The sequence below is a fragment of the Lepus europaeus genome, chromosome 19 (assembly GCF_033115175.1).
Source record: "Lepus europaeus isolate LE1 chromosome 19, mLepTim1.pri, whole genome shotgun sequence".
Classification (NCBI taxonomy): Eukaryota; Metazoa; Chordata; class Mammalia; order Lagomorpha; family Leporidae; genus Lepus; species Lepus europaeus.
In genome coordinates, this window is record NC_084845.1 from 10,954,512 (window position 1) to 11,228,402 (window position 273,891).

The 273,891-nt window shown below is 55.3% G+C and overlaps 16 protein-coding genes across 24 annotated transcripts; 7 read left to right on the forward strand and 9 right to left on the reverse strand.

Annotated features, from left to right (window-relative positions):
• Positions 1-13,614: 13,614 nt before the first annotated feature.
• On the reverse strand, positions 13,615-31,773 carry CEACAM1 (CEA cell adhesion molecule 1). Of its 2 annotated transcripts, XM_062175862.1 has the most exons (9): positions 31,621-31,773; positions 30,409-30,768; positions 25,428-25,709; positions 24,817-25,071; positions 23,216-23,491; positions 17,714-17,840; positions 16,965-17,017; positions 16,332-16,363; positions 13,615-14,268 (listed from the first exon to the last, which is right to left on the reverse strand). In XM_062175862.1, the coding sequence occupies exons 1-9, from the start codon at positions 31,682-31,684 to the stop codon at positions 14,149-14,151; spliced, it is 1,569 nt and encodes a 522-aa protein (XP_062031846.1). In that variant the 5' UTR covers positions 31,685-31,773; the 3' UTR covers positions 13,615-14,148. The 2 variants fall into 2 exon arrangements, with proteins under 2 accessions (XP_062031846.1, XP_062031845.1); XM_062175861.1 differs by lacking the exon at positions 16,965-17,017.
• Positions 31,774-49,037: 17,264 nt separating this feature from the next.
• ERICH4 (glutamate rich 4) lies at positions 49,038-50,209 on the reverse strand. Its single transcript, XM_062175864.1, has 2 exons — positions 50,036-50,209; positions 49,038-49,253 (listed from the first exon to the last, which is right to left on the reverse strand). Exons 1-2 carry the CDS (start codon positions 50,207-50,209, stop codon positions 49,038-49,040), a joined length of 390 nt encoding a protein of 129 aa, XP_062031848.1.
• A 2,211-nt stretch (positions 50,210-52,420) lies between these two features.
• Positions 52,421-59,009, forward strand: DMAC2 (distal membrane arm assembly component 2). The gene is made up of 7 exons (XM_062175863.1): positions 52,421-52,589; positions 53,526-54,673; positions 55,794-55,930; positions 56,351-56,431; positions 57,538-57,674; positions 57,771-57,933; positions 58,276-59,009. Exons 2-7 carry the CDS (start codon positions 54,617-54,619, stop codon positions 58,451-58,453), a joined length of 753 nt encoding a protein of 250 aa, XP_062031847.1. The 5' UTR covers positions 52,421-52,589; positions 53,526-54,616; the 3' UTR covers positions 58,454-59,009.
• Positions 59,010-60,503: 1,494 nt separating this feature from the next.
• Positions 60,504-62,603, forward strand: B3GNT8 (UDP-GlcNAc:betaGal beta-1,3-N-acetylglucosaminyltransferase 8). The gene is made up of 2 exons (XM_062176265.1): positions 60,504-60,659; positions 60,943-62,603. Exon 2 carries the CDS (start codon positions 60,975-60,977, stop codon positions 62,166-62,168), a length of 1,194 nt encoding a protein of 397 aa, XP_062032249.1. The 5' UTR covers positions 60,504-60,659; positions 60,943-60,974; the 3' UTR covers positions 62,169-62,603.
• On the reverse strand, positions 62,597-89,213 carry BCKDHA (branched chain keto acid dehydrogenase E1 subunit alpha). 2 transcript variants are annotated; one of them, XM_062176264.1, is made up of 9 exons: positions 89,092-89,213; positions 72,214-72,396; positions 72,023-72,109; positions 68,006-68,114; positions 65,973-66,134; positions 64,041-64,247; positions 63,796-63,937; positions 63,502-63,673; positions 62,597-63,077 (listed from the first exon to the last, which is right to left on the reverse strand). In XM_062176264.1, the coding sequence occupies exons 1-9, from the start codon at positions 89,197-89,199 to the stop codon at positions 62,907-62,909; spliced, it is 1,341 nt and encodes a 446-aa protein (XP_062032248.1). In that variant the 5' UTR covers positions 89,200-89,213; the 3' UTR covers positions 62,597-62,906. The 2 variants fall into 2 exon arrangements, with proteins under 2 accessions (XP_062032248.1, XP_062032246.1); XM_062176262.1 differs by having other exon boundaries at positions 72,214-72,399.
• Positions 89,214-89,657: 444 nt separating this feature from the next.
• EXOSC5 (exosome component 5) lies at positions 89,658-100,246 on the forward strand. Its single transcript, XM_062176955.1, has 6 exons — positions 89,658-89,845; positions 92,752-92,865; positions 93,226-93,347; positions 94,967-95,107; positions 96,527-96,616; positions 96,967-100,246. The coding sequence occupies exons 1-6, from the start codon at positions 89,701-89,703 to the stop codon at positions 97,057-97,059; spliced, it is 705 nt and encodes a 234-aa protein (XP_062032939.1). The 5' UTR covers positions 89,658-89,700; the 3' UTR covers positions 97,060-100,246.
• A 2,404-nt stretch (positions 100,247-102,650) lies between these two features.
• On the reverse strand, positions 102,651-120,197 carry LOC133748178 (transforming growth factor beta-1 proprotein-like). Of its 3 annotated transcripts, none has more exons than XM_062176798.1 (6): positions 118,567-120,197; positions 117,082-117,242; positions 115,831-115,945; positions 113,505-113,582; positions 113,210-113,357; positions 102,651-102,722 (listed from the first exon to the last, which is right to left on the reverse strand). In XM_062176798.1, the coding sequence occupies exons 1-5, from the start codon at positions 118,913-118,915 to the stop codon at positions 113,236-113,238; spliced, it is 825 nt and encodes a 274-aa protein (XP_062032782.1). In that variant the 5' UTR covers positions 118,916-120,197; the 3' UTR covers positions 102,651-102,722; positions 113,210-113,235. The 3 variants fall into 3 exon arrangements, with proteins under 3 accessions (XP_062032782.1, XP_062032781.1, XP_062032783.1); XM_062176797.1 differs by lacking the exon at positions 102,651-102,722 and adding an exon at positions 111,699-111,979; XM_062176799.1 differs by lacking the exons at positions 102,651-102,722; positions 113,505-113,582 and adding an exon at positions 111,699-111,979.
• A 5,166-nt stretch (positions 120,198-125,363) lies between these two features.
• On the forward strand, positions 125,364-135,664 carry LOC133748297 (transforming growth factor beta-1 proprotein-like). Its single transcript, XM_062177009.1, has 7 exons — positions 125,364-125,510; positions 125,868-126,947; positions 128,942-129,102; positions 130,702-130,819; positions 133,875-133,952; positions 134,095-134,242; positions 135,452-135,664. Exons 2-6 carry the CDS (start codon positions 126,623-126,625, stop codon positions 134,214-134,216), a joined length of 804 nt encoding a protein of 267 aa, XP_062032993.1. The 5' UTR covers positions 125,364-125,510; positions 125,868-126,622; the 3' UTR covers positions 134,217-134,242; positions 135,452-135,664.
• LOC133748295 (transforming growth factor beta-1 proprotein-like) lies at positions 133,940-173,266 on the reverse strand. Of its 3 annotated transcripts, XM_062177005.1 has the most exons (6): positions 172,918-173,266; positions 171,448-171,608; positions 169,341-169,455; positions 166,893-166,970; positions 137,854-137,983; positions 135,792-137,715 (listed from the first exon to the last, which is right to left on the reverse strand). In XM_062177005.1, exons 1-6 carry the CDS (start codon positions 173,264-173,266, stop codon positions 137,694-137,696), a joined length of 855 nt encoding a protein of 284 aa, XP_062032989.1. In that variant the 3' UTR covers positions 135,792-137,693. The 3 variants fall into 3 exon arrangements, 1 of the variants encoding a protein (XP_062032989.1); XR_009864445.1 differs by lacking the exons at positions 135,792-137,715; positions 137,854-137,983; positions 166,893-166,970; ... (1 more) ...; positions 171,448-171,608; positions 172,918-173,266 and adding exons at positions 133,940-135,466; positions 138,124-138,201; positions 140,890-141,007; positions 145,287-145,432; XR_009864444.1 differs by lacking the exons at positions 137,854-137,983; positions 166,893-166,970; positions 169,341-169,455; positions 171,448-171,608; positions 172,918-173,266 and adding exons at positions 138,124-138,201; positions 140,890-141,007; positions 145,287-145,432.
• LOC133748595 (transforming growth factor beta-1 proprotein-like) lies at positions 151,824-159,116 on the forward strand. The gene is given in 5 exon segments (XM_062177538.1): positions 151,824-152,175; positions 153,504-153,664; positions 156,367-156,481; positions 158,735-158,812; positions 158,965-159,116. Coding segments are annotated over 5 exon segments (858 nt in total).
• A 6,401-nt stretch (positions 173,267-179,667) lies between the features above and the next one.
• LOC133748296 (transforming growth factor beta-1 proprotein-like) lies at positions 179,668-193,970 on the forward strand. Of its 3 annotated transcripts, none has more exons than XM_062177008.1 (7): positions 179,668-179,838; positions 180,192-181,272; positions 183,267-183,427; positions 184,805-184,922; positions 187,907-187,984; positions 188,125-188,272; positions 193,913-193,970. In XM_062177008.1, the coding sequence occupies exons 2-6, from the start codon at positions 180,948-180,950 to the stop codon at positions 188,244-188,246; spliced, it is 804 nt and encodes a 267-aa protein (XP_062032992.1). In that variant the 5' UTR covers positions 179,668-179,838; positions 180,192-180,947; the 3' UTR covers positions 188,247-188,272; positions 193,913-193,970. The 3 variants fall into 3 exon arrangements, with proteins under 3 accessions (XP_062032992.1, XP_062032991.1, XP_062032990.1); XM_062177007.1 differs by lacking the exon at positions 193,913-193,970 and adding an exon at positions 190,448-190,938; XM_062177006.1 differs by lacking the exon at positions 193,913-193,970 and adding an exon at positions 189,599-190,126.
• A 1,950-nt stretch (positions 193,971-195,920) lies between these two features.
• LOC133747634 (transforming growth factor beta-1 proprotein-like) lies at positions 195,921-202,770 on the reverse strand. Its single transcript, XM_062175958.1, has 5 exons — positions 202,452-202,770; positions 200,768-200,928; positions 197,151-197,268; positions 196,192-196,269; positions 195,921-196,042 (listed from the first exon to the last, which is right to left on the reverse strand). The coding sequence occupies exons 1-5, from the start codon at positions 202,768-202,770 to the stop codon at positions 195,921-195,923; spliced, it is 798 nt and encodes a 265-aa protein (XP_062031942.1).
• Positions 202,771-223,955: 21,185 nt separating this feature from the next.
• Positions 223,956-233,767, reverse strand: LOC133748294 (transforming growth factor beta-1 proprotein-like). The gene is made up of 7 exons (XM_062177004.1): positions 231,244-233,767; positions 230,462-230,758; positions 229,324-229,484; positions 227,161-227,278; positions 225,742-225,819; positions 225,451-225,598; positions 223,956-224,154 (listed from the first exon to the last, which is right to left on the reverse strand). Exons 1-6 carry the CDS (start codon positions 231,389-231,391, stop codon positions 225,477-225,479), a joined length of 924 nt encoding a protein of 307 aa, XP_062032988.1. The 5' UTR covers positions 231,392-233,767; the 3' UTR covers positions 223,956-224,154; positions 225,451-225,476.
• Positions 233,768-243,668: 9,901 nt separating this feature from the next.
• LOC133748118 (uncharacterized) lies at positions 243,669-251,304 on the forward strand (the record flags this gene model as incomplete). Its single annotated transcript, XM_062176692.1, has 3 exons — positions 243,669-243,756; positions 244,231-244,584; positions 246,871-251,304. A coding segment is annotated over exon 3 (822 nt), but the record flags the coding sequence as incomplete, so codon positions are not given.
• Positions 251,305-257,979: 6,675 nt separating this feature from the next.
• On the reverse strand, positions 257,980-263,948 carry LOC133747635 (transforming growth factor beta-1 proprotein-like). Its single transcript, XM_062175959.1, has 6 exons — positions 263,921-263,948; positions 263,238-263,398; positions 261,078-261,195; positions 259,664-259,741; positions 259,373-259,520; positions 257,980-258,066 (listed from the first exon to the last, which is right to left on the reverse strand). The coding sequence occupies exons 1-5, from the start codon at positions 263,946-263,948 to the stop codon at positions 259,399-259,401; spliced, it is 507 nt and encodes a 168-aa protein (XP_062031943.1). The 3' UTR covers positions 257,980-258,066; positions 259,373-259,398.
• A 60-nt stretch (positions 263,949-264,008) lies between these two features.
• LOC133747636 (transforming growth factor beta-1 proprotein-like) lies at positions 264,009-265,675 on the reverse strand. Its single transcript, XM_062175960.1, has 3 exons — positions 265,142-265,675; positions 264,360-264,656; positions 264,009-264,073 (listed from the first exon to the last, which is right to left on the reverse strand). The coding sequence occupies exons 1-3, from the start codon at positions 265,287-265,289 to the stop codon at positions 264,009-264,011; spliced, it is 510 nt and encodes a 169-aa protein (XP_062031944.1). The 5' UTR covers positions 265,290-265,675.
• Between the last annotated feature and the right edge of the window lie 8,216 nt (positions 265,676-273,891).

A 273,891-nucleotide genomic window follows, 5' to 3' on the forward strand; every position in this document is an offset into this window, starting at 1 on the left:
ATTCCCTAAATGGATGCAACAGCCAGAGATGGGCCAATCCAAAATCCAAAACCAGGAGCCAGGAGTTTCTTCCAGGTCTCCCATGTACATTAGCAGGGAGCAGGATTGGAAGTGGAACAGCCAGGACTCAAACCGGTGCCCATATGGGATGCCGGCACCTCAGGCTGTGGCTTTAACAGCTACACCATGGCGCCGGCCCCTAGAACATTTTCATTACCCCAATAAAAACCTCAGATTCATGAGTAATCATTCCCCATTCTGTCCTGTACTGCTCTGCTCCCCAACTTCCTCCCCCAGCCCCTGGGAACCACTGATCTACTTTCTGTCTCTATGGATTTGCCTATTTTGGACATTTCACATAAATGGAATCGTAGGGGCAGGTGTTACTCATCATGTGGTGTTGCTTTGAAAACCAATTTGAGACCAGTTTCACTTCCTCTAAAATCAGCATAGTATTTTAAGGCACCTGCTTCCCTGTGATTATTGGACTTCCTGTCTGTAGCCCCCCTTTTTCTTTCTTGTTCTAGCCCCAAGCAAGGGAAACTCTGGGTTCTTGTGGATCTCTGAGTATGGGCAAGAACCATGTCATCTAGAGCCCAAGTAGTGAAGGGAAATGGGCTGCTTTCCATGACTTTGACCTTTCTATTTATTTATTTATTTATTTATTTTTTGACAGAGTGGACAGTGAGAGAGAGAGTCAGAGAGAAAGGTTTTCCTTTCCGTTGGTTCACCCCCAAAATGGCTGCTACAGCCGGTGCCGCACTGATCCGAAGCCAGGAGCCAGGTGCTTCCTCCTGGTCTCCCATGCGGGTGCAGGGTCATCCTCCACTGTACTCCCAGGCCACAGCAGAGAGCTGGACAGGAAGAGGAGCAACTGGGACAGAATCCGGTGCCCCAACCGGGACTAGAACCCGGTGTGCTGGCGCCACAGGCGGAGGATCAGCCTATTGAGCCGCGGCACTGGCCAATGACTTTGACCTTTCAACAAAGGTGCTCCAGTGCCCTTTTTAGTGTGTTCACTCCCGTGTCCATTTCTGCTTTGTGATCCCCTCCCCCACCCTTCCCGTAGCACAGAGCCTTCAGACCTCAGCCTGCAGACCTCGCTTGGCACTGTCCTGTCAGGAAACTAGGGGAGAAGAGGTAGGGAGAGGCACAGCAGAGGCGTCCATTTCCTTCTGCTCCAGGGGTTAGTTAATGATCTACTATCAATCCCCAGCCTTGGGGAAACCAAGGTCATGTTCCAGCCCCACTCATGGCTCAGGGCAGAGGGCACTTTGTACAGAGGGGACCTGCCTCTGACCTTCCCGCTTCATCTTCAGAGTCTGCAGCCATCGTGGTCTTGTATCTTTTCAGTTTCAGGCTCTGGCTCCTCAGGGGAGTCTTCTCTGGGAGGAAAATGAGAATATTGGGCCGGTGCCGCGGCTCACTAGGCTAATCCTCTGCCTGCGGTGCCGCCACCCTGGGTTCTAGTCCTGGTTGGGGCGCCGGATTCTGTCCCGGTTGCTCCTCTTCCAGTCCAGCTCTCTGCTGTGGCCCGGGAAGGCAGTGGAGGATGGCCCAAGTCCTTGGGCCCTGCACCCGCATGGGAGACCAGGAGGAAGCACCTGGCTCCTGGCTTCAGATTGGTGCAGTGCACCGGCTGTAGCGGCCATTTGGGGGGTGAACCAACGGAAAAGGAAGACCTTTCTCTCTGACTCTCTCTCTCTCTCACTGTCTAACTCTGCCTCTCAAAAAAAAAAAAAAAAAAAAGAGAGAGAGAGAGAGAATATCTTCTAGTGGAAGAAAAAAAAAAGCCTTCAGGTTTGCAAACCAAGAATTTGCAGAAACCTGGGCTCCCTGCTCGTCCTGCCTCCTATCTCTAGCAGTTTCTGAAAGCTTGGAACACAGCAGTGAGGTGTTTGCTGCTTGTACCAGTAGGTCTGCAGAATTCTCTCAAAGCTGGGGCTCCATCTGAAGGCTTCATGTTCTGCCTTTCTCTTTCCCAGAGGATTCCACTTCTCACACGTGCGCAGAAATTCAGCTTTCACTAATCGTGGAACGAGTGATGCAGACGCTGTTTAGACAGGGTCATACCCATGGGGAGAGAGAAAAGAAGCCTCGAACATACCAGGGGGCAGAGCAGAGAGCGTGGTCAGTGAATGAACGTCTCTGGAGCAGAGCAGGGGCGGGCTGGGAACAAGGCAGGAAGTGGAAGGCAGCCAAAGAATTGCAGGAATGGAGGATGTAACCCAGGGAGATCGGGAAAGAACAGGCTGAGGCCCCTTCCTTGCCACACAGAGAAAAGTTACCTGATCGGGGTTGATCATGGGCGTGGCCAGGCTAGGTTCTGAGAATATAGGGGTAAATGAGACAGAATCCCTACTTTTCAAGTTTATAGTCCAAAATAACGGAGGTGTCTTAGTCTGCTTTTCTTTACAATCTCGAAATACTTGACGGTATTTTTTTTTTTTTTAAGATTTATTTGAGAGACAAAATTATAGAGAAAGAGAGGGAGAGACAGGGAGAGAGGTCTTCCATCTGCTGGTTCACTCCCCAAAAGGCTGCAAAGGTTGGAGCTGGGCAGATCCGAAGCCAGGAGCCAGAAGCTTCTTCTGGGACTCTCATGTGGGTGCAGGGGCACAAGCACTTGGGCCATCTTCCACTCCCTTTCTAGGCCATTAGCAGGGAGCTGGATAGAAAGAGGAGCAGCTGGATGGAAACCAGCGCCCATATGGGATGCCAGCACCGCAGGCAGAGGCTTAACTTCCTACCAGTGCTGGCCCCACTCTTTTCTTTTTAGACACATTTGTCCAGTGTTAATGGTCAGACTATTACATTTACTGATCAACAATATGGGTGCAAAAAAAAGTAAAGAAACTACATTTTTTTATTTTTTATTTTATTTTTATTTTTGACAGGCAGAGTTAGACAGTGAGAGAGAGAGAGACAGAGAAAGGTCTTCCTTCCGTTGGTTCACCCTCCAAATGGCCACTACAGCCGGCACTGCGCCGATCCTAAGCCACGAGCCAGGTGCTTCCTCCTGGTCTCCCACGCGGGTGCAGGGCCCAAGCACTTCCAGTCCAGAGAGCTGGACTGGAAGAGGAGCAACCGGGACTAGTACCCAGCACCCCAACCGGGACCAGAACCCAGGGTGCCGGCGCCGCAGGTGGAGGATTAGCCTAGTGAACCATGGCACCGGCCGAAAGAAACTACATTAAAACCCTTTGCTGGAATGCTTTACACTTTCCACCAAACAGAAACTAAAAGGATCTGGTACACAATTAGTTACAAATATGGTCTTTGAGTTTATTTGCCCACATGCATGAGTATTGCCTAAAACATGTCTCCTTCGTAGCAGCTGTGCCTGGCTGAGTTCTAACCTATGACTCCCCTGCCACTTCTCTGGCTCTCCTCCCTTGTTAAGCCTGTTTCCTGGCAGTTATTAAACCTTCTGCCACTGCCTTAGCTATTGCTGCTACTAGAACCGTCATAGCCAACTTGACTTCATGGTTCAGCCAAATACTATCTGCCACCACCATAGGAGCCAGAGCTTTCGCTGAGGTTACTAACTTTTATTATAAAGAGGAAAGAGTCACAATTTTGAAGGTTCACAGTCCAAGATCGGGCAAGGCCTACTGGTGCTGGTGATGACATTCTTGCACCTGTCAGTGTCTATGTAGTCCTTACAGAGCCACGAGGACGGAATCACCAGAGCTCCACCTGATGACCCAATGTAATTCATTTACCTCTCACACCAAACACCATAACTGGATTAAATTGACACCCTGTCACTACCATTAACTTACAACTCTGGGATTTAAATTTCTGCATGAGTTCAGTGGTCAAATCATGTTCAAACTATGGTGAGAGACAAGCAACAAACAGAGATTACATGGGGTTGTCAAAATTTGTGGTGCTGTGCCATGGGCTAGGGTATGGCTACTGTTGTGACCGCTGACATTCATGATTCACCCACCATCTTTTAAGTGTCTCACATGCGGAGGGACCCACAGGCCCCCGACACCAGCCTGGTGAAGTACACGTTGCAGTAATCCCTGTTTTATAGGAAAAGAACCTGAGGCACAGAGACATTACACCGTTTCTCTGAGATCTCCCAGCTGGGACTGAGGAGCAGGATCTCCAGCACAGGTGGTCTGGCTCAGGAACCTATGAAAAAAAAAAGTTCATGGGAAAACGGAATTAAAAGGTAAATTTATTTTGGTGCAAAAATTTTAAAATCCATGTACACTATTTTTTTTAAAAATTGTTATTGTTTTAAATTTTATTTGTAAGGCAGAGACAGATCTCCTATCTGTTGGTTCGTGACCCAAATGACCACCACAGCCAGGGCTGGGCCAGACCAAAGCCAGGAGTCTCAATCCAGGTCTCCCACATGGGTGGCAGGGAGCTAAGTACTGGAACCACCACCTGCTGCCTCCCAGGGTGCACATTATCAAGATGCTGGAGAGAGAAGCGGAGCCCGGACTCAAACTCAGGGATTCCAGCGTGGGATACAGGTGTCCAAGCAGCGGCTTAACTGCTTCATCCACCATGTGCCCCTATAGTTGTTTTTTTTTTTTTCAATAATGTACATTTTCCAGAATCTCTCTGAAGACCCTTTTATGCATGAACTTCAAAATTTTTTGGAGACTAAGTAAATTTATCTTTTAATTCCATTTTCCATGAACGTCTAAAAGCACCCTCAAATGTTCTTAACTAACACAGCCTCCCGTAGGTTGTGTGTAGAAACTTGGCCACTTCATGTCCATGTGCCTTTGAACCCATGTGTCTGCCCTTTGACCTGAGTCTTCTTCCGTAAAAGGGAGTTTCTTCAACATCTTCTCTGACTCCTTTTGCCTGTCCCAGGGCAATTCACTGTTCTTGTGATACTGCCCTTTGGCTGCCTTGTAGTAGAAATTGCCAAGAGGCCAACATGAAAGCCAAGGATTCCTGGGAGCTTATACTTGAGCACAAGGGAGACAGCACAGTGGGAAGAGGGAGGTTCTGCCAACCGGCGCAATGCGGGGAGCTGGGCAGGAGTTTTTATCAGGTGGGGAGGTGTGCAGTTCCCCCTCGGCAGGTGGCCCCCAGCTCGGTGTTGTGTGCAGGGTGTGGTTTCTTCTTTTGCATATGACATGCTGAAAATGGCAGTGTTGCTCACTACCACCTAACCAGGAAGGTCACATATCGGTGGCATTGGGCTATTCGGGTTGGGGAAGTCCCTAAAGGGGCAGTAATGAGTCTTCTGTACTGAGGGTGTGAACACTCCTTGCTCCTGATAGGTTTGGAGTAGGTGGATACGGAGTCTGGGAGATGGGTCCACGTCAGGTTGGAAGGGGCTGGGTTTTGGGAGTCTTGCTTCTATCCCATCTCACTTGGAGCTTACCTAGCATGTTGTGAATATTTTGTTTAACTAAATTCTATTTTATTTGTTGGAATATCTGATTCCTTGTGTTATAAACTTCTGGAGAACAAAGAATTTTTTTTATTTTCTTGGAAATTTTCAAATAGTTACCAAAGTAGAGCCAATAATATAATGAAGGTGCTCATCATCCAGCTTCAGCAACTCATTTCAGGCCAATCTTGTTCATGTAAACTCCCGTTTATTTTGTATCCCACTCTCCAAGCATGGATTATTTTGTTACAAATTATTTTATTTGTAGATATTTCCATTGTACTCTTAAAATATAAGGGCTCTTTAAAAAAAAAAGTAAAATAACTGGGGCTGGCACTGTGGCATAGCAGTTAATCCTCCACCTGCTGGCATCCCATATGGGCACCAGTTCTAGTCCCGGCTACTCCTCTTCTGATCCAGCTCTCTGCTATGGCCTGGGAAAGCAATGGAAGGTGGCTCAAGTGCTTGGGCCCCTGCACCTGTGTGGGAGACCTGGAAGAAGCTCCAGGTTCCTGGCTTCAGATGGACTCAGGACCAGCTGTTGTGGCCATTTGAGGAGGGAACCAGCAATAGAAGATCTTTCTCTCTGTTTTTTCCTCTCACTGTCTGTAACTCTAACTCTCAAATAAATAAATAAAATCTTTAAAAACAAAAAACATAACTACAACACCATTAATCACACCAAAAAATTAGTGCATCCTAAATGTCGTTAACTATTCAACCAGTGATCACATGCCTGCAGTTATTTCACATTATTCTTGCTTTCCTTCCTCTTTTTTCTTATTATTGAGTTCTCTCTCCCATTGCTCGTTTGTTCTTTTCTTCCTTCATTCATTAATGGTAGGATTGTTTGAATGAGGATCCAGATCAAAAACACTTTATTTGTTAATCTTCATGTTCTACTCAACACCAAGCTTAGTGTTTAACATACGTGTAAGTCGTTAAAAACAGTTTATTGAATGAAATCTATTAAAAGTTCTGGTTGATTTTTGCTTGGTTTATTGGGGTGCCTTTTTAACCTCTGATAACTTTATATTTTTTTATTTTTATTTTTTGACAGGCAGAGTGGACAGTGAGAGAGAGAGAGAGACAGAGAGAAAGGTCTTCCTTTTTCCGTTGGTTCACCCCCCAGTGGCCACTGCAGCCGGCGCATCTCGCTGATCCGAAGCCAGGAGCCAGGTGCTTCTCCTGGTGTCCCATGCGGGTGCAGGGCCCAAGAACTTGGGCCATCCTCCACTGCCTTCCCGGGCCACAGCAGAGAGCTGGACTGGAAGAGGGGCAACCAGGACAGAATCCAGTGCCCCGACCGGGACTAGAAGCCAGTGTGCCGGTGCCGCAGGTGGAGGATTAGCCTAGTGAGCCGCGGTGTCGGCCTAACCTCTGATAACTTTAGATTTTCAAGAATTTACTTAGATGCTTGCTACTATCATTGCGTATAGACATTGCTAAGGTCTCAAGGTGCATCTGTGACTCAGACATTTAGAAGGGAGGGAGAAGTGAGCACTTGCTTTCTAGTTTCTGCTTTTTGCCTGTCTTGACCTCTGTCACAGGCTGAACTGTGTTTCCTCAGAATTCTTATGTGGAACCCCAACTCCCAGAACCTCAGAACGTGACTGTATTTGGAAGTAGGGGTTTTAAAGGTGATTAAGTTAAAAGAAGCAATTAGGTTGGCCCTAATCAATATGATTTGGTATCTTTTTAAGAAGAGGAAATTTGGAGCGTGGGCATTTGGTGCAGCAGTTGACACCACAGCCCACACTGAATACTTGGTTTCAGTTATGGTTCCTCTGTTTCTGATCCAGACCCCTGCTAATACACCTGGGAAGGCAGCAGAAGACGGCCCAAGTGCTTGGGCCCCTGCACCCACATGGGAGACCCAGATGGAGGTCCAGGCTCCTGGTTTGGCCTGTCCCAGCCCTGGCTGTTGTGACCATTTGGAGAATGAACCAGAGGATGGAAGATCTCTTTCTCTCTCTTTCTCTCTCTTTCCCTCTCTCCCCATTCCTCCCTCTCTCTCTCTCTGTAACTCTGCCTTTCAAATAAATAAATAAATAAATCTTTATTTTAAAAAAAGGTTTTTTTTTTAGAAAGAGGAGGAAATTTGAGCTCAGAGAAACACCAGGGATGTGTATGCATAGAGAAAAGACTGTGTGATGACACAGCAAGAGGGAAGCAATCTATGAGCCCAGGAGCGAGTCCTTGAAGAAACCCAATCCGCTGCCACTTCAATCTTGGATCTCTAGAACTATGAGATATAAATTTGTTAATTTTTTAAAAAGATTTTACTTATTTATTTGAGATGTAGAGTTACAGACAGTGAGAGGGAGAGACAGAGAAAGAGGTCTTCCTTCCATGGTTCACTGCCCAAATGGCCGCAACCGCCGTAGCTGCGCTGATCTGAAGCCAGGAGCCAAGAGCTTCTTCCAGGTCTCCCATGTGGGTGCAGGGGCCCAAGGACTTGAGCCATCCTCTACTACTATCCCAGGTCATAGCAGAGAGCTGGATCGGAAGTGGAGCAGCTGGGACTAGAACTGGCGCTCATATGGGATGCCAGCACCACAGGTGGAGGATCAACCTACTGTGCCAAGGCATGGGCCCCAATAAGGCTTGAATTCCCAACGTGATGCTGGGGATATGACAAACTGACATCCTGTGAGGCATGACTACTTCCTGATCTAAGTTGAATTTTGGTTGGCCTTCCAAAAAGTTTGATTCCATTAAGTAGATTTATTGCATAAGGAACAGACACCTCATACTTGAAATTTATAAATGTGAACTGCTTTGGTTTACCAACCTTTTCTTTTGGAATTGTCACCTTTATTACTGGCCCAGCCTGGTGGAAAAGCTCGAACAGGAGCTCCTCTGTCACTTCAGATTCAAGATTGCCCACAGAGTGTGATCCACTTCTGCAGCCACTGTCCCCATTTCAGTGTTGCCCCCTCCCAGCCCAGGCCCAAGGGTCCCGGCCGAGCCCCCACTGCGCCATCTCAGAAGCCCAGGCTGCGATTTTGACCATGATTTGTGTATCCATTCATCTGTTGATGGGCATTTGGTTTATTTCCTCATTTTGGGTATCACGAATAATGCTGCTATGAACGTTTCTATACAACTCTGTATGGATATCTGTTTCATTCCTCTTGGGTAAATGTCTTGGAGTGAGATTGTTTATAATTTTTTTAAAGATTATTTTTCTTAATTTGAAAGGCAGGCTTCCAGAGAGAGAGGGAGAGCACGAGCACTTCCATCTGCTAGTTCACTCTGCCCAAATGGCCGCAGCAGCCAGGGCTGGGCCAGACTGAGGCCAGGAGCCAGGAGCTTTCTCTGGGTCTCTCACGTGAGTGCAGGGGCTCAAGCACTTGGGCCATTCTCCACTGCCCTCCCAGGTGCATTAGCAGGAGCTGGGTTGGAAGTGGAGCAGCTGGGATGTGAACCAGCGCCCATGAGATGCCAGCATTGTAAGCAGCAGCCCTATTAGCTATGCTACAACAGTGGTCCCTATTGCTTCTAATTTTATGAGACACTGACAAGCTGTTTCCCAGGGTGATTGTGCTGACTCATATTTCCACCAGCTAAATATGAATATCAGTTTTTCCCCATCTTCACAATACTTGGTATTGTCAGTCTTTTTTTTTTTTTTCTTTTTTTTTTTTTACAGGCAGAGTGGATAGTGAGAGAGAGAGACAGAGAGAAAGGTCTTCCTTTTTGCCGTTGGTTCACCCTCCAATGGCCGCTGCAGCCGGTGCATCGCGCTGATCCGAAGCCAGGAGCCAGGTGCCTCTCCTGGTCTCCCATGTGGGTGCAGGGCCCAAGGACTTGGGCCATCCTCCACTGCCTTCCCGGGCCATAGCAGAGAGCTGGCCTGGAAGAGGGGCAACCGGGATAGAATCCGGCGCCCCAACCGGGACTAGAACCCAGTGTGCCGGCGCCGCAAGGCAGAGGATTAGCCTGTTAAGCCACGGCGCCGGCCTATCAGTCTTAAAGTTTAGTGATTCACCAACAGTTTCCTATTGGGTACATCTCTGTGCCTTGCAGAATAGATTCTTGATCTGTGCCCATCATGTGGAATGTTCTTGCAACTGCTTTTCATCTTTTCAATCCTACCTGTGTGTCAGGTCATTATTTCCTAACACAGAATATGCATAAGAATCACTTGGGAACTTTTCAGAATATACGAGAACAAATCTCATTGCAGACATATTGTGTGTGCCTCTCCAGGGCTGGTGCAGAGGCTTAGGCCACAATGAAAAAGTCCCCCTGGTAATTCTGCATACCCCTACTTAAAACACCAGCGCTTTAGGCTCAAGTCCTGACTGTTGTATCAGGACGTCTCGAGCCTGGTTGTATGTCAGAAACACCTGGGAAGGTTTACAATGCCTCAGACCTATCAAATTGGAACTCAAGAGTGGGGTTTGGGCATCAGTTGTTCCTCTAATAAATTTTCCAGTGATTCCAATGTAGTCACATTTCCCAATAGATTTCTCTGGGATTTTCTTGAAGCCTGTGTCCCTGTTTTATATTATTGCTTCCCATGTCTTATTTTCTCTCTTAGGCTTTATGCCCACTGGGATGAGGACCCTGGCTCCCTCACTGCTGCATCTTTCATGAACATGTGCATTGATCACCAGGGAAAGACTCAGTCACATGTAGTTTGTGTTCTGAGTCTCTGCTTCAAACATTAACGCTACAATCCTTGTCTTTCATGAGGTCAAAAGTTGCTTGTCAGGAAGGGTGTCGCTCTCTCCAAAGAACAGATAATGCAAGAAGATGACCCTGATTGGTATTCATTTTTTAAAAAGATTTTATTTATTTATTTGAGAGGTAGAGTTACAGACAGTGAGAGGGTGAGACAGAGAGAAAGGTCTTCCATCTGCTGGTTTGCTCCCCAAATGGCTGCAACGGCCGGAGCTGAGCCAATCTGAAGCCAGGAGCCAGGTGCTTCTTACGGGTCTCCCACGTGGGTGCAGGGGCCCAAGGACTTGGGCCATCCTCTACTGCTTTCCCAAACCATAGCAGAGAGCTGGATCGGAAGAGGAGCAGCCAGGACTAGAACCAGGACTAGAACTTATATGGGATGCTGGCACCACAGATGGAGGATTAACCTACTGCACCTCAGCGTCAGCCCCTGGTATTCATTTTTATAGATCGTATTGGGACCAAAAATTATATGTTTCTATGGGTTAGAGGGGCAAGGATGTGTAGGGAGACGAATCTAATTAGAATGGAAGAATTGTTAGGGAGTGGTGACTAAAATAAGTAGGCAAGATGGTAAAGAGGAGAAATCTGAACAGGACACTGTAGACTCCTGAGTAGGAGCGTGGAGGAGTTTTTAGGAAGATGCAGTATGCCAGGAAGACCTCAGTAGAGAGACTGGAGACAAGAAGTTAAACGATGCTTGGAGCAGTTGTTGAAGGCCTGGGTTAGTTTATGGGAGTTTATGGGAGTAGAGAGAAGGAAAAAATGGAAGACTGTTAATAAAAAATAACCATCAACCTTCGATAATGTGTTGAATCTGGGGAGCAAAAGCACAGAGGCCGGGGAAACCTTGAGGTCCTCACTTCAAGAAATGCGTGAGCTGTGGAGGGAGCACTTTCACTGAGGAGCAGTTTCAGAAGCTTGTGAGTGCAGGTGCCAGGAGTTCTGGGAAGTAGTAGGGGCTCGAGATTCAGATGCATTCCATACATAGGCCTTTGAGGACAGAGAGTGGGGTGGGGGAGGACAAGGAGGGTCTGAGTACTAACTCTGGTGTGGGGCACAATGGGTAGACAGGGGATGGAAGGAGAACACCCTAGAGGGGAAAAAATTGTCTATGGTCTTAGATGGAGAAGCGTAGTGTGAGGACAATGAAAATACCTTTGAGTCTGGCCAAGAGGTGGGCACTGATTTTCTGTTGCTGCCAGCGGCCTTGGGTGTGAAGAGGCTACTGCCGGGGCAGAAACAGGCGAGCAGGAACAGGGAAGACAGCAGCTGGACCTCAGTTGTGTGGAAGTGAAGGGATTGGGACCACAGGTTAACCCTCGGTGGAGTTCATAAAGGAGGAAGAGATCTGGCCCTCCGAAAGGATAGAAAAAGAGGAACTGGCAACAAGGACGAAACAGAGGGTGTTAGAAAGATTTCCATATGCCCGAGCCTGTGGAAACCTGTAACAGAAGCTGCACTGCCACAGCTGTTTGCACTGGAGCCACTGTGTGGGAAGTGTTACTGGTCCCTAAGGAAGAGCTCACAAAATCATCTTTCCCAGAGCAGTTCTTTCCAGCAAGGAAGTGCTCCCAGATGCACTCATTTTGTTTAACAGGGGTGCAAGCTAACCTAGTTGATTCTCTGATTCCAGATCAAAGCTCTGTAGCTTTAGAAATAGGCTTACTTTGACTCCCCATTGAGTATTTTCTTCTGCCTGTAAAGAACACATTATCTTCTTTTTTTTAAAATAAAAGATTTATTTATTTTGTTTGAAAGGGCAGAATTACAGAGAGAGAGGAAGAGACAGAGAGCGAGAGAGAGATCTTCCTCTCTCCACCGGTTCACTCCCCAGATGGCTGCACCAGTTGGGTCTGGGCCAGGCCAAAGCCAGGAGCTATGAGCTTCTTCCAGGTCTCCCATGTGGGTGCAGGGGCCAAGCACTTGGGCCATCTTCCTCTGCTCTCGCAGGTGCATTAACAACAGGGAGCTGGGTCAGAAGTGGAGCAGCCAGGCCTTAGGATGAACCAGTACCCATACAGGATGCCAGCGCTGCAGGCAGTGGTTTCACCCCCGCACCACAGTGCCAGCACCATAAAGAAGACATTATCTAAAGGAGTGTCAGTCACGAGGCAGCATGTTGGTGTCTGATACATAATTTTTATTATAAATATTGAACAAATTTTATAAATAATTCCCAAGTGGCCTTAGCCAGGTAAAATTAAAAATTCAACATAGCATGGATGAGGGAAATATTTACAGTCCATGTCAGGGTTAGGAAACCCTGAAAGAGGTACCTGAGTGTGGAGAACTTCCGGCTAATTCTCATGAGGAGATTTCTTAGGCATGGCATGAGATAAAGTAGCCAATATCGAATAAAACCTTTCTCTTACTAGCCACAAATAGATCTCATCTATGGAGCAGAAGCCTGCATGAGAAGTGTGTTTGGCCTCTCCTTCTGCCTTTTTAAAAAAAAAATTTAAGTCCTGGCCAGCGCCGTGGCTTAACAGGCTGATCCTCCGCCTTGCGGCGCCGGCACACCGGGTTCTAGTCCCGGTTGGGGCGCCGGATTCTATCCCGGTTGCCCCTCTTCCAGGCCAGCTCTCTGCTATGGCCTGGGAAGGCAGTGGAGGATGGCCCAAGTCCTTGGGCCCTGCACCTACATGGGAGGCCAGGAGAAGCACCTGGCTCCTGGCTTCGGATCAGCGCGATGCGCCGGCCGCAGCGGCCATTGGAGGGTGAACCAACGGCAAAAAGGAAGACCTTTCTCTCTTTCTCTCTCTCTCACTATCCACTCTGCCTGTAAAAAAAAAAAAAAAAAAAAAAAAAAATTAAGTCCTAAAACACACTGGAATTCATGGACACCAAGCTTAGGGCCAAGTTGTGATCCCCACTGCCTCACAGTGCTCATTTCCCAAGGAGTATCAGCCCCAGTGCAGCTCCTGGTTGTAAACAATGCATCATGGGTAGCAGCGTGCCCTCACACCCCAGCAGAGGCCAAGGTTTCCTGAGAAAGTGACTGGCGCAGAAATATGGGCTGGGGCGGTGGCTGCTGACCACTGGCCTGACAAGCTTACAAACCGAGTCAGGTCCGTGTCTCGCCATGAATGAGGAAAACTTCTTCTTCTTTTCTGTGTGGAGCCCTGGGGGAAAAAAGAGCTGGGAGAATCTGCTGGCCAAGGGGACCCAAGGGGCTCGGTGGCTTCTTTCACCTAAGGCAGTCAGGCTGGCTTGCACAACTCACTCATTTCACAGAAATAAGCAGTTACAAAATGAGAATGACAATGTCACAGGAAAGAGGAAAGGCCAATACCCCAAACTGTTCATTCTTTAACAACAATTTGAGTAAGCTGGCAGTAGCTCTCTGATTCTTTTCCCAAGTTCCTAGTGGATTATGTCTATTTAAAACCAATCCTCCCCCTAAAGCGGTAATCGCTCCTTTTCTGGGCACTCAATACCTGTAAAGATATCAAGAGGCACGTGCACTTTTGTATTTTCCATTAGGAAATCAGCTGTGGAACTTGGCAAATAGTTTTCCCAGTTTGCTTCTGGTGGGTTCCCTGGAGACAAGACTTGCCAAAGGCTTAGGTGGTATTCTAATTAAGTAGCAAGGTACTTGGGGCCTGATCTTTTGGAGAGAGAAGAAACCAGTACTGCTTTTACTTTCTCTCTCTCTGTCTCTCTGTCTCTCTGTCTCTCTCTCTCTCTCTTCTGGCACCGTACTTCAGGGAAAAAGGACACAATCCTCAAGATGGCAGCCAATCCAAGTTAAACTCTGATAGGACAGGACTGAGTGGGAAGCAACAATGGGCTCTGAGAAGGGAGGCGGGAAAGGGGACGGGGAGGCCCCGGCAACGCTCTCCCAAAGTCGGCTTTGCCAATTTCAGTGCCAAGGAAGATTAGGTTTCCTACCCACTCCCGGATGTGCCTTTGCACCTGTTGACACTGAAGGGAGGGGCTGTGACCAGGCAGTCTCGGGTTGAAGGGGTGGGGGTGGGGGATGGGAGCTTCTTCCCTTTTCCCCTGAGGGTGAAGAGGCTGCTGGTGATGCAGGTGAGACACCCAGGATATCAGCAGTGGAGCGAGCAGGACAAGTTGCTTTACTTCCTTTTTACTTCTGAATAAACCGTTTCTGTGGCTCTTGGGGATAAGGATGCTGGCGTTGGCTGCTTAGGTTGCTGGGCGTTGAAAATCAGGGAGGAATATGTGACTTCATCGACCTGCAAAGCACGAGCAACAATCAACTAAATCAGTGCCACAGGTCAGGGCCTCCCTGCCCGTGTGGTTCAGCACCAGGTGCCATCACCTCTTTGAAATGTTTAGCTTTGGAGAAGCTTGTCACCCATTCCCTGCCTAACGCACTAATCGTTACGGCGCTCATACAGTGAAATACGATGATACAACAATGAGAATGAACAAACCACAAATGCATACAACAATGTGGATGAATTTCATAAAACAATGTTGAAGGAAAGAAGACAGACATATATATGGACGTGCTGTGTTATTATTCCCTTGCATAAGAGTGAAAAGCAGCCCACAGCACTATCCTGAGGGCAATGGCTACTCCTTGGAGGGAAGTGACTGGAGGGTTTGTTTTTGGGGGGATGATAATATATTGTTTCTTTTTTTTTGTTTTTTGTTTTTGTTTTTGTTTTTTGACAGGCAGAGTGGACAGTGAGAGAGAGAGAGACAGAAAGAAAGTTCTTCCTTTTTGCTGTTGGTTCACCCCCTCCCCCAATGGCTGCCGCGGCCGGCGCGCTGTGGCTGGCGCATCGCACTGATCCAAAGCCAGGAGCCAGGTGCTTCTCCTGGTCTCCCGTGCGGGTGCAGGGCCCAAGCACTTGGGCCATCCTCCACTGCCTTCCCGGGCCATAGCAGAGAGCTGGCCTGGAAGAGGGGCAACCGGGACAGAATCTGGCGCCCCGACCAGGACTAGAACCCTTTGTGCAGGCGCCGCAGGTGGAGGATTAGCCTAGTGAGCCTCAGCGCCGGCCATGTATTGTTTCTTAACTTGGGTACTGCATTACATAGGTATGTTCAACTTGTGAAATTTATACATTGTGAAAGGGGCTGGCACTGTGCTTGTAGTGGGTAAAGCCGCCACCTGCTACACTAGCATCCTATGTGGGTGCCGGTTCCAAGTCCTGGCTATTCCGTTTCCAGTCTGCTCTCTGCTATGGCCTGGGAAAGCAGTGGAAGATGACCCACGTCCTTCGGCCCCTGCACTGGCATGGGCGACCAGAAAGAGCTCCTGGCTCCTGGCTTCAGATCAACCCAGCTCTGGCTGTTGCAACCGTTTGGGGAGTGAACCAGCAGATGGAAGACCTTTGTCTCTCCTTTTCTCTGTGACTCTACAGATAAAAAAAAGACTTATTTATACATTGTGAAAGTAAACTTATGATTTAAGTAGTTTTTAGTATATATTTGTACTCTACTGAAAGGTTAAGTAAGAAAATTCTGGGGACTGACTCTGGTGTAGTGGGTAAAGCTGCTGTCTGCAGTGCCGGCATCCCATATGGGTGCTGGTTCAAGTCCTGGCTGCTCCACTTTCGATCCAGCTCTCTGCTATGGCCTGGGAAACAGTAGAGGATGGCTCAAGTCCTTGGGCCCCTGCACCCACATGGGAGACCTGGAAGAACCTCCTGGCTTCGGGTCAGCGCAGCTCTGGTCATTTTGGCCAACTGGGGAGTGAAGCAGCAGATGGAAGACCTCTCTTTCTCTCTCTCTGCCTTTCCTTCTCTCTGCGTAACTCTGACTTTCAAATAAAATAAATAGATCTTTAAAAAAAAAAGAAGGGGAGCAGCCAGGACTCAAACTGGCACCCATATGGGATGCCAGCATTGCAGGTGGCGACTTAACCCGTTACACCACAACACTGGCCCCGGGAATGATCTCTTTGACAGCTGAGAGAAGGATCAGACTGTGCTGAGTGCTTTAGACTTATCTCATTTAATCCCTTCAGCTTCTCTTTGAAGTAGGCAGAGCACCCATTTTAAAGATGAGAAAGTTGAGGTTCAAAGAGGTCAAGCTGCTTGCCCAGGGCCACAGAGTTAAAATGAGCGACAGCCAGGATTCAAACACAGGATGGGGGGAATTCCAAAGTGCACATTCTTGCTGTGAGGTGGATTCATGGGAAGTGATTAACCAACACTTCTCTGCTTGCTGCTGCATTGAGGAATTTGACCCAAGACTTGATCTGGCGTTTGTGTCTTCAAGAATTACCCGTTCTACCCGGAGACTTCCCGTGAGAAGATGAGCCGGTGAGAGTGGCTGTGCTTACCTTTTCAGGTGAGCTGTCAGAGCGGCCCTGACCTGAGGAAGCAACAGAAGAGCTGTTACTCCACGGAAGTGCGAAGCTGACTTAAGGCCTTGGGATTTCTGGCCGAAGGTGGGGGTGGGGAAGTGGCCCGGGATCCATCCCCGGGGTGGGGGGGCAGACCCGGCACAATAGCGGCAGCAGAGGGCAGAGGCAGAGCCACAGGAGGCCTCAGTCCACTTCTGAAGATGTCTAATGGTTTGCAAGGCCTTGATTTTTGCCCAGATGGATTCTCAGCAACAGGCCGCAGCGGCAGGGAGGGGCAGTGAGGCCCACAGCACCCAGAGCACCAGGAGACAAAGCATCTCACTGAGGCAGAGCGCCCACATCCGTAACAGAGACAGGAGGGGAAGCAGTAAGGATGAGGAAATGGCTCCTGGAAACATGTGGTCTTCTCAGGCCCCTGCCTGGCCTAGGTGGAATGAGCTCCTCTCCTGGGGCTGTGTCCTAGGAAGGGCGTGAGGACCTTTGCCAGCTTACGGTGGGTACGGAGACCCGCTGTAGGAATTCAGAAGGTAGCTAGTGGTTTGGGAATCTAGGATTCCCTGCCAGGGTGGGATCATCCCAGTTCTCACTGGGAGGAGTGGCTTTACTTACTGTGGTTGGAGGCTGAGGGTTTGTACTCTGTGAGATGGCGCTGGTCGCTTGCCCTAAATAAACATCAGACACTGTGACTGCTATCTCCAAGCACAGGGTTAGGAAGGACACCGTCAGCAGACAACTGCTCAGTTCTCCTGGTTCGTGCATGCTGTGGCTGGCCCTGCCTCTCCTCTCCGGACCTCGGCTGCCAGTCTAACCACGGCCCCTTCTAGCGTTTGCTCCTTTCCTGGTGGCTGGGTGTTCACGCTTAGTGCCGCTCCTTCTTATCTGCTTCCGCCTTTGCTTCTACCCTTAGGTCTTTCCCATTTTGTTTCCTAGAGGTACTTCTGTTTGTTTCCCCCCTCGCTTTACTTATTGAACAAGAAAACTTTAGTTGTTCCTGCTTTCTTTGAGGCCTTCTCCCTGTCCTGTCCCTCCCTCCCTCCTGCTGCGCTGGTCAGCAGAGCTTATGGCCCACTTGCTCCTGCTGCTGCTTTCCTTCCCTGACCAGGGGACAGAGCCACGTAACTGTCTCTGTTCCTGTGAACCACGTGGGAATGGGAAAAATCACGTCTAAGAGACAGCTGGGTGCAGTGACCACGGAGACCAAGTGAGAGACACGCGCAGGAATCACTGCCAACAAGCAGGTATTTGGGAAGGAGGCGAGGGAGACCCAGGCCCGAGACACTGGTGAAGAAGTCCTTTTGCTCTCCCAAGCACGGCAGCCTGCCTTGGAGAAAACGGCACACAAGGGATGGGCATCATACCTGCCAGTCTTGCTGCAGTACAGAAAATAGGCCAGGACTGCTATCAGAGCCACCCCAGCCACGACTCCGATGACGATGCCGGCAATGGCCCCAGGCAGGAGGTCAGAGCTTTCTGGCTCTGGATTATCTGTCATAGAAGAAAAAAGAGAGAGAAGGAGTGAAGGTGAAATTTGAAATTATTCTACAGTGGGGGCGCCCTGAGCAACAGCTCTAGCACGAAGCAGCCTCTGCGTGTTCCTTCAGACGACGTTTTCTGTGCCGAGAATCATCAGCCTACCGAATCCTTGCAATTGATTCCCCTCTTTTTTTTTTTTTTTGACAGGTAGACAGGCAGACAGGCAGGCAGAGTTAGAGAGTGAGACAGACAGACAGACAGAAAGGTCTTTCTTTTTCCGTTGGTTCACTCCCCAAATGGCCACCACAGCCGGTGCACTGCACCAATCCGAAGCCAGGAGCCAGGTGCTTCCTCCTGGTCTCCCATGCGGGTGCAGGGCCCAAGCACTTGGGCCATCCTCCACTGCCTTCCCGGGCCACAGCAGAGAGCTGGACTGGAAGAGAAGCAACCAGGACAGAATCCGGTGCCCCGACTGGGACTAGAACCCGGTGTGCTGGCGCCACAGGCGGAGGATTAGCCTAGTGAGCCGCAGCACTGGCTAATTGATGCCCCTCTTATTGCTGGTCAGCCCCTCCCTCAGTCCTGTCTGGATCTTCCTACACGCAGATATTTTTAAGGCTTTGGAAACGTGAGAAAGACCGAGTGCTATTGTTGCATATTGCAGCTTCCCACCTTTTCACGGTTGCATCTCTCTAAGCGTCCCAGTCATGAATAAGTGCTCTCCTGTCTCCTATGGCAAAGACCTAATCCACAGAAGGCCCTGGCTAGTGTTTCTGAATTCCCCACCTTCCGCGCTAGATCCCGATTCCCAGGAGTTCCCCGTGTGTGTGTGAAGGCAAGCCCAGCACAGAGACAGGGTTTTCCTCTGATGGTAGCTGGCTTGAGGACTCACCATACACCCCATACACTCACCATACACTGCACTGCGGTCTACAGCGTTCTTCCCTTTCTGCTCACAGGGATTGGATCTGCAATCTGGTCTGAAGGTTCTGTTCTCCCAGGCTCCTCCCATTCCTGCCCCACTTTCCCTCATGAGTGTTTTCCCCAATTAATATTTTGCACGTCTAACCCCAGTTTGGATGCACCTCAAGGGGAGAAAACTAACATTCCAGGCTTAACTGGGAGGCAGCTGTTGATGGCTCAGGTGTGTGGGTCCCTGCAACACACGTGGGAGACCCGGATTAACATGTGGGCTCCTGGCATCGGCCTGCCCAGCCCTGGGTGTTGTGGGCATTTGAAGAGTGAACCAGTGGGTGAGAGATCTTCATAACTGCCTTTTAGATAAGATGAAAATAATTTTAATTAAAAAAAAAAAACAAAAAAACAAAGAAACAAAATCCCAGGCTCGAAGCTTTGCACTTATCCCTTTTTAACCTCTTGTATGCCAATGGCTTTTTGTGTAATGCTCCTCACCCCTTTAGATAACACCTGTTGCATATTTTTCCTTATTTCTGTTGCAGCCATCTGTGGCTTAGCCCTCACCAGTCAGTTAAGGCTGGTAATTAATGCTGCCGTTGGCTACTGTCATGGAGTACTGACTATGTGCTTGGCCTGTGCTGGATGCTTTTCGTATATCTCATATGATCCAAACAATAACCCTGTCAGGGACACACTGTAGACATTGTTTCTGTTTTACAGACCAAAACAAAAACAAACCAAGGCTTAGAGTGGCAAACAGAAATTTCCCAACGACATGGCTAGGAAGAGGTGGGTGTAGGACTACCTGACTGCAAGGCTGGTGGTAACAGTGGTGATAACAGAACTTAATATCTATGGAACGTTTCCCTGTGTGTGCATTTTGCTGAAGGTTTAATTGATTATTACATTTAAAACAATATCATGCAGCAGGTACTCTTACTGCAGTTTTTAATTGAGGAATCCGAGGTTCACAGCAGTTAAGGATCTTGTGCAATATATTTATAACATGAAAAAGAGAAAGTTCTCAAATCAACATCCTACTCTTACAATAAATGGATTAAAAAAGGACAGCCTAAACTCAAAACTAGCTGAAGGAAGAAAATAATGGTGATTAGAGGTTTTAAAAATAGGGAATATAAAAAGAGAAAATGGATGAAACTTAGTTCTTCAAAAAAAAGATTGGCAGTATTGATAACCTTCAGCAAGATTGAGAAAAAAAGAGAGAAGACTAAAATTACAAAGTCAGAAATGAAAGTGTGGACCTTATTACCAATTCTACAGGAGCAACAGGGATTATAAGAGTACTGTGAGTAACAGTGCCAGCACATTGGATAAACCAGATGAAATGGACAAATTCCTAGAAACACAATCTATCGAAATGGAATTATGAATAAATAGAAAATATAAATCTATAATTAGTGAGGAGATTGAATCAGTAAAACCATTTGATAAAATTCACCATTCTTTGATGATATAAATGCTCATGCTAGGAATAAGAGAAACTACCTCATCATTATAAAGACAATCTATGAAAAGCCCACAGCTAATATGCTCAGTGGAGAAAGACTGAACACTTCCCCTCTAAGATCAGGAATACAAGGATGCCTGCTTCACCACGTTATTCAGCTTAGTAGTGGGTATCCATGCAAAAGAAGGAAGCTGAATCTTTACTTAATACCATATACATGGGCCTGGCACTGTGGCGCAGTGGGTCAACGCCCTGGCCTGAAGCGCCAGCATGCCATAGGGGCGCCGGTTCCAGTCCCGGATGCTCCACTTCTGATCCAGCTCTCTGCTACAGCCTGGGAAAGCAGTAGAGGATGGCCTAAGTCCGCATGGGAGACACGGAAGAAGCTCCTGGCTCCTGGCTTTGGATCGGCGCAGCTCTGGCCATTGTGGCCAATTGGGGAGTGAACCAGCAGATGGAAGACCTCTCTCTCTCTGCCTTTCATTCTCTCTGTGTGTAACTCTGACTTTCAAATAAATAAAAAAATCTTTATAATAAAAAATACCATATACAAAAATTAACTCAAAATGGATCAGACCTCAATGTAAGAGCTAAAATATGAAACTCTTAGAAGAAAATGTAGGAGGCCAGCTCCGCGGCTCAATAGGCTACTCCTCTGCCTGCGGCGCCGGCCCACTGGGTTCTAGTCCCGGTCGGGGTGCCAGGTTCTGTTCCAGTTGCCCCTCGTCCAGGCCAGCTCTCTGCTGTGGCCCGGGAGTGCAGTGGAGGATGGCCCAAGTGCTTGGGCCCTGCACCCCATGGGAGACCAGGAGAAGCACCTGGCTCCTGGCTTCGGATCAGCGCGGTGCGCCGGCCGCAGTGCGCTGGGGTGGCGGCCATTTTGGGGGTGAGCCAACGGCAAAGGAAGACCTTTCTCTTTGTCTCTCTCTCTCACTGTCCACTCTGCCTGTCAAAAAAAAAAAAAAAAAAAAGAAGAAAATGTAGGGTAAAATCATCAGGATATTGGATTTGGCAATGATTTTTGGCTATGACTGCAAAAGCAAAGGCAGCAAATGAAAAAAAAAAAAGATAAATTGGGCTTCATGATAACTAAAAACTTTAGTGCATCAAAGGGCACTATCAGTAAAGTGGAAAGGGTGAAAATATTTGTAAATCATATTCCTGGCCGGCGCCGTGGCTCAACAGGCTTATCCTCTGCCTTGCGATGCCGGCACACCGGGTTCTAGTCCCGGTCGGGGCGCCGGATTCTATCACGGTCGCCCCTCTTCCAGGCCAGCTCTCTGCTATGGCCCGGGAAGGCAGTGGAGGGTGGCCCAAGTCCTTGGGCCCTGCACCCGCAAGGGAGACCAGGAGAAGCACCTGGCTCCTGGCTTCGGATCAGCGCGATGCGCCGGCCGCAGCAGCCATTGGAGGGTGAACCAACGGCAAAAAGGAAGACCTTTCTCTCTGTTTCTCTCTCTCTCACTATCCACTCTGCCTGTCAAAAAAAAAATCATATTTCTGATGAAGTACTAATGTCCAAATCATTTGAAGAACTACTACAACTCAAAAAAAAAAAAAACATAATTAAAACAAACAACCTAATTTAAAAAATGACCAAAGGACTTGAACAGACATTTCTCCAATGAAGATATATAAATGTCAATCAACACACGAAAAGATGCTCAATCTCACTAATCTTAGGGATATACATGTCAAAATCACAATAATATTCCACCCTCCACCCACTAGGATGACTAAAAAACAAAACAAAAAACACCAAGAGTGTGTGAGGCTGTGGAGAAATTGAACTCTTGTGCTGGCAGGAATGTAAAATGGTGCAGCCACTGTGGGAACTGATGTGACAGTATCTCAAAAAACCAAAGAGAGAAGTACCATTAGATCTGTCAGTTCCACTTGTGGGTCTATGCCCCAGAGAATCAAAAGCAGGAATTCAAACAGATCTTTTTACATCTATGTTCCCAACAGCCAGAAGGTTGAAACAACTCAAAAGTTTCCCAGTGGCTGAATGAAATGCAAAAGGAGCTATATTCATACAACAAAATCTTATTCAATCTTAAAAGGGAAATAAAAATTCTGATTTATCTACAACACAGATGAACCTTGAGTCATTATGCCAAGTGAGATAAGCCAGACACCTAAAGACAAATATTGTATGATTTCACTTACATGTGGTACCTAGAATAGACAGACACATAAAGACAAAGTAGAATGGTGGTTACCTGGGGCTGGAGACAGAGGGTGGGGTGTTACTGTTTAGTGGCACAGAGGTTTAGGATGGTAAAATGAAAAGGTTCTGGGGCTGGCACTGTGGCACAGTGGATTAACACCCTGGCCTGAAGCGCCATATGGGTGCTGGTTTGAGACCTGGCTGCTCCACTTCTGATCCAGCTCTGCTCTGGCCTGGGAAGGCAGTGGAAGATGACCCAAGTCCTTGGGCCCCTGCACCTGCGTGGGAGACCCAGAAGAAACTCCTGGCTTCTGGCTTTGGATCGGCTGGCCATTTCGGCCAATTGGGGAATGAACCATCGGATGAAAGACTCTCTCTCTCTCTCTCTCTCTCTCTCTCTCTCTGCATCTCCTCTCTCTGTGTAACTCTATCAAATAAATAAATAAAAATCTTTAAAAAAAGAAAAGGTTCTGGAAATGGATAATTGTGATGGTTGCACATCAGTATGAATGTACTTAATGCCACTGAACTATGCACATAGAAGTGACTAAAATGGTAAATCTTGTGTAGATTTTTAGAAGCACACACACAAACACACAAAGCTACAAACAGAAAAACAAAGAAACAAAACAAAAAGGAATCTGTGTAAGGTCCCATAGGAAATGCCAGACTTGGGATAAGAAGCTAAGTGTATTTGATTCAGAGCAGGTGCCTTAACTATCTTGTTCTCTTGATAGATTTTCTGTCCCCTGTGACTTTTATCCATTTCTGCACACTATTGTTGGAATAATCCCCCCAGTGAGATGTCGGAGGGAGCGAGGGATCACATACCTTTCACAGTCATCCAGAGGGGGTCACTCTTGCTGGAGCAGTTCAGGTGGAAGGCCTCGCACTGGTACTCCCCTTCATCCACCTTCATGACAGGGTATATGTTCAGGGTGCTGTTGCCCGGGGACAGGCGCGTCCTCGCCGTGAGGTTCAGACTCTGGCTGTTGAAGATCCACCGGATGGATATTCCAGCATCATCTGTGAGGCAGGTCAGGACCAGGCGGTCCCTTTCTAAGACTGTGGTGTTGATGACGCGGATGGCTGGCTGTGCCACTGGCCCTGTGGAAACAGAGGAGGGGCCTGGCTGAGAGTGGGTCTGAAGCCTGGGGCCCTTTCTTCTCAGAGGTCTCAGCCAGCTCTCAGAGCACACAATGGGCGTGTGAACGTGACCTGGAGGACAGCCCGGACTCTCTGCAGGGGTGTCTATTCAGGAGGACAACTGACCCCTGACCAGTTCCCTGGACATCCCTGTAGTGTACACTGGAAGCTTAGCCCACAGGTCCAGCAATATCATTGTCAAGTAGAATGTTTGTCCAGGGACTTTTGTGTGAATTTTGCTATATTCCTGTGACTACACAAGATCAGGTCTGGGGCTAGCATCACGGCACAGCAGGCAAAGCCACCACTTAAGACATATCATGTATCAGAGTACTAGTTCAAGTCCCGGCTGTTCCACTTCCCATCCAACTTCCCTGCTAATGCACCTGGGAAAGTAGCAGACGATGGCCCGAGTGCTTGGGCCCTGCACCCATGTGGGAGACCCAGATGGAGCTCCAGGCTTCTGGCTTCAGCCTGGCCCAGTCCTGGCTGTGCAGCCATTTAGGCAGTGAATCAGCAGACAAGATACTTTCTCTCTCTCTCTTCCTCTCTCTCTCTCTCTCTCTCTCTCTCTCTCTCTCTCTCTCCCTCTCCCTCTCCCTCTCCCTCTCCTTCCTCCCTGCCCCTCCCATGTGTGTGTGTTTGTATGTGTGCCTTCCTCTGTCAGTCTGCCTTTCAAATAAATAAATAAATCGTATTTTATTTTAAAAAGATCAGGCCCCTCCCTAGTACTGTGGATTTATATGCAGAGGGAAGATGTTTCCTTTTCCTTTTCCTTTAATGAGTTAGGGAGAGAAGAGGCAGAGCAGGCATCAGAGCTCTGAACGGCTTAACCCCCCGTCTTAGAGAGAGCATTTCAGAGCCTCCTGTGTTCCCTGTAGCTCATGCAGGAGGTAAAAGAAAACCAAAGGTGGCAGGAAGAGATGAGTTCATGACAGAAAGAAGCAGCTTGGCCTTGAGGACCCTTCCCCCCTCCTCTGTGAAGCCCCTCCCATGACATGGGCCTCTCTGGGGTTGGGAAAAACCCCTCCCCCCATTCCAGGTTGAACCAGGTCAGCCAGGAGAAGTCAGGGAAGCCAGAGGAGGAGAGTTTCAGAGGCAGAGAGGGAGAGCTCAGGGGAGCCCTGGGGCTCCATGGCCTGTACCCATGGACACAGACTGGGAAACGACTTCTTCCAGTCTCTTCTTTACAAACTGGATAACCACGCCCCCAGCTCCCTCCCCCCTCCCGCCCCCCCCCCCCCGCCCTCCTCAGGCCCGGTGGCAATGCTGCAGGGCGTACTTACCAAAGACGGTGATGTTCTCCACAGTGATCCGGTTGAGGCCAGTGATGGAGTTATTGACGTGGCAGGTGTAGGACCCACTGTTATTCACAGAGACGTTGGGGACTAGGAGTTCTTGTGTGGCCTGCTGGAGCCTTCCATTGACAAGCCAGGAATACTGTGCAGGCGGGTCAGAGACCGCGTGGCAGAAGAGGCTGAGGTTTGCCCCTGAACAGTAATACAAGTCTGGGGGGGAAATGGTGGGGGCGTCCGGGCCATCTGGAGCAAACAGAGTAGAGCCACACAGGTCATCATCATTGGGGAGAGGATGCCCCCGGTCTGTAGAAGGTATTCCTCTGAGCGCATCCCAACCACAACCCCGGTACCCACTGAGCCTGAATCTGCAACGTTCACCTGTTTCTCCATCACAGGTGGGTGACCCGAGCCTCTCCAGGCAGGGAGAGTCCCCCACCCCCATTCTCAGCTCAAGGCTAAACCTGTCCATATCCGCCTGGGACAGGGGGTCAGGGCAGCCTGGGTGTCCAGGAGCGAGGGTCCTTGTTCTTAGATCTGGGAGGGGCTGATGGCCTGGCCTCTGGCCGTGCGGACTGGGCGTGGAGGAAGACGTCACTCACAGGAAACGTTCATGCTGAATGGGTCACTGCGGGCGGTGTTCCCTGGGTTGCTGACTCCACACTCGTAGGGTCCTGTGTCGTTCCGTGTGACGCTGAGTACAGTGAGAGTCCTGTTGTCCGGGGACAGCTGCAGCCTGTCCGTCGTCTCCGGGAGCCTCTGGCCATGTATCCACCACAGATAGGTGATGTTCTGGATCTCAGGTTCACAGGTGAATGCCACAGAGTCCTCCCCTTCCACGGGCTGGGACTGGTTGCTCGTGATGTGGGGTTCGGGTAATTTTGCTGTGCAGGACAGAGAGACAATCACCCTGGGCGGTGCCTTTGATTCCTCCAGAGGCCTCCTGCCTTTGTTGGCCTCTCTCACCTCCCAGCCAACCTGAGTCCTTAAAAGAACCAGGCAGGTGTGTGTGTATGTGTGTGTGTGTGTGTGTGAGAGAGAGAGAGAGAGAGAGCGAGCTACATGGTGACCTGGGTGCTCAGAGAAGGTGAGACCCATCTGTTCTGTGCCCAGGAGAAGCACAGACTTTGTCAGGTGTGAATTAAGCAGACCTAGGATCTGGAGTTGGAAACTACCCCCTCCCCACTCCAGTGCCTCACCCAGTCCTTGCTGATCAGCTACCCACCTGGCCCAGCGGCGTGACCCTCATTGCCCAGCCCAGATGGGTTTCTCTGAGGCTTTCCTTTTCAGGAACATTCTGCAGATAGGTGGGTCATGGCAGGGATGGGAGTTGAACACAGGTAACTTCTGGCCAGGAGCAAGCCAGGTGGCCAGTTTCGTGGGCTGTGGGGCTCCAGTTCTGCCCAGGTGTTTGGTGGCTATTGACATGAGCTAATGAACTTCTAAGAGATAGAGTCCAAGGAATGATCTAGTTTGAGTGAGGGGGACAGGCAGGGGCTGATTGGCTTTGGAGCATAACTACACTCTCCATCTTGGTCTTTAGTGTCCCTTCCTTTACTGCACAGGGCAGTGAGGACTATGTGGGACTGCCCTGAAATACACATGGATTTTGCAAAGTGCACAAAGGGTGACTGATGGAATGGGGAGGGGACCAGAGATTGGCTGAAAACCTGCCCTTCCGTGTGTTTAGTGGATCAAAAATAGAAGTTAAATTTTTCCATATGTGGCCGGCGCCATGGCTCACTTGGCTAATCCTCCGCCTGCAGCGCTGGCACCCCGGGTTCTAGTCCTGGTCGGGGCGCCGGATTCTGTCCCGGTTGCCCCTCTTCAGGCCAGCTCTCTGCTGTGGCCCAGGAGGGCAGTGGAAGATGGCCCAAGTGCTTGGGCCCTGCACCCGCATGGGAAACCAGGAGAAGCACCTGGCTCCTGGCTTCGGATCGGCGTGGTGCGCTGGCTGCAGTGCGCCAGCTGCAGCGGCCATTGGGGGGTGAACCAACGGCAAAAGGAAGACCTTTTTCTCTGTCTCTCTCTCACTGTCCACTCTGCTGTCAAAAAAAATTTTTTCATATGAGAAAAATTGTTATTAATACATCTAGGGACAGTTGCTTAAAAAAATATATTTCTCTAGGGAACATGATAAGTTCTTAGGCAGCCCTGAAGTCCAGCAAGGATCACACTGTGATAAGAGGAAAATGCTAAAGTCAGTTTGAAACCAGTGACTCCCTAGAGCCAGAAGCACGGTGAGCCCTGGTAGGAGGACAGAAGTGGTCAGAGGGGACTTGCAAGGTGTTTGTATGCAGGGGGAGAGACAATGCTCCATGAGTGCTGTGTCAGTAAGTGTACACGAGCCCTGTGTCTTAAGCTGTGGAGAGTCAGGGGAAGGGAGAGGAGCCCAACACAGACACGGAAGAGGCTGCTTTTTTTCTCTCAGCCTCAGGCATCACAGTAGACTCTAATCAAATGATTCCAAAGTGGGCAGAGTCCGAGTAAAACCACAGTGTCTCCTGCATCTCTCCATCTGTGGGAAGCAACCTTGAGATAATGGTGTCACCACGAGGTCACAGGTGTTTGTGGAATGGGCAATAAGCCCGTGGGATGGCACTGGTCTGCTCTCCCCTGGGAAAGGTCCTGGGATCTACTGGAGCCACACGAGCCCCATGCCAGGGGTCAAGAGCCAAGTGGGTAGAATGAGGGGTGGGCTTTAGGGCTCATAGACCTGTCCTCTGTCTCTGACCCCCTGGTTGGGTCGGTGTAGAGAGTAGATGGAGGAATCACTCATCCCTGCCATGGGGCCTGTTGGTGTCACGGAGGGAGACGTGTCCTGGATGGGGGCACAGGTGGAGCTTCTCCTGGTGACCAGGGGACATGAGCTCATGATGTGTCCTCACAGGGGCAGCTGCCTCGGCTGCTTTCTGTGCCCTGTACTGTTGCCCAGTGGGTGGACCTGACTATGGTGTTAGCAGGACGAGAATACAAGTCACTGTGACAGGGAGTGTCTAGGAAAGGTTAGGGTGGAGGACTTTGTGCAGGGCAGGGGCTGTCCCTCCTGGAATGAAAGGGTGGGGGAACAGGAGAGACATGGAGGAACAGAGAGATTGAAATGCCCAGGGCAGGGAACAATGAGGGTGCAGGGACTTCAAAGACCCCCCCAGGACCCAGGGCCCATGGGTGCCCCAAAAACAGGTCCAAGGAGCCCTGAAAATGGTGAGCAGCTCCACAGACACAGGAGACTCAGCTCCCAGGGCAGCTGTAGGGTCAGGTGGTCAGAGGGTCAGAGAGCAGGTGTGGCCAGACCCAGGTGCAGTCCCTGAAGTTACCATGACCATTCATCCATTCACACTTCATCCCTTCCCTCCCTCATCAAACAGCTCTTTGAGCATCAGGTGCACTTTGGCCCACGCTGGCTGCAGGATGAACAGTGAAGAGAGAGAAAGCAAAGTCCTTCCCTTTGTGACACCAACACATCAACCCATCAACCAGCACACAGACGGCTTCAAGTCCGTTGAGGAGGGGTGTGGCTCTCCCTGAGGGGGGAGCCTGCACATTCTCAGAACCGTGTCTTTGCTGATACAGTTCTAGAATAAAATCTGATAAAATCTTTATGCTCCCTCTCCTCACACCAGAATATGTCTCTCCAATCTATGGATGCCTAAAAATAATGGCTCTGGGGTGGGCATTTTGCCTAGCAGTTAAGATGCTAATTAGGATATCTGTGTCCCACGTCTGAAGTGCCTGGATTTGGTCCCCTGCTTGGCTCCTGACTCCAGATCCCTGCTAGTGTTCACCCTGGGAGGCAGCAGTGGCTCAAGTGACTGGGTTTTCCATGTTGGGAGACCTGGATTGAGTTCTCAACTCCTAGCTTCAGGCCCTGGCTGTTGTGGGCAGCTGGAGAGTGAACCAACAAATGGGAGTGCTAGTGCTCTCTCTCTGCCTCTCAATTTTGTTTTAAGATTTATTTATTTATTTGAGAGGCAGAGTTACAGAGAGAGATAAAGAGAGAGAGAGAGAGAGAGGTCTTCCATCTGCTGGTTCACTCCCCAAATGGCAGCAATAGCCGGAGCTGGGGCAATCTGAAGCCAGGAGCCAGAAGTTTCTTTCTGGGTATCCCCACAGGTGCAGGGGCCCAAGCACTTGGGTCATCTTCTGGTGCTTTCCCAGGCCATAGCAGGGAGCTGGATCAGAAGTGGTGCAGCCTAGAATCGAACCAGCACCCATATGGGATGCCAGCACTGCAGGCAGAGACTTAACCTACTATGCCTCTCAATTAGACAAAAAGCAAACAAGAAAAGCCCTGAACCAACCCTGGTCTCTGGTCCATAGATACCTAGTAAGGCCACAGGGGTAGGGAGAATAGGGCTGAGCTACAGACAGAACTGGACTGGGCCGGTGCTGCAGCTCAATTGGCTAATCCTCCGCCTGCGGCACCGGCACCCCGGGTTCTAGTCCCGGTCGGGGCGCCGGATTCTGTCCCGGTTGCCCCTCTTCCAGGCCAGCTCTCTGCTGTGGCCCAGGAGGGCAGTGGAGGATGGCCCAAGTGCTTGGGCCCTGCACCCGCATGGGAAACCAGGAGAAGCACCTGGCTCCTGGCTTCGGATCAGCGCGGTGCGCTGGCCGCAGTGACCATTGGGGGGTGAACCAACGGAAAAGGAAGACCTTTCTCTCTGTCTCTCTCTCTCTCACTGTCCACTCTGCCTGTCAAAAAAAAAAAAAACAAAAAACTGCACAAGCCTCAGATCTCCCAACCACAGTTTGTAAGATGCTGATTCAGTAAACGTATTTCCTTTTATTCCCTTAATGGGACAAATGGCAATGGCATTTGACTTGCCAAGTTAACTGTAAACTAACCTTAAACTACTCAGAGGACCTTACCTACAGCTTGGCACAGAGGAGCTGCCTGAGGAGCTGCATTTATTGTCATTGGCCTCCCAGAGCCCCGAAACTGATGTCTGTGACCTGCTGAGCTCCTAAGTCCCCAGGGCAGTCGGCGAATGGCTGGGAAACCATCCCTGGTGCTCTGCACGCTGTCTCAGGGGAGGGGCCTGGCCCTGCCCGGCCCACAGGGGGCTCTTGGGGCTGAGCCCTGCTGATGACCATGGGACCACAGGGCTCCGGCTGCTGGTGAATCCTTGCTCCCATCAGCCCTGCCCAGGAGGCCAACACCTGGCCTGGCCAGGATCCGCAGGGTCACCTGAGTCAGGGGCCTGGGCGGGACTTCCCAGGGCTGAATGTGTCAGTGAGGACCCCAGGGGTCCCGTGGACCGGGCCTGACCGAGTCCTGCAGGGCTGTTCTCAGGGCCTTGTTCCTGGGGAGGGGCCAGGGGCCAGACTGCTGCCCTTCTGCCGAGTCCCCCCTGCCCCGTCCGTCCCTCTCAGCAAAAGCCCGCAGGGTCTGTGTTCCGGAAAGAATCCTGATCTTTGGGAGTTTGTCTTCCCTGGTGTGGCCTGCACTGGATGCTCAAACCCCAGCACCGAACTGATGCGGGAAGGGGGGAGGGGGAGGCGCCGTGCAGGCCTCGCGATCCTGCGTGTGTGAAGTCGAACTAACGCCACCCGACACCCGGCACCCACAGAGCAAGCACTCACGGTACACGCGGAACTGCGCAGATGCTTCAGAAGGAACATAAAGTATATTCATGGCTTGTATAGTGTAGTTTCCTGTGTCCTCCAGGGTGACGTTCTGGATCAGCAGGGACCCATTGGAGAGTATTCTGTCTCTAGCACTGTAGGCAGGCCCCGGAGCAGTGTTTCCAAGGCTTGTCACATATGTTGCAATAAGACGGTTTGGGTCCGCTGTTTCCCCCTTGTACCAGAGGTAGACTGGAGAATTCTCTGGGAGATTGTAGACGAGGAGAAGAACATCCATCCCTTCGGCAGCATCGGGTGGCACAGGTTCCACAGTGAGCTGGGCCACAGTGGTTGGGATCCAGGCAGTTAGCAGTGAGACTGGGAGGGAAGAGGGAGAAATCAGGCCACAGGGGGACCTACGTGTTGGGTGGAAAGATGGGGCCCTGGCTCCTGAACAGGTCTCTTCACCCCTCATGTGTGTATATATTTGTGTGTATGAGTGTGTGTATTTATGGATAGCATACATGTTTGTGTGTGTGCGTGTTTGTCTGCTATGTCGCCTACTGGGTCAAGGCCAGCAGCGTGACCTCCATTCCTTCAGTGCCTCTGAACCTGTCACTTTCTTTGGGTCTGCTCCTGGACTCCTGCCCACAGTCAGGGGCGTCCTGGGAGCCCCCTTCCTGGCCAGCTCCTCTAGAGACTGGGTCATCACTCTGACCTTCCCCTGCTCTGGTCCCCCCATGGCTCCTGTCAACACCTGGCCCCACCGTCTAGATCTCTGCTCGTCTGTCTCCTCCCCAGTGGGGTGGGCGCTCCGTGAGGACAGGGCTGTGTCTGACGTGAGCAGCAGCCCCATGCCCGGAACAGGCTGCACACACCTGGGGTGAGGTGACCACTGCGCCCAGGGCCCTGCACGTCTGGGTGTGAATTTGTCAGCTCCTGGGGCTGGTGGCTGAGGATGACGTCTAACACCTCAGCCGTGCTTTCATTCGGAGCGTCTCTGAGGCCGTTGTCACCAGCTTTCAAAATGTAGTGGGCAGTGATGATTAACCAGGCAAACGGAGGAGCGAGGGCTCCCCTGCCCCTTCCCAGTTCCACTCACTGCATTCTCTGAGGTCCCCCCCTCCCCTGCTCCAAAGGGAAGCCCCGCGTCTCCTCTCAGAGCTCTGTCCTCCCCAGAGCCCCCAGCCTCTCCCTGAGCTCCCACCCCAGGGAGTTGCACCCTCTCACCTGCCAGCAGGAGCCCCAGCCGGGGGACGCACATTCTGCATGGAGGGGCCGAGGAGGGCTCCATGGTGTCGGCTGTCCGCTCTGTCCTGCCTCTTGGAGAGGAGCTTTGGCTCCAGAAATGCTCCCAAGCTCCGCTGCTCACAGCTCTGCCGGCCTCCCTCCCTCTGCCCTGAGCCTCCTCTCGGGACAGGGGCACTTGCCAGGGTCACATGGGCTGGGGGCGGGGTCTCTGCCCAGGAGACCTCCCTGTCCCCTCCCCTCTCAGTCCTGCCTTCCTGTCTCTTCCCCTTTCCCTCTTCCTTTGGGTTCCCCAGATCACACTTTGATAAGCAAGGATGCTGGGGTCCCCTGTCCTCAGAGAGAACAACCCACCACCTCTGCAGGTTTTGGGCCTGGTCACCCAGCACCAGGTTTTGGGTCTGAACACCAGGTTTTGGGTCTGGTCTCCCAGCACCACACAGAAAGCTAGGGTCCCCAGACTTGCTGGGTTACTTCTCTTAGTAACAGATGCAGCTGGGCATCAGGGTCTTCCCTGTGTCCTCAAATGCTCTGGGAAAGTGCGATTTACTCTGGGAGCTGGAAAGGAGCCACCTGCATGATGACCAGTGAGGGGGACGTGCCGTCCATCTCGGTGTCCTCAGCTAGCCTCTGACCCGGGGACAGAACCCAGGAGCAGGTGTCCCGGGAGGAGCTGTAGCTCTGGGTATGCAGTGGCAGGCGTCCCGCCTGTCCTGGGAAAAGATGACTGAGTAGAAAGTGGCGGGTGGACGCAGGCCCTGTTGTCCCCCGTAGGTTTTAGGAGCCCCCCACCCCGTGTGTTGGTTGAGCTGTAGCTCAAGACTGTCCATGTCCTCCCTGGCTGTCCAGTCCCAGGTGATTCCCCTGGAGTTACCCTGCCTGTGGGCAGTGCCTGGAGGGAGTGGGGGCTGCTCAGGGACTCCTGGCACAGCAGGGTCCCCAGAGGACAGGAAGGAGTGAGTGGGACACAGCGGCCATATGGGAGGAACCCTGAAGGTCTGTTGGAGTCACGGATGGGAGCCGGCTCCATGTCCACCTCCAGAGCCAAAGCCAGGGTGGGTCTCAGGGGATTAATTTCCTGAATGTGGTCTGTGCATCCTGATGCTGCCCCCTGGTGGGCATGAGGAGACCTGCAGACAATGCCAGGGGCTACACCAGAGACGCTAAGGGCTGCCGTCTCTGGCCCATGGACAGGGGTGGGCTATGACTTCCAGGGGGCAGGGTCAAGTCACCCAGCGTCCTGTTGACTGCATGTTCCTGAGCTTTCGGACTCCGTGCCAGTGCAGGGTGAGCCCAGGGGGAGGATGGGAGTTGTCCAGAGGACGTGAGATCCAGTTTCAGAACTGTCCTCCCAGGGATGTTCTGCCCCAGGAGGAGCTGTCTGACCCCGAGCTTTCAAAGGAAGGCTCAGAAGTGACTCTCAATGCTTAAAGGAGAAGGCCCCAATCTTGGAGCTGACCCCTAGGATTCCTCCGTCACAACCCTAGCTGTGACCTCAGGGTCACCTGTGTCTCTGTCGTCTGCTCCAGGCCTCCTCACAGATCTGGAACCAGAGCAGCTCCAACATGGTGACTCAGCCAGGGCATCTGTGGATTCCTCCAGTAGGCGAGGGGGGACGCAGGGACCCTCAGCCCCTGTGAGATGGAATCTACAGCAGATCCTGGGTTATCCTGTCCTGTCCCGCGTGGGAGATTGTGCTAGTTCCACAGGACTCCCTGGGCTGTGGCACGTCTGTAGGGGACCATAGCCAGGTGTCTCCACATAGCTGAGACCCTCCGGGCTGGGGTCTCACCCCCTGACGTCCTTGTGGTCAGATGGGGCCCAGTCCTTCCCCAGTGTAAATCCTTCCAGGGTGTGGCAGGCCCTGTGGGGAGGGGGGGAGTGGGGTGCCATCACAGCTTGGAGATGGGGAGTGGGTGCCAGCATCTGGGAACAAGCTGGGTTACGACCCCTCACTGTAAGGAGGTCCCTGCCACCCCAGCCATGCTCTGAGTGAAATCCTGTCCCTAGGACAGCCACAGGCCCTTGCTGGCCTCCCCCCTAGGCTGAGGCCAGTGCCCCTGTGTCCACAAGACCATGCCCTGACCTCAGGGGTCACATGGAGGTGATATGCTTCTGCTCTGAGTTCCCCTTCCATTTTATGAATGTTTGTGACGGATTTATTATGTGTCAGACCTTGGGCCGGGCCCTGGGTGTCCCACGGAGAGCAGGACAGATGTGATCTCTGGCCTCGTGGAGTCTCCCTTGTTCCGGGAGTCAGGCACTGGGTGAACATCCTGGAAGCTGTGGTTAACTGTGACAGAGGAGGGCCAAGTTGGAGGGGACAGTTACTGGCCATCGAACTGCTCTGGGCATCGCAGGGAACACTTCTGGGTCCTTTTGTGAGACCTGAAGCTGAGTGGATGTCCCCTGGGAAGGAGGAGGGTGACTGGCTGGAAGGAGGAGCTGACAGAATCTGTGTGGGGCAGCTCTGACTGGAGAAGGACCATGGGCCCTACTGAGGCTCCATGCTGTGGGACATTGCCGCCCCCTGGTGGCCAGTGAGGAAAGTGTAGATGGCAGAGGCGCCGTGTCAGGCCGCTTGTTTTATTCAGTCATTCTGCACAGGTTTCCTATGGGTCACGTATGGTGACGATGTCCCGTCATATACCTGTTCAGTCTCTGTTGCTCCAGGCACATTATCCTCCCTCTTCCCCAAGCGAGACCTCCCCAGCCCAGATTGTTGTGACCGTCTGTCGCTTTGTCTGCAGATCACACTGTGTGTGCGCCCCCTGGTGGCAGCGCTGTCTGATGCTGAGCACTTAGTGGGGATCCGAGGGGGAAGCCAGAAGCCGTGTGTCGGGTGACAAGGACGTACAAGTCCACCCCACTTCTCAATCCTGACTCTGACTCTGGAGATAGCACACACACACTCTCTGTGTCCTGGATCAGGAGAGGTGGGAGCGACTTTCCTTCCTGTTTGGCCGGACCTGGCCTCAGGTGCCCCCCCCCCCCCCCGTGCCCATGGTGAACTGGACTCTGTGGGCCTCTCCATCCACAATGGATGTGATGGAGAGGCCTACAAAGACGCAGGCCCCTGGTCCCGAGACAGCTGCACACACACAGCCCCTCGCTGGGTGCACCACAAAGCCCGTGGCCCTCCTCTCCCACCCATTCCTGGGTTTTCTCTCCTGCACCACCTTCTCCTGGACCTCAGCTGGCTGCCTCAGCCAGTGTCTCACCTGCTCCTGTTCCGGGCGGCTGCACGTGATGTCACAGCCCCTCACCATCTCTGGCCTCCCTGGCCTGTGCTGTTTGTTGTGAACCCTGAGCTCCGTGAGAGAGAACAGGTGAAGCCCACATTGCTGCTCTCCATGGTGCTGCAATTTCTAGCCAGTACCACTGTGGGGAGCCATGGCCCAGAGGTACCCGGATCCCAAGGGGCATGGCTCAGTGTGGGCTGGACCTGTGAGCTGACTCAGTGTCGTTGACCAATTTCCCATGCTCTGTGTTCCTCTCTGCAGCTGATTCTCTTTATTACCCCTAAGCCCATCCTAAGGTCCCCCTTACAATGCCCAGATGGCCAGGGCTGTGTGTGAGGGTGAGACCTCACAGTGTCCAGGGGACAGGCTCATAACCTCCCCTTTCCCAATCCCACGACTAGGTCTAGATGGGGCCAGGGCAGAGGAAGTGAGAACCCACTGACAGGGTCTGTGTCCTGGGTGTGCGGTGGCCTGTGCCTCCAGCTTAGCCCTCAGTCTCTGTGCCAATGCATGGAATTTGTACAACTGGTCAACCTCATCTCTCTAAGCCCTTGGGTTTCTCTGCAGAGGAGCCATAAGAAATCTGCATATGAGTATAGAGAGGCCTCTGTGCCCATGGTGGGTTTGATTCCCATGGTGGTTTTTCTTTTATGTGACTTCTTAAAAATTGTGGCAAGATATATATGACATAAAACATGCCATTTGAACCATTTTCAGAGCTAAATGGCATTAATTACATTCACCATGTTAAATGACCATCACCACTAATTCTTTTCTGGAAAATGCTCATCATCTGAAACAGAAACTGTACCCACTAAGCAGGAACCACCCAGTCTTCAGGGGCCCTCCGTCTCCCACAGTCTCATCTACTTTCCCCTGTGAATTTGTTGTTGACACATTTCATATAAGTGGACTAACACAGCACTGCAGTTCTGGCTTTTTCCACTTAGCACAATGTTTCCACGGTCCCTGTGTAGGTTCTCCATTGCTTTGATTAACTTTCTGTGTACGCCGTATCTGCCTGCCATTCATCTGCTGGTGGGCACCTAGTTTACTTCCACATTTAACCTATTGTGAATGGTCCTGCAGGGAACATTTGCATGCCAGCATCTTTTTGAGTCCCTGTTTTACATTCTTTGTGTGTATGCTTGGAAGTGGCATTTCTAGGTTGTATGCTAATTCTATGTTCAGTGTTTTGAGGAACAGCCAAACAGTTCCCTTCGGGGGCTGCGTCATTTGATAATTCCACCAACGATAATGAGAGTTCCAGATTCTCCGCATACCGCCAACACCTGTTACATAACATTATAAGAGGATACCGTCCTTGTAGAAGTGACTTTACTTTCGGGGCCAGTGTTGTGGTGCAGTGGACTAAGTTGCCACCCCAAATGGCCTCAACAGCCAAAGCTGGGCCAGGCCAAAGCCAGAAGCCTGGAGCATCTTCCAGGTATCCACATGGGTGCAGGGGCCCAAGCACTTGGGTCATCTTCCTCTGCCTTCCCAGGCTACCAGCAGGGAGCTGGATCAGAAGTGGATCAGCTGGGTTTCAAACTGGCACCCGTATGGGATGCTGACTTCGCAGGCAGAGGCTTAACCTAAGGAGAGTTCTTATTCAGGAGTGATCCAGAGTAACAGTTTTGAACATAAAGAGCAATTCTTTTGCTATACTTTTCCTCTTAGGAAGACATTTCTTCCTTCTGAGGGAGCTGTCAGTTCCCCACTCCCACCAGAGGCGGTGAGTGCATTGGGGTGGCGGGAGGACCCATAGGAGCTATTTCCTCCCCCAGGACCTATAGAATTCCCCGCAGCCACTCCCTGGGACATCACCCAGTGGGTGTTATGTGGGTTCAGACCCCTGGAAAACCTACACCCGTTCTGGTACATCCATGCCCTCTCCTGGGACATCAGCCTGATGGTTAATTAAAAGCTGTTGTTGCAGATACTGAAGGCATCGGTTTCCACCCGTTTACCACAGGCGAGGGATTTCGTGGGTGGATGGTTGGCTATTAGATGTAGGTCAGCCACTCAGCCAGGGGGATGTTCAGGGTGGGGAGACTTTCCTAGTTGTCACACCTGGGGAGTGAGTCCCCGATGGTGCTCCACACCCTTCTGCAAGACCGCTAATGCCAGTGCAGTGGAGACCGAGAGCCCGCTGGGCGCCTTCCCCGGCTTCCTCTGGAGCCCCCCAGCCCTCCCTGCCATCCCCTCCTGGGATCCCTCCATCACCTGAACTTTACTCACGCTCACCTCTCCCAGGCCAGGTTGGCGCGTTCTGGCAGGTGTCCACGAGAGGGCGCTCGCGTTCTTCCCAAGTCCCTGAGACCAAGGCCGCTGCTTTTCGGTCCACAGGCCCCGCCTCAGAGTTTCAGGGTGAAGCTCCGGGGACAGGGACCAGGGGCTCCACAGAGGAACTCCACATGGAGGATGTGGGGTCACAGACTGGGGACCCGGGACCAGCCCCAGAGCCCAAGTCAGTGGAGAGGGAGGTGCCCACAGGCTCAGCGACTGGACACATCAAGCCTGAGTCACAGCTGCCCAGGTGGCTGCTAGGGGGAAACGGCTGCGCGCCCGTGGCCCTAGAGGCCCTGTCACTTAGGATCTGGGCCTGTTTGCTTGGCAGGGCTGCTGCGAAGCTGCCCAGACTGGCCTTTTCCTGTGGGAGACAGACATGCCCCAGAACCAGGTCCCACCTCAGCAGGGTTTTGTTGCTGGTTGTCCATGGGGAACTGGGCTCTTGCCGGGCACAGGGGGAGCTGGGATCCCCCCCACCCAGTGGCACAGTGGAGGAATACCAGGTGAGTTTGGGCAGATGGAGGTAGGAGAAGGCGTTGTTCCTGCAGTGGGGAGGGTTGGGAGACAGGCTTAGTGCTGTAGGCCGGGTCAGTGGCCAAAGCGTTTCCCCTGGGAATCCAGCCTTGTCCCTGCAGACATCACAGAACTTCCCGCTCCAGGGCTTCCGGCCGCAGCTCCTCAGTTCTGTCCCTGAGCTCCTAGCTGCAGCCTTCCCACAGGTCTGAGGTCCGAGGTCCTACGTGAGCCTCTGTCCCCATCATACCACACAGCTCTAGGCGACTGCCGAAACCTTCAGAGTGGCCATCAAGTGCCCCAGTCCCCACCAGGGTGAGTGGACAGCTGGAGGTCAAGTCTTGCCTTCCTGGCCAGCTGTGGGACCATCTCTCCGACCCCTTAGTCCTGTCAGTCACCCCAGGAGTGGAGAGCAGGGGACGAGTGGCCGTCGCCCACATGCCTGCAGGACGATGAACTTCCCAGTTTAGGTGGTGGTAGCTTGTGCTGCAGGGGGTTGGAATTTAATAGAAAATGTATGGGTGGGGCTGGCACGGTGGCTCACTTGGTTAATCCTCCGCCTGTGGCGCCGGCATCCCATATGGGAGCCAGGTTCTAGTCCCAGCTGCTCCTCTTCTAGCCCAGCTCTCTGCTGTGGCCTGGGAACGCAGTGGAGGATGGCCCGAGTGCTTGGGCCCCTGCACCTACATGGGAGACCAGGAGGAAGCACCTGGCTCCTGGCTTCAGGTCGGTGCAGCGCCGGCCGTGGCGGCCATTTGGGGAGTGAACCAACAAAAGGAAGACCTTTCTCTCTCTGTCTCTCTCTTTCTCACTGTCTATACTCTGTCAAATTAGAAAAAAAAAAAAAAAAAAGAGGCTGGCGCCGTGGCTTAACAGGCTAATCCTCCGCCTTGCGGCGCCGGCACACCAAGTTCTAGTCCCGGTCGGGGCGCCAGATTCTATCCTGGTTGTCCCTCTTCCAGGCCAGCTCTCTGCTATGGCCCGGGAAGGCAGTGGAGGATGGCCCAAGTCCTTGGGCCCTGCACCCGCAAGGGAGACCAGGAGAAGCACCTGGCTCCTGGCTTCGGATCAGCACGATGCACTGGCCGCAGCGGCCATTGGAGGGTGAACCAACGGCAAAAAGGAAGACCTTTCCCTCTATCTCTCTCCCTCACTATCCACTCTGCCTGTCAAAAAAAAAAAAAAAAAGTATGGGTGAGTTTTTTTTTTTTTTTTTTTTAAAGATTTACTTATTTATTTGAAAAGCAGAGTAAGAGAAAGGGTTGGGTAGGATCTTCCAAGCCCTGGGTCACTCCCCGAAAGCCTTCAACATCTAGGGTTGGGCCAGGCCAAAGCCAGGGCCAGGAACTCCATCTGGATCTAAACATGCGGATGGCAGGGACCCAAGTACCTGGGCCGTCGCCTGCGGCCTCCCAGGCCCATCTGTAGAAGCTGGATCAGAAGCAGGGGAGGGACTGAATCCCAGGCTCTCTGGTTGAGATGGGGGTGCTCCAGGCAGCGGCCTCATAACCACTGGGTCACAACGCTCTTTCTTCTTCTTCCTTACTCTGTAGGCACAGGCTTCTGCAAAATTGCTAACTGTCGTTTGCTGTGTCTTAGGACTGTCACACCGCTGATCTGTGACCTTTCGAGCAGGGTTGCAGTGAACACCCATAAATACTTAGCTGGGTGCACCCGTCCACCTGCACAGGCCGGTCTGTTTGCTTGGCCATGGGATATGCACATCTATAACCACTGGCTACTGAGCTGCCCCCAGTACGCTCAGTCAGTTTGGTCTCCATGTCTAACATGCCTGCTCCCCATTCCTCTACATCAAGCCTGCACACCATCACTTGTCTTTATTTTCAAAATCATTGGCTTTACAAATTCCTAAAATTCAAATATCCCACCTTTATACTTCACCTTTTTTTTTTTTTTTTTTGACAGAGTGGACAGTGAGAGAGACAGGGAGAAAGGTCTTCCTTTACCGTTGGCTCACCCTCCAATGGCCGCTTCACCTTTATATTATACGGTTGATCTCCTTGACTCTATCTTGCAGATCATTTGTGGGTCTTTCACTGAAATTACACCGAATTTGTTTTTGCATTTTTAATGTCTGGGCGTGGGAGCTCATCCAGCAACCCCTCAGACCGCTAGAGTCACAGGGAAGTTTCTAAGTTTCCTTTTGAACTTTTAAATGCCGTTTAGTGCAGTCATTGTTCCACTCTCTGTCATCCATTTGCCCGACGTCACCCCAACCCTCGATGCCAACAGAATGTTGGCGTTATCAGACCCCCGTTTGTTGTCTTTATCGGCCCATTTTCCAGTTTTGTTCCCTGTTCTCAAATGCGAATTCTGGGGGCCGGCGCTGTGGCACAGTGCAGCCCTGGCCTGCAGCACCAGCATCCCGTGTGGGTGTTGGTTCAAGTCCCGGCTGCTCCACTTCCAACTCAGCTTCCTGTTAATGCGCCTGGGAAAGCAGTAGAAGATGCCCAAGTGCTTGGGCCCCTGCACCGTGTGGGAGACCTGGAAGAAGCTCCTGGATCCTGGCTTCGGATGGTTGCGGCCATCTGGGGAGTGAACCAGCAGATGGAAGACCTCTCTCTCTGCCTCTCCTCTTTCTGTGTAACTCTTTCAGCAATGCTGGAGTGGATGTTTCCGTCGAGTGGTTGTTTTTTTTTTTTTAAGAATTATTTTATTTGAAAGCGGAGTGACAGGCGGGGGGCGCAGAGGTCGTCTACCCCACGGCTCACCCCCCGCGATCAGGAGCCGGGCACCCAGGCAGGTCTCCCCCGCGGGCGGCCGGAACCGAGCCGGCGTTCTCAGCGGAGCGCCGGGTCAGAAGCAGAGTCGGTGCCCCGGGCGGCAGCCGGCCCTGCGGACCGAGACCCAACCCGCTGGCCATAACGCTGCCCGGTGCCCCGAGACGAAGACGCCTCGTTTCGGTAGAGGCCGGCTGCAGAGGGCTGCTGTTTACCTACCGCTTCCTGCTTTAGCACAACCTGGGTACCGCTGACGGAGCGAGCTCGTCGCCGGCAAACACGGACCGCGGACCGCGGACCGCGGGGGAGGGCCCTGGGTCCCCGCGCGCACGCCGGCTCGCAGAAACCACTCCTCGGCGCCCAGCACCCAGACCGCTGCCCGCAGGCGAGCGCTGAACCCGCCCACCGCCCCCGGCCCGAGCGCCCCCAGCCCCCGACCCCCGGGAGGCCACAGAGGCCCACGCCCCGCCCCCACCCCTCCGCGGCCCCGCACAGCCGACGCCGGAAGTCAACACAGCGGGCCCGCCCCGAGGCCGGAAGTGCGGGGGCGCGCGTGCGCGGAGCGGCCGGGCTCCGCTCCCAGCATTCGCTGCGGCGGGCTGCTGGGCCGGCGGCGGTTTTGTTTGCCAAAGGCGGGTTCGTCAGAGTTGTAAAGCTGTGAGTCTTAGGTGGTTTTTTCCTTCTAAGTTGTATTTGTCAGTTTTCATGCTATTTGACGAGCAGAGAGACAGAGAGGTCTCAGCGTCAGTGTGGGGCAGGCCGAGGCCTGGCGCCCGGAGCTCCCCGCCGGCGGCCGTCGTCCCGGCTGTGGCGCCCGCGGAGCGGTGGAGTCGGCCAGAGGCAGCCCGTGGCAGAAGGCGTTTCCAGTAACTTAGTCACACATAGTGCACGTTAAACAGCGGCAGGTAGACGCGCGTGTACGTGTATATGCTGGGAGCCATCAAGTAGACTGAGGTAGATCTTTACAAACGTGTGTTAAAAAGCCCGAGGAGAAGTCTCCTGTTTTTATCCGAGAGGCGGAGAAACGAGAAACGTGGACGGCTTCCCAGGCCTGGCTTCCTTGCGCAAGGGCCACTCCGGTCTGGATCAGTCCAGGCCTCGTATAGGTGCTGCCAAAGCAAGCGCCCAGGCCGGATTCTTGAGTGGAAAGAGGAGCAAAAGGGGCAGGGGAGCCGGGTACGATCAGCCTCTGCCCTCCCCTCTCCGACGGTCACTGACGGCCTCTGCAAGGCACTGAGAGTGTGGGGTCACCCGGAAACACGAGGTCTGTGCGGCGCCGAAACGTCTCAGGGAAGCCGTAGACAGCGAAGTCAGGCCGGAGCCTGGGATGGCTGTGCAAGCAGCGAGGGGGGCTGCTAAAATTGTGAGGGAAATTTTTTTTTTTTAAACTGGTGTGCAGAGAAGCCTTTTTTTTTTTTTTTTTTTTTTTTTGACAGAGTGGACAGTGAGAGAGAGAGAGAAAGGTCTTCCTTTTTGCTGTTGGTTCACCCTCCAATGGCAACTGTGGCTGGCACATCTCGCTGATCCGAAGCCGGGAGCCAGGCGCTTCTCCCGGTCTCCCTTGCGGGTGCAGGGCCCAAGGACTTGGGCCATCCTCCACTGCCTTCCCGGGCCATAGCAGAGAGCTGGACTGGAAGAGGGGCAACCAGGATAGAATCCGGCGCCCCTACCGGGACTAGAACCCGGTGTGCCGGCGCCGCAAGGCAGAGGATTAGCCTGTTAAGCCACGGCACCAGCCGGGAATTTTTTTTTTTAAGATTTATTTTATTTATTTGAAAGAGTTACAGAGACAAATCTTCCATTGGCTGGTTCACTCCCCAAATGCCTGCAACGACCAGGGCTGGGCCAGGCCGAAGCCAGGAGTTAGGAGCTTCTTCCAGGTCTCCCACGTGGGTGCAGGGGCCAAGCACTTGGGCCATCCTGCACTGCTTTCCCAGGCACACTACCAGGGAGCTGGATGGGAAGTGGAGTAGCCAGGACTCCAGCCAGCACCCATATGGGATGCCGGGGTGCTGGTGTCACAGGCACCAGCTTTACCTGCTACACCACAGTGCCCACCCACGAGGGCATTTCTTGACCCTTAAGAAACTGAGTAGATTTTTCAGCAACAGGAAATCGAGGCAGGAAGTGCACGTTTGTGGTTAGGAACACAGGGCGCAGACCTGAGCTTGAAATGGAGCAAGCAAGTCTTAGTGGGTAAGTTCACAGGTTTTGGGGCCAGGAAAGAAGTCTAACGTTATGTCAAGCACCAAGTTTAGTTAGCCTTGTCAATCCCCCCACTCTACCCCCCCTTTAAAAAAAAAAGATTTATTTGAAAGGCAGAATTAGGCAAGGATTGGGGGTGGGGCAGCAGAGATCTCCATCCTCTAGTTCACACCCCAAGTGTCTGCAGTGGCCCGGGCTGGGCCAGGCCGGAGCCAGGAAATTAGAACTCCATCTACATCCGGTCTCCCATGTGGGTGCAGGGGCCTAAGCACTCGGTCCATCCTCCACTACCTTCCCAGGCGCGTTAGCAGGGAACTGGATGGGAAGTGGAGCAGCCAGGACTTGAAGCTGCTCATATGGGATGCTAAGGAGCTCTCCCACAGGGGCCACACACATGGCTGCTTCTGTCACCTATCCCAGCTGAGCAGTCAGGAGTTCTGCCAGCAGACGGCGCTGTTGGCTGCCGAGGCACAGTGAGAGGCTAGGGGGCACCGGGCTAGCGGACCCCAGGATGTAGGGTGAGCAGGGGCTGGAGACAGAATCTAGGGAGGTATGAAAGGGGATGCCTCATGCATGATGGGGGGGACACAGATCTTGTCACAGCACGTCCCTTCTTCCCAGAATATTTGTGTCCGGAGGGAGCCGGTGGGAAACGACTTCTGTGCTCTTGGCGGGGATACCAGGGTTTAGGTGAGGCCCCGCTGCTGATGAATCAGAAAAATCATCTGCCTCTCTCATGCATGTATGGTTTTTCTCCTGAGCATTGTGAAATTAAGTTTCAAACAATCTTATTCACCCCCAAATATAAAAAACAAAACAAGGGCAGTCTGTTAATATAACTGCAGTACAACTAACAGATCACTACGCACGTACTACAGGGGAGGTAGAACTTCACCTGTTACCTCTTTGGCTGTCTAGTGAGAAGTAAATTGGCATAAGGTAGATTAATAGGAGAAAAGCGTACGAATTTAACGTAAGGTTTACTTGACACAGGAGCCCTCATGAAGAAAGGCAGACCCTGGGGCAGGCACACTGCAGTGGGTTAAGCTGCCACCTGCAGCGCCGGCATCCCGTATGGGCACCCAGCTGGGCTGCTCCACTTCTGATCCAGCTCCCTGCTACTGCATCTGGGAGAGAACAGGGCTGGGGTGAGGCTGGAGCCAGGAGCCAGGAACTCGATTCAGGTGACCCACGTGGGTAGCAGGAACCCAACCAATTGAGTCATTCTCAAGTCTGCCTGAGGACAGCGTTGCGAACCTGTGTCTCACACACAAGTGTGGACAGGCGCATCCGCACAGCTCCCGCCGTGAGTGAATGGCGCAAAAGGGGAAGGCTCCTGTTCCCAAAGAGACAGGAAGTGTTCTCTTCAAGTTCACAAACTGCACTGTGGACTGAGTGCTTTGTCCAAATAAACTCCCTTCCCTGAGCGTGGGAGAATTTAAGGAATATTGACTGATTTTCCTGCAAGGACTTTCCCATCTAGTTCAGTAACACCGCACGAAGGCAGGAAAACGGCTTTAACTGATACTAACGGATACAGACCACAAAGCCAGCTCCCAGCCGCTGCTGTAAAATCCCTGAGTGCCTCCTAGGCAGGCGCCGGCTTTCCTCCATCCCCACCTCGGCGTTCTCCCCTGGGCTGGGCCAGTCAACAGGAGGCCCGAAGCCCTCCCACCAGTGGTGGAGAGACCCTTAACCCATTTCTTTTGCCTAATATGTCCACCTGTGGACGCTCTGGATGAAACACGGCGATGGCAGGCAGACCTCCAGGTGTCCAAGAACCCATGCAAGTGAATCATATCCAGCCTGTGTCCAGTCAGCTTTCTCACCCTAAGTTGACCAAAACCTGAGGACTAAATCGTGGTTAAGAACCTTCTGTGGGGCAGGTATGTGTTGCAATGGTGGGGACACTACCCTGTCAGACAGGAGTGCCTGGGTTTGAGTCCTGGCTTCATTTGCAGCTCAGCTTCCTGCTGTGGAGGCCCCAAGAGGCAGCAGGTGGAAGCCTCCATCCTGAGTCCCTGCTGCCCGCATGGGAGACCTGGAGGAAGCTCCTGGCTCCTGGCTTCAGCCTGGCCCAACCCTGGCTGTTGGGACCCATTGGAGAGTGAACTAGCGGGTGAAGGATCTCCCTCTCTCTCTGTAACTCTGCCTTTCAAATAAAATAAGTCTTTAAAAAAAAAAAAAAAAGACTGCCTCAGTGTATCCTGTCCCACATCTTTTCCAGAGCCCCACACTCTGCCATGAAAAGGCGAAGCCTGTCCCTCCCCTGGCATCAGCGAGTGGCCCTGCTGCCCTCTGGCTCTCTGTCGGGCTGCCTGCCTTTGGAGCCCAGCTGTTCAGCTGCGTGGAGCCCAGGCTAGCCTCCATGGAGACGCAATATGAAGAACAACCAAGGCCCCTGGGCAGCAACCAGTGTCTACGGCCAGACAGGTGAGCGGAGGCGCCTTCGGGTGATTGGCGCCTCCAGCGTCCCAGAGCAGAGGCGAGCTGTCGCTGCATCCCTGTGAGACGTTATGTGTTGTCCGTGCTTTGCCGCATCCGGGGGTCATGTGCTGCTGGTCAGCAGTGCCAGTGCAGTGGTACTGGACCACGGATTCACTGCGAGTGGCAAGGGGCTACCCCAGACTGTCTCACAGCCCTGAACAAACAGCAGAGGTGTTCTACCTCTTATTTCCTTTTCTTTTATTTAAAGATTTATTTTATTTATTTCAAAGGTAGAGTTACAGAGAGAGAGAAGGAGAAACAGCTTCCATCTGCTGGCTCATTCCCCAGATGGCTGCAACAGCCAGGGATGGGCCAAGCTGAAGCCAGGAACTTCTTCCGGGTCTCCCACGTTGAGAGGCAGGAGTCCAAGGACCTGGGCCATCTGCTGCTGCTTTCCCAGGGAAAAGCAGGGAACTGGTTCTGAAGTGGAGCAGCCAGGACTTGAACTGATGCCCATATGGGATGCTGGTGCTGCAGGTGGCAGCTTTACCCACTGCACCACAGTGCCAGCTCCTTCTTACTCCCTTTCTATTCTCTTTCTTTACTTGGCTCACGTTTCCTTATTCTGTTGATTCCTGTGCCTCCTCCACTCTGGCCCTGACCATCTCAGCTGTCCCCTGTGTGGCTATGGGACTCTGCCCACATGGGAGCAGAGCTCTGGGACATCATGTCTGCCGCTGATTTGGCTGTTGCTGGGCAGAGTGCAGTAGATGTGCTGAGGTCAGCCCTGGTGGGGCTGCCACCCTCACCCAGGCTCCCTGTCTCCCACTGATGTCGCCCCTGCAGCCAAGCTGTGGCTCAGTGCTGTTCTGCCCAGGGGCCAGGGGCCACAGCCCTGCTGCTGCTGAACACTGAGCTGCCCCGAGCTCTCCCTCCTGGGCTGTTTCTCCTTTCTCCCCGTGATACGTGGGCCTTGGTATTTGTGAAGCATGACCCAGACCTTGTAGCCACGAGCCCGACCTCCCCCTCCGCAGTGACCCCATTGCCTGATGTAGCTGCCATGGGGCCTCAGGGCCCCCCAGCCTCTGTATGAGTGCAGAGGACGGAGAGGAGGCCTTGCCCGTCAGCATGCTCCGTGGGGTGTCCCCCTCTGGGTGCTGGGTCCCATCTTCTCCCCAGCCCCACACAGCATAGCTCCAGGCAGCTGCACATTGACAGACGAGAGCCAGGTCAGGGTTGGTGGTCCAGGGTCAAGGGCCTATGTCTGGGGTGGCCTTCCTCTGGCAGTGGCTCTGGGCAATGGGGGTGAGACAGGGGCAGCCTATGTGTCTGTGTGTCTGTGTCTGCGTGCTGCGCTCTCTGACCCTGACGATTGGGTCATGGAGGCTGTGCCCTGACTAGCACCTCCCAAAGCCCTACCTCTGAACACCCCCTCAGTACCTTACAGCAGGGAGGAGGCTGTGGCAGGAGCTTTTGGGGAAGCCATATTCAAACCATAGCGAAGCCCAAACCCCAGACTACCCCCAACCCCCACCCCCGGCTGCATCCCCAGCCCGGTCCTGGGGGCTCCTCTGGACACCTGGAAGCAAATCCCCAGGGAAAGGGATGTAGCACTGTCACTCTCACTTCTCTGCAGACATCTGCACTCGCAGCCAGAGAGCGGTTAGCGACAACACAGATGTGTGGATGTCGTGGTCCTATGACCAACGCCTCTCCTGAAGACATGCCTGTCCTCGCACTCGGCCCCACGCCTGCTGCACCTGCTCCCTGGGCTGCTTCTCTGCAGATAGACCTGTAGACCCCACCTGTCTCCTGTAGGTGGCGCCGTGACTCGATGCCGCACGTCCTGGAGCCTGTCTGTACACCTGTGTCTGCTCCCTGTCTCATTCTATTTTCAAACATCTGATGTGGAAATACAATAGGAGTTTCATCTGTTTTGTAAGTGTTCCAGCAACCATATTTTACTTTTATAAACAGAGCTATCCTGAGCCCTCACTGCCTCCCAGGGTGTGCCCCAGTGAAAAGTTGGAGTCAGGAGCCAGAAGTGGGCACTGAGCCGAGGCTCTTCGATGCGGACTCAAGTGTCTCAACTGCAGCCCAGCCACTAGGCCAGACGCCTGCCCCTAGAAGCCGTATTTTAGAATGTAAACCAGCAGGACAGAAGTCCAAGAAGAGCTGCTCAGACCACTCATGAGGGGAATGCACATCCAAACCACAGTAACTCTGTTAGGTAACATTGAAAAGACAAAAATCCGGCGAGTGTGTGGTGCAGTGGGTAAGGTGCCACCGGGGTTGCCAGTGCACCATATCAGACTTCCTGGAGTGAGTCCCGGCTCCTCCACTTCTAATCCAGCTCCCTGCCAGTACGCTTCCTGGGAGGAGGTAGATGATGACTCACGAGCTTGGGTCCCTGCCACACAAGTGGGGGACCTGGATTGAGTTCTGGGCTCCTGGCTGTGGGGGGATTTGGGAGTGAAGCAGCAAATGGAAGATCTGTCTCTCTCTCTGTGTCTCTCTCTCTGCTTTTAAAATAAAAATGAGGGACTGGTGCAGTGGTGTAGCAGGTAAAGCCACTGCCTGCAGTACCAGCATCCCATACAGGTACCACTTTGAGTCCTGGCTGCTCCACTTCTGATCCAGCTCCCTGCTAATGGGTCTGGGAAAGCAGTAGAAGATGGCCCAAGCGCTCGGGCCCCTGCACCCATGTGGGAGACCCGGAAGAGGCTCCTGGCTCCTGGCTTTGGCCTGGCCCAGCCCAGCAGTTGCAGCCATTTGGGGAGTGAACCAATGGATGGAAGATCTCTCTCTCTCTCTCTCTCTCTCTCTCTGTCTCTGTCTCTCTGTCTCTCTCTCTAACTCTCTAACTCTCTAACTCCACCTTTCAAATAATTTTTTTCTAAAAAATGAAAATGAATTTTAAAAATTTAAAACTCAGTAAAATTATTAAAGACCCTAGAAAATATGTGTTGGCAAGCATGTAGAGAGTGCAGTGCCATTGGGAATGTGAAAAGAAGCAGCAGCTGTGGCAAAGGCTGTGGCCATGGCCGTCATTAAAACAGTAGACCTAGAGACACCACATGACCCGGCAGGTCCACTTCTGGGGATGCAGCCCAGAGAATGGAAAGCGGGGACTTAGAGAGATTTGCCCACCCACGTTCGTAACAGCATCGCTCACAATAGCCCAGAAAGACGGAGGTAACCCATGTGGCCGTCACGGGTGAGACAGACCCACCCCACATGACACACACGTGCAGTGGGCCGGGACTCAGCCCTCAGAAGGTCGGAGATTCTGACACAGGGCACGGCACTGCGGCACGGATGGACTTTGACCTCATGCTAGTGAGGCAGCCGGGACAGAATGACAAACACATGACTGCACTTCTGTGAGGCGCCTAGCGTGGTCAGTTGCATAGAGACAGGAAGTCGAGTGGGCACAGGGAGGTCCTGTTTGATGGGAGCAGAGCTCCAGGTTTGCACGAGGGAGTTCCAGAGGTGGGCGCTGGTGACGGCTGCGCGACGATGTGGATGTGATGAACGCCACGGTGAAAGACAGGTGACGTTAATGTCAGAAGGTTTTTTATCCCAGTGCCCTGAGAACCTCACCATTTACCACGCACCTCCCGAGGTGCCTTACAGCCCTTCCTCACCCTGGCCCTGGAGACGTGGCAGATTTTACACACAGCACCCCTCAGTTCATGCTCCCCCGTCTCAGGTGCTCACCAGCCATGCGCTGTTGGTGGCTGCCCCAAGGGACAGTGTTCGCCTCAAACCTCATGTGAGGTGTCTGCATCGTGTCTTCAGAGACCCACATCTCCCAGCAGCGTAGCACACACCTGAACCCCTCCCTCACACCGCACACATACCCTCCTGTTGTCTGCCGACACCCCAGGGCCCCGGACACCATTCCACTCCCCGTGGACCTGCACGTCTCCCCTCTTCCCTGCATGCGTCTGCACCTCATTCGTGTGTCGTCTGAGCTTCAGATGGTCATCTCAAAGTCCGGCAGGCGTGGGGCTGGACAGGAGGGCCCCCAGTGTCCCTCCTCCTCCTCCTGGGCTGCATCCTCCTCCTCCTCACTGCTCTCCTCCTCCTCCTCTTCCACGGTGGCCGTCAGTTCCTCCCGTAGCGCCTCCATCTCCAGCCCCAGGCTGCACAACTGGCCCAGCAGTTGGACATCCACCCGACGCATGTTCTCCTGCCGGTAGGGAGGGGTGTTACGGACTTGCCACCACAGAGGGCGGGGCCCCCTGGACCTGGGTGAGAGCCCACAGCACCTGGACAGGCTCCTCACTGCGTCCCCGCGCCCTGCTGCCGTGCTGCTGCGCACGGTGTCTCCTGATAGTTACGCCGGTCTCCATTCCTCCACCCCTGCCCCGTCTCTGTGCCTCTCTCATTATCTCTGTCCCATTCCTGCTGCCCGGCCCTTGGCTGTCTCCATCTCTTTCTCATTCACATTCATTCAGGGCCTTCTCTGTTCTTACTCCTTTATTCTTTTAAGACTTATTTATTTATTTATTTATTTGAAAGAGTTAGAGAGAGAGGGAGAGACAGAGGTCTTCCATTCACTGGTTCCCTCCCCAAGTGGCCACAATGGCCAGGGCTGAGCCAGGCCGAAGCCAGGAACCAGACGTTTCATCCGGGTCTCCCACGTGGGTGGCAGGGGCCCAAGCAGTTGGGCCATCTTCCACTGCTTTCCCAGGCAAGAAGTAGGGAGCTGGATTGGAAATGGTACCACTGGGACAGGAACCAGCACCCACATGGGATGCCGGCCTGGCAGGTGGTGGCCTTACCCACTGCAGCACAGCGCCAGCCCCTGTTCTTGTTCTTAATGTCTGGGTGTCACCTCTCTCTCTCCTTGGTCTTCTCTGTCTCCACTCCTGTCTCACTCTGCCTGTTTCTCTATGCCTGCTCTGTCCCTTCTCATTCACTCATTCTCTCTCCCTCCCCATCTGTTGCTTCTCCCAATCCCTCACTCACCAGTTCCTCCCAGATCCACAACAGACTCTCCCTGGCACCTCCAGGTTCTGTTGCAGGGGACATAAGGGTCTGGCCCGGGCTGTCCACCCGGGGCACCCCTCTCAGGGCCCAGGTGGGTGGGCCCAGCTCTGAGGGGAGCAGCCCAGACTGCCCCAGCTGCCTCCACAGCTCCATGGTCTGTGCCCTGGCCGCCAGAAGCAGGAAGTAGCAAGGTCCAGGGTGGCCCAGTCCCTGGGGAGCTGTGGGGTGGGGGGTAAAGGGCGGCGTGGAGGGCACGGAGGCCTGGCGGAGGCCTCCCAAAGTCCACTCAGTGAGAATCAGCCGGCTGGGCAGGGAGCTTTCCCTTCTGGAGTTTAACCTCAGCCTCGTGGCGGCCATTGTCTGCCGATGCCTACCCTGTCCATCCTGCTGTCTCCTGGGCCACTCCCCCTCTGCTGCTGGCCCTCACCTGATCTCCCACAGCGCCGTCCCTACCCTCTTCAGCCCAGGCCATCGCAGGGTTTCACAGCAGTGGCCCCAAAGGGCCAGGGATGGCTTCTGGGGGTGACGAGAACGGGAGCAGGCTGCTGGACCCGGCGAGTGGCTCTGCCCGCCCTGGACTTGCTGGCCCTGTGGTCATGGTCAGGGTGGCCCGCTGCGTGGTAGGAGAGGAGCACTGCGGGCCTCCCTGCCTGGAGCCCCTCTAGGGCCCACGCTGCTAAATTCTAGGCACATGGCCATGGCTCCCAAGTCCCTGCCCGGTCCTGACTCCTCCCTGCTGCAGACCGCCCCCCCCCCCCCCCCCCCCGCCCAGCTGCACAGCTCAGGAGGGTCAGAGCCGAGCTCTCAGCTGGGACCTGCACCCATGACTGTGGGGCTCATCCTCCTGCACACCCAGAGGTCAGAGGTCCTGTGTGGGCTCCCAGGGCGTGGTTCTGTTAGCAACTTCTAGAAGCTGCCTGCCTTAGCGTTGCTGCAACCTTCGGCCCCATCCTCACGTCTCCTACAGACTCCGGCCCTCCTGCCTTCCTCTGATAGCACTTGTGGTTATGTTGGGGCTACCCCATTATCCATGATCTCCATCTCAAAAGTGTCCCCTTTGCCATATCGTAACCCCCTATTACCCTCGGAAGATATATCCCAGCAACCCCAGGGGATGCCAGAATTGACAAGATCCTCAAGTGCCAAACCCCACAGGTGCTGCTTTTTTTTTGTTTTTTTTTTTTTTAATGTATACCTAAGACAAAGTTAGACCTGCAAACTTGGCACAGGGGTGGGCATTTGGTGAAGTGGTGAAATCTCCACTCAGGATTCCCGTACCTCATGTCAGAGGCCCTGGGTTCCCGCTCTCATGCGGGAGGCCTGGATTGAGTTCTTGGCTCCTGGCTTCAGCTTGGCTGTTGTGAGCATTGGATGGAAAATCTCATTCTCTGACATTCTCTCTCCCTTTCAAATAAATAAATAATTTAATAATTTTTAAAAAAGATTTATGTATTTATTTGAAAGTCAGAGTTACAGAGAGAGAGAGGAGAGGCAGAGAGAGAGAGAGAGAGTTCTTCCATCCGATGGTTCACTCCCCAATTGGCCGCAGTGGCCGGAGCTGCGCCGATCCAAAGCCAGGAGCCGGGAGCCCCCTCCATGTCTCTCATGCGGGTGCAGGGGCCCAAGCACTTGGTCATCTACTGCTTTCCCAGGCCATAGCAGAGAGCTGGATCGGAAGTGGAGCAGCCAGGTCTCAAACCTCCGCCCATATGGGATGCTGGCGCTTCAGGCCAGGGCATTAACCCACTGTGCCACAGCGCCAGCCCCAAATAATTTAATAAATTTATTTAAATGAAAATTTGGAAAAATTAGGCACAGTGAGAGACAATAAGTAGCAAAGCAGAACAGTCCAACAGTGTCCGCGAGGAAAGGCGCGTGGACGTGGTCTTTCTCATCTGGCGCGTGCTTGTCCTTGTGTCCAGCATCTCCCAGCTGCCAGCATCACTGCCGTTTTCCTCTGGGGCCAGGACTAAGTGAAGTAAGGGTGCCCTGGTACCACAGCAGTGCGTCTGACCTCTGGGATGCATCCCAAGGGGCCATCGCGTGGACCGCACGGTGCACTGGACAAAGGGTGGGTTTCATCACACTGCTCAGAGTGAAGTGAACTGCTCACTTACGGGATTTTCCATGTCACACTTTTGGCCATGGTTGACTTCAAGTAACGGAAAGTACAGACAGTGAAACGTGACTGGGGGTGGGGGAGAACGAGTTGTAAAAATCACAGTCAGGTTCTGGGGTCACGGGGATGCTTGTGCGGGGGCTGACAGTCACAGGTCTGGGGTCACGGCGGGGATGCTTGTGTGTGGGGGGGTGAGTATCTTTCAGCCGGCCACAGCCACCCTCCCAAACCTGCTGCTCTCCCAGTTCCCCCACCTCCAGAAGTGATCCTTCCATCCTTTCGGTGTATCGAGCTGTTGGCGCAACGTTGCAAGCAGATCCAGAGTCTGAGTGCTCGCTGCCCCGCCCCTGCGCCTCTTGCCCGGACTGTCGCAGGAACCTCTGTGCTGGTTCCAGCATCCGCCCTGCCGCCAAGGTCAGTTCCCACCCGGCAGGAAAGATCTTTGCAAAATGCAGAGAGAAACTTGACGCTCCCCTCTTCCCAGTCAGCCCTCACCACCTCTCCAACCCCTCGCCTACTTCTCTCCACAAGCCGGTTCCCACCCCAGGGCCTTTGCATCTGCGTCACCTCTGTCTGGAACACCCCTCCCCTAGATCCTTGAATGGCTGCTTCCTTCCTGTCATTCACCTCTGAAATGTCACCTCCTCAGAGAGACTGGGCCTGCACCCAGTCACTCCCTTGATACGGCCTGTTTTTGTCACTTTAAAAAAAATGATTTATTTAAAAGAGTGACAGCAGGAGAGGTAGAGATGAGAGGGAGAGACAGATCTTCCGTCCACTGGTCAATCCCCAAAGGTCTGCAACAGCCAGGTCTGGGCCAGTCTGAAGCCAGGACCAGGGATTCAGGAGTCCAGGCGCTTGGGCCTTCCCCTGCCTCCCAGGCACGTTAGCAGGAAGCCGGATCAGAAGCCGAGTAGCAGGACTCCATGCTGCACTCTGATAGGGGAGGGGGTGCCCAAGGGGCAGCTTAACCCTTCTCAAACATGGCCTGCACGCGTCTTGCTAACTGATGCTGCTGCTCCATTCTTGGCTTACTCCCAAGGGCTGGGCCTGTGCTGCTCACCCTGAGGCCCCAGCACCCAGAACAGCCCCCCCCCCCCCCCCCCGCTGGGTGTTCAGAGGACGTGTGGGATGAATATTCCCGTCCACAGGACTTCACCCTGAGGTCCAGCCCGGAACTCCAGACACTGGCCCCCCCGCTGTGGCCACTCCACCCTTTCCGTGTCTGACTCTGGTTTTACAAAGTAACTTGGGGCCAGCGCTGTGGCGTAGCAGGTAAGGCTGCCACCTGTAGTGCTGGCATCCTATATGGGAACCGGTTCGAGTTCCAGCTCTCCACTTCCAATCCAGCTCTCTGCTATAGCCTGGGGAAGCAATAGAAGATGGTGAAGTCCTTGGGCCCCTGCACCCACATGGGAGAACCGGAAGAGGCTCCTGGCTCCTGATCAGCACAGCTGCAGCCGTTGAGGCCATCTGGGGAGTGAAGCATCGGACGGAAGACCTCTCTGTGCCTCTGCTTCTGCCTCTAACTCTGCCGTTCAAATAAATAAATCTTAGGGGAAAAAAGTGACTGGACCTGGAGTCAGCGTGGTGCAGCAGGTTAAGCCGCTGCCTTTGGAGCTGGCATCCCATGTGGCTGCTCCACTTCCCATCCAGCTCCCTGCTCGTGCGCTTGGGAAAGCAGGGAGGGTGGTTCAAGTGCTTGGCGCCCTGCCACCCACATGGGAGACCCGGATGAAATCCCTGGCTCCTCGTTCCCCTCTGGCCCAGCCATGGCCTCTGGCCATTTAGAGAGTGAACCAGCAGATGGAAGATTGCTGGCTCTCTTTCTGTAACTCTGCCTTTCAAATAAGGAAATCTTTAAATAAAGGGGCCTGCACTGTGCCTTAGCGGGCAAAGCGGCCGCCTGCGATGCCGGTGTCCCATACGATCACCAGTTCTGTTCCCAGCTGCTCCACTTCCGAGCCAGCTCCCTACTAATGGCCTCGGAAGCAGCAGAGCACGGCCCAAGTGCTCGGGCCCCTGCACCCAAGTGGGAGACCCGGATGAAGCTCCTGGTTCCTGGCTCCAGCCTGGCCCAGAGCTGGCCATTGTGGTCATCTGGGGAGTGAACCGACGGATGGAAGCTCCGACTCTCCCTCTCTCTTCGCAATTCTGACTTTCAAATCAATCAATCAATCAGTCTTTTTAAAAACCAAGTATGGAATGGAAGCTGGCAGCACTCAGGCGACTGCAGTCAGGACGGTCCTCTAACAGGAGGGGCCGCCCACCTGTCCTAGAGAAAGACTGCCGAGTTCCGTTTAAAGCCCACAGAGAGGGCGGTCGGATTAATCCCTAAGTCCCAGAGTGTAAAAAGTGCGTGCGCCTTTAAAAGGCGGGCTGGAGGGCGGAAGGGCGTGGCCACAAAGGGCAGAAATTCACGCCCGAACCCAGTGGGTGGAATGAGAAAAGACACTCCTTCCGGTTACGTAACTGTCAAGATGGTGGCGCCCAGGGCGGTAGGTGACCGGAGCTCCTAGGGCCCCCGAGATTGAAGCCGTCTGCAGCCCGTGCCTTCACGGGTTGCGTCGGCGCCCGGGGGCCGGGGGCGAGCAGGAGCGTCTCCGGCTGAGCGCCTCTCGGGGCCTGCGGCCGTTACGGGCGGGAGGGATCCGTGCCGGTCACAGGTGGCAGAGGGGGGTCTACGGAGCTAGAGGGGGCGGGGACTTGGCCGAGAGAAGCCAATGGGGAAGGAGGGAGTGTGAGCGAAGAGGGGCGCCCAGCCAATCAGAAGTAGCGATGCGACTGCGCGCAAAAAACTAACGGGGAGGGCGAGGGTTTGCAAGTGTTGGCTGGGGATGTGGTGAGGGAAATTCTTGGGTGATTTATTTTGAGGGAATCCAGAAATATGCAGGAGGGGCGGTAGGGATGGGCAAGAACCAAGAGGCAAATTTGGGAAGGCGCTGAGGGAAATTAAAAATTAAGGCGAGAATTTTAGATAGGATAATTGGATAAAAAGGCGATTCACGTAGGGAAATTGCGAGCTTAAGGATTTTTGAGCGAAAAAGATTTGGACAAAACTTACCGTTAGAATTTGGGGAAACGAGAATTTGGTTCAAGCAAGGAGAAATGGGGCGGATGAAGCGGAGACTGTGGAAAGGATTGGAAGCGCGGGGGCTTCTCCCTGGTGGGAGCTTTTTGCTCTTCCCGGGCTTAGGGACTGGGGGTGGCGCCCATCCACTGGTTCCCTCCCCCAGATGGCCACAGCTGCTGGGGCTGGGCTCCGGGTCTCCCGTGTGGGTGCAGGGGCCCAAAGGCCTGGGTCCTCACCTGCTGCGTTCCCAGGTGGGGCAGCCGGGACCGGCCCGGAGCCCATATGGGATGCGGGCTACACCGCGGGGCTGGCCCCGTACATGTTCCTCTAAATAAGCTGACGGGTGAGTCTAGGCGGTTAGGTCAGAGAGCGGAGGGTTTGGGGGAAGCTGGGAAAAGCAGGACATGTTGGCTAAGTCAGGCAGGGGCCGTGGGCTCCTCGAAGGGGAGACTTCGGGAGGACAGGACTTGGAGGTTCGGAAAGGCGAGTCCTCAGAGCCGGGGAGCCGGGCTCAGCCTCCCCTCCTCTCCTCCCGCCCGCCCCAGCCCCTGCGCCTGGCGGCAGGGGGCGCGAAGGCGTGGCGGCCGCTGCTGCAGCTGCTCACGGAGCACTTCTACGACGTGGAGGCGCTGAGGGAGCGCTGGCTGCAGAAGCGCCTGCGGAAGGTGCACCAGGAGAACCGGTGAGGACCCGGCCCCGCGCCCCGGCTCGCACCTCTAGCCGGACGTGGCTGACTGCTCCCCAGCCTGCCCCGTCCCAGAGAGCGGCCCGCTGCCCGGCTTCTGGCCGCTGAGCCGGCCCCTCCGCGGCGCGCACCCCCTCGGCCCTGTCTGCTCAGGCGTCACCTCCGGGAAGCCTTCTTCACAGCTGAACCCCCTGAGCCCCTCCCAACCCAGGCCGCCCTCGGTGACTTCCCCGAGGAGGACTCGACCCTCTGCAGTGTGCGGTTCCTGCCCGGTTTGCTGTCTCCCCGGCCAGGGTCACTGCCGTGCCTCCGTGCTGAGCACTTACTGGCGCCCTGGACTCTGCGGCTCTCAGCAGGGTGGGGGCTGGGGGCGTGGTGCTGGCCGGGCCTCACCCTCGGCCACCATCGTCCCCGCAGCTGCTTCACGGCCCTGGAGGAGCGCTACGGCCCGGACGTCGCAGGTGCCGCCTTCGTCCTGAAGCAGGGAGGCGCAGTCAAGTATGCCGGGGCGGGGGGGGGGGGTGATTTGTTGGAAAGGCACTGTGTCCAGAGAATCTTCCATCCAGTGGTCTCCTCCCCGAAGTGGCTACCACAGCCAGGGCTGGGCCAGGCCAAAGCCCGGAGCCGGGAACGCCATGTGGGCTCCAGGGGCCCACTCGTTTGGGTCATCCTCGGCTGCCTGCCCAAGCACATTAGCAGGGAGCTTGATTGGAAGTGGAGCAGCTGGGACGCGAACCAGCAGAGCTGCAGCTTGACCACTGTGCCATGCGCCAGTCCTGTTTCATCTGAAGCTTTCATCCGCAGGTGGCATTTAGCCCAGTGGCTAAGACACCAGTTAGCGTGCCCACATCCTGGCCTCGTTCCCAGCCTCCTGCTAATGCAGACCCTTGGAAGGCAGTGGTGATGGTGCAAACAACAGGCTCCCTACCCACACAGGCGACCTGGCTCCCAGCTGTGGCCTGTTGAGGGCATTTAGGGCGTGAACCAGCAGACAGGATGGCTCTGCCTCTCAGATACTAATCTTTCACCTGTGGCCCCGCCTGCAGTGCCGGCATCCCATGTAGGCGCTGGTTTGAGTCCCAGCTGCTCCACTCCTGCTCCAGCTCCCTGTCAAGGTGCCTGGGAGAGCAGTGGATGGTGGTCCAAGTGTTTGGGCCCCTGTACCCATGTGGGAGACCAGAAGAAACGCCAGGCTTCTGACTTCAGCCTGGCCCAGCCCAGGACATTGTGGCTATCCGGGAGGGAACCAGTGAATAGAAGAGCGCTCTCTCCTCCTAACTCTGCCTTTCAAATACATCTAAAAACAAAACCAAACCACCTTTGATCTGGTTTGAGTACTTCCACACAGGACGTGTGTCTGAAAACGCCCCCTAACTTTGCCCGTCTGTGGGGTCTCCTGCATTGCAGCTCTCTGCTCTCGGCGCTTCTCAGCCTGTCTGCAGACTATCCGCCCATCTTCCCCCTTGGACGAGTTTGTCACGAGCTCCAAGACCTAAGGCCCTCGGTGCGGGCCTTGCACAAAGCGTGACAGACCCGGGACAGCTGTTCTGTTACACGGGCTGGGGGGAAGGTCAGGGGTCACTCACACTCCCGCTCCCCTCCAGGTTCCAGGACCAGGAGTGGATCCGGCCAAACAAGCAGGGCCGTTTCTCCCTCGAGTTCCTGAAGTTCCAGAATGTTCCTGTGGAGGCTGTGGATGCCAGTGGCTGTGCCATCAACTACCACGGCCTGGGCAGCCTCCGTGCGTGATGGGCCATGGGGACCAGAGGGGGAGGGCTGTTTCCCTCGGGTGGGGGGAGGTGGGCCCTTGGTGCCATCTGTCCCCTCTCCCCTGCAGTGCCCTTGAAGGAGCTCCGGTCGCTGTGGCTGCGGCACTGCCCCCACGTGGACGACTGGTGTCTCAGCCGCCTGCACCCGCTGGCCGGATCCTTGCAGGAGCTCTCGCTGGCTGGCTGCCCTCGCATCTCGGAGCGGGGCCTCGCGTGCCTCCACCACCTCCAGTGAGACCTGTTCAGGCTGGGCCCCGTGCAGGCTTCTCCCGCCCAATCCAGATGAGGAGAGAGGGGGATGGGGTCTCCTGCCTCAGCTCCACCGTGTGTGTGTGGGCGGGCATAGGGTCACAGCGAGTCTCCAGGACAACTGGATGATGCCTGGGTCTTCTGTGTGAAGACCCCACGACAGGTGCACTGCTGAGTGGGCAATTAACACGGAATTTTTCAAGTACTGGGAGATTTAGACTTCTTTTAGGAAGCCAGGGGGTTGAAATTGGGGTCAGAGCCCTCCCCCACACATACCCCAAACTGCTGTCCTCACATGGGCCTCCTGCCCTTCTCACCCCCCAGGAGCCTCTGCTGGCTGGACATCTCGGACCTGCCTGCTGTGTCCAACCCAGGCCTCACGCGGATCTTGGTGGAGGAGATGCTGCCCAGCTGCCAGGTTCTGGGGGCTGACTGGGCGCAGGGCCTGAGCCTGGGGCCTGAGCAGCAGCCGGGGGACACAGCCAGCCCCAGCCCTGCCTAGCCTGCAGCACCGCCCACTCAGCGCACCAGAGCAGGCTGTGGGGGGTGTCTGGTTGGCCTCCCTCAGCCTGGCGGATCAGCGGGAAGGCAGGCGTGAGGTTGGGATGTTTGTTCCTGGCTGCCCTCCTTCCCCTGCCAGCTCCTGCAAGGACCCCGATGGACACAGCAGGCGCTGCCGACACTGTACCTGGGGGGTTGTGCAGTCCTGGGTCCCAGGGCATTGGCAGTTACTGAGTCGTTCACTTTAAGCTCCCAATTCAGCTCTGTGACTGTGGGCCTTTGAAATGTGTGTTGCTTCCTGGCATGATGGGTCTTGTCAGTAGAGGGCGCTGGAGGACACGGCGAGCAGTTGGCCTCGCTGTCCCGCCAGGTGCGCCCTGTGCACCTGCGGCTGCCGGGTCCCACAGTGCAGTGGCTTCCCGGGCACCCTGCCCCCAGCTGTGGGAGCTCCGGGCAGCGCCTCCCCGTGACCGCCCCACACCCTGGTGGATTTCAGGCAATTCTGAGGCACTGGGCACTGGGCAGCAAATCTTTACATTAAACTCTGGTCAGGCTACCGCGTGGTCTCTGATAGGATCACATGGAGGCAGACTAGGGGTGTGGCTGCACCACAGGCTGGAGCACAGCGCCGAGCCACTTGCTGGCAGAACATGGGCCGTTGTTTGGCACCACAGTGAAGACACTCGGGATGCCCCCACCCCGTCAGCGCCTGGGTTCCAGCTCCCTGCCCATGTGTACCCTGGGGGCAGCAGTGATGGCTGCCACCCACGTGGGAGACTGAGCTCCCGACTCTGGCCTGGTTCAGCCCCAGCTGTTCCAGACATGGCAGGGGGGGGGGGGTGTGAGCCAGAGGGTAGAAGATGTCTCTCTCAAATTAAATAGGATCCAGGCAGGAAGTGGCCTCCTGATCCAGCCGCTGCCCCGGTGTGCGTCAGGAAGGTGGGACTTGACCCCAGGCCCTCCAATACAGGACTCGGGCACCCCAAATGGTGGCTTAACTACCAGGCCAGATGCCCCATCAACACTGCTGTGTCAAACTTCCCGTTCCAGCTGCTGGGTCGTGTCTTCCGATTGGGCCCAGACTGACGCACGCAGCAGTGCTGTGCCGGTGGGGAGAGCACTGTGGCCCTGTGAGGCGCTCAGGTCCCTGCCCCCTGCCCCAGCCCCGCGGTCACTCCCACACCGGCTTCCATTCCCTGGCCTCACCGCTTCCTCCAGCTGCTCCAGGGCTCCATTATTCAGACAGGGGAGGAGGAAGTCAGGGCCGGGCAGATAACCAGCTGCTGACACCCTCAGCAGGGGAGGGGCAGCTCAGGCTTTGCTAACAGCCCCCCCCCCCCAGCCACTGAGGCAGGCCCAACAGCAGGGCCTCTGGAGGGCAGGGGTGTAAACACGGCCACCCTCCGCTGTCGTCCCCCCCCCCGGGGGGGGGTTAGTGTTCCTGCACAGCCGGGGGGGGGGGGGGCGGGGGGCAGGAGTGGATTCCCACCCTGTTGGGAAGACAGCCAGGCAGGAGAGGGGATGGAGGAGGTGCAGCGGGTGGGCCCAGCACCCCGTCACCCCCACCCACACTGCCTCCCTTCACCTACGTCTTCGCTTCCTCTTCTGCCCTCTCCACCTTTCCCTGGGTCTGGTGCTGGGTCCTGACTCTGCCCTCCACCTGCCTGAGTTCCTACCCCTCCACCTCCATGTCCCTCCTGTCCCCCCTCCTGCCCTCTCTGCACCTCCCCCTCTTCCTCCCCACCCCCACCCGTCTGGCGGCCTGTCCGCTCCCACTCAGCACACTCACCCGCCTCCCCACAGGCCCGGCGCCAGGCTCACAGCTTCACCCTCACTTGGACTCTTCCCCAGGCCCCTGGCTCTCCCCGCCCTCCCAGGCCCCGCGGGGTTCACGTCTACCTCTGTGACCCCCACCTGCACCTTTCCTCACCAGAAAACCAGCCCTAACATGCCAGAGCCCCATCTCCCCATCAGCCTCCAGCCTCCTCCCGCCCGCCCAGCCTCCCCCAGCCCCGCCCCGGCCCCTCCCGGCCCCTGGGGCCCTCCCGGTCCCGCTGCACTCCTCCCCCGCCCCTCTGGACTGGCTGGGCTGGGCTGGGCTGGGCTGGGCTGCCAGACCTACGGCACCAGGCACACGCAAGGGCAGAGCAGAGGGAGCTGCGGCGGAGGCCCGGCAGTGCCGGGGGTGGTGGGAGCTGGACCCTGAGGTGAGGAGGAGCCAGACCCCGCTTCCCCGGGCCTGGGGGGGCTGTGGGGAAGGAGCTGAGCGGGGACTGGGAGGTGGGAACGCGGGGCGCTGTCCCTGGCGTGCAGAGGGAGAGTAGGTGGTTAGGAAGGTGGAGGGAGCTGGGGTTGCAGGGGGGCTTCCTAGGTGTGGGAAACAGGAGCAGCTGGGCCCTTGGGTGGGCAGCAGTTTGGGTCTGGGGTGTGGGAGACAGGCCTTGGGAGTCCCATTCTGCGCCCCCAAAGACCTCCGTGGCTCCCTCACAGCTCCTGCGGCCGCCCCCTCCCTTGACCGGGTCATGCGCTGCTCCAAGTGCCTTCTCTGCCTGTCAGCACTGCTCGCGCTCCTGGGCCTCAAAGTGTACATCGAGTGGACGTCCGAGGCCCGGCTCAGCAAGGCCTCCGCAGGACCCAGGGGCGCCCTGCCAGACCCCACCTCGGCCTGCCCCGAGCCCACCCTGCCTGCCAACCTCTCAGCCCGCCTGGGCCAGACTGGCCCGCCGCCCCCGGCTTACTGGAACCAGCAGCAGCGGCAGCTGAGGGCCCTGCCTGGTGGGGACAGCGTGGAGGCTGGGGGCTGCCAGGCATGGGGGGCTGCGGCAGCTGCCCAGATCCCCGACTTCACCTCCTACCCTGAGGACCTCCGCCGCTTCCTGCTGTCAGCGGCCTGCCGGAGCTTCCCGCGGTGGCTGCCCGAGGGTGGTGGCAGCCACGTGGCCGGCTGCTCGGCTGCGGACGTCCCCTACCTGCTGCTGGCTGTCAAGTCGGAGCCGGGGCGCTTCGCCGAGCGGCAGGCCGTGAGGGAGACCTGGGGCAGTCCAGCACCTGGGGTCCGACTGCTCTTCCTGCTGGGGTCCCCAGCGGGAGAGGGCAGGCCTGACCTAGGCTCGCTGGTGGCCTGGGAGAGCCGCCGCCACCGTGACCTGCTGCTCTGGGACTTCCTCGACGTCCCCTTCAACCGGACACTCAAAGACCTGCTGCTGCTGGCCTGGCTGGGCCGCCACTGCCCTGACGTGGCTTTTGTCCTGCAGGCCCAGGATGATGCCTTCGTGCACACCCCTGCCCTGCTGGGTCACCTGCAGGCCCTGCCGCCCTCCTGGGCCCGAAGCCTCTACCTGGGGGAGATCTTTACCCAGGCCAAGCCCCTCCGCAAGGCGGGAGGACCCTTCTACGTGCCTGGCTCCTTCTTTGAAGGTGACTACCCAGCCTACGCCAGCGGGGGTGGCTACGTCATTGCTGGGCGCCTGGCCCCCTGGCTGCTGCGGGCAGCTGCCCGTGTGGCGCCCTTCCCCTTTGATGACGTCTACACCGGCCTCTGCTTCCGTGCCCTGGGCCTGGTGCCCCGGGCCCACCCAGGCTTCCACACTGCCTGGCCCGCACACCGCGCCCTGGACTCCTGCGCCTTCCAGGACCTGCTGCTAGTGCAGCCTCTCAGCCCGCAGCACAGCATCGGGCTCTGGAGACACCTGCGTGCCCCGCAGCCGCAGTGCTGAGCCCACAGGGGTGCCCCTGGCCTGGGCCCCTCCTTCCAGGCCTTGACGGTTCTAGAACCGGGACAGCCTGAGGCTGCGCCGACTGCCGTGGTCTTTTTGTGTTTGATAAACACGCGCTCCCCACACGGAGGCCTGGGGTTGTCTTTGCATCTGCCGGGCTCTGGAGCGGCACAGGCACCCTGACCTTCATAGCGACCGGGCAGGGCCTCCTGGTCGCTTCGCTGGACAGACCGCAGGCTCCCTGTGGGGGAGCAGGCGCCGACTCTGGAGGCCCCCACCCCCTCTGCTGAGGCTGCCCCTCCAGCTTGTGCAAGCCTGGGGGAAGCTGGGGTGGAGAGGAAGTAGACGGCCCGTGGCCTTACTTACCGAGGGGCAGAGGCTCCCTCCCCCACCCCCCAGTTCTGGGCAACAGCAGCGCAGGGCCAGGGCCGAGGGCAGAGACAGTTTATTCACTCTGCTGCCCCCACACCCCGTCCAGAGGAGCTTCCCTCCTGGAGGCGCTCCTGGGAAGGCACCGTAAAGCAGGTAAGGGGGCTGCCAGGGCCTCATACCGTGGCAGACTGCCCCCTACGTGTAACAGACAGCCTGCAGGGGGCAGATATGGGGTGCGTAGCCACCCACATTCCAGTCTCAGGTGCCAGGAACCCAGGCCCGAAGGTTCCAACGGGAGCACCTGCTGGCTCCCCTGCCCCTCACAGGGGACTGCCCGCTGGGCGGCTGAGGGGCAGGGCCCAGGCCTCACTTGTCGAAGTGGTCCAGGGGGTAGTGCTCCCCGTAGGTCTGCAGGTGCCGGGCCAGGGACTCCTGCTGCTTGCGGAGCTGGGGGGGCATCTCTTGATACACGTCCGAGAAGAGCAGGCTGGGGCTGGGCTTCAGCTTCCGCTCGGCCTGCTCGAAGGCCTCCATCACCTGTGGAACCCAGGGTAGTGGGCGGCAGGCAGCCTCCCCAGACAGCCTGGTGCCTGGCAGGGACGCCGCGAGGTCACCTGTCCCAGCCCCTCACTTGACCCCCAGCCTCTGTCCCTGGGAGGGCGTGGCTTGTCGAGGATGATGGGCAGGGTGGGGCGTGCAGCTGCCTGACCCCAGGCTGTGCCCTGGGGTTCAGTAGACTGGGCTGAAGGGGGCAGCGAGCTGCCTGTGGCCAGGGCACCCCCAACTGCACATGGATTGTCACCTGACCCTCAAACCGCCTGTTGGAGTGGGCACCACCAGGACCCCTTCAGAGATCAGGAACGGAGGGCAGACAAGTGGCCCAGGACGTGCGCCAAGGACACGGACACAGCACTGGTGCCGCCCCGAGGCTCCCCGCTGCCCCCATCCCAGCCCTCGTCACCTTCTTGCGAGACTGCTTCCTCCAGGCCTTCTCCTGCTCCTCGTCCCACCAGCCGCGGCTCAGCAGGAAGTGCCGCAGCCGGGAGATGGGGTGGTCCTGCTTGTCCCAGTAATTGACCTCGTCCACTGAGCGGTACGCGGAGCTGTCGTCACTGGTGCTGTGGTGGCCGATCCTGCCCGGGGAGTGGGCCGGGGTCAGGAAGGGAAAGGGATGGCAGGGGTGGGAACGGAGGGAAGGGGGCCGCACTGGGGGGAGTCAAAGCCCTGGGGGCAGTGGCTGGGGAGGGGCGGGCACCTGTAGGTCATGGCCTCGATGAGGAAGGGCTGGTTCTCGGCCACTGCCCGCCGCCGGGCCTCCTTCGTGGCGTTGTACACGGCAAACACGTCGTTGCCGTCCACGCGGATTGACATGATGCCGTAGCCGGGGCCACGTGCCGCTGTGGGCACAGAGGGGTGGCTGCTCAGGCCCCGGGGCCCAGGTGAGAGGCAAGGAGGGAAGAAGGCCTGGGGCAGGGGCAAGGAGGGGACGCCAGTCCGTACCGATGCCATCCCCGCGGTACTGCTCGGAGGTGGGCGTGGAGATGGCGTAGCCATTGTTCCGGCAGAAGAAGATGATGGGACACTCAAGTGTGGCGGCGAAGTTGAAGCCTGCGTGGGCGTCCCCCTCGCTGGCTGCCCCCTCCCCGAAGTAGCAGATGACGACCCTGTTGGCGTTGGCCCGCTTGGCGGCGTAGGCTGCCCCCACCGCTGCGGGGGTGTGAGTGGGCGGTGAGCAGGAGTGGACACACGCATAAGGAGGGCACTCTGCGCGTGCGCACACACACACACACACACCCTGAGGACACTTGCCCTGGCCCAGCGCTCTGGGGCTGAGGCCGGCTGTGGTCTGGCTCTCCAGGGAAGAAGACCTGCTTCCCACCCCAGCACCTGCCCGCAGCCGACCCCTGCTCCACGCTCCCAACTCCAGCTCAGGCCAAACACTTGGGCATCACCCCCACTCCAAGCCCTCTGCCATTCCACGTATCAACTTCACCTTCAAAATACAGCCACTGCCACCCTCTCACCCATCCTGGTCCCCCAGCACCCTGGCCAAGCCACAGCCACGTTCTGAGTTCCGACACAGCCTCCTCCCTGGCCCCTGCAACCCTGAGCAGCCAGACCCTGCTCGAATGTCCACAGCACTATGTGGCTCTGGGAACACTCCTGAAACTCAAAGTCCCCTCCTAATCTGCGCGCTCTGCACCCTTCCCCCACCACCGCAGCCAGCCTTGGCCTCTGCCCACCCTGCCCCTGCCCAGCCGGCTCGCCCTGCTCCTCACACACTCACTCCCTGACGGCTCCGCTCTTGAATGTCACCCGCACCACCACCGCTTCCCACAGGGCTTGCGTCCCTAACCTCTGGACGCCCGTCTCTGCCCTGGGTGCTGGCCAGATCCATGCCACAATGCTCACTAGCCTGGCATGGCATCTGGCACAAGGTGGGCACCCAAATGGAAGGTTAGGCCAGGACTCAACCTGTCACTCTACTGCCACCTCCTCAGAAGGCTGCCTTGCTCTGCCCCAGGAGGCCTGCACTACTCCTGTCCCCGCCCAGACCACCACCCCAGGAGGCCTGCACTCCTGTCCCCGCCCAGACCACCACCCCAGGAGGCCTGCACTACTCCTGTCCCCGCCCAGACCACCACCCCAGGAGGCCTGCACTACTCCTGTGCCCGCCCAGACCACCACCCCAGGAGGCCTGCACTACTCCTGTGCGCGCCCAGACCACCACCCCAGGAGGCCTGCACTACTCCTGTGCCCGCCCAGACCACCACCCCAGGAGGCCTGCACTCCTGTCCCCGCCCAGACCACCACGAGCTCCTGGTGTGCGGGGCGCACCACTGGCCTCTGGGGCAGAGAGCTGCAGCTGCGAGCAGGCTGCAGGCCCCAGAGGACGGGAGAGGCCCGACCGCTTGGTCTCTGCTGTATGGTGCAAGCTGTCCCCTTTAATGGAGGGGCTTCAGGGCAGCTGCAGTAAGGCTGGGGAAGGAGGGAGGTACCGGGTTAGGGCAAGGACCAGGGCTCTGGGGTCGCCTGTTCTGAGTCCCTGATGTTCCCTCTACTGCAAGCGCACCCCTTGCAACACTTCTGTTTCCTGCTGTCAGCGGTGAGTGAGGGCCCCATCAGTCAGCACATGCCCGGACCCTGGCCGACACACGGGACCACGCAGTGCTCAAGACCCCAGCAGACGCTCGGGAACACAGCAGCTGGGTGGGGCAGACGCACGTCTGGGAGACCGTGAGCGTGGTTACACCAGCTCAGGGCTGCCGGACGCGGTAGGGACAAAGCCCTCTCCAGAAGGGTCCCGGCAAGAAGTGTCCGGAAAGCCTGGAGCAGAGCTGACTCTGTGGGTGGCACTGCCCAAAAGGCCACCTAGAAGGGAGAGGCGGGCGGAGGCTGGACAGGGCGTGGCACCAGGGCAGGCGTCCTCACCCTGAGGGATCTGCGTTGCCAGTGGAGAGGAGATGGTGACAAAGTGGCGCTCCTTGCAGCCATAGTGGACGGGCATCTGGCGCCCCTTGCCCAGGTCGCTCACGTTGCCATAGCACTGGGCCATGAACAGCTCCAGGGGGTAGTCCCGGTACATCAGCACACCTGGGCAGGGAGGAGGCCACGGTCAGCTGAGGGTGGGGACAACCAACCCAGAGACCTGGGAGAAGCCCCTTGCCTCCACTTCCCTGTCTATACAACAAGGGAGCAGGACTGGGCGGGGCAGGCAAATGCGCACGCTCACAGGGACCGGCAGGTGGCACAGACATGTGACGTGGGCAGGCTGGAAAGTGTGCACCTATGGAGAGGGAGGCCGATGCCTAGCTCCATCTGATTTCTCAAAAGAAAGAGGAAGTGGGCGTTCAGCCTAATGGTTAGGGCACCGGCAGCCGGCATCACAGCGCCGGGGTAGAGTCCCAGCTCCACTCCTGACTCCAGCTTCCTGCAAACGCGCACCCTGGAAGGCAGTGGCGATGGCCCAAGTCCTCGGATCCCCGGCTGTAGTGGGCATCCTGGGGAGTAAGCCAGCAGATCAGGGCCCTCTCTCAAGTGAGTGCAAATTTACAAAACGGCAGGTATCCAGCCGTTTTCTTCTTCTGATTTAATGACAAATTTCGAGAGCTTTAGGTGTTTTTAATCTATTCAGACGCTTACATGATCACGATGAGCCCAGTAAAAGCCAGGACCACTGACTCCCGCGCTGCCTGGAGCGGGCCCTCTCCTTCAAGCACAGCCTCTGGACGCCCACCTCACCTGCTCTGGGGAAGGGGCCCTGCCTGCTAAGACAGAGGGCGGGACGGAGTCCGCGACGTCCTGGGAGAAGCTGTGCCCCTCAGCGGCCTCCTGAAAAGGAGTGGCGTCCTCACACCACCGCTGAGGCGCCTCGGGCAGCAGCTGTGGGGCCCCAGTTTCCAGACCCCGTGTTCCTCGTCTTCACCGCAGGGCGCCCTCCAGGTGAATCATGAGGATCACATTACACAGCGGCACTTTTTTTTTTTTTTTTGGACAGGCAGTTAGACAGTGAGAGAGAGACAGAGAGAAAGGTCTTCCTTTTCCGTTGGTTCACCCCCCAAATGGCTGCTATGGCCGGCGCGCTGTGCCGATCTGAAGCCAGGAGCCAGGTGATTCCTCCTGGTCTTCCACCCGGGTACAGGGCCCAAAGACCTGTGCCATCCTCCACTGCCTTCCCAGGCCATAGCAGAGAGCTGGCCTGGAAGAGGAGCAACCGGGACAGAATCCAGTGCCCCAACCGGGACTAGAACCTGGGGTGCTGGCACCGCAGGCGGAGGATTAGCCTAGTGAGCCACGGCGCCAGCCCAGTGTCACGGTTTGTGATACACATCTTCCCTCAACAGCAATCGCAAGCATCAGCTCAGATCACAGAGCACGCGCTGATGAACGCTCAGATGACCCGAGGCAGACGGCACCCTCCGCGTCCTCAGCCGGGGAACGAGCGTCCCCACCCCAGCGAGGACGGAGTGGGGAGCCGGCACAATGCACTCACGCACACAAGCCAACACCAAGCTGGAGAAGGGGAAGTGGGGAGCATCTCTGCTCACCAGCTAACAGGGTAACGGCTCGGCTCAGGTCTGCCTACACCGCTGGCTTTGAGACTACGCACTTCCTGAGGAGTGGAGGTACTGTGAGTACCGTGAACACGCTTCAGAGTGGGCATGGAACATACTCACCCTGGGGGCCACCTACGCGGGGGCTGCCGGGTGAGCTTGGGGAAGGAGGCTCAATGGCCGCGTGTGCTGACCTGTACCGGTGGGCACCATCCCTGCTGCCTCCCAGGGCGCACATTAGAGGAAGCTGGATGGAGTGGAGCCACGCACTCCAGCACAGGACATGCGTGTCCCAGTGGAGACTTAACCTCTACTGTACCACACACCCACCCCGAGCCCGTCACCCCTTCCTGGCGCTGGGCTGCTCCTGGAAGAGCATGTGGGCTAACAAAAATGTGCAGGCGGACATACCTGCCTCCCGGTACTGGCCAAACACCAGGTCTGTGTCTTCCAGGGCGGCTGCACTCCCCACGTGCGTGCCCTCCTCACCATAGTTGGTCATGTAGAAGGAGATCCGGCCCTGGGGGAGGGCGAGGGGGTCTGGTTATGCTGAGCAATGACAGTCAGCCCAATCTGCCCGAGCCCTGCTGGCCCCGTTAACCAAGTGTCCTCCTGAAAGCCGGCCCTGGCCAGGCCCTGCTGGGGCTCCTGCCCCCAGGGAGCTGCCAAGTTAGAGCCTGGGCGATGAGGTCTCTGGGATGGGAGCCCAAGGAGGGACCTGTCCCAGCTGAAGGGCATCAGAGGACTGCCTAAAGTGAGCAAAGGCCAAGTGGATGGAGGGTCCCAGGCAGAGGCACAAGGCAGGCCACAGGCCAGAAAGGCTGGGAGTCAGGAGAGAGCAGGCAGGGTAATGCAGGGCACGCAGCATCTGTAACCACGCACAGTTCTCCAGGGAGCCCCGTGGTCAGTCTGGGGTTTTAAAAGCCTCTCGGGCTGCCTACGGGAAATGGATGGAGCCAGGAGGGTGGGCCTGGCTGGGAGCGGTGCCGGGGGAGAGGAGCAGAGGGCTGAGTGCAGGGAGCCCAGTCAGGGTGCTGGGGCACCCAGGGCAGCCCCCTGCTCCCACATCTCCCAACTGCACCCAAGTTCCCAGTCCCCCACGCAGGCAGAGCTGGCCTGGGACACAGCTTTAGCTTTGCTTTCGAGATGAGGGACCACTGCAGCCAATGCCCTGCCCTGCCCGCCCTTCTCCTGCTTGCACCCAGCCAAAAGCATGGACCAGTGGCTGCTTCCTGACAACGAGGGGCAACAAGTAGTTTGGAATCCAAGGCACCAACAGTGAGCAGGAGAGAGGAAGGGCCCGGGCTCTGATGAGTGCTTTCCAAGGCAGGACCCAGAGAGGCACAAGGTGGGTGGGAGGTGCAGGTCCACAGACTGGCAAAGGCTGGATGGCGGCACCCTGCTCTGCGAAATGGGCCCAGGGAGGAAGAGGAACAGGTCTGGGAGGAAGACACGATGTCAAGTTTGGACAGGCTGAGCGTGCTGCGGGGCACGCAGGGCGAGGCCAGGGGGCGCCCGGGCTCTGAGAAGCCTGGCTGGAGACCTGGGGAGCCGCAGGTGCATGGGAACCGACAGCAGCCAGGCCACGTGCAGGGGGAGCAGGGCAAGCCAGGGTGGTCCTGCAGGACCCCATGGCCAGCCCTCCTCAGGTTCAGCGGGGTTCCCTGTGGATTCCTGGCCTGGCTTTCTGGTTGTTGTGGGGGAAACTGATGAATAAGAGCTTTCTTCTAAGTGTGGAACCAATTAAAAGTTAATTGGCTTTCTAGTGCCAAGTGAGTGGGTGGAGGCTGGGTGCTGAAGGCCTGGCAGGGCTGTCAGGTGAGCACAGAGAGGGGCCTGAGACAGCCCCAGAGGAAACAGGACTTGAGCGAGTGGCAGAAGTGCCTGGCCCCTTCCTCTGCCAACAAGCTCACTCCAGGGCAGGGGGCCCCTGCCAGACGGAAAGACTACATTCCTGTCCCCTTGCAGCTAGCAGTGACCTCACTAGGTGGGACCCCCCGGAAAGTTCTATAGAAGTGGGGGTGGGACTTAGCCCCCTCTGATCTACCTTCTACTTCCTGCCTGGAATGAAACTAGAGGGAGCTCCATAAAGGTAGAAGCCAGCACCGGGGAGTGCACATGGCAGTGATGGGAAATGGGCATCCCATGCCCCACAGCGCTACTGCCAGCCCAGCCCCAGGCAACTCATTTCCAGGTTTCCCTTATCAGACAGGAGAGAGCATGAATCTGTTTGAGCTAGCGGTTGTGTTTGCTAGGGCTCCCCTCCGTGCTGCATGGGAAGGTGGTCTGTCACAACCAAACAGAACCCTAACAGCAGCTGAACCCTGAGTGACGGCACAGGGACCTTACTGAAGGCGTCCTGTCAGCCAAGCACCTACTATGCAGGGTCTCCCTGAATTCCAGGCCAACCCTACAGATGGGTTCTACTAGGACCCTCCCCACTTTTAACAGAATTTGAAGCAGGCTGGCACTGCCGTGCAGTGGGTTAAGCCACTGCCTATGACACCCACATTCTCCGTGAGCACTGGTTCTAAGTCTTGACTGCTCCACTTCCAATCCAGCTCCTTACAAATGTGCCTGGGAAAGCGATGGAAGATGACCCCAAGGGCCTGGGTCCCTGCCACCCGTGTGGGAGACCCGGATGGAGTTCCAGATTCCCGTCTTCCACCTGGCCCAGCCTTGGCTGTTGCAGCCATTTGAGGAGATGGAAGACCTCATTCTCTGTATCTCTCCCTGTCTGTAACTCTGCCTTTCAAATAAATAAATATTAAAACTTTCAAAATTCATTTATTTGAAAGGCAAAAAGACTCAGAGCACTCTCCCATCCATACCGGTTTTCTCCCAGATGGGCCAGGTCAAGCCAGGAGCCTGGAACTTGATCTGGGTCTCCCACGTGGGAAGCAGGGGTTCAACCACTGGAGCCATCACTGCTGCCCCCAGGGTCAGCACGAGCAGGAGGCTGGACTCGAACCCAGGCCCCCAGTGTGGGATGTGGGTGTTCCAGGCACAAACGGCTGCCTTGAGACCCACATTTTCACAGTGAAGAAATGTGAGGCAGAGACAAGAGACCGCACCTGTGTAGTCACAGCTGTGACTGGGTCGGAGCGCACAGGCAGGGGCGGCCTGGCTTGGCACTGAGACTGTGGGCAGGGGGGAAGAGCAGGAGCCCACCGTAGAATGGGAGACAGCGTGGTGAGGCTTGACCCTGTGGACAGTGGGTGCCCAGGGAAGTCTCTGGGTGGGGTGAGGACACCTCCCTACTTGGGGAAGCCACAGGAAGTATTCCTGTGAGTGGGAGAGTCAGGAGTGGGCTGCCCGCCTGCATCCACTCAGTTGTGTCCTGCTGCCCAGGGGCCTCGCACCTCAGTAGGAGTCACTAAGGGGCTTGATCACCCAGGGACCTGATGCGAACGCAGACTTCCAGGCCCACCCCCTATTTCATGTCCACAGGAGGGTTGGCATCTGAGGGCTGCCTGCCCAACACCCTTTCCCTTTCCAACAGGAACCCTGCCCCGGCTCTTAGTCTGTGTGGCCTGGGAGCCGTGGCCTCTACTCCTCCACCCTCGGCTCCTGGGTGTGGCATGGGTCCTGAGCCTGGCCAGCGAGCATCAGCCGGGGGCCTTCTGCAGGACCCTAAGGGACTGTTCTGTTTCCACTGCCGCACAGAGCGGTAACCACAAGGCTGGCAGCGTCACAGGACCTAACATCACCGTCAGTCTTCAGGGCGACCTGAGGCAGGTTCAGGCAAGATGGAAGCAGTGGGGGTTGGGGGGTGGACCAAACAACTCTCCCAGGGCCAGAACCTCAGTCTTACAGACCTGCTCAGGGCCCACACAGAGCCTTTTTTCTCCACCACCTCTCCCTGAGCCGAGGGCAACCAGGGACCATCACCACCTGGAGACAAGGGAAGCCAAAGCAAAGAGGAGAGGGAAAGGCCCGAGAGCACCTCCTGAGCCCTCTGGATGCAGCCACACCTCAAGGCAGGGCCCTGTGGCCTCGAAGTTATGTAAGTCAGCAAATCCCCCTGTGGACCTTGGATTGCCCAGGCCCATGTGCCCCTGGGACCAAGACTTCTAAGGATCAGAGGACATCTGGCACGGGCCTCACTGCTCCGTGGGTCCTCCGGGTTTGTCAGGACTGTGAGCTGCAGAGAGCGAGGGCTGGAGGCTTCCACTCCTGCCCTTCCTGCACCTGAAGCCTCCAGCCAGGCCCACAGCCATGTCCTCATGACAGGGTCACCCTCTGCCCTTGGGCAGGACCCCTGGCCACACTCCCATACTCTTCTTCCAGAGTCCCATGAGCATAGCGAGAATGCCAAGGACCCCTCTTCCCTTCCCCGGCTCCCCACACATGAGGATCTCTATCCTCTTCCCTAAACACAGCTGGAACGACCACAGGGGACTGACTCCTCCGCAGGCGGCCACGCACCTGCCGCTGGGACTCATACAGGATGCGGTCCATGGTGTTGAGCAGCGTCATGCTCTGGTAGAACTTCAGCACCTTCTCCTGGGGCAGCTGCAGGTGGAGGCACACAGATAAGGGCCTGTTGGGATCACAGGGGACACAGGCAAGGGGCCCGGGCACGGGGGGCACGGGGAGGTGAAAAGGCAGCCGCTCACATGGGGGTCCTCGCTGGGGTTGATGATCTGGCCCTGCCGGTCCATGACGCGGTAGATGGGGATGCCCGAGATGACATTGGGCTGGATGAACTCGAGCTTGTCTATGAACTCTGCCGAGGCCCCGGGGAACTGGGGCTTGTCGTCCAGGGAGGAGAACTGCTGCTGCTGCTGCCGCCTGGGGAGCTGCTGGGGAGAGGGCGGGGACGCCATGTCAGCAGTGGCACTGAGGCTCCAGGGATGCAACCTGGCAGCGGGATGGCATGTGAGCAAGCCAACAGGGCAGCAGGCGATGCTGGGGCCTGACCCCCCAGCCTGAACCCCAGCTCCACCACGGTCTCCACCTTCAGGTTAACGACTTCCAGGTCTGTTCCTCCCCTGAAAATTGGGGAGAAAACAGGCGCACCCTTCCCACAGGGTTGTCGTGAAGATCACTGACTAAAAAGCGTCGAGCAGCTCCCTGGTAGCTATGAGGGACTTCAAATGGGTCATGGAGGGCCCAGCTTTGTGGTACAGTGGGTTAAGCAGCTACCTGCGATGGACAACATCCCTTATAAGTGCCGGTCTGAGTCCTGGCTGTTCTGCTTCTGATCCAGCTCCCTGCTAATGCACCTGGGAAAGGCAGCAGGTGATGGCTCAAGAGCTTGGGCCCCGCCACCCATGTGGGAGACCCAGATGGGGTTCGAGGCTCCTTGGTGCTGCAGCCACTGGGGGAGTGAACCAGCGGATGGAAGATCTGTCTCTTGCTCTTTTTCTGCATTGCTCTGCCTTTCAAAATAAATAAATAAAATGTTTGTGGGACTAGAAAGTTTATTTGGCTGCAGAAGAAATTTGAAATCCATGCATAAAGGAGAGGTCTTTGGGGCCAGCGCTGTGGCGTAGCAGGTAGGGCTGTCGCCTGAAGTGCTGGCTTCCCATATGGGCACTGGTTCGAATCCTGGCTGCTCCATTTCTGATCCAGCTCTCTGCTGTGGCCTGGGGAAGCAGAAAAAGATGGCCCAAGTGGTTGGACCCCTGCATCCATGTGGGAGACCCAGAAGAAGCTCCTGGCTCCTGGCACCTGGCTTCAGATTGGCCCAGCTCCGGCTGTTGCAGCCATTTGGGAAGTGAACAATCGTATGGAAGACCTCTCTCTAACTCCACCTTTCAAATAAATAATATTTTTTATTTTTTAAAGAGGTCTTCAAAAATTAATGGAAAAATGCATTTATGTACAGATTTCAAAAAAATGTTATACCAAGATAAACTTAGCTTTTTGTTTACCTGAGAGGCAAGCAGACGACACATGTCCATCTGCTAGTTTGCTCCCCTCACAGTGGCCAGGGCTAGAGCCAGGAGCTGGGACCTCAGTCAAGGTCTCTGTGAAGATGGCAGGACTCATAATACTTGAGCCATCACTCTGCCTCCCAGAATCTGCAGTGACAGGAAGCTGGAGCAGCCGAGTTCCGATCCCCTCCGGAAAGACACAGTAAATGACCCGCCCTCTGCATGTGCACACGCAGCCCCTCCCAGGCTGTACACTGGAGAACCTTCCTGGAAACGTCACGAGGCTTAAACGAGCTCACGCATGGGAAAAGCTCAGCAGCGCCCCTGAGTCAGGCAGTGAATGGTCAGAACCTCACTGGCTGCGCCCACCTCCCCACCCCCCCCTACCCCCCTCCACCCTGTCCCCAGGCCTCCTCCTCAGGGCTCCAGTACCCTCTGCTCCCAGCCCCGGCTGAGTCACTCAGCAAATATTTGAGCACCTGCTTTGTTCTGGTCTTGTGCAGGGTTCTGGGAACCTGAGGCAGGCTGGACACGTGTCCTTGCTGACCAAGTGATGATGAGAGGAGGCAGGGGGAGTCTGGAGAGGGGCGCTCCTGGCAAGGCATGGTGTTGCCTTGGTGGGAACTTTCCGGAAGGAGCTGAGTGGCTGTGGAGGCCCTTGGGGGCGTCACTTCCTCAGAGCAGAGGCAAGGCTGGGAAGGCCCGGGGGACTTGGGGAGGCCGACAGACTCGCCAGAAGGGAGAGCAATTAGAGTTCTCTGCCTGAGCCAGGCAGCCTTGACCGGGTGGCAGCACTGTAAGAGCAGTCTTACGTGTGCCAGGCCGCGTGCTGCACGCACAGCCTCACCGAGTCCCCTGGGCGTCTGTGAGGCCAGCTTGTCCACTGCTGCACGGCCTTGACAAGGAAACCGAGGCATGGGAAGTACAAGAGCCTGCACTAGGACACACAGCTAGAAACAAAAATCCTGGCAGGGCTGGGCTGAGGTTCACGCCCGAACCCTCGCTCCAACTGCGCCTGGTCCTCACACACCTGCACCTTTGCCACAGCTGCCCCCATGGGTGGGAGACTGTGGCTCAGCTTCCAGTGGGAGCCAAGTAGGGTGGCGTTTGCTGCAAGCTGCCTCTCCCCACCTCCGACTGCGCTGAGCGAGCCGTCCAGGGCTCTAGAAGAGATGAGGCGCTTGTGGCTACAAGGAAATCACACTCCGACGGCGGAGCAAGTTGAGGCCTGACACCACCACGCAGACTCCCCTCCCTGGGCGAGGGGAACCGTCGGCCTTTTGCTTCCCCTTCTGGGGCTCGGCACAGCCAGGCCTTTCCATTGTCCACTATTCCTTTGTTCTGTGCGTGTCGCCAACGTGCGCCCCAGTCCCCTGCCAAAAAGGCAAGGACAGCGCCCAGGTGGCTTGCACAGCAGGCACTCACCACATCGGGCGGACGAGCACCGAGGTCTGCTGCCTCCAGGGCCGGAACGACCTGACCCTAGATCTAAAGGCCACGGTGGCTCTGCCCAAGACCTGCCTCTGGGCTTCCTCACCCGCCCAAGGCTGCACAGGGCTGGCAGAGACGTTGCCGCGATAACACATGGGGCCCCAAGAGGACACAGCAGGGGGCAGCAAGGGTCAGGACAGGGTCTAAGGGCTCAGACCCAGCCAGGTGTCAGGACAGGGGGCACAGAGGACAGGCCTCTGACCAGGGGGCACCTCCATGCACCCTAAGCAGGGCCAGGGCTGTGCCCTCCTCCCCCTACTTTCCTGGGCCTGTCGAGTCGACAGGGTTCCTGTACCCAGGATTACTGCACTGATCCTAGAAGGGCTCAGCACAGAGCCTCGCCCACAGAACGTGCTTCCTATGGCAGAGGAAGGGCGTGACTCCACCCAATTTTTCTTGTTTTTGGAAAGACTGAGGGGTTTGTGGCAGCTTTCAATGGCAGAGACCCCACAGATCTAATAAGCCCTGAAGCCACATGCTCTCCACAGGCAGGAAACCACCACCTGCCTGTCTGCTCCGCGGTACTGGGATGGACCTGCGCAGTCATTCCCCGAGGCATCAGGGTCAAGGGCACCTGCCTCCTGACTGTGGACCAGAACTCCCAGAGCCCTGGTTTCCTCCTGTGGACTCCGGGGGTGGCACGAGTGCGATTAAACAAGGCGATGCGTGTAAATGGATCGGCCGGCACCTAACAGACAGGAGAAGCTGGCAGGTGTTATTTGGTGCCTGTTCTTGTCAAACAGGCAGACACAGAAGACTGGTTCCAAGTCAGGCCCGGAACTGAAGGCTAGAGATGGGAGGGGGTGGGGGTTAGCAAACAGGAGCACAAGGCTGCCACCCAGAGGGCAACCTCAGAAAAGGCGGGGGCAGGGACTCCAGGGCTACACTGCCTGTGTCTGACCCTGGTTCTGTCCCTTCCCAGCCGCGTCATGCTAAGCAGGAACCAGACTCCCGGAACCTGCGTCCTCTTGTGGAGAGGCGGGAGAAGCCCCTGCCGCAGGCTGGGAGGACTGGGTCATCGGCCAGCAGCAGAGCGAGCACTAGGAAGAGCATCCTGGAAAAAGGGGTGTTGAACCAAGGCCTCCCGGGCAGGCAGGGGTGAGCCGGGCGCAGGCTGTGGCTAACACCTCAGCCTGGGGGACACAAAAGACCTAGGAGAGAACGGCCTGGTGCCTGGGGCTCCTCGGACCACAGCTGCAGCATGTGAGCCCTGCACCCAGGTGCTGTGCAAGGCACGTTCCTGACACCCACGTGCTCATTGACGCCGTGCAGCCCAGGGAGGCGAGCACTGTCACGGCAGCTGCACAGAGGTGGTATCTGAGGCTCAGAGAGGTTAGCGGTTAGTCCGAGGCCACGCAGACCATGAGTGGGGACGGCAGCCAGGCAGCAGGAAGAGAGGTGAGGTCGAGTCTGGGTGGTGCCAGTCTACTCCGAGTGCCCTACTCGGAGCTCAGCTGGGCCACCCAGGCCTGCCCTCTGCTAAGCTCTGACTCTGCCCCACCACAGCAGAGCGGAGCCTCCCCTTCCTGGGAGCGCCGGTGTGATGATTCATCAAGCTATCAGGGCCTCGGGGACCCAGGGGCTTTCTCAGAACTGAAGATGGAAAGGGCAAGGAGGACAGCTCATCTTTCCCTGAATCCAACCCAACCGGCCCCACATTAAAGCCCCAGGGACCGCGCAGCTCCGCAGCTCCAGCTCTTCCCGATGCTTGGGAAGTGCACTAAGTGCTTCCTAAGCACGACCTGCTTTTCAAGTTCCTTACTTGTTTATTTGAGGAGGGAGGAGAAGGGAGAGAGAGCGCCTGCTCCAACCACTGGTTCATTTCTCAAATGCCCGCCAACACAGCTGGGGGCAGGGTCAAAGCTGGGAACTCCCATCCAGGTCTCCCACGTGGGTGGCAGGGACCCAAACACTTAAGCCATCACTGCTGCCTCGGGGTCCACATGAGCAGGGAGCTGGAATCAGGAGCCGGAGCAGGGACTCGAGCCCAGATAATTCAGATGTGGGACGCAGGGGTCTGACCCGCTGGGCCAGATGCCCAGCCCAGAACCACCTTCTTCAACGCTCACAGGGCTAAGAACGCCCCCTGCTGCAGCTTTGCAGGTGCAGCCCTGGTGTTTGGGGTCTAGAAAGCGTCTCTAGCAGTGACACGTCAGCCCAGACAACCACACACCCGCAAAGGCCTGCAGCGGCAGGAAGCACATTCCACATTCAATAGACAAGGGGCCAGTGCTGTGGCGCAGCAGGCTAAGCCACCACCTATGATGCCGGTATCCCATACGAGCACTGGGTCAAGTTCCAGCTGTTCTGCTTCTACTCCAGCTCCCTGCTAATGTGCTTGGGAAGGCAGCCCAAGAACCCCTTGTCATCCCCCATCAGAGTCCTGGATGGAGTCTGGCTCCTGGCCTCAGCCTGGCCCAGACCCAGCCACTGCGGACATTTGGGGAACGAAACAGTGGATGAAGATCTCTCCCTCACTTCCTTTCTCTCTCTTTTTTATTTTAAGATTTATTTATTTATTTGAAAGTCAGAGTTACACAGAGAAGAAGGAGAGGCAGAGAGAGAGAGAGGTCTTCCATCCTCTGGGTCACTCCCCAGTTGGCCGCAACAGCTGGAGCCGCGCCAATCCGAAGCCAGGAGTTTCTTTTTTTTTTTTTTTTTTTAATTTTTGACAGGCAGAGTGGACAGTGAGAGAGAGAGACAGAGAGAAAGGTCTTCCTTTGCCGTTGGTTCACCCTCCAATGGCCGCCGCCGCCAGCGCACCGCACTGATCCGAAGGCAGGAGCCAGGTGCTTCTCCTGGTCTCCCATGGGGTGCAGGGCCCAAGCACTTGTGCCATCCTCCACTGCACTCCCGGGCCACAGCAGAGAGCTGGCCTGGAAGAGGGGCAGCCGGGACAGAATCCAGCACCCCGACCGGGACTAGAACCCGGTGTGCCGGTGCCGCTAGGCGGAGGATTAGCCTGTTGAGCCACGGCGCCGGCCCCGAAGCCAGGAGTTTCTTCCGGGCAGGGGCCCAAGGACTTGGGCCATCTTCTACTGCTTTCCCAGGCCACAACAGAGAGCTGGATTGAAAGTGGAGCAGCTGGGACTGAAACTGGTGCCTATATGGGGTGCCGCCACTGCACGCGGTGGCTTCACCTGCTACACCACAGCATCGGCTCCCCTCTCTTTCAAATAAATAAGTAAATCTCTATTTTGAAGAAAGTCCAGGCTACTCCACATTTCCAATCCATCTGCCTGCTAATGCATCCTAGAAGGTAGCAGAAGATGGTTCAAGTGTTGTGTCCCTGTCACCTACGTGGGAGACCCAGATCGAGTTCCAGCTCCTGGCTTCAGCCTGGTACAGCCTCTACTGTTATGGGCGTTTGGGGAGTAAATCAATAGATGGAGGATCCTTCTTTCCCTCTGTGTCCTCTGCCTTTCAAGGAGATGAAATAAACATTGGAAAAAGGAGAAATGATCAATCTGCTCTTTGTTCTTTGTTTTTGCTTTCTCTAGCCTCCCCTCCCCTTTTTAAAAGATTTAGTTATTTATTTGAGAGGCAGAGTTATAGACAGAGGGAATGAAAGAGAAAGGTCTTCCATCCATTCGTTTACTCCCCAAATGGCTGCAAAGGCCGGAGCTGGGCAGATCCAAAGCCAGGAGCCAGGAGCTTCTTTGGGGTCTCCCATGCAGATGCAGGGGCACAAGCACTTGGGCCATCTTCCACTGCTTTCCAAGGAGCATAAGCAGCGAGCTGTATCAGAAGTGGACCAGGGGCCGGCGCTGTGGCATAGCAGGTAAAGCCGCTGCCTGCAGTGCCGGCATCCCATATGGGTGCCGGTTGGAGTCCCAGCTGCTCCACTTTCGATCCAGCTCTCTGCTATGAGCTGGGAAAGCAGTAGGAAATGGCTGAAGTTGTTAGGTCCCAGCACCCACGTGGGAGACCCAGAAGCAGCTCCGGGCTCTTGGCTTCGGATCGGCCCAGCTCTGACCATTGCAGCCATTTGGGGAGTGAATCAGTGGATGAAAGATGCACCCCCACCCCCTCACGACTACTTTTCAAATAAGTGAATAAATCTTTAAAAAAAAAAAAGAAAAGAAAGAAAGAGCAAGAAGTGAAACAGCCAGGACTCAAACCAGCGCCCATATGGGATGCCAGTGCCACAGGCAGAGGCTTAACCCACTACGCCACAGTGCCGGCCCCTTCAGCCCTTTTCTGCCAGTAAAACCAAACTCCCGTTGCTCAGCTCATTGGATCAAAACTCTATCTTATGTAATGAAGTGCTGCCCAGATTCTAGAATCATAAGCAAATTAAGCCAATTAAGGTTCTAAAGTTACATTTGCTGTAATTTTTAAAAAGATTTATTTATTTATAGGAAAGGCAGAGTTAGAGAGAAGAGGGGAGGGAGGGAGGGAGGAAAAGAGGGAGAAAGATATCTTCCATCCACTGGTTCACTCCCCAGATGGCCACAATGGTCAGGGCTGGGCCAGGCTGAAACCAGGAGCTTCTTCCTGGTCTCCCACATGGTGGTAGGGGCCCAAGCACTTGGGCCATCTTCCACTGCATTTTAGGCACATCAGCAAGAAGCTGGATTTGAAGTGGAGCAGCCAGGACACAAACCGGCACCCATATAGGATGTTGGCACTGCAGGCTGTAGTTTAACCTGCTGCACCACAGTGCAGACCCCAATTTGCTATAATTTCATCATTTTTCTTTGAAAGAAAAAAAGAGACAGATCTTCCATCCACTGGTTCACTCCCCAAATGCCCACAATAGCCAGAGCTGGGACAGGTTGAAGCCAGGAGCCAGGAACTCAATCTAGGTCTCCCACGTAGGTGGCAGGGACACAATCACTCGAATCATCATCTGCTGGGCTTCAGCAGGAAACTAGAATCCGGAGCAGAGTTGGGACTCAAACCCAAGCAGTCTGATATGGGATGCAGGCATCCCAAGCAGCATCTTAACCACTATACCAAATTCTCACCAACAGTTTGTCTTTTTTTTTTTTTTTTTTTTTTTTTTGACAGGCAGAGTGGAGAGAGAGAGAGAGAGAAAGAGAGAGAGAGGTCTTCCTTTTGCCATTGGTTCACCCTCCAATGGCCGCTGCGGCTGGCGCACTGCGGCCCGCACAACACGCTGATCCGAAGGCAGGAGCCAGGTGCTTCTCCTGGTCTCCCATGGGGTGCAGGGCCCAAGCACTTGGGTCATCCTCCACTGCACTCCCAGGCCACAGCAGAGAGCTGGACTGGAAGAGGGGCAACCGGGACTAGAACCCGGCGCCCCGACCAGGACTAGACCCCGGGGGCCAGCACTGCAGGCGGAGGATTAGCCTATTGAGCCGCGCGCTGGCCTAACAGTTTGTCTTTTCACACAAGGAACAGAAAGATAGCCAGTACAGTGGGGGTGCTTGTTCTAGCAGTTAACAGGCTGCTTGAGACTCTACATCCCACTTTAGGGTGCCTGAGTCTCCCACATGGATGGCAGAGGCCCAAACACTTGGCCCGTCTTCCACTGCTTTCTCAGGCACATTAGCTGGGAGCTGGATTGGAAGTGGAGCAATAGGGGCTAGAACTGGGGCTATGATAACGGATGCTGGCATGGTAGGCAGCAGCTTAACCCACTGTGCCACATCCCAGTGCCCCTGGCTCCACTCCTAGTCCAGCTTCCTGTTAATGCAGACCCTGGGAGGTAGCAGGAAATGGCTCAGGTACGTGGGTCCCAGCCACACACACAGGAGACCTAGATTAAGTCTGGGCTCCTGGCTCTGGCCTTGCTCAGCCCTGGCTGTTGTGGATATTTGTGGAATAAGCCAGCAGATGGAAGATCTCTCACTATTTGTACGCCTACCTCTACCTCTGTGTCTTTCAAATAAAAATAAATATGTAAATTAAATAATTCATGAAAAGGAGGAAGAAAGAAGACACAACCAGTGGGGCTGAGGTGCAGAGGGAAGGGCATCTTGGGGCCTGAAGCCAGCTCCTCCCAAGCTAGCTTCCAATCCAGCCAGACAGCGTGGGCTGAGTGGCTCAGACACTGGTGGGGCACACCAGGGCGGGACCAAGCTGAATACTGTGAAGCCTAGGAGCCTGGTACTGCGCGTTGGAGTCCAGAGCTCCACACGAGATCTTACGTCTCTGACCCTCAGTTTCCCCAATGGTACTACTGCACAGGCCTTGCCATGTGGCTCTATTAAATGAATAATGAACGTGAGCTGGCATTGTAAGTCAGAAAGAGATCTGTGATGTGAAAAGAGGCTGGGTTTCTTAAGACACTAGCTAAGAGAGGGACAAACGCACATGATTAGGTCAGTAAAGACTGTCTCCATTCATCCCACAACCCACAGGCACCTGCCACTCACAGATGCTGTGCAAGGTTCTGCAGCCCCAGAGAGGCTGCCCCAACAGCCAGGTGAAAAAATCGCACTACTGGTCACCAGTGTAGGCTCAGGTCTAGGTGCCTTTGATCTCCAGCAGAGCAGAACCATCCTCACCCCACTTGCTAGGGTCAGAGTGGTGAAATGGGGTGGCCAAGTCCCACCCTGGAGTGGCGGCTAAGAAACTGCCGCCCGACTCCCTGACGACTTTAGTCTCCATCCTCCTCTTCTGAGCACTAAAATATCTGCCAAGGTAGCAGTGGGAGGAAGTGTGGTAGAAATCAGGAAAACATCTCCAGGGCAGCAGGGTATGCTGGGAAAAGGGCAGAGGGAGGCGGGGCAAGAAGGCAGCAACAAACAAGGCAGCCTCATCACCCTCGCAATGCTCCTGGTCCCACTACCCCATCCAAGCCTCCCATCACAACACACTCTCCCCTTAACCCCAAGGCACTATCTTTATTCCCACCTCCATAAAACTGTGTCATCAACCATGTAAGGCCACTTAAACTCACTGAGGTAGAATAATATTAAAACTTAGCTGGTTTGAGTCCCGGCTGCTCCACTTCCGATCCAGCTCTGCTGTGACCTGGGAAAGCGGTAGAAAATGGCCCAAGTCGGCCGGCGCCGTGGCACACCGGGTTCTAGTCCCGGTTGGGGCTCCGGATTCTATCCCGGTTGCCCCTCTTCCAGTCCAGCTCTCTGCTATGGCCCGGGAGGGCAGTGGAGGATGGCCCAAGTGCTTGGGCCCTGCACCCGCATGGGAGACCAGGAGAAGCACCTGGCTACTGGCTTCGGATCAGCACGATGTGCCGGCCACAGCGGCCATTGGAGGGTGAACCAACGGCAAAAAGGAAGACCTTTCTCTCTGTCTCTCTCTCTCACTATCCACTCTGCCTGTCAATAAATAAATAAATAAATAAATGAAAATGGCCCAAGTCCTTGGGCCCCTGCACCAGTGTGGGAGACCTGGAAGAAGCTCCTGGCTTTCAATCAGCTCAGCTCTGGCCATTGCGGCCATTTGGGGAGTGAACCAACGGATGGAAGACCCCCTCCCCACCCCGTAACTCACCCTTTAAAATAATAAAATAAATAAAAATAAACCTTCAAAAAAAAGAGAAAACAACTTAGGGGGCAAGCATTTGGCAGAGCAAAGACACTTTTTGGGACTCACACGTTCCATAACAGAGTGACTGAGTCCGAGTCCTGGCTCTATTTCCAATTCTACCTTTATGCTAATGTGCACCCTGTGAGTCGGCAGGTTATGGCTCAAGTACTTGGGATAGGGCTGCAGGGCTCCTAGCTTCGTCCTGGCCCAGCCCTGGCTGTTGCAGGAATTTGAAGAGTGAACCAACATATGGAAGATCCTTCTATCTCTACCTTTCAAATAAAATGAAAATAAGTAAATAGGGGCCAGCATTGTGGCACAGGGTTGACGCCCTGGCCTGAAGCACCGGCATCCCATATGGGCGCCGGTTCGAGACCCGGCTGCTCCACTTCCAATCCGGCTCTCTGCTATGGCTTGGGAAAGCAGAAGATGGCCCAGGTCCTTGGGCCCTGTACCTATGTGGGAGATCCGGAAGAAGCTCCTGGCTCCTGGCTTCGGATCAGCACAGCTCCGGTTGGTCGTTGCAGCCAACTGGAGAATGAACCATCAGATGGAAGACCCCCCTCCCCCACCTCTCCTCTCTCTGTGTAACTCTTTCAAATAAATAAGTAAATCTTTTAAAAAAAGAAAATAAATAAAAGATTAAAACAGGTTCTTTAGTCACACCAGCTACTTTTTTTTTTAAGAGATTTTTTATTTATTTGACAGAGTTACAGACAGTGAGAGGGAGAGACAGAGAGAAAGGTCTTCCTTCCGTTGGTTCACCCCCCACAAATGGCTGCCACGGCTGGAGCTACGCCGACCCGAAGCCAGAAGCCAGGTGCTTCCTCCTGGTCTCCCATGTGGGTGCAGGGCCCAAGCACTTGGGCCATCCTCCACTGCCTTCCCGGGCCACAGCAGAGAGCTGGACTGGAAGAAGAGCAACTGGGACTAGAACCCGGTGCCCATATGGGATGCCGGCGCCACAGGCGAAGGATTAACCAAGTGAGCCATGGCGTAGGCCCACCAGCTACATTTTTAAAAAATTTTGGCCAGCGCCGTGGCTCAACAGGCTAATCCTCCGCCTTGCAGTGCCGGCACACCGGGTTCTAGTCCCGGTCGGGGCACCAGATTCTGTCCTGGTTGCCCCTCTTCCAGGCCAGCTCTCTGCTATGGCCCGGGAGGGCAGTGGAGGATGGCCCAAGTGCTTGGGCCCTGCACCCCATGAGAGACCAGGAGAAGTACCTGGCTCCTGGCTTCAGATCAGCACGGTGCGCCGGCAGCAGCGCACCGGCCGTGGCAGCCATTGGAGGGTGAACCAACAGCAAAGGAAGACCTTTCTCTCTCTCTCACTGTCCACTCTGCCTCTCAAAAAAAAAAAAAAAATTTTTTTTTTGACAGGCAGAGTTATAGACAGTGAGAGAGAGAGAAAGGTCTTTCTTTGCCGTTGGTTCACTCCCCAAATGGCCGCCACGGCTGGCGCTGCGCCGATCCGAAGCCAGGAGCCAGGTGCTTCCTCCTGGTCTCCCACGTGGGTGCAGGGCCCAAGCACTTGGGCCAACCTCCACTGCCTTCCCGGGCCACAGCAGAGAGCTGGACTCGAAGAGGAGCAACCGGGACAGAATCTGGTGCCCCGACTAGAGACTAGAACCTGGGGTGCCGGCACCGCAGGCGGAGGATTAGCCAAGTGAGCTACGGCTCAAGCCCCCTACATTTTTTTTTAAAAAAGATTTTATTTATTTATTTATTTGAGAGGTAGAGTCACAAAGAGACGGAGAGACAGAGAAAGAGGTCTTCCATCCTCTGGTTCACTTCCCAAATGGCCACAACGGCCAGAGCTGGGCCAATTCGAAGCCAGAAGCTTCTTCTGGGTCTCCCACATGAGTGCAGGGGCCCAGGTACTTGGGGCCATCCTCTACTGCTTTCCTAGGCCATCAGCAGAGAGCTGGATTGGAAGAGGGGTAGCCGGGACATGAACTAGCTGGTGCCCATGTGGGATGCTGAAGCCGCAGAGGCTTAGCTTACTACAAACGCTATAGTACCGGCCCAACACCAGCTACATTTAAAGTGTGCAGTACCACATGTGGTTATGGGTACACAGAACATTTCAACTACTGCCAAAAGTTCTTGGGGCCAGCACTGTGGTGCAGTGAGCTGGGCTGCAGTCTGTGACAGTGGCATGCCATATGAGCACTGCTTCAAATCCCAGCTACTCCACTTTTTTAAAAAATTATTTTTTGAAGATTTATTTATTTGAAAGAGTTACACAGAGAGAGAGGTCTTTATTTATTTATTTATTTATTTATTTATTTTTGACAAGCTGAGTTGGACAGTGAGAGGAGAGACAGAGAGAAAGGTCTTCTTTCCGTTGGTTCACCCCAATGGCCGCTACAGCCGGCGCACTGTACTGATCCGAAGCCAGAAGCCAGGTGCTTCCTCCTGGTCTCCCATGCGGGTACAGGGCCCAAGCACTTGGGCCATCCTCCACTGCCTTCCCGGGCCACAGCAGAGAGCTGGCCTGGAAGAGGGGCAACCGGGACAGAATCCGGCGCCCCAACCAGGACTAGAACCCAGGGTGCTGGCGCTGCAGGCAGAGGATTAGCTAAGTGAGCTGCGGCGCCAGCTACTTTTTTTTTTTTTTTTTTGACAGGCAGAGTGGACAGTAAGAGAGAGAGACAGAGAGAAAGGTCTTCCTTTTTGCCGTTGGTTCACCCTCCAATGGCCGCCGCGGTAGGCGCGCTGTGGCCGGCGCACCGCGCTGATCTGATGGCAGGATCTCCTGGTCTCCCATGGAATGCAGGGCCCAAGCACTTGGGCCATCCTCCACTGCACTCCTGGGCCACAGCAGAGAGCTGGCCTAGAAGAGGGGCAACCAGGACAGGATCGGTGCCCCGACCGGGACTAGAACCCGGTGTGCCGGCACCGCAAGGCAGAGGATTAGCCTATTGAGCCGCGGCGCCGGCTTTTTTTTTTTTTTTTTTAAGATTTATTATTTATTTATTTGAAAGAGTTACAGAGAGAGGAAAGGCGGGGGCTGGGGGGGGGGAGGTCTTCCATCGGATGGTTTATTCCCCAGATAGCTGCAACGGCTGGAGCTGCGCCAATCCAAAGCCAGGAGCTTCTTCTGGGTCTCCCACGTGAATGCAGGGACTTGGGCCATCTTCTACTGCCTTCCCAGGCCACAGCAGAGAGCTGGACAGGAAGTGGAGCAGCCAGGTCTCGAACTGGTGCCCACATGGGATGCCAGCACTTCAGGCCAGGGCTTTAACCCACTGCGCCACAGTGCTGGACCCAACTACTCCACTTCTGATACAGCTTCCTGCTAATGCACCTGGGAAACATGTGGAGAATGGCCCAAGTGCTTGGGCCCTGCCACCCATGTGGGAAACCCAGATGGAGCTCCAGGCTTCTGGCTTCAGCCTGGCCCAGCCCTGCCCATTACAGCCATTTGGGGAGAGACCCAGATGGAAGATCTCTCTAACTCTACCTTTCAAATAAATCTTCTTTAAGAAGGGCTGGTGCAGTGGGCTGGGAGGTTAAGTCACCACACAGTGCTTGCATCCCATATGGGCACAGGTTCGAGTCTCAGCTGCTCTGCTTCTGATGCAGCTCCCTGCTAATCCCTGGGAAAGCAGCAGAAGATGGCCTAAGTATTTGGGCCCCTGCACCCACATGGGAGACCCAGAAGAAGCTTCTGGTTCCTGGCTTTGAATCAGCCCAGCTCTGACCACTGTGGCCATGTAGGGAGTGAACCAGTAGATGGAATATATCTGTCTCTCCCTCTATATATAACTCTGCCTTTCAAATAAATAAAACAAATCTTTTTTAAAAAAATAAGGAAGTAAGTTAGTTCTACTGGACAACCCTGGCCTAGAATCTTCTTTAACTAAATGCTATGGCTCCAGGCTGGTGCTGTGGCGTAGTAGCCTAAGCCTCTGTGTGCAGCACTGGCATCACATACAATCCCTGGTTCCTGTCCTGGCTGCCCCTCTTCCAATCCAGCTCACTGCTAATGGCCTGGGAAAGCAGTGGAAGATAGCCCAAATGCATGGGCCCCTGCATCCAGGGTGCGGGTGGGGACCTGGAAAAAGCTCCTGGCTTTGGATCGGCCCAGCTCCAGCCATTGCAGCCATTTGGGGAGTGAACCAGCAGATGAAAGACCTCTCTGTCTCTCCCTCTCTTGGTCTATAGCTCTATCTCTCAAATAAATAAAATCTTGAGGCTGACGCTGTGGTGTAGCAGGTAAAGCTGCCTCTGCAGTGCCAGCATCCACATGGGTGCCAGTTCAAGTCCCGGCTGCTCCACTTCCGATCCAGCTCTCTGCTATGGCCTGGGAAAGCAGTAGAGGATGGCCCAAGTCCTTGGGCCCCTGCACCGCATGGGAGACCTGGAGGAAGCTCCGGGTTCCTGGCTCTGGCCGTTGAGGCCAATTGGGGAGTGAGCCAGCAGATGGAAGATCTCTCTCTCTCTCTCTGCCTCCCTTCTCTCTGTGTAACTGACTTTCAAATAAATAAATCTTCAAAATAATTAAATAAATCTTGTAAAAAAAGAAATGTTATGTCCCTTCTCTACACTAAAAAAGTGGCGCCTCTTTTTAAAATCTTAGGTGGCAAAAATACAGGTGGGGGACAGCGACTCTAAGAAAATATAAATTGGGGATGGCACTGTGGCGTAGCAGGTAAAGCCACTGCCTGCAACGCTGGCATCCCATATGGGCACCACTTTGAGTCCTGGCGGCTCCACTTCCCATCCAGCTCTCTGCTATGGCCTTGGAAAGCAGTGGAGGATGGCCCAAGTGCTTGGGAGACCTGGAAGTTCCTGGCTCCTGCCTTCAAATCGGTGAAGTTCCAGCTGTTTTGGTCATTTGGGGAGTGAACCAGCGGATGGAAGACCTCTCTCTTTCTGCCTCTGCCTAATAAATAAATAGACAGATCCTTTAAAAATAAATAAATAAATCAAAAAATATATAAATAGGGCCAGCATTGTGGTATAGCAGGTGAAGCCACAACCTGTGACACCAGCATCTCACATTCCTAGCTGCAGAACTTCAGATCCGGCTGCTCCCTGCTACTGCGCCTGGGAAAGCAGTGGAAGATGGCCCAAGTGCTTGGGCCCCTGCACCCACGTGGGAGACCTGGATGAAGCTCCTGGCTCCTGGTTTCAGCCCAGGCCCAGGCCCAGCCCCAACCATTGCAGCCATATGGGAAGTGAACCAGCAGATGGAAGATCTCTCTCTCTCTCTCTCTCTTTCTCTACCTGACTTTCAAATAAATAAATATTTGGAAACTTAACTATTTAAGTAAACATATGTAAATAAAAGTAGGAGTATTCCCCCCTCCAAAAAAAAAAAAATAATGAAGGCAGGCAGGCAACAAGGAGACTGAGCCAACAGAAACAGGTTTAATCAGACACAAACGACCTTTCCCTGGCCTGCCCCAGTCTGCCCACCTCCCACCCAACTTGCCCAGCCAATGGGCTCTCGGGAATGAGGTCAATGGTAGAGGCTCTGACTGCTTAAAAACTAAAAAAAAAAAAAAAAAAAGTCAAAAAAAAAAATAATAAAAAAAAAAGCTACAAGAGAACAGCCCCAAGGCAGAAGGCTGCCCCGCCCCCATCCTGCACCTGCACCTGCACCTCCTCGGCCTCCACCTGCTTCAGGTGACTCTCTTCCAAGCATTCACGCCCGTCTTCCCTCCTTTCTCTATCAGAGATTCTCCCTACGGTTTCCCTGCCCCGCCTTATACACTGGGGCTCAGACCCAACCCCGCAGTTCAAGCCACCTCCTTTCCGCTCCCCTCGCCAAGGTCGCGCGGCCGGGCGCCATCCCGACACTCCTGTTGCAGGGCTGGTTCTCACACCTCGCGCGTTTTCACAACCACCCTCTAAGGGTTCACCGAGGGGCAGCAGGCCCAGAGAAGCCTCCCCTTGCCCAGGGGCACGGCAGGGCTGTGAGCCCCCCCACCCCCAGCTGTAGCTCAAGCCCTTCCCCGGTCCACGCCCGCCCCTCTCAACAGGGGCTCCCCACCAGAGGGTCCGCGGGGCGACTTTACCCCAAGCGGCTTCTACCAGGAGGCCCTCGCACCCTTTAGACAAGAAATAAAAACTCCTCAAGGATTTTCGAGAAATGTGGGCAGATGCCCCGGCCGGTCCTCTCTTCCCTCGTAAATTCAACAAATACTCATGGATGCCCTGCTCGGTAGTGTCCAAAGCACAGTCAAGCCCCCGTCTGCTGACGTCCCCTCAGGGCTTCCTCACACGACTCGTCTTAGAGCGAGAACTGAGGCGAAGGAGCAAAGAAATGAAGACCCCGTAAAAGCCCGCGACCGCACCGCATGCCTCCTTCCTCGGCTTGGCCGAGAACGTCCATCCACAAGAAACGCCCCTGGCCACGTCAGTCCGTCCTCCAGCCCCTGAGGGGCACGGTCTCGCCGTCCCCCGCGTCCCGCCAAGCGAGAAGACCTACCCTTACGCCTCCCTCAGAGCCCGCCGAGGGGCGACCTCGCCTTTCCCCTCCTCAGTGGAAGCTCCTCCCTCGCGAGGCCCCTCCGAGCACTCTCCCAACCCCTTTTCGCTTCTGTGACCGCCAGTCCTTGCTTCATACCCTGCAGGTGACGCTCCGAAGAGGGCCTCTACGGCCCTATTACTCCTTGGGGAAAACCTCCGGGGGCCCCAAGTACTCACGGATCTAGTCAGCCCCCGCGCCCCAAGCTGCCGCAACAACAGGGGCACAGCCTGGCGCAGGCCTCGCCTAGGCCCCCAGACCCTCGCCGCGGAAACCGCTAACGCCATCTTGACTCACAACCCACTCGGCGACCCGCCCCCTCTTTTAGCCTGGACCGGGGGCTGCCCTTTCATGAGCCTGATTCAATTGCCAGCACCACTGTGACATAGAACGCCTGCTTCCAGCCCCACTGACGTCACTACGCGTAAATGTGTGAGGAAGGTGAATTATTTTTTCAAAAATTACTCAGATAGCCCCGGTGTAGTTGATCCTGTAAACAGGCAAAGAAGAGGACAACCTGATCAGGACGCCCGATGTTTAAGGCCCGGGGGCCTTGGGTAGGACGAGCCCGTGCCAAGGCCCGCCCCCTTTCCTCTATTGTCCAATGGCTTTGCCTTAGTAAAGAGGCGGGGAGCGGACGGAGTCATATTTGTTTGTAAACCCTAACCCACGTGCGCGCGCCCATTTAGCCAGCGGATCCACGCATGCGCACTGGGTACGCAGCTTGCGCGCAAGCGCGCTCTGCTTGGCGGAAGCGACGGGCCGGCCCGCACGTGAGCTCTGGGACTATGGAGGGGGTAGTGGCTGCTGACGCCAATGCCCACGCTGACACTGGAACCTCTCGCTCTCGGGGCCCTGGCTGCAGCCTCCGGCACTTTGCTTGCGAACAGAACCTGCTGTCCAGGCCGGATGGCTCTGCTTCTTTCCTGCAAGGTAAGAACTTAACCCAGGTGCGCACCGCCCCGGTCACGTTCACCCGGTTGGTGTTTGTGTGGGAGAGCGGGCTGTGAGGCCGACCTCGCCGCGATGCGAGCTGGTCCCTGCCTCTCCTGCACTGCCGCGGAACGTATTGCTCGGGTGGATGCTACCGGATCCACCGCATACACACGTCTCCCTCCAGACCGGGAGGGAGCTCTCTACCCCCGCAAGAATGAGTTCCAGAACTCGGAAGATCTCATCCGGGCAAATAATCCCCGTTTACTAGATCCGCTCCCCTCTCGGCCTGTTTGCATAAATGCCGCGTAGAGCGGGCGGATCATCGCCGTGGGTTTAATTCCTCCCTGGAGCGCGGCACAGATTACCCCCCAAGTATAGTCCTCAGATTAAAGATGACGCCCTCACCTTTGACTGGTACTCCCCTACTCCCACCCCACAAGTGGGTGGATATCCACATCTTTTCATGCGAGTAAATGAGCGTAGACAGAAAGGAGAAGAGGTCCCAGCACTAAGCCCCCGGGGCCCCCCAACTTTGAGAGCTCCCGGAAGTGTGAAGAGCTCGCCCAGCGGCAGGTGCGGCAGGGGACGAATCAGGACGAATCAGGTGTCCCGGAGGCCAGAGCAAGGGTTTGAGATGAAAGGGCCGCCCAGTTGTTCCGGTCTGAGAGGGGGGCTGATCACGGGAGGGTTGAGCCTTTGGGGGTCCTTGGTGAAGCTGCCAGGCTGCGGCAGTGGAGTGGTGGGGCCGGGAGGGGAGGGAGACGAGACGTGAGTGGAGACTGCTCGTAAGGACTTTTTCTGTGAGAAGGGCTGGGAGATGGGACAGCCGTTGGTGATGGATGCGGGGTGGAGAGAAGAGACTTGGCAGAGCCGTGGCCTGGAAGCCGGGAGTGGAGGGAGGCCGGTCCGTGTACATGTGGGACAGGCAGGAGTGAAGACCCCAGCAAGGACCTGGTTCCGCTCAGGTGCCTCCCCCGGGTGGACAGATTCTCCCCGAACTAAGAGCACCCCGGTGTGAGGGCAAGCTGGGTCTCCCAGGAGCAGAATCCCCCCGTTGTCTCTTCCCTGGAGACCTGCCCAGCCCTCCTTCAGCTTGGCTCTCTTGCTGATTCCACATGCCTGAGGTGTTTTAGAACACAAGAAATAAGGAGAAAGGTAGCCTTTCCCACGGACTGAAACCCCAGAGCAGGGTGGGAGCTGTGATGCAGCAGGTGAAGCTGCTGGCCTGGCTAGCGTCTCATGAGAGCCTGTCTGAGCTCCGGCTGCTCTGCCTCTGATCCAGCTCCCTGCTAATGACCTGGAAGGGCAGCAGGTGGTGGCCCAAGAGCAGCCCTGCCAACCACATGGGAGACCCAGATGGAGTTCCAGGCTCCTTGCTTCAGCCTCGACCAGTCCCATCTTTGCAGGCATTTGAACCATGAACCCGCAGGTGGAAGATCTCGCTATCTCTCTCACTCTGCCTTCAAAGTAATTAATTAAAATTTAAAAATAATTTTAAAACTGCAAAACCATAGGACCCTGTGGAATAACAGGCAGTGCTTTGCAGACTCTCAAAAAGTGTGTTCCGGGGACACTGCAGGTTAAGCCGCCACCTGGAGTGCTGACATCGAATATGGGCCCCAGTTCAACCCTCAGCTGCTCTACTTCCAGCCCACCACCCTGCTACTGTGCCTGGGAAGGCAGTGGAGATGGCCCAAATGCCTGGACCCCTGCCACCCCCAGGGAGAACCAGAACAAGTCCTGGTTCCTGGCTCCTGCCTGACCCAGCCCCTGTCTTTGTGGCCATATGAAGAGTGAACCGGTAGATGGTAGATCTCTCTCTCTCTCTGGTTTTTTTTTTTTTTTTTTTTAAGATTTATTTGTTTATTTGAAAGAGTTACACACAGAGAGGAGAGGCAGAGAGGGAGAGGGAGGTTTTCCATCTGCTGGTTTCACTCCCTACTTGGCCGGAACAGCCGGAGCTGCGCCAGTTTGAAGCCAGGACTGCTTTCCCAGGGCACAGCAGAGAGCTGGATCAGAAGTGGAGCATCTGGGACACGAACCAGCACCCATATGGGATGCCTGTACTGCAGACAGCAACCTTACACACTGTGCCACAGCGCTGGCCCCAATAAATAAAATATTAAAAAAAAAAAAAAAAAGCAAGCAAGCAAGCAGGGGAGGACGTGAGAGCAGTAGCAGGGTTTTGTGCGTTCACTGTCCATGACATGGGTTTTGCGATTTGGGGGTCCCTGTAAACAGATTTCTGATTGGACTGAGGTCAGACAAGGCTGGAGGCCGTTACAGGGCGGTGTCTGCCCTGTGCACATGGCAACACGGAGGCCCAGGAAGGGGAGCAAATTCACCCCGGTTCCAGAGCTGAAGCAGGCCGATGGGACAGGAGCCAGGCCCTTCATGCCCAAGTCCTCCCTCCCCTTGCACCTGGCCTGCTCTGAGAAAAAGCAGGAGTCAGGCTCCACCGGAGTGTTTACCCTTCTCAGCTGTCTGCGCCCCTGCAGAATCTGGGGCTGGGCGCCCCGGAGAAGGGAGCCGGGCTGGGGAAGCTGTGGAAAGAGATGCAGAGGTCACTGCAGCAAGAGGGAGGAGGTTAGCTCCTCAGAAGAACTTCCTGGTAGGGCAGCTGCTCTCAGCCACGGTCTGCCGGGCGCCTGGCCTGTGCCAGGCGGTGCTCTGAGTGAACCGGGTCGCTGAACCGTCACCAGGATGCCACAGGGAGGCAGCGTTGTCATCATCTTTGCAGATGAGAAACGGGTTGGACAGTAGGTGCTGAAAACACTCATGTCACCAAGTGGCAGGGGTGACAGGGACCCGGCCGTCGGGCTCAGGGCCCAGCCTGTGAAGCAGTGCACCTGGCCCCCGAGGCCGGGACCGTGCAGGTGAGGCCTGCCCTGCTGTCTCCCCAGGCGACACCTCCGTGCTGGCAGGGGTGTACGGGCCAGCCGAGGTGAAGGTCAGCAAAGAGATCTTCAACAAAGCCACGCTCGAAGTGATCCTGAGGCCGAAGATCGGGCTGCCTGGTAATGGGACCCGGCTGCCCCTCGTGGGCGCCTCCTGCCCGCTGTCCCCACTCTCCACTGCTCCCTCTCGCCTCCCTGGTTGTTTCTTTGTCGCTGTCAATTTTGTCTCTACCGCCATCCCCGTTCTTTCCATCAACCTGCTTTTCTGCCCTTTTATCCTCTGCTCCCCCGGTCCCTGGTCCCCATGGGCTGGGAGCAGGGCTGACGGCCCCCTTGGTGCATGCTGGGGAAGCAGGGGTGCGGTGGGTGGCAGCTACCCCCCTGCCTGCCGCACACCGGACATGCTCTGTCACCTGTGTGAGTGCCTGCACCACCACAGCTGAGGGCGGTGAGCCCAACTCCTGCCCTTGCTTTCCCCAGGGGTGGCAGAGAAGAACCGGGAGCGGATGATCCGGAACACGTGCGAGGCCATCGTGCTGGGGGCGCTGCACCCGCGCACCTCCATCACTGTGGTGCTACAGATCGTCAGTGACGCTGGCTCCGTATCCTTGCTCCTAAGCCACTTCCCCCAGAACCTCCTGATTGCCTCCCCTGAGGTCCAGGTGCACACCCTCTGCTGGCCAGAAATCCCCAGACACTTCACAGGCACTAACTTGATTTTAATGATTTGATTTATTTGAAAGCCAGAGAGAGATCTCTCAAATCGCAAAACCCATTTCATGGATCAGTGAACGTACAAAACCCTGCTACTGCTCTCACGTCCTCCCCAGCTTGCTAGCTTTTTTTTTTTAAGATTTTATTTATTGGGGCCAGCGCTGTGGCGTAGTGGGTAAGGCTGCTGTCTGCAGTGCCAGCATCCCATATGGGTGCCGGTTTGCGTCCCAGCTGGTTCACTGCTGATCCAGAGAGAGATCTTCCATTCACTGGTTACTCCCCCAAAAGCCCAAAGCAGGTGCTCAGAACTCAGGTCTCCTACGTGTATGACGGGGACCCAGACACTTGAGCGCCCCAGGGTGGACATTAGCAGGCAGCTGGACTGAAGGCACTCTGACACGGGTGTCCCAAACAGCATCTCCCTGCTGCCCCCGGTGTCCGCCCCCAGCCCTGAGTTACTGAAGGAGAGCAGACCCAGCTAAGAGCTCCACTCTCGCAGGCGCTGTCCTCAGTGCCTCAGCCACTTCCTGATCTGCAGAGCACGGACCCTCGGGGCTGGAGCCCATGGCCCCTGGCATTGCACGTTCTTCCCTTCCTGTTTCCTGAAGAAACAGACCCAGAGAGGGGAACAGGCTGGCCCAGGGCCGCACAGCTGAGAGTGGCAGAGGCAGGACTCTGACTCCAGAGCCTGTGCCAGTGCCCTGTACCCTGCACCCTAGCGTGGGTTTCACGCTCTCAGCACTGGGCGAGCCCCGAGCAGGCAGAGCTCCTGAGTCAGGAGCTCGCCCCTAAAGATTCCTGTGGTTTCAGCAAGCGAGGCTGAGGGCGAGGGCCAGAGCAGGTGTTGCTGGAGGCGGCGCTGTGTGGACAGAAGCACAGAAGAGCTGTGGTGGCCCCCTTTTACAGAGGGGGAGCTGAAGTTCAGAGGAAGTAGCCGAGGGTGGAGGGCAGAGCCGGATGTGACTGACAATGAAGCTGGCGCCCATTCTGCTCTGCTGGGTCTGGGGAGGAAGACCGAGGCAGAGCCAGGTGTGTGGCCAGTGTTGGGCCCGCCTTCTGCTGTGCCACACCCCACCCTTGACGGTGAGCCTCCTGAGGGCAGCCGGCGGACAGCTCCTCCAGGGCCCTGCCAGCTCTGCCGCCTGGGAGTGCTGGGTCCCTGCGTTCTGTGCTCCTCCCCCCCGTGACGTGGAAGGTTTCTTCTCTCTGACACTTGCCCTGAAGACGCCTGCGGCTTACTTTAGTAAGTCTATTAAATAGCATCATGGTGACAGATTCTGCAGGTCTCTTGGGCAAGGCCTCACGGCTGAGACACCAAAGCCAGGTCTGGAACCCGGGCTTTCCTGATCCCAGAACCACTTGGAACGCCTCTGCCCGGCTGCTTTTCTGTGACCCACTGGTGATGTCTGCCCCAGGCATGGGCAGGCTGAAGGGAGGCGGGGGTGTGTTCTGCTGGCCAGCCGTGAACAGAGACTTTTCTTTAACCACTGCCACCCGTGGTGCTCAGCTCCTGGCCTGCTGCCTGAATGCTGCCTGCATGGCATTGGTGGACGCAGGTGTGCCCATGCGTGCTCTCTTCTGCGGGGTCACCTGTGCCCTGGACTCTGATGGCACCCTCGTGCTGGACCCCACAGCCAAGCAAGAGAAGGTTGGTGGGAAGACCAGGGCGCTGAAGGGCTCGAGCAGACGGCTGTCTCCTCCTCCAGGCCTCACTGCTCTTTGGAACAGTGGCACCCTGGCACCTCGCTTCTGTTCTGCTCTTCAGGGTCCCCTCAGCTGCAGGTGCAAGGAACCCACCCCAGACTTACGTCAGCAAAACAGGGAAAGGACTGGGTGTCATCACCAAACTGAGAAAGAACAGAAGTGAGCCAGAGCCAGGGCCCCAGACCCTGTCAGGATTTCCCACTACTCACACTCTTGCTTGCTGTTCTTTGTTTTTTGGAGATTATTCACTTATGCATTTGAAAGGCAGAGTTACAGTGAGAGAGAAGAATCTCCCATTGCTGATTTCCTCTCCAAGTGGCCCCAACAGCTGAAGCTTGACTAAGCTGGAGCCAGGAGCTCCATCCAGGTCTCTCATGTGGGCCCTGTGGCCCAAGCATCTGGACATCTGCTGCTTTCCCAGGTGCATTAGCAGGGAGCTGGATCAGAAAGGGAGCAGCTGGGGCTTCACCAGCGTGCATACGGAATGCAGGTGTTGCAGGCAGCATTGAACCCGCTGCCCCGCAATGCCAGCCCCATCAGCCCTGCTGTTTTCCTCACTTAGGCTTCCTTCTGTGTGCCCAGCATCTTCTGAGGCTGTGGCTCAGCTCCCTGAGTCCATCTCAAGGGACTCAAAAGCAAAGGGGATGAGAGAGAGTGTCCCTCACTGGCTGAAGTTCCCAGAGTCCTGGGGCACTAGGGGTTCTGAGTGACCCGCCCAGGACTTTCAAGGTTGTAAGCCGTTGGGAGAAGAGCCTCCACCTGGGGTGGGGCAGGGACTTGGCCACACCAGCGTTAGCAGAGCTGGAAGAAAAGGGAAGAGGGCAACTCCCAGAAGTGAGTAGCCTTACCGGCCTGTGTTGCTGCTGCTGCTGCAGGTCAGCTCCTGCCCTGTGTCCGAGACGTGGCAGTCGGTTCTGGATGCACAAAAGATGTCCCCGCTCTATCCTGGCAGCTGAAGTCCAGAACCTGTCCTCCCTCCATCGCAGTCAGGCAGTAGCCACAGTCTATGGGAGATTCAGGTGCAGCTTTTGCTGCCTGCAGTCTCCCAAGTGACTGGCAACATTGCCTGGCAAGGCATTCTGGGAAATGTAGTTTGCTGGTTCCATTTTCCGGGGTACAGCGCCTGGAAGGCAGGGGAGAGACTGAGAGACACCTGGTGAATGACCAGCACAACGGTTGGAGTCGGGTGTGGGGAGCCACTGCCCAGGGAAGCAGGGAGGGCGTGGCCTGTAGCCAGTGCACCTGGCTGTGGGAATGCCAGGCCTCGAGCTAAGGGTCAGGAGTCCCCTCTTTGGGACTCACTGAGATTTTATCTAAGGGGAAGGACCTAGGTCTCCCACCACCGTCTCCCCACCATCCCTAGGAGGCCCGCGCAGTGCTGACCTTTGCATTGGACAGTGTGGACCGGAAGCTGTTGATGTCTACCACCAAGGGGCTCTACTCAGATGCTGAGGTACCTGTGTGGGGATGGGGTGAGAGCCAGAACCTGCATGGATGGCTCTTTAGGTTATTTGGGGCCCAGGGCCATGAACTCCCAAGCCCTCTGTGAGCACTGAGGTTTTGGGGCTCTGCAAGGCCAAGGGCCCTCCCAGGTGTCAGGATGCCCAGTCCCCTTGGGCTGAGGACTGAACCCTGAATTCCTCGCCCTCCTCTCCCTGTATCCTACTCAGTGAACTCAAGACATGGGAAGGAGGGGAGCACACAGCCCCCCACCACCTGCCTTGCCTGGGGTTTAGCCAATGGGTTTAGCCACGGGTGGGTGCAGGATGAAACCACGACACTGACCGGTCTCCCCCTGGGCAGCTTCAGCAGTGCCTGGCTGCAGCCCAGACTGCCTCGCTACACGTCTTCCGCTTCTACCGGGACTCGCTGCTCCGGCGCTACTCCAAGAGCTGAGGGAAACTGAGGCCGGTGCCCTCCCCCTGCCAACACCATCCTTGCTCCGGCTGGTCACCCACCAGTGGCCCGGCCTAGACTCTGTGTCCCTGTGTACCCGGGTGATCTTGTGGGTGTGCAGCTGTGGGGACTCCTGTAGCGGCCCCCAGGCCCAGGGGCACAGACCCCCACCCCCTGGATCAAATTAAAAGGAAAAACAGTCACTGTGTTGATACTCCCTCCTTACTAACCACGTCTGTGGAACAGCCACTGCCTGCTGGCAGTGAATGAGACCCACGTGCCACCGTCCAGGAATCATGGGGCCTAAAAAAGTGGTTGTCAGGTGGGACTCTGAAGGGGGAAAGGGGTGAGCTCTTAGAGGATGTGGGGCAAGGGCCCCCAGGGGTTAAGCACCCACAAGGTGGCCAGTGGGCTGCAGTAGGAGCCAGGACAGAAGAGGAGATGGGGGCAAGGGGGTGGGGCTGGCACCGTGTGCACACAGGGCTTCACAGACTACAGGACCTGGCACTGCTGCTTCAACCCCCACATACCCTGTGACATGGCAGCAGCTGCCATTGCAGTCCCTGGTTACTTTAGGCAACAGAGAGATCTTCCACCTGCAGGTTCACTCCTCAAATGCCTACAAGATCTGTGCCTGGGCCAGGCCAAAGCTGGGAGCCGAGAACTCAATCCGGGCCTCCATGTGGGTAGCAGGAAGTACTGGAGCTATCACCACTGCCTCTCAGCTCTGCATGAGCAGGAAATGAATGGGGAATGGAGCTGGAACCCAGGCACTCATGTGGAATGTGGGCGTCCTAAGAGAAGAGACAGAGATCTGCTGTCCCCTGGTTCAGTCCCCAAATGCCAGCAACAGACAGGTCTGGGCCAGGCCAAAGCCAAGGGCCAGGAGCTCCATCCAGGTGTCCCCGATGGGTGGCAGAGGCACGCTACTCGGGCCATCTTCCTCTGCCTTCTCCGGCACATTAGCAGGGATCTAGATTGGAAGTGGAGCAGCCAGGGCTCAAACCAGCACTCCCAAACGAGATGCTGGCATTGCACGTGGTGGCTTAACCTCTGCCGCAACACAGGCCCCGTAAGTGGCGTCTTAACTACCGCCAAATGCCTGTCCCCTGTCCTGTTTTAGACGAGGAACAAGCAGAGAAGTCAGTCAGCTGCTGTGGTCACCAGCTGCCTGCAGAGGGATGGGGCAGGCCCCACAGCCCCAGCTGCGCAGCTGATACCCAGGCAAACACCGGCACCCTGGACTCTGGTGCATCACCTGTCAGGGAGGAACTGTGGCCCCTTGGGACTCGGGTGGAGGCACCCCAAGAGGCACTGAGAAATGCAGGGAGCATTTCAATTTGCAACTGGACGGCTGCCTCTATCCACTAGAACACTCAGCAGGTATGAGCCCCGCACACGTGAGCTTTCTGCAGAGCCCCTCCCCCACAGCTGGGCCAGGCGCCTGCCGCATCATCCAGGCCCTCCCTGTGGGCCTCAGGGGCTTGCACCACCCCACAGTCCCCATGATGGCTCCCTGAGCAGGAAATGAGTATCTTGCCAGTCACTCCCTTAGATGCTCAGGTAACACTAAGCCAGGAGTCGTCTCCTTCTTGGGACACCCATATCCCATATCGTAGCACCTGGACTTGGGCTCCTGCCACCCCTGTGGGAGACCCAGATAGAGTTCCTGGTCCCTATCTTTGGCCTGAGTCCAGCCCTGGCTGTTGCAGACATTTGACAATGAAACAATTAATATAAAGATCTCTGCCTCTCTTTTTCTTCTTCTTTTTTTTTTTTTTTTTTTTTTTTTTTTTAACAGGCAGAGTGGATAGTGAGAGAGAGAGACAGAGAGAAAGGTCTTCCTTTTTGCCGTTGGTTCACCCTCCAATGGCAGCCGCGGCCCGCGCATCGCAATGATCCGAAGTTGGGAGCCAGGTGCTTCTCCTGGTCTCCTATGCGGGTGCAGGGCCAAAGGAGTTGGGCCATAGCAGAGAGCTGGCCTGGAAGAGGGGCAACCGGGACAGAATCTGGCGCCCCGACCGGGACTAGAACCCGTTGTGCCGGCGCTGCAGGCAGAGGATTAGCCTATTGAGCCGCGGCGCTGGCCATTTCTCTGCCTTTCACATAGGTAATACAACTTTTTCTAGAAAAGATAGATTTTGGGGCAAATTTTTTTAAAGATATATTTATTTATTGAAAGGGAGAATTAACAGAGAGATCTTCCATCCACTGGTTCACTCACTAGATGGCCACAACAGCCAGCACTGAGCCAGGTGAAAGCCAAGAACCAGGAGCTTCTTCCAGGTCTGCCACCCACGTGGGTGGCAGAGGCTCAAATACCTGGGCCATCTCTGGCTGTTTTACCCAGGCCATGAGCAGGGAGCTGGATTCCAAGTGGAACAGCCAGGACACAAACTGGAACTGATACGGGATGCCAGCATTACAGGTGGCAGTTTTACCACAGCCATGGTGGCAGCCCCAATGGGAAAAAATTTAAAATCCACAAGTACAAGCAGTCTTCAGACAGCTCATGCAAATTGCTTGTTAAGAAAAATTGGGGGCCCGCACTGTGGCAAAGTGGATAAAACTGCTGCCTGTGGTGCCAGCATCCCATATGGGTGCCAGTTCGAGAACCGGCTGTTCCACTTCTGATCCAGCTCTCTTCTGTGGCCTGGGAAAGCAGTGGAAGATGGCCCAAGTCCTTGTGCCCCTGTACCTGCATGGGAGACCCGGAAGAAGCTCCTGGCTTCGAATCAGTGCAGCTCCGGCTGTTGCGGCCAATTGAGGAGTGAACCAGTGGGGTGGAAGATCTCTCTGTGGAACTTTGACTTTCAAATAAATAAATGTTTTTAAAAAAGGAAAATCTGTGGAGCCAGTGTTGTGGCATGGTGCGTTAAGCCACTGCCTGTGATGCCGGCATCCCATATGGGCACTGGTCAAGAGCCGGCTGCTCCATTTCCAATCCAGCTTGCTGCTGCTGAGTCTGGGAAAGCAGCCTAGGATGGCCCAAGTGCTTGGACCTCTGCACCCACATGGGAGATCCAGAAGAGGCTCCAGGTTCATGGCTTTGGCATGGCTCAGCCTTGGCCGTTGCAGCCATTTAGGAAGTAAACCAGCAGATGAAAGCTCTCTCTTGCTTGCTCTGTTTCTCCCTCTCTCTGTAACTGCCTTTCAAATAAATTTTTTAAAAAAATCTTAAAAATTGTATGACCTTAAAGTGTTTTAAATCACGTAACTTTTTAAAAAATTCTATTTTTCTGGTGTGTGTGTGTGTTTTGTGGAAGAGACACAGAAATCTCCCATCCACTGGCACACTCTCCAAATGCCCACCATGAGCAGAGGCCAGGAAGAGGAGGGGTTTCTCAGCTCACTCCATTTCTGATGATGCTGTGGCCACCTCCTCATCCACCAGGATTCTCCACCCTGCACAGGGACACGCTGGGCTGCTGGCTTCTAAGTTCACAGTGGGGGCTGCAGGGGCAACTAGGGTGGGGTTCAGGAGGCCAGAGTGAGCAGGGCAACCCCATACGTGCACAGGCATGGCGTAGGGCAGTCCTGGGCCCAAGCCTTGTTGGCCTGCAGAGGCACAAGGCGGTGGTGACCACAGCATCCCTCATTTCCCCTCCTGCTTCTCAGAACCCCAAGCCCTTCCTTTGGACCCTCCCCTACTAACAATCATTGATTCACCGCTATGTTCCATATATGGGTGTCTGCCAGGTACACAGTCCCCTCCGTGTGCCATACTCACACTGACCTAGGCCAGACAGAAGGTGACGATGCCCCCGGGCCAGAAGCAGCGCAGCATCCTGAGGTGGTCACAGGTCAGAAGTGGGGAGAGGCGGCGGCCGTCCCCATCCCAGTCCGAGTCACCATCACTAGACGACGTGTCCTGTGGGCAGGAGGGGCTCCCTGGGCATCTGCAGCATCTGCCCACTGCTCACTCCCCTTAGCCCCAAATCCAGCACCTCTCTCGAGACTTCTGTCTCTGGGGTGCCTTTAGGAGAAGCTGTGGCTCTTGTCTCCAGAGAAGAGCCCCGCCCACACCCAGAGTTTTTCTTTCATTTCCAAGGGGTTCACAGGTGCCAGCGGGAACTCTCCAGTTCCCTGTGATCTCTGGATAAGAGCCCTTTAAGTGGAGACCAAAATCGCTGGGAACAGGAACTCACAAAAAAAGGGAGGTTACAGGGGATGGCATTTGACCCAGTGGTTAAGACACCCTTGTGATCCCCCGCAACCCATATTATTATTAGAGTCCCTGGGGTCAAGTCTTGGCTCCACGTAAAAGTTCAGCATCACTGAAGACCTGCAGCTCCCCACTCCTCACTGCTACTCCCAGGGAAAGAGAGGGCAGGCTCCAGGCTCCTCCCCGCCTCTGGCTCACCTCCCTCTGTAGCCCCACGCAGGCCCTCTGGGAAAGGCCCACAGCTCAACCCAGATTGTACAGGCGCACACACGGGTGTCAGAGCACACACCAAGGAAGCCGGCAGCCCCACTCCCAGCCCATGGGGACCTAGGATATCGTCCTCCAGGTCCCAGGGACCCTCAGCCTTTTGGCTCCGGCTTTGGTTGCACCCACAGAGAACGAGGGGATGCCCAAATTCACTACTGCATCTCCATTTCTCTGGTCTCTGTTGGGTGACGACTCAGCCTAGAGACAGGAGCCCATCACTGCCTCACACAGTGGGGTCTGCAGTTTAAATTTCCTAAAGAATCACCCTTGGCCTGTGTGTTAAAAAAAATGTAAGCCTCTGGCACCCATGGACCTTCAGGTTCACAAAATGTCATGCCTTTGCTTGCAAATTCGAACTCAATGTGAATTAGGTAACTGCAACTGCTGGCCAGAATTTGGCACTTCTAATCAAAATGTCCTTTATTTATGGACCTATATAACATCCTCAAATAGAATAGCAAGCAGTCTGAGGTAACTCCCTCCCTCCCTTCTCGAACTGCCTTCCTCTACCCACCACATGGACTGGCTCCTTCCCCCAGGCCTCCACAGTCCTGGGTTTCCTCCCATCACTCAATCTCGGGGGCACAGGCAAACACATAAGTTCCCCCTAAAGGAGGTGGTAGGACCAGAGGGTCCCGCTAGGGTCCATGTCTCCTTTTCTTTGTCCAGTATGGTCAAGATTGAGGAAAAGTTAGGCTCCTTTTCCGAAAAGCTATGTAAGTATAAGAGAGTTCTTTTGCCTCTCCCAAGTGCACCTTTTAACCTGGGGAGATGTTTATTACGTATGCACCTCTACACTTACTGCCAAGGAAAAGGAGTGCCTCTGGTGCTCAGCTTGGCTTGCATTCGTGGAGACTGTGGCGTGAACAAGGTCCCTCACGGTATCTGGTGGCAGCACTGCTCTCCCAGGCACAGAGCCCCACCTGCCGACAGACAAAATGGCACCAATCCTTCCCTCCAAAGTTCCCCACCCACCCAATGCAGGGCTCCCTTACTCACATGCCAACTGTGCGCAGAGTTATTATCTCCTTGGACTCAAGGTTGTGGGGAACCGCAGGCTGGCCACCTGTGGGAACCTCATTGTCTGCATAGCTTGCAGCAATCAGTTGACCACAAGGCTCACGCAAACAACCAGGTGAAACAGATGAAACAGAATGGACTCTGCATAAACAACTAGGAGGAACCCGGTGAAACAGATGAAGTTGAGGCAGGACAGACTCTGCATAAACAACTAGGAGGAACCAGGTGAAACAGATGAACTTTCGACCTGAGACCATACGCGTCCTTTCATCTGATTGGACGATACCAGTGTGAATTGCACGGGAAGAGAGCCGCTATTGGCTGTGGAGCGAATGCTCCATGGACTTGGGGGTATAAAGAGACACTGGGAATTAGGCTTGGAGCTGCTGCTCCTCCTCCTCCTATTTTCTTCTCTCTCCCCCACTCTTTCCTTCTGCCCCCACAAGTAAAAGTTCGTTGAGAACCGAGAAACAGTGACCGTGTCGTGATTGCGTTGGACCCTTGCTGGCGAGGGTCCGACAATGGTTGCCTTCTCAGGGTGGGTCGAGGCATTCCCCACTACAAATAAAAGAGCCCCATGGTTGCCCGCTTCCTCCTAATGGAAATTATACCACGTTTTGGCTTCCCTTCCTCCAATCAGTCAGTAGGCCCAAATTCACCTCCCAGGAGTCTCAACAAGTCACTCAGTACTTACATATCCTTTGGAAATTTCATATTCCTTATAGGCCTCAATCACCAGGAAAGATCAAGAGGACTAACAGATTGTTAAAAGAAACCCTCACCAAACTCTGCATCAAATTCCATTTAGAGTGGACAAAACGCTTACCCTCAGCTGTCTTAAAGCTTAGAGCTTTGCCAAAGAAACCCCCACCAAACTCTCCATCAAACTCCATTTAGACTGGACAAAACTGGTACCCTTGGCTCTCCTGTAACTTAGAGCTGTGCCCACCCCTACAACTCAGTCCCTTTGAAGTCATGTTTGGCAGACCCACTGCCTTCCCGGGGCTTGAGTCCCCCCACCCCCCCCAATCCCTTCCCTCTAACTTGCCCTCTCCCATCCTCTCAGCTATCAGATCATTTCTATGGCAACATACTAACCAAGCCCCCCTGCTGGCCCCCCTGTCTAGCTCTCATCCATCCCACTCCTTGCTAACCTCCAAATGGAAGGGGCCTCACAAGGTTATCTTCCGACTCCCACTGTGGCTAAACTAGATAATGGCCCCATCTGGGTCTACCTGTTCAGGCTAAAAAAGGCCCCTCCTACAACACCCCCTCCTATGCCAATTCACTCCCAATTTATGGCCACCTCCTACTGGTTCCACCTCACTCTAACTAAATTACCTCCCCTTCTTCCTCTTCTTTTTTTCGTTTTTTTTTTTTTTTGAAAAAATATTTATTTATATGAGAGGCAGAGTTATAGAGAGAGGGAGAGACAGAGAGGTCTTCCATCTGCTGGTTCACTCCCCAAATGGCCACATTGGCCGCAGCTGAGCCAATCCAAAGCCAGGAGCCAGAAGCTTCTTCCAGGTCTCTCATGTGGGTGCAGGGGCCCTTGCACTTGGGCCATCCTCTACTGCTTTCCCAGGCCACAGCAAAGAGCTGATTTGGAAGAGGAGCAGCTGGGACTTTACCTGCCACACCACAGCACCGGCCCCTCAACACCCCTCCTTCAGCAGGACCCGTCTCACAGTCACCTTCTGGTCTCGGGGCCTTTACTCTGCCCCAAGACTACGCCTTCCGCATAGCCCTTCAGGAAGACCTCCGGATGACTTCACCCCAAATCTCACTCCTGACACCCGGATGATCTCTGGCTCCAGGGAACCTTCATCTCAGATCCACTTCTTCACCCTCACTTTATTCTCCAGTTGGCCCCAGGGTGGTCTCCCCAACTTCACTCCTATGCAAATACCCTTTTACTTTCTGTTTAGACTTCATATTGTAACGCATTGTCACCCCTACTGCTGTCTACAGCTGCAGTCTTTGCCTTAATTCTTGCCCTAGGGTTAGTGGCAGTCACCCCACTGGTTGAACCTGTGTTAAAAAATTTCTCTTAGTATTCCATCTCTTGTGGGTAGGGTGCTTTTCTGCTATCTCCTGCTTCTCATCTGCCTTCCCTGGGCTTGAGCTGCCCCTATCCCTTCCCTCCAACTTGCCCCCTCCCCTCCTCTCAGCTATCAAACCCCTTTTTGGTTTCTACCTCTGCCCCCAACCAGACTCATTTTTGGCAATTTCAGATAAGAGACAAAGATGGTATAGTCCTAGGGGTCTACAACATCACAAAACCAAGCTCCCCAGTTGTTATTCAGTTCAGTGCTTGTAAGGTTCAAACAAAGGACAAATACAGTGCAGGGGTATGAGTTTGGAATGGACTTACACCTAAATACATTTATTTCCAAGAAGACAACCTAGCCAAGTATAGACAGAAGTGGGGCTACCCAATCCAGAACTCTCTCCCCCTCCCCAGTATTACTGCCCTACATGGATGTGCACAGATGACCCTTACCCCCCTAACATTCCCCTAAGCCAAGGTCAAGATTTAGAGCTACAGGGCTGGCACTGTGGTGAGGTCCTTTGCCTGCAGTGTTGGCATCCCATATGGGCACCAGTTCTAGCACCAGCTGCTCCTCTTCCAGTCCAGCTCTCTGCTGTGGCCTGGGAAAGCAGTGGTGGGTGGCCCAGGTGCTTGGGCCCCTGCACCCAAATGGAAGACCCGGAAGAAACACCTTGCTCCTGGCTTCGGATTGGTGCAGCTCCAGCCATTGCAGCCATTTGGGGAGTGAACCAGTGGAAGGAAGACTTTTCTGTCTCTCCCTCTCACTGTGTAACTCTACCTCTCAAATTAAAAAAAAAAAAAAAAACTTAAAAGAAAAAAAAATATTTAGAGCTAAAAACAGTCATCCCTGCCTTATCCCCCTGCAGCCTTGGGGAATGTAAGCCAGTAACATACACTATCACCAACCCCAAGTGGCTTCGAGGACAAAAAGTCAGTATTCGTATTGATGCAAGAGGGAAGGATCCTAGGGGCATGATCAATATAATACAAATCCTTAAGGAAAAACCACAACCCCCACAGACAAGCCAGCACTCTGTCCAAATCCAACCCCTGGCTGAACAGGCTAAGTCCAAGCAAACTTCGCCCTTCAGTTACCTCCGACTCCCTGCTGAACAACTAGCAAATCTTACCCATGCCATCATCTAATCCTCGGGCTCACCCCTGGCCAAGGATTGCTGGCTCTGCCTGCCAGAGAAGGGATTTTCTGTGCTGGGTTATGTTAGTAAAATGGCAGTCTTATCTATGGCGCGATCTACACCCGACACCATCCTAGGCTCTAGCCCCCACCGCCATTGCTGGAAGTCAGGTGGCTACATGGCCCAATCACTGGTGTCAGCTCCATCCCCATCCTAATGGGATTCACTGCTTCTACTTCCCTGCCCTCCTCCCCGCAAAGTTTTAAAAGGACCTGTTCCTAACCGTGTGTGTCTCTCTCTCCGTCTCCTGATCTCTTTCTGTCTCTGGCTCTCTCTTATGCTCTTCTTCTCCTTCTCTTCCTTCTTTGCCCCTTCCCTCTGGTCTGTTGGGTTTCCCCCAACAAACTCTTTCCCTTACTCCGGTGTTTGGTGACAGCCTTACAGGTTACACTGCCACATCACTTAACACAGGCACAGACACCCATTCTGTATCCTGCAACTAGACTCCATCCCGTGTTACAGGGCCCACCTTCTGTATCTCCCTCAGCCTGGGACTGTACTAATGCCATAGCTATCCATCAAACCACAAAAGCTGTAAAAGCTCCTTTGGCACCCGTTTTGTGTGCCGCAATAGTCTTAAAACCATCATGCCTGTCCGTCCTCCCTGCGCCTTGGTAATAATCCCCAGTTTTTATCTACACCTGGGAACCAGCTCCTACATTATAAATAAACTCACTTCCTGCTTCAGGAGGGCCCCTGCTGTTGCCTCCTAACAGTCTTGGGGACAGGAAGTATGGCCCTAGGCACCACCACTTTGGAAATGTCTCACTCCCTAAACTGACACAACAAATAGACACTGACTTTGAAAGCCTCCACCAGGCAGCTTCCACCTTACAAGAACAAATAAACTCCCTGGCATTCATGGTCCTGCAAAACAGGAGAGCATTAGATCTTCTGACAGCACAACAGGGCAGAACCTGTCTTTTCCTGGGAGAAGAGCGCTGTTTATTGTGCCAGCCAGACCGCAATGGTAACTGACTCCCCAGACAAAATAAAAAATAGACACGGGAGCGGGCACGGGCTCAAATCCACCAAAACATGGAGTAGACGGCTACACTGAGAGAAGGGGCACGGCTAGCTCCTCTCCTCGGGCCTGTCATGTCATCCTTCTGGCCCTGCTGTTTGGACCATGCCTATTTAATTTGTTCCAAACTTTTTTACAGAACTGCATCAAAGCTGTCTCTTAAGAGCAGGTTAAGACCATGATGCTACTCCACCACCTCAATCAAGAATACCAGCCCCTTCCCTCAAAACCTGAAGAGGGCTCCTGGGCTCTACCCGCAAAGCCCAGTACCCACAGGGCCCCCTCTCAGAAGGAAGTAGCCGGATAGTCCCGTCCCTCTTCCTTTTTACCTCTAGGGGCTGGAATAAAGGGCAATAAAGGTCATTAAAGTGCACATTCCCCTTGCTCTCCCATCCCCACCCCATTTCCTCCCTGTTGTTGAGACTCTCAACAAAAGGCAGGAACCAAGCTCCACCGCCCCCAGACTCCTGCACGCAAAGCAGCTTGTGAATAGCTAAGAGGAAAATTCCCAGCAGCTTCTACAAGCCCCTTCTCCCTACTTCCCGCCAACCGCAAGCCCCCTACCTCCCACCGGCGGTGACAGGTTTCCTCTTCAGCCAAATAAAAATCCAGTCCCACGCGCACCCTGTGTGCAGCATCTTCACAAGAACAGACGGTCGCCCCTCTGTGCTTCAGTAGATCAACCAGTCTCTGGCGACGCTGGCTCTGTCTCATCTCTGGGTGTACGAAAGGCCAGACCAGAGCTATTCCAAACCTAACAGAGTCTACCACTATGCTCTCAAGGTACTGTGCCAGGCTCTGCGCAGAGCCAGGCCCTCCTGCCCAGAGTCCCTGGGGAGCTTTATGTGCCAGCCCAGGCAGCCAGGGCTGAGGGCCCGAGAGCCCAGTGTAGGGGGGACTCATGGGAAGCCAGCAGCATTTTATATTTCACATCGGTGTCTTGTACAGGGAACACCATGCAAAGGGGCAGCACAGGGCACTCCAAATCTGCTATGCACAGGACCGACAGGAAGTCTGTTAAGTTGCTGTGAGTAGGGGTGGGCGCTGAAGCACAGTGGGTTAAGCCCCTGCTTGGGATGCCCATGTCCCATAGCCCAGGGCCTGGGTTCAGGTCCCCACTGTAGCAGGATTCATATTATCAAGACAAGACACCAAGCCTCTTAACAGGTAGTAGTCTTTTATTATGCCGGCATAAGGCCCAGGTGGCATTTCTAATCCAAAATCCTGAGCCCCCAACAAAGAAGGGTTTCAAAGAAGGGTTTTTCCTATATGTGTTTTTTTTTCCCCACAGAGTGGACAGTGAGAGAGAGAGAGACACAGAGAGAAAGGTCTTCCTTTTCCATTGGTTCATCCCCCCCCCCCCCCTCCAAAGGCCACTGCGGCTGGCACACCGCGCTGATCCGAAGCCCGGAGCCAGACGCTTCCCCCTGGTCTCCCATGTGGGTGCAAGGCCCAAAGACTTGGGTCATCCTCCACTGTACTCCCAGGCCACAGCAGAGAGCTGGACTGGGAGAAGAGCAAACCGGGACTAGAACCCGGGGTGCCGGCGCCACAGGCGGAGGATTAGCCTATTGAGCCGCGGCGCTGGCTATATATGGTTTTAGCCTCTTTGTCTCCCTTATATGGTTACATGAATATATTCTAATGTGACACGGTGGCCACAGGATTGATACAACACTGCACATGCATAGTTAACTGAAGATATGAGTTTTTTACACACATACTAAGCCATCTGCTGTCTGCTAAGGGTTGACACTGCTCTGTACTAACAAGCAGAACTTGAAATGGCTCTATATAAGCAGATAGTAACTATGGTTGAAGTACTCATAGGCAAGCAGACAAAAACTACATGTTATTCTCAGGACAAATGCCTCCTTTTTTCTTTTTCTGACCTTGGGAAGGCTACTACTACACATTTAATCATGTTAGTTAGACACAAGCCTGGGGCTGGCGCTGTGGCTCACTTGGTTAATCCTCCACCTGTGGCACCGCCATCCCATATGGGCGCTGGGTTCTAGTCCCTGTTGCTCCTCTTCCAGTCCAGTTCTCTGCTGTGGCCTGGGAAGGCAGTGGAGGATGGCCCAAGTGCTTGGGCCCTGCACCCACATGGGAGACCAGGAGGAGGCACCTGGCTTCTGGCTTTGGATCAGCACAGTGCGCCAGCCGTAGTGGCCATTTGGGGGGTGATCCAACGGAGGGAAGACCTTTCTCTCTGTCTCTCTCTCTAATTCTGCCTAATAAAAAAGAAAGAAAGAAAGAAAGAAAGAAAGAAAGAAAGAAAGAAAGAAAGAAGTCTAACTAACAGACAGGGACTTCTGCCCCACAACTACTCTGCTTCCAATGCAGCTTCCAGCTATGCTGGGAGACAGCAGGTACTCAGGCTCCTGCATCCTTTGGAGACCCAGAAGAAACTCCTGGCTCCAGTATGGCCCAGCCCTAGAGGCTCACTTCCTATCCAGCTCCCTGCTAATGTGCCTGGGAAAGCAGTAGATGGCCCAAGTGCTTGGACCCCTGCACCCTGTGGGAGACCTGGAAGAATTTCTGGCTCCTGGTTTCCTCCTGGCCCAGCCCTGGCCATCGTGGCCATTTGAGGAGTGAACAGCAGATAGACAATCTCTCTGCGTAACTGTTTCAAATAAATACAACAAATCTTTAAACAACCAAAAAGGAGCTGGCACTGCGGCATAGCAGATAAATCTACAAACCTGTAGTGCCAACATCCCATATGGGCACCAGTTCAAATCCTAGCTGTTTCACTTCAGATCCAGCTCTCTGCTATGGCCTGGGAAATCAGTAGAAGATGGCCAAATACTTGGGCCCCTGGACCCGTGTGGGAGAGCCGACTGAAGCTCCTGGCTCCCAGCTTCTAATCAGTGCAGCTCTGGCTGTTGTGGCCATCTGGGGAGTGAACCAGTGGATGGAAGACCTCTCTCTCTCTCTGCCTTTGAAATAAATAAATAAATCTTAAAACAAAAAACACCCTAAGAGCCCGACCTGAATTTTGAGACACAGGGAGCCAGGCCTTATTTTCTTCCCATTTGCAAAAGGAAGAGAGGAAGCGAGCCTCAGAGAACGGGGCTGCTGTTTGCTCTCACACTCGGCTGGTCCAGCTTCTCCGCCAGCTCTGCCACCCCGGGGAGCATGGCCCTGATGAAACAAGACATAAGCCTCAGCCGTTCTCCATTGCCCCAAAGACAGAGAAACACTGGGATGTATTCCTTGCCCTTGAACCTCAACAGGGCCTCACACCTTATTGCCTCTACACCCTCATTCTTTCCCAGGGTCACAAGGCCCCGCAAGGCCACCTGAAGGGCCAGTTCCAGGAACCCACCTTCGCCTGCTGCCTCCCACCCCCACCCCCAGCCCAGCCCCTCCTAAACTAGAAAGCGACTGGACACTGGGGTGGGGGCCTTCTGCCACGTGTTCCAACATTTTGTGTGCCGGCAGTGTGTCACCCACCTCTACGAATTCATTTTCTCTGAATAAATTCGGTCTGGCTGTAGATTTATATACTGCCTCCTCGCTACTCTGCGCTTTTCCTCACAGGCCCCGTCTGTCCAGCGTGGATGTGCAGGACGCGGCGGCCACGACGGGAACTTCCAGGGCCACATGAGCCCTTTCTGAGAGCCATGACCCCGAGAAGGAGGTAGGGACCAGAGGCCCGGACTCTGCATTTGTCCAGGGAGCGGGGTCAGAGGACGGAGGAGTCATGAGTCCAGGACGGGGCGGCAGTGCGCATGCTCCGGGGAAAACGTTCCCGGCCGTCGCCCTTCAGCCTGAGGAGACCGCACACGTGTTTGCCAGAGACGGCTTTCATGTCCAGGGCAGCGGCGTCCAGGGCTCTAACGGCCTAAGCCTTGGACCATCCGTGACCCCTCTCTCCACGTCCGGGGTTCTCCACGGGGGTCCCTGGGCCAGCAGCAGCCAGGCGCTGACAGCTTGCGGGAGACCCCTCAGCGGTGACCGCGCTCCAGCTGACCCGGAAGTGCTCCCGGCGCCCGTCCAGACATGGCCGCCATCGCTTGCAAGGCCTCCTCCGTTAGTCTGGCAGCCCCAGGGCACGCGCAGAGGCCTCCCGGGGCGCTCAGGCTTCAGAGGGCTCCTCCGTCCTCTGCTTTGAAGTTTGGACGGAGTAGAGCCAGACGCGGTCTAGGCCTTGAGAGGGGCGGGGCCTGTCCTAGGCTCCTCCTAGAATTCCCCGGAGCCGCCGCTTCTCCGTATGTATGACACCCACTTACGGATAACATCTGTGTCTGGAGTGTGTGTGTGTTCTATATGACATCTGTGTATGTAGTATGTGTGTGTTTCTGTATAACATCTGTGTATGTAGTGTGTGTGTTTCTATCTAACATCTGTGTCTGGAGTGTGTGTGTGTGTTTCTGTATAACATCTGTGTATGTACTGTGTGTGTGTTTCTGTATAACATCTGTGTCTGTTGTGTGTGTGTTTCTATATAACATCTGTGTATGTAGTGTGTGTGTGTTTCTGTATAACGTCTGTATATATAATAACTACATATAACATCTGTGTGTTTAATGTATAATCTATTGTTAATGTTTACATGATTGGTTATGTCTATTATAAATACCCATTTATATAGTATCTAAATGTTAGGTATGTAATAATATCTAGTTACATAATATGCATCATCCATTGTTTTATATATTTAATGTTTCTACAATGTATAATTATAGGTATAAATACATATCATGTCTGTTCTAATCCATAAAAAGTGTCCATTTGCATAATATCCAAATTACTATTTTTATGTATCTGTGTATATTTATGTATTATTGGTATATTTATGTAATGTATGAATACATATATATTTTTATATTCATAGAATAGCATTTATTAGCTTATTATTCATTTATTTAAAATACTTATTTTACTTTTTTGAAAGGTAGAGTTACAGAGACACGGAGAGACAGAGCAAGAGGGAGCAAGCTTCCATCTGCTTCTTCACTCCCCATATGGCCACAACGGCCAGGGCTGGGACAGGCCAAAGCCAAGAGCCAGAGCTTCATAGGGACCTCCCAAGTGGGTGTTGAAGCGCTCGGGGTATCTTCCGTTGCTTTCCAGGTTAATTAGTAGGAAGTGGGATCAGAAGTAGAGCAGCCAGGAATCAGACTGGAGCCCATAGGGGAAGCCGGCGGTGCAGGCAGCTGGTTTACCTGTTAGGTCACAATGCCTGCCTGAGAGTATCAATTTATATAAAATTATTGAGGAGCAAAGTAAGATTTTGATGCAAAACCTTTTTTTATAATACATGGAAAATACATACATTAAAAAACATGCATAGATTTCAGAAACCATTTGCACCAAAATAAACTCGGGCTGTTAATCCCAATTTTCCGTTTACTTTCTGGATCCCCTGAAGCATGTGTGCGGGGTGTCCCCTGGATTGGGCTCCCAGGTCTGGATTTTGAGGCCTGCGTCCCCGTGGTCCAGAGCCCTGAGCAGGTCCAGGTCTGACTCCGGGCAGCGCCCTCGCCGCTGAGCTCCTGTTTTGCCTCCCAGAGTCCAGGGCGCTCAGGACCTCAGCCCCTCTCTCCCTGGGGGTCCTAGCCCAGGTGTGAGATCTGGTGGTGAAAGAGCCCTGGAGAAGGGGCGACGTCCCCCCGAGGACGCCATGAAATAAAGCCCGGACAGTACCACAGAGTCTCCTAGGGGAGGGGTGGGCTGCGACTCCCACGCTGGGCCCTCCACATTCTAAGTGAACTCCAGCGACCTGGGCCCCAGCTGACTGGGCTGTGAGGTCCCAGCGCTCTAGCTCGAAGACGCCCTTCCCGTGTCCCAGCTCGCCAGGCTCCAGGCCTTCCAGAGCCCCATGTTCCAACCTCCCATGCAGCCTTCCGCCATGCGCAGCCAGCACACAAGGCCCAGCCTGCCGCCTTCCAGGACCCCGCACTCCCTGGCTGAGCCCCACATCCTTGCAGTCAGCATTCCCACTTCCTCCACACCCAGCCAGGGCTCACATTTCAGCCCAGGGTCCCACCACTGGGAGCCTAATGTCCCAGGATGCCAGGGGGCCAGCACGGGGGTCTCCGATCTGCCAGGGGTGTAGGAACCCAAAACGCACAATCTTCTCACTCTAGGCTCCCAGCACTGCAGCTTCCTCGACTCCAGCGGCCCTGCTCCCAGTCACAGACGCTGCACCCAGCATTCTAGAACTCCAGGCCCAGACACTTTCAGAAGCACCCAGCAAGGCAGCCTTGCCACACTGAATTCCAGTTCCCGTGCCCACATCCTGACAGCCTCCGACTGCTGCACTGCACCAGGCAAGGGGCCCGTGCCCCACGTTCTAGGCCTCCCAGGTCCCAACCCAGCTGCCAGGTCCTGACCCTCAGGCTAAAGAGAAGCCCAGCGTAGTGCGGCTTACCCAGGGTCACAGCCCTGAGGACCACAAAGACAGCCATGATCACCTGAAGCAGTAGTTGGTGTCCAGGACTCAGCCGTGCTGGGTGCTGTGTAGCTGCTGGGCCTCCTCCGGCAAAGTGGCGATGAAGTACAAGTAGGGCCGGTGCATGTTCTCAGTTGCGATTTGCTCACCTTGGTGGCTGGAAGTGATCCCTGTTTGGGTGGGGACTCTCAGTTGGATGGAACATGGCATGGCGTTTTTGTGGGGTTGGGGGTACATGCGCACACACATACACACAAGCACATGCAGGCACACACAGATCACAGCCGGGGATGGGCTGGGCCAGGTTGGGGACTCACCGTTGATGTCCACTTGGAGGACATTATTTTTGTTGAAACAGGAGCAGTGGGCACTGAGGCGGAAGCCCTCTATTTCCTCTGTGGGAGTGGGGAGAGGGAAGCCAGTCTGAGTGGGAGGCTCAGCCAGACCCTGGAGGAAGCGGGAGGAAGGAGCAAACTCCAGGGGGCTCTTCCTGCCTGGGACAGCCCTCCCCTCCCCTCCCCCCACCACCACCTTGGGCATCTTCCACTGCTTTCCCAGGGTGGGAGTGGTTCAGCTGCTCTCTCAGGAACATGAGCAGGGAGCTGGATTGGAAGTGGAGCAGCCAGGATTAAACTTGTTACCATGTGGGATGGTGGCATTGCAGGTGGAAGGTTCACCCAGTATACCGTAATACTGACCCACTCTGTACTCCACTTCAGATGCGGCTCCCTGTTACTGTGCCTAGGAAAGCAGCAGACACGGCCCACGTACCTGGAGCCCTGCCACCCATGTAGACTCTGCTGGGGTTCAGACACCTGGCTTCAGGCTGGCAAGCCCAAGCCACTGCGGCCATTTGAGGAGTAAAAAGCCGATGGAAGGTCTCTCTTTTTCTCTCTCCCTCCCTCCATGTCTGTCTGTCTCTCTCCCCCTCAGTCCCTCCATCTCTATCTGTCTGTCTCTCTAACTTGACTTTTTTTTTTATGTGACAGGTAGAGATATAGAGAGACAGAGAGAGAGGTCTTCCTTCCGTTGGTTCACCCCAAAATGGCCGCTATGGCCGGCACTTTGCCAATCCGAAGACAGCAGCCAGGTGTTTCTTCCTAGTCTCCTACGCGGGTGCAGGAGCCCAAGCACCTGGGCCATCCTCCACTGCCCTCCCATTCCACTGCAGAGAGCTGGACTGGAAGAGGAACAACCGGGAATAGAATCCGGTGCCCATATGGTATGCCAGCGCCACAGACAGAAGATTAACTAAATGAGCCACGGCGCTGGCCCCTCTAATTCAACTTTCAAATAAAATTTTAAACAAAGAAATGTCTGGAGGAAGCATTTAGAGACCCAGCAGACAGACCATCTTCCATCCCCACCACCTGCCTTTAAAAATCGAGGTCCACAGGTACTGGTCTAGCACTCTGCTATCCAAGTAATAAAGAGTGTCCTAAACCCCTCCCTGTGTGCTGTCCCTGTCATCGTCCCCCACTGTACATCTGACAGAGCTAGCAGATGACATACAGAAAGGATATGACCTGCCCTCCGGCACACAGGCGGCCAAGGCTGGGAGGCAAAGCTAAGCCTGGGGCTTTCCCGAGGGCAGATGTGGGATAAAGGCGACTGGAAGGAGTGAGTGATGGTTTCTAAGCTCCTCCTGCCTGCGGGCCGCGGGCTGTGTGCTTGGACAGAGAGCGACCCAGACACGGGAGATCCTGCCAGACGCCATCTCTGGCCCAGGGCACCCTCACTGCCCACTGCTCCCTATGCCCTCGCTGCACCTGGCCTAACGAATTCTCCTGTGAGTCTCCACACAATCGCCTTCCTCCAGGGAGCCCTCCTGGCCCCCAGATGAGTTTGGGTGCCTGCTCTGGGCCCACACAGCAATGGGGGCTTCCCCACCCTGACCTCAACCCCTCTGCCTTTGCCTCCCCATTCACAGCCTTGGTCCTTCCAGGTCACTGCTGCCTGCCGGGGCTTTGGCAGGAACTGCTAAGTGCAGAGGGAAGTGGAGCCCAGGAGGGCAGGACCCAGGGCTGTCCTGCTCCCCACTGTGTCCCCCACGCCACCCACACAGAGCCAGGCCCAGGACAGGAGCCTGAGGGGATTGCTGGGATGCGTGCATGACTAGGAGGGACACTGGGCACTGTGGACGCAGCGAGGGAGAGGAGTGGCACAGTCCTTTCCTGGGCAGATGCACTGTGCCCGGCTCTCCCTGCTCTCAGGGCCTTTGCACAGGCTGCTCCCCTGCCCAGAACACGCGGCCCCTCATTGCTTCCTTCCAGATTGTACTCAGCCCTCCAACATCAACTCAGAATCGTCCTCCTCCAGGTAGCCCTCCCGTAACCTAGGCTGGGCCAGGCACTCCTCTGGGCTCCTCATCCCAGCATGGCCACTGCACAGCTAACCACCCCCACCACCCACCCACCCAAATGATGATGAGCTTTGTGCAGACTGGGACTGGGCTGTCCTGGTCAGGCTGTGTCTGTCCCTGCATCACCCGTCACAGGGCAGGAGAGAAAGCAGGTGCTCAGGAAATGGATGAACTATGAACAGATCCCTCACTCATCTCCAGCTCTGAGTGCCTTAGACACAAGCAGGGGGTGGGGGCAGAACCCAGGAGAAGCAGGGGTGGGGCAGACCCGCCATATTCACCTCCATGTCTCAGCCACTGCTGCACAATCCTGGTGACTTCGAAGGACAACAATTCATTTGTGTCTATGGGGTTCAGCTTCCGGCTCTTGAGGTAGCGCCAGGAATTGTTGTATTTCTGGAGGACAAAACATGAAGAAGTGAGAAGGCAGGAGATGGTGCCAGCGCCTCCCACGCAAAGACCACGTCCCCCACTCCACCTGCTCCCTGGGCAGCTTCCAGACTCTGCCCACAGTACCACATGTGGGCCTGTGGGTTCCACCTCCGACAGCACCCCAGAGAGGAGAGGCCAAGGCCCCTTGGGGCTGCTTGTCCTGAGCTGACTCCATGAGGGGCTGGGAGAGTACACTTCCCTTTGGAGGCCTGGGGCACTGACCAAAGGCTAGGCCTCTTCCGCCTGCACAGCCTGCAAGGCCAAACTGGGGTGCCAGCACCTGGGCTGACTCCAGCTTCCTGCTCATGCTGACCCAGGGAGGTGGAGGGTGATGGCTCAAGTACCTGGGTCCCTCCCACCCATGGTGGAAGACCTGGACTGAGTTTTGAGCTGCCTGCTTTGTCCTGGCACTACCCTGGCCATTGTAGGCATTTGGGGAGTGAACCAGCAGGTGGGAACTCTAAACATATACCTGTGTCTCTGTCTCTGAAAATTAAATAATGAAAAAAAAAGGAACTTGGGGCTGGAGTTGCGGTGCAATGGATTAATCCATGGCCTGTGATGCCGGCATCCCATCTGAGCACTGGTTCAAGCTCTGGCACTTCCACTTCTGATTCAGCTCCCTGCTAAAATGCCTGGGGAATCAGTGGAAGATGGCCCAACACCAGGGCCTCTGCGCCCCCCTGCCCCCCCTCGCATGTGAAACCAGGGTGGAGTTCCCTGCTGCTTTCTGGGCCTGGCATAGCACTGGTAATTTTGGACATGTAGGGTATGAAACAGCACATGGAAAATCTCTTTCTCTGTGTCTGTACCTGGTCTCTCGCACTCTTTCTGTAACTATTCCTTTAAAATAAATAAAATTTAAAAACCCTCAAAGTAAACTTCCAACCTTTCCAGAAATTTCAGCTTTCAACAGTCCCACCTTCTTCAGGTGTCCAACTCCTAAGACCCCAGTCTTCCAAGCATTTAAAAGTCCAGAGTTCAACAGAGCCCCAGGAGTCCCTGGTCTGTGATCCTCCCCCTCCCAGGGCCGTCTATGAGGACCCTGCGGCCAGCAGCCTTCCACCCCCACCTGGCCACAGCTCAGGCTCCCTGCTCACCTGGTACAGCTCCACCTGCTGCTCCTTCTGTACCTTGAGAACATCCAGGCGCAGCTCTGCCCGGTACAACAACTTCGGCTCGGGCACTGCTTGCCGGAGCTCTGACGTGTTGAAGAGCATATAGACACTGTGCCGGCTTTCTTTGAATTTTTTGTAGATTTCTAGTTGGGAGGAGAAAAAGACAGAGGAGTTTGGATTTGGCAGTGGAAGAAGTATCAAGGGCACCCCCAGTTTAGGGGAAGGACCCAGAGCTGGCAGCCCAGGTTGGAGTTGGAAACGGACGCTTTTTTTCATTTCTTTTTTTTTTTTTTTGACAGTGAGAGAGAGAGACAGAGAGAAGGTATTCCTCCCATTCATCACTCTACAAATGGCCGCTACTGCTGGCCCACTGCACCAATCTGACCAATCTGAAGCCAGAAGCCAGGAGCCAGGTGCTTCTTTGTGATTCTCCATGCGGATGCAGGGCCCAAGCACTTGGGCCATCCTCCACTGCCTTCCTGGGCCAGAGCAGAGAGATGGACTGGAAGAGGAGCAACTGGGACAGAACCGGCGCCCCATCTGGGACTAGAACCCGGAGTACCAGTGCCACAGGCGGAGGATTAGCCTAGTGAGCCGCGGCGATTGCCTGGACTCTGACAATTTTCAGCTGTGTGACCTTGGGGCCGAGGGTCCCTTTGGGTGGGCTTCGAAGCACCGTGGATCCTGACCACTCTGTCTCCCTGAGGCCTCCTCTCTGCCCACCCAGGGAGTGGCCGTGTGGCTCCCTTCTCCCAGGCACCCAGCTCAGATGCGGATTGCACTGCAAGAGGAAGGGTCATGGGTAGAGGCTGGGGTCAGGAAGAGCCTCTGCTGCCTGTGCGCTGTGTGACCTGGGGCACTCACTCCCCTCCCTGAGGAGGCTGGCTGCCCCCTCCCACCCCCACTCTCATCCCATGCCCACACCCATCACGCAGACCTCTGCCTCTCTTGCCACGACCCCTGCAGTCCCGCGTGTCCCAATTGCCTGGAAGCAGGTCCATGCTCCTGGCACTTTGCTGTGGTTCGCCTCATCTCGCTTTTGCTCCTCCAATCTTTCCATTTCGTGACCCCCAAACTCTGCCCAGATTTCTCATTGACTTCATTTCCCACAAACTAAGGGCTCAGCCTCTCCCCACAGAGCACCCCTTTCTGCAGCTCCCACCCTACTATCCCCGCATTCCACGTGCCCTGCGGAGGGCAACAGCCTTCTACCCCATAGCCTCTGTCCCCCGGGACCTCCCTCGATCCCGCGGGTCCCGTCCACTTGGCGCACTGTTCCAGGACCAGTCCCTGAGGGTCGGAGAGCTCAGCGCCCTCCTCTTTAGGACACGCCCTCCCCCACGTTCCCTGTGCACCCAGGGGTCCCCTTCCTCCTGCTGTGTCCTCTGCAGGTAATTTCCTCCCTGAGGCCTGCCCTCCGGCGCCCCCTGGCGGCCTCCTCCCGGGTCCCTGTCCCTCAGAGCTCACCATGGTTGCTGTCCACCATTAGCATGTGGAAGAACTGAGCAGGGAAGTCCAAAACAGGCTGGGGCTGGGGCTTCTCCTCGGCGCTCTTCCTGCCCACTTGGTTTTGTCTTCTGTTGTACTCGACGAGCGTGTCCTCTGGCACTGGACCGGGCGGCACCTCCCTCTTATTCAGGGTGCGGGACTGCCCCACCTTGGGCAGGATTGGGGCGCGGACTGCCTCGATTCGCTGTTTGGGCAGCTCCATGTCGGTGGCGTTGCGGCTGGGCGTTCCCGCGGCCAGCAGGCCGGGCATCAACACTGAGAGCCACAGCAGCAGCAGCAGCAGCAGTCGCATGGGGGAGGGCGACATGGGGGAGGCGATGCACCCCAGCACTGCCGAGAACGCCAACAGGGCTAGGGCAGGATGGGAAGGCCTCGACCAGGCAGGGGCTGAGGGTCTCAGGAAGACAGAAGCAGGGGTGGAGGGGAGGCTGTGGCTGAGGGTGTCTCGGTAGCCGACAGAAGAAAAGGAAATGGGCAAGCTTGCCACCAGAAGGTGGGTGGTCTTTAGTAGGGGAGCTGGAGCAGGGCTGAGACCCGACCCCGGAGGAGGGAAAGTCCTGGATGAGCCGGGGCTCCGGAGACGGCAGGGGGCAACCGAGCTCGGAGCAAAGCTTCTGCAGGAGACAGGGTCTGGGGCCCGGAGGGCTGGCCAAGAACTGGGCCGCCGGGGTCGCCGAGGAGGTGGTGAGGAGGTGGTAGCCTGGCGTCCCCAAGTCCTGCCTCGGCTTGGGCCACCGCCTGGCCAAGTGGTCCTTGCACCTGGAGCTCCCAGCTGTGGTGGAAAAGCCTCAGAAAGCCTTTCCTTTTATCCCAACAGCTCGGCCCTCCTCCGGCTCCTCCCCCATTGGGTGGGGGGCTCTGCTCAGACTCTGTGGCCTCAGGCAGCTCCTTCCTCAGCTTCCTGTCCAGGCTCTACCTGCAGGTGCCTCCTAGCTGGGGCTGTCCCAGAAGGGGCGTCGTCCCTGCACTGCTGGCCAGAGGATCCACCTGGGACTCCCTCATCCCAGATCAGAGTACCAGCTGGGGTTCTGTCTGCTCTGCTTCTGATCCAGCGGCCTGCTGGTGGAGAAGGCAGATGGTAATAGCTCAAGAGCTAGGGTTCTTGCCATTGCTGGGAGGCCAGGATGGAGTTCCAGGTTTCTGTTATCACGGCCATCTGGGGAGGCAACGAGTGGGTGGCCGCTCACCCCCATTTTCTCCCCCCAGACACTTTGCCTTTTAAATAAATAAATCAATCTTTAAAAAAACAGCCAAATGCACCCATAGAGTCTGGGAGATCCACCTTTTAGGAAGTGGAGCCTAAGGCTTCCCCTTGAGAGAGGCTGGTCTTGCACTTGCAGGGCTGCAGGGCTGTGATGTGACTCCCGAGGCTGGGTGCTCGGAGGTGCTGAGGCCCCCTCCCTGCTCCCTCTGGGGGTGCCTCACTCTGAGGGGGTCATGTGAGGACAGAGAAGCAGCCAAAAGAGGGGCGCAAGCAGGACAGGGCTGAGGTCTGTGGCCGACACCAGCGCCATGTGAGCGCCCATGCGGGGGGCAGGCAGGTCTCCCAGCCCTAAGCAAGTCTCCCTGTGACTGCAGCGGGACCAACACCCTCGCTGCTAATTCAGGAGAGACCTGGGCCACAGCCGCACAGCTCAGCTAAGCTAGATTCCCGACTTACAGAAACTATGTGAGGAAATAAATGTGGGACCGGTGCTGTAGCACAGCAGAGGAAACCTCCCGTTTGTGGTACTGATATACCATGTGGGGTCTGGTTCGAGTCCCAGCTGCTCCACTTCCAATCCAGCTCCCTGCTGATGCTTTTGGAAAGCTGCAGACAGGCCAAGGGCTTGAGCTCCTGCACCCATGTGGGCGACCTCGAAGAACCTCCTGGCTTCTGGCTTCAGGCTTCAGATGGGCCCAGTTCTATCTGTTGTGGCCATTTGGGCAGTGAACCAGAAGATGGAAGGTCTTCTCTCTGTCTCTCTCTAACTCTGCCTATCAAATAAATAATCTTTGTAAATAAATAAATAAAAAAAAGAAGATAAATGTTTGTTGTTGCTTTTTAAAATATTAATTTATTTAAAAGGCAGAGCAACCAATATAGATGGAGGGACAGAGACACAGAGAGATCTCATTCACCAGTTCACACCCCAAATGCCTGGGAGCTGGGAACTCAATCCGGGTCTCCCTCTCAGTGCAGGTTCCCAATTATTGAATGCTAACATCCCACCCAACATCTATTTTTAAAATTATTTCTATTTTTTTTTCTTTCCACCAAAGGTAGAGAGAAAGAGATGCATAGTTTTCTGTGACACTTATGGCATTAATTTGAATACATGAGTTTCAAATACTTTGGCATCAAAACTAATACCATCATATTTTGCTTTTATTCTTGTGATTGATTTATTCATTTATTTGAAAGAGTATTGGGGAGAGACAGAGACACACAGGGATCTTCCAGGTGCTGGTTCACTCCCCAGATGACCACCACAGCTGGGCTGGGCCAGGCCAAAGCCAGAAGCCAAGAACTCCATCCTGGTCTACTCCATGGGGGCAGGGGCCCACTGGAGCCATCATCTGCTGCCTTCCAGTGCAATAGCAGAAAGTTGTAAAGGAAGGTGAGTGGCTGAGGTTTGAATCAGGCACTCAAATATGGGATACAGTGTCTCAAATACTGGTGGACCCCTCCTCCATCCAGGGTAAAGGGGAGCACGTGGGGGTTGAGAGGCCGTGGCCCCTTCTCCCAAATCCAAGGCCCTGCTGCTTCAGGTAGAGTACCCCTGCCAGTCTCCTAGGCCTGCTCCATGTAATTGCCACCCAATACTGAGTAATCACGGTATCAGCCACGTAGCTGTGTGCCGGTGGCTCTGCATGGACTCATGCATTTTTCCTACTCATGCCTTAGAGAAACCCTAAGGCGCACTATCACTCACAGTCCCATGATGGGAAACAGCACAAGGAGGTGAGATAATTTTGCTAAAAGCGCACTTCCAGCTCAGTAAGCGCCCCAGGCCCTGTCAACAGCACGTTCCAGCCTTCCTAGCGTCCATTCCTTTCCACAGCTCTCCTTTTACCCCCATTTTGCACATGAAGAAACGGAGGTGCTTCCTTGGTGACAGGGCACAACAGATCTAGGCCAGCAGAGGTAACCCAGGCCTGTGTTCCTTGCTGACACACGGAGGGCAGGAAGCAGAGGCAGGAGGTGGGCTGGGGGCATCCAGGCAAGCAGGCTGAGAGAGGGTGGGGGGTGCTGGTTCTCAGGTGTTCCTGGGTCAGTCTGGATCCGCACAGCCCTGGGTTCCTTTCAAGGCCCTTGCTGTGAGGCCCCTGGACAATGGCTTCACCTCCCTGAACCCCAGTCTCTTCATCTGTAAAAGGGAGGAATGCTGCCAGCCTCACAGGTGTGACCGCACACATGAAGCCTGGACCCGGCGCAGTGACGCATCCCAGCGTCTCCCGCGGCCTGCAGAGTAAGCGTCTAGTGGTCGTCGACGTTATCATCCAGACCCTTCCCCAGCAGTCTGATGACAGGGCTCTCTACCCTGCACGCCTCTGCCCCCCTCAGGGAGCCCACCCAGCTTGCACTGGCCTTGCTTCCCAGAAGCCCTCCACCCTGCCAGACCAGAGGACTCCCAGCCTATGTGGGGCCCGGCTGGCGTTCCCGTCCTCCAGGCTCTGGGGCCCCATGCCAAGAGTGCAGAGCTGGAGCTGGCACGGGCCCACTCCTGGGGAGAGGAGAAGGGAAGGCATCTGGGAGTGTGCTGGGCGCAGCCTGAGTTTCTGACTGATGACGAGACAGGGAGACCCATGGAGGGGAGAGGGGTGGGACAGGGCAGGATGTGTCACCCAGAGGATGCCCTGTTACCATCTCCTTAACCTCGCTCTGGTGTCTTTTTTTTTTTTTTTTTTTTTTGACAAGCAGAGTGGATAGTGAGAGAGAGAGACAGAAAGAAAGGTCTTCCTTTTAGCCTTTGGTTCACCTTCCAATGGCTGCTGCGGCCGGCGCATCTAGCTGATCCGAGCCAGGAGCCAGGTGCTTCTCCTGGTCTCCCATGTGGGTGCAGGATCCAAGGACTTGGGCCATCCTCCACTGCCTTCCTGGGCCATAGCAGAGAGCTGGCCTGGAAGAGGAGCAACCGGGATAGAATCCGGCACCTCAACCGGGACTAGAACTTGGTGTGCCGGCACCGCAAGGCAGAGGATTAGCCTGTTAACCAACGGTGCCAGCCTACTGTGGTGTCTTAATGAAACCGTGTCAGCCCCACGAAGGCCGGGCTTTGACCTCCTTTGCACCTGCGATGCCTCTGGGGCTCTAACGGAATGCGCTGCAAACCAGGGTGACCGTGGGGTTTAGGAAGCCATCGTTTAGCCTGGGTTGAGACAGCCGTGGCCCACACCGCAGCACCTGGGGTTCATTTCTGGGTGCAGCCCCAGACTCCGGTACTCCCAGTGCAGAGCTGGGAGACTGAGGGGATGGCGCAAGTAATGGGGGTCTTGCCTCCCTCCTGGGAGACCTGGGTTGACTCCTGGCTCCTGGTTTCCACTGCCACCCAGTACTGATTGGTGCAGGCACTGGGGAGGGAACCAGAGGATGAGAGTTCTTTCTCTGTCTCTCAAACAAATAAATAACAATTTTTATGGATCAGTTAGGGGAGGGGATTGTGGTGCAGGTGGGTTAAGCCACCGTTGGAGACTTCTGCATCCCATATGAAGTGCCTGCTTTGACTCGGCTTCCCATCAGCTTCCTGCTCACGCACCTGGGAGGCAGCAGGTGCCGGCTCATGCACTGAGCCCCATGCCCGCACGTCATAGACCAGGATGGAGTTCCTGGCTTCTGGCTTTGGCTTGTCCAGCTCGGCTGTTGTGGCCTTTGGGGAAAGAATCAGCAGATAGAAGATCTCTCTCTTTGTCTCTCTCTGTGTCTCTTCTCTCTGTCACTCTGATATTCAAGTAAATAAATCATTAAAAATAATAGTCATAAAATTACACCATGTTAATTTTGATGGAAAAATGTAGAACTCATGCATACAAATAACTTCCAAACATTTCATGGAAGGCTCTATGTGGGCTGAACAGGTGTCAGCAACAGGGCACTTGTGCTTGGGCTACACCTGAGAACAGGTAATGGCATGAGCTTGGGGCAAGAGCACTGCCTCTGCTTCCCCTCCTCCGTGGGTCAGCAAGGAACACAGGCTTGGGTTACCTCTGCTGCTCCAAGGACCTATTGTTCACTGTCACCAAGGGATTGCCTTGGTTTCTTTATCTGCAAAATGCGGATAAAAACAAAGCCATGGAAATGCTAGGAGGGATGGCACAAGCTTTTGGCAGGGCCTGGGGCACTCAGTGAGCTGCTGGTGTGCTCACCTCCCTGTCCTGTGTCCCATCATGGGACTGTGAGTGATGGTGCGCCTTAGGGTCGCTCTAGGGCATGAGCAGGGAGTGCACAAGTCCATGCAGAGGCACCGCGTGCAACTGCCATGACTGTTACTGTTATCATCATTGTTGGGTTGTGAGATTAAGTGGAGAAAGCCTAGGAGACTGGGGGGAGGGGAGGCCCTCGACCCCAGCCTGGGATTTGGGAGAAGCAGCCACAGCCTCTGGCCATTGCAGCCATTTGGGGAGTGAACTAGCAAATGGAAGACCTTTCTCTCTGTCTCTCCCTCTCACTGTCTGTAACTCTATCTCTCAAATAAATAAAAAACAAATAAAAGAGATGCTAGTTGGGATGTTAGCATCCCATAGTCGGGAACCTGACACTTAAGTGGGAGACATGAATGAGACCTCAGTGCTCAGGCATTGGGGAGTGAACCAGTGAATGAGATTTCTCTGTCTCTCTGTGCCTCCATCCCTCAGGTACCCTGCCTGTTAAGTAGCAGCCCTGAGTAACCACCCCGTGGTGTCCGCCAGCACTAGGACGGACGCCGTGCAGTCCTCCTTACCAGGGCTGCACGGAGCAGGCACAGCGACCGCGGCTTTCCCAGTGTCTGTCAGGACCGCTCTCTGGGGGATGGCGCTACCTGTGTGCATGCTGTCCTGTGGACCGTGCTGCCTCCCTCGTCCTCCACTAGTGCAGCCCCCGCGGGAGCAGAGGCGCGGCCGGGCCGGGACCCCCGGTCCTGAGGGCCGAGGCTGCCCTGCACGTGGGCGCTGGGAGAGGCGCTCAGGACCTCAGGCGCCCGCCGTGCGCCCGCCCCGCGGCCCGGACCGCGGGGCCCCGGGGCCGCCGCTCGCTCACAGCACTGGCGGCGAGCGTGCAGTGGCGCTGAGGGCCCGGACCTCTGGGCCGTGGGCAGCCTGGGGAACTCCGCAGAGGGAAGGGAAGCCCCCGCCCAGCCTCTGAGTGTCTGAGGAAAGGCTGTGTCCGATGTCGAGGCCGGGGCAGGCACAGAAGGACCCGAGGGGAACTGCCCCGTGCGCAGGCTCACGTCTCTCCTGTGGGGTTCAGCACGGGAGACAGGTGTTCTTGGGGGGGAGGAGGCGGGCCGCGAAGCCTATTTTCGCACATTTTCAGAGAGGCTCTGTGGCACAAACGGTCGGCGCTCAAACTTCCCGGCCACACGCAAGATGGCAACGGCCCGACCACGCCCCCAACGGCGCATCCCGGGGCCGGGGCTGGAGAGACGCTACGGAGAGATGTCCATCACAGCGTCGCCCCGCCCCCGAGGGCAGCGAGCACCAATCGGCCGCGCGCGGGGCGGGGGCAAGGCCAGGGGAGGAGCCTGCTGTTGTCCCAGCAACGGCCAGGGAGCCTGAGGCGAGGGCGGCCGCGGAGGGTTCGCGCCTTAGCGCCCTTGGCTTCAGGGAGCTCCCCCGGGAGGCGCGAGGCGGGCGTTGCTGGCGCCCGCGAAGAGGACGGAATCGGCCAAGAACCAGCATGCCGGCTGCCGCATTGGCTTCCACTAGCCGTTAAGCGCTGTCAGGTAGGAGTGACGCATGCGCATCGAGTAGGGGCGTCGCCGAGGTGGTCCTGGACGGAAGACGCATGCGCTCTGGAGCTGGGCGGGGGCCCGATCAGACGGGAGGCGGGGTTTCCGTCCCTGTGCGTGGAGCTATCGGCCCCTGGGGCGGGACTATCTGCGGGTGTGAGCTGGATCAGGAAGAGTGTTGTTATCACCTGTTCCCCATCTTCTGGGGACACTGAGTCTGCAGACTCGGGGGGTTGACCAAACTAGGCTAGCGACCTACTTCTGCCCCTTAACCTGGATCACTTTTGTTTCATACCTTAAGGATTTATTTATTTATTTATTTAAAATTAGAGAGAGATCTTTCATCTGCAGGTTCACTTCACGTGGTCGCAAGAAAGGGGTCAGGCTGAAGCCAGGAGAGGGACTCCATCCGGGTCTTCCCTGTGAATGGTGGCACTCAAGCTCTTGAAACATCTGCAGTTCGTTAGCAGGAAGCTGGATCCGAAGCAGAGCAGATGCACCACAATGGCACACTGCTATGGGTTGCGGGAGTCCAGGTGGATCCCTTGGACAGCGAGGCTCTGGCTGGTACAGAGCGGGAGGGCACCTCCGGACAGCCCTGGGGTAGGAGCCTCAGGCTGTTGGACCTGGGTGTGATCAGAGGATGGAGCTCCAAGGAGCAGCCAAGTGATACCAGCACTGGGGGCGGAACGGGAGGAGGAGCTGGAGGAGGGATAAAAAGCAAGAGTTTCTGAGACTTGTCCAGCATAGCTGGGAGCTGCTTGGCGCTGCGCTGGTCCGAGAGGACGCGGGACGCCACCCTCCTCACGGCCTCTGCGGCTTGCTCCATCCCTGCCTGCCTCCTGCACAGCGACCCCGGTCCTGACCAGCCGACCGAGCCACAGACCCTGCCTCCCGGCTCTGGACCCCGCGCATCCTAGCACCTTCCCTCCTCTGGGAACGGATCTCCCAGCCCTGCTCCGGCCCCCTATTCAAGACCGCCCGCCCACTCTTCCGTCGCATACCGAGACACCCCTGCTTCTGCCTTCCTGAGAGCCACGACTTTCCCCTGAGACCCTCAGCCTCCCATCCCACCCTAGCCCTGTACGGAGTGCGTCGCCTCCCCCATGGCGCCCTCCGCGATGCGACTGCTGCTGCCGCTGCTGTGGCTCTCAGTGTTGGTGCCCGGCCGATCGGCCGCGGGAATGCCCGGCCGCAACGCCACCGAGCTGGAGCTGCTGCAAAGGCAGCACCTGGAGGCCTACCGTGCCCTGCTCCTGTCCAAGCTGAAGGTCCCCAGCCCCCGAAGCCTGGAGGAGGAACCAACCAGTCCGGAGCCTGACGACGTGGACCAAAGCACCCGCGAGCAGAACACCGAGGAGGGCCCTGAGCTGTTGCCCCGCTACTTCCGCAAGGAGGTCACCCGCGTGCCAATGCTGCACAGCAGCCACGGTGAAGACTGAGGGCAGGGACCCGGGAGGGGGCCGCCAGGGGGCGCCGGAGGGCAGGCCTCAGGGAGGAAATTACCTGCAAGGACACAGCAGGAGGAAGGGGACCCCTGGGTGCACAGGGAACGTGGGGGAGGGCGTGTCCTAAAGACCAGGGCGCTGAGCTCCCCGTCCCTCAGGGACTGGTCCTGGAACAGTGCGCCAAGTGGACGGGAACCGCGGGATCGAGGGAGGTCCTGGTGGACAGAGGCATTGGGGTAGAAGGACGTTCCCTGTGGCAGGGCACGTGGAATGCGGGTGTCGTGGGGTGGAGCTGCAGAGAGGGGTGCTCTGTGGGGAGATGCTGAGCCCCTAGTTTGTGGGAAAGGGAGCCAGTGAGAAAGCTGGGCAGAGTTTGGGGGTCACGAAACGGAAAGACGGAAGGAGCAAAAGCGAGGTGAGGCGAACCGCAGCAAAGTGCCAGGAGCGTGGACCCGCTTCCAGGGCGCATGGGACACGGGGGACTGCAGGGGTCGTGACGTGAGAGGCGGTGGTCTGCGTGATGGGTGCGGCATGGGACAAGAGGCCTGCGGCGGGAGGAGGAGGCTGGCGGGAGAGGAGCGGAGACCCGGAGCGCGTGCCCAGGGTGCGTGCAGAGGGTCGTGCGTGCGTGCAGCCGGAGTGAAGGAACAGAGCAGGGAATCCCAGGAACCAGGACTCCTGGGTCGAGGAAGGGGCTTCCGGAGAGGAGAGGGGCGTGGAAAGGTGTGTTGGGATGGGGCGGAGGTTGGGGCAGTGGTGCCAGGGCGCTGATCCGAAAGACCCTACTCATCGCGGGACGGGAGAGGCCGGACCTGGTGTGGAGCATTGGGGAGAGGTCTGGGCGGGGGCGCCTGTGCGAGTCCCAGGTGAGAAAAGCGTGAGATAGGGGTGAGGTCGCCACACGTGGGTGCCACGCGCAGCAGCAGGAACACGAACCTTCCGAAGAGGAAGGAGGACCCCGCAGGGCTGAAGGCAGGCAGTGCGGACCCCAGAGTGGCAGTGCCTCCCGCGGAGCCCCGCCTTCACGTTCGCCTGTGGTGTAGACGGTTCTGTCACTGTGCGCCTCCTCTGCAGCTGTGCCCACTTCTCCCCCAAACACGCGCGTCTCTGCGCGGGTCCATCCTGCCGTCTCCCCGCACCGCGCTGGTCTCCCTGCTCACCCGAAAGCCCCCGCCCCATTTCCTGCTGGCCTCCCCGCCCCGGCTTCTGTTTCTCTCCCCTCGCAGCCGGATCTCCTCGTGCCTCAGTGTCCCCATCTGTCAGGTGCATGTAATTCAGGTGCCTTCCTCAGAGCTTGTTGTGAGGTGCAGAGGTCTTCATCCTCGCAAAGCTCTCGGCGCAGCCTCTGGGAACAGTGCTCTTCAGCAGGCTGGTGACTGAGTGGCAGGTGTAGCCCGAGTGCCCGCCCTCCGCAATCCTGATTGGCTGTGCGCCCGCTCTGTCTGGGCTTCCTCTGCGTGGTCTCAGTCTCCCACCTGGTCCTGCAGTTGTTTCTGCTCTTACAGATGAGGATCTGGCTCAGCGGGAGGACTCCTCCCCTCCAGGGTACCCAGGGCCGCAGTCAGGAGCCCTTGAGTGGAAGGCACAGAGCTGGACGCTGCTGTTGAGGTTCAGAGGGACAGAGCCTCAGGGTCAGGGGGAGTGAGAGCCCCAGGTCACACAGCGCAGAGGCAGCAGAGGCTCTTCCTGACCCCAGCCTCTACCCATGACCCTTCCTCTTGCAGTGCAATCCGCATCTGAGCTGGGTGCCTGGGAGAAGGGAGCCACACGGCCACTCCCTGGGTGGGCAGAGAGGAGGCCTCAGGGAGACAGAGTGGTCAGGACCCACGGTGCAGGGCAGAAAGCCCACCCAAAGGGACCCTCGGCCCCAAGGTCACACAGCTGAAAAGTGTCAGAGTCCAACTGCAACCTGGGTGGTGCCCCTGCTCCTTCTACCTGTGCCAAACCCTGACTCCTCTGTCTGCTCCTCCCAACTAGAAATCTACAAAAAATACCAAGATTGCGGGCACAGCGTCTATATGCTCTTCAACATGTCTGAGCTGCGGCGAGCAGTGCCCGAGCCGGTGTTGCTGTCCCGGGCGGAGCTGCGCCTGGAAGTGCTCAAGATACAGCAGGAGCAGCACGTGGAGCTGTACCAGGTGAGGAGGGAGCTGAGCTGTGGCCAGGTGGGGGTGGAAGGCTGCTGGCCGCAGGGTCCTCGTAGATGGCCCTGGCGAGGGGGAGGATCACAGACCAGGGACTCCTGGGGCTCTGGTGAACTTCGCACTCTGCCAGGATTTTCAAATGCTTTGAAGGCTGGAGTCTTAGGAGTTGGGTCCTTGAAAGTTGAAATCTCTGGACAGACTGAGCCTCCAGAACTGTTCTGTCCAGTGTTGGCCAATGGTTAACATTTCACTTGATTAAAACTGCAATTGATTAATCCTAAATATTTCCATTGCTCCACATTCATTGAGTCATGGCTGATAATTGGTAATTAATTTTTGAAATTGAAAAAAAGATTTATTTGTTTGAGAGTTACCATTACAATGAGAGGGAGAATGGCCAGTGCTGTAGTATAGTGAGTAAAATTGCTGTCTGCTGTACTGGGGTAGCATATGGGCGCTGGTTCGAGTCCCTGCTGCTCCACTTACGATTCAGCTGTCTGCTACTGCCTGGGAAAGCAGCAGCAGATGTCTCAAGCCCTTGGGCCCCTGCACCCGCATGGGAGACCCAGAAGAAGCTCCTGGCTTCTGGCTTCAGCTAGGCCCAGCTCCAGCCAATCATCCATTTGGTGAGTGAACCAGCTGGCAGAAGACTTCTCTCTTTCTCTGCTTCTGCTTCTCTGAAGGTCTACCTTTCAAATAAATAGATGAATTTTTTAAAAAATTAGAGGAGAGACAGAGAGAAAGGACTTCCATCCACTGGTTCAACCGCTAAATGGCCAGGATGGCTGGAACTGGGGCTGGAGCTGGGTCCATCAGAAGTCAGGAACCAGAGGTTTCCTCTAGGTCACCCATGCTGTTGCAGGGGCCCAAACACTTGGGCCATCTTCTGCTTTCCCAGGCCAAAGAGAGTTGTATCAGAAAAGGAGTAGCCAGCACTTGAGCCAGCGCTCATATGGGATGCTGGTGAACAGGGAGAGGCTTAGCCTACTTTCACACAGCACCGGCCCCTGGAGTCTTCCTTCCTTCCTTCCTCCTTTCCTTATTAGTTATTTGAAAGGCAGAGTTACAGAAAGAAGGAAGAAATACAGAAATACAGATAGAGACAGCAATAGAGAGATATTTCATCTGCTGGTTCACTCCCCATGTGGCAACAACCACCCAGGCTGGACCTTGCCCAAGCCAGGAGTATGGAACTCCATCCTGGGTTCCTTCGTGGGAGACAGGGCCCCACATATGTGACCATCTTCTGCTTCTTTCTCATGTACATCAGCAGGGAGCTGAATGAGAAGTGGAGCAACCAGGGCTTCATCCACTGCTCAGTGGGAATGGTGGCATCACAGACCTTGGCTTAACCTGCCCACCACAACTCCAGCCCCTGAGAGTCCTTTTCATTTCTTATTGATTTCCTTGAGAGACAGAGACACAGGTGTGTGTGTGTGTGTGTATGCATATATATACACAGAGAGAGAAAGAGAGAGAGTCTGGGGGCTGCAGAGTGGCGGCTGGAGTTCAGCTGGAGTTGGGAGCCTGGTCTGTGTGGTGAGGTGTTGGTAGCATCTTCGGCTTCTCTCTCCCCCGAACTTTGTCCTCCAGAAAGACAGCAGCGATTCCTGGCAATACATCAAGAGCCGGAATCTGGAACCCAGTGACACAGATGAGTGGTTGTCCATCGTTGTCACCAGAGTCGTGCGGACGTGGCTGAGCCGTGGAGGTAAGGATCCTAGGTCTGCCCCACCCTGCTTGTCCTGGGTTCTGCCCCCACCCCCTGCTGGTGTCTAAGGCACTCAGAGCTGGAGATGAGTGAGGGATCTGTTCATAGTTCATCCATTTCCTGAGCACCTGCTTTCTGCCCTGCCCTGTGACGGGTGATGCAGGGGACAACATAGCCTGACCAGGACAGCCCAGTCCTGGTCTGCACGGAGCTCATCATCATTTGGGTGGGTGGGGGGGTGGGGGTGGTTAGCTGTGCAGGGATGACCCAGAGTGGCCACGGCTGGGATGAGGAGCCCAAAGGGAGTGCCTGGCCCAGCCTAGGTTCAGGGAGGGCTTCCTGGAGGAGGACGTTTCTGAGTTGATGTTGGAGGGCTGAGTACAATCTGGAAGGAAGCAATGAGGGGCCGCGTGTTCTGGGCAGGGGAGGAGCCTGTGCAAAGGCCCTGAGAGCAGGGAGAGCCGGGCACAGTGCATCTGCCCAGGAAAGGACTGTGCCACTCCTCTCCCTCGCTGCGTCCACAGTGCCCAGTGTCCCTCCTAGTCATGCACGCATCCCAGCAATCCCCTCAGGCTCCTGTCCTGGGCCCGGCCCTGTGTGGGTGGCGTGGGGGACACAGTGGGGAGCAGGACAGCCCTGGGTCCTGCCCTCCTGGGCTCCACTTCCCTCTGCACTTAGCAGTTCCTGCCAAAGCCCCGGCAGGCAGCAGTGACCTGGAAGGACCAAGGCTGTGAATGGGGAGGCAAAGGCAGAGGGGTTGGTGTCAGGGTGGGGAAGCCTCCATTGCTGTGTGGGCCCAGAGCAGGCACCCAAACTCACCTGGGGGCCAGGAGGGCTCTCTGGAGGGGGGCGATTGTGTGGAGACTCACAGGAGAATTCGTTAGGCCAGGTGCAGCGAGGGCATAGGGAGCAGTGGGCAGTGAGGGTGCCCTGGGCCAGAGACGGTGCCTGGCTGGATCTCCCGTGTCTGGGTCGCTCTCTGTACAAGCACACAGCCCATGGCCCGCAGGCAGGAGGAGCTTTGAAACTATCACAGCCGGCGCCGGGGCTCACTAGGCTAATCCTCCGCCTTGCGGCGCCGGCACACCGGGTTCTAGTCTCGGTCGGGGCACCGATCCTATCCCAGCTACCCCTCCTCCAGGCTAGCTCTCTGCTGTGGCCAGGGAGTGCAGTGGAGGATGGCCCAAGTCCTTGGGCCCTGCACCCCATGGGAGACCAGGATAAGTACCTGGCTCCTGCCATCGGAACAGCGTGGTGCACCAGCCACAGCGCGCCTACCGCGGCGGCCATTGGAGGGTGAACCAACGGCAAAAAGGAAGAGCTTTCTGTCTGTCTCCCTCTACTGTCCATTCTGCCTGTCAGAAAAAAAAAAGAAAGAAAGAAACCATCACTTACTCCTTCCAGTCGCCTTTATCCCACATCTGCCCCCGGGAAAGCCCCAGGCTTAGCTTTGCCTCCCAGCCTTGGCCGCCTGTGTGACGGAGGGCAGGTCACGTCCTTTCTGTCTGTCAGCTGCTAGGTCTGTCAGATGGACAGTGGGGTGAGGATTACAGGGCCAGCACACTGGGAAGCGTTTAGGTCAGAGCACGCAGTAGCTGTGACCTGATTGGCTACTGCTGGTCCATCCCTCAGTGTTTCCTCCAGATGTTTGTTTCTGTGCTTAAAGATTTATTTATTAAAAAAGGATTTATTTGTTTATTGAAAGGCAGAGTTAGAGAGAAATAGAGATCTTCCATTGACTCGTTCACTCCCCAGAAGGCTACAATGGCTGGGACTGTGCCAGGATGAAGGCAGGAGCCTGGAACTACTCAGGGTCTCCACGTTGGTGCCAGGGCCCAGCGCACTTGGGCCATTTCTGCTGTTTTCCCAGGGAGCTATCTGAGGTGGAGCAGCCAGTGGACTATCTTATGGTACAGCTTTAAAGCTGCCCTCTGGGACGTCAGCATCCCACATGGGTGCCTGTTCCATTTCCAGTCGCTCCACTTCTGTCCAGCTCCCAAATATTTGCCAGGGAAAGCAGCAGAACTGCACCACATGGCAGACCACTATGAAGCTCCTGGATTTGGCCTGGCCTAGTCCTGTCCACTGCCGCCATGTTGGTAGTGAACCAGCAGATGGGAGATCTCTCTCTCCAACTTTTTTTTGTTTTTTAAGATTTATTTGTTTTATCAGAGTTACACACACACACACACTTAGAGAGAGAGAGAGAGAGAGAGAGAGAGAGACAGAGAGAGAGACACTTCCATCTTAAATCCGCTGCTTCACTCCCCTATTGGCCGCCAAGGCCGGAGCTGCACTGATCCGAAGTCAGGAGCCAGGAGCTTCTTCCGGGTCTCCCATGTGGATGCAGGGGCCCAAGGACTTGGGCCATCTCCTACTGATTTCCCAGGTCATAGCAGAGAGCGGGATTGGAAGTGGAGCAGCCAGGACTCAAACTGGCGCCCATATGGGATGCCAGCACTGCTTGCGGAAGTTTTACCCACTACGCCACAGCGCCGGCCCCAACATTTTTTTTTCTCTGTAACTGTGTTTCAGATGAATAAACAGTATTTTTGTTTGGTTTTTGGTTACAAAGTCAGTCAGCCAGAATGCTAACTGCTGCTATGGAATGCCAGCATCGCAATTGGTAGCTTAAACTGTTGCATAACAACGCCAGCTCTGAGATTTGTTTTTAAAAGGTTGTGGGTCAGGCCCAGCTGAAAACAAAAAAAATGAGGATCTCTCTCTGGGTGCACCCTGCTTTCTACTGAGAACAGTGAGGAAATAAATAGCCAAATACCAGTGTCAGAGGTCACATGCTATGGAGAAAACAAGGTGATGTCATGGTCTGGGAGGGTGTGCATCCTGGAGGGCTCTCTGAGGAGGTGACCTGTGAGCTGAGACCTGAAGGGGACGCTGCTGGCAAAGCAAAGAGCTGAGCACAATGGTGGGGGGAGGGGAGGGGAGGGCTGTCCCAGGCAGGAGGAGCCCCTGGAGTTTGCTCCTTCCTCCCGCTTCCTCCAGGGTCTGGCTGAGCCTCCCACTCAGACTGGCTTCCCTCTCCCCACTCCCACAGAGGAAATAGAGGGCTTCCGCCTCAGCACCCACTGCTCCTGTGACAGCATAGATGATGTCCTCCAACTGGACATCAACGGTGAGTCCCAACCTGGCCCAGCCCATCCCCGGCTGTGATCTGTGTGTGCCTGCATGTGCTCGTGTGTGTGTGTGTGTGTGTGTCCAACAAACCCCACAAATCAGCCCTGGACCACTGATCTAGAGAGCCCTCACCCTAACAGGGATCAGTTCCAGCCGCCGAGGTAACCATGCCGCCGCTCATAGGATGAACCGGCCCTTCCTGCTCCTTGTGGTTACCCCCCTAGAGAAGGCACTGCAGCTATTTCGCGCCCAGCACGGCTGAGCCCTGGATACCAACTACTGCTTCAGGTGAACATAGCGGTCTTTGACTATGGTCCTCCGGGCTGTGCCCCTTGCTGACCCGCACTCAGCAGGGCTTCTCTCTAGCCTGAGGGTCGGGACCTGGCAGCTGGGTTGGGACCTGGGAGGCCTAGAACGTGCGTCACGGGCCCCTTCCTGGTGCAGTGCAGCAGTCGGAGGCTGTCAGGATGTGGCACGGGAACTGGAATTCGGTGTGGCAAGGCTGCCTTGCTGGGTGCTTCTGAGTATCTGGGGCTGGAGTTCTAGAATGCTGGGTGCAGCGTCTGTGACTGGGAGCTGGGCCGCTGGAGTCGAGGAAGCTGCAGTGCTGGGAGCCTAGAGTGAGAAGATTGTGCGTTTTGGGTTCCTACACCCCTGGCAGATCGGAGACCCCAGTGCTGGCCCCCTGGCGTCCTGGGACATTAGGTTCCCAGTGGTGGGACCCTGGGCTGAAATGTGAGCCCTGGCTGGGTGTGGAGGAAGTGGGAATGCTGACTGCTGAGGAGCCTGGGGAGCTGGGACGTGGGAAGGGCGTCTTCGAGCTAGAGCGCTGGGACCTCTCAGCCCAGTCAGCTGGGGCCCAGGTCGCTGGAGTTCACTTAGGATGTGGAGGGCCCAGCGTGGGAGTCGCAGCCCACCCCTCCCCTAGGAGACTCTGTGGTGCAGGCCGGGCTTTATTTCACGGTGTTCCCGGCTGGACGTCGCCCCTTCTCTAGGGCTTTTTCATCACCAGATCTCACACCTGGGCTAGGACCCCCAGGGAGTGAGGGGCTGAGGTCCAGAGTGGCCTGGACTCTGGGAGGCAAAACAGGAGCTCAGCGGCGAGGGCGCTGCCCGGAGTCAGACCTGGACCTGCTCAGGGCTCTGGACCACAGGGACATAGGCTGTAAAATCCAGACCTGGGAGCCCGATCCAGGGGACAACCCACACACACGTACCAGGGAATCTAGAAAGCTAATTTGGAATTGGAATTAAAAACCTGTAATTATTTTGGTGCAAAAAGATTTCTGATATCTATGCGGAGTTTTTGTTTATAATGTGTATTTTCCACTTGTTATGATAATAATTTTCCATCAAAAGTTACTTTGTCCAATCATAAGTATACATAAATAAGTACCCCTGGGCAGGCATTATGGTATAGCAGGTAAACCAGCTGCCTGCAATGCCGGCATCCCCTATGGGTTCGTCTGATTCCTGGCTGGTCCATTTCTGATCCAGCTCCTGCTAATGGGCCTAGGAAAGCAAGAGAAGATGGCTCAATTCTTGGGCCCCAACACCCACATTGAGACCCAGATGAAGCACCTGGCTCAGGCCTGGCCCAGCTCCAGCCGTTGCCTCCTTTTGGCCAATGAACCAGCGGATGGATGAGTTTTCTCAGTCTTCCTCTATCTCTGTAACTCTGCCTTTCATATAAAATAAAGAAATAAATAAGCAAATAATCTGTTATACAGTAGTATAAATATGTATATACTTATATAAATCATATATAAATATACACACAAATAGATATTTGTATATTGTATAAATGGGTAATATATATTATAGATAATACATATAAGTAATGTTTATGTATGTATGTATACTTTATATAAACATTAAGTATATAAAAATGGATGGGGGGTCGGCACTGTGGCGCAGCAGGTTAAGGCCCTGGCCTGAAGCGCCAGCATCCCATATGGGCACTGGTTCTATTCCCAGCTGCTCCTCTTCCAACCCAGCTCTCTGCTATGGCCTGGGAAAGCAGTAAAAGATGGCCCAAGTGCTTGGGGCCCTGCACCCACATGGGAGACCTGGGAGAAGCTCCTGCCTCCTGGCCTTGTATCGGCACAGCGCCAGCTGTTGCAGGCAATTGGAGAGTGAACCAGCTGATGGAAGACCTCTCCCTCTTCTGCCTCTCCTTGCTCTGTGTAACTCTAACTTTCAAAATAAAAAAAATTAAAACATAAAAATGGGTCCCTGCACTGTGGCATAGCCGGTTAAGCCACCTGGGACGCTGAAATCCCATGAGTGCCACTTCAAGTCCTGGCTGCTATACTTCTGATCCAGCTTCCTGCTAATGGCCAGAGAAAGCGGCAGAGGATGGCCCAAGTTCTTGGGCCCCTGCACCCACGTAGGAGACTCAGAAAAAGCTCCTGGCTCCTGGCTTCAGCCTGACCCAGGCCTGGCCATGCGGCCATTTGGGGAGTAACCAGTCGATGGAAGACCTCTCTCCTTTCTTTCTGTAACTGTACCTCTCAAATAAATGAATAAAATTATTTTTAAAAGTTTTATTTATTTATTTATTTGAAAGAGAGAGAGAGGGAGAGATCCCAAAATGGTACAACAGCCGGCACTGGTCCCAGTCCAAGCCAGGAGCCAGGAGCTTCATCCAGGGCTCCCAGGGACAGTTCTCTGCTGCCCTCCCAGGCTCACAAGGAGGCAGCTGGAGCTGAAGTGGAGCAGCCAGGACTCCACCCAGCACCCATTTCGGATGCCTACACCGACGTCAGCAGCTTAACCTCCTGGGCCTCAGTGCCTGCACCAATAAATAAATCTTAAAAGAATAAGAGAACAGAGCCTACCCTTAAGCACTCAGAGGTTTCTGTGCCAGGCTCCGCCCAGGGCCAGTTCTCACTGCCCAGAGCCACCGGCTGCTTTATGTGCCAGCACAGGCATTCAGAGCTGAAGGGGCCAGAGCGCCTGGGTGACAGGGTGACTATGGGGCCAGCACTGTGGTATAGTAGGTTAAGCCTCTGCCTGCAGTGCCGGCATCCCATATGGGTGCCAGTTCATGTCCTGGCTGCTCCATTTCCCATCCAGCTCCCTGTTGATGTGCCCGGGGAGGCAGCAGAGTATGGCCCAGGTGCTTGGGCCCCTGCACCCATGTGGGAGACTGGGATGAAGCTCCTGGCTCCTCGCTTCTGATGGGCCCAGCTCCTGCCATTAATGGTGTGGCCATTTGGGGGAGTGAACCAGCTGATGGAAGATATCTCTAACTCTGACTTTCAAATGAATGAATAAAACTTGAAAAGAAAAGAAAATGCAGACTTTCCCACTGGTCAAAACAAACAAAAGGCTACATTTGAGCAAAACAGAAAAACACGGTGACAGGCACGAGTGTCCTGCGACTCTGTGAAAGAGGACACAGCCCGGACCCAAGTGAAGAGGGCCTCTGAGTGGCCTCACTGGCCCGCGTCCATGTGCAGGGATCGTGCGGCCCCTCCCCAACTCCCTTTCAAGGGGTCTGCACCCGTGGCCTCAACCAACCACAGAGCGAGAATCTTCCAGGGCAGGGCACTGGCACGGTGGTTCAGGCACTGTGTGGCACGTCCGCTCCCGCATCAGTGGGCTGAGGTTCCAGTTCTGGTTCCAGCTTCCGGCTAATGCACATCCTGGGAGGCAGCGGCCCCCGGCTAAAGCAGCTGGGATCCTGACACCCACATGGGAGACAGATGGAGCTCTCGCCCCGCTTCAGCTTGCCTCAGGTCTGGCCATTGCTGCATCTGGGGAGTGAACCAGGGGACGGAAGGTCTGTCTCGCCCCCCTCTGTCACTCTGCCCTTCACATAAACACTTGTTGCTGCAGCACGGCAGCTGTGCCTAAGCCTTGGACCATCCGTGACCCTTTCTCCACGGGGGTACCTGGGCCAGCAGCCGTGCTGGGCGCGAAATAGCTGCAGTGCCCTCTTCAGGGGGGTAGCCACAAGGAGCAGGAAGGGCCGGTTCATCCTATGAGCGGCGGCATGGTTACCTCGGCGGCTGGAACTGATCCCTGTTAGGGTGAGGGCTCTCTAGATCAGTGGTCCAGGGCTGATTTGTGGGGTTTGTTGTACACACACACACACACACACGAGCACATGCAGGCACACACAGATCACAGCCGGGGATGGGCTGGGCCAGGTTGGGACTCACCGTTGATGTCCAGTTAGAGGACATCATCTGTGCTGTCACAGGAGCAGTGGGTGCTGAGGCGGAAGCCCTCTATTTCCTCTGTGGGAGTGGGGAGAGGGAAGCCAGTCTGAGTGGGAGGCTCAGCCAGACCCTGGAGGAAGCGGGAGGAAGGAGCAAACTCCAGGGGCTCCTCCTGCCTGGGACAGCCCTCCCCTCCCCTCCCCCCACCATTGTGCTCAGCTCTTTGCTTTGCCAGCAGCGTCCCCTTCAGGTCTCAGCTCACAGGTCACCTCCTCAGAGAGCCCTCCAGGATGCACCCCCTCCCAGACCATGACATCACCTTGTTTTCTCCATAGCATGTGACCTCTGACACTGGTATTTGGCTATTTATTTCCTCACTGTTCTCAGTAGAAAGCAGGGTGCACCCAGAGAGAGATCCTCATTTTTTTTGTTTTCAGCTGGGCCTGACCCACAACCTTTTAAAAACAAATCTCAGAGCTGGCGTTGTTATGCAACAGTTTAAGCTACCAATTGCGATGCTGGCATTCCATAGCAGCAGTTAGCATTCTGGCTGACTGACTTTGTAACCAAAAACCAAACAAAAATACTGTTTATTCATCTGAAACACAGTTACAGAGAAAAAAAAATGTTGGGGCCGGCGCTGTGGCGTAGTGGGTAAAACTTCCGCAAGCAGTGCTGGCATCCCATATGGGCGCCAGTTTGAGTCCTGGCTGCTCCACTTCCAATCCCGCTCTCTGCTATGACCTGGGAAATCAGTAGGAGATGGCCCAAGTCCTTGGGCCCCTGCATCCACATGGGAGACCCGGAAGAAGCTCCTGGCTCCTGACTTCGGATCAGTGCAGCTCCGGCCTTGGCGGCCAATAGGGGAGTGAAGCAGCGGATTTAAGATGGAAGTGTCTCTCTCTCTGTCTCTCTCTCTCTCTCTCTCTCTCTCTCTCTAAGTGTGTGTGTGTGTGTAACTCTGATAAAACAAATAAATCTTAAAAAACAAAAAAAAGTTGGAGAGAGAGATCTCCCATCTGCTGGTTCACTACCAACATGGCGGCAGTGGACAGGACTAGGCCAGGCCAAATCCAGGAGCTTCATAGTGGTCTGCCATGTGGTGCAGTTCTGCTGCTTTCCCTGGCAAATATTTGGGAGCTGGACAGAAGTGGAGCGACTGGAAATGGAACAGGCACCCATGTGGGATGCTGACGTCCCAGAGGGCAGCTTTAAAGCTGTACCATAAGATAGTCCACTGGCTGCTCCACCTCAGATAGCTCCCTGGGAAAACAGCAGAAATGGCCCAAGTGCGCTGGGCCCTGGCACCAACGTGGAGACCCTGAGTAGTTCCAGGCTCCTGCCTTCATCCTGGCACAGTCCCAGCCATTGTAGCCTTCTGGGGAGTGAACGAGTCAATGGAAGATCTCTATTTCTCTCTAACTCTGCCTTTCAATAAACAAATAAATCCTTTTTTAATAAATAAATCTTTAAGCACAGAAACAAACATCTGGAGGAAACACTGAGGGATGGACCAGCAGTAGCCAATCAGGTCACAGCTACTGCGTGCTCTGACCTAAACGCTTCCCAGTGTGCTGGCCCTGTAATCCTCATCCCACTGTCCATCTGACAGACCTAGCAGCTGACAGACAGAAAGGACGTGACCTGCCCTCCGTCACACAGGCGGCCAAGGCTGGGAGGCAAAGCTAAGCCTGGGGCTTTCCCAAGGGCAGATGTGGGATAAAGGCGACTGGAAGGAGTGAGTGATGTTTTGTAAGCTCCTCCTGCCTGCGGGCCCTGGGCTGTGTGCTTGGACAGAGAGCAACCCAGACACGGGAGATCCAGCCAGACGCCGTCTCTGGCCCAGGGCACCCTCACTGCCCACTGCTCCCTATGCCCTCGCTGCACCTGGCCTAACGAATTCTCCTGTGAGTCTCCACACAATCGCCCTCCTCCAGGGAGCCCTCCTGGCCCCCAGATGAGTTTGGGTGCCTGCTCTGGGCCCACACAGCAATGGAGGCTTCCCCACCCTGACACCAACCCCTCTGCCTTTGCCTCCCCATTCACAGCCTTGGTCCTTCCAGGTCACTGCTGCCTGCCGGGGCTTTGGCAGGAACTGCTAAGTGCAGAGAAAGTGGAGCCCAGGAGGGCAGGACCCAGGGCTGTCCTGCTCCCCACTGTGTCCCCCACGCCACCCACACAGGGCCGGGCCCAGGACAGGAGCCTGAGGGGATTGCTGGGATGCGTGCATGACTAGGAGGGACACTGGGCACTGTGGACGCAGCGAGGGAGAGGAGTGGCACAGTCCTTTCCTGGGCAGATGCACTGTGCCCGGCTCTCCCTGCTCTCAGGGCCTTAGCACAGGCTCCTCCCCTGCCCAGAACACGCGGCCCCTCATTGCTTCCTTCCAGATTGTACTCAGCCCTCCAACATCAACTCAGAAACGTCCTCCTCCAGGAAGCCCTCCCTGAACCTAGGCTGGGCCAGGCACTCCCTTTGGGCTCCTCATCCCAGCCGTGGCCACTCTGGGTCATCCCTGCACAGCTAACCCCCCCCCCACCCAAATGATGATGAGCTCCGTGCAGGCCAGGACTGGGCTGTCCTGGTCAGGCTATGTTGTCCCCTGCATCACCCGTCACAGGGCAGGGCAGAAAGCAGGTGCTCAGGAAATGGATGAACTATGAACAGATCCCTCACTCATCTCCCAGCTCTGAGTGCCTTAGACATCAGCAGGGGGTGGGGGCAGAACCCAGGACAAGCAGGGTGGGGCAGACCTAGGATCCTTACCCCCACCTCTCAGCCACGTCCGCACAATCCTGGTGACAACGATGGACAACCACTCATCTGTGTCACTGGGTTCCAGATTCCGGCTCTTGATGTATTGCCAGGAATCGCTGCTGTCTTTCTGGAGGACAAAGCACGAGGGAGAGAGAAAGCCAGAGATGCTACCAACACCTCACCACACAGACCAGGCTCCCAACTCCAGCTGAACTCCAGGCACCACTCAGCGGCCCCCAGACTCACTCCCTCACAGTTCCCGAGAGGCTCCTTGGGGCTGCTCAGCTGCCCCCACTCTCTGAGGGACTGCAGGGTGCTCTTCCTTTTGGGGGCCTGAAAATGATGAAAGTCCAGGCCCTTCAACACCTGCACAGGCCCCACGGCCAAGATTGTGGTGCCAGCACCTGGGCTGTGCCGAGCGTTCAGTGGGCAGGAGTGACAGCCTGGTTCTGAGCTGAAGGCTTAGGTAGAAGCCATTCTGTGCTCCAGTGTTTGATAAAGCCCAGGAAGGCCAACTATGGGCCTGAGCAGTCCCAGGAGACTCATGTCTACAAACCCTGGAGTCTTGGGCCAGTAGGGGCACAGTGTGCTGTGCCACAGCCCGTGGTGCTGGCATCCCATAGGAGCATCGTTTGAGTCCAGGCTGCTCCACTTCCAATCCTGCTTCCTGCCAGCGCACCTCGGAGGGCAGTACAGGCTGATCCGAGTTGGGCCTCTCCTTCACGCAGGAGACCCAGGTGGAGTTCCAGGGTCCAGGTTTCAGCTTGTCCCAGCCCTGTCATTGGGTCCATTCGGGATTGAACCAACACAGGCAGAATCTCTATGACTCTGCCTTTTCAATAAATAACTTAAAAAACTAATGTAACAAAAACCAGGTGTGTGACCCATGGCACGGTGGGAAGGTGGAAACAACCTCCTGGGGCCGGACACACCCTCAGCAGCTACAGCCAAAGCCGAGGTCATCAGACACTGCCGGATAGGAGCACTCAGTGTGGGGAACCGCAGGCTGGCCACCTGTGAGAACCTCCTCATCTGCATAGCTTGCAGCAATCGGTCCACCACAAGGCCTACGAAAACAGCCAGGTGAAACAGATGAAAACAGAATGGACTCTGCATAAACAACTAGGAGGAACACGGTCAAACAGATGAAGTTGAGGCAGGACGGACTCTACCTGAGACTATACGTGCCCTTTCATCTGATTGGACGATACCAGTGTGAACTGCACGGGAAGAGAGCCGCTATTGTCTGTGGAGCGGATGCTCCACGGACTTGGGGTATAAAGAGACATTGGGAATTGGGCTTGGAGCTCCTCCTTCTCTTTTCTTCTCTCCCCCTCACTCTTTCCTTCTGCCCCCACAAGTAAAAGTTCCTTGAGAACCGAGAAACAGTGACCGTGTCGTGATTGCGTTGGACCCTTGCTGGCGAGGGTCCCACAACTCAGCCCAGTGCTCTCATGGGAGGCCCTCAGGTCTCGGAGCCTGCGAGTTCAACTCTCCCAACGACAAGGCTTCTAGGTCAGTGATCTAGAACTCCAGCCTTCTAGAAGGGCAGATAAGGGCCTGGAGACTCCACCTGGAGAGCAGCACTGTCCACAGACTTTCTGGAAGTCTTCACAATCAGTGATTTCCAAGGCAGCAGAAGCTGGGACAGGTATTTAGCTTAGCAGTCGCTGTGTCTGTGTCCCATAGCAGGGTGCCTGGTTGGATACCTGGCTCTGCTCCTGACTCCCGCTTCCTGCTAATGCAGACCCGGGGAGGTGGAAGGTGATGGCTCAAGTAGTTGGGTCCCTGTCACCCACACGGGAGACCTGGGTGGAGTTCTCAGCTCCCTCCCAGGTGTGTGTGTGTGTGTGTGTATACTTGTGACTCTGTCTCTCAAGGAAATCAATAAGAAATGAAAAGGACTCTCAGGGGCTGGAGTTGTGGTGGGCAGGTTAAGCCACGGCCTGTGATGCCTCCATCCCACTGAGCAGTGGATGAAGCCCTGGTTGCTCCACTTCTCATTCAGCTCCCTGCTGATGTACATGAGAAAGAAGCAGAAGATGGCCCACATATGTGGGGCCCTGTCTCCCACGAAGGAACCCAGGGTGGAGTTCCATACTCCTGGCTTGGCCAAGGTCCAGCCTGGGTGGTTGTTGCTATATGGGGAGTGAACTAGTAGATGAAATATCTCTATTGCTTTCTCTATCTGTATTCTCCTCTTTCTGTAACTCTGCCTTTCAAATAATCTAAAAGAAAGAAAGAAAGAGAGGAAGGAAGGAAGAAAGAAAGGAGGCCAAAGGGCTTGAGACATCTGCTGCTGCTTTCCCAGGCAGTAGCAGACAGCTGAATCGTAAGTGGAGCAGCAGGGACTAAACCAGCGCCCATATGCTACCCCAGTACAGCAGACAGCAATTTTACTCACTACACTACAGCACTGGCCATTCTCCCTCTCATTGTAACGGTAACTCTCAAACAAATAAATCTTTTTTTCAATATCAAAAATTAATTACAAATTATTAGCCACGACTCAATGAACGTGGAGCAATGGAAATATTTAAGATTAATCAATTGCAGTTCTCACAGGTGGCCAACACTGGACAGAACAGTTCTGGAGGCTCAGTCTGTCCAGAGATTTCAACTTTCAAGAGTCCTCACTTCTTCAGGACCCAACTCCTAAGACCCCAGCCTTCAAAGCATTTGAAAATCCTGGCAGAGTGCGAAGTTCACCAGAGCCCCAGGAGTCCCCGGTCAGTGCTAGGAGGACCCTGCGGCCAGCAGCCTTCCACCCCCACCTGGCCACAGCTCAGTCCCTCTTCACCGGGTACAGCTCCACGTGCTGCTCCAGTGTGTCTTGAACGCTTGCAGCCGCAGCTCCGCCAGGGACAGCAACACTGGCTCAAGCACTGCTTGCCGGAGCTCTGACATGTTGAAGAGTATATACACGATGTGCCCGATATCTTTGAATTTTTGGTAGAATTCTAATTGGGAGGAGCAGACAGAGGAGTCAGGCTTTGGCAGGGGTGTCAGAAGCAGAGGCACCCCCAGGACAAAAGCCCAGAGCTGCAGCTTGGGTTGGAGTTGGACTCTGACACTTTTCAGCTGTGTGACCTTGGGGCCGAGGGTCCCTTTGGGTGGGCTTCCTGCCCTGCACCGTGGGTCCTGACCACTCTGTCTCCCTGAGGCCTCCTCTCTGCCCACCCAGGGAGTGGCCGTGTGGCTCCCTTCTCCCAGGCACCCAGCTCAGATGCGGATTGCACTGCAAGAGGAAGGGTCATGGGTAGAGGCTGGGGTCAGGAAGAGCCTCTGCTGCCTCTGCGCTGTGTGACCTGGGGCTCTCACTCCCCCTGACCCTGAGGCTCTGTCCCTGTGAACCTCAACAGCAGCGTCCAGCTCTGTGCCTTCCACTCAAGGGCTCCTGACTGCGGCCCTGGGTACCCTGGAGGGGAGGAGTCCTCCCGCTGAGCCAGATCCTCATCTGTAAGAGCAGAAACAACTGCAGGACCAGGTGGGAGACTGAGACCACGCAGAGGAAGCCCAGACAGAGCGGGCGCACAGCCAATCAGGATTGCGGAGGGCGGGCACATGGGCTACACCTGCCACTCAGTCACCAGCCTGCAGAAGAGCACTGTTCCCAGAGGCTGCGCCGAGAGCTTTGCGAGGATGAAGACCTCTGCACCTCACAACAAGCTCTGAGGAAGGCACCTGAATTACATGCACCTGACAGATGGGGACACTGAGGCACGAGGAGATCCGGCTGCGAGGGGAGAGAAACAGAAGCCGGGGCGGGGAGGCCAGCAGGAAATGGGGCGGGGGCTTTCGGGTGAGCAGGGAGACCAGCGCGGTGCGGGGAGACGGCAGGATGGACCCGCGCAGAGACGCGCGTGTTTGGGGGAGAAGTGGGCACAGCTGCAGAGGAGGCGCACAGTGACAGAACCGTCTACACCACAGGCGAACGTGAAGGCGGGGCTCCGCGGGAGGCACTGCCACTCTGGGGTCCGCACTGCCTGCCTTCAGCCCTGCGGGGTCCTCCTTCCTCTTCGGAAGGTTCGTGTTCCTGCTGCTGCGCGTGGCACCCACGTGTGGCTACCTCACCCCTATCTGCCCTTTAAATAAATAAATAAATCCTTAAGATTTAAAAGAAAAGTGATCCAGGTTAAGGGGCAGAAGTAGGTCGCCAGCCTAGTTTGGTCAACCCCCCGAGTCTGCAGACTCAGTGTCCCCAGAAGATGGGGAACAGGTGATAACAACTCTCTTCCTGATCCAGCTCACACCCGCAGATAGTCCCGCCCCAGGGGCCGATAGCTCCACGCACAGGGACGGAAACCCCGCCTCCCGTCTGATCGGCCCCCGCCCAGCTCCAGAGTGCACGCGTCTTCCGTCCTGGGCGTCTCGGCCCATACCCGGAGCGCTTGCGTCACTCCTACCTCACAGCGCTTAACGGCTAGTGGAAGCCTATGCGGCAGCCGGCATGCTGCCGGTTCTTGGCTGACTCCGTCCTCTTCGCGGGCGCCAGCAACGCCCGCCTCGCGCCTCCCGGGGGAGCTCCCTGATGGCAAGGGCGCTAAGGCGCGAACCCTCCGCGGCCGCCCTCGCCTCAGGCTCCCTGGCCGTTGCTGGGACAACAGCAGGCTCCTCCCCTGGCCTTGCCCCCGCCCCGCGCGCGGCCGATTGGTGCTCGCTGCCCTCGGGGGCGGGGCGACGCTGTGATGGACATCTCTCCGTAGCGTCTCTCCAGCCCCGGCCCCGGGATGCGCCGTTGGGGGCGTGGTCGGGCCGTTGCCATCTTGCGTGTGGCCGGGAAGTTTGAGCGCCGACCGTTTGTGCCACAGAGCCTCTCTGAAAATGTGCGAAAATAGGCTTCGCGGCCCGCCTCCTCCCCCCCAAGAACACCTGTCTCCCGTGCTGAACCCCACAGGAGAGACGTGAGCCTGCGCACGGGGCAGTTCCCCTCGGGTCCTTCTGTGCATGCCCCGGCCTCGACATCGGACACAGCCTCTCCTCAGACACTCAGAGGCTGGGCGGGGGCTTCCCTTCCCTCTGCGGAGTTCCCCAGGCTGCCCACGGCCCAGAGGTCCGGGCCCTCAGCGCCACTGCACGCTCGCCGCCAGTGCTGTGAGCGAGCGGCGGCCCCGGGGCCCCGCGGTCCGGGCCGCGGGGCGGGCGCACGGCGGGCGCCTGAGGTCCTGAGCGCCTCTCCCAGCGCCCACGTGCAGGGCAGCCTCGGCCCTCAGGACCGGGGGTCCCGGCCCGGCCGCGCCTCTGCTCCCGCGGGGGCTGCACTAGTGGAGGACGAGGGAGGCAGCACGGTCCACAGGACAGCATGCACACAGGTAGCGCCATCCCCCAGAGAGCGGTCCTGACAGACACTGGGAAAGCCGCGGTCGCTGTGCCTGCTCCGTGCAGCCCTGGTAAGGAGGACTGCACGGCGTCCGTCCTAGTGCTGGCGGACACCACGGGGTGGTTACTCAGGGCTGCTACTTAACAGGCAGGGTACCTGAGGGATGGAGGCACAGAGAGACAGAGAAATCTCATTCACTGGTTCACTCCCCAATGCCTGAGCACTGAGGTCTCATTCATGTCTCCCACTTAAGTGTCAGGTTCCCGACTATGGGATGCTAACATCCCAACTAGCATCTCTTTTATTTGTTTTTTATTTATTTGAGAGATAGAGTTACAGACAGTGAGAGGGAGAGACAGAGAGAAAGGTCTTCCATTTGCTAGTTCACTCCCCAAATGGCTGCAATGGCCAGAGGCTGTGGCTGCTTCTCCCAAATCCCAGGCCCTAGTGCTGGGGTCGAGGGTCCCCCTCCCCCCAGTCTCCTAGGCTTTCTCCACTTAATCTCACAGCCCAACAATGATGATAACAGTAACAGTCATGGCAGTTGCACGCGGTGCCTCTGCATGGACTTGTGCACTCCCTGCTCATGCCCTAGAGCGACCCTAAGGCGCACCATCACTCACAGTCCCATGATGGGACACAGGACAGGGAGGTGAGCACACCAGCAGCTCACTGAGTGCCCCAGGCCCTGCCAAAAGCTTGTACCATCCCTCCTAGCATTTCCATGGCTTTGTTTTTATCCGCATTTTGCAGATAAAGAAACCAAGGCAATCCCTTGGTGACAGTGAACAATAGGTCCTTGGAGCAGCAGAGGTAACCCAGGCCTGTGTTCCTTGCTGACCCACAGAGGAGGGGAAGCAGAGGCAGTGCTCTTGCCCCAAGCTCATGCCATTACCTGTTCTCAGGTGTAGCCCAAGCACAAGTGCCCTGTTGCTGACACCTGTTCAGCCCACATAGAGCCTTCCATGAAATGTTTGGAAGTTATTTGTATGCATGAGTTCTACATTTTTCCATCAAAATTAACATGGTGTAATTTTATGACTATTATTTTTAATGATTTATTTACTTGAATATCAGAGTGACAGAGAGAAGAGACACAGAGAGAGACAAAGAGAGAGATCTTCTATCTGCTGATTCTTTCCCCAAAAGCCCACAACAGCCGAGCTGGACAAGCCAAAGCCAGAAGCCAGGAACTCCATCCTGGTCTATGACGTGCGGGCATGGGGCTCAGTGCATGAGCCGGCACCTGCTGCCTCCCAGGTGCGTGAGCAGGAAGCTGATGGGAAGCCGAGTCAAAGCAGGCACTTCATATGGGATGCAGAAGTCTCCAACGGTGGCTTAACCCACCTGCACCACAATCCCCTCCCCTAACTGATCCATAAAAATTGTTATTTATTTGTTTGAGAGACAGAGAAAGAACTCTCATCCTCTGGTTCCCTCCCCAGTGCCTGCACCAACCAGTACTGGGTGGCAGTGGAAACCAGGAGCCAGGAGTCAACCCAGGCCTCCCAGGAGGGAGGCAAGACCCCCATTACTTGCGCCATCCCCTCAGTCTCCCAGCTCTGCACTGGGAGGACCAGAGACAGGGGCTGCACCCAGGAAGGAACCCCAGGTGCTGCGGTGTGGGCCACGGCTGTCTCAACCCAGGCTAAACGACGGCTTCCTAAACCCCACAGTCACCTTGGTTTGCAGTGCATTCCATTAGAGCCCCAGAGGCATCGCTGGTGCAAAGGAGGTCAAAGCCCGGCCTTCGTGGGGCTGACACGGTTTCATTAAGACACCAGAGCGAGGTTAAGGAGGTGGTAACAGGGCATCCTCTGGGTGACACATCCTGCCCTGTCCCACCCCTCTCCCCTGCATGGGTCTCCCTGTCTCGACATCAGTCAGAAACTCAAGCTGCGCCCAGCGCACTCTCAGACTGCTGGGGAAGGGTCTGGATGATAACGTCGACGACCACTAGACGCTTACTCTGCAGGCCGCGGGAGGCGCTGGGATGCGTCACTGCGCCGGATCCAGGCTTCATGTGTGCGGTCACACCTGCGAGGCTGGCAGCATTCCTCCCTTTTACAGATGAAGAGACTGGGGTTCAGGGAGGTGAAGCCATTGTCCAGGGGCCACACAGCAAGAGCCTTGAAAGGAACCCAGGGCTGTGCAGATCCAGACTGACCCAGGAACACCTGAGAACCAGCACACACACCCCCCACCCTCTCTCAGCCTCCTTGCCTGGATGCCCCCAGCCCACCTCCTGCCTCTGCTTCCTGCCCTCCGTGTGTCAGCAAGGAACACAGGCCTGGGTTACCTCTGCTGGCCTAGGACCTGTTGTGCCCTGTCACCAAGGAAGCACCTCAGTTTCTTCATGTGCAAAATGCGGGTAAAAGGAGAGCCATGGAAAGGAAGGAACGCTGGGAAGGCTGGAATGTGCTCTCGACAGGGCCTGGGGCGCTTAGTGAGCTGGCAGTGTGTATCTCACCTCCCTGTTATGTATCCCATCATGGGACTGTGAGTGATGCTGCGCCTTAGGGTTTCTCTAAGGCATGAGTAGGAAAAATGCATGAGTCCATGCAGAGCCACCGGCACACAGCTACGTGGCTGATACCGTGATTACTCAGTATTGGGTGGCAAGATTACATGGAGCAGGCCTAGGAGACTGGCAGGGGTACTCTACCTGAAGCAGCAGGGCCTTGGATTTGGGAGAAGGGGCCACGGCCTCTCAACCCCCACGTGCTCCCCTTTACCCTGGATGGAGGAGGGGTCCACCAGTATTTGAGACACTGTATCCCATATTTGAGTGCCTGATTCAAACCTCAGCCACTCACCTTCCTTTACAACTTTCTGCTATTGCACTGGAAGGCAGCAGATGATGGCTCCAGTGGGCCCCTGCCCCCATGGAGTAGACCAGGATGGAGTTCTTGGCTTCTGGCTTTGGCCTGGCCCAGCCCAGCTGTGGTGGTCATCTGGGGAGTGAACCAGCACCTGGAAGATCCCTGTGTGTCTCTGTCTCTCCCCAATACTCTTTCAAATAAATGAATAAATCAATTATAAGTATAAAAGCAAAATATGATGGTAATAGTTTTGATGCCAAAGTATTTGAAACTCATGTATTCAAATTATTGCCATAAGTGTCACAGAAAACTATGCATCTCTTTCTCTCTACCTTTGGTGAAAAGAAAAAAAAATAGAAATTATTTTTAAAAATAGATTTTGGGCGGGATGTTAGCATTCAATAAAGGGGAACCTGCACTGAGAGGGAGACCCGGATTGAGTTCCCAGCTCCCAGGCATTTGGGGTGTGAACTGGTGAATGAGATCTCTCTGTGTCTCTATCCCTCCATCTATATTGGTTGCTCTGCCTTTTAAATAAATTAATATTTTGGCCGGCGCCGTGGCTCAACAGGCTAATCCTCCGCCTTGCGGCGCCGGCACACCGGGTTCTAGTCCCGGTCGGGGCACCGATCCTGTCCCGGTTGCCCCTCTTCCAGACCAGCTCTCTGCTGTGGCTAGGGAGTGCAGTGGAGGATGGCCCAAGTGCTTGGGCCCTGCACCCCGTGGGAGACCAGGAGAAGCACCTGGCTCCTGCCATCGGAACAGCGCGGTGCGCCGGCCGCAGCGCGCTACCGCGGCGGCCATTGGAGGGTGAACCAACGGCAAAAGGAAGACCTTTCTCTCTGTCTCTCTCTCTCACTGTCCACTCTGCCTGTCAAAAAAAAAATAAATAAATAAATTAATTAATTAATATTTTAAAAAGCAACAACACTAGCTCCTGGCTTCGGATCAGCACGATGCGCGGGCCACAGCGGCCATTAGAGGGTGAACCAAGGGCAAAAAGGAAGACCTTTCTGTCTCTCTCACTATCCACTCTGCCTGTCAATATAAATAAATAAATAAATAATAAAACCAACAACAAACATTTATCTTCTTTTTATTTATTTATTTACAAAGATTATTTATTTGAAAGGCAGTTAGAGAGAGACAGAGAGAAGACCTTCCATCTTCTGGTTCACTGCCCAAATGGCCACAACAGATAGATCTGGGCCCATCTGAAGCCTGAAGCCAGAAGCCAGGAGGTTCTTCGAGGTTGCCCACATGGGTGCAGGAGCTCAAGCCCTTGGCCTGTCTGCAGCTTTCCGAAAGCATCAGCAGGGAGCTGGATTGGAAGTGGAGCAGCTGGGACTCGAACCAGACCCCACATGGTATATCAGTACCACAAATGGGAGGTTTCCTCCGCTGTGCTACAGCACCGGTCCCACATTTATTTCCTCACATAGTTTCTGTAAGTCGGGAATCTAGCTTAGCTGAGCTGTGCGGCTGTGGCCCAGGTCTCTCCTGAATTAGCAGCGAGGGTGTTGGTCCCGCTGCAGTCACAGGGAGACTTGCTTAGGGCTGGGAGACCTGCCTGCCCCCTGCATGGGCGCTTACATGGCGCTGGTGTCGGCCACAGACCTCAGCCCTGTCCTGCTTGCGCCCCTCTGTTGGCTGCTTCTCTGTCCTCACACTGACCCCCTCAGAGTGAGGCACCCCCAGAGGGAGCAGGGAGGGGGCCTCAGCACCTCCGAGCACCCAGCCTCGGGAGTCACATCACAGCCCTGCAGCCCTGCAAGTGCAAGACCAGCCTCTCTCAAGGGGAGGCCTTAGGCTCCACTTCCTAAAAGGTGGGTCCCACAGATGCTATGGGTGCATTTGGCTGTTTTTTTAAAGATTGATTTATTTATTTAAAAGGCAAAGTGTCTGGGGGGAGAAAATGGGGGTGAGCGGCCACCCACTCGTTGCCTCCCCAGATGGCCATGATAACAGAAACCTGGAACTCCATCCTGGCCTCCCAGCAATGGCAAGAACCCTAGCTCTTGAGCTATTACCATCTGCCTTCTCCACCAGCAGGCCGCTGGATCAGAAGCAGAGCAGACAGAACCCCAGCTGGTACTCTGATCTGGGATGAGGGAGTCCCAGGTGGATCCTCTGGCCAGCAGTGCAGGGACAACGCCCCTTCTGGGACAGCCCCAGCTAGGAGGCACCTGCAGGTAGAGCCTGGACAGGAAGCTGAGGAAGGAGCTGCCTGAGGCCACAGAGTCTGAGCAGAGCCCCCCACCCAATGGGGGAGGAGCCGGAGGAGGGCCGAGCTGTTGGGATAAAAGGAAAGGCTTTCTGAGGCTTTTCCACCACAGCTGGGAGCTCCAGGTGCAAGGACCACTTGGCCAGGCGGTGGCCCAAGCCGAGGCAGGACTTGGGGACGCCAGGCTACCACCTCCTCACCACCTCCTCGGCGACCCCGGCGGCCCAGTTCTTGGCCAGCCCTCCGGGCCCCAGACCCTGTCTCCTGCAGAAGCTTTGCTCCGAGCTCGGTTGCCCCCTGCCGTCTCCGGAGCCCCGGCTCATCCAGGACTTTCCCTCCTCCGGGGTCGGGTCTCAGCCCTGCTCCAGCTCCCCTACTAAAGACCACCCACCTTCTGGTGGCAAGCTTGCCCATTTCCTTTTCTTCTGTCGGCTACCAAGACACCCTCAGCCACAGCCTCCCCTCCACCCCTGCTTCTGTCTTCCTGAGACCCTCAGCCCCTGCCTGGTCGAGGCCTTCCCATCCTGCCCTAGCCCTGTTGGCGTTCTCGGCAGTGCTGGAGTGCATCGCCTCCCCCATGTCGCCCTCCCCCATGCGACTGCTGCTGCTGCTGCTGCTGTGGCTCTCAGTGTTGATGCCCGGCCTGCTGGCCGCGGGAACGCCCAGCCGCAACGCCACCGACATGGAGCTGCCCAAACAGCGAATCGAGGCAGTCCGCGCCCCAATCCTGCCCAAGGTGGTGGGGCTGTCCCGCACCCTGAATAAGAGGGAGGTGCCGCCCGGTCCAGTGCCAGAGGACACGCTCGTCCAGTACAACAGAAGACAAAACCAGGTGGGCAGGAAGAGCGCCAAGGAGAAGCCCCAGCCCCAGCCTGTTTTGGACTTCCCTGCTAAGTTCTTCCACATGCTAATGGTGGACAGCAACCACGGTGAGCTCTGAGGGACAGGGACCCGGGAGGAGGCCGCCAGGGGGCGCCGTAGGGCAGGCCTCAGGGAGGAAATTACCTGCAGAGGACACAGGAGGAGGAAGGGGACCCCTGGGTGCACAGGGAACGTGGGGGAGGGCGTGTCCTAAAGACCAGGGCGCTGAGCTCTCCGACCCTCAGGGACTGGTCCTAGAACAGTGCGCCAAGTGGACGGGACCCGCGGGATCGAGGGAGGTCCCGGGGGACAGAGGCTATGGGGTAGAAGGCCATTCCTTCTGGCAGGGCACGTGGAATGCGGGGGTCACGGGGTGGGAGCTGCAGAGAGGGGTGCTCTGTGGGGAGAGGCTGAGCCCCTAGTTTGTGGGAAAGGGATTTGGTGAGAAAGCTGGGCAGAGTTTGGGGGTCACGAAACGGAATGATGGAAGGAGCAAAAGCGAGATGAGGCGAACCACAGCAAAGTGCCAGGAGCATGGACCTGCTTCCAGGCGATTGGGACACGCGGGACTGCAGGGGTCGTGGCGAGAGAGGCAGAGGTCTGCGTGATGGGTGTGGGCATGGGATGAGAGTGGGGGTGGGAGGGGGCAGCCAGCCTCCTCAGGGAGGGGAGTGAGTGCCCCAGGTCACACAGCGCACAGGCAGCAGAGGCTCTTCCTGACCCCAGCCTCTACCCATGACCCTTCCTCTTGCAGTGCAATCCGCATCTGAGCTGGGTGCCTGGGAGAAGGGAGCCACACGGCCACTCCCTGGGTGGGCAGAGAGGAGGCCTCAGGGAGACAGAGTGGTCAGGACCCACGGTGCAGGGCAGGAAGCCCACCCAAAGTGACCCTCGGCCCCAAGGTAACACAGCTGAAAAATTTCAGAGTCCAATATATCGCCCTGGCTCACTAGGCTAATCCTCCGCCTGTGGCACTGGTACTCGGGGTTCTAGTCCCGGTTGCTGCGCTGGTCCTGTCCCAGTTGCTCCTCTTCCAGGCCAGCTCTCTGCTGTGGCCCGGGAAGGCAGTGGAGGATGGCCCAAGTGTTTGGTCCCTGCACCAGCATGGAGAATCAGGAAGAAGCACCTGGCTCTTGCTTCTGGCTTCGGATCTGCAAAGCGCGCCGGTCATAACGGCCATTTGGGGGGGTGAACCAATGGAAGGAAGACCTTCTCTCTGTCTCTCTCTATCACTGTCTAACTCTGTCGAAAAAAAAAAAGAAAATAAATGAAAAAAAGTGTCAGAGTCCAGCTCCAACCTGGGCTGCCAGATCTGGGCACTCGCCCTTAGACTGGGGGTGACCCTGCTCCTTCTACCCATGCTAAACTCCAACTCCTGTCTGCTCCTCCCAACTAGAAATCTACAAAAAATACAAAGAAAGCCGGCACAGTGTCTATATGCTCTTCAACACGTCAGAGCTCCGGCAAGTAGTGCCCCAGCCGAGGTTGTTGTACCGGGCGGAGCTGCGCCTGCAAGTGCTCAAGATACAGAAGGAGCAGAAGGTGGAGCTGTACCAGGTGAGGAGGGAGCATGAGCTGTGGCCAGGTGGGGGTGGAAGGCTGCTGGCCGCAGGGTCCTCATAGACGGCCCTGGGAGGGGGAGGAGCACTGACCGGGGACTCCTGGGGCTCTGTTGAACTCTGGACTTTTAAATGCTTGGAAGACTGGGGTCTTAGGAGTTGGACACCTGAAGAAGGTGGGACTGTTAAAAGCTGAAATTTCTGGAAAGGTTAGAAGTTTACTTTGAGGGTTTTTTTTTTAATTTTATTTATTTTAAAGGAATAGTTACAGAAATAGAGCGAGAAACCAGGTACAGACACAGAGAGATTTTCCATCTGCTGTTTCATAACCTACATGTCCAAAATTACTAGGGCTATGTCAGGCCCAGAAAGCAGCAGGGAACTCCATCCTGGTTTCACATGCGAGGGAGGGCAGGGGGGCGCAGAGGCCCTGGTGTTGGGTCATCTTCCACTGATTCCCCAGGCATTTTAGCAGGGAGCTGAATCAGAAGTGGAAGTGCCAGAGCTTGAACCAGTGCTCAGATGGGATGCCGGCATCACAGGCCATGGATTAATCCATTGCACCGCAACTCCAGCCCTTGAGTTTCTTTTTTTTTTTTTTAATTTTTGACAGGCAGAGTGGACAGTGAGAGAGAGAGAGACAGAGAGAAAGGTCTTCCTTTTGCCGTTGGTTCACCCTCCAATGGCCGCCGCGGCCGGCGCACCGCGCTGTTCCGATGGCAGGAGCCAGGTGCTTCTCCTGGTCTCCCATGGGGTGCAGAGCCCAAACACTTGGGCTATCCTCCACTGCACTCCCTGCCACAGCAGAGAGCTGGCCTGGAAGAGGGGCAACCGGGACAGGATCGGTGCCCCGACCGGGACTAGAACCCGGTGTGCCGGCGCCGCAAGGCGGAGGATTAGCCTGTTGAGCCACGGCGCCGGCCTTGAGTTTCTTTTTTATTCATTATTTAATTTTCAGAGACAGAGACACAGGTATATGTTTAGAGTTCCCACCTGCTGGTTCACTCCCCAAATGCCTACAATGGCCAGGGTAGTGCCAGGACAAAGCAGGCAGCTCAAAACTCAGTCCAGGTCTTCCACATGGGTGGGAGGGGCCCAGGTACTTGAGCCATCACCCTCCACCTCCCTGGGTCAGCATGAGCAGGAAGCTGGAGTCAGAACATAGAGCCAGGTATCCAACCCAGGCACCCCGCTATGGGAAAGCAGGCCCCTTAGCCTCTGGAAGCTAAGTAACTGCCCCAGCAGCTGCTGTCTGCACAACGATTGTGAAGATTTCCAGAAGATTCTTTGGACAGCACTGCTCTACAAGGTGGAGCCTCAGGAGAGTTCTTTGCCCTCTAGAAGGGCCGGAGTTCCTAGAAGTCATTGCTCTAGAATCCCTGTCATTGGGAATGTTAGACTCGCAGGACCATCAAGGTTAGAGCCTCACATGAGAGAACTTGGCTGAGTGCTCATTTCTTGGAGTCTGAAGACCTCAGCTTCTTGCCGTGGCTGCTGGAGGGTGCAGTTTACCTGGGAGAGGTTGTTTCCCACTGTGCTGAAGGTCACGGGCCCACTTTCTTTTGTTAAACTATTTTTATTTTTTACTTTTTTTTTTTTTAATTTTTTTGACAGGCAGAGTTAGACAGTGAGAGAGAGAGAAAAAGACAGAGAAAGGTCTTCCTTTTCTGTTGGTTCACCCCCCAAATGGCCGCTACGGCCGGCGAGCTGTGCCGCTCCAAAGCCAGGAACCAGGTGTTTCCTCTTGGAATCCCATGCGAGTGCAGGACCCAAACACTTGGGCCATCTTCCACTGCACTCCTGGGCCACAGCAGAGAGCTGGACTGTAAGAGGAGCAACCGGGACAGAACTGGCACCCCAACCGGGACTAGAACCTGGGGTGCGGCACCTCAGGCGGAGGATCAGCCAAGAAAGCCATGGCACCGGCCTATTAAACTATTTTCTAAAAAGAGATTTACTCATTAGAAAGCAGACTGATAGATCCTCCCTGTGCTGGTTCACTCCACAAATGGACACAATGGCAAGGGCTGGGCCAAGCAGAAACCAGGAGCCTGGAACTGCATCCAAGTCTCCCACGGGAGTGGCAGGGGCCCACTAGGACCATCCTCTGCTGCCTTCCCAGGCACAGAGAGGGAGCTGGTTCAGAAGTGGAGCAGCCTGGACTCCAACTGATGCTCATATGGGATGCAGGTGTCCCAGGCTGTGCCGTAGCCAGCCCCAGTCTCCTGGATTTGTAGACATGATCTCCGGGGATTGCTCAGGCCCATAGCCGCCGGCCTTCCTAGGCTTTCTCAAACACTGGAGCACAGAATGGCTTCTACCTAAGCCTTCAGCTCAGAACCAGGCTGTCACTCCTGCCGACTGAACGCTCAGCACAGCCCAGGTGCTGGCACCCCAGTCTTGGCCTTGCAGGCTGTGCAGGCGGAAGAGGCCTAGCCTTTGGTCAGTGCCCCAGGCCTCCAAAGGGAAGTGCACTCTCCCAGCCCCTCATGGAGTCAGCTCAGGACAAGCAGCCCCAAGGGGCCTTGGCCTCTCCTCTCTGGGGTGCTGTTGGAGGTGGAACCCACAGGCCCACACGTGGTACTGTGGGCAGAGTCTGGAAGCTGCCCAGGGAGCAGGTGGAGTGGGGGACGTGGTCTTTGCGTGGGAGGCGCTGGCACCATCTCCTGCCTTCTCACTTCTCCATGTTTTGTCCTCCAGAAATACAACAATTCCTGGCGCTACCTCAAGAGCCGGAAGCTGAACCCCATAGACACAAATGAATGGTTGTCCTTTGACGTCACCAGGATTGTGCGGAAGTGGCTGAGACATGGAGGTAAATATGGCGGGTCTGCCCCACCCCTGCTTCTCCTGGGTTCTGCCCCACCCCCTGCTGGTGTCTAAGGCACTCAGAGCTGGAGATGAGTGAGGGATCTGTTCATAGTTCATCCATTTCCTGAGCACCTGCTTTCTCTCCTGCCCTGTGACAGGTGATGCAGGGACAGACACAGCCTGACCAGGACAGCCCGGTCCCAGTCTGCACAGAGCTAATCATCATTTAGGTGGGTGGGTGGGTGGGGGTGGTTAGCTGTGCAGTGGCCACGGCTGGGATGAGGAGCCCAAAGGGAGTGCCTGGCCCAGCCTAGGTTCAGGGAGGGCTTCCTGGAGGAGGACGTTTCTGAGTTGAATTTGGAAGGCTGAGTACAATCTGGAAGGAAGCAATGAGGGGCCGCGTGTTCTGGGCAGGGGAGCAGCCTGTGCTAAGGCCCTGAGAGCAGGGAGAGCCGGGCACAGTGCATCTGCCCAGGAAAGGACTGTGCCACTCCTCTCCCTCGCTGCGTCCACAGTGCCCAGTGTCCCTCCTAGTCATGCACGCATCCCAGCAATCCCCTCAGGCTCCTGTCCTGGGCCCGGCCCTGTGTGGGTGGCGTGGGGGGCACAGTGGGGAGCAGGACAGCCCTGGGTCCTGCCCTCCTGGGCTCCACTTCCCTCTGCACTTAGCAGTTCCTGCCAAAGCCCTGGCAGGCAGCAGTGACCTGGAAGGACCAAGGCTGTGAATGGGGAGGCAAAGGCAGAGGGGTTGGTGTCAGGGTGGGGAAGCCCCCATTGCTGTGTGGGCACAGATCAGGCACCCAAACTCATCTGGGGGCCAGGTGGGCTCCATGGAGGAGGGCGATTGTATGGAGACTCACAGAATTCGTTAGGCCAGGTGCAGTGAGGGCATAGGGAGCAGTGGGCAGTGAGGGCGCCCTGGGCCAGAGACGGCGTCTGGGTGGATCTCCCGTGTCTGGGTCGCTCTCTATACAAGCACACAGCCCATGGCCCGCAGGCAGGAGGAGCTTAGAAAACATCACTCACTCCTTCCAGTCGCCTTTATCCCACATCTGCCCTCGGGAAAGCCCCAGGCTTAGCTTTGCCTCCCAGCCTTGGCCGCCTGTGTGACGGAGGGCAGGTCACATCCTTTCTGTATGTCATCTGCTAGCTCTGTCAGATGTACAGTGGGGGACGATTACAGGGACAGCACACAGGGAGGGGTTTAGGACACTCTTTATTACTTGGATAGCAGAGTGCTAGACCAGTACCTGTGGACCTCGATTTTTAAAGGCAGGTGGTGGGGATGGAAGATGGTCTGTCTGCTGGGTCTCTAAATGCTTCCTCCAGACATTTCTTTGTTTAAAATTTTATTTGAAAGTCGAGTTAGAGGGGCCAGCGCTGTGGCTCATTTGGTTAATCCTCTTTCTGTGGTGCCGGCATTCCCCTGTGGGTACCAGGTTCTAGTCCTGGTTGTTCCTCTTCCAGTCCAGCTCTCTGCTGTGGAATGGGAGGGCAGTGGAGGATGGCCCAGGTGCTTGGGCTCCTGCACCGCGTGGGAGACTAGGAAGAAACACCTGGCTGCTGGCTTCGGATTGTTAAAGTGCCGGCCATAGCGGCCATTTTGGGGTGAACCAACGGAAGGAAGACCTCTCTCTCTGTCTATCTATATCTCTACCTGTCAAAAAAAAAAAAAAAAAAAAAGTCGAGTTATAGAGACAGACAGATAGAGATGGAGGGACTGAGGTGGAGAGAGACAGACAGCATGGAGGGAGGGAGAGAGAAAAAGAGAGACCTTCCATCGGCTTTTTACTCCTCAAATGGCTGCAGTGGCTTGGGCTTGCCAGGCTGAAGCCAGGTGTCTGAACCCCAGCAGAGTCTACATGGATGGCAGGGCTCCAGGTACGTGGGCCGTGTCTGCTGCTTTCCTAGGCACAGTAACAGGGAGCCACATCTGAAGTGGAGTACAGAGTGGGTCAGTATTATGGTATACTGGGTGAACCTTCCACCTGCAATGCCACCATCCCACATGGTAACAAGTTTAATCTTGGCTCCTCCACTTCCAATCCAGCTCCCTGCTCATGTTCCTGAGAGAGCAGCTGAACCACTCCCACCCTGGGAAAGCAGTGGAAGATGCCCAAGGTGGTGGTGGGGAGAGGGGAGGGGAGGGCTGTCCCAGGCAGGAAGAGCCCCCTGGAGTTTGCTCCTTCCTCCCGCTTCCTCCAGGGTCTGGCTGAGCCTCCCACTCAGACTGGCTTCCCTCTCCCCACTCCCACAGAGGAAATAGAGGGCTTCCGCCTCAGCGCCCACTGCTCTTGTGACAACAAAAATAATGTCCTCCACATGAACATCAACGGTGAGTCCCCAACCTGGCCCAGCCCATCCCCGGCTGTGATCTCTGTGTGTGCCTGTGTGTGCTCGTGTGTGTATATGTGTGCGCGTGTACCCCCAACCCCACAAATCACACCATGCCACATTCCATCCAACTGAGAGTCCCCACCCAAACAGGGGTCACTTCCAGCCACCAAGGTGGGCAAATCGCAACTGAGAACATGCAACGGCCCTACTTGCACCTCATCGCCACTTTGCCGGAGGAGGCCCAGTAGCTGCACAGCGCCCAGCACGGCTGAGCCCTGGACACCAACTACTGCTTCAGGTGATCATGGCAGTCTTTGTGGTCCTCAGGGCTGTGACCCTGGGTAAGCCGCACTACGCTGGGCTTCTCTTTAGCCTGAGGGTCAGGACCTGGCAGCTGGGTTGGGACCTGGGAGGCCTAGAACGTGGGGCACGGGCCCCTTCCTGGTGCAGTGCAGCAGTCGGAGGCTGTCAGGATGTGGGCACGGGAACTGGAATTCGGTGTGGCAAGGCTGCCTTGCTGGGTGCTTCTGAAAGTGTCTGGGGCTGGAGTTCTAGAATGCTGGGTGCAGCGTCTGTGACTGGGAGCTGGGCCGCTGGAGTCGAGGAAGCTGCAGTGCTGGGAGCCTAGAGTGAGAAGATTGTGCGTTTTGGGTTCCTACACCCCTGGCAGCTCAGAGACCCCAGTGCTGGCCCCCTGGCATCCTGGGACATTAGGCTCCCAGTGGTGGGACCCTGGGCTGAAATGTGAGCCCTGGCTGGGTGTGGAGGAAGTGGGAATGCTGACTGCGAGGATGCGGGGCTCAGCCAGGGAGTGCGGGGTCCTGGAAGGCGGCAGGCTGGGCCTCGTGTGCTGGCTGCGCGTGGCGGAAGGCTGCATGGGAGGTTGGAACGTGGGGCTCTGGAAGGCCTGGAGCCTGGTGAGCTGGGACACGGGAAGGGCGTCTTCGAGCTAGAGCGCTGGGACCTCACAGCCCAGTCAGCTGGGGCCCAGGTCCCTGGAGTTCACTTAGAATGTGGAGGGCCCAGCGTGGGAGTCGCAGCCCACCCCTCCCCTAGGAGACTCTGTGGTGCTGTCCGGGCTTTATTTCATGGCGTCCCCGGGGGGACGTCGCCCCTTCTCCAGGGCTCTTTCACCACCAGATCTCACACCTGGGCTAGGACCCCCAGGGAGTGAGGGGCTGAGGTCCTGAGCGCCCTGGACTCTGGGATGCAAAACAGGAGCTCAGCGGCGAGGGCGCTGCCCGGAGTCAGACCTGGACCTGCTCAGGGCTATGGACCATGGGGTCGCAGGCTGCGAGATGCAGACCTGGGAGCCCGATCCAGGGGACACACCGCACACATGCTTCAAGGGATCCAGAAAGTTAACTGAAAATTGGAATTAAAAACCTGTAAATATTTTGGTGCAAAAAGATTTCTGATATCTATGCGGAGTTTATATTTATTATGTGTTTTTTCCACTTGTTATGAAAATAATTTTCCAACAAAAATTACTTTGCCCAATCATAAGTATACATAAATAAGTACCCCTGGGCAGGCATTATGGTATAGCAGGTAAACCAGCTGCCTGCAATGCCGGCATCCCCTATGGGTTCGTCTGATTCCTGGCTGCTCCACTTCTGATCCAGCTCCTGCTAATGGGCCTAGGAAAGCAAGAGAAGATGGCTCAATTCTTGGGCCCCAACACCCACATTGAGACCCAGATGAAGCACCTGGCTCAGGCCTGGCCCAGCTCCAGCCGTTGCCTCCTTTTGGCCAATGAACCAGCGGATGGATGAGCTTTCTCAGTCTTCCTCTATCTCTGTAACTCTGCCTTTCAAATAAAATAAAGAAATAAATAAGCAAATAATCTGTTATACAGTAGTTATAAATATGTATATACTTTTATAAATCATATATAAATATACACACAAATAGATATTTGTATATTGTATAAATGGGTAATATATATTATAGATTATAATACATATAAGTAATGTTTATGTATGTATTTATACTTTATATAAACATTAAGTATATAAAAATGGATGGGGGGTCGGCACTGTGGCACAGCAGGTTAAGGCCCTGGCCTGAAGCGCCAGCATCCCATATGGGCACCGGTTCTATTCCCAGCTGCTCCTCTTCCAACCCAGCTCTCTGCTATGGCCTGGGAAAGCAGTAAAAGATGGCCCAAGTGCTTGGGGCCCTGCACCCACATGGGAGACCTGGGAGAAGCTCCTGCCTCCTGGCCTTGTATCTGCACAGCGCCAACTGTTGCAGGTAATTGGGGAGTGAACCAGCTGATGGAAGACCTCTCCCTCTCTCTGCCTCTCCTTGCTCTGTGTAACTCTAACTTTCAAAATAAAAAAAATTAAAACATAAAAATGGGTCCCTGCACTGTGGCATAGCCGGTTAAGCCACCTGGGACACTGAAATCCCATGAGTGCCACTTCAAGTCCTGGCTGCTATACTTCTGATCCAGCTTCCTGCTAATGGCCAGAGAAAGCGGCAGAGGATGGCCCAAGACTCGGAAAAAGCTCCTGGCTCCTGGCTTCAGCCTGACCCAGGCCTGGCCATGCGGCCACTTGGGGAGTGAACCAGTCGATGGAAGACCTCTCTCCTTCTTTCTTTCTGTAACTGTACCTCTCAAATAAATGAATAAAAAATTTTAAAAAAGAGATTTATTTATTTATTTGAAAGAGAGAGAGAGGGAGAGATCCCAAAATGGTGCAACAGCCGGCACTGGTCCCGGTCCAAGCGAGGAGCCAGGAGCCAGGAGCTTCATCCAGGGCTCCCAGGGACAGTTCTCTGCTGCCCTCCCAGGCTCACAAGGAGGCAGCTGGAGCTGAAGTGGAGCAGCCAGGACTCCACCCAGCACCCATTTCGGATGACTACACCGACGTCAGCAGCTTAACCTCCTGGGCCTCAGTGCCTGCACCAATAGATAAATCCTAAAAGAATAAGAGAACAGAGCCTACCCTTAAGCACTCAGAGGTTTCTTGCCAGGCTCCGCCCAGGGCCAGTTCCCACTGCCCAGAGCCACCGGCTGCTTTATGTGCCAGCACAGGCATTCAGAGCTGAAGGGGCCAGAGCGCCTGGGTGACAGGGTGACTATGGGGCCAGCACTGTGGTATAGTAGGTTAAGCCTCTGCCTGCAGTGCCGGCATCCCATATGGGTGCCAGTTCATGTCCTGGCTGCTCCATTTCCCATCCAGCTCCCTGTTGATGTGCCCGGGGAGGCAGCAGAGTATGGCCCAGGTGCTTGGGCCCCTGCACCCATGTGGGAGACTGGGATGAAGCTCCTGGCTCCTCGCTTCTGATGGGCCCAGCTCCTGCCATTAATGGTGTGGCCATTTGGGGGAGTGAACCAGCTGATGGAAGATATCTCTAACTCTGACTTTCAAATGAATGAATAAAACTTGAAAAGAAAAGAAAATGCAGACTTTCCCACTGGTCAAAACAAACAAAAGGCTACATTTGAGCAAAACAGAAAAACACGGTGACAGGCACGAGTGTCCTGCGACTCTGTGAAAGAGGACACAGCCCGGACCCAAGTGAAGAGGGCCTCTGAGTGGCCTCACTGGCCCGCGTCCATGTGCAGGGATCGTGCGGCCCCTCCCCAACTCCCTTTCAAGGGGTCTGCACCCGTGGCCTCAACCAACCACAGAGCGAGAATCTTCCAGGGCAGGGCACTGGCACGGTGGTTCAGGCACTGTGTGGCACGTCCGCTCCCGCATCAGTGGGCTGAGGTTCCAGTTCTGGTTCCAGCTTCCGGCTAATGCACATCCTGGGAGGCAGCGGCCCCCGGCTAAAGCAGCTGGGATCCTGACACCCACGTGGGAGACAGATGGAGCTCTCGCCCCGCTTCAGCCTGCCTCAGGTCTGGCCATTGCCGCATCTGGGGAGTGAACCAGGGGACGGAAGGTCTGTCTCGCCCCCCTCTGTCACTCTGCCCTTCACATAAACACTTGTTGCTGCAGCACGGCAGCTGTGCCTAAGCCTTGGACCATCCGTGACACCTACTCCACGTCCGGGGTTCTCCACGGGGGTCCCTGGGCCAGCAGCAGCCAGGCGCTGACAGCTTGCGGGAGACCCCTCAGCAGCGGCCACCGTGACCGCGCTCCAGCTGACTCGGAAGTGCTTCCGGTGCCCGTCCAGACATGGCCGCCATCGCTTGCAAGGCCTCCTCCATTAGTCTGGCAGCCCCAGGGCACGCGCAGAGGCCTCCCCGGGCCCTCGGGCGTTGGAGACGGAGGCCAGCAGACCCACGGAGCTGAGCGAACGTGAAAACTAGCCCACGCAGGCTCACGCACACAGAGGCCGACAGTAGCTCTGAGCTGAACGCCGGGGTTTCGGGTGCCGATGTCCGCACAGACTCTCCCAGTCTGGCCCAAGCAAACCTCTTAAACCCGGGAGTCCTGGAGCTCCCCGCAGGCCTCAGAGAGCTGGGCTATGGGACGTTGGGTGCTGGAGGTTCTGGGCAGGCGCCGCTGCCCACGTGATCCTCTGGGACCTACCCACTTCCTGCCCCGCGGAAGGTTCCAGAGCGGGGCGCCGCCCGCGCGGGGTGGTCTGGGAGAGCGGGGCTGTGGAGACCCGGCCAGTACCGTGAGAGGAGCTCTGCGGGGTCCGGTCGGAGTCCAGGTGGCCCCGGCGGGCTCCTCCGTCCTCTGCTTTGAAGTTTGGACGGAGAAAGAGCCAGACGTGGTCTAGGCCTTGAGAGGGGCGGGGCCTGTCCTAGGCTCCTCCTAGAATTCCCCGGAGCCGCCGCTCCTCGTATGTATGACACCCACTTACGGGTAACATCTGTGTCTGGAGTGTGTGTGTGTTCTATATAACATCAGTGTGTGTGTGTTTCTGTATAACATCTGTGTCTGGAGTGTGTGTGTGTTTCTGTATAACATCTGTGTCTGGAGTGTGTGTGTGTTCTGTATAACATCTGTGTATGTAGTGTGTGTGTTTCTGTATAACATCTGTGTATGTAGTGTGTGTGTGTGTTCTGTATAACATCTGTGTATGTAGTGTGTGTGTGTGTTCTGTATAACATCTGTGTCTGGAGTGTGTGTTCTGTATAACATCTGTGTATGTAGTGTGTGTGTGTTTCTGTATAACATCTGTGTCTGGAGTGTGTGTGTGTTTCTGTATAACATCTGTGTCTGGAGTGTGTGTGTGTTCTGTATAACATCTGTGTATGTAGTGTGTGTGTTTCTGTATAACATCTGTGTATGTAGTGTGTGTGTGTGTTCTGTATAACATCTGTGTCTGGAGTGTGTGTGTGTGTTCTGTATAACATCTGTTTCTGGAGTGTGTGTGTGTTTCTGTATAACATCTGTGTAGTCTGTGTGTGTTCTGTATAACATCTGTGTCTGGAGTGTGTGTGTGTTTCTGTATAACATCTGTGTCTGTAGTGTGTGTGTGTTCTGTATAACATCTGTGTCTGTAGTGTGTGTGTGTTCTGTATAACATCTGTGTATGTAGTGTGTGTGTGTTCTGTATAACATCTGTGTATGTAGTGTGTGTGTGTTTCTGTATAACATCTGTGTAGTGTGTGTGTGTTCTGTATAACATCTGTGTCTGGAGTGTGTGTGTGTTTCTGTATAACATCTGTGTAGTCTGTGTGTGTTCTGTATAACATCTGTGTATGTAGTGTGTGTGTTTCTGTATAACATCTGTGTAGTCTGTGTGTGTTCTGTATAACATCTGTGTATGTAGTGTGTGTGTGTGTTTTTGTATAACATCTATGTATGCAGTATGTGTTTCTAAATAACATCTGTGTATGTACTGTGTGTGTGTTTATAACATCTGTGTATGTAGTGTGTGTGTTTCTATATAAAATCTGTGTATGTAGTATGTGTGTGTTTCTATATAACGTCTGTGTATATAATAACTACATATAACATATATGTGTTTAATGTATAATCTATTGTTAATGTTTACATGATTGGTTATGTCTATTATAAATACCCATTTATATAGTATCTAAATGTTAGGTATGTAATAATATCTAGTTACATAATATGCATCATCCATTGTTTTATATACTTAATGTTTCTACAATGTATAATTATAGGTATAAATACATATCATGTCTGTTCTAATCCATAAAAAGTGTCCATTTGCATAATATCCAAATTACTATTTTTATATATCTGTGTATATTTATGTATTATTGGTATATTTATGTAATGTATGAATACATATATATATTTATATTTATAGAATAGCATTTATTAGCTTATTATTCATTTATTTAAAATACTTATTTTACTTTTTTGAAAGGCAGAGTTACAGAGACAGGGAGAGACAGAGCAAGAGGGAGCAAGCTTCCATCTGCTTCTTCACTCCCCAAATGGCCACAACGGCCAGGGCTGGGACAGGCCAAAGCCAGGAGCCAGAGCTTCATAGGGACCTCCCATGTGGGTGCCGAAGCGCTCGGGGTATCTTCTGTTGCTTTCCAGGTTAATTAGTAGGAAGTGGGATCAGAAGTAGAGCAGCCAGGAATCAGACTGGAGCCCATAGGGGATGCCGGCGGTGCAGGCAGCTGGTTTACCTGTTAGGCCACAATGCCTGCCTGAGAGTATCAATTTATATAAAATTATTGAGGAGCAAAGTAAGATTTTGATGCAAAACCTTTTTTTATAATACATGGAAAATACATACATTAAAAAACATGCATAGATTTCAGAAACCATTTGCACCAAAATAAACTCGGGCTGTTAATTCCAATTTTCCGTTTACTTTCTGGATCCCCTGAAGCATGTGCGGGGTGTCCCCTGGATTGGGCTCCCAGGTCTGGATTTTGAGGCCTGCGTCCCCGTGGTCCAGAGCCCTGAGCAGGTCCAGGTCTGACTCCGGGCAGCGCCCTCGCCGCTGAGCTCCTGTTTTGCCTCCCAGAGTCCAGGGCACTCAGGACCTCAGCCCCTCTCTCCCTGGGGGTCCTAGCCCAGGTGTGAGATCTGGTGGTGAAAGAGCCCTGGAGAAGGGGCGACGTCCCCCCGGGGACGCCGTGAAATAAAGCCCGGACAGCACCACAGAGTCTCCTAGGGGAGGGGTGGGCTGCGACTCCCACGCTGGGCCCTCCACATTCTAAGTGAACTCCAGGGACCTGGGCCCCAGCTGACTGGGCTGTGAGGTCCCAGCGCTCTAGCTCGAAGACGCCCTTCCTGTGTCCCAGCTCACCAGGCTCCAGGCCTTCCAGAGCCCCACGTTCCAACCTCCCATGCAGCCTTCCGCCACGCGCAGCCAGCACACGAGGCCCAGCCTGCCGCCTTCCAGGACCCCGCACTCCCTGGCTGAGCCCCGCATCCTCGCAGTCAGCATTCTCACTTCCCCCACACCCAGCCAGGGCTCACATTTCAGCCCAGGGTCCACCACTGGGAGCCTAATGTCCCAGGATGCCAGGGGGCCAGCACTGGGGTCTCCGATCTGCCAGGGGTGTAGGAACCCAAAACACACAATCTTCTCACTCTAGGCTCCCAGCACTGCAGCTTCCTCGACTCCAGCGGCCCAGCTCCCAGTCACAGACGCTGCACCCAGCATTCTAGAACTCCAGCCCCAGACACTTTCAGAAGCACCCAGCAAGGCAGCCTTGCCACACCGAATTCCAGTTCCCGTGCCCACATCCTGACAGCCTCCGACTGCTGCACTGCACCAGGCAAGGGGCCCGTGCCCCACGTTCTATGCCTCCCAGGTCCAACACCCCAGTTGCCAGGTCCCGACGCTCAGGCTAAAGAGAAGCCAAGCCAAGTGCCGGTCAGTCAGGGGCGCAGACCGGAGGACCACAAAGAAAGCCATGTTCACCTGAAGCAGTAGTTGGTGTCCAGGGCTCAGCCGTGCTGGGCGCTGTGCAGCTGCCTGGCCTCTTCCGGAAAAGTGACGGTGAGTAACAAGAAGGGCAGTTGTGTGTTCTCAATGGTGATTTGCTCACCTTGGTGGCTTGAAGTGATCCCTGTTTGGGTGGGGACTCTCAGTTGGATGGAACGTGGCATGGTGTGATTTGTGGGGTTGGGGGTACACGCGCACACATATACACACACACGAGCACACACAGGCACACACAGAGATCACAGCCGGGGATGGGCTGGGCCAGGTTGGGGACTCACCGTTGATGTTCATGTGGAGGACATTATTTTTGTTGTCACAAGAGCAGTGGGCGCTGAGGCGGAAGCCCTCTATTTCCTCTGTGGGAGTGGGGAGAGGGAAGCCAGTCTGAGTGGGAGGCTCAGCCAGACCCTGGAGGAAGCGGGAGGAAGGAGCAAACTCCAGGGGGCTCTTCCTGCCTGGGACAGCCCTCCCCTCCCCTCTCCCCACCACCACCTTGGGCATCTTCCACTGCTTTCCCAGGGTGGGAGTGGTTCAGCTGCTCTCTCAGGAACATGAGCAGGGAGCTGGATTGGAAGTGGAGCAGCCAGGATTAAACTTGTTACCATGTGGGATGGTGGCATTGCAGGTGGAAGGTTCACCCAGTATACCATAATACTGACCCACTCTGTACTCCACTTCAGATGTGGCTCCCTGTTACTGTGCCTAGGAAAGCAGCAGACACGGCCCACGTACCTGGAGCCGTGCCACCCATGTAGACTCTGCTGGGGTTCAGACACCTGGCTTCAGCCTGGCAAGCCCAAGCCACTGCGGCCATTTGGGGAGTAAAAAGCCGATGGAAGGTCTCTTTTTCTCTCTCCCTAACTCCATGTCTGTCTGTCTGTCTCCCCCTTGGTCCCTCCATCTCTTTCGGTCTGTCTGTCTGTATCTCTTACTAGATTTTTTTTTTTTTTTGTGACAGGTAGAGATATATATTTAGGACTTTTTTTTTTTTTGCTTTATATTCTTTTTTTATTTATATTGAGGTGAAAATGCATTTAGTAAGATTCTGAGATCTTAAGTATACAGTTTATGAGGTTTTTTTTGTTTGTTTGTTTTGTTTTTTTACAGGCAGAGTGGATAGTGAGAGAGAGAGACAGAGAGAAAGGCCTTCCTTTTTGCCGTTGGTTCACCCTCCAATGGCCGCTGCGGCCGGCGCATCTCGCCGATCCGAAGCCAGGAGCCAGGTGCTTCTCCTGGTCTCCCATGCGGGTGCAGGACCCAAGAACCTGGGCCATCCTCCACTGCCTTCCCTGGGCCATAGCAGAGAGCTGGCCTGGAGGAGGGGAAACCGGGATAGAATCCGGCGCCCCAACTGGGACTAGAACCCGGTGTGCTGGCGCCGCAAGGCGGAGGATTAGCCTGTTAAGCCACGGCGCCGGCCGACAGGTAAAGATATAGATAGAGAGAGAGAGACAGAGAGAAAGGTCTCCCTTCCGTTGGTTCACCTCTCAAATGGCTGCATGGCTGGCGCACAGCGCCGATCTGAAGACAGGTGCCAGTGCTTCTTCCTGGTCTCCCATGGGGGTGCAGGAGCCCAAGTACCTGGGCCATCCTCCACTGCCCTCCCAGGCCACAGCAGAGACTTGGACTGGAAGAGGAGCAACCGGGACAAGAACCCAGTACTCATATGGGATGCTGGCGCCATAGGCGGCAGATTAACCAAGTGAGATTCGGCGCTGGCCCCTTTAACTTGACTTTCAAATGAATCTTTAAACAAAAAAATGTCTGGAGGAAGCATTTAGAGACCCAGCAGACAGACTGTCTTCCATCCCCACCACCTGCATATAAAAATCAAGGTCCACAGGTACTGGGTGCTCTGTCTCAAAACGCTCCCTGTGTGCTGGCCCTGTAACCCTCCCCCACTGTCCATCTGACATACAGAAAGGATGTGACCTGCCCTCCGTCACACAGGCGGCCAAGGCTGGGAGGCAAAGCTAAGCCTGGGGCTTTCCCGAGGGCAGATGTGGGATAAAGGCGACTGGAAGGAGTGAGTGATGTTTTCTAAGCTCCTCCTGCCTGCAGGCCCTGGGCTGTGTGCTTGGATAGAGAGCGACCCAGACACGGAAGATCCAGCCAGGCACCGTCTCTGGCCCAGGGCACCCTCACTGCCCACTGCTCCCTATGCCCTCGCTGCACCTGGCCTAACGAATTCTCCTGTGAGTCTCCACACAATCGCCCTCCTCCAGGGAGCCCTCCTGGCCCCCAGATGAGTTTGGGTGCCTGCTCTGGGCCCACACAGCAATGGGGGCTTCCCCACCCTGACACCAACCCCTCTGCCTTTGCCTCCCCATTCACAGCCTTGGTCCTTCCAGGTCACTGCTGTCTGCCGGGGCTTTGGCAGGAACTGCTAAGTGCAGAGGGAAGTGGAGCCCAGGAGGGCAGGACCCAGGGCTGTCCTGCTCCCCACTGTGTCCCCCACGCCACCCACACAGGGCCGGGCCCAGGACAGGAGCCTGAGGGGATTGCTGGGATGCGTGCATGACTAGGAGGGACACTGGGCACTGTGGACGCAGCGAGGGAGAGGAGTGGCACAGTCCTTTCCTGGGCAGATGCACTGTGCCCGGCTCTCCCTGCTCTCAGGGCCTTTGCACAGGCTCCTCCCCTGCCCAGAACATGCGGCCCCTCATTGCAGGTGGTTTGGGCAGAACCCAGGAGAAGCAGGGGTGGGGCAGACCCGCCATCTTCACCTCCATGTCTCAGCCACTGCCGCACAATCCTGGTGACTTCGAAGGACAACCATTCATTTGTGTCTATGGGGTTCAGCTTCCAGCTCTTGAGGTAGCGCCAGGAATTGTCGTATTTCTGGAGGACAAAACATGGAGAAGTGAGAAGGCAGGAGATGGTGCCAGCGCCTCCCACGCAAAGACCACGTCCCCCACTCCACCTGCTCCCTGGGCAGCTTCCAGACTCTGCCCACAGTACCACATGTGGGCCTGTGGGTTCCACCTCCAACAGCACCCCAGAGAGGAGAGGCCAAGGCCCCTTGGGGCTGCTTGTCCTGAGCTGACTCCATGAGGGGCTGGGAGAGTGCACTTCCCTTTGGAGGCCTGGGGCACTGACCAAAGGCTAGGCCTCTTCCGCCTGCACAGCCTGCAAGGCCAAGACTGGGGTGCCAGCACCTGGGCTGTGCTGAGCGTTCAGTCGGCAGGAGTGACAGCCTGGTTCTGAGCTGAAGGCTTAGGTAGAAGCCATTCTGTGCTCCAGTGTTTGAGAAAGCCTAGGAAGGCCGGCGGCTATGGGCCTGAGCAATCCCCGGAGATCATGTCTACAAATCCAGGAGACTGGGGCTGGCTACGGCACAGCCTGGGACACCTGCATCCCATATGAGCATCAGTTGGAGTCCAGGCTGCTCCACTTCTGAACCAGCTCCCTCTCTGCGCCTGGGAAGGCAGCAGAGGATGGGCCCCTGCCACTCCCGTGGGAGACTTGGATGCAGTTCCAGGCTCCTGGTTTCTGCTTGGCCCAGCCCTTGCCATTGTGTCCATTTGTGGAGTGAACCAGCACAGGGAGGATCTATCAGTCTGCTTTCTAATGAGTAAATCTTTTTTAGAAAATAGTTTAACAAAAGAAAATGGACCTGTGACCTTCAGCACAGTGGGAAACAACCTCTCACAAGTAAACTGCACCCTCCAGCAGCCACGGCAAGAAGCTGAGGTCTTCAGACTCCAAGAAATTAGCACTCAGCCAAGTTCTCTCATGTGAGGCTCTAACCTTGATGGTCCTGCGAGTCTAACATTCCCAATGACAGGGATTCTAGAGCAATGACTTCTAGGAACTCCGGCCCTTCTAGAGGGCAAAGAACTCTCCTGAGGCTCCACCTTGTAGAGCAGTGCTGTCCAAAGAATCTTCTGGAAATCTTCACAATCGTTGTGCAGACAGCAGCTGCTGGGGCAGTTACTTAGCTTCCAGAGGCTAAGGGGCCTGCTTTCCCATAGCGGGGTGCCTGGGTTGGATACCTGGCTCTATGTTCTGACTCCAGCTTCCTGCTCATGCTGACCCAGGGAGGTGGAGGGTGATGGCTCAAGTACCTGGGCCCCTCCCACCCATGGTGGAAGACCTGGACTGAGTTTTGAGCTGCCTGCTTTGTCCTGGCACTATCCTGGCCATTGTAGGCATTTGGGGAGTGAACCAGCAGGTGGGAACTCTAAACATATACCTGTGTCTCTGTCTCTGAAAATTAAATAATGAATGAAAAAGAAACTCAAGGGCTGGAGTTGCGGTGCAATGGATTCATCCATGGCCTGTGATGCCGGCATCCCATCTGAGCACTGGTTCAAGCTCTGGCACTTCCACTTCTGATTCAGCTCCCTGCTAAAATGCCTGGGGAATCAGTGGAAGATGGCCCAACACCAGGGCCTCTGCGCCCCCCTGCCCTCCCTCGCATGTGAAACCAGGGTGGAGTTCCCTGATGCTTTCTGGGCCTGGCATAGCACTGGTAATTTTGGACATGTAGGGTATGAAACAGCACATGGAAAATCTCTCTCTCTGTGTCTGTACCTGGATATCTCGCACTATTTCTATAACTGTTCCTTTAAAATAAATAAAAGTTAAAAAAAAAAAAACCCTCAAAGTAAACTTCCAACCTTTCCAGAAATTTCAGCTTTCAACAGTCCCACCTTCTTCAGGTGTCCAACTCCTAAGACCCCAGTCTTCCAAGCATTTAAAAGTCCAGAGTTCACCAGAGCCCCAGGAGTCCCCGGTCTGTGATCCTCCCCCTCCCAGGGCCGTCTATGAGGACCCTGCGGCCAGCAGCCTTCCACCCCCACCTGGCCACAGCTCATGCTCCCTCCTCACCTGGTACAGCTCCACCTGCTGCTCCTTCTGTATCTTGAGCACTTGCAGGTGCAGCTCTGCCTGGGACAGAAATACCGGCTGGGGCACTACTTGCCGGAGCTCTGACGTGTTGAAGAGCATATAGACACTGTGCCGGCTTTCTTTGTATTTTTTGTAGATTTCTAGTTGGGAGGAGCAGACAAGGAGTTGGGGTTTGGCAGTGGTAGAAGAAGCAGGGTCACCCCCAGTCTAAGGGCGAGTGCCCAGATCTGGCAGCCCAGGTTGGAGCTGGACTCTGACACTATTTTTTCTTTTTTTCTTCTTTTTTGACAGGCAGAGAAAGAGACTGAGAGAAGGTCTTCCTTTTGTTGGTTCACCCCCCAAATGGCCCCTGCAGCTGGTGTGCTGTGCCCATCTGAAGCCAGGAGCCAGGTGCTTCCACCTGGTCTTCCAGGTTGGTGGATGGCCCAAGCTCCTGGGCCATCCTCCACTGCCTTCCTGGGCCACAGCAGAGAGCTGGACAGGAAGAGGAGCAACCAGGACAGAACCGGCGCCCCAACTGGGGCTAGAACCCAGAGTACCAGCGCTGCAAGCGGAGGATTGACCTAGGAGTCACGGCGCCAGTCTGGACTCTGATACTTTTCAGCTGTGTGACCTTGGGGCCGAGGGTCTCTTTGGGTGGGCTTCCTGCCCTGCACCATGGGTCCTGACCACTCTGTCTCCCTGAGACCTCCTCTCTGCCCACCCAGGGAGTGGCCATGTGGCTCCCTTCTCCCAGGCACCCAGCTCAGATGTGGATTGCATTACAAGAGGAAGGGTCATGGGTAGAGGCTGGGGTCAGGAAGAGCCTCTGCTGCCTGTGCGCTGTGTGACCTGGGGCACTCACTCCCCTCCCTGAGGAGGCTGGCTGCCCCCTCCCACCCCCTGTCTCACCCATGCCCGCACCCATCACCCAGACCTCTGCCTCTCTCGCCACGACCCCTGAAGTCCCGCGTGTCCCGTTTGCCCTGGAAGCGGGTCCACGCTCCTGGCACTTTGCTGCGGTTCGCCTCGCCTCGCTTTTGCTCCTTCCGTCTTTCTGTTTCGTGACACCAACTCTGCCCAGCTTTCTCACTGGCTCCCTTTCCCACAAACTAGGGGCTCAGCCTCTCCCCAGAGCACCCCTCTCTGCAGCTCCCACCGGGATACCAGCATTCCACGTGCGCTGCTAGAGGGAACAGCCTTCTACCCCATAGCCTCTGTCCCCTAAAACTCCCCCCCCCCCCCGGTTCCCGCGTGTCCCGTCCACTTGGCGCACTGTTCCAGGACCAGTCTCTGAGGGTCGGGGAGCTCAGCGCCCTCGTCTTTAGGACACGCCCTCCCCCATGTTCCCTGTGCATCCAGGGGTCCCCTTCCTCCTGCTGTGTCCTCTGGGGGTAATTTCCTCCCTGAGGCCTGCCCTCCGGCGCCCCCTGGCGGCCTCCTCCCGGGTCCCTGTCCCACAGAGCTCACCATGGTTGCTGTCCACCATTAGCATGTGGAAGAACTTAGTGAAGATGTCAAACACAGCCTGGGGCTGGGGCTTCTCCTCGGCGCTCTTCCTGCCCACCTGGTCTTGTGTTTTGTTGTACTGGACTAGCGTGTCCCCTGGCACTGAACCGGGCAGCACCTCCCTCTTATTCAGGGTGCGGGACTGCCCCACCTTGGGCAGGATTGGGGCGCGGACTGCCTCGATTCGCTGTTTGGGCAGCTCCATGTCGGTGGCGTTGCGGCTGGGCGTTCCCGCGGCCAGCAGGCCGGGCATCAACACTGAGAGCCACAGCAGCAGCAGCAGCAGCAGTCGCATGGGGGAGGGCGACATGGGGGAGGCGATGCACCCCAGCACTGCCGAGAACGCCAACAGGGCTAGGGCAGGATGGGAAGGCCTCGACCAGGCAGGGGCTGAGGGTCTCAGGAAGACAGAAGCAGGGGTGGAGGGGAGGCTGTGGCTGAGGGTGTCTCGGTAGCTGACAGAAGAAAAGGAAATGGGCAAGCTTGCCACCAGAAGGTGGGTGGTCTTTAGTAGGGGAGCTGGAGCAGGGCTGAGACCCGACCCCGGAGGAGGGAAAGTCCTGGATGAGCCGGGGCTCCGGAGACGGCAGGGGGCAACCGAGCTCGGAGCAAAGCTTCTGCAGGAGACAGGGTCTGGGGCCCGGAGGGCTGGCCAAGAACTGGGCCGCCGGGGTCGCCGAGGAGGTGGTGAGGAGGTGGTAGCCTGGCGTCCCCAAGTCCTGCCTCGGCTTGGGCCACCGCCTGGCCAAGTGGTCCTTGCACCTGGAGCTCCCAGCTGTGGTGGAAAAGCCTCAGAAAGCCTTTCCTTTTATCCCAACAGCTCGGCCCTCCTCCGGCTCCTCCCCCATTGGGTGGGGGGCTCTGCTCAGACTCTGTGGCCTCAGGCAGCTCCTTCCTCAGCTTCCTGTCCAGGCTCTACCTGCAGGTGCCTCCTAGCTGGGGCTGTCCCAGAAGGGGCGTTGTCCCTGCACTGCTGGCCAGAGGATCCACCTGGGACTCCCTCATCCCAGATCAGAGTACCAGCTGGGGTTCTGTCTGCTCTGCTTCTGATCCAGCGGCCTGCTGGTGGAGAAGGCAGATGGTAATAGCTCAAGAGCTAGGGTTCTTGCCATTGCTGGGAGGCCGGGATGGAGTTCCAGGTTTCTGTTATCACGGCCATCTGGGGAGCCAACGAGTGGGTGGCCGCTCACCCCCATTTTCTCCCCCCAGACACTCTGCCTTTTAAATAAATAAATAAATCTTTAAAAAAACAGCCAAATGCACCCATAGAGTCTGGGAGACCCACCTTTTAGGAGGTGGAGCCTAAGGCTTCCCCTTGAGAGAGGCTGGTCTTGCACTTGCAGGGCTGCAGGGCTGTGATGTGACTCCCGAGGCTGGGTGCTCGGAGGTGCTGAGGCCCCCTCCCTGCTCCCTCTGGGGGTGCCTCACTCTGAGGGGGTCATGTGAGGACAGAGAAGCAGCCAAAAGAGGGGCGCAAGCAGGACAGGGCTGAGGTCTGTGGCCGACACCAGCGCCATGTGAGCGCCCATGCAGGGGGCAGGCAGGTCTCCCAGCCCTAAGCAAGTCTCCCTGTGACTGCAGCGGGACCAACACCCTCGCTGCTAATTCAGGAGAGACCTGGGCCACAGCCGCACAGCTCAGCTAAGCTAGATTCCCGACTTACAGAAACTATGTGAGGAAATAAATGTGGGACCGGTGCTGTAGCACAGCAGAGGAAACCTCCCGTTTGTGGTACTGATATACCATGTGGGGTCTGGTTCGAGTCCCAGCTGCTCCACTTCCAATCCAGCTCCCTGCTGATGCTTTCGGAAAGCTGCAGACAGGCCAAGGGCTTGAGCTCCTGCACCCATGTGGGCGACCTCGAAGAACCTCCTGGCTTCTGGCTTCAGGCTTCAGATGGGCCCAGATCTATCTGTTGTGGCCATTTGGGCAGTGAACCAGAAGATGGAAGGTCTTCTCTCTGTCTCTCTCTAACTCTGCCTTTCAAATAAATAATCTTTGTAAATAAATAAATAAAAAGAAGATAAATGTTTGTTGTTGCCTTTTAAAATATTAATTTATTTAAAAGGCAGAGCAACCAATATAGATGGAGGGATAGAGACACAGAGAGATCTCATTCACCAGTCCACACCCCAAATGCCTGGGAGCTGGGAACTCAATCCGGGTCTCCCTCTCAGTGCAGGTTCCCAATTATTGAATGCTAACATCACACCCAACATCTATTTTTAAAATTATTTCTATTTTTTTTTCTTTCAACCAAAGATAGAGAGAAAGGGATGCATAGTTTTCTGTGACACTTATGGCAATAATTTGAATACATGAGTTTCAAATACTTTGGCATCAAAACTAATACCATCATATTTTGCTATTATTCTTATGATTGATTTATTCATTTATTTGAAAGAGTAATGGGGAGAGACAGAGACACACAGGGATCTTCCAGGTGCTGGTTCACTCCCCAGATGACCACCACAGCTGGGCTGGGCCAGGCCAAAGCCAGAAGCCAAGAACTCCATCCTGGTCTACTCCATGGGGGCAGGGGCCCACTGGAGCCATCATCTGCTGCCTTCCAGTGCAATAGCAGAAAGTTGTAAAGGAAGGTGAGTGGCTGAGGTTTGAATCAGGCACTCAAATATGGGATACAGTGTCTCAAATACTGGTGGACCCCTCCTCCATCCAGGGTAAAGGGGAGCACGTGGGGGTTGAGAGGCCGTGGCCCCTTCTCCCAAATCCAAGGCCCTGCTGCTTCAGGTAGAGTACCCCTGCCAGTCTCCTAGGCCTGCTCCATGTAATCTTGCCACCCAATACTGAGTAATCACGGTATCAGCCACGTAGCTGTGTGCCGGTGGCTCTGCATGGACTCATGCATTTTTCCTACTCATGCCTTAGAGAAACCCTAAGGCGCATTATCACTCACAGTCCCATGATGGGAAACAGCACAAGGAGGTGAGATAATTTTGCTAAAAGCGCACTTCCAGCTCACTAAGCGCCCCAGGCCCTGTCAACAGCACGTTCCAGCCTTCCTACCTTGCATGCCTTTCCAAGGCTCTCCTTTTACCCGCATTTAGCACATGAAGAAACGTAGGTGCTTCCTTGGTGACAGGGCACAACAGATCTAGGCCAGCAGAGGTAACCCAGGCCTGTGTTCCTTGCTGACACACGGAGGGCAGGAAGCAGAGGCAGGAGGTGGGCTGGGGGCATCCAGGCAAGCAGGCTGAGAGAGGGTGGGGGGTGCTGGTTCTCAGGTGTTCCTGGGTCAGTCTGGATCCGCACAGCCCTGGGTTCCTTTCAAGGCCCTTGCTGTGTGGCCCCTGGACAATGGCTTCACCTCCCTGAACCCCAGTCTCTTCCTCTGTAAAAGGTAGGAATGCTGCCAGCCTCGCAGGTGTGACCGCACACATGAAGCCTGGACCCGGCACAGTGATGCATCCCAGCGTCTCCCGCGGCCTGCAGAGTAAGCGTCTGAGTGGTCGTCGACGTTATCATCCAGACCCTTCCCCAGCAGTCTGATGACAGGGCTCTCTACCCTGCACGCCTCTGCCCCCCTCAGGGAGCCCACCCAGCTTGCACTGGCCTTGCTTCCCAGAAGCCCTCCACCCTGCCAGACCAGAGGACTCCCAGCCTATGTGGGGCCCGGCTGGCGTTCCCTCCCTCCAGGCTCTGGGGCCCCATGCCAAGAGTGCAGAGCTGGAGCTGGCACGGGCCCATCCTGGGGAGAGGAGAAGGGAAGGCGTCTGGGAGTGCGCTGGGCGCAGCCTGAGTTTCTGACTGATGACGAGACAGGGAGACCCACGGAGGGGAGAGGGGTGGGACAGGGCAGGATGTGTCACCCAGAGGATGCCCTGTTACCATCTCCTTAACCTTGCTCTGGTGTCTTTTTTTTTTTTTTTTTTTTTTTGACAAGCAGAGTGGATAGTGAGAGAGAGAGAGAGACAGAGAGAAAGGTCTTCCTTTTTGCCTTTGGTTCACCTTCCAATGGCTGCTGCGGCCGGCGCATCTAGTTGATCCGAGCCAGGAGCCAGGTGCTTCTCCTGGTCTCCCATGTGGGTGCAGGATCCAAGGACTTGGGACATCCTCCACTGCCTTCCCGGGCCATAGCAGAGAGCTGGCCTGGAAGAGGGGCAACCGGGATAGAATCCGGCACCTCAACCGGGACTAGAACTTGGTGTGCCGGCACCGCAAGGCAGAGGATTAGCCTGTTAACCAACGGTGCCAGCCAACTGTGGTGTCTTAATGAAACCGTGTCAGCCCCACGAAGGCCGGGCTTTGACCTCCTTTGCACCTGCGATGCCTCTGGGGCTCTAACGGAATGCACTGCAAACCAGGGTGACCGTGGGGTTTAGGAAGCCCCGCAGCACCTGGGGTTCCTTCCTGGGTGCAGCCCCTGTCTCTGGTCCTCCCAGTGCAGAGCTGGGAGACTGAGGGGATGGCGCAAGTAATGGGGGTCTTGCCTCCCTCCTGGGAGGCCTGGGTTGACTCCTGGCTCCTGGTTTCCACTGCCACCCAGTACTGGTTGGTGCAGGCACTGGGGAGGGAACCAGAGGATGAGAGTTCTTTCTCTGTCTCTCAAACAAATAAATAACAATTTTTATGGATCAGTTAGGGGAGGGGATTGTGGTGCAGGTGGGTTAAGCCACCGTTGGAGACTTCTGCATCCCATATGAAGTGCCTGCTTTGACTCGGCTTCCCATCAGCTTCCTGCTCACGCACCTGGGAGGCAGCAGGTGCCGGCTCATGCACTGAGCCCCATGCCCGCACGTCATAGACCAGGATGGAGTTCCTGGCTTCTGGCTTTGGCTTGTCCAGCTCGGCTGTTGTGGGCTTTTGGGGAAAGAATCAGCAGATAGAAGATCTCTCTCTTTGTCTCTCTCTGTGTCTCTTCTCTCTGTCACTCTGATATTCAAGTAAATAAATCATTAAAAATAATAGTCATAAAATTACACCATGTTAATTTTGATGGAAAAATGTAGAACTCATGCATACAAATAACTTCCAAACATTTCATGGAAGGCTCTATGTGGGCTGAACAGGTGTCAGCAACAGGGCACTTGTGCTTGGGCTACACCTGAGAACAGGTAATGGCATGAGCTTGGGGCAAGAGCACTGCCTCTGCTTCCCCTCCTCTGTGGGTCAGCAAGGAACACAGGCCTGGGTTACCTCTGCTGCTCCAAGGACCTATTGTTCACTGTCACCAAGGGATTGCCTTGGTTTCTTTATCTGCAAAATGCGGATAAAAACAAAGCCATGGAAATGCTAGGAGGGATGGTACAAGCTTTTGGCAGGGCCTGGGGCACTCAGTGAGCTGCTGGTGTGCTCACCTCCCTGTCCTGTGTCCCATCATGGGACTGTGAGTGATGGTGCGCCTTAGGGTCGCTCTAGGGCATGAGCAGGGAGTGCACAAGTCCATGCAGAGGCACCGCGTGCAACTGCCATGACTGTTACTGTTATCATCATTGTTGGGCTGTGAGATTAAGTGGAGAAAGCCTAGGAGACTGGGGGGAGGGGGACCCTCGACCCCAGCACTAGGGCCTGGGATTTGGGAGAAGCAGCCACAGCCTCTGGCCATTGCAGCCATTTGGGGAGTGAACTAGCAAATGGAAGACCTTTCTCTCTGTCTCTCCCTCTCACTGTCTGTAACTCTATCTCTCAAATAAATAAAAAACAAATAAAAGAGATGCTAGTTGGGATGTTAGCATCCCATAGTCGGGAACCTGACACTTAAGTGGGAGACATGAATGAGACCTCAGTGCTCAGGCATTGGGGAGTGAACCAGTGAATGAGATTTCTCTGTCTCTCTGTGCCTCCATCCCTCAGGTACCCTGCCTGTTAAGTAGCAGCCCTGAGTAACCACCCCGTGGTGTCCGCCAGCACTAGGACGGACGCCGTGCAGTCCTCCTTACCAGGGCTGCACGGAGCAGGCACAGCGACCGCGGCTTTCCCAGTGTCTGTCAGGACCGCTCTCTGGGGGATGGCGCTACCTGTGTGCATGCTGTCCTGTGGACCGTGCTGCCTCCCTCGTCCTCCACTAGTGCAGCCCCCGCGGGAGCAGAGGCGCGGCCGGGCCGGGACCCCCGGTCCTGAGGGCCGAGGCTGCCCTGCACGTGGGCGCTGGGAGAGGCGCTCAGGACCTCAGGCGCCCGCCGTGCGCCCGCCCCGCGGCCCGGACCGCGGGGCCCCGGGGCCGCCGCTCGCTCACAGCACTGGCGGCGAGCGTGCAGTGGCGCTGAGGGCCCGGACCTCTGGGCCGTGGGCAGCCTGGGGAACTCCGCAGAGGGAAGGGAAGCCCCCGCCCCAGCCTCTGAGTGTCTGAGGAGAGGCTGTGTCCGATGTCGAGGCCGGGGCGAGCACAGAAGGACCCGAGGGGAACTGCCCCGTGCGCAGGCTCACGTCTCTCCTGTGGGGTTCAGCACGGGAGACAGGTGTTCTTGGGGGGGAGGAGGCGGGCCGCGAAGCCTATTTTCGCACATTTTCAGAGAGGCTCTGTGGCACAAACGGTCGGCGCTCAAACTTCCCGGCCACACGCAAGATGGCAACGGCCCGACCACGCCCCCAACGGCGCATCCCGGGGCCGGGGCTGGAGAGACGCTACGGAGAGATGTCCATCACAGCGTCGCCCCGCCCCCGAGGGCAGCGAGCACCAATCGGCCGCGCGCGGGGCGGGGGCAAGGCCAGGGGAGGAGCCTGCTGTTGTCCCAGCAACGGCCAGGGAGCCTGAGGCGAGGGCGGCCGCGGAGGGTTCGCGCCTTAGCGCCCTTGGCGTCAGGGAGCTCCCCCGGGAGGCGCGAGGCGGGCGTTGCTGGCGCCCGCGAAGAGGACGGAATCGGCCAAGAACCAGCATGCCGGCTGCCGCATTGGCTTCCACTAGCCGTTAAGCGCTGTCAGGTAGGAGTGACGCATGCGCGAGTAGGGGCGTCGCCGAGGTGGTCCTGGACGGAAGACGCATGCGCTCTGGAGCTGGGCGGGGGCCGATCAGACGGGAGGCGGGGTTTCCGTCCCTGTGCGTGGAGCTATCGGCCCCTGGGGCGGGACTATCTGCGGGTGTGAGCTGGATCAGGAAGAGAGTTGTTATCACCTGTTCCCCATCTTCTGGGGACACTGAGTCTGCAGACTCGGGGGGTTGACCAAACTAGGCTGGCGACCTACTTCTGCCCCTTAACCTGGATCACTTTTGTTTCATACCTTAAGGATTTATTTATTTATTTATTTAAAATTAGAGAGAGATCTTTCATCTGCAGGTTCACTTCACGTGGTCGCAAGAAAGGGGTCAGGCTGAAGCCAGGAGAGGGACTCCATCCGGGTCTTCCCTGTGAATGGTGGCACTCAAGCTCTTGAAACATCTGCAGTTCGTTAGCAGGAAGCTGGATCCGAAGCAGAGCAGATGCACCACAATGGCACACTGCTATGGGATGCGGGAGTCCAGGTGGATCCCTTGGACAGCGAGGCTCTGGCTGGTACAGAGCGGGAGGGCACCTCCGGACAGCCCTGGGGTAGGAGCCTCAGGCTGTTGGACCTGGGTGTGATCAGAGGATGGAGCTCCAAGGAGCAGCCAAGTGATACCAGCACTGGGGGCGGAACGGGAGGAGGAGCTGGAGGAGGGATAAAAAGCAAGAGTTTCTGAGACTTGTCCAGCATAGCTGGGAGCTGCTTGGCGCTGCGCTGGTCCGAGAGGACGCGGGACGCCACCCTCCTCACGGCCTCTGCGGCTTGCTCCATCCCTGCCTGCCTCCTGCACAGCGACCCCGGTCCTGACCAGCCGTCCGAGCCACAGACCCTGCCTCCCGGCTCTGGACCCCGCGCATCCTAGCACCTTCCCTCCTCTGGGAACGGATCTCCCAGCCCTGCTCCGGCCCCCTATTCAAGACCGCCCGCCCACTCTTCCGTCGCATACCGAGACACCCCTGCTTCTGCCTTCCTGAGGGCCGCGACTTTCCCCTGAGACCCTCAGCCTCCCCATCCCACCCTAGCCCTGTACGGAGTGCGTCGCCTCCCCCATGGCGCCCTCCGCGATGCGACTGCTGCTGCCGCTGCTGTGGCTCTCAGTGTTGGCGCCCGGCCGACCGGCCGCGGGAATGCCCGGCCACAACGCCACCGAGCTGGAGAAGCTGCAAAGGCAGCACCTGGAGGCCTACCGTGCCCTGCTCCTGTCCAAGCTGAAGGTCCCCAGCCCCCGAAGCCTGGAGGAGGAACCAACCAGTCCGGAGCCTGACGACGTGGACCAAAGCACCCGCGAGCAGAACACCGAGGAGGGCCCTGAGCTGTTGCCCCGCTACTTGCGCAAGGAGGTCACCCGCGTGCCAATGCTGCACAGCAGCCACGGTGAAGACTGAGGGCAGGGACCCGGGAGGGGGCCGCCAGGGGGCGCCGGAGGGCAGGCCTCAGGGAGGAAATTACCTGCAGAGGACACAGGGGGAGGAAGGGGACCCCTGGGTGCACAGGGAACGTGGGGGAGGGCGTGTCCTAAAGACCAGGGCGCTGAGCTCCCCGACCCTCAGGGACTGGTCCTGGAACAGTGCGCCAAGTGGACGGGACCCGCGGGATCGAGGGGGTCCCGGGGGACAGAGGCATTGGGGTAGAAGGACGTTCCCTGTGGCAGGGCACGTGGAATGCGGGAGTCCTGGGGTGGAGCTGCAGAGAGGGGTGCTCTGTGGGGAGAGGCTGAGCCCCTAGTTTGTGGGAAAGGGAGCCAGTGAGAAAGCTGGGCAGAGTTTGGGGGTCACGAAACGGAAAGACGGAAGGAGCAAAAGCGAGATGAGGCGAACGGCAGCAAAGTGCCAGGAGCGTGGACCCGCTTCCAGGGCGCATGGACACGGGGGGCTGCAGGGGTCGTGGCGTGAGAGGCGGTGGTCTGCGTGATGGGTGCGGCATGGGACAAGAGGCCGGCGGCGGGAGGAGGAGGCTGGCGGGAGAGGAGCGGAGACCCGGAGCGCGTGCCCAGGGTGCGTGCAGAGAGGGTCGTGCGTGCTTGCAGCCGGAGTGAAGGCACAGAGCAGGGGATCCCAGGAACCAGGACTCCTGGGTCGAGGAAGGGGCTTCCGGAGAGGGGAGGGGCGTGGAAAGGTGTGTTGGGATGGGCGGGGGGGGGGCGGTGGTGCCAGGGCGCTGATCCGAAAGACTCTACTCATCGCGGGACGGGAGGGGCCGGACCTGGTGTGGAGCATTGGGGAGAGGTCTGGGCGGGGGCGCCTTTGCGAGTCCCAGGTGAGAAAAGCGTGAGATAGGGGTGAGGTCACCACACGTGGGTGCCACGCGCAGCAGCAGGAACACGAACCTTCCGAAGAGGAAGGAGGACCCCGCAGGGCTGAAGGCAGGCAGTGCGGACCCCAGAGTGGCAGTGCCTCCCGCGGAGCCCCGCCTTCACGTTCGCCTGTGGTGTAGACGGTTCTGTCACTGTGCGCCTCCTCTGCAGCTGTGCCCACTTCTCCCCCAAACACGCGCGTCTCTGCGCGGGTCCATCCTGCCGTCTCCCCGCACCGCGCTGGTCTCCCTGCTCACCCGAGAGCCCCCGCCCCATTTCCTGCTGGCCTCCCCGCCCCGGCTTCTGTTTCTCTCCCCTCGCAGCCGGATCTCCTCGTGCCTCAGTGTCCCCATCTGTCAGGTGCATGTAATTCAGGTGCCTTCCTCAGAGCTTGTTGTGAGGTGCAGAGGTCTTCATCCTCGCAAAGCTCTCGGCGCAGCCTCTGGGAACAGTGCTCTTCTGCAGGCTGGTGACTGAGTGGCAGGTGTAGCCCATGTGCCCGCCCTCCGCAATCCTGATTGGCTGTGCGCCCGCTCTGTCTGGGCTTCCTCTGCGTGGTCTCAGTCTCCCACCTGGTCCTGCAGTTGTTTCTGCTCTTACAGATGAGGATCTGGCTCAGCGGGAGGACTCCTCCCCTCTAGTGTACCCAGGGCCGCAGTCAGGATCCCTTGAGTGGAAGGCACAGAGCTGGACGCTGCTGTTGAGGTTCACAGGGACAGAGCCTCAGGGTCAGGGGGGAGTGAGAGCCCCAGGTCACACAGCGCAGAGGCAGCAGAGGCTCTTCCTGACCCCAGCCTCTACCCATGACCCTTCCTCTTGCAGTGCAATCCGCATCTGAGCTGGGTGCCTGGGAGAAGGGAGCCACACGGCCACTCCCTGGGTGGGCAGAGAGGAGGCCTCAGGGAGACAGAGTGGTCAGGACCCACGGTGCAGGGCAGGAAGCCCACCCAAAGGGACCCTCGGCCCCAAGGTCACACAGCTGAAAAGTGTCAGAGTCCAACTGCAACCTGGGTGGTGCCCCTGCTCCTTCTACCTGTGCCAAAGCCTGACTCCTCTGTCTGCTCCTCCCAACTAGAAATCTACAAAAAATACCAAGATTGCGGGCACAGCGTCTATATGCTCTTCAACATGTCTGAGCTGCGGCGAGCAGTGCCCGAGCCGGTGTTGCTGTCCCGGGCGGAGCTGCGCCTGGAAGTGCTCAAGATACAGCAGGAGCAGCACGTGGAGTTGTACCAGGTGAGGAGGGAGCCTGAGCTGTGGCCAGGTGGGGGTGGAAGGCTGCTGGCCGCAGGGTCCTCGTAGATGGCCCTGGCGAGGGGGAGGATCACAGACCAGGGACTCCTGGGGCTCTGGTGAACTTCGCACTCTGCCAGGATTTTCAAATGCTTGGAAGGCTGGGGTCTTAGGAGTTGTGTCTTGAAGAAGTGAGGACTCTTGAAAGCTGAAATCTCTGGACAGACTGAGGCTCCAGAACTGTTCTGTGTAGTGTTGGCCAATGGTTAACATTTCACTTGATTAAAATTGCAATTGATTAATCTTAAATATTTCCATTGCTCCACATTCATTGAGTGTGGCTGATAATTTGCAATTAATTTTTGAAATTGAAAAAAAGATTTATTTGTTTGAGAGTTACCGTTACAATGAGAGGGAGAATGGCCAGTGCTGTAGCATCATGAGTAAAATTGCTGTCTGCTGTACTGGGGTACCATATGGGCGCTGGTTCGAGTCCCTGCTGCTCCACTTATGATTCAGCTGTCTGCTACTGCCTGGGAAAGCAGCAGCAGATGGCTCAAGCCCTTGGGCCCCTGCACCCGCATGGGAGACCCAGAAGAAGTTCCTGGCTTCTGGCTTCAGCTAGGCCCAGCTCCAGCGAATCCATCCATTTGGTGAGTGAACCAGCTGGCAGATGACTTCTCTCTTTCTCTGCTTCTGCTTCTCTGAAGGTCTACCTTTCAAATAAATAGATGTTTGGTTTTTTTTTTTGATTTTTTGACAGGCAGAGTGGACAGTGAGAGAGAGAGACAGAGAGAAAGGTCTTCCTTTTTGCCGTTGGTTCACCCTCCAATGGCTGCCACGGCTGGCGCGCTGTGGCCGGCGCACCGCGCTGATCCAATGGCAGGAGCCAGGTGCTTCTCCTGGTCTCCCATGGGGTGCAGAGCCCAAGTACTTGGGCCACCCTCCACTACACTCCCTGGCCACAGCAGAGAGCTTGCCTGGAAGAGGGGCAACCGGGACAGAATCCGGTGCCCCGATCGGGACTAGAACCCGGTGTGCCGGCGCTGCAAGGTGGAGGTTTAGACTAGTGAGCCGCGGCACCGGCCAAATAGATGCAGCCCAGGTGCTGGCACCACAGTCTTGGCCATGGGGCCTGTGCAGGTGTTAAAGGGCCTGGACTTTCATCATTTTCAGGTCTCCAGAAGGAAGAGCACCCTGCAGTCCCTCAGAGAGTGGGGGCAGCTGAGTAGGCCCAAGGAGCCTCTCGGGCACTGTGAGGGAGGGAGTCTGGGGGCCGCTGAATGGTGCCTGGAATTCACTGGAGTTGGGAGCCTGGTCTGTGTGGTGAGGTGTTGGTAACATCTCTGGCTTTCTCTCCCCTTGTGCTTTGTCCTCCAGAAAGACAGCAGCGATTCCTGGCAATACATCAAGAGCCGGAATCTGGAACCCAGTGACACAGATGAGTGGTTGTCCATCGTTGTCACCAGAGTCGTGCGGACGTGGCTGAGCCGTGGAGGTAAGGATCCTAGGTCTGCCCCACCCCTGCTTGTCCTGGGTTCTGCCCCCACCCCCTGCTGGTGTCTAAGGCACTCAGAGCTGGGAGATGAGTGAGGGATCTGTTCGTGGTTCTTCCATTTCCTGAGCACCTGCTTTCTGCCCTGCCCTGTGACAGGTGATGCAGGGACAGACACAGCCTGACCAGGACAGCCCAGTCCTGGTCTGCACGGAGCTCATCATCATTTGGGTGGGTGGGTGGGTGGGGGTGGTTAGCTGTGCAGTGGCCATGCTGGGATGAGGAGCCCAAAGGGAGTGCCTGGCCCAGCCTAGGTTCGGGGCGGGCTTCCTGGAGGAGGACGTTTCTGAGTTGATGTTGGAGGGCTGAGTACAATCTGGAAGGAAGCAATGAGGGGCCGCATGTTCTGGGCAGGGGAGCAGCCTGTGCTAAGGCCCTGAGAGCAGGGAGAGCCAGGCACAGTGCACCTGCCCAGGAAAGGACTGTGCCACTCCTCTCCCTCGCTGCGTCCACAGTGCCCAGTGTCCCTCCTAGTCATGCACGCATCCCAGCAATCCCCTCAGGCTCCTGTCCTGGGCCCGGCCCTGTGTGGGTGGCGTGGGGGACACAGTGGGGAGCAGGACAGCCCTGGGTCCTGCCCTCCTGGGCTCCACTTCCCTCTGCACTTAGCAGTTCCTGCCAAAGCCCCGGCAGGCAGCAGTGACCTGGAAGGACCAAGGCTGTGAATGGGGAGGCAAAGGCAGAGGGGTTGGTGTCAGGGTGGGGAAGCCCCCATTGCTGTGTGGGCCCAGAGCTGGCACCCAAACTCATCTAGGGGCCAGGTGGGCTCCCTGGAGGAGGGCGATTGTGTGGAGACTCACAGAATTAGTTAGGCCAGGTGCAGCGAGGGCACCAGGGGGCAGTGGGCAGTGAGGGCGCCCTGGGCCAGAGACGGCGTCTTGCAGGATCTTCCGTGTCTGGGTCGCTCTCTATCCAAGCACACAGCCCAGGGCCTGCAGGCAGGAGGAGCTTAGAAACCATCACTTACTCATTCCAGTCGCCTTTATCCCACATCTGCCCTCGGGAAAGCCCCAGGCTTAGCTTTGCCTCCCAGCCTTGGCCGCCTGTGTGACGGAGGGCAGGTCACGTCCTTTCTCTGTCAGCTGCTAGGTCTGTCAGATGGACAGTGGGGGAGGATTACAGGGCCAGCACACTGGGAAGCGTTTAGGTCAGAGCACCCAGTAGCTGTGACCTGATTGGCTACTGCTGGTCCATCCCTCAGTGTTTCCTCCAAGATTTATTTATTAAAAAAGGATTTATTTGTTTATTGAAGGCAGAGTTAGAGAGAAATAGAGATCTTCCATTGACTCATTCACTCCCCAGAAGGCTACAATGGCTGGGACTGTGCCAGGATGAAGGCAGGAGCCTGGAACTGCTCAGAGTCTCCACGTTGGTGCCAGGGCCCAGCGCACTTGGGCCATTTCTGCTGTATTCCCAGGAAGCTATCTGAGGTGGACTAGCCAATTAACTTTTTTTTTTTTTTTTTTTTGACAGGCAGAGTGGATAGTGAGAGAGAGAGAGACAGAGAGAAAGGTCTTCCTTTGCCGTTGGTTCACCCTCCAATGGCCGCTGCGGCCGGCGCACCGTGCTGATCCGAAGGCAGGAGCCAGGTGCTTCTCCTGGTCTCCCATGGGGTGCAGGGCCCAAGCACTTTGGCCATCCCCTACTGCACTCCTGGGCCACAGCAGAGAGCTGGCCTGTAAGAGGGGCAACCGGGAAAGAATCTGGCGCCCCAACCGGGACTAGAACCCAGTGTACTTGCGCCGCTAGGCGGATGATTAGCCTGTTGAGCCACGGCGCCGGCCACCAGTGGACTATCTTATGGTACAGCTTTAATGCTGCCCTCTGGGACGTCAGCATCCCACATGGGTGCCTGTTCCATTTCCAGTCGCTCCACTTCTGTCCAGCTCCCAAATATTTGCCAGGGAAAGCAGCAGAACTGCACCACATGGCAGACCACTATGAAGCTCCTGGATTTGGCCTGGCCTAATCCTGTCCACTGCCGCCATGTTGGTAGTGAACCAGCAGATGGGAGATCTCTCTCTCCAACTTTTTTTGTTTTTGAAGATTTATTTATTTATTTGAAAGTCATTGTTACACGCACACACACAGAAAGAGAGAGAGAAAGAGAGAGAGACACTTCCATCTTAAATCCGCTGGAGCACTCCCTAATTGTCCGCCAAGGCCGGAGCTGCACTGATCCAAAGTCAGGAGCCAGGAGCTTCTTCCGGGTCTCCCGCGTGGATGCAGGGGCCCTAGGACTTGGGCCATGTCCTACTGATTTCCCAGGCTATAGCAGAGAGCGGGATTGGAAGTAGAGCAGCCAGGACTCATCCATATGGGATGCCAGCACTGCTTGCGGAAGTTTTACCCACTACGCCACAGCGCCGGCCCCAACATTTTTTTTTCTCTGTAACTGTGTTTCAGATGAATAAACAGTATTTTTGTTTGGTTTTTGGTTACAAAGTCAGTCAGCCAGAATGCTAACTGCTGCTATGGAATGCCAGCATCGCAATTGGTAGCTTAAACTGTTGCATAACAACGCCAGCTCTGAGATTTGTTTTTAAAAGGTTGTGGGTCAGGCCCAGCTGAAAACAAAAAAAAATGAGGATCTCTCTCTGGGTGCACCCTGCTTTCTACTGAGAACAGTGAGGAAATAAATAGCCAAATACCAGTGTCAGAGGTCACATGCTATGGAGAAAACAAGGTGATGTCATGGTCTGGGAGGGGGTGCATCCTGGAGGGCTCTCTGAGGAGGTGACCTGTGAGCTGAGACCTGAAGGGGACGCTGCTGGCAAAGCAAAGAGCTGAGCACAATGGTGGGGGGAGGGGAGGGGAGGGCTGTCCCAGGCAGGAGGAGCCCCTGGAGTTTGCTCCTTCCTCCCGCTTCCTCCAGGGTCTGGCTGAGCCTCCCACTCAGACTGGCTTCCCTCTCCCCACTCCCACAGAGGAAATAGAGGGCTTCCGCCTCAGCACCCACTGCTCCTGTGACAGCATAGATGATGTCCTCCAACTGGACATCAACGGTGAGTCCCAACCTGGCCCAGCCCATCCCCGGCTGTGATCTGTGTGTGCCTGCATGTGCTCGTGTGTGTGTGTGTGTGTGTCCAACAAACCCCACAAATCAGCCCTGGACCACTGATCTAGAGAGCCCTCACCCTAACAGGGATCAGTTCCAGCCACCGAGGTAACCATGCCGCCGCTCATAGGATGAACCGGCCCTTCCTGCTCCTTGTGGCTACCCCCCTGAAGAGGGCACTGCAGCTCTATGGCACCTGGCACCACTGAGCCCTGGACACCAACTACTGGTTCAGGTGAACATAGCGGTTTAGACTGTGGCCCTCCGGGCTGTGACCCTGGCTGAGCTGCACTACGCTGGGCTTCTCTTTAGTCTGAGGGTCGGGACCTGGCAGCTGGGTTGGGACCTGGGAGGCCTAGAACGTGCGTCACGGGCCCCTTGCCTGGTACAGTGCAGCAGTCGGAGGCTGTCAGGATGTGGGCACGGGAACTGGAATTCGGTGTGGCAAGGCTGCCTTGCTGGGTGCTTCTGAAAGTGTCTGGGGCTGGAGTTCTAGAATGCTGGGTGCAGCGTCTGTGTCTGGGAGCAAGGGCGCTGGAGTTGAGGAAGCTGCAGTGCTGGGAGCCTAGAGTGAGAAGATTGTGCGTTTTGGGTTCCTACACCCCTGGCAGCTCGGAGACCCCAGTGCTGGCCCCCTGGCATCCTGGGACATTAGGCTCCCAGTGGTGGGACCCTGGGCTGAAATGTGAGCCCTGGCTGGGTGTGGAGGAAGTGGGAATGCTGACTGCGAGGATGCGGGGCTCAGCCAGGGAGTGCGGGGTCCTGGAAGGCGGCAGGCTGGGCCTCGTGTGCTGGCTGCGTGTGGCGGAAGGCTGCATGGGAGGTTGGAACGTGGGGCTCTGGAAGGCCTGGAGCCTGGCGAGCTGGGACGCGGGAAGGGCGTCTTCGAGCTAGAGCGCTGGGACCTCACAGCCCAGTCAGCTGGGGCCCAGGTCCCTGGAGTTCACTTAGAATGTGGAGGGCCCAGCGTGGGAGTCGCAGCCCACCCCTCCCCTAGGAGACTCTGTGGTGCTGTCCGGGCTTTATTTCACGGCGTCCCCGGGGGGACGTCGCCCCTTCTCTAGGGCTTTTTCATCACCAGATCTCACACCTGGGCTATGACCCCCAGGGAGAGAGGGGCTGAGGTCCTGAGCACCCTGGACTCTGGGAGGCAAAACAGGAGCTCAGCGGTGAGGGCGCTGCCCAGAGTCAGACCTGGACCTGCTCAGGGCTATGGACCACGGGGACAGGCTGCGAAATGCAGACCTGGGAGCCCGATCCAGGGGACACCCCGCACACATGCTTCAGAGGATCCAGAAAGTCAACTGAAAATTGGAATTAAAAACCTGTAAATATTTTGGTGCAAAAAGATTTCTGATATCTATGCGGAGTTTTTTTTATAATGTGTTTTCCACTTGTTATGAAAATAATTTTCCAACAAAAATTACTTTGCCCAATCATAATTATACATAAGTAAGTACCCCTGGGCAGGCATTATGGTTTAGCAGGTAAACCAGCTGCCTGCAATGCCAGCATCCCCTATGGGTTCGTCTGATTCCTGGCTGCTCCATTTCTGATCCAGCTCCTGCTAATGGGCCTAGGAAAGCAAGAGAAGATGGCTCAATTCTTGGGCCCCAACACCCACATTGAGACCCAGATGAAGCACCTGGCTCAGGCCTGGCCCAGCTCCAGCCGTTGCCTCCTTTTGGCCAATGAACCAGCGGATGGATGAGCTTTCTCAGTCTTCCTCTATCTCTAACTCTGCCTTTCATATAAAATAAAGAAATAGGCCGGCGCCACGGCACACTAGGATAATCCTCCGCCTTACGACGCCGGCACACCGGGTTCTAGTCCCGGTAGGGGCACCGATCCTGTCCCGGTTGCCCCTCTTCCAGGCCAGCTCTCTGCTGTGGCCAGGAAGTGCAGTGGAGGGTGGCCCAAGTGCTTGGGCCCTGCACCCCATGGGAGACCAGGAGAAGCACCTGGCTCCTGCCATCGGATCAGCCCGGTGCGCCGGCCGCAGCGCGCCTACAGCGGCAGCCATTGGAGGGTGAACCAACGGCAAAAGGAAGACCTTTCTCTCTGTCTCTCTCTCTCACTGTCCACTCTGCCTGTCAAAAATAATAAAAAAATAAATAAAAAAATTTAAAAAAGAAATAAGCAAATAATCTGTTATACAGTAGTTATAAATATGTATATACTTATATAAATCATATATAAATATACATACAAAGAGATATTTGTATATTATATAAATGGGTAATATATATTATAGATTATAATACATATAAGTAATGTTTATGTATGTATTTATACTTTTTATAAACATTAAGTATATAAAAATGGATGGGGGGCCGGCACTGTGGCACAGCAGGTTAAGGCCCTGGCCTGAAGCGCCAGCATCCCATATGGGCACCGGTTCTATTCCCAGCTGCTCCTCTTCCAACCCAGCTCTCTGCTATGGCCTGGGAAAGCAGTAAAAGATGACCCAAGTGCTTGGGGCCCTGCACCCACATGGGAGACCTGGGAGAAGCTCCTGCCTCCTGGCCTTGTATCGGCACAGCGCCAACTGTTGCAGGTAATTGGGGAGTGAACCAGCTGATGGAAGACCTCTCCCTCTCTCTGCCTCTCCTTGCTCTGTGTAACTCTAACTTTCAAAATAAAAAAATTAAAACATAAAAATGGGTCCCTGCACTGTGGCATAGCCGGTTAAGCCACCTAGGACACTGAAATCCCATGAGTGCCACTTCAAGTCCTGGCTGCTATACTTCTGATCCAGCTTCCTGCTAATGGCCAGAGAAAGCGGCAGAGGATGGCCCAAGACTCGGAAAAAGCTCCTGGCTCCTGGCTTCAGCCTGACCCAGGCCTGGCCATGCAGCCATTTGGGGAGTAACCAGTCGATGGAAGACCTCTCTCCTTCTTTCTTTCTGTAACTGTACCTCTCAAATAAATGAATAAAAATTTTTAAAAAAGAGTTTTATTTATTTATTTATTTGAAAGAGAGAGAGAGGGAGAGATCCCAAAATGGTGCAACAGCCGGCACTGGTCCCGGTCCAAGCGAGGAGCCAGGAGCCAGGAGCTTCATCCGGGGCTCCCAGGGACAGTTCTCTGCTGCCCTCCCAGGCTCACAAGGAGGCAGCTGGAGCTGAAGTGGAGCAGCCAGGACTCCACCCAGCACCCATTTCGGATGACTACACCGACGTCAGCAGCTTAACCTCCTGGGCCTCAGTGCCTGCACCAATAGATAAATCCTAAAAGAATAAGAGAACAGAGCCTACCCTTAAGCACTCAGAGGTTTCTTGCCAGGCTCCGCCCAGGGCCAGTTCCCACTGCCCAGAGCCACCGGCTGCTTTATGTGCCAGCACAGGCATTCAGAGCTGAAGGGGCCAGAGCGCCTGGGTGACAGGGTGACTATGGGGCCAGCACTGTGGTATAGTAGGTTAAGCCTCTGCCTGCAGTGCCGGCATCCCATATGGGTGCCAGTTCATGTCCTGGCTGCTCCATTTCCCATCCAGCTCCCTGTTGATGTGCCCGGGGAGGCAGCAGAGTATGGCCCAGGTGCTTGGGCCCCTGCACCCATGTGGGAGACTGGGATGAAGCTCCTGGCTCCTCACTTCTGATGGGCCCAGCTCCTGCCATTAATGGTGTGGCCATTTGGGGGAGTGAACCAGCTGATGGAAGATATCTCTAACTCTGATTTTCAAATGAATGAATAAAACTTGAAAAGAAAATGCAGACTTTCCTACTGGTCAAAACAAACAAAAGGCTACATTTGAGCAAAATAGAAAAACACGGTGACAGGCACGAGTGTCCTGCGACTCTGTGAAAGAGGACACAGCCCGGACCCAAGTGAAGAGGGCCTCTGAGTGGCCTCACTGGCCCGCGTCCATGTGCAGGGATCGTGCGACCCCTCCCCAACTCCCTTTCAAGGGGTCTGCACCCGTGGCCTCAACCAACCACAGAGCGAGAATTTTCCAGGGCAGGGCACTGGCACGGTGGTTCAGGCACTGTGTGGCACGTCCGCTCCCGCATCAGTGGGCTGAGGTTCCAGTTCTGGTTCCAGCTTCCAGCTAATGCACATCCTGGGAGGCAGCGGCCCCTGGCTAAAGCAGCTGGGATCCTGACACCCACATGGGAGACAGATGGAGCTCTCGCCCCGCTTCAGCCTGCCTCAGGTCTGGCCATTGCTGCATCTGGGGAGTGAACCAGGGGACGGAAGGTCTGTCTCGGTCCCCTCTGTCACTCTGCCTTTCACATAAACAGACATTGTCACGAGCACCTACTGTCATGCAGCTGGACAGTAGCAAGTACGACGCACAACTTGTCAGTCACTGGGAAGAAAGGAACACCAGGACACAAGACTGTCTTTCCAATGAGAGATTTTATTGCTTATTCACCAGGGATTTTTTTTATCACACTACTCATCAACATGCTCACTGAGGTCAATTCACTTATCAGTATCAATATTCTTATCAATCTATACTATTGAATACACATCAATAAACTTAACACCACTACTTAATCATGACTTAACTACTTAACTTAGCTACTTAGCTTTAAGGTAACTACTTAGCTTAATCATCTAGCTTAACATAATTACTTAACACACTTATCAAAATCACTAATATCACTATCAAAAATGTCAATAATATCACTTATCATAACTCATAGTTAACACACTTCATCACTTAGCTTAACATAAGTACTTATCATCAACTTACTATAACAATTAACTATCAGGGTAACACTCCTTCCTTAATGACTAGAGGGCTACTGGAATGAACACCATTAATATCAATATCAATAATACTACTTGAACTTATTCATTAATCCATAGATCACAGTATACAGTGTTAAAGTAATTTTGAGTAGTATATGTACATCAAGGTCTCCAGCATCATTTACAGATATCTTGCATAGGGTCAAAGCATAGTTATATTACACATGACTAATACTATTTGTAAAGGCTGCGTTTTCAAGGCTCATATCACGGTTACAAAAAAGAATGTCAGTGTTCAAGGTCCAGAGCTCCACATCTCGGCAGTGACGGATCTCGGATCCGTTGTGGGAAGGCTGTCACTCTGGGCAGTAGGCTCAAAGTTCCTAGGCGGATGGCCAGGCGAGAAGTTGGAGAGGTCCCCCGCTGACAGGCCTGGTCCGGCTTTGTGGTCAGGTCTGGCAGCAGGCTGATAAGGACTCCAGGCGAGGTGGTGAGGCGGCATCTCGGCTCGAGTTTTGATGCCATAGTCGCCTTGTGTCGCTTAGCAAGGGGGCTAGCAAGCTGGCGCTTCAGCTCCAAGTGCAAGGAGATCCAGAGGTTCGCTCGCACTGCCCCCCCCCCCCCCCACTCACACAGACAGTGGGGTATTACAGCTCAGGGACAGCTCTGCAGGTTGGCTTGTGCCGCTACCTGCTCCATGCAGAGTAGCGGGTTGCCGCTTCAGCTCCGGATGTGTGGAGATCCAGAGGTTCACACACACCCGGCCATGATCCCCGAGAGGATGGAGAGTGGAGCAAGGGCTCCCTTTTTATCCTCATTTCGGCAGTTCTCCAGCTTGCCATCCTCCAACTTGTCCCATCAATGCTGGTTCCTCCTTGCTTATAGTTGAACAGTCCAGTCAATACTGCTCCCGCCTTACTTATGTTTGAACTGTCCAGTCAGCGTGGGTAGGAGGGTATTGTCCATAGCACACTGTTAACTGACTGACCAGGGATGTCTCTTGGTATGATTAGGAGCCTCTCCCTAACAGCCGTTAGGCATTGCCTCAGCTCCTGACTTATAACTCCACTTTACTTTTATTTTGTGGCTAGTGGTAACTTCTTAACTCAATGTTTTACTGTGTTTCCACAGTTTATCTCCTTTTCAGGTAAGCAGTGATCCATGACTCTGTTTTAGATTCCTATGGGATTCTCCACAGACGTACACTTCTTTAGACGGCTTTCATGTCCAGGGCGGCTGCGGCCACGGCTCTGACGGCCTAAGCCTTGGACCATCCGTGACCCCTCTCTCCACGTCCGGGGTTCTCCATGGGGGACCCTGGGCCAGCAGCAGCCAGGCGCTGACCACTTGTGGGAGACCCCTCAGCAGCGGCCACTGTGACCGCGCTCCAGCTGACCCGGAAGTGCTCCCTACACCCGTCCAGGACAAGGCCAGGCCTGTGGCCTCCAGGGTACGTGATTCACACCACTTCGCCCCTGCTTGCAAGGCCTCTTCCCTCAGTCTGCCAGGCCCAGGGCACGCAGAGGCCTCCCCGGGCCCTCGGGCGTCGGAGACGGTGGTCAGTAGACACGCGGAGCCTGTGGGAAGCTGAGCGAGCGTGAAAACCTTAGCCCACGCAGGCTCACGCACACAGAGGCCGACAGTAGCTCTGGGCTGAACGCCGGGGTTTCAGGTGCCGATGTTGGCACAGACTCTCCCAGTCTGGCCCAAGCAAACCTCTGAAACCCGGGAGTCCTGGAGCTCCCCGCAGGCCTCACAGCTTCGCGTTGCGATGCTGGGTGCTGGACGTTCTGCGCAGGCGCCGCTTCCCACGTGATTCCCTGCGCCCCGCCCACTTCCTGCCCCGCGGAAGGTTCCAGAGCATGGCGCCGCCCGCGCGGGGTGGTCTGGGTGAGCGGGGCTGTGGAGACCCGGCTGGCACCGTGAGAGGAGCTCTGCGGGGTCCGGTCGGAGTCCAGGCGGCCCCGGTGGGCTCCTCTGTCCTCTGCTTTGAAGTTTGGACGGAGAAAGAGCCAGACGCGGTCCAGGCCTTGAGAGGGGCGGGGCCTGTCCTAGGCTCCTCCTAGAATTCCCCGGAGCCGCCGCTTCTCCGTATGTATGACACCCACTTACGGGTAACATCTGTGTCTGGAGTGTGTGTGTGTGTCTCTGTATAACATCTGTGTCTGGAGTGTGTGTGTGTCTCTGTATAACATCTGTGTCTGGAGTGTGTGTGCTTCTGTATAACATCTGTGTATGTAGTGTGTGTGTGTTTCTGTATAACATCTCTGTATATAGTATATGTGTGTTTCTGTATAGCATCTGTGTATGTAATATCATGTGTATAGTGTTTCCACATATGAGTGTATGTAGTGTCTATATCTAAGTCGTGTATGTCTATTTCTAGTGTATCTATTATATCCATTTCTATGTTTATATTAGCTGTAAGATATAGTATCCATTTATATAATACACAAAATTTGTTTATATTTATGTATATTCATATGATTAATATATTTATATAATATATATACTTACATTTATATATATAACTATATAATAGAGAATTTGCTTATTCATTTATTTATTTTAAAGTTTTTTTTGAAAGATTTACATAAAGAAGGGAGGGGGAGAGAGAGACATAGAAAGGTCTTCCATTCGCTGGTTCACAAATGGCAGTGACGGTCAGAGCTGGGCAAGGTTTGAGCCAGGAGCTTCATCCAGATCTCCCTTGGGCCATCTGCTGCTGCTTCCCTAGCCCATCAGCAGGGAGCTGGGTAAGAAGTAGAGCAGTCAGTATTCAGAGGGTGCATGTGGGATGCTGGCATCGCAGGCAGCGGGTTTACCTGCTCCAGTACCTATTTCTGTATGATTTGTTTGGGGTCATGTAATTTTAGGGTACAAACTTTTTTCATACTACACAGAAAATTCATATTATAAAAAAACTATGCATAGATTTCAGAAACCCTTTTTGCACCAAAATAAACTCAGGGATTTAATTCCAATTCTCATTAACTTTCTGGATTCCCTGGTACGTGTGTGTGTGTGTGGGGGTGTCCCCCTGGATCGGGTCTCCCAGGGTCTGGATTTTGCAGCCTGCATCCCTTTGGTGTAGCTGCGCATTTTTGGAAAAGAGGAAGTTGGTCCATAGGGCCACAGTCAAGGGCCACTGTGTTCACCTGAAGCAGAAGTTGCTGTCCAAGTCTCAGACCATCTCCGAGAGGTCTGGGGGCACGATGCGGTCCAGTGGGTTGACGATGAGGAGCAGGTAGGGCCGGTAGGAGTTCTGAATGTTGGCATTGTCACCCTGGCCACTGGAACTGATCCCTGTTTGGTGGAGGACTCTCAGGCGGATGGATCAGTGGCACAGGATGGTTTATGGGGCTGGGGGTACACACACACACACACACACAAGCACAATCAGGCACACACACACATGACAACCTGGGCTGGGCTGGGCCAGGTTGGGGACTCACCATTGATTTTCACGTGGAGGACATTATCTGTGTTGTCACTGGACCTCTGGGCACTGAGGCGGAAGCCCTCTATTTCCTCTGTGGGAGTGGGGAGAGGGAAGCCAGTCTGAGTGGGAGGCTCAGCCAGACTAGGAGGAAGGGGAAGGAAGCAGCAAACTCCAGGGGCTCCTCCTGCCTGGGACAGCCCTCCCCCACCCACCACTGTCACCACCACCATCGTGCTCAGCTCTTTGCCTTGCCTCAGCTTCCTCTTAGGTCTCAGCTCACATGTCACCTCAGAGAGGCCCTGCAGGATGCACACCCTCCTGGACCATTACATCGCCTTGTTTTCTCCATAGCATGTGACTTCTGACATTGGAGTTGGGCTATTTATTTCTCTCATTGCTCTCAGTACAAAGCAGTGTGCACCCAGATAGAAACCGTTATTTTTCTTGTTCCCAGCTGGGCATGGCCCACAGTGGCACAGTCCTTTCCTGGGCAGGTGCACTGTGCCCGGCTCTCCCTGCTCTCAGGGCCTTAGCACAGGCTGCTCCCCTGCCCAGAACACGCGGCCCCTCATTGCTTCCTTCCAGATTGCACTCAGCCCTCCAACATCAACTCAGAAACGTCCTCCTCCAGGAAGCCCGCCCCGAACCTAGGCTGGGCCAGGCACTCCCTTTGGGCTCCTCATCCCAGCCGTGGCCACTCTGGGTCATCCCTGCACAGCTAACCACCCCCACCCACCCACCCACCCAAATGATGATGAGCTCTGTGCAGACTGGGACCGGGCTGTCCTGGTCAGGCTGTGTCTGTCCCTGCATCACCTGTCACAGGGCAGGGCAGAAAGCAGGTGCTCAGGAAATGGAAGAACCACGAACAGATCCCTCACTCATCTCCCAGCTCTGAGTGCCTAGGACACCAGCAGGGGGTGGGGGCAGAACCCAAGAGAAGCAGGGGTAGGGCAGACTCACCATCTTCACCTTTGTGGCTCAGCCACTGCTGCACAACTCCAGTGACGTCAAAGGACAACCACTCTGATCTGTTGCTTGGTGCCAGCAGCCGGTTGCTGAGGTAGCGCCAGGAATCGTTGCTGGATTTCTGGAGGACAAAGCGCGGGGGAGAGAGAAGCCGGAGATGCTGGCAGTGCCTCCCACACAAGGACCACACCGCCACCCCTGCTCCCCAGGTGGCTTCCAGACCTGGCCCCCTAGACACCCACTGGGGCCTGTGGGCTCACCTCCAACAGCACCCTGGAGAGGAGTGGCCAAGGCTCTTTGGGACTGCCTGTCCCACTTTGATTCCCTGAGGGGTTGGGGGAGGGGTGCTATTCTCCTTGGAGGCCTGGGGCACTGACCAAAGGCTAGGCCTCTTCCACCTGCACAGCCTGCAAGGCCAAGACTGGGGTGCCAGCACCTGGGCTGTGCCGAGCGTTCAGTGGGCAGGAGTGACAGCCTGGTTCTGAGCTGAAGGCTTAGGTAGAAGCCATTCTGTGCTCCAGTGTTTGAGAAAGCCTAGGAAGGCCGGCTATGGGCCTGAGCAGTGCCAGGAGATCATGTCTACAAATCCAGAGGTCTAGGGCCAGCATGGAAGCAAGTGCACTACGCCACAGCCTGTGATGCCACATCCTATATTGGCTTCAGTTTGAGTCTGCTCCACTTCTGATCCAGCTCCCTACTAATGCCCCTTGGAAGGCAGCAGAGGGTGGTCCTGGTTGCGCCCCTTCCATTCACATGGGAGACCTGATGCAGTGCAAGCTCCTGGCTTCCACCTGACCCCGCCTGGCCATTATGTCCATTTGGAGAATTAACCAGCACATAGAGGATCTATCACTCTGCCTTTCGAGTGAATACATCTCTTTTAGGGAAATCATTTAAGAAAAGAAAACCAGGCATGTGACCTGTGACCTGGTGTGAAACAACCTCCTGGGGCTGGACTGCACCCCCAGGGGTTGAGCAAGAAGCTGAGGTCTTCAGATTCCAAGAACGAACCCTCGCTCAGTTCTCTCATTGTGAGGCTCGAACATCTGTGGTCCTGTGAGTCTAACATTTAGAAGACGAGGACTCCAGGTCAGTGATCTAGGACTGCAGCCCTTCCAGAAGTGCCGATAACTGCCTGGACAGTCCACCCTGTAGAGCAGTGCTGTCCAGAGAACTTTCTGGAAATCTGCACAATCAGTGATGTGCTCTTTCTCTGTCTCTGTCTCTGTCTCTTTATCTCTCTCTTGCTCTCTGTCGATCTCTCTCTTACACTCTTCTTCTCCCTCTTTTTCCTCTTTGCCCCTTCCCTCCGGTCTGTCAGGTTTCCCACAGTAAACCCTTTCCCTTACTCTGGTGTTTGGTGTGTTTTGTGGCGGTCTTACATTGGTGCTGTGACTCGGATCCAGGCTCCCCCAGTGACTCTGCTCTCCCTTCAGAGATCTCTGAGCTGCCTTGGGGTCCTGGATTTCTGCCAGTCACAAAACACACCCCCACATCTCCTTCCACACCACCAAACGCTTTGTGATCTCCATCCACACACTGGCCTTCCAAATTCTGTGTTTACAGGAGGTGATAATGGAATGAACCAAGGCCTTCATCACCAGGCAGTCAACCAAATGCTGCTACAAGGATATGCTCGGCTCCCCACCCGGGAGACAGTGGCTTGAGACATCGCCCCATGCCAGCAGAATTCCTTGTCACCCCATGGCAGCAGGAAGTAGCTCTAAAGACAGATCATCATCCCTCTACCCCTCCTGGACTTTTGAGGCTAATGTAATCCCATACAACTCTTGCTTTATAAAAAAACAAAAGGGGAGAATGTTAGTAAAACAGCACAGTCTTATCTATGGCGCAATCTACATGATGGACACCATCCTAGGCTCTAGGCCCTGCTGCCATAGCTGGAAGACAGGTGACCCCATGTTCCAACGACTGGTGTCAGCTCCACCCCCATCCTAATGGGATTCGCTGCTCCGACTTCCCTGCCCACCCCCTGGCAATGTTTTAAGAGTACTTGTTCCTGAACACGTGTCTTTCTTTCTCTCTGTCTCTGATCTCTCTGTCTCTCTGTCTCTCTCTCTCTCTCTGACTCTCTCTCTCTCTTTTGATCTCTCTTCTTATGCTCTTCTTCTCCCTCTTTTCCCTCTTCACCCCTTCCCTCCAGTCTATTGGGTTTCCCACAGTAAACCCTTTCCCTTAAAAAAAAAAAAAAAAAAGTCAGTGATGTACGGATAGCAGCTGCTGGGACAGTTATTTAGCTTAGAGAGTAAGGTGCCTGGGTTGGCTACCTGGCTCTGTTCCTGACTCCAGCTTCCTGCTAATGCAGACCCTGGGAGGTGGAAGGTGATGACTCAAGTAGTTGGATCTCTGTCGACCACATGGGAGACCTGGGCGGAGTTCTCAGCTCCCTCTTTGGCCTGGACCAGCTGTGGACTTTGTAGGCATCTGGGGAGTGAGCCAGCAGATGGGATCTCTCTCTCTCTCTCTCTCTCTCTCTCTCTCTCTCTCTCTATATATATATATATATATACACACACACACACATACACACACACACACCTGTGTCTCTATATATAAATAAATAATAAATGAAAAAGGACTCTAAGGGGCTGGAGTTGTGGCGCAGCTGGTTAGGCCACAGCCTGAAATGCTGGCAACCCACTGAGGAGTGGTTGAAGCACTGGTTGCTACACTTCCTTTTTTTTTTTTTTAATTATTTTTAAAAGATTTATTTATTTAATAGAGAGAAAGAGAAAGAGAGGTCTTTCATCCGCTGGTTCACTCCCTAAGTGGCCGCAACGACCGGAGCAGGGCCAAGAGCTAGGAGCTTCTTCTGGGTCTCCCACATGGGTACAGGGGCCCAAGGACTTGGGCTATCTTTTACTGCTTTTCTAAGCCATAGCAGAGAGCTGGATCAGAAGTGGAGAAGCCAGGACTCGAACCAGTGCCTATATGGGATGCTGGCACTGCAGGCGGCGGCTTTACCCGCTCCACCAAAGTGCCGGCCCCTGCTCCCCTTCTGATTCAGCCTCCTGCTAATGTGCATACGGAAGCAGTGGAAGATGACACGAGTCCCTGTGTCCCTGACTCCCCTGGAGGAAATCAGTTGGAGTTCCCCACTTTTGGTTGAGCCAGGTCCACCCTGGTTGGTTGTGCCCATCTGGGGCGGGAACCAGCAGATGGAAGATCTCTATCTTTGTCTCTATCTGTTTCTCTCCCCTCTTTCTGTAAGTGTGCTTTCAAATGGAGAATCTTAAAAAAAATTTCAAAAAAAATGAATTAGGAAATAGGAGCTAGTGGTGCACTGAAAATATTTAATCGGTTTCAGTTTTTGTCAAGTTAAACGCAATGGGGCCACCACACTGGACAGAACGACTGGTGTCAACGACTGCAGCCTCATCCTGTCCAGAGATTCCAACTTTCAACAGTCCTGACTTCAGGACCCAACTCCTAAGACCCCAGCCTTCCAAGCATTTGAAAATCCTGGCAGAGTGCGAAGTTCACCAGAGCCCCAGGAGTCCCCTGTCTGTGCTCCTCCCCCCTCGCCAGGGCCTTCTATGAGGACCCTGAGGCCAGCAGCCTTCCACCCCCACCTGGCCACAGCTCAGCTCCCTCCTCACCTGGTACAGCTCCACGTGCTGCTCCTGCTGTGTCTTGAGCACTTGCAGGCGCAGCTCTGCCCCAGACAGCAACCATGGCTCTGGCATTACTTCCCGGACCTCTGACGTGTTGAAGAGCATATAGACGCTGTGCTGGCTTACGTTGAATTTTTGATAGCTTTCTAGTTGGGAGGAGCAGAGAGAAGAGTCAGGGTTTGGCAGGGGCAGAAGGAACAGGGGCACCCCCAGTAAGATCGTGAGGGCCCAGAGCTGCAGCCCAGGCTGCAGTTGGACTCTGACACTTTTCAGCTGTGTGACCTTGGGGCCGAGGGTCCCTTTGGGTGGGCTTCCTGCCCTGCACCATGGGTCCTGACCACTCTGTCTCCCTGAGGCCTCCTCTTGCCCACCCAGGGAGTGGCCGTGTGGCTCCCTTCTCCCAGGCACCCAGCTCAGATGCGGATTGCACTGCAAGAGGAAGGGTCATGGGTAGAGGCTGGGGTCAGGAAGAGCCTCTGCTGCATGTGCGCTGTGTGACCTGGGGCTCTCACTCCCCCCTGACCCTGAGGCTCTGTCCCTCTGAACCAATGTCCAGCTCTGTGCCTTGCACTCAAGGGCTCCTGACTAAGGCACTGGGGAACCCTGGAGGAGAGGGCGCACAGAGACACACACATTTGGGGGAGAAGTGGACACAGCTTCAGAGGAGGCGCACAGTGACAGAACCGTCTACACCACAGGCGAACGTGAAGGTGGAGCTCCGCAGGAGGCACTGCCACTTTGGGGTCCACACTGCTGGCCTTTAGCCCTGTGGGGTCCTCCTTCCCACTTCAGGGAGCGTGAGCTCCTGACTGACGAGTGGCATCCACATGGGGTGGCCTCAACCCTACCTACTCGCTTTTCTCACCTGGACTTCACGCAGCCAACCCGCCCAGCCCTCCCTCCAATGCTCCCCATGTCATCTGGCTCCTCCCGTACCAGGGTGAGCGGGTCAGTGTTCAGGGCTCTCCATCTCCCCCCACCCCATCCCAACACACCTTTCCCACGCTCGTCCCATTCAGGAAGCCTCTACCCCGGACTACTAGTTCAGGTTTTTTGGGATTCCCTGCTCCGACTTCAGGCACCCTTGTGTTCTCTGCACCTCCCTCTAGTCTCCTCCCACCGGCGGCCTCACGCCCCTTGCCTGCACTCATCACGCAGACCACCGCCTCTCTTGCCATGACCCCTGCAGTCCCGCGTGTTCCGTGTTTCCTGGAAGCAGGTCCACTGTCCTGGCACTTTACTGGGTTCCTCACCTCGCTTTTACTACTTTGGTCTGTTTCATGACCCCCAAACTCTGCCCAGCTTTCTCACTGGCTCCCTTTGCTCAGCCTCTCCCCACAGAGCACCCCTCTCTGCAGCTCCCACCCTGCAATCCCCGCATTCCACATGCCCTGCCAGAGGGAACGGCCTTCTACCCCAGTGCCTGGGTCTCCCGGGACCTCCCTCTATCCCACGGGTCCCGGCCACTTGGCGCACTGTTCCAGGACCAGTCTCTGAGGGTTGGGGAGCTCAGCGCCCTCGTCTTTAGGACACGCCCTCCCCACATTCACTGTGCACCCAGGGGACCCCTTCCTCCTGCTGTGTCCTCTGCAGGTAATTTCCTCCCTGAGGCCTGCCCTCTGGCGCCCCCTGGCGGCCCCCTCCCGGGTCCCTGCCCCTTGGGGCTTACCGTGGTCGCTCTCCAGCATTGGCACGCCGGTGAGCTCCTTGCCTGCAAAGAAGCCTAACTTGGGTTTGGGCTCCTGCTTATTGCTCTCTCTGGACCCCTGGTCGTTGGTTTTGCTGTTCAGGGTGAGCACGTCTTCGGGCACTTCCTCCTCGCTCGGGGGGCTCTGGATCATGGAGTGAACGGCCTCATTGTGCTGCTGTCTGAGCAGCTCCACCTCGGTGTTGTTGTTGAGGCTGGGCATTCCCGCGGCTGGGCGGGCGGGTGACAACACTAGGAGCCACAGCAGTGGCAGCAGCAGTCGCATCCCGGAGGGCAGCATGGTGGAGGCAGCAACCATGGCAGCACTGCGGAGAACACCAACAGGGCTAGGGTGGGATGGGGAGGCCTGACCAGGCAGGGGCTGAGTGTCTCGGGGAAGTTGAGGCCTTCAGGAAGGCAGAAACGGGTGGAGGCAAGACTGTGGTCGGAGTTGTCTCAGTATCCCACGGGAAAAACAGATGGGCGAGCTCTGGTACCAGAAGCTGGGTGTTCTTGAATAGGGGAGCTGGGGCAGGGCTGAGTGACCCGTTCCCAGAGGAGGGAAGGTCCTAGGACGCACGAGGTTTGGGAGACGGGCAGGGGTGGGAATGAGGTCTGGGCAAAGCCTTCCTGGGAGACAGTGACTGGGGCTCGGAGGGCTGGTCCGGCACCGTGTGCTGTGTAGGAGGCAGGCAGCGAGGCAGAAGGCTCTGGAGTGGTGAGCGTGACGTCCTGGGATCCCCAAGTCTTACCTCCTCCTGGGCTAGCGCTGTGCGAAGTGGTCGCTGTGCATGTAGCTCCCAGTCGCATTGGAAAACCCTTAGAAACTCTTTCCTTTTATCCCAACCAGCTGTCCCTCCTCCAGCTCCTCCTCCCGCTCCTCCCCCAGTGGTGGCATCATGGGCAGGTGCAGCTTTCTTTTTTTTTTTTTTTTTTTTTTGGACAGGCAGAGTGGACAGTGAGAGAGAGACAGAGAGAAAGGTCTTCCTTTTCCATTGGTTCACCCTCCAATGGCCGCCGCGGCTGGCGCGCGGTGGCCGGCGCACCGCGCTGATCCGATGGCAGGAGCCAGGTGCTTCTCCTGGTCTCCCATGGGGTGCAGGGCCCAAGCACTTGGGCCATCCTCCACTGCACTCCCTGGCCACAGCAGAGAGCTGGCCTAGAAAAGGGGCAACCAGGACAGGATCGGTGCCCCTACCGGGACTAGAACCCAGTGTGCCGGCGCCGCAAGGCGGAGGATTAGCCTGTAAAGCCACGGCACCGGCCAGGGGCAGCTTTCTGACTGTGGCCTTGGGTTGTTGCTTCAAATCTCCTTCCTCTGCTCTGGGCCCAGCCCCTGCCTGAAGGTGGCTCCTAGCCAGGGGTGTCCCCAAGTGGATGTCACCCTGCCAGAGCCCGACACTGCTGTCCAGGGATCCACTAGAGACTCACCGCAACCCATATCACAGTGCCAGTAGGAGCCCCATCTGCTCTGCTTCCCATCTAGCATCCTGCTGGTGCACTGCAGTGGCAGAAGATAATGGCTCCAGCTAGGGTTCCTGCCACTCCAATGGGAGACCAGGAGGGAGGTTCGCTCTCCTGGCTTCAGCCTGGCCCAGACCCTTTGGCGGGGGCCATTTAGGAGTGAACCAGGGGATGGACGATCCCCCTGTCTCTGGCATTGTGCACCTTAAATAAGTAAATATTGATAAAAAACCAACAAAATGCACCCATAGAGTCTTGGGGACCCCTTGTTTCAGGAGCTGGTGCCTAAGGCCTCCCTTGAGAGAGGCTGGTCTTGACTTGCAGGGCGGCAGGGCTGTGATGTGACTCCCGAGGCTGGGTGCTCGGAGGTGCTGAGGCCCCCTCCCTGCTCCCTCTGGGGGTGCCTCACTCTGAGGGGGTCAGTGTGAGGACAGAGAAGCAGCCAACAGAGGGGCGCAAGCAGGACAGGGCTGAGGTCTGTGGCCGACACCAGCGCCATGTGAGCGCCCATGCAGGGGGCAGGCAGGTCTCCCAGCCCTAAGCAAGTCTCCCTGTGACTGCAGCGGGACCAACACCCTCACTGCTAATTCAGGAGAGACCTGGGCCACAGCCGCACAGCTCAGCTGATGCCAGCTTCCAGACTTAACAGAACTGTGTCAGAAGATCAATGTTTGTAGTTTCTTTAAGATATTTATTTATTTATTTAAAGGGCAGGGAGAGTTCTCATTCACTGATTCACTGGGTCGCTCCCCAGTGCCTGGGTCCTGGGAACTCAATCCATGTCTCCCACCTGAGTGGCAGTTTTCCAACTGTGTGATGCTAACATCTCACCCAGTGTCTTTTTACTAAATATAATTTCTATTTATTTTTTCTCTTCACAGAAACTGAGGCAGGAAGTGGAGAGAGAGAGTAAGACATCCATTACTCTCTTACCTCTCACATTTTCCATGAAATTTATGGCAATCATTTGTGTGCATCAGTTTCAAAAATTTTGCATCAGAATTAACATTATTTTTATTTTAATGATTTATTTCTATATTTTAAAGTCAGAGGAACAGAGGGAACGATAGAGATGCACAGAGAGACATCTTTCATCTGGTGGTTCACTTCCCAAATGCCCACAACAGCTGCACTGGGCCAGGCAAAGCCAGAAGCCAGGAGCTCCATTTTGGTCTAGTGCATGGTGACAGGGGTCCAAGCACTTGAGCTTCATTCGTTGCCTCCCAGGTCACTAGCAAATAGCTGGGTAGGAAAGTGAGGCTCTGAGGTTTCTAACACTTTTTTTTTTTTTTTAAAGATGCTTGCTTGCTTGCCTTGCTTGCTTTCTCTCTTTCTTTTCTTCTCTTTCTTCCTTTCTCCCTCCCTCCCTCCCTCCCTCCCTCCTTCCTTCCTTCCTTCCTGCCTTCCTTCCTTTCTCTCTCTCTCTTTCCCTCCCTCCCTCCCTCCTTTCCTTCCTTCCTTTCTTCCTTCGGCAGAGTCGCAGAGATAGAGAGAGGTCTTTCATCTGCTGGGTCACTCCCCACATGGCTACAACAGCTGGAACTGCACTGATCTGAAGCCTCGAGCTTCTTCCAGGCCTCCCACATGATCTTCCAGTGCCATGGTACAGCAGGTTAAGCTGCTGCATGCAGTGCTGTCATCCCATATGGACGCCGGTTGGAGTCCTGGCTGCTCCACTTCCCATCCAGCTCTCTGCTATGGCCTGTGGGAGACTCGGTAGAGCTCATGGCTCCTGACCCAGCTCCAGCTATTGTGGCAATTTGGGGAGTGAACCAGTGAATGGAAGACCTCTCTCTTCTCTCTGTCTCTCTATAACTCTGCCTTTTGAGTATATATATATATATATATATATATATATATATATATATATATATATATATAAAAGTGGAGCATCTGGGACTCCCAGCAGCACACACATGGGGTGATGGCACTGTAGGTGGTGGCTTTATGCACTCACCACAGCACAAGCCCTAACCGGCACTCTTAATATGGGATGCAAGTAACTAAAATGGTGGTGGACCCCTACTCCAGCCCGGTGTGGGGAGCACATAGGGGTCTTGGAGGCCTTGGCTGCTTCTCCCAAATCCCAGGCCCTGAGCTCGGATTCATGTGCCTCCTCCCACTCCAGTCTCCTAGGCCTGCTCTATGTAACCTCGCTGCCCAATAATAAGTCATTACTGGCTGGCGCCGTGTCTCACTTTGCTAATCCTCTGCCTGTGGCGCCGGCCCCCAGGTTCTAGTCCCGGTTGGGGCACCAGATTCTGTCCCGGTTGCTCCTCTGTTTGGCCCGGGAAGGCAGTGGAGGATGGCCCAAGTGCTTGGGCCCTGCACCCACATAGGAGACCAGGAGGAAGCACCGGACTCCTGGCTTGGGATCTGCACAGCGTGCTGGCCATAGCAGCCATTTATGGAGGTGAACCAATGGAAAAGGAAGACCTTTCTCTCTGCCTCTGTTTCTCACTGTCTAACACCGCCTGTCAAAAAAAAAAAAAAAAAAAGTCATTACCGTAACAACCACACAGCTGTGTGCCGGCGGCTCTGCATGACTCCTGCAATTTCCTACCATGCCTTAGAGAAACCCTAAGGCGCACTATCACTCACAGTCCCATGATGGGAAACAGGACACGGAGATGAGATAACTTCGCTCAGAGTCCACCACCAGCTCACCAGTGCCCCAGGGCCTGTGGAAAGCACGTTCCAGCCTTCCTAGCATTCCTGCCTTTCCAAGGCTCTCCTTTTACCCCCGTTTTGCACATGAAGAAACTGAGGTGCTTCCTTGGTGACAGGGCACAACAGGTCTAGGCCAGCAGAGGTAATCCAGGCCTGTGTTCCTTGCTGACACAGGGAGGGGAGGAAGCAGAGGCAGGAGGTGGGCTGGGGGCATCCAGGCAAGGAGGCTGAGAGAGGGTGGGGGGTGCTGGTTCTCAGGTGTTCCTGGGTCAGTCTGGATCCGCACAGCCCTGGGTTCCTTTCAAGGCCCTTGCAATGTGGCCCCTGGACAATGGCTTCCCCTCCCTGAACCCCAATCTCTTCATCTGTAAAAGGGAGGAGAGACAGCTGGTTGCGATTAAAGGAAAGAATTTCTGAGACCCTTCCGCTGCAGCTGGGAGCCACAGAAGTGGGGACCACTTGGCGAGGTGCTGGCCCAGGAGGAGGTAGGAATGGGGGACCCCAGACCACCCCCTTTCTCACCACCTCACATGCTTAGGGCTCTCTCCCTGCCTGCCTCCTACACAGCAACCCTCATTTTGGACCAGCCCTCTGAGCCCCAGACCCTGTCTCCCTGGAAGGCTTTGCTGTGGACCTGTGTCGCACCCCCGCCTGTCTCTGGAACCCTGTGATCCTAGGACCTCCCCTCTCCAGGGGCCTGGGCTTCCCAGCCCTGCTCCAGCTTTCCTACTCACGACCACCCACCTGCTGCCAGCAGAGCTCGCCTACCTCCGTTTCTGCCACGAGACACCGAGGCAGTGGTCTGCATGAGAGGCACGACCAAGGGATGCGAGGCTGGCAGTGGGAGGAGGGGGCTGGCAGGAGCGGAGCAGAGACCCAGAGCGTGGGGCGCAGGCGTGGGCTTCGCAGCCAGAGGTGAAGGCTCAGAGCAGGGGATCCCAGGAACCAGGACTCCTGGGCCCAGGGAAGGGGCTTCTGGAGGGGACGGGCATGGAAATGTGTGTTGGGAGGAGGCTAAGGGGAGGGGGCAGTGCCCTGGGCGCTGGGCGGTGAACCCTGCTCGCTGAGAGAAGGGAGAGGCCAAACGAGGAATGGAGCGCTGCGGGGAGAGCTGGGCAGGGTCGCCTGTGTGAGGCTCAAATGAGAAAACCCAGCAGGTAGGGGTGAGGCCGCCCCATGACCAAGAGGACGAGGAGGACCCCGCAGAGCTAAGGCCGTCAATACAGAACCCCAAATCGCAGTTCCTCCCACAGAGCTGCACCTTAGTCAGGAGCCCTTGAGTGGAAGGCAGAGCTGGACGCTGCTGTTGAGGTTCACAGGGACAGAGCCTCAGGGTCAGGGGGGAGTGAGAGCCCCAGGTCACACAGCGCACATGCAGCAGAGGCTCTTCCTGACCCCAGCCTCTACCCATGACCCTTCCTCTTGCAGTGCAATCCGCATCTGAGCTGGGTGCCTGGGAGAAGGGAGCCACACGGCCACTCCCTGGGTGGGCAAGAGGAGGCCTCAGGGAGACAGAGTGGTCAGGACCCATGGTGCAGGGCAGGAAGCCCACCCAAAGGGACCCTCGGCCCCAAGGTCACACAGCTGAAAAGTGTCAGAGTCCAACTCCAACCTGGGCTGCAGCTCTGGGCTCTTGCCCTCAGACTGGGGGTGCCCTGCTTCTTCCACCCCTGCCAAAGGCCTGACTCCTCTGTCTGCTCCTCCCAACTAGAAATCTGCAAAAAATACAAAGAAAGCCGGCACAGCGTCTATATGCTCTTCAACATGTCAGAGCTCCAGGAAGCAGTGTCCAAGCCGGTGTTGCTGTCCTGGGCAGAGCTGTGCCTGCAGAGGCTCAAGACACAGCAGGAGCAGCACGTGGAGCTGTACCAGGTGAGGAGGGAGCCTGAGCTGTGGCCAGGTGGGGGTGGAAGGCTGCTGGCCTCAGGGTCCTCATAGATGGCCCTGGGGAGTCGGAGGAGCACAGACAGGGGACTCCTGGGGCTCTGGTGAACTTCGCTCTCTGCCAGGATTTTCAAATGCTTGGAAGGCTGGGGTCTTAGGAGTTGGGTCCTGAAGTCAGGACTGTTGAAAGTTGAAATCTCTGGACAGGATGAGGCTCCAGAACTGTTCTGTCCAGTATGGTGGCTGCTAGTCACATTTAACTTGATTAAGATTGACATTGATTAACGTTAAATATTTCCAGTGTTCCACAGTCATGTGGGTAGCAGCTGCTTTTTGTAATTCATTTTTTCAGTGTTTTGTGTTTAGATTAATTTATTTACTTGAAAGCCAGAGTTACAGAAAGAGTGGGATAGAGACAGATAGAGACAGAGAGCTAGGTTCCATCTGCTAGTTCACTCTCAAGTGACCACCATCACCAGGGCCAGGTCAGACCAAAGCCAGGAACATGGAACTCCATCTGGTTTTCCATCTCGGTGGCAGGGGACCAAATAGAGGCATCATCCACTGTTTCTGAGCCCCATTAGCACGGAGCTGGATCAGAAGTGGAGCAGCCAGGGCTTGAAGCCGTGTTCAGATTTGATGCCTGCACTATAGGCAACGTCTTAACCCATTACCCCACAACTCCAGCCCCTGAGGTTATTTTTGTACTTACTGTTTATTAATTTGAGAGACAAGGAGACCAGTATATATAAAGTTCCCATCTGCTGGTTCACTCCCAAATTGCCTACATTGGCCAGGGTTAAGACTGGCCAAAGTAGGGAGGTGTGACTTCCACCCAGGTCTCCCTTGTAGGTGACAGGGACCCTACTACTTGAGCTACACCTTCCACCTTCCAGGGTCTGCATTAGCAGGAAGTAGGAGTCAGGAGACAGAGCCAGGTATCCAACCCAGACGCCACTCTACGGGACGTGGGCATAGTAACTAAGCCGCATACATGCCCGAGCGGCTGCTATGTTAGATGTCACCGATTGTGAAGATTTCCAGAAAGTTCTTGGACAGCATTTCTAGAGGATGAAGTCTCCAGGCAGCTATTTGCCCTTCTACAAAGGCTGCAGTCCTAGAAGATCACTGACCTAGAATCCTTGCTATCTGCAGTGTTAGACGCACAGGACCATCGATGTGAGAGCCTCACAGTGAGAGAACGCAGCCGAGTGTTCGGTTCTTACAGTCTGAACTTCAGCCTCTTGCTGAACCCCTGAGGTTGCTGTCCTGCTGTCTGCAGGTCACACACCTGGTTTCCTTTCCTTTCCTTTCCTTTCTCTTTCCTTTCACTTTCCTTTCTTTTCATTAACTTTTGATAGATCCTCCATATTCTGCTTTACTCCCCAAGGGCCTTGCTGGGCCAGGCAGCAACCAGAAGCCTGGAATTACATCCAGGTCTCCCACGGGAGTGGCAGGGGCCCAACTAGGACCATCCTCTGCTGCCTTCCCAGGCGCATTAGCAGGGAGCTGGATAAGAAGTGGAGCAGCCTGGACTCAAACGATGCTCCTATGGGATGCCAGCACCACGGGCTGTGCCACAGCACACTGTGCCCCTACTGGCCCCAGACTCCTGGATTGGTAGACATGAGTCTCCTGGGACTGCTCAGGCCCATAGCTGGCCTTCCTGGACTTTCTCAAACACTGGAGCACAGAATGGCTTCTACCTAAGCCTTCAGCTCAGAACCAGGCTGTCACTCCTGCCCACTGAATGCTCAGCACAGCCCAGGTGCTGGCACCACAGTCTTGGCCGTGTGGGCCGTGCAGGTGCCTCAGGCCACAAGAGGGAGAGCACCCCCCAGTGCCTCAGGAAGTCGGGTTGGGCCCAGCACCCCATAGAGGCTTGGCTTTTCCTCTCTGGGGTGCTGTTGGAGACTGGAGCCTGCAGACACCCTGTAGGTGCCTGGGAGGCAGGGTCTGGAAGCTGCACCAGGAGTAGGTGGAAGGGTTGAGCAGTCCTGGTGTGGGAGGCATTGACAACATCTCTGGCCTTCCTCTCACCTGTGTTTTATCCTCAGAAATATAGCAACAACTCCTGGCGACACAGCAGAGTGGTCATCATTTGCTTTCACCAAAGTTGTGCAGCAGTGCCTAAGTGGCAGAAGTGAGATCAGGGGTGTGCCCCATCCCCTGATTCTCTGGGGGTCGTGCTGCCTCCTGCCCCACACATATTGTTATAAACTCAGAGGTGTGTGATGAGGGATCTTTTATTGTTTAATTCATTTCCTGAGCACTGCTTTCTGCCCTGCCCAGTGACAGGTGATGTAGGGACAACACAGCCTGACCAGGACAGCCCGGTCCTAGCCTGCACGGAGCTCATCATCATTTGGGTGGGTGGGTGGGTGGGGGTGGTTAGCTGTGCAGTGGCCACGCTGGGATGAGGAGCCCAAAGGGAGTGCCTGGCCCAGCCTAGGTACGGGGAGGGCTTCCTGGAGGAGGACGTTTCTGAGTTGATGTTGGAGGGCTGAGTACAATCTGGAAGGAAGCAATGAGGGGCCGCGTGTTCTGGGCAGGGGAGCAGCCTGTGCTAAGGCCCTGAGAGCAGGGAGAGCCGGGCACAGTGCATCTGCCCAGGAAAGGACTGTGCCACTCCTCTCCCTCGCTGCGTCCACAGTGCCCAGTGTCCCTCCTAGTCATGCACGCATCCCAGCAATCCCCTCAGGCTCCTGTCCTGGGCCCGGCCCTGTGTGGGTGGCGTGGGGGACACAGTGGGGAGCAGGACAGCCCTGGGTCCTGCCCTCCTGGGCTCCACTTCCCTCTGCACTTAGCAGTTCCTGCCAAAGCCCCGGCAGGCAGCAGTGACCTGGAAGGACCAAGGCTGTGAATGGGGAGGCAAAGGCAGAGGGGTTGGTGTCAGGGTGGGGAAGCCCCCATTGCTGTGTGGGCCCAGAGCAGGCACCCAAACTCATCTGGGGGCCAGGAGGGCTCCCTGGAGGAGGGCGATTGTGTGGAGACTCACAGGAGAATTCATTAGGCCAGGTGCAGCGAGGGCATAGGGAGCAGTGGGCAGTGAGGGTGCCCTGGGCCAGAGACGGCGTCTGGGTGGATCTCCCGTGTCTGGGTCGCTCTCTATACAAGCACACAGCCCAGGGCCCGCAGGCAGGAGGAGCTTAGAAAACATCACTCACTCCTTCCAGTCGCCTTTATCCCACATCTGCCCTCGGGAAAGCCCCAGGCTTAGCTTTGCCTCCCAGCCTTGGCCGCCTGTGTGACGGAGGGCTGGTCACGTCCTTTCTGTCTGTCAGATGGACAGTGGGGGAGGGTTACAGGGCCAGCACACAGGGAGCGTTTTGAGACAGAGCACCCAGTACCTGTGGACCTTGATTTTTAAAGGTGAGCGCTGGGGATGGAGAGATGTCCATCTGCTGGGCCTCTCCCAAATTCTTCCTAAGCTGTTTGTTTCTTTGCTTAAAGATTTGTTTATCTGAAAGGCAGAGTTCAAGAGAGAATCTCTCATAGGCTTGTTTCCTCCCCAAATGGCTGAGCCAAGCAGAGGCTGGGATCCTGGAACTCCATCAGTGGCTCCATGTGGATGCAGGGTCTCAAGCACTTGGGCCATCTTCTGCTGCTTTCCCAGGCACATAAGCAGGAAGCTGGATCAGAATCGGAGCAGCCCGCCAGTCTGTGTTAAGTTGCCACCTGTGACGCCTGCGTTCCAGCCTGCATCCCTCATGGGGGCCTGTTTCATTCCCAGATGCTCCACTTGCAATCCAGCTTGTGCTGTTGAGCCTGGGAAAAGAGCAGAACTGTGTCCACATGGGAGACTGCAGAGAAGTTCCTGGCTTTGGCCTGGACCGGTCTGGGCCATTATGTCCATCTGGGGAGAGACCCAGCAGAAGGAAAATCTCTCTGTCTCTCCTTTATTTTCTGTAACTCGGCCTTTCAGATACACAATTTAAAAAAAAAAAAAAAAAGAAGTCGATCAGCCGGGACTGGGACTGCTGCTATAGGATACCAGCTGCAGTAAGGGGCTTTGCCGCTGCACCACAACACCAGCTCCAGAGTGTTATTTACTACTGGGAGCCAGGCCCACTGGGAACCAGAAGCATAGGGGTTTCTATCCAGGTGCATGCTGCTTTCTACTGAGAACAGTGAGCAAATAAATAGCCCAACTCCAATGTCAGAGGTCACAAGCTATAGAGAAAATAAAGTGATGTCATGTCTAGGAGGGTGTGCATCCTGGAGGGCCTCTCTGAGGAGGTGACATGTGAGCCTCATGAGGCCTGAAGAGGAAGCTGCAGGCAAGGCAAAGAGATGAGCACGATGATGGTGGAGGGGTGAGGGTGGGCTGTCCCAGGCAGGAGGAGCCCCTGGAGTTTGCTTCTTCCTTCCACTTCCTCCAGGGTCTGGCTGAGCCTCCCACTCAGACTGGCTTCCCTCTCCCCACTCCCACAGAGGAAATAGAGGGCTTCCGCCTCAGCGCCCAGAGGTCCAGTGACAACACAAATAATGTCCTCCATGTGGACGTCAACGGTGAGTCCATGGCTCTGGTTCAGGCCAGCCCCGACGGTGATCTGTGTGTGCTCGTGTGTGTGTGTGTGTGTGTGTACTCCCAACCCCACAAACCACACCATGCCATGTTCCATCCATCCGAGAGTCCCCACCCAAACAGGGATCAATTCGGCAGCCAAGCTGGCCATGCCGCCATTCAGAACCCATTCTGGCACGTCCTGCTTGTCATCTACAACACACTGGACCTCATCATGCAGCCAGACATTTCCCAGCTGTGCTGAGACTTAGAGGATTAGCCTGTGAAGCCACGGCACCGGCCATTTTTCCATGTATTTGAAAAAAATTTTGCATCAAAACATTACTTTGCCTCGAATTGATTCTAGAGAAACAGATACTCCTGGCCAGTATTGTGGCATCGCAGGTGAAGCACCACCTGCAGTGCCAGCATCCCACATGGGTCCCATTTGAGTCCCGGCTGCTCCACTTGTGATCCAGCCCCTGCTGCATCCACAGTGTTGGAAAGCGGTGGAAGATGCCCACGTGCTTAGTCCCCTGTGTCCATATGGGGGAGCTGTAGGAAGCTCCTGGCTCAGGCCTGGCACAGCGAGGATGTTGCGGCCTTTAGGACAGTGAACCAGCACAAGGAAGATCTTTTTCTCTCTCTCCTTTTCTTTCTGTCTCTATAATTCAGCCTTTCATATACAATAAAATTGTTAAAATAAATAGAAAACAGGCCGGCGCCGTGGCTCAACAGGCTAATCCTCCGCCTTGCGGCGCCGGCACACCGGGTTCTAGTCCCGGTCGGGGCACCGATCCTGTCCCGGTTGCCCCTCTTCCAGGCCAGCTCTCTGCTGTGGCCAGGGAGTGCAGTGGAGGATGGCCCAAGTGTTTGGGCTCTGCACCCCAGGGGAGACCAGGAGAAGCACCTGGCTCCTGCCATCGGAACAGCGCGGTGCGCCGGCCGCAGCGAGCTACCGCGGCGGCCATTGGAGGGTGAACCAACGGCAAAAAAAAGGAAGACCTTTCTCTCTGCCTCTCTCTCTCACTGTCCACTCTGCCTGTCAAAAATAAAAAAAAAAAAATAAAAATAAAAATATAAATAGAAAACAAATAAATACTAATATATATAGATGTGTAAATCATAAATATAATTATGCTATATAAGCATTAATGATACATATTTATATATTATATAGATACTATATATTACGTAGTAGATATTCTATGTATGTATTTATAAATGTGTATTTCCACATATAAATATAAATAAAGATTTACATAAACAAGGGAGGGGAAGAAAGAGACATAGAAAGGTCTTGCATTCGCAGGTTCACAAATGGCAGTGATGGTGTATGAGTGGCTATGAAGATATTTGTTACATATAATATAAATAAAATACATATTTAAAGTTCATATTTAGGGGCCGGCACCGTGGCTCTCTTGGGTAATCCTCTGCCTGCAACACCGGCATCCCATATGGGCGCCGGGTTCTAGTCCCCGTTGCTCCTCTTCCAGTCCAGCTCTCTGCTGTGGCCCGGGAAGGCAGTGGAGGATGGCCCAAGTGCTTGGGCGCCTGCACCCCATGGGAGACCAGGAAGAAGCACCTGGCTCCTGGCTTCGGTACGGCACAGCGCCTGCCGAAGCAGTCATTTGGGCAGTGAACCAACGGAAGGAAGACCTTTCTCTCTGTCTCCTTCTCTCTCAGTGTCTATAACTCTTCCTGTCAAAAAAAAGGGGGTTTGGTGGTTTTCACGGGGGTCCCTGGGTCAGCAGCAGCCAGGCACTGACAGCTTGCGGGAGACCCCTCAACAGCGGCCACGGTGACCGCACTCCAGCTGACCCGGAAGTGCTCCCGACACCCGTCCAGGACAAGGCCAGGCCTGTGGCCTCCAGGGCACGTGATTCACACCACTTCGCCCTTGCTTGCAAGGCCTCTTCCCTCAGTCTGCCAGGCCCAGGGCACGCAGAGGCTCCCGGGGCCCTCAGGCGTCGGAGATGGTGGACAGCAGACCCGCGGAGCCCGTGGGAAGCTGAGCGAGCGTGAAAACCTTAGCCCACGCAGGCTCACGCACACAGAGGCCGACAGTAGCTCTGGGCTGAACGCCGGGGTTTCGGGTGCCGATGTTGGCACAGACTCTCCCAGTCTGGCCCAAGCAAACCTCTGAAACCCGGGAGTCCTGGAGCTCCCCGCAGGCCTCACAGCTTCATTTTACGATGCTGGGGACGCTCTGTGCAGGCGCCGCTACCCACGTGATTCCCATGCCCCGCCCACTTCCTGCCCCGCGGAAGGTTCCAGAGCACAGCAGCGCCCGCGCAGGGTGGTCTGGGAGAGCGGGGCTGTGGAGACCCGGCCGGCACCATGAGAGGAGATCTGGGGGGTCCCGTCGGAGTCCAGGCAGCCCTGGCGGGGTCCTCTGTCCTCTGCTTTGAAGTTTGGACAGAGAAAGAGCCAGACGCGGTCTAGGCCTTGAGAGGGGCGGGGCCTGTCCTAGGCTCCTCCTAGAATTCCCCGGAGCCGCCGCTTCTCCGTATGTATGACACCCACTTACGGGTAACATCTGTGTCTGTAGTGTGTGTGTGTCTCTGTATAACATCTGTGTCTGGAGTGTGTGTGTGTTTCTGTATAACATCTGTGTCTGTAGTGTGTGTGTTTGTTTCTCTATAACATCTGTGTCTGTAGTGTGTGTGTTTGTTTCTGTATAACATCTGTGTAGTGTGTGTGTGTTCTATATAACATCTGTGTCTGTAGTGTGTGTGTTTGTTTCTCTATAACATCTGTGTCTGTAGTGTGTGTGTTTGTTTCTGTATAACATCTGTGTAGTGTGTGTGTGTTCTATATAACATCTGTGTATGTAGTGTGTGTGTTTTTATATAACATCTGTGTATGTAGTGTGTGCGTTTGTTTCTGTATAACATCTGTGTAGTGTGTGTGTGTTCTATATAACATCTGTGTATGTAGTGTGTGCGTTTGTTTCTGTATAACATCTGTGTAGTGTGTGTGTGTTCTATATAACATCTGTGTATGTAGTGTGTGTGTGTTCTATATAACATCTCTGTATGTAGTGTGTTTCTGTATAACATCTGTGTCTGTAGTGTGTGTGTGTGTTTATATATAACATCTTGAAGGACCCCAAATCTGGGAATCAAACGCGCTCGGGTGGTCGCCCAAAGTCCCAAACTCCAGAACGGTAGATGCAAGAGCAAGAGGATTTTTATTAGGCGTTTGCGCAAACGGGCTCCCCAGCATCGCAGGTGGTCGAGAGACAGAGAGAGAGAGAGAGAGAGAGAGAGAGAGAGAGCTAGCGAGCCACAAGCAGGGGTTACAGCAGTTTTTAAAGACAGTAGCCACCTGATTAACATATGTATGCGGGGCGTTTGGTGATTAGCTATTTTGAAGGGCAACAGGCATGTTGACTTTTGAGCAATTTTTTAGCGAGGGAAGGGGTAAGTTTATACAATGGTCACTAAGTTACAGAACCTTATTGCAACTCTTTTCAGATTCCTGCAAGCATTATCGTTATCTCGTTATCTCCTTATCGCGTGAGACAGTTACACAGAGCAGTTTCCCAAGGTCATTCTACAGGCGGGTGGAGACACAGTTATCTTACGGAATGTCTACTGTCAGCAGTTAAACTTTTTAACTCTTACTATAATATTATTTTAATATTTACTTTTAGCAGGGGTCTTACATTCACTCCTCTTCTTTTTGAACTAATGTTAATCCTAAAATCTAGGGTATTTAAATAGTCTTGAGAGCCTGGTATATCCCAAGTGTTCAGTTCTGCTAATTGGCATGTATTAGGGTGTAAGGAGGGCCACCACGTCCATGGCGTGCCTGTATGGTTTACAGACCAGACAACATTTCCCGTGCTGGAGAGCACTTGCCAAGAGAGCCTTCGGGGAGCATGTGGGTTGGGTACAGTTGGGACGGGGAAAGTCAGAAGCATTACAAGCACTAAACAGTCTTTAAGAGTCTTATCTCGAGCGGGTTTTGGGTATGCTGAAGCTTCCATTGGGTTGGTCCATCTGGGTTTCTGTGGTCCTCAGGTGGTGCTCGTTTCACGTGTGAGGTGTGGACCCAGGCAGCAATTCCGTCTACCTTGAGAGCGGTGGGGGTTGTCAGCAGCACGGTGAACGGGCCCTTCCAGCGAGGTTCAAGAGTCTTGGACTGATGTCTCCTGATGTACACAGAGTCACCGATCTGGAAGGGGTGTGGGACAGTTGTTTGTCCAGCGCAATAGGCTGCAGCAAGAGGCTTCCAGACCTGGTTCTGGATGATCTGGAGCGCTCTTAATCGGGCCTGCAAGTTAGGGCTGTTGGCAACAGAGTCAGTGGCAGGATCAAGCAGACCTGTCATCGGTGGAGGCCCCCCATAAAGGATCTCGTACGGTGTCAGCCCATGGTAAGAGGGGGTAGTATGGAACAGGGCCATGGGGAGGAGTTAGACCCAATCTCTAGTGCCAGTTTCCAAAGCTAATTTAGTTAAGGTCTCCTTAATTGTTCTGTTTTTTTTTTTTTACCTGTCCTGAGCTCTGGGGTCTGTAGGCACAATGTAATTTTTAATCTATTCCCAGTACTCCAGCCACCAACTGACTTACCTGGGAGACAAACGCAGGGCCATTGTCAGACCCTATTACCTTAGGCAAGTCAAACCGGGGGAAGATTTCTTCCAGAATCTTCTTGACAACCACTGGGCAGTTTCCCGCTTCGTGGGGAATGCTTTTGTCCATCCAGAGAAAGTGTCTATAAAAACTAGGAGATACTTATTTTTATATTTACCTGGCCTTATCTCTGTGAAATTAACCTTTTAGTTGGTTCCAGGCCGTTCCCCTCTTATTCTGGCTCCCTCCGGAAATTTGAGGTGTCCAGCGTTTACCTTGGCGCAAGGGACACAGGACTCAGTGACCTGCTGAACCAGAGAGTTGAGCCCGGGGATATGGTAAGACTGTTTCTTTTCTTGTAAGAGTGCCTTTAGTTTCTTTTGTCCTAGGTGAGTCCATCGATGAAGGTGAGTTACTAATTTTTTTTTTTTTGGCCAGTTTTTGGGGTAGAACAACCTTTTTTTGATGTTTTTAGACCCCCGTCTGCTCATCATACTTTGCTCCAAGCCGTTGGAATATGTCCAAGTCTTGGTCCGAGTAAGAGAAAGGGGATTTCTTTGGCAACCTGGCGGGTTCGATCGTCTCCAGTTGGAGCACCCGCTGCCCTAGGGCCGCTGCTCTAGCAGCTTCATCCGCCATCCTGTTTTCTTGTGCCATGGGGTTATTGCCTTGTTGATATCCAGGACAGTGAATTATACTTAGCTTTTTAGGCAGAAAAAGAGCCTGTAGGAGGTCTAGGATCTCTTGTTTATTTTTAATGTCTTTGCCTGTTGAGGTCAGGAGGACTCTCATTCGGTATATTTCCCCATGTACGTGGGCAGTGGCAAAGGCATATCGGCTATCAGTATAAATGTTGACCTTTTTACCCTTAGCCGCTCAGAGCGCTTGGGTTAGGGCCACGAGCTCGGCCTTTTGTGCTGAAGTCCCTGGCTCCAGGGCCAAGGCCCAGATGACAGTTTTTTTAATCTACCACGGCCGCCCCCGCCCTTCGCTCACCTTGGTGCAGGAAGCTGCTCCCGTCCGTGTACCAGGTGCATTCAGCGTCTGGCACGGGCAGGTCAGTCAGGTCTTTTCGGGTTCCGTGCACTTTAGCCAGCACTTGATGGCAGTCGTGGCTGACCTGCAACTCGGATCCCGGTTTCAGGAGCAGGTTAGCTGGGTTGAGAGAGGCCGTGGCGCTGAACCAAATCCACTCGGGGTTAAGCAACACAGTCTGGTAGTGGGTGATTCTAGCATTCGATAGCCATCTGTCTGGAGGCTGGCGGATGACAGTCTCTATGGCATGAGGGGCCACTACAGTGAGGGGCTGCCCCAAGGTCAACTTGTCAGAGTCCTTTACCAGGACCGCTACTGCCGCAATCATGCGAAGGCAGGGCAGCCAGCCAGCGGCTACATTGTCCAGCTTCTAGGAGAAATATGCCACTGGCTTTATCCAGGGCCCGAGCTTCTGGGCCAATACTCCCTTATTTTCATAAACGTACAGTGTGAAAGGTTTGGTCATATCAGGGAGGCTTAGGGCCGGGGCTGACAAAGGGCCCTTTTTATTTTGTCAAATGCCCGTTGTTGTTCTTCTCCCCAGTGGAAGGGAATGTTGGACTTCGTGAGGGGGTACAATGGGGCTGCCAGCTCCGCAAACCCTGGGATCCAAAGACGGCAGAATCCCGTGCTACCAAGGAACTCCCGCATCTTTTTGGCATCAGCGGCTGGCGGGATTAAGGCAACTGCTCTTTTTCGGCCTTCAGTCAGCCATCACTGCCCTTCCTCAAGAAGGTAGCCTAGGTAGGCCACTTGTCTCTTACATATTTGGGCCTTTTTGGCAGAGGCTCTATACCCCAATTCCCCCAGTCTCTTTAGTAGGGCCCCAGTACCTCTCAAACAGTCCTGTTCAGTTTCAGCTGCCAGGAGGAGGTCGTCCACATATTGTAGGAGGACCAGGTCCGGGTAGTTGACTCGGAAGTTGGCCAGGTCTTGGTGTAGAGCTTCATCAAACAGGGTGGGCGAATTCTTGAATCCTTGCGGCAGTCTTGTCCAGGTAAGCTGTCCCGAGAATCCTGTCTTCGGATCTTTTTACTCAAAAGCAAATATAGGCTGGCTCTGAGGACTCAGTCTTAAACAGAAGAGTGCATCTTTAGGATCTAACACAGTATACCAGACATGGCTCGGGGGCAGGGTGCTCAGTAAGTTGTAGGGATTGGGCACCGTGGGGTGTATGTCCCCCGTTCTCTGGTTGACCTCTCGCAGGTCCTGTACTGGCCGGTAGTCCCCTGTGTTGGGTTTCTTTACTGGTAGTAGGGGGGTGTTCCATGGTGAATGGCAAGGCTTTAAAATGCCTAGTTGTAACAGTCTCTGGATGTGTGGTCGGATACCTTCCTTAGCTTCCTTGCTCATTGGGTACTGACGGATTGACACGGGAGTAGCTGAGGGCTTTAGGTCTATAATTAGGGGAGGCTGGTCAGCAGCCAGCCCTATTCCTGCAGTCTCTGCCCAGGCCTGGGGAAAGTCATCGAGCCATTTGGGATCCAGGGAGGGATCAGAAGATGGGGGTTTCTCAAGCAACCGATGTTCATCCTCCAAGTGCACAGTTTACACCTGGAGAGGTTGCTCCTTTGAGCCCGTTAGGGTGGCCCCTTCCTCATGGAAGTGTATCTGGGCTCCAACCTTCGAAAGGAGGTCTCTGCCTAGGAGGGGGTAAGGGCAGTCCGGCACCAACAGAAATGAGTGCGTTACCTGCCCCGTGCCCAAATGGACCTTGCGATCAGTTGTCCATCAATACAGTTTTCCCCCGGTTACTCCCTGGACCCAGGATTCCTGGAGCTCAAAGGCCCCATCACCTTGGTCAAGACTGAGTGCTGAGCTCCCGTGTCAACAAGGAAGGTCACCGGCTGGCCCCCCACATTAAGGGTTATCCTGGGCTCGGGGGGGTGGGGTGGGGGGCTCCTGGCCCTGACCTACCTATTCCTCTTCTTTCAAGGAGAGGACTGGAACAGGCTACTTCTGAGGATTCTTTGGGCAGTCTTTGACCCAGTGTCCTTTTTCTTGCAGTAGGCACACTGGTCCCTTTCCACCTGTGGCTTCCTTTTGTCTCTCAGGTCCCTGTTCTGTTCTGCGTTCTGTACTATTGTGGCCAGAATTTTACTTAATTCCCTGTTACGCTTTTGGTCTCTCCTGTCCTCCCTCTCCTCCTGCTCTTTATGTATTTTTTTTCTTTATTAAGTCTGTATAGTATACCCCTGCAACCCTTCTAGCCGCTGCAGTTTGTTTTGGATGTCTGGTGCTGACTGTCCGATAAAGGACATGATTACATCCCCCTGGCGCTCCTCTGCACGGGGGTCGAATGGGGTATACATGCGGTAGGCTTCCATTAGTCTTTCTAAGAAACCCGCCAGCATCTCCTCAGCTCCCTGGATTATTGCACGTACCTTAGCCAAATTAGTGGAGTGCTTTCCTGCCCCCTTGAGACCCGCTAGGAGAACCTGGCGATAGAGACGGAGTCGCTCCCTACCGGCTCCCTACCGGCAACCATGGTGTAGTCCTAGATCGCTTACTGACAATAGCAATATCACATGAAAACTTAGAAAGCAGTTTTAACTATTAGATGACAAATTAAGAAAACATTTGGCTGGCGCCGCGGCTCAGTAGGCTAATCCTCCGCCTTGCGTCGCCGGCACACCAGGTTCTAGTCCTGGTCGGGGCACCGATCCTGTCCCGGTTGCCCCTCTTCCAGGCCAGCTCTCTGCTGTGGCCAGGGAGTGCAGTGGAGGATGGCCCAAGTGCTTGGGCCCTGCACCCCATGGGAGACCAGGAGAAGCACCTGGCTCCTGCCATCGGAACAGCGCGGTGCGCAGTTTATGAACTATCCCAAATAGTTTTTTATAGAATATAACATGTTGAGTACAAAAGTTTATATTTAGACACATTTTACTCGCCTTTACCCAATTTAAATTAGTTACACCTAAATGACTTAAGGTGTTGATATCTTTTACCTGAATTTAATTAAAATTAAAATTGCATTCATTTAAGACAAGTACTAATTACCCATTGCTGTTTTATTGAGTACTGATTACCTGGAAACCTGTTAAAATAAATTTCAAAATAAGTTCAGCATTTTACAAAGCAATATTTTTAGATTCAAAGAGAAATTAGTTACAGTGGGACAGGTCCATGCAGGAAATCAGATTCTCCTGTCTGGCTTGCTCATGATAAAACAAAGAGCCATCAGAAGGGTGGGATACCTAATTTGTTTCTCAATAAGCCGGGAGCCCAAAAGGATGGGACTACTATTTCCTTGTTATTTTTATGCTAAGACTGGGATGAGAGAGGGGTCTAGGAGGTGGAGGCGGTGCAGGAGGGGATATCGGGGTAGGGGGTAAGGGGTGGAGACAAAAGGCTTCACCCAGGATGGGGGTTCCCGGGAGAGATCTTCCCACAGGTGATATAGGGAACCTGGTCAGGGTGTCCGTGGGGTCCTGGTTGAAAGACTCGTGCCTTGACCTGTGAGATAATATCAGCATTAAAGGTCCCGTCCCTCAGCCAGCCGACCTCAAAGGTCTGCCATTCCGAGGAACAGAAAGTCACCCACTTTTTCTTTTTGACGTCGATCGACTGATTGTGCGCGCGGTTTTGAACTTTTTTTCAGTGGCCTAAGGTAAGGCTTAAAGGGGTGGTTAGGTGTAGCCCCATGGGTACAGAGAGACTGAAACGAACGAGGAGGAGAGTAAAAAAACAGACAGACGCAAACAACACACAAGATGAGCCGCGCAGCACCAAATGGGTAGCAACTGAAAATACAAATTCAAACGGGAGCGGCCGGATGGCCAGGCTCTGCCTGGGAAGGAGAGAGACACTTTCTCTCTCGTTTCCCCCAAACCACCGCTGGAGCGTCCCCCAGGGTAGGACCAGGGGTCTCAGGGCATGTCTGCCTCCCACATTGGTCCGATACAATTTTTTTTTTTTTTTGACAGGCAGAGTGGACAGTGAGAGAGAGAGACAGAGAGAAAGGTCCTCCTTTTGCCTTTGGTTCACCCTTCAATGGCCGCAGGGGACATTGAGAGAGAGAGTGAGAGAGAGCCCCCAGCAGGGGTTACAGGCAGTTTTTAAAGACAATAGCCACCTGATTAACATATGTATGCGGGGCGTTTGGTGATTAGCTATTTTGAAGGGCAACAGGCATGTAAACTTTTGAGCAATTTTTTAGCGAGGGAAGGGGTAAGTTTATACAATGGTCACTAAGTTACAGAACCTTATTGCAACTCTTTTCGGACTCCTGCAAGCATTATCGCATGAGACAGTTACACAGAGCAGTTTCCCAAGGTCATTCTGCAGGCGGGTAAAGACACAGTTGTCTTAAGGAATGTCTACTGTCAGCAGTTAAACTTTTTAACACTTACTATAATATTATTTTAATATTTACTTTTAGCAGGGATCTTACAATCTGTGTCTGTAGTGTGTGTGTGTGTTTCTATATAACATTTGTGTCTGGAGTGTGTGTGTGTTTCTGTATAACATCTGTGTCTGTAGTGTGTGTGTGTTTCTGTATAACATCTGTGTCTATAGTGTGTGTGTGTTCTATATGACATGTGTCTAGTGTGTGTGTGTGTTTCTATATAACATCTGTGTATGTAGTGTGTGTGTGTTCTGTATAACATCTGTGTATGTAGTGTGTGTGTTCTATATAACATCTGTGTATGTAGTGTGTGTGTGTTCTATATAACATGTGTCTAGTGTGTGTGTGTTTCTATATAACATCTGTGTATGTAGTGTGTGTGTGTTCTGTATAACATCTGTGTATGTAGTGTGTGTGTTTTATATAACATCTCTGTATGTAGTGTGTGTGTGTGTGTTTCTGTATAACATCTGTGTCTGTATGTGTGTGTGTGTTTCTGTATAACATCTGTGTAGTGTGTGTGTGTTCTATATAACATCTGTGTATGTAGTATGCGTGTGTTTCTGTATAACATCTGTGTAGTGTGTGTGTGTTTCTATATAACATCTGTGTATGTAGTGTGTGTGTGTTTCTATATAACATCTGTATGTAGTCTGTGTGTGTTTCTGTATAACATCTGTGTAGTGTGTGTGTGTTTCTGTATAACATCTCTGTATGTAGTATGTGTGTGTTTCTGTATAACAACTGTGTATGTAGTGTGTGTGTATAGTGTTTCCACATGAGTGTATGTAGTGTCTATATGTAAGTCGTGTATGTGTATTTCTAATGTATCTATTATATCAATTTCTATGTTTATATTAGCTGTAAGATATAGTATCCATTTATATAATACACAAAATTTGTTTATATTTATGTATATTCGTATGATTAATATATTTATATAATATATATACTTACATTTATATATATAACTATATAGTAGAGAATTTGCTTATTCATTTATTTATTTTAAAGTTTTTTTTGAAAGATTTACATAAAGAAGGGAGGGGGAGAGAGAGACATAGAAAGGTCTTCCATTCGCTGGTTCACAAATGGCAGTGACGGTCAGAGCTGGGCAAGGTTTGAGCCAGGAGCTTCATCCAGATCTCCCTTGGGCCATCTGATGCTGCTTTCCTAGCCCATCAGCAGGGAGCTGGATAAGAAGTAGAGCAGTCAGTATTCAGAGGGTGCATGTGGGATGCTGGCATCGCAGGCAGCGGGTTTACCTGCTCCAGTACCTATTTCTGTATGATTTGTTTGGGGTCATGTAATTTTAGGGTACAAACTTTTTTCATACAACATAGAAAATTCGTATTATAACCATCGTATATAAACCATTTGCACCAAAATAAACTCAGGCTGTATATTCCAATTCCCATTAGCTTTCTGGATCCCCTGAAGCATGTGTGTGGGGTGTCCCCTGGATTGGGCTCGCAGGTCTGCATTTCGCAGCCTGCGTCCCCGTGGTCCAGAGCCCTGAGCAGGTCCAGGTCTGACTCTGGGCAGTGCCCTTGCCGCTGAGCTCCTGTTTTGCCTACCAGAGTACAGGGCGTTCAGGACCTCAGCCCCTCACTCCCTGGGGGTCGTAGCCCAGGTGTGAGATCTGGTGATGAAAGAGCCCTGGAGAAGGGGCGACGTCCCCCCGGGGACGCCGTGAAATAAAGCCCGGACAGCACCACAGAGTCTCCTAGGGGAGGGGTGGGCTGCGACTCCCACGCTGGGCCCTCCACATTCTAAGTGAACTCCAGGGACCTGGGCCCCAGCTGACTGGGCTGTGAGGTCCCAGCGCTCTAGCTCGAAGACTCCCTTCCTGCGTCCCAGCTCACCAGGCTCCAGGCCTTCCAGAGCCCCACGTTCCAACCTCCCATGCAGCCTTCCGCCATGCGCAGCCAGCACACGAGGCCCAGCCTGCCGCCTTCCAGGACCCCGCACTCCCTGGCTGAGCCCCGCATCCTCGCAGTCAGCATTCCCACTTCCTCCACACCCAGCCAGGGCTCACATTTCAGCCCAGGGTCCACCACTGGGAGCCTAATGTCCCAGGACGCCAGGGGGCCAGCACTGGGGTCTCTGAGCTGCCAGGGGTGTAGGAACCCAAAACGCACAATCTTCTCACTCTAGGCTCCCAGCACTGCAGCTTCCTCGACTCCAGCGGCCCAGCTCCCAGTCACAGACGCTGCACCCAGCATTCTAGAACTCCAGCCCCAGACACTTTCAGAAGCACCCAGCAAGGCAGCCTTGCCACACCGAATTCCAGTTCCCGTGCCCACATCCTGACAGCCTCCGACTGCTGCACTACACCAGGCAAGGGGCCCGTGACGCACGTTCTAGGCCTCCCAGGTCCCAACCCAGCTGCCAGGTCCCGACCCTCAGGCTAAAGAGAAGCTTAGCGTAGTGCAGCTCAGCCAGGGTCACAGCCTGGAGGGCCACAGTCAAAGACCGCCATGTTCACCTGAAGCAGTAGTTGGTGTCCAGGACTCAGCTGAGCTGGGCACTGTGTAGCAACTGCTCCCGTTCCAGGGGGGTGGCCCAGAGGAGCAAGAAGGGCCGGTTCATTCTCTCAATGTTGGCGTTGTCACCTTGGCGGCCAGAACTGATCCCTGTTTGGTTGAAGACTCTCAGGCGGATGGATCAATGCCATAGGGTAGTTTGTGGGGTTGGAGGGGACACAGACACACAAGCACACGCAGTCACACAAGCAGATGACAACCTGGACTGGGCCGGGCCAGGGCCATGGACTCACCGTTGATGTCCACGTGGAGGACATTATCTGTGTTGTCACTGGACCTCCGGGCGCTGAGGCGGAAGCCCTCTATCTCCTCTGTGGGAGTGGGGAGAGGGAAGCCAGTCTGAGTGGGAGGCTCAGCCAGACCCTGGAGGAAGCGGGAGGAAGGAGCAAACTCCAGGGGCTCCTCCTGCCTGGGACAGCCCTCCCCTCACCCCCATCGTGCTCAGCTCTTTTCCTTGCCTGCAGCGCCCCCTTCAGGTGTCAGCTCACATGTCACCTCTTCAGAGAGGCCCTCCAGGATGCACACCCTCCCGGACATCACCTTGTTTTCTCCATAGCATGTGACCTCTGACAGTGCTGTTTGGCTATTTATTTCTCTCACTGTTCTCAGTAGAAAGTAGTGTGCACCCAGATAGAAACCTCTATTTTTCTGGTTCCCCTATGAGCCTAGCTACAGTCTTAACAATATCTGGGAGCAGGTGTTGTGGTGCAGCAGGTTAAGCCCCCGACTGCAGCCCCAGGAGGTTGTTCATTGCTCAGGCCCCAGGACTAGTCCAGGCCAAAGCCAGGAACGTCATTGGAGCATCCAATGTGGGAACAGTTGCACTGCTTTCCAGGCCCGGTAGACTGATTTCCCTGGGAAGTGGAGCAGATGGGAATTGAAGAGGCCCTCATGTGATGTAGGTCATGGGTGGCAGCTTGACAAGCTATGCCGAGATGCGGATCACTGGGCTGCTCCACTTCCGATCCACCTCCCTGCTGATGTGCCTGGGAAAGCAGCAGAAGATGGCTCCAGTGCTGGGCCTCTGCCAGCCACGTGAGACCTCGCCACCCACTCAGGGCCGGGCCCAGGACAGGAGCCTGAGGGGATTGCTGGGATGCGTGCATGACTAGGAGGGACACTGGGCACTGTGGACTCAGCGAGGGAGAGGAGTGGCACAGTCCTTTCCTGGGCAGATGCACTGTGCCCGGCTCTCCCTGCTCTCAGGGCCTTTGCACAGGCTGCTCCCCTGCCCAGAACACGCGGCCCCTCATTGCTTCCTTCCAGATTGTACTCAGCCCTCCAACATCAACTCAGAAACGTCCTCCTCCAGGAAGCCCTCCCCGTACCTAGGCTGGGCCAGGCACTCCCTTTGGGCTCCTCATCCCAGCCGTGGCCACTCTGGGTATCCGTGCACAGCTAACCACCCCCACCCACCCACCCACCCAAATGATGATGAGCTCCGTGCAGGCCAGGACCGGGCTGTCCTGGTCAGGCTGTGTCTGTCCCTGCATCACCCGTCACAGGGCAGGGCAGAAAGCAGGTGCTCAGGAAATGGATGAACCACGAACAGATCCCTAACTCATCTCCCAGCTCTGAGTGCCTAGGACACCAGCATGTGGTGGGGGCAGAACCCAGGAGAAGCAGGGGTGGGGCAGACCTGGAATCCTTACCCCCACCTCTCAGCCACTGCCGCACAATCCTGGTGACGGTAAATGACAACCACTCATCTCTGTCACTGGGTGTCAGCTTCCGCTTCCTGTGGTAGTGCCAGGAATCATTGCTGCATTTCTGGAGGACAAAGCATGGGAGAGGGAAGGCTGGAGATGCTGCCAGTGCCTCCCACACTGCGCGTTCGATTCCTCCTCCCCCTGGGCAGATCCAGGCTCGCCCAGGAAACACCACACCCAACCTGCAGGCTCCAACCCCCTGCGCCCCAGAAAGGAGAGGCCAAGCCTCTTTGGGGTGCTCAGCTGCCCCCACTCTCTGAGGGACTGCAGGGTGCTCTTCCCTCTGGAGGCCTGAGGTACTGACCAAAGGCTGGGCCCCTCTCCACCTGCACAGCCCGCACGGCCAAGACTGTGGTGCCAGCACCTGGGCTGTGCTGAGCGTTCAGTGGGCAGGAGTGACAGCCTGGTTCTGAGCTGAAGGCTTAGGTAGAAGCCATTCTGTGCTCCAGTGTTTGATAAAGCCCAGGAAGGCCGGCTATGGGTCTGAGCAGTCCCTGGAGATCATGTCTACCAATCCAGGAGACTGGGGCCAGTAGGGGCACAGTGTGCTGTGCCACAGCCCGTGGTGCTGGCATCCCATAGGAGCATCGTTTGAGTCCAGGCTGCTCCACTTCCAATCCTGCAACCTGCCAGCGCACCTCGGAGGGCAGTACAGGCTGATCCGAGTTGGGCCTCTCCTTCACGCAGGAGACCCAGGTGGAGTTCCAGGATCCAGGTTTCAGCCTGTCCCAGCCCTGACCATTGGGTCCATTCGGGATTGAACCAACACTGGCAGAATCTCTATGACTCTGCCTTTTCAATAAAGAACTTAAAAAACTAATGTAACAAAAACCAGGTGTGTGACCCATGGCATGGTGGGAAGGTGGAAACAACCTCCTGGGGCTGGACAGGAGCTACACCAAAGCCCGGGTCATCAGACACTGCCACATAGGAGCACGCAGCCCAGTGCTCTCATGGGAGGCCCTCAGGTCTTGGAGCCTGCGAGTTCAACTCTCCCAACGACAAGGCTTCTAGGTCAGTGATCTAGAACTCCGGCCTTCTAGAAGGGCAGATAAGGGCCTGGAGACTCCACCTGGAGAGCAGCACTGTCCACAGACTTTCTGGAAGTCTTCACAATCAGTGATTTCCAAGGCAGCAGAAGCTGGGACAGGTATTTAGCTTAGCAGTCGCTGTGTCTGTGTCCCATAGCAGGGTGCCTGGTTGGATACCTGGCTCTGCTCCTGACTCCCGCTTCCTGCTAATGCAGACCCGGGGAGGTGCAAGGTGATGGCTCAAGTAGTTGGGTCCCTGTCACCCACACGGGAGACCTGGGTGGAGTTCTCAGCTCCCTCCCAGGTGTGTGTGTGTGTGTGTATACTTGTGACTCTGTCTCTCAAGGAAATCAATAAGAAATGAAAAGGACTCTCAGGGGCTGGAGTTGTGGTGGGCAGGTTAAGCCACGGCCTGTGATGCCACCATTCCCACTGAGCAGTGGATGAAGCCCTGGTTGCTCCATTTCTCATTCAGCTCCCTGCTGATGTACATGAGAAAGAAGCAGAAGATGGCCCACATATGTGGGGCCCTGCCTCCCACAGAGGAACCCAGGATGGAGTTCCATACTCCTGGCTTGGGCCAGGTCCAGCCTGGGTGGTTGTTGCCACATGTGGAGTGAACCAGCAGATGAAATATCTCTCTATTGCTGTCTCTATCTGTATCCTCCTCTTTCTGTAACTCTGCCTTTCAAGTAAATAATCTTACTAAAAAACTTTAAAAAAATGAATTACAAAATCACAGCCAATTCATATGACTGTGGTACACTCAAAACAATTGATGTTAATCAATTTCCATTTTAATCAAGTTAAATTTGACTGGGGCCACAACAATTTAACAGTTCTGGAGCCTCATCCTGTCCGGAGATTTCAGCTTTAAACAGACCTGACTTCTTCAGGACCCAACTCCTAAGACCCCAGCCTTCCAAGCATTTGAAAATCCTGGCAGAGTGCGAAGTTCACCAGAGCCCCAGGAGTCCCCAGTCAGTGCTCCTCCCCCTCCCCAGGGCCATCTATGAGGACCCTGCAGCCAGCAGCCTTCCACCCCCACCTGGCCACAGCTCAGCTCCCTCCTCACCTGGTACAGCTCCACGACCTGCTCTTGCTGTGTCTTGAGCACTTGCAGGCGCAGCTCTGCCTGGTACAGCAACACCAGCTTGGGCACTGCTTCCCAGAGCTCTGACGTGTTGAAGAGCATATAGACGCTGTGCCGGCTTTCTTTGAATTTTTGGTAGATTTCTAGTTGGGAGGAGCAGACAGGAGTTGGAATTTGGCAGGGGTATAAGAAGCAGGGGCACTGCTAGTCTGAGGGCGAGGGCCCAGAGCTGCAGCCCAGTTGCAGTTGGACTCTGACACTTTTCAGCTGTGTGACCTTGGGGCCGAGGGTCCCTTTGGGTGGGCTTCCTGCCCTGCACCGTGGGTCCTGACCACTCTGTCTCCCTGAGGCCTCCTCTCTGCCCACCCAGGGAGTGGCCGTGTGGCTCCCTTCTCCCAGGCACCCAGCTCAGATGCGGATTGCATTGCAAGAGGAAGGGTCATGGGTAGAGGCTGGGGTCAGGAAGAGCCTCTGCTGCATGTGTGCTGTGTGACCTGGGGCACTCACTCCCCTCCCTGAGTCTACTAGCTGCCTCCACCCACCTGGAGCCACTCATCCCATGCGCGCATCCATCACACAGACCTCCACCTCTCTCGCTACGACCCCTTCAATCCCACGTGTCCCATGCGCCCTGGAAGCGTGTCCACGCTCCTGGCACTTTGCTGGGGTTCGCCTCACCTCGCTTTTGCTCCTTCTGCCTTTCTGTTTCTTGACCCCCAAATCTGCCCAGCTTTCTCACTGGCTCCCTTTCCCACAAACTAGGGGCTCAGCCTCTCGCCACAGAGCACCCCTCTCTGCTGCTCCGACCCCACAACCCCTGCATTCCACGTGTCCTGCCGAAAGAAAAGGCCTTCTACCCCATTGCCTGTGTCCCCCGGGACCTCCCTCGATCCCGAGGGTCCTGTCCACTTGGCGCACTGTTCCAGGACCAATCCCTGAGGGACGGCGAGCTCAGCGCCCTCGTCTTTAGGACACGCCCTCCCCCACATTCCCTGTGCACCCAGGGGTCCCCTTCTTCCCACTCCTCTGCTGTGTCCTCTGGGGGTAATTTCCTCCCTGAGGCCTGCCCTCCGGCGCCCCCTGGTGGCCCCCTCCCGGGTCCCCGTCCCTAGGAGCTCACCGTGGTTGCTGTCCAGCATGGGCACACGGATGATCTCCTTGCCAAAGAAGCCTGACTTGGGTTGGGGCTTCTGTTTAGCGCTCTCCCCGGACACCTGATCGCGGGTTCTGTTGTACAGGGCGAGTATGTCCTCGGGCACCGGACCAGTCGGCACCTCATCGTCACTTGGGGGGCTGGAGAGCCCCAGCTTGCTCAGGATCAGGGCACCGATGGCCTGGATGTACTGCTGTCTGAGCAGCTCCATGTGGGTGTTGTTGCGGCTGAGCATTCCCGCGGCTGGGCGGGCGGGTGACAACACTAGGAGCCACAGCAGCGGCAGCAGCAGTCGCACCCCGGAGGGCAGCATGGTGGAGGCAGAAACTAAGCAGCACTGCGGAGAACACCAGCAGGGCTAGGGTGGGATGGGGAGGCCTGACCAGGCAGCGGCTGAGGGTCTCAGGGGGAAGCTGAGGCCTTCAGGAAGGCAGAAGCAGGGGTGGAAGGGAGGCTTGTGACCGGGGTCGTCTCAGTAGCCCGTGGAGCAAATGCAGACGGGCGAGCTCTGCTGCCAGGGGAGCTGGGGCAGGGCCAAGCCACAGTCCCTGGAGGAGGGAAGGTCCTAGGGGGCGTGAGGTTCTGGAGAAGCCTGCAGTGCGGGCGAGGTCAGGGCAAGGCCTCCAGGGCAGTCAGGGTCTGTGGCTCCAAGGGCTGGGCAGGAAGGGGTTTGCTCTAAGGAGACAGGCAGGGAGCAGACGCGTGAGAGGCTGTGAGGAGGGTGGCGGCCTGTGTTTCCCGAGGCTTACCTCCGCCTGGGCCAGCGCTGTGCGAAGTGGTTCCCACACCTGTAGCTCCAACCACAGTGGAAAAGGTTCCAAAATTCTTTCCTTTTATCCCAACCAGCTGTCCCTCCTGCAGCTCCTCCTCTCTCTCCTCCCCCAGTGGTGGCATCATGGACGGGGCCTCTTCTCAGACTCCTTGGCCTGGGGTTGTTGCCTCAAGTCTCCTTCCTCTGTTCTGGGCCCAGCCCCTGCCTGAGGGCAGCTCCCATCCGGGGGTGTCCAAGAGGGGACAGACCCGACCCTGCTGTCCAGGGATCCACTAGAGACTCCCGCACCCCATATCACAGTGCCAGTAGGAGCCCCATCTGCTCTGCTTCCCATCCAGCATCCTGCTGGTGCACTGCAGACGGCAGAAGATAATGGCTCCAGCTAGGGTTCCTGCCACTCCCATGGGAGACCAGGAGGGAGGTTCGCTCTCCTGGCTTCAGCCTGGCCCAGACCCTTTGAGGCATTTAGGGAGTGACCGAGGGGATGGAAGAACTCCCTGTCTCTGGCATTGTGCACTTTAAATCAATCAATCAATCTATAAAAAAAATCAACAAAATGCACCCATAGAGTCTTGGGGACCCCTTGTTTCAGGTGCTGGAGCCTAAGGCCTCCCCTTGAGAGAGGCTGGTCTTGACTTGCAGGGCGGCAGGGTTGTGATGTGACTCCCGAGGCTGGGTGCTTGGAGGTGCTGAGGTGAGATGAGATAACTTTGCTAGAACCTGCTGCCACATCACCAGTGCCCCAAGCCTTGTTGAAAGCACATTCCAGGATGCCGGTGTCATGGCAAACTTAGTTAATACTTTGTCTGTGGTACCAGCATCCCATATGTGCGCAGGGATCTAGTCCCGGCTGCTGTTCTGCAGTCCATCTCTCTGCTGTGACCTGGTAGGACAGTGGAAGATGGCCCAGGTGCTTGGGTGCCTGTACCTGAGTGGGAGACCAGGAAGAATAACCTGGCTCCTGGCTTTGGATCGGCACAGTGCTGGCCGTGGTGGCCATTTGGGGAGTGAACAAACAGAAGAAGACCTCTCTGTCTGTCTCTCTCTCTCACTGTCTATAACACTTCCTGTAGACTGAAAAAAAAAAAAAAAAAAGCAATCAAGCAAGCACGTTCCAGCATTCTTAACGTTCGTGCTTTTCCACAGCTCTCCTTTTACCCCCATTTTGCACATGAAGAAACTGAGGTGCTTCCTTGGTGACAGGGCACAACAGATCTAGGCCAGCAGAGGTAACCCAGGCCTGTGTTCCTTGCTGACACACGGAGGGCAGGAAGCAGAGGCAGGAGGTGGGCTGGGGGCATCCAGGCAAGGAGGCTGAGAGAGGGTGGGGGGTGTGTGTGCTGGTTCTCAGGTGTTCCTGGGTCAGTCTGGATCTGCATAGCCCTGGGTTCCTTTCAAGGCCCTTGCTGTGTGGCCCCTGGACAATGGCTTCACCTCCCTGAACCCCAGTCTCTTCATCTATAAAAGGGAGGAATGCTGCCAGCCTCGCAGGTGTGACCGCACACATGAAGCCTGGACCCGGCGCAGTGACGCATCCCAGCGTCTCCCGCGGCCTGCAGAGTAAGCGTCTAGTGGTCGTTGACGTTATCATCCAGACCCTTCCCCTGTAGTCTGATGACAGGGCTCTCTACACTGCACGCCTCTGCCCCCCTCAGGGAGTCCACCCAGCTTGCACTGGCCTTGCTTCCCAGAAGCGCTCCACCCTGCCACACCAGAGGACTCCCAGCCTATGTGGGGCCCGGCTGGTGTTCCCTCCCTCCAGGCTCTGGGGCCCCATGCCAAGAGTGCAGAGCTGGAGCTGGCACGGGCCCACTCCTGGGGAGAGGAGAAGGGAAGGCACCTGGGAGTGCGCTGGGCACAGCCTGAGTTTCTGACTGATGACGAGACAGGGAGACCCATGGAGGGGAGAGGGGTGGGACAGGGCAGGATGTGTCACCCAGAGGATGCCCTGTTACCATCTCCTTAACCTGGCTCTGGTGTCTTAATGAAACCGTGTATGCCCACGAAGGCCGGGCTTTGACCTCCTTTGCACCTGCGATGCCTCTGGGGCTCTAACGGAATGCACTGCAAACCAGGGTGACCGTGGGGTTTAGGAAGCCGTCGTTTAGCCTGGGTTGAGACAGCCGTGGCCCACACCGCAGCACCTGGGGTCTTTCCTGGGTGCAGCCCCTGACTCCGGTCCTCCCAGTGCAGAGCTGGGAGACTGAGGGGATGGCGCAAGTAATGGGGGTCTTGCCTCCCTCCTGGGAGACCTGGGTTGACTCCTGGTTCCTGGTTTCCACTGCCACCCAGTACTGGTTGGTGCAGGCACTGGGGAGGGAACCAGAGGATGAGAGTTCTTACTGTCTCTCAAACAAATAAATAATAATGTTTTTGACAGGCAGAGTTAGTGAGAGAGAGAGAGAGACTGAGAGAAAGGTCTTCCTTCCGTTGGTTCACACCCAAAATGGCCACTACCACTGGCATGCTGCGCCGATCCGAAGCCAGGAGCCAGGTGCTTCTTCCTGGTGTCCCATCGGGTACAGGGCCCAAGCACTTGGGCCATCCTCCACTGCCTTCCCGGGCCACAGCAGAGAGCTGGACTGGAAGAGGAAGAAAAGGGACTAGAACCCGGGGTGCCGGTGCCGCAGGCAGAGGATTAGCCTACTGAGCCGCGGTGCCAGCCAATAAATAATAATTTTTATAGTAAGGAAGGAAGGGCGTTGTGGTACAGGTGGGTTAAGCTGCCATTTGACCCTGCTTCCCATACAGAATGCCTGTTAGAATCTCTGCATATCATCGTGGCATCCAGCTTCCTTCTAATGCCCCTGGGAGGCAGCAGATCCCGGCTCAGGTAAATGGGCCTCTGCCACCCTGGAGTAGACCTGGATGGAGTTCCGGGCTTCTGGCTTTGGCCTGGCCCAGCGCAGTCTTTGGGAATTTTGGGAGTGAAGTAGCAGTTGGGAGATCTCTCTGTGTGTGTGTTTGTTTCTCTCTCCATCTGTCACTCTAACTTTCAAATAAATAATAAGATGAAGTTGTGATAAAAAATTTTTTTATATTGGCCGGCACCGCGGCTCACTAGGCTAATTCTCCACCTTGCGGCGCCGGCACACCAGGTTCTAGTCCCGGTTGGGGCACCTATCCTGTCCCGGTTGCCCCTCTTCCAGGCCAGCTCTCTGCTGTGGCCAGGGAGTGCAGTGGAGGATGGCCCAAGTGCTTGGGCCCTGCACCCCACGGGAGACCAGGAGAAGCACCTGTCTCCTGCCATCGGATCAGCACGGTGCGCCGGCCACAGTGGGCCAGCCGCGGCAGTCATTGAAGGGTGAACCAATGGCAAAGGAAGACCTTTCTCTCTGTCTCTCTCTCTCTCACTGTCCACTCTGCCTGTCAAAAAAAAAAAAAAGTTAAAAAAATATATTTTTTTAAACCAATGCATATAATGAAGTCCAAAAATTTCTTGGAAAACGTGAGAAAATCATGCATTTCTCAACCTCTCTCTCAAACTCTAACATAAAAAATAGAGAACAATTATGTTTAAAACATAGATGCTGCTTGGGAATGTCACATCCCATTATTGGGAACCTGCCACTTCATGGGAGAAATGGACCCGGTTCCCAGGTCTCAGGCCCTTTGAAAAGGAGGCAGATATGTGACCCATATCTCCTCTCACTCTCTCTGTTGCTCTGCCTTTGTAAAGTTAAATACAGCTATATACACACATGAACATAAATATGACGCTGCCCTTAGTCCTCCTGAGGTAGCAGCCCTGAGTAACCACCCCGTGGTGTCCGCCAGCACTAGGACGGGACGCCGTGCAGTCCTCCTTACCAGGGCTGCACCGAGCAGGCACAGCGACCGCGGCTTTCCCAGCTGTCTGTCAGGACCGCTCTCTGGGGGATGGCGCTACCTGTGTGCATGCTGTCCTGTGGACCGTGCTGCCTCCCTCGTCCTCCACTAGTGCAGCCCCCGCGGGAGCAGAGGCCGGGACCCCCGGTCCTGAGGGCTGAGGCTGCCCTGCACGTGGGCGCTGGGAGAGGCTGGAATTCGGTATGGCAAGGCTGCCTTGCTGGGTGCTTCTGAGTGTCTGGGGCTGGAGTTCTCACAGTGTTTTTTTAAAAAATATTTTCTTTACTACCTGAGAGGTAGAACTACAGGCAGAGACAGGGAGAGAAAGAGAGAAAGGTCTTCTGTCTACTGGTTCCTTCCCCTAATGGCTGAATCAGCTGGAGCTTGTTCGATCGAATCCAGGAGCTTCTTCCGGATCACCCACGTGGGGGTAGGGGCCCGAGCTCTTGGGCCATCTTCCACTTTCTTTGTTTTCCCAGGCCTTCAGCAGAGAGCCAGATCGGAAGACAAGCAACTGGGACTCGACCAGTGCCCATATGGGATTCTGGGGCTTCCAGCAGATCTTAGCCCACCTCGCCACAGTGCCGGCCCCTGGTGCACAGAATAACAAAAGAAATATGTGAGAGCTGATGTGGTGCTCAGGTTAAGTGACCGACTGCAACACTGGTAACCCAACACAGCAGTTCCAGTCCAAGCTGATCGACTTTTTTTTGTTTTTTAATTGTTTGTTTATTTGAAGGGCAGAGTTACAGAAAACGGGAGAGAGGAGAGAGAGAGAGAGGGAGAGAGAGAGGGAGAGAACAGCCCCAAGAAAAGGACAGTGAGGGAGCTGAGGCTCCAAGGGGAGAGCAGCCCGGGATCACAGAGCACGTGAGTGCTGGGGTCCAGCGTAGATACGGAGTCTGACTCCAGAGCCCAACTCTGATCCCGTGGAGCAGCCAAGGCCAGAAACCGCACCCCTATGAGATGCCGGCGCTTCAGACAAGTTCTTTAACCCGCTGCGCCACAGTGCTAGGACCTGCCTCATAGGTTGTTACCAGGGCTGGGTAGCCACGTGCACTGGGCTTCACTAATGGGGCCTGTCAGTCGCCGGTGAGCCAGGCACACAGCACCAGCCAGCCCTGCTCTGCGTGCTGTGTATGCTCCCCTAGGCCTGGCAAAGATCTGCGAGGCACACGTTGTTACTGCTCCCATTGTGCACACAAGGGAGCAGACGCACAAACAAGGGCCTGGCCGGCACCTATTAATAAGAGGCTGTCTGCGGTGCCAGCTTACCTCATGGGCCCCATTTGAACCCTGGCTGCTCCACTTCCCATCCAGCTCTCTACTATGGCCTGGGAAAGAGGAGAAGATGGCCCAAGTGCTTGGGCCCCTGCACCCACGTGGGAGACCCAACAGCTCCTGGCTCCTGGCTCCGAATTCGCTCAGCTCTGGCATTGCAGCCATTTCAGGGATGAACCAGTGAATGGAATTCTGCTCTGCCTTTCAAATATATAAATAAACCTTAAAAAACAAACAAAAAGCAGCACCTGGTTTGGACCCAGGCAGTCTGTGCTCACAACCTCCACGCCACGCCGCCTCTCAGCTGCTATCGACGCCATGCCGTTCCTCTCAGACAAGGAAACCGAGGGCTGGAGAGGTCCAGTCCAGAGGCCACAGATACATACATGGGGGCTCAGTATCTGAACCCAGATTTGGCTGCCTATGACCCTGGCCATCACACTGCACCTCTACCAGGTCTGGCCTCCCATGCAGACCTACAGAAACATTGGGTCTCCAAGTCCCGGCTGGGCCTGTGTGGACTTGGATGATTGCTGCCTTCTCAGAGCGAAGGGAATTCTGACGACAGGATGTGGCCTCTCCTCTGTAAATCTGGGGTGCAAACTTCTACTTCACAGTAAGAACTCAATAAATGGAGGCTGCTAGTCGAAGAATGAGAGGACGGGGAGGATCCCAGGACACCCCCTAAGGCAGGAAGTGGAGTTACCAGGATGTTCTGACATGAAGCGTGTGGATGGGGTCTCCCTCTAGCCCATTATCATCAATGGCCATGCATGCCGAGGGAGGGAGCCAGGGTCCCCAGAGACGGGGCAGGAAGGCAGTCCGGGCCTCAGCGGCCAGCCTTGGCCAGGGCCGGGAGTGCTGAGAGCCCAACAGAGAGGAGGACCCGGGATGGGGCGGAGGGCCCAGGGAGAGCGCGGGGTCTTGGTGGGCAGTGACCAGGCCTGGGGGAATACCTGTGTGGATGCCCCACTTGCAGAAGAGGCTACTTTCCGAGAACCCGGTGGCCCCCATGATCTGCCCGATCACGTGCACCTCAGCCATGGCGCTGGGAGGGAAAAATACAATCAGTTCTGACAGTAGGGAAACGGAGGCCCAAGTAAGGGGCAGAAGGTCACCAAGCTGGTTTTGTCAACCCTCTGAGGATGCAGTGTAACCACCGACCCTGTCTCCCCGGGAGTCGGGGGGAGTAGCCCTAGACAGGAACCAGTGCCTAACTATGCTCTCCTTAAACCGATTCCTGATCTGGCTAAGTCCCGCTTAGTGGCCGAGAGCTCCACCCACAGGGATCAAAGCTCCGCCTCCTCGCGGCTGACCGCCCCCCACAGGTTCAACATCGCATGCGTAGTGAGTCGAGGCCCACCTCCGAACCGCCTAGGCCCCGCCCCTACTCGATGCGCACGCGTCACTCCTACCTCACAGCGCTTAACGGCTAGTGGAAGCCAATGCGGCAGCCGGGATGCTGCCGGTTCTTGGCTGACTCCGTCCTCTTCGCGGGCCCCAGCAACGCCCGCCTCGCGACTCCCGGGGGAGCTCCCTGACGCCAAGGGCGCTAAGGCGCGAACCCTCCGCGGCCGCCCTCGCCTCAGGCTCCCTGGCCGTTGCTGGGACAACAGCAGGCTCCTCCCCTGGCCTTGCCCCCGCCCCGCGCGCGGCCGATTGGTGCTCGCTGCCCTCGGGGGCGGGGCGACGCTGTGATGGACATCTCTCCGTAGCGTCTCTCCAGCCCCGGCCCCGGGATGCGCCGTTGGGGGCGTGGTCGGGCCGTTGCCATCTTGCGTGTGGCCGGGAAGTTTGAGCGCCGACCGTTTGTGCCACAGAGCCTCTCTGAAAATGTGCGAAAATAAGCTTCGCGGCCCGCCTCCTCCCCCCCAAGAACACCTGTCTCCCGTGCTGAACCCCACAGGAGAGACGTGAGCCTGCGCACGGGGCAGTTCCCCTCGGGTCCTTCTGTGCATGCCCCGGCCTCGACATCGGAAACAGCCTCTCCTCAGACACTCAGAGGCTGGGGCGGGGGCTTCCCTTCCCTCTGCGGAGTTCCCCAGGCTGCCCACGGCCCAGAGGTCCGGGCCCTCAGCGCCACTGCACGCTCGCCGCCAGTGCTGTGAGCGAGCGGCGGCCCCGGGGCCCCGCGGTCCGGGCCGCGGGGCGGGCGCACGGCGGGCGCCTGAGGTCCTGAGCGCCTCTCCCAGCGCCCACGTGCAGGGCAGCCTCGGCCCTCAGGACCGGGGGTCCCGGCCCGGCCGCGCCTCTCCTCCCGCGGGGGCTGCACTAGTGGAGGGCGAGGGAGGCAGCACGGTCCACAGGACAGCATGCACACAGGTAGCGCCATCCCCCAGAGAGCGGTCCTGACAGACAGCTGGGAAAGCCGCGGTCGCTGTGCCTGCTCCGTGCAGCCCTGGTAAGGAGGACTGCAGGGCGTCCGTCCTAGTGCTGGCGGACACCACGGGGTGGTTACTCAGGGCTGCTACCTCAGGAGGACTAAGGGCAGCGACATATAATCGTATATGTGTGTATATAGCTGTATTTAACTTTACAAAGGCAGAGCGACAGAGAGAGTGAGAGGAGATATGGGTCACATATCTGCCTCCCTTTCAAAGGGCCTGAGACCTGGGGACCTGGTCCATTTCTCCCATGAAGTGGCAGGTTCCCAATAATGGGATGTGACATTCCCAAGCAGCATCTATGTTTTAAACATAATTGTTCTCTATTTTTTATGTTAGAGTTTGAGAGAGAGGTTGAGAAATGCATGATTTTCTCACGTTTTCCAAGAAATTTTTGGACTTCATTATATGCATTGGTTTCAAAAATTTTTTTTATCAAAATTAACATCATCTGATTATTTATTTGAAAGTTAGAGTGACAGATGGAGAGAGAAACACACACAGAGAGATCTCCCAACTGCTACTTCACTCCCAAAATTCCCAAAGACTGCGCTGGGCCAGGCCAAAGCCAGAAGCCCGGAACTCCATCCAGGTCTACTCCAGGGTGGCAGAGGCCCATTTACCTGAGCCGGGATCTGCTGCCTCCCAGGGGCATTAGAAGGAAGCTGGATGCCACGATGATATGCAGAGATTCTAACAGGCATTCTGTATGGGAAGCAGGGTCAAATGGCAGCTTAACCCACCTGTACCACAACGCCCTTCCTTCCTTACTATAAAAATTATTATTTATTGGCTGGCACCGCGGCTCAGTAGGCTAATCCTCCGCCTGCGGCACCGGCACCCCGGGTTCTAATCCTGGTTCCTCCCCTTCCAGTCCAGCTCTCTGCTGTGGCCCGGGAAGGCAGTGGAGGATGGCCCAAGTGCTTGGGCCCTGTACCCGATGGGACACCAGGAAGAAGTACCTGGCTCCTGGCTTCGGATCAGCGCAGCATGCCAGTGTTAGTGGCCATTTTGGGTGTGAACCAACGGAAGGAAGACCTTTCTCTCAGTCTCTCTCTCTCTCTCACTAACTCTGCCTGTCAAAAACATTATTATTTATTTGTTTGAGAGACAGAGAAAGAACTCTCATCCTCTGGTTCCCTCCCCAGTGCCTGCACCAACCAGTACTGGGTGGCAGTGGAAACCAGGAACCAGGAGTCAACCCAGGTCTCCCACGAGGGAAGCAAGACCCCCATTACTTGTGCCATCCCCTCAGTCTCCCAGCTCTGCACTGGGAGGACCAGAGACAGGGGCTGCACCCAGGAATGAACCCCAGGTGCTGCGGTGTGGGCCACAGCTTCTCAACCCAGGCTTAATGACGGCTTCCTAAACCCCACGGTCACCCTGGTTTGCAGCGCATTCCGTAGGAGCCCCAGAGGCATCGCAGGTGCAAAGGAGGTCAAAGCCCGGCCTTCGTGGGCATACACGGTTTCATTAAGACACCAGAGCCAGGTTAAGGAGATGGTAACAGGGCATCCTCTGGGTGACACATCCTGCCCTGTCCCACCCCTCTCCCCTCCATGGGTCTCCCTGTCTCGTCATCAGTCAGAAACTCAGGCTGTGCCCAGCGCACTCCCAGACGCCTTCCCTTCTCCTCTCCCCAGGAGTGGGCCCGTGCCAGCTCCAGCTCTGCACTCTTGGCATGGGGCCCCAGAGCCTGGAGGGAGGGAACGCCAGCCGGGCCCCACATAGGCTGGGAGTCCTCTGGTGTGGCAGGGTGGAGGGCTTCTGGGAAGCAAGGCCAGTGCAAGCTGGGTGGGCTCCCTGAGGGAGGTGAGGTGTACAGGGTAGAGAGCCCTGTCATCAGACTACAGGGGAAGGGTCTGGATGATAACGTCGACGACCACTAGACGCTTACTCTGCAGGCCGCGGGAGACGCTGGGATGCGTCACTGCGCCGGGTCCAGGCTTCATGTGTGCGGTCACACCTGCGAGGCTGGCAGCATTCCTCCCTTTTATAGATGAAGAGACTGGGGTTCAGGGAGGTGAAGCCATTGTCCAGGGGCCACACAGCAAGGGCCTTGAAAGGAACCCAGGGCTGTGCGGATCCAGACCGACCCAGGAACACCTGAGAACCAGCACCCCCCACCCTCTCTCAGCCTCCTTGCCTGGATGCCCCCAGCCCACCTCCTGCCTCTGCTTCCTGCCCTCCGTGTGTCAGCAAGGAACACAGGCCTGGGTTACCTCTGCTGGCCTAGGACCTGTTGTGCCCTGTCACCAAGGAAGCACCTCAGTTTCTTCATGTGCTAAATGGGGGTAAAAGGAGAGCCATGGAAAGGAAGGAACGCTGGGAAGGCTGGAATGTGCTCTCGACAGGGCCTGGGGCGCTTAGTGAGCTGGAGGTGCGCTTTTAGCAAAATTATCTCACCTCCTTGTGCCGTTTCCCATCATGGGACTGACAGTGATGCTGTGCCTTAGGGTTGCTCTAAGCCATGAGTAGGAAATGCAGGAGTCCATGCAGAGCCGCCGGCACACAGCTGTGTGGCTGTTACGGTAATGACAATTATTGGTCAGCAAGATTACATGGAGCAGGCCTAGGAGACTGGGTGGGAGCAGGCACATGATCCGGAGCTCTGGGCCTTGGTTTTGGGGGAAGCAGCCAAGGCCTCCAGGACCCCCACGTGCTCCCGCACACCCGGGATGGAGCAGGGGTCCACCACCATTGGAGACACTTGCATCCCATATTAAGCGTGCCTGTTAATAATCTCAGCAAATCTCCTGTCCAGTTTCTTTCCAATGCACCTGAGAGACTGCAGATGACAGCTCCCCTGCCACCATGCACTGCACCAGGAGAGGGAGCTCCTGGCTTCCTGCGCTGACCTGGCCCAGTGCAGCTGTTGTGGGCATTGGGGAAGGGAGCCACCAGATGGAAGATGTCTCTGTGTATCTCTATCTCCCTCTGTTTCTCTTTCCAGTAAAATAAATATTAAAAATAGTAGTCAAAAGTTGCACTTTGTAAATTCACATTTATGAAATACAAAAAAAAAAATAGAATCTTTTCAGAACTGGCCTAAGAAAAACACTGAATAAACAAACATGACCCAAGAAAGAGCTTCACAAAAAAAAAAAAATAAAAAAAAAGTAGTAAAATAAGATGATGTTATGTTGATGCCAATTTTTTGAAACCCATGCACACAAATGATTGCCATAAAATTCATGGAAAATGTGAGAAAGTAATGCATGTCTTTTTTTAAAAAAAGAAGTTTATTTATTGGAAAAATTATACAGAGAAAGAAGGATAGGCAGAGAGAGAGAGAGGTCTTCCTTGTGCTGGTTCACTCCCCAATGGCTGCAACGACTGGGGCTGAGCCGATCCTAATCCAGGAGCCAGAAGCCTCTTCCGGGTTTCCCACGTGGGTGCAGTGACCCAAGGACTTGGGCCAACTTCCACTGCTTTCCCAGGCCACAGCAGAGAGCTGGATCAGAAGTGGAGCAGACGCCCTAAATTGGTGCCCCTATGGTTTGCCGGCACTGCAGGCCCTGGCTTTAACCCACTGCACCAAAGTGCCAGCAGGTAGTTTGATTTTTTTTTTTATTAAGTATTAATTTAAAAGGCAGAGTGCCAGGTGAGAGAGAAGAGAAAGAAAAGGGACATCTGCCATTTGCTGGTTACCTCCTCAGAGGGGGCAACATCAGGGCCTGGGCCAATTCAAAGCCAGGAGCCAGTGCCCATTCCGTTCTCCAAGCTCCTCATGCACTGCCTGCTGCCTGCTCAGGCCCATTCCAGGAATCTGGGACTCAGCGGGCGCTCTGAGGGGCGAGGCGCCAGCATGCCGGCCCCTGTGGGCCTATTGGAAGACATCCATGGACAGTGACTCCTTCAGTCTGGAGCAATCCTACACATTCACCCTGATGGAGGAGAAACGGAGATGAAGGCAAAAGACGCGGCCCTTAGTCCTCCTGAGGTAGCAGCCCTGAGTAACCACCCCGTGGTGTCCGCCAGCACTAGGACGGGACGCCGTGCAGTCCTTCTTACCAGGGCTGCACGGAGCAGGCACAGCGACCGCGGCTTTCCCAGCTGTCTGTCAGGACCGCTCTCTGGGGGATGGCGCTACCTGTGTGCATGCTGTCCTGTGGACCGTGCTGCCTCCCTCGTCCTCCACTAGTGCAGCCCCCGCGGGAGGAGAGGCGCGGCCGGGCCGGGACCCCCGGTCCTGAGGGCCGAGGCTGCCCTGCACGTGGGCGCTGGGAGAGGCGCTCAGGACCTCAGGCGCTCGCCGTGCGCCCGCCCCGCGGCCCGGACCGCGGGGCCCCGGGGCCGCCGCTCGCTCACAGCACTGGCGGCGAGCGTGCAGTGGCGCTGAGGGCCCGGACCTCTGGGCCGTGGGCAGCCTGGGGAACTCCGCAGAGGGAAGGGAAGCCCCCGCCCCAGCCTCTGAGTGTCTGAGGAGAGGCTGTGTCCGATGTCGAGGCCGGGGCGAGCACAGAAGGACCCGAGGGGAACTGCCCCGTGCGCAGGCTCACGTCTCTCCTGTGGGGTTCAGCACGGGAGACAGGTGTTCTTGGGGGGGAGGAGGCGGGCCGCGAAGCCTATTTTCGCACATTTTCAGAGAGGCTCTGTGGCACAAACGGTCGGCGCTCAAACTTCCCGGCCACACGCAAGATGGCAACGGCCCGACCACGCCCCCAACGGCGCATCCCGGGGCTGGGGCTGGAGAGACGCTACGGAGAGATGTCCATCACAGCGTCGCCCCGCCCCCGAGGGCAGCGAGCACCAATCGGCCGCGCGCGGGGCGGGGACAAGGCCAGGGGAGGAGCCTGCTGTTGTCCCAGCAACGGCCAGGGAGCCTGAGGCGAGGGCGGCCGCGGAGGGTTCGCGCCTTAGCGCCCTTGGCGTCAGGGAGCTCCCCCGGGAGGCGCGAGGCGGGCGTTGCTGGCGCCCGCGAAGAGGACGGAGTCGGCCAAGAACCAGCATCCCGGCTGCCGCATTGGCTTCCACTAGCCGTTAAGCGCTGTGAGGTAGGATGAGGCATGCGCATCGAGTAGGAGGCGGGGCCTAAGCCGTTCGGAAGCGGGCCTCGACCTAATACGCATGCGCCTTCGAGCCTGTGGGGGCCGATCAACCGCGAGAGGCGGAGTTTTGATGGCTGTGGGTGGAGCTCAAGGCCCCCAAACTGGACTTAGCCAGACGAGGAAAAGGTTTAAGGAGAGCATAGTTAGGCACTGGTTTCTCAGTCTAGGGCTACTCCCCCCGAATCCCGGGGAGACAGGGTCGGTGGTTAACACTGCATCCTCAGAGGGTTGACAAAACCAGCTTGGTGAAGAGGAAACTGCAGGCAAGGCAAAGAGCTGAACACGATAATGGTGGGGGGGTGGGAGGGGAGGGCTGTCCCAGGCAGGAGGAGCCCCTGGAGTTTGCTCCTTCCTCCTGCTTCCTCCAGGGTCTGGCTGAGCCTCCCACTCAGACTGGCTTCCCTCTCCCCACTCCCACAGAGGAAATAGAGGGCTTCCGCCTCAGCGCCCACTGCTCCTGTGACAACACAGATAATGTCCTCCACGTGGACGTCAACGGTGTCCATGGCCCTGGTTCAGGCCAGCCCCGACTGTGATCTGTGTGTGCTCGTGTGTGTGTGTGTACTCCCAACCCCACAAACCACACCATGCCATGTTCCATCCATCTGAGAGTCTACACCCAAACAGGGATCAATTCGGCAGCCAAGCTGGCCATGCCGCCATTCAGAACCCATTCTGGCACGTCCTGCTTGTCATCTACAACACACTGGACCTCATCATGCAGCCAGACATTTCCCAGCTGTGCTGAGACGTAGAGAGCAACTTCTGCTACAGGTGAACACAGTGGCCCTTGGCTATGTCCCTCCAGGCTGCCCCCTGGCTCAACCACACTCAGCTGGGCTGCTCTTCTCTTTAGCCTGAGGGTCAGGACCTGGCAGCTGGGTTGGGACCTGGGAGGCCTAGAACGTGGGGCACGGGCCCCTTGCCTGGTGCAGTGCAGCAGTCGGAGGCTGTCAGGATGTGGGCACGGGAACTGGAATTCGGTGTAGCAAGGCTGCCTTGCTGGGGGCTTCTGAAAGTGTCTGGGGCTGGAGTTCTAGAATGCTGGGTGCAGCGTCTGTGACTGGGAGCTGGGCCGCTGGAGTTGAGGAGGCTGCAGTGCTGGGAGCCTAGAGTGAGAAGATTGTGCGTTTTGGGTTCCTACACCCCTGGCAGCTCAGAGACCCCAGTGCTGGCCCCCTGGCGTCCTGGGACATTAGGTTCCCAGTGGTGGACCCTGGGCTGAAATGTGAGCCCTGGCTGGGTGTGGAGGAAGTGGGAATGCTGACTGCGAGGATGCGGGGCTCAGCCAGGGAGTGCGGGGTCCTGGAAGGCGGTAGGCTGGGCCTCGTGTACTGGCTGCGCATGGCGGAAGGCTGCATGGGAGGTTGGAACATGGGGCTCTGGAAGGCCTGGAGCCTGGCGAGCTGGGACGCAGGAAGGGCGTCTTCGAGCTAGAGCGCTGGGACCTCACAGCCCAGTCAGCTGGGGCCCAGGTCGCTGGAGTTCACTTAGAATGTGGAGGGCCCAGCGTGGGAGTCGCAGCCCACCCCTCCCCTAGGAGACTCTGTGGTGCTGTCCGGGCTTTATTTCACGGCATCCCCGGGGGGACGTCGCCCCTTCTCCAGGGCTCTTTCACCACCAGATCTCACACCTGGGCTAGGACCCCCAGGGAGAGAGGGGCTGAGGTCCTGAGCGCCCTGGACTCTGGGAGGCAAAACAGGAGCTCAGCGGCGAGGGCGCTGCCCAGAGTCAGACCTGGACCTGCTCAGGGCTCTGGACTACGGGGACGCAGGCTTCAAAATCTAGACCTGGGAGCCGATCAGAGGACACCTCCCCACACACACCTACCTGGATATCCAGAAAGTTGAGGGAAAAAAAATCTGAGTTTATTTCTGTATAAAACATTCTCTGAAATCTATGCATAGTTTTTTTTTTCCTATATGCATTTTTCCACGTATTCTGAAAAAAGTTTGCATCAAAACATTACTTTGCCTCGAATTGATTCTAGAGAAACAGATACTCCTGGCCAGTATTGTGGCATCGCAGGTGAAGCACCACCTGCAGTGCCAGCATCCCACATGGGTGCCACTTTGAGCCCCTGCTGCATCCACAGTGTTGGAAAGCGGTGGAAGATGCCCATGTGCTTAGTCCCCTGTGTCCATATGGGGGACCTGTAGGAAGCTCCTGGCTCAGGCCTGGCACAGCGAGGATGTTGCGGCCTTTAGGACAGAACCAGCACAAGGAAGATCTTTTTCTCTCTCTCCTTTTCTTTTTTTTTTTTTTCGACATGCAGATTGGATAGTGAGAGAGAGACAGAGAGGAAGGTCTTCCCTTTGCCATTGGTTCACCCTCCAATGGCTGCTGTGGCCGGCGCATCTCGCTGATCCGAAGGCAGGAAACAGGTGCTTCTCCTGGTCTCTCATGCGGGTGCAGGGCCCAAGGACTTGGGCCATCCTCCGCTGCCTTCCCGGGCCATGGCAGAGAGCTGGCCTGGAAGAGGGCCAACCGGGATAGAATCCAGCACCCCAACCGGGACTAGAACCCGGTGTGCCGGCGCCAGAAGGTGGAGGATTAGCCTGTTAAGCCACGGCGCCGGCCTCTCTCCTTTTCTTTCTGTCTCTATAACTCAGCCTTTCATATAAAATAAAATTGTTAAAATAAGTAGAAAACAAATAAATACTAATATATATAGATGTGTAAATCATAAATATAATTATGCTATATAAGCATTAATGATATACATTTATATATTATATAGATACTATATATTATGTAGTAGATATTCTATGTATGTATTTATAAATGTATATTTCCACATATAAATAAAGATTTACATAAACAAGGGAGGGGAAGAGAGAGACACAGAAAGGTCTTGCATTCGCAGGTTCACAAATGGCAGTGACGGTGTATGAGTGGCTATGAAGAATGAAGATATTTGTTACATATAATATAAATAAAATACATATTTAAAGTTCATATTTAGGGGCCGGCACCGTGGCTCTCTTGGGTAATCCTCTGCCTGCAACACCGGCATCCCATATGGGCGCCGGGTTCTAGTCCCCGTTGCTCCTCTTCCAGTGCAGCTCTCTGCTGTGGCCCGGGAAGGCAGTGGAGGATGGCCCAAGTGCTTGGGCCCTGCACCCGCATGAGAGACCAGGAAGAAGCACCTGGCTCCTGGCATCGGATTGGCGCAGCGCACCGGCGTAATGGCCATTTGGGGAGTGAACCAACGGAACAAAGACCTTCCTCTCTGTCTGTCTGTAATTCTACCTGTCAAATAAAAAAAGTTCATATTTATATTACATAGGTGTAATCAATCATATAAGCATATTATCTATATATTTAGAGGCATACATTAAAATGATATATGCAGGTAATATTACATACACAGATGTTATTGAGAAACATACACACATACTACATACACAGATGTTACACAGAAACATACACACACATTACATACACAAATGTTATATAGAAACACACACACTACATACACAGATGTTATATAGAACACACACATACTACATACACAGATGCTACATAGAAAAATACATACTACAGACACAGATGTTATATAAAACACACTACATACACAGATGTTATAGAGAAACATACACACATACTACATACACAGATGTTATACAGAAACACACACACTACATACACACATGTTATACAGAAACACACACACTACATACACAGATGTTATCTAGAACACACACATACTACATACACAGATGCTACATAGAAACATACATACTACAGACACAGATGTTATATAAAACACACACTACATACACAGATGTTATAGAGAAACATACACACATACTACATACACAGATGTTATACAGAAACATACACACACATTACATACACAGGTGTTATATAGAAACACACACACTACATACACACATGTTATACAGAAACACACACTACATACACAGATGTTATATAGAACACACACATACTATATACACAGATGCTACATAGAAACATACATACTACAGACACAGATGTTATATAAAACACACACGCTACATACACAGATGTTATACAGAAACACACACTACATACACAGATGTTATATAGAAACACACACACTACATACACAGATGTTATATAGAAACACACACACACGACATACACAGATGTTATATAGAACATACACACATACTACATACACAGATGCTACATAGAAACATACACACATACTACAGACACAGATGTTTTATAGAAGCATACACACTACATACACAGATGTTATATAAAACACACACACTACATACAGAGATGTTATACAGAAACATACACACATACTACAGAGATGTTATATAGAACATACACACTTACTACTGTAAGACCCCTGCTAAAAGTAAATATTAAAATAATATTATAGTAAAGGGTTAAAAAGTTTAGCTGCTGACAGTAGACATCCCTTAAAATAACTGTGTCTCCACCCACCTGCAGAATAACCTTGGGAAACTGCCTTGTGAAACTGCTCTGTGTAACTGTCTCATGCGATAACACTTGCAGGCGTCCGGAAAGAGTTGCAATAAGGTTCTGTGACCATTGTATAAACTTACCCCTTCCCTCGCTAAAATCGCAACAAGAGTTTGCCCTTCAAAATAGCTAATCACCAAGCGCTCCGCATACATATGTTAATCAGGTGGCTATTGTCTTTAAAACCTGCTGTAACCCCTGCTCTGGGCTCTCTCGCTCTCTCGACGGCCTGTGGTGCCAGGGAGCCCGTTTGCACAAACGCCTAATAAAAATCCTCTTGCTTTTGCATCTACAGGGCTGGAGTTTTGGGTCTTTGGGCGACCACCAGAGCGCGTTGGATTCCCAGATTCACTACATACACAGATGCTACATAGAAACATACATACTATAGACACAGATGTTATATAGAAACACACACACTCCAGACACAGATGTTATACAGAGACACACACACTCCAGACACAGATGTTATATAGAACACACACACACTCCAGACACAGATGTTACCCGTAAGTGGGTGTCATACATACGGAGAAGCGGCGGCTCCGGGGAATTCTAGGAGGAGCCTAGGACAGGCCCCGCCCCTCTCAAGGCCTGGACCGCGTCTGGCTCTTTCTCCGTCCAAACTTCAAAGCAGAGGACGGAGGAGCCCGCCGGGGCCGCCTGGACTCCGCCCGGACCCCGCAGAGCTCCTCTCATGGTGCCGGCTGGGTCTCCACAGCCCCGCTCTCCCAGACCACCCCGCGTGGGCGCCGCCCCGCTCTGGAACCTTCCGCGGGGGAATCCTGACACCCATGTGGGAGACAGATGGAGCTCTCGCCCCGGCTTCAGCCTGCCTCAGGTCTGGCCATTGCCGCATCTGGGGAGTGAACCAGAGGACGGATGATCTGAGTCTCCCCGTCTCTCACTCTGCCTATCACATAAACAGACGTATATTTCATTAGACGGCTTTCATGTCCAGGGCGGCTGCGGCCACGGCTCTGACGGCAAAGGTCTGGACCGTCCGCTCCCCAGCTCTGCACGTCCACATGCGCGTCCGGGGTTCTCCACGAGGGACCCTGGGCCAGCAGCAGCCAGGCGCTGACAGCTTGCGGGAGACCCCTCAGCAGCGGCCACCGTGACCGCGCTCCAGCTGACCCGGAAGTGCTCCCGGTGCCCGTCCAGACATGGCCAGGCCTGTGGCCTCCAGGACCTGTGATTCACACCACTTCGCCCTTGCTTGCTGAAGGACCCTTATGGGGGAGAGGGACAAGAAACTAGGCCTGGGCAGATATCAGGGGCTTCTTAAGAGGTTAGATGTTCCCCAGAGTCCAGCGGGCAGGACGTTCTCTGGGAAGGAAAAGTCAATCCCCTTCAGAGAACCTCTAGGCGTGCCCAGAGCAGAGCTGCCACTCCCCTTCAGAGAGTCTCTAGGCACTCTCCCTCAGCACTCTCCTCAGCACGTTCCCTCAGCACTCTCCTCAGCACTCTCCTCAGCACGTTCCCTCAGCACTCTCCTCAGCACGTTCCCTCAGCACTCTCCTCAGCACTCTCCGGTATGCTAATTGTCCCTCCAAACCAGCCAATCCCGTGCCACCTCTGCATTCCATATGCTAATGGTCCCTCTGAACTGACCAATCCTATGCATGCGCATTAGGAATATGCTAATTCGTTGCCTATATAACCTGTGTGAAACTGCCGCTCAGGACTCCTCACCGCCTGAGGTGGGGGCCCGTTTGCGCAAACGTTCAATAAAAACCTCGTGCTTTTTGCATCAACTGGTCTGGAGTCTGGATCTTTGGGCGTCCTCCCGAGCAAGTGGGCATCTCTGCAACTGAGAGGTCCAACATTTTGGTGGCCCGTACGGGGATTTTAGGTCGCCCTCAGACCCATTCCCTGAGGACCAGTTGGAGGTACGATTAAGTGTTTTCTGTTTGTTGTTCTTCGTCTTGAGTGTTCTGACTGGCCAGTACCTGACTCTGTGAGACCAGTGGGGGAGGCAGGCGTGCCCAGCAACCCCTGGTCCGTTCCCCGGAGGACGCTCCGGTTTGTGAGACCAGAAGGGGAAACCCTCGGTCCATTCCCCCGGAAGACGCTCCCGGGGTGGTCTGGAGGTGGGTCGGAGACCAAGTCTCCCTCCTTCCCGGGGAGGGCTGGTCAGGCAGCCGCTCCCAAAAATAGCGCAATAGCGTTCAATTTGTCCTAGCCATGTGGTTTGTCTTGCTTACTGTATGTGTCTGTGCATTGGCTGTTCTTTTTGTTTGGGCTGAAATCCTTGCACCCATGGGTCAACAAATAACCACCCCTTTAAGTCTCACTCTAGATCACTGGAAGGACGTTCGAGAACGCGCACGCCACCTCTCAGTGGAGGTTAAAAGGAAACAATGGGCAAAATTCTGTTCCTCAGAGTGGCCGGCCTTTGAGGTCGGCTGGCCAAGGAACGGCACTTTTAACCTCGATATTATTTTACAGATTAAGGCGCGAGTCTTTCAGCCAGGATCCAATGGACACCCTGATCAGGTGCCCTACATTACCACGTGGGAGGATCTTTCACGTAACCCCCCTCCCTGGATAAAACCCTTCTCCTTCCCGACGGAGCCCATACGGACCCCGATACCCCCTCCTCCTATCCCGGTTGTGCCAACCTCCTCCCTATACCCTCTGAAGGAGATTCGAGATCCAAAACCTGACAAGCCACCGGTTCTTCCGGCTGATCAGGACTTTCTGCTCTTTGACTCTCCCCCACCCTATCTTCCCGGCCAGCCTGCTCCCCCGCAGGAACCCCCACAACAACCAGAGCGGGATGTGCAACCTTCTGCACCATCCCCTGATTCCACGAGGGCAGGGGAAGAAGTCTCAGCGCCTTCCCCGCCCTCCAGCCGCCTGCGCCTCCGTCGGGGGCAGGCAGGGGGCTCGGGAAGTGTCTGGACTTCGCAGGCTTTTCCTCTTCGCTCGGTGGCTGGCCAGATGCAGTACTGGCCATTTTCTGCTTCCGATCTTTACAATTGGAAAACCCATAACCCCTCTTTCTCTCAGGACCCCCAGGCTCTGACTGGGCTGATCGAGTCAATTTTATTGACTCATCAGCCCACCTGGGATGATTGTCAGCAGCTTCTGCAGACCCTCCTCACTACTGAGGAAAAGCAGCGTGTCTACCTTGAGGCACGGAAAAACGTCCCTGGAGCAGATGGCCGACCGACCCTACTGCCAAACGAAATCGAGGAGGCGTTTCCCTCAACCCGTCCTGATTGGGACTACACCACCGTTGCTGGTAGGGAGCGACTTCGTCTTTACCGCCAGATTCTCCTTGCGGGTCTCAGAGGGGCTGGAAAGCGCCCCACCAATTTGGCCAAGGTACGTGCAGTAGTACAGGGGGCTGAGGAAATGCCGGCAGGCTTCCTAGAAAGATTAATGGAAGCCTACCGTATGTACACCCCGTTTGACCCCCTGGCAGAGGACCGGCAGGGAGATGTAATCATGTCCTTTATAGGACAGTCAGCGCCGGACATCCGCAATAAATTGCAGCGGCTAGAGGGGCTTCAGGGGTATACTATACAAGATTTAATGAAGGAGGCAGAAAAGATTTACAACAAAAGGGAGACCCGAGAGGAGAAGGAGGAAAGGATCCGCAAGGAGCAGGAGGAAAGGGAAGACAAAAGAGACAAAAGACGTAATCGAGAGCTTAGTAGAATTTTGGCCACCGTAGTGCAGGATACAGAAAGGAGTAGACCAGGACAGAATAGGGACTTGGGAGACAAACGAAAGCCTCGGGTGGAAAGAGATCAATGTGCCTATTGTAAAGAAAGAGGACACTGGGTCAAAGACTGCCCGAAGAAAACACAGGGACCAAAGAAGAGACCAGTTCCAATCCTGTCCCTGGAAGAAGACGACTAGGTGAGTCAGGGCCAGGAGCCCCCCCCTGAGCCCAGGATAACCCTTGAAGTGGGGGGCAGACCGGTAACCTTCCTGATTGACACGGGAGCCCAGCACTCGGTACTGACTTCAGAAAAAGGGCCTTTAAGCTCCAAGACTTCCTGGGTTCAGGGGGCAACTGGAGGGAAGTTATATCGCTGGACAACCAATCGAGAGGTCCAGTTAAGTACAGGACTTGTGACACACTCGTTCTTACTAGTGCCAGACTGCCCCTACCCCCTCCTGGGCAGGGACCTACTCTCGAAGGTAGGAGCCCAAATTCACTTCCATGAGAAAGGAGCTACCATCACAGACTCAGGAGGGCGGCCCCTCCAGGTATTAACACTACGCTTGGAGGACGAACACCGATTATTCGAGAGGCCCTCGTCCACCATGGCTCCCCTGGACCCCAAGTGGCTCACAGATTTTCCTCAGGCCTGGGCAGAGACTGCAGGAATAGGGCTGGCCGTCAACCGGCCTCCCTTGATCATAGATCTGAAGCCCACGGCCATTCCCGTGTCAGTTCGTCAATATCCGATGGGCAAGGAAGCTAAGGAAGGTATCCGGCCACATATCCAGAGACTGTTACACCTAGGCATTTTAAAACCTTGTCGTTCACCTTGGAACACCCCCCTACTACCAGTAAAGAAGCCTGGTACGGGTGACTACCGCCCGGTACAGGACTTGCGGGAGGTTAACAGGAGAACGGAGGATATGCATCCCACAGTGCCCAACCCCTACAATCTGCTAAGTACCTTGCCTCCGACCCACGTATGGTACACTGTGTTAGATCTAAAAGATGCATTCTTTTGTTTAAGACTGAGCCCTCAGAGCCAATCCATCTTTGCTTTTGAGTGGAAAGACCCAGAGACCGGGTTTTCAGGACAACTCACCTGGACAAGGTTGCCCCAAGGATTTAAAAACTCGCCTACCTTGTTTGACGAAGCTCTGCACCTAGATTTGGCCGACTTCCGAGTCAACCATCTGGACCTGGTCCTCCTGCAATATGTGGACGACCTCCTCCTTGCCGCTGAAACTGAGCAGGACTGCCTAAAAGGTACCGGGGCCCTGCTACAGAGACTGGGGGAATTGGGCTATCGAGCCTCCGCGAAAAAGGCCCAAATATGTCAGAAACAGGTGGCCTACCTAGGCTACCTCCTAGAAGGAGGGCAACGGTGGCTGACAGAGAGCCGAAAAAGGGTGGTTGCTCTAATTCCACCCCCCACCGATGCCAGAAAGATGCGGGAATTCCTCGGGAGTGCGGGATTCTGCCGCCTTTGGATTCCTGGGTTTGCGGAGCTGGCAGCCCCATTGTACCCCCTCACGAAGTCCAATGCTCCCTTTCAATGGAGAGAAGAGCAACAGCGGGCGTTTGACAACATAAAAAAGGCCCTATTGTCAGCCCCAGCCCTGAGCCTCCCTGATATGACCAAGCCCTTCACATTATACGTGGATGAGAACAAGGGAGTGGCGAAGGGAGTGCTAACACAAATGCTTGGACCCTGGAAAAAGCCGGTGGCATACTTTTCAAAAAAGCTAGACAATGTAGCGGCCGGCTGGCCTCCGTGCCTCCGCATGATAGCGGCCGTGGCAGTTCTGGTGAAAGACTCGGATAAATTGACTCTAGGCCAACCTCTCACCGTAGTGGCACCTCATGCTGTGGAGACAGTTATCCGACAGCCACCAGATCGGTGGCTCTCAAATGCTCAGATAACTCATTACCAGACTATGTTATTAAACTCAGAGCGGGTCCGGTTTGGGACTGCCACCTCTTTAAACCCGGCCACCCTGCTCCCGGAACTGGGGCCCCAGGCCCAGGTAATCCATAACTGTCACCAAATCCTGGCTGAGGCCCACGGCACCCGAAAAGACCTAACCGACCAGCCTCTGCCGGATGCCGAAATGACCTGGTTCACGGATGGGAGCAGCTTTCTACAGAACGGTGAGCGGAGGGCTGGGGCAGCGGTGGTGGATGGAAAAACTGTTATCTGGTCAAGTGCCTTAAAGCCTGGAACTTCTGCTCAAAAAGCCGAGCTCATAGCCTTAACTCAAGCTTTAAAACTGGCACAAGACAAAAAGGTCAACATTTACACAGACAGTCGGTATGCTTTCGCCACTGCCCATGTACATGGGGAGATATACCGGCTAAGGGGCCTCTTAACCTCGGCAGGCAAGGACATTAAAAATAAGCAGGAAATCCTAGATCTTCTACAGGCCCTGTTCCTGCCCAAAAGGTTGAGTATAATCCATTGCCCCGGGCACCAACGAGGAGACGACCCCGTAGCAAGGGGAAACAGGATGGCAGACGAGGCCGCTAGGGCGGCAGCCCTGAGCCAACAGGTGCTCCCGTTAAAGACAACTGAGCCCACCCAAGTATCGAGGGAACCACCTTTCCTCTATTCGGACCAAGACTTAGATACGATCCAGCGGCTCGGTGCAGAGTATGATGAACAAATAAGGGTTTGGAGGCTCGGAGAGAAAATAGTCCTGCCACACCAATTGGCTAAAGAAATAATTACCAGCCTCCATCAATGGACTCATTTGGGACACAAAAAGCTAAAAGCAGCCTTACAGAAAGATAGGCAGTCTTATTACATCCCCGGACTTGACTCTTTAGTCCAGCAGGTGACTGAATCCTGTGTTCCGTGTGCCAAGGTAAATGCCAGACACCTCAAGCTCCCGGAGGGAGCTAGGTTAAGAGGAGACCGACCAGGGATCAACTGGGAGGTCGATTTCACTGAGATAAGGCCGGGCAGTTATGGGAATAAGTATCTTCTAGTTTTTGTAGACACCTTCTCCGGATGGACTGAGGCATTCCCCACAAAACGGGAAACCGCCCGGGTGGTCGTCAAGAAGATCATAGAGGAGATCTTCCCCCGGTTCGGCTTGCCTAAGGTAATCGGGTCCGACAATGGCCCAGCGTTTGTCTCCCAGGTAAGTCAGTTGGTGGCCAAAGCATTAGGCATAAATTGGAAATTGCACTGTGCCTATAGACCCCAAAGTTCAGGACAGGTAGAAAGAATGAACAGAACAATTAAAGAGACCTTGACCAAATTAGCGTTGGAGACTGGTGTTAAAGACTGGGTCCAACTCCTCCCTATGGTGTTGTTCCGGGTCCGAAACACGCCCTCTCATTGCGGGCTGACACCATACGAAATCCTTTATGGAGGGCCCCCACCAGTAGCAGGCTTGCTTGACCTTGCCAGTGACTCTGTTGCCGATGCCCCTAAATTACAGGCCCGGTTGAGAGCGCTCCAGATCATCCAGAACCAGGTCTGGAAACCTCTTGCAGCAGCCTACCAACCCGAGACGACAACCATCCCACATCCTTTCCAAATCGGTGATGCTGTGTATGTCCGAAGGCACCAATCTAAGACTCTAGAGCCCCGGTGGAAAGGCCCCTTCACTGTGCTGTTGACAACTCCCACCGCTCTCAAGGTCGACGGAATCGCTGCTTGGGTCCACGCCTCACACGTGAAGCGAGCACCACCTCCCCAGGGCCCCGAGGATCCGGATAGACCAGCCAAATGGAAGCTCCAGCGCACTCAGAACCCACTCAAGCTAAGACTTTCAAAAACTGTTTAATATTTATGATGTTCCTGGCCTTTCCCCATTGTTTTTCCAATCCCCATGCTCCACAATTGTTAACGTGGAACCCAACCCAGTCCAGCAAGAACAGAGTTCCCTCCCTCCAGTGAGGCAGGCTCTCCCCAGGCCGGTCCAATAGATTTTAGGATTAAAATCTTTGCAAAAAGAAAAGGAGGGAATGAAGGACCCTTATGGGGGAGAGGGACAAGAAACTAGGCCTGGGCAGATATCAGGGGCTTCTTAAGAGGTTAGATGTTCCCCAGAGTCCAGCGGGCAGGACGTTCTCTGGGAAGGAAAAGTCAATCCCCTTCAGAGAACCTCTAGGCGTGCCCAGAGCAGAGCTGCCACTCCCCTTCAGAGAGTCTCTAGGCACTCTCCCTCAGCACTCTCCTCAGCACGTTCCCTCAGCACTCTCCTCAGCACGTTCCCTCAGCACTCTCCTCAGCACGTTCCCTCAGCACTCTCCTCAGCACTCTCCGGTATGCTAATTGTCCCTCCAAACCAGCCAATCCCGTGCCACCTCTGCATTCCATATGCTAATGGTCCCTCTGAACTGACCAATCCTATGCATGCGCATTAGGAATATGCTAATTCGTTGCCTATATAACCTGTGTGAAACTGCCGCTCAGGGCTCCTCACCGCCTGAGGTGGGGGCCCGTTTGCGCAAACGTTCAATAAAAACCTCGTGCTTTTTGCATCAACTGGTCTGGAGTCTGGATCTTTGGGCGTCCTCCCGAGCAAGTGGGCATCTCTGCAACTGAGAGGTCCAACACTTGCAAGGCCTCTTCCCTCAGTCTGCCAGGCCCAGGGCACGCAGAGGCCTCCCAGGGCCCTCGGGCGTCGGAGACGGAGGTCAGCAGATCCACGGAGCCCATGGGAAGCTGAGCGAGCGTGAAAACCTTAGCCCACGCAGGCTCACGCACACAGAGGCCAACAGTAGGTCTGAGCTGAACGCCGGGGTTTCGGGTGCCGATGTCGGCACAGACTCTCCCAGTCTGGCCCAAGCAAACCTCTGAAACCCGGAAGTCCTGGAGCTCCCCACAGCCCTCAGACAGCGGGGACGCTCTGCGCAGGCGCCGCTGCCCACGTGATCCCCTGCGCCCCGCCCACTTCCTGCCCCACGGAAGGTTCCAGAGCGGAGCAGCGCCCGCGCAGGGTGGTCTGGGAGAGCGGGGCTGTGGCGACCTGGCCGGCACCATGAGAGGAGCTCTGCGGGGTCCGGTCAGAGTCCAATTGGCCCCGGCGAGATCCTCCGTCCTCTGCTTTGAAGTTTGGACGGAGAAAGAGCCAGACGCGGTCTAGGCCTTGAGAGGGGCGGGGCCTGTCCTAGGCTCCTCCTAGAATTCCCCGGAGCCGCCGCTTCTCCGTATGTATGACACCCACTTACGGGTAACATCTGTGTCTGGAGTGTGTGTGTGTCTCTGTATAACATCTGTGTCTGTAGTGTGTGTGTGTTTCTATATAACATCTGTGTAGTGTGTGTGTGTGTTTCTGTATAACATCTGTGTATGTAGTGTGTGTGTGTTTCTGTATAACATCTGTGTATGTAGTGTGTGTGTGTCTCTGTATAACATCTGTGTCTGTAGTGTGTGTGTGTTTCTGTATAACATCTGTGTAGTGTGTGTTTCTGTATAACATCTGTGTATGTAGTGTGTGTGTGTTTCCGTATAACATCTGTGTCTATAGTGTGTGTGTTTCTATATAACATCTGTGTATGTAATATCATGTGTATAGTGTTTCCACATGTGTGTGTATGTAGTGTCTATATGTAAGTCGTTTATGTCTATTTCTAATGTATCTATTATATGTATTCATGTTTATATTTATATATTCATATTATATTTATAATATCTATTGTAAATAATTATTTAACAAGTATGTCATGATACATAAGTATTTATGTAGGCTAAATATGTTTACATAATGTATATGTGTCAATAGAAATATCAATTTCTACATTTATATTAGCTATTATATATAGTATGTATGTAATACACAAAATTTGTATTTATGTGTATTCAGATGACTAATATATTTATATAATATATATGCATACATTTATATATCTATATAATTATATAATAGAGAATTTGCTTATTTATTTATTTTAAAGTTTTTTTTTGAAAGATTTACATAAAGAAGGGAGGGGGAGAGAGAGACATAGAAAGGTCTTCCATTCGCTGGTTCACAAATGGCAGTGACGAACAGAGCTGGGCAAGGTTTGAGCCAGGAGCTTCATCCAGATCTCCCTTGGGCCATCTGCTGCTGCTTCCCTAGCCCATCAGCAGGGAGCTGGGTAAGAAGTAGAGCAGTCAGTATTCAGAGGGTGCATGTGGGATGCTGGCATTGCAGGCAGCGGGTTTACCTGCTCCAGTACCTATTTCTGTATGATTTGTTTAGGGCCAAGTAATTTCTGGGTACAAACTTTTTTCATACTACACAGAAAATTCGTATTATAAAAAAACTATGCATAGATTTCAGAAACCATTTGCACCAAAATAAACTCAAGCTGTTTATTCTAATTCCCATTAGCTTTCTGGATCCCCTGAAGCATGTGTGTGGGGTGTCCCCTGGATCGGGCTCCCAGGTCTGCATTTCGCAGCCTGCGTCCCCGTGGTCCAGAGCCCTGAGCAGGTCCAGGTCTGACTCTGGGCAGCGCCCTCGCCGCTGAGCTCCTGTTTTGCCTCCCAGAGTCCAGGGCGCTCAGGACCTCAGCCCCTCTCTCCCTGGGGGTCCTAGCCCAGGTGTGAGATCTGGTGGTGAAAGAGCCCTGGAGAAGGGGCGACGTCCCCCCGGGGACGCCGTGAAATAAAGCCGGGACAGCACCACAGAGTCTCCTAGGGGAGGGGTGGGCTGCGACTCCCACGCTGGGCCCTCCACATTCTAAGTGAACTCCAGCGACCTGGGCCCCAGCTGACTGGGCTGTGAGGTCCCAGCGCTCTAGCTCGAAGACGCCCTTCCCGTGTCCCAGCTCGCCAGGCTCCAGGCCTTCCAGAGCCCCATGTTCCAACCTCCCATGCAGCCTTCCGCCATGCGCAGCCAGTACACGAGGCCCAGCCTGCTGCCTTCCAGTACTCCGCACTCCCTGGCTGAGCCCCGCATCCTCGCAGTCAGCATTCCCACTTCCTCCACACCCAGCCAGGGCTCACATTTCAGCCCAGGGTCCACCACTGGGAACCTAATGTCCCAGGACGCCAGGGGGCCAGCACTGGGGTCTCTGAGCTGCCAGGGGTGTAGGAACCCAAAACGCACAATCTTCTTACTCTAGGCTCCCAGCACTGCAGCTTCCTCAACTCCAGCGGCCCAGCTCCCAGTCACAGACGCTGCACCCAGCATTCTAGAACTCCAGCCCCAGACACTTTCAGAAGCACCCAGCAAGGCAGCCTTGCCACACCGAATTCCAGTTCCCGTGCCCACATCCTGACAGCCTCCGACTGCTGCACTGCACCAGGAAGGGGCCCGTGCCCCACGTTCTAGGCCTCCCAGGTCCCAACCTAGCTGCCAGGTCCTGACCCTCAGGCTAAAGAGAAGCCCAGCGTAGTGCAGCTCAGCCAGGGTCACAGCCTGGAGGGCCACAGTCAAAGACCGCCATGTTCACCTGAAGCAGTAGTTGGTGTCCAGGACTCAGCTGAGCTGGGCACTGTGTAGCAACTGCTCCCGTTCCAGGGGGGTGGCCCAGAGGAGCAAGAAGGGCCGGTTCATTCTCTCAATGTTGGCGTTGTCACCTTGGCGGCCAGAACTGATCCCTGTTTGGTTGAAGACTCTCAGGCGGATGGATCAATGCCATAGGGTAGTTTGTGGGGTTGGAGGGGACACAGACACACAAGCACACGCAGTCACACAAGCAGATGACAACCTGGACTGGGCCGGGCCAGGGCCATGGACTCACCGTTGATGTCCACGTGGAGGACATTATCTGTGTTGTCACTGGACCTCCGGGCGCTGAGGCGGAAGCCCTCTATCTCCTCTGTGGGAGTGGGGAGAGGGAAGCCAGTCTGAGTGGGAGGCTCAGCCAGACCCTGGAGGAAGCGGGAGGAAGGAGCAAACTCCAGGGGCTCCTCCTGCCTGGGACAGCCCTCCCCTCACCCCCATCGTGCTCAGCTCTTTTCCTTGCCTGCAGCGTCCCCTTCAGGTGTCAGCTCACATGTCACCTCCTTAGAGAGGCTCCCCGGGATGCACACCCTCCCGGACATCACCTTGTTTTCTCCATAGCATGTGACCTCTGACAGTGCTGTTTGGCTATTTATTTCTCTCACTGTTCTCAGTAGAAAGTAGTGTGCACCCAGATAGAAACCTCTATTTTTCTGGTTCCCCTATGAGCCTAGCTACAGTCTTAACAATATCTGGGAGCAGGTGTTGTGGTGCAGCAGGTTAAGCCCCCGACTGCAGCCCCAGGAGGTTGTTCATTGCTCAGGCCCCAGGACTAGTCCAGGCCAAAGCCAGGAACGTCATTGGAGCATCCAATGTGGGAACAGTTGCACTGCTTTCCAGGCCCGGTAGACTGATTTCCCTGGGAAGTGGAGCAGATGGGAATTGAAGAGGCCCTCATGTGATGTAGGTCATGGGTGGCAGCTTGACAAGCTATGCCGAGATGCGGATCACTGGGCTGCTCCACTTCCGATCCACCTCCCTGCTGATGTGCCTGGGAAAGCAGCAGAAGATGGCTCCAGTGCTGGGCCTCTGCCAGCCACGTGGAGACCTCGCCACCCACACAGGGCCGGGCCCAGGACAGGAGCCTGAGGGGATTGCTGGGATGCGTGCATGACTAGGAGGGACACTGGGCACTGTGGACTCAGCGAGGGAGAGGAGTGGCACAGTCCTTTCCTGGGCAGATGCACTGTGCCCGGCTCTCCCTGCTCTCAGGGCCTTTGCACAGGCTGCTCCCCTGCCCAGAACACGCGGCCCCTCATTGCTTCCTTCCAGATTGTACTCAGCCCTCCAACATCAACTCAGAATCGTCCTCCTCCAGGAAGCCCTCCCTGAACCTAGGCTGGGCCAGGCACTCCCTTTGGGCTCCTCATCCCAGCCGTGGCCACTCTGGGTCATCCCTGCACAGCTAACCACCCACCCACCCACCCAAATGATGATTAGCTCTGTGCAGACTGGGACCGGGCTGTCCTGGTCAGGCTGTGTCTGTCCCTGCATCACCCGTCACAGGGCAGAGCAAAAAGCAGGTGCTCAGGAAATGGATGAACCACGAACAGATCCCTCACTCATCTCCAGCTCTGAGTGCCTTAGACACCAACAGGGTGTGGGGACAGAACCCAGGAGAAGCAGGGGTGGGGCAGACCTGGAATCCTTACCCCCACCTCTCAGCCACTGCCGCACAATCCTGGTGACAGTAAATGACAACCACTCATCTCTGTCACTGGGTGTCAGCTTCCGGCTCCTGTGGTAGTGCCAGGAATCATTGCTGCATTTCTGGAGGACAAAGCACGGGAGAGGGAAGGCTGGAGATGCTGCCAGTGCCTCCCACACTGCGCGTTCGATTCCTCCTCCCCCTGGGCAGATCCAGGCTCGCCCAGGAAACACCACACCCAACCTGCAGGCTCCAACCCCCTGCGCCCCAGAAAGGAGAGGCCAAGCCTCTTTGGGGTGCTCAGCTGCCCCCACTCTCTGAGGGACTGCAGGGTGCTCTTCCCTCTGGAGGCCTGAGGTACTGACCAAAGGCTGGGCCCCTCTCCACCTGCACAGCCCGCACGGCCAAGACTGTGGTGCCAGCTCCTGGGCTGTGCTGAGCGTTCAGTGGGCAGGAGTGACAGCCTGGTTCTGAGCTGAAGGCTTAGGTAGAAGCCATTCTGTGCTCCAGTGTTTGATAAAGCCCAGGAAGGCCGGCTATGGGCCTGAGCAGTCCCAGGAGACTCATGTCTACAAATCCAGGAGTCTGGGGCCAGTAGGGGCACAGTGTGCTGTGGCACAGCCCATGGTGCTGGCATCCCATAGGAGCATCGTTTGAGTCCAGGCTGTTCCACTTCCAATCCTGCAACCTGCCAGCGCACCTCGGAGGGCAGCACAGACTGTTACGAGTTGGGCCTCTCCTTCACACGTGAGACCCAGGTGGAGTTCCAGGGTCCAGGTTTCAGTTGTCCCAGCCCTGACCACTCGGTCCATTTGAGATTGAACCAACACAGGCAGGATCTCTTTATGACTCTGCCTTTTCAATAAAGAACTTAAAAAACTAATGTAACAAAAACCAGGTCTGTGACCCATGGCACAGTGGGAAGGTGGAAACAACCTCCTGGGGCTGGACACATCCTCAGCAGCTACAGCCAAAGCAGGGGTCATCAGACACTGCAGCATAGGAGCACTCAACCCAGTGCTCTCATGGGAGGCCCTCAGGTCTCCGAGCCTGCGAGTCCGACACTCCCGACGGCAAGGCTTCTAGGTCAGTGATCTAGAACTCCGGCCTTCTAGAAGGGCAGATAAGGGCCTGGAGACTCCACCTGGAGAGCAGCACTGTCCACAGACTTTCTGGAAGTCTTCACAATCAGTGATTTCCAAGGCAGCAGAAGCTGGGACAGGTATTTAGCTTAGCAGTCGCTGTGTCTGTGTCCCATAGCAGGGTGCCTGGTTGGCTACCTGGCTCTGCTCCTGACTCCCGCTTCCTGCTAATGCAGACCCGGGGAGGTGGAAGGTGATGGCTCAAGTAGTTGGGACCCTGTCACCCACACGGGAGACCTGGGTGGAGTTCTCAGCTCCCTCCCAGGTGTGTGTGTGTGTGTGTGTATACTTGTGACTCTGTCTCTCAAGGAAATCAATAAGAAATGAAAAGGACTCTCAGGGGCTGGAGTTGTGGTGGGCAGGTTAAGCCACGGCCTGTGATGCCTCCATCCCACTGAGCAGTGGATGAAGCCCTGGTTGCTCCATTTCTCATTCAGCTCCCTGCTGATGTACATGAGAAAGAAGCAGAAGATGGCCCCCTGCCTCCCACAGAGGAACCCAGGATGGAGTTCCATACTCCTGGCTTGGGCCAGGTCCAGCCTGGGTGGTTGTTGCCATATGTGGAGTGAACCAGCAGTTGAAATATCTCTCTATTGCTGTCTCTATCTGTATTCTCCTCTTTCTGTAATTCTGCCTTTCAAATAAATAATCTTATTAAAAAACTTTAAAAAAATGAATTATAAAATCACAGCCAATTCATATGACTGTGGTACACTCGAAATATTTAATGTTAATCAATTTCAATTTTAATCATGTTAATTATGAGTGGGGCCACGACAATTTAACAGGTTTATAGCCTAGAACCTTCCAAGTTTTCGACTTTCTACAGTCTTGACTTCTTCGAGGGCCTAAATCCTAAGACCCAGCCTTCCAAGCATTTGAAAATCCTGGCAGAGTGCGAAGTTCACCAGAGCCCCAGGAGTCCCTGTCTGTGCTCCTCCCCCTCCCCAGGGCCATCTATGAGGACCCTGCGGCCAGCAGCCTTCCACCCCCACCTGGCCACAGCTCAGCTCCCTCCTCACCTGGTACAGCTCCACGACCTGCTCTTGCTGTGTCTTGAGCACTTGCAGGCGCAGCTCTGCCTGGTACAGCAACACCGGCTTGGGCACTGCTTGCCGGAGCTCTGACGTGTTGAAGAGCATATAGACGCTGTGCCGGCTTTCTTTGAATTTTTGGTAGATTTCTAGTTGGGAGGAGCAGACAGGAGTTGGGGTTTGGCAGGGGCAGAAGGAACAGGGGCACCCCCAGTCTGAGGGCAAGAGCCAAGAGCTGCAGCCCAGGTTGGAGTTGGACTCTGAACTTTTAACTGTGTGACCTTGGGGCCGAGGGTCCCTTTGGGTGGGCTTCCTGCCCTGCACCGTGGGTCCTGACCACTCTGTCTCCCTGAGGCCTCCTCTTGCCCACCCAGGGAGTGGCCGTGTGGCTCCCTTCTCCCAGGCACCCAGCTCAGATGCGGATTGCATTGCAAGAGGAAGGGTCATGGGTAGAGGCTGGGGTCAGGAAGAGCCTCTGCTGCCTCTGCGCTGTGTGACCTGGGGCACTCACTCCCCTCCCTGAGGAGGCTGGCTGCCCCCTCCCACCCCCTGTCTCATCCCATGCCCACACCCATCACGCAGACCTCTGCCTCTCTCGCCACAGTCCCGTGTGTCCCGTTTGCCCTGGAAGCGGGTCCACGCTCCTGACACTTTGCTGCGGTTCGCCTCACCTCGCTTTTGCTCCTTCCGTCTTTCCATTTCGTGACCTCCAACTCTGCCCAGCTTTCTCACTGGCTCCCTTTCCCACAAACTAGGGGCTCAGCCTCTCCCACAGAGCACCCCTCTCTGCTGCTCCACCCCGCGACCCCCGCATTCCGTGTGCCCTGCGGAGGGAACAGCCTTCTACCCCAATGCCTGGGTCTTCCAGGACCTCCCTCGATCCCGCGGGTCCCGTCCACTTGGCGCACTGTTCCAGGACCAGTCCCTGAGGGACGGGGAGCTCAGCGCCCCTGTCCTTAGGACACGCCCTCCCCCACATTCCCTGTGCACCCAGGGGTCCCCTTCCTTCCACTCCTCTGCTGTGTCCTCTGGGGGTAATTTCCTCCCTGAGGCCTGCCCTCCGGCGCCCCCTGGCGGCCCCCTCCCGGGTCCCCGTCCCTAGGAGCTCACCGTGGTTGCTGTCCAGCATTGACACACTGGTGATCTCCTTGCCAAAGAAGTCTGACTTGGGTTGGGGCTTCTTTTTAGCGCTCTCCCCGGACACCTGATCGCGGGTTCTGTTGTACAGGGCGAGTATGTCCTCGGGCACCGGACCAGTCGGCACCTCATCGTCACTTGGGGGGCTGGAGAGCCCCAGCTTGCTCAGGATCAGGGCACCGATGGCCTGGATGTACTGCTGTCTGAGCAGCTCCATGTGGGTGTTGTTGCGGCTGAGCATTCCCGCGGCTGGGCGGGCGGGTGACAACACTAGGAGCCACAGCAGCGGCAGCAGCAGTCGCACCCCGGAGGGCAGCATGGTGGAGGCAGAAACTAAGCAGCACTGCGGAGAACACCAGCAGGGCTAGGGTGGGATGGGGAGGCCTGACCTGGCAGCGGCTGAGGGTCTCAGGGGGAAGCTGAGGCCTTCAGGAAGGCAGAAGCAGGGGTGGAAGGGAGGCTTGTGACCGGGGTCGTCTCAGTAGCCCGTGGAGCAAATGCAGACGGGCGAGCTCTGCTGCCAGGGGAGCTGGGGCAGGGCCGAGCCACAGTCCCTGGAGGAGGGAAGGTCCTAGGGTGTGTGAGGTTCTGGAGAAGCCTGCAGTGCGGGCGAGGTCAGGGCAAGGCCTCCAGGGCAGTCAGGGTCTGTGGCTCCGAGGGCTGGGCAGGAAGGGGTTTGCTCTAAGGAGACAGGCAGGGAGCAGACGCGTGAGAGGCTGTGAGGAGGGTGGCGGCCTGTGTTTCCCGAGGCTTACCTCCGCCTGGGCCAGCGCTGTGCGAAGTGGTTCCCACACCTGTAGCTCCAACCACAGTGGAAAAGGTTCCAAAATTCTTTCCTTTTATCCCAACCAGCTGTCCCTCCTGCAGCTCCTCCTCTCTCTCCTCCCCCAGTGGTGGCATCATGGACGGGGCCTCTTCTCAGACTCCTTGGCCTGGGGTTGTTGCCTCAAGTCTCCTTCCTCTGTTCTGGGCCCAGCCCCTGCCTGAGGGCAGCTCCCATCCGGGGGTGTCCAAGAGGGGACAGACCCGACCCTGCTGTCCAGGGATCCACTAGAGACTCCCGCACCCCATATCACAGTGCCAGTAGGAGCCCCATCTGCTCTGCTTCCCATCCAGCATCCTGCTGGTGCACTGCAGACGGCAGAAGATAATGGCTCCAGCTAGGGTTCCTGCCACTCCCATGGGAGACCAGGAGGGAGGTTCGCTCTCCTGGCTTCAGCCTGGCCCAGACCCTTTGAGGCATTTAGGGAGTGACCGAGGGGATGGAAGAACTCCCTGTCTCTGGCATTGTGCACTTTAAATCAATCAATCTATAAAAAAAATCAACAAAATGCACCCATAGAGTCTTGGGGACCCCTTGTTTCAGGAGCTGGTGCCTAAGGCTTCCCCTTGAGAGAGGCTGGTCTTGCACTTGCAGGGCTGCAGGGCTGTGATGTGACTCCCGAGGCTGGGTGCTCGGAGGTGCTGAGGCCCCCTCCCTGCTCCCTCTGGGGGTGCCTCACTGTGAGAGGGTCAGTGTGAGGACAGAGAAGCAGCCAACCGAGGGGCACAAGCAGGACAGGGCTGAGGTCTGTGGCCGACACCAGTGCCATGTGAGCGCCCATGCAGGGGGCAGGCAGGTCTCCCAGCCCTAAGCAAGTCTCCCTGTGACTGCAGCGGGACCAACACCCTCACTGCTAATTCAGGAGAGACCTGGGCCACAGCCGCACAGCTCAGCTATGCCAGCTTCCAGACTTAACAGAACTGTGTCAGAAGATCAATGTTTGTTGTTGCTTTAAGGTATTCAGTTATTTATTGAAAGGGCAGAGCACCTGAGATAGATGGAGGGACAGAGAGAGAGATGTCATTCACTGGGTCACTCCCCAGTGCCTGGGACCTGGGAACTTGATGCAGTCTCCCACCTGAGTGGCAGTTTTCCTACTGTGTGATGCTAACATCCAACCCAGCGTCTATGTATTAAATATAATTTCTATTTATTTTTTCTCTTCACAGAAACGGAGGTGTTGGGGGTTTAGAAAGAGGGAGAGAAAGGCATGCATTACTCTCACGTCTTCCATGAAATTTATGGCAATCATAGGTGTACCTGGGTTTCCACAATTTTTGCGTCAGAATTAACATTATCTTATTTTTATTTTTATGATGTATTTCTTTTATTTGAAAGAGAAGTGGAGGGAAAGAATGAGATGCACAGAGAGACATCTTCCATCTGGTGGTTTATTTCCCAAATGCCCACAGCAGCTGCACTGGGCCAGGCAAAGCCAGAAGCCAGGAGCTCCATCTTGGTCCAGTGCATGGTGACAGGGGTCCAAGCTCTTGAGCTTCATCCGTTGCCTCCCAGGTGCACTAGCAAGTAGCTGGGTAGGAAAGTGTGGCTCTGAGGTTATAAAAACAGACACTCTTCATATGGGATGCAAGAATCTCTAATGGTGGTGGAGCCCTGCTCCACCGGGTGTGAGGGAGCAGGTGGGGGTCCTGGAGGCCTTGGCTGCTTCTCTCAAATCCCAGGACCTAGCCCTTCAGGTAGTGGGTTCTCCTACCCCGCTCCCCAGTCTCCTAGGCCTGCTCCATGTAATCTTGCTGACCAATAATTGTCATTACCGTAACAGCCACACAGCTGTGTGCCGGCGGCTCTGCATGACTCCTGAATTTTTCCTACTCATGGCTTAGAGCAACCCTAAGGCGCAGCATCACTGACAGTCCCATGATGGGAAACGGCACAAGGAGGTGAGATAATTTTGCTAAAAGCGCACCTCCAGCTCACTAAGCGCCCCAGGCCCTGTCGAGAGCACATTCCAGCCTTCCCAGCGTTCCTTCCTTTCCATGGCTCTCCTTTTACCCCCATTTTGCACATGAAGAAACTGAGGTGCTTCCTTGGAGACAGGGCACAACAGGTCCTAGGCCAGCAGAGGTAACCCAGGCCTGTGTTCCTTGCTGACACACGGAGGGCAGGAAGCAGAGGCAGGAGGTGGGCTGGGGGCATCCAGGCAAGGAGGCTGAGAGAGGGTGTGTTGGGGGGGGGATGTGCTGGTTCTCAGGCCACAGCTGCACAGCTCAGCTGTTGCCAGATTCCTGACTTACAGAAACGATGTCAGAATAAATGTTTGCTGTTGCGTTTAAGATATTTATTGAAAAGTTTGAGCACGCAAGATAGATGGAGGACAGAGAGACAGAGAGAAATCACATTCTATGGTTCACTCTCCAAATGCCGGGGAACTGGGAAGGCAATGCATGTCTCCCACCTAAGCGACAGATTCCCAACCATGGGATGCAAACATCAACCAGCATCGATTTATACAAGTCACAGGTAGAAAGAGACATGCAAAATTTTCTTACATATCCATGAAATTTTTCGTAAAGATGTATTTGAACGTCTGAGGTACAGAGAGCCGGGGGAGAGACACAGAAAATCTTTCATATGCTGGTTCCCTCCCCCAGATGGCTGCAACAGCGAGATCTGGGCCAGACCCAAGGTAGGAGCCGGGAGCTTCTTCCAGGTCTCCCATATGGGGGCAGGCGCCCAAGCCCGTGGACCATCTTCCTCTGCCTTTCCCAGACGCATTAGCAGGGAGCTGGATTGGAAGTGGAGCAGCCAGGACTCGAACCGGCACCCATATGGGAGGCTGGCACTGCAGCCGGCGGCTTTACCCGCTACAGCACAGCGCAGGCCCGCTCGTGGTGTTCTTTATTCTCCCTGCAGCCCAGGCACATGTGACTCTGTTGCTGACGCCTATTTGGCCTATTGGCCCTTCCTGAGTTTTTGGAAATTATTTGTATGCATGGGTTTCAGACATTTTTGCACCAGTGTCCAAAGGTGTGGAGGAGTAAGCTAAGCCTCTGCCTGGACACTGGCATCCCCAAATGGGCACCAGTTCTATTTCTGGCTGCTCCTCTTCCAATCCTGCTCTCTGCTACGGCTTGAGAAAGCAGTGGGAGATGTGGAAGATGGCACAAGTGCTTGGGCCCCTGCACCCACTTGGGGGACCCAGAAGAAGCTCCCTGCTCCTGGCTTCAGATCAGCTCAACTCTCGCTGTTGCAACTATTAGGGGAGTGAACCAGCAGATGGAAGACTTCTCTCTCTGTCTCCCTCTCTCTATCTGTGGCATGGTATATCTCACACATAAGATCACTTACTGGGTTACCTGGCTTTATTAACCAAGGCAACAAAAAAGGTTGATCGTCTTTATCGCCTGCAACACGGCTTCCATTGGACACCTAGAACAAGCCTGTATTCTACACCAAAAATGTCATATGTCAGCAAGCAACATAAAATTGCTTTTCCCGGAGCTAACAATGAGCCAGTGCAAACCCCTAGTGCGCTCTTGCAAAAATTGTGCAACCCTCGCCCCGTTAGGCCCACTGCAACAAGCAGGAGTGAACCCGTGAGGCCTTGCTCCTAATAAGCTCTGGCAAGTGGACGTCACCCACATTAACTCCTTTGGTAAACTTAAGTTTGTCCATGTGGCGGTAGATACCTATTCAAAGGCTGTGTTTGCAACACCCCATCCAGAGAAAAGGCTAGTAATGCGATAAAGGCGGTTAAATCAGCCATGCTGGTCCTCGGTGTCCCCTGGACCATAAAGACTGATAACAGGCCAGCGTATACATCACAGGAATTTAATTCCTTCCTGAAATCCTGGAACATACAGTCTGCCACAGGTATCCCATACAACCCACAGGGACAGGCCATCATTGAAAGAACTCATAGGACAATTAAAGATCTCTTACAAAGACAGAAAAACCATCATATGCCCCCAGACCCACAGCTTGCTTTGACTGAGGTCCTTTTCCCTATCGATTTTCTTAAGATTCCCAAGGGATCAGCCCAGCTTATAAGCACTGGGGATCCTTTCCATCCCAGCCCCCAGCCCCTATGGTTAGGTGGAAAGACCCCCTGACAGGAGAATGGAAGGGACCACACCCTCTGCTAACCAAGGGTCGAGGATATGCTTGTGTCTTCCCAGAGAATGCGGGACAGCCCATTTGGGTACCAGCCAGAAACATCAAGCCTGCAACTGACAGCCAACCAGAACCAGCTGAACAAGACTGAGAGTCCGCCTGGTTAGCGGATGCACCTGCCCTATCATCCTATCCTGAGAAACTGCCCATAGCCACATCCGCTACTGTTTTGTACCCCACTAGCTCTGGTCAGCCACTCGAACGGCCCACAGCCTGTGTGTGGTCTCGCCATTCCTGATCAACATCGATCCTCATTCCTACCCCCATCTGAGCAAGCACTCCTGTGGTCTCCTGTTTGGAGCACTGGTTAGTCAACGACGATGGGTAAGATGCCCTAGGGGACAACCTAAGACAAGCACAGCCGAGTACGGAGACCACATGGAAATGGGGTCAACAATGGTATGGCCAAGAATCGTGCCTCCCGTTGCTCAAAAATAAACGAAAAGAGGGAAATGTGGTGGAATGAGAAGGCCATGCCAAGATGGCCGCTGGCAACAGAAACTGCCTGGCAACAGGCTGTGCTTGGATGGTTTCAGAAACCACATGACAGCAGAGTCTGCCTGGCAAAAGGCTGTGATTGGATGGCTTCAGATACTGCCTAAACAGGGTGTGATTGGTTAGGGCATACACTGCCCCTTGACCGGATTGGCTGCCTTGGCTATATAAGCTGTTGTAGCAACTGAAATAAAGGAGTCTGCAGGCTGCTTGCCTCAGGCCTGCTTTCACCCGACTCCCGGGGTCTGTGTGGTGATTCTGTGCCTCTTGCCCCCACCACGCTCCTCCTCCCCGAAACGAATCCACAGCAACATCACCTCTGAAAGAAAGAAAGAAAATATTTTCTGAAAGTTTTGCATCAATTCAGTCTTATTTTATTTTTAATGATTTCTTCAATTATTTAAAAGAGTGACAGAAGGAAACAGAGACACAGGAAGAGCTCTCCCTTCTGCTGATTCTCTCTGCAATGCCCACAACAGCCGAGCTGGACAAGCCAAAGCCAGAAGCCAGGAACTCCATCCTGGTCTATGACGTGCAGGCATGGGGCTCAGTGCATGAGCTGGCACCTGCTGCCTCCCAGGTGCGTGAGCAGGAAGCTGATGGGAAGCCGAGTCAAAGCAGGCACTTCATATGGGATGCAGAAGTCTCCAACGGTGGCTTAACCCACCTGCACCACAATCCCCTCCCCTAACTGATCCATAAAAATTGTTATTTATTTGTTTGAGAGACAGAGAAAGAACTCTCATCCTCTGGTTCCCTCCCCAGTGCCTGCACCAACCAGTACTGGGTGGCAGTGGAAACCAGGAGCCAGGAAGTCAACCCAGGCCTCCCAGGAGGGAGGCAAGACCCCCATTACTTGCGCCATCCCCTCAGTCTCCCAGCTCTGCACTGGGAGGACCAGAGACAGGGGCTGCACCCAGGAAAGACCCCAGGTGCTGCGGTGTGGGCCACGGCTTCTCAACCCAGGCTAAACGACGGCTTCCTAAACCCCACGGTCACCCTGGTTTGCAGCGCATTCCGTTAGAGCCCCAGAGGCATCGCAGGTGCAAAGGAGGTCAAAGCCTGGCCTTCGTGGGGCTGACACGGCTTCATTAAGACACCAGAGCCAGGTTAAGGAGATGGTAACAGGGCATCCTCTGGGTGACACATCCTGCCCTGTCCCACCCCTCTCCCCTCCATGGGTCTCCCTGTCTCGTCATCAGTCAGAAACTCAGGCTGCACCCAGCGCACTCCCAGATGCCTTCCCTTCTCCTCTCCCCAGGAGTGGGCCCGTGCCAGCTCCAGCTCTGCACTCTTGGCATGGGGCCCCAGAGCCTGGAGGGAGGGAACACCAGCCGAGCCCCACATAGGCTGGGAGTCCTCTGGTGTGGCAGGGTGGAGGGCTTCTGGGAAGCAAGGCCAGTGCAAGCTGGGTGGGCTCCCTGAGGGGGGCAGAGGCTTGCAGGGTAGAGAGCCCTGTCATCAGACTGCTGGGGAAGGGTCTGGATGATAACGTCGACGACCACTAGACACTTACTCTGCAGGCCGCGGGAGACGCTGGGATGCGTCACTGTGCCGGGTCCAGGCTTCATGTGTGCGGTCACACCTGCGAGGCTGGCAGCATTCCTCCCTTTTACAGAGGAAGAGACTGGGGTTCAGGGAGGTGAAGCCATTGTCCAGGGGCCACACAGCAAGGGCCTTGAAAGGAACCCAGGGCTGTGCGGATCCAGACTGACCCAGGAACACCTGAGAACCAGCACCCCCCACCCTCTCTCAGCCTCCTTGCCTGGATGCCCCCAGCCCACCTCCTGCCTCTGCTTCCTGCCCTCCGTGTGTCAGCAAGGAACACAGGCCTGGGTTACCTCTGCTGGTCTAGGACCTGTTGTGCCCTGTCTCCAAGGAAGCACCTCAGTTTCTTCATGTGCAAAATGGGGGTAAAAGGAGAGCCATGGAAAGGAAGGAACGCTGGGAAGGCTGGAATGTGCTCTCGACAGGGCCTGGGGCGCTTAGTGAGCTGGAGGTGCGCTTTTAACAAAATTATCTCACCTCCTTGTGCTGTTTCCCATCATGTGACTGATAGTGATGCTGCGCCTTAGGGTTGCTCTAAGCCATGAGTAGGAAATGCAGGAGTCCATGCAGAGCCGCCGGCACACAGCTGTGTGGCTGTTACGGTAATGACAATTATTGGTCAGCAAGATTACATGGAGCAGGCCTAGGAGACTGGGTGGGAGCAGGCACATGATCCGGAGCTCTGGGCCTTAGATTTGGGGGAAGCAGCCAAGGCCTCCAGGACCCCCACGTGCTCCCGCACACCCGGGATGGAGCAGGGGTCCACCACCATTGGAGACACTTGCATCCCATATTAAGCGTGCCTGTTAATAATCTCAGCAAATCTCCTGTCCAGTTTCTTTCCAATGCACCTGAGAGGCTGCAGATGACAGCTCCCCTGCCACCATGCACTGCACCAGGAGAGGGAGCTCCTGGCTTCCTGCGCTGACCTGGCCCAGTGCAGCTGTTGTGGGCATTGGGGAAGGGAGCCACCAGATGGAAGATGTCTCTGTGTATCTCTATCTCCCTCTGTTTCTCTTTCCAGTAAAATAAATATTAAAAATAGTAGTCAAAAGTTGCACTTTGTAAATTCACATTTATGAAATACAAAAAAAAAAAAAAAAATAGAATCTTTTCAGAACTGGCCTAAGAAAAACACTGAATAAACAAACATGACCCAAGAAAGAGCTTCACAAAAAAAAAAAAAAAGTAGTAAAATAAGATGATGTTATGTTGATGCCAATTTTTTGAAACCCATGCACACAAATGACTGCCATAAAATTCATGGAAAATGTGAGAAAGTAATGCATGTCTTTTTTTAAAAAAAGAAGTTTATTTATTGGAAAAATTATACAGAGAAAGAAGGATAGGCAGAGAGAGAGAGAGGTCTTCCTTGTGCTGGTTCACTCCCCAATGGCTGCAACGACTGGGGCTGAGCCGATCCTAATCCAGGAGCCAGAAGCCTCTTCCGGGTTTCCCACGTGGGTGCAGTGACCCAAGGACTTGGGCCAACTTCCACTGCTTTCCCAGGCCACAGCAGAGAGCTGGATCAGAAGTGGAGCAGACGCCCTAAATTGGTGCCCCTATGGTTTGCCGGCACTGCAGGCCCTGGCTTTAACCCACTGCACCAAAGTGCCAGCAGGTAGTTTGATTTTTTTTTTATTAAGTATTAATTTAAAAGGCAGAGTGCCAGGTGAGAGAGAAGAGAAAGAAAAGGGACATCTGCCATTTGCTGGTTACCTCCTCAGAGGGGGCAACATCAGGGCCTGGGCCAATTCAAAGCCAGGAGCCAGTGCCCATTCCGTTCTCCAAGCTCCTCATGCACTGCCTGCTGCCTGCTCAGGCCCATTCCAGGAATCTGGGACTCAGCGGGCGCTCTGAGGGGCGAGGCGCCAGCATGCCGGCCCCTGTGGGCCTATTGGAAGACATCCATGGACAGTGACTCCTTCAGTCTGGAGCAATCCTACACATTCACCCTGATGGAGGAGAAACGGGGATGAAGGCAAAAGACGCGGCCCTTAGTCCTCCTGAGGTAGCAGCCCTGAGTAACCACCCCGTGGTGTCCGCCAGCACTAGGACGGGACGCCGTGCAGTCCTCCTTACCAGGGCTGCATGGAGCAGGCACAGCGACCGTGGCTTTCCCAGCTGTCTGTCAGGACCGCTCTCTGGGGGATGGCGCTACCTGTGTGCATGCTGTCCTGTGGACCGTGCTGCCTCCCTCGCCCTCCCAGATATTGCCATTGATTTCTCAACTATGTTGCAGTGGGTTCATTTCTGAGAGGAGCAGCGTGGTGGGGGCAAGAGGCGCGGAGTCAACACACAGACTCCGGGAGTCGGGTGAAAGCGGGCTTGAGGTGAGCAGCCCGCAGACTCGTTTGAGTTAGTACAACAGCTTATATAGCCAAGACCAGCCAATCCGATCAAGGGGCTGTCTATGCCCCAACCAATCACAGCCTGTTGCCAGGCAGTTTCCAAAGCCATCCAATCACAGCCTGTTGCCAGTCAGGCTCTTGTTGCCAGGCCGTT

What these genes read in the sequence shown, in the direction of transcription:
- B3GNT8 (XM_062176265.1), top strand. Translation starts at nt 60,975, where the DNA reads ATGCGCTGCTCCAAGTGCCTTCTCTGCCTGTCAGCACTGCTCGCGCTC.
- ERICH4 (XM_062175864.1), bottom strand. Translation starts at nt 50,209, where the DNA reads ATGGAGCTGTGGAGGCAGCTGGGGCAGTCTGGGCTGCTCCCCTCAGAG. An exon ending in TGTGGATCTGGGAGGAACTG is followed by an intron (nt 49,254 to 50,035) that starts GTGAGTGAGGGA and finishes CCCTACCGGCAG; the next exon opens with GAGAACATGCGTCGGGTGGA.
- LOC133748295 (XM_062177005.1), bottom strand. Translation starts at nt 173,266, where the DNA reads ATGTCGCCCTCCCCCATGCGACTGCTGCTGCTGCTGCTGCTGTGGCTC. An exon ending in AATGGTGGACAGCAACCATG is followed by an intron (nt 171,609 to 172,917) that starts GTGAGCTCTGTG and finishes CCTCCCAACTAG; the next exon opens with AAATCTACAAAAAATACAAA. An exon ending in AGCAGGTGGAGCTGTACCAG is followed by an intron (nt 169,456 to 171,447) that starts GTGAGGAGGGAG and finishes TTTGTCCTCCAG; the next exon opens with AAATACGACAATTCCTGGCG.
- CEACAM1 (XM_062175862.1), bottom strand. Translation starts at nt 31,684, where the DNA reads ATGGAGCCCTCCTCGGCCCCTCCATGCAGAATGTGCGTCCCCCGGCTG. An exon ending in ATTCAGCATGAACGTTTCCT is followed by an intron (nt 25,072 to 25,427) that starts GTGAGTGACGTC and finishes TGTTTGCTCCAG; the next exon opens with ATGGCCCGGACGCCCCCACC. An exon ending in ACCCTCAGCCTCCAACCACA is followed by an intron (nt 16,364 to 16,964) that starts GTAAGTAAAGCC and finishes TTGCTTCCTCAG; the next exon opens with GTCAGGGCCGCTCTGACAGC.
- LOC133748296 (XM_062177008.1), top strand. Translation starts at nt 180,948, where the DNA reads ATGGCGCCCTCCGCGATGCGACTGCTGCTGCCGCTGCTGTGGCTCTCA. An exon ending in GACGTGGCTGAGCCGTGGAG is followed by an intron (nt 184,923 to 187,906) that starts GTAAGGATCCTA and finishes CCACTCCCACAG; the next exon opens with AGGAAATAGAGGGCTTCCGC. An exon ending in CCTCCAACTGGACATCAACG is followed by an intron (nt 187,985 to 188,124) that starts GTGAGTCCCAAC and finishes TCACCCTAACAG; the next exon opens with GGATCAGTTCCAGCCACCGA.
- DMAC2 (XM_062175863.1), top strand. Translation starts at nt 54,617, where the DNA reads ATGAGAAAAGACACTCCTTCCGGTTACGTAACTGTCAAGATGGTGGCG. An exon ending in AGATGGTGGCGCCCAGGGCG is followed by an intron (nt 54,674 to 55,793) that starts GTAGGTGACCGG and finishes CGCCCGCCCCAG; the next exon opens with CCCCTGCGCCTGGCGGCAGG. An exon ending in CCACGGCCTGGGCAGCCTCC is followed by an intron (nt 57,675 to 57,770) that starts GTGCGTGATGGG and finishes TCTCCCCTGCAG; the next exon opens with TGCCCTTGAAGGAGCTCCGG.
- BCKDHA (XM_062176262.1), bottom strand. Translation starts at nt 89,199, where the DNA reads ATGGCGTTAGCGGTTTCCGCGGCGAGGGTCTGGGGGCCTAGGCGAGGC. An exon ending in CGCGGGGGCTGACTAGATCC is followed by an intron (nt 72,400 to 89,091) that starts GTGAGTACTTGG and finishes CCCTCTCCCCAG; the next exon opens with CAGCTCCCCAGGCGGCAGCA. An exon ending in ACCCCAGCGAGGACCCCCAT is followed by an intron (nt 72,110 to 72,213) that starts GTGAGCGGCTGC and finishes CTCCACCTGCAG; the next exon opens with CTGCCCCAGGAGAAGGTGCT.
- LOC133747636 (XM_062175960.1), bottom strand. Translation starts at nt 265,289, where the DNA reads ATGATGCCACCACTGGGGGAGGAGAGAGAGGAGGAGCTGCAGGAGGGA. An exon ending in CAGCGCTGGCCCAGGCGGAG is followed by an intron (nt 264,657 to 265,141) that starts GTAAGCCTCGGG and finishes TGTGGCTCCTAG; the next exon opens with TGTTGTCACCCGCCCGCCCA. An exon ending in AATGCTGGACAGCAACCACG is followed by an intron (nt 264,074 to 264,359) that starts GTGAGCTCCTAG and finishes TTCCCTCCGCAG; the next exon opens with GGCACACGGAATGCGGGGGT.
- LOC133748294 (XM_062177004.1), bottom strand. Translation starts at nt 231,391, where the DNA reads ATGATGCCACCACTGGGGGAGGAGAGAGAGGAGGAGCTGCAGGAGGGA. An exon ending in GCAGTGGCTGAGAGGTGGGG is followed by an intron (nt 225,820 to 227,160) that starts GTAAGGATTCCA and finishes CCACTCCCACAG; the next exon opens with AGGAGATAGAGGGCTTCCGC. An exon ending in CCTCCACGTGGACATCAACG is followed by an intron (nt 225,599 to 225,741) that starts GTGAGTCCATGG and finishes TCAACCAAACAG; the next exon opens with GGATCAGTTCTGGCCGCCAA.
- LOC133747635 (XM_062175959.1), bottom strand. Translation starts at nt 263,948, where the DNA reads ATGGAAAGACGGAAGGAGCAAAAGCGAG. An exon ending in AGGTCGTGGAGCTGTACCAG is followed by an intron (nt 261,196 to 263,237) that starts GTGAGGAGGGAG and finishes TTTGTCCTCCAG; the next exon opens with AAATGCAGCAATGATTCCTG. An exon ending in GCAGTGGCTGAGAGGTGGGG is followed by an intron (nt 259,742 to 261,077) that starts GTAAGGATTCCA and finishes CCACTCCCACAG; the next exon opens with AGGAGATAGAGGGCTTCCGC.
- LOC133748178 (XM_062176798.1), bottom strand. Translation starts at nt 118,915, where the DNA reads ATGTCGCCCTCCCCCATGCGACTGCTGCTGCTGCTGCTGCTGTGGCTC. An exon ending in AATGGTGGACAGCAACCATG is followed by an intron (nt 117,243 to 118,566) that starts GTGAGCTCTGAG and finishes CCTCCCAACTAG; the next exon opens with AAATCTACAAAAAATTCAAA. An exon ending in AGCAGGTGGAGCTGTACCAG is followed by an intron (nt 115,946 to 117,081) that starts GTGAGCAGGGAG and finishes TTTGTCCTCCAG; the next exon opens with AAATACAACAATTCCTGGCG.
- LOC133747634 (XM_062175958.1), bottom strand. Translation starts at nt 202,770, where the DNA reads ATGCTGCCCTCCGGGATGCGACTGCTGCTGCCACTGCTGTGGCTCCTA. An exon ending in AATGCTGGAGAGCGACCACG is followed by an intron (nt 200,929 to 202,451) that starts GTAAGCCCCAAG and finishes CCTCCCAACTAG; the next exon opens with AAAGCTATCAAAAATTCAAC. An exon ending in CCTCCACGTGAAAATCAATG is followed by an intron (nt 196,043 to 196,191) that starts GTGAGTCCCCAA and finishes TCCACCAAACAG; the next exon opens with GGATCAGTTCCAGTGGCCAG.
- EXOSC5 (XM_062176955.1), top strand. Translation starts at nt 89,701, where the DNA reads ATGGAGGGGGTAGTGGCTGCTGACGCCAATGCCCACGCTGACACTGGA. An exon ending in TCGTCAGTGACGCTGGCTCC is followed by an intron (nt 93,348 to 94,966) that starts GTATCCTTGCTC and finishes CGTGGTGCTCAG; the next exon opens with CTCCTGGCCTGCTGCCTGAA. An exon ending in GGCTCTACTCAGATGCTGAG is followed by an intron (nt 96,617 to 96,966) that starts GTACCTGTGTGG and finishes CCCCCTGGGCAG; the next exon opens with CTTCAGCAGTGCCTGGCTGC.
- LOC133748297 (XM_062177009.1), top strand. Translation starts at nt 126,623, where the DNA reads ATGGCGCCCTCCGCGATGCGACTGCTGCTGCCGCTGCTGTGGCTCTCA. An exon ending in AATGCTGCACAGCAGCCACG is followed by an intron (nt 126,948 to 128,941) that starts GTGAAGACTGAG and finishes CCTCCCAACTAG; the next exon opens with AAATCTACAAAAAATACCAA. An exon ending in AGCACGTGGAGCTGTACCAG is followed by an intron (nt 129,103 to 130,701) that starts GTGAGGAGGGAG and finishes TTTGTCCTCCAG; the next exon opens with AAAGACAGCAGCGATTCCTG.